Below are 246221 nucleotides of genomic sequence, written 5' to 3'. Positions count from 1 at the left end.
CCACAATGGTATAAAACTAGAAATCAATTACAAGAAGAAAACTGGAAAATTAACAAATATGTGTTGATTGAACACCATGCTACTAGACAAACAATGGGTCAATGAATAGATGAAAAAAGAAATTAAAAAAATACCTTGAGACAAAGGAAAATGGAAATGGAACATACCAAAACTTATGGGATGAAGCAGAAGCAGTTCTGAGAGGGAAATTTATAGCAATAAATGCCTATAGCAAGAAAAAAGAAAATCTCAAATAAACAAGCTAATTTTATACATCAAACATGAGAGAAAAATAAGAACAAATGAAACCCAAAGTTGGAAGGAAGGAAATAATGAAGATCAAAGTGGAAATAAATAAAATAGAGATCTAAAAAGACAATAGAAAAGATCAATGAAACCAAGAGCTGGTTCTTTGAAAAGATAGACAAAATTGACAAACCTTTAGGTAGACTCACCAAGAAAAAAAGAGAGCAGACCCAAATAAAATCAGAAATTAAAAAGATGTTTTAACTGATACTGCAGAAACACAAAGGATCATAAGAGACTAATATGAACAATTCTATGCCAACAAATTTGCTAACAAAGAAGAATTCTAGAAACATATGACTTACCAAGAGTGAATAATGAAGAAATAAGAAAATCTGAACATACTGATTACCAGTAGGGAGTTGACTCAGTAATTGAAAACCTCCGAACAAACAGAAGTCCAAGACCAGAGAGCTTCACTGATGAATTCTACCAAACATTCAAAGAAGACTTACAACCATTCCTTCTCAAACTTTTCCAAAAAAAGAAGAGGAGGGAACACTTCCAAACTCATTTTTTGAGGCCAGAATTACCCTGATACCAAAACCAGAAAAGGACTTTACAAAAAAAAATTACATGCCAATATCACTGATGTACATAGATGCAAAAATTCTCAACAAAATATTAGCAAACCAAATTCAACAATATATTAAAAAGAGTATATACCATGATCAAGTGGGATTTATTCCAGGGATGCAACGATGGTTCAATATCCATAAATCAATCAATGTGACACACCACATTAACAAAGTAAAGGATAAAATCATATGAGCATCTTAATAGATGCATTAAAAATGTTTGACATAATACAGCATCCATTTATGATAAAAACTCAACAACGTGGATATAGAGGGAATGTACAACAACATGATAAATGCCATGTATGGCAAGCCCAGAGCTAACATATTCAATGGTGAAAAACTGAAACTTTTCCTCTAAAATTAGGAAGAAGAAAAGGATTCCATTTCTGGCCACTTTTATCCAGCATAGTACTGGATATCTTAATGAGAGCAATTAGTCAAGAAAAAGAAATAAAAGATATCCCAATTGGAAAGAAAGAAGTAAAACTGCTATTTGCAGATGACATAGAATTATATGTTGAAAACCATAAAGACTCCATCAAAGAACTGTTAGAACTAATAAACAAATTTAGTAAAGTTTTAAAATTATTATATAAGAATCAGTTAGTTTTTTATACCCTAATATGAAACTCTCAGAAAGTGAAATTAAGAAAACATCCCATTTACAATTGTATCAAAAAGAATTAAATATCTGGAAATAAATTTAGTCAAGGAGGTTAGTGACCTATTATTCATAGAAAATTATAAGACATTGAAAAAGAAATTGAAAGTGACAGAAATAAATGGAAAGATATTTTGTGTTCATGGATTGGAAGAATTAATATTGTTAAAATGTCCATACTACTCAAAGTAATCTACAGATTCAATGTAATCCCTATCAAATTCCAACGGCATTTTTCACAAAACTAGAAAAAACAATCCTAAAATTTGTGTGGAACAACGAAAGACCCTGAATACCTAAAACAATTCTAAGAAAGAAGAACAAACTGGCGGCATCGCTCCCTGCTTTCAAACTACATTACAAAGCTATAGTAATCAAAACAGTATGGTATTGGCATAAAGACAGACACATAGATCAATGGAACAGGAGAGAGAGCCCAGAAATGAACCCAAACATGTATAGTCAATTTATGACAAAAGAGCCAAGAATGTACAATTGGGAAAAAGGAGTGTTTTCAATAAATGATGTTGGGAAAACTGGACAGTCACATGCAAAAGAATGAAACTGGACCACTATCTTGCTCTACCACAAAATCAACTCAAAATGGGTTAAAGACTTGAATGTAATACCTGAAACCATAAAACTCCTAGAAGAAAACATAGGCCATATGCTCCTTGACATCAGTCTTGGCAATAAATTTTTGGATTTGACACCAAAAACAAAGGCAACAATAGTAAAAATAAACAAGTGGGACTACATTAAACTAAAAAATGTCTGCACAGCAGAGGAAACCATCAATGGAATGAAAAGGCAACCTACTGAATGGGAGAAAATATGTCAAAATTATATATCTCATAAGGGGTTAATATCTAAAATATATAAAGAACTCATAGAACTTAATATCAAAAAATCAAAAAACTCAAAAAATTGGCAGAGGATATCAATAGATTTTTTTCCAAAGAAGACATATAGATGGCCAACAGGTACAAGAAAAATGCTCGGAGGGAGGGGCAAGATGGCGGAAGAGTAAGACGCGGAGATCACCTTCCTCCCCACAGATACATGAGAAATACATCTACACGTGGAACTGCTCCTACAGAACACCCACTGAACGCTGGCAGAAGACGTCAGACCTCCCAAAAGGCAAGAAACTCCCCACGTACTTGGGTAGGGCAAAAGAAAAAAGAAATAACAGAGACAAAAGAATAGGGACGGGACCTGCACCAGTGGGAGGGAGCTGTGAAGGAGGAAAGGTTTCCACACACTAGGAAGCCCCTTCGTGGGCAGAGACTGCAGGTAGCAGAGGGGGGAAGCTTCGGAGCCACGGAGGAGAGCGCACCCACATTGGTGCGGAGGGCAAAGCGGAGATTCCCGCACAGAGGAGCGGTGCCGACCAGCACTCACCAGCCCGAGAGGCTTGTCTGCTCAGCCGCCGGGGCGGGCGGGGGCTGGGAGCTGGGGCTCGGGCTTCGGTGCTAGCTGGGAGGGAGTCCGGGAAAAAGACTGCAGCTGCCAAAGAGGCAAGAGAATTTTTCTTACCTCTTTGTTTCGCGGCGCGCAAGGAGAGGGGATTCAGAGCGCCGCCTAAACGAGCTCCAGAGACGGGCGCGAGCCGCGGCTATCAGCGCGGATCCCACAGCAACAGGGACGCAGAGGGAAAAACGGAGAGATTCCCGCACAGAGGCTCGGCGCCGAGCAGCACTCACCAGCCCGAGAGGCTTGTCTGCTCACCCGCCGGGGCGGGCGGGGGCTGGGAGCTGAGGCGCGGGCTTCGGTCGGATCCCAGGGAGAGGACTGGGGTTGGCTGCGTGAACACAGCCTGAAGGGTCTAGCGCACCACAACTAGCCGGGAGGGTGCACGAGAAAAAGTCTGCAGCTGCCGAAGAGGCAGGAGACTTTTTCTTGCCTCTTTGTTTCGCGGCGTGCAAGGAGAGGGGATTCAGAGCGCCACTTAAACGAACTCCAGAGATGGGCGCGAGCCGCAGCTATCAGCGCGGACCCCAGAGACGGGCATGAGACGCTAAGGCTGCTGCTGCCGCCACCAAACAGCCTGTGGGCGAGCACAGGTCATTCTCCACACCGCCCCTCCCGGGAGCCTGTGCAGCCCGCCACGGCCAGGCTCCCGTAATCCGGGGACAACTTCCCCGGGAGAGCGCACGGCGCGCCTCAGGCTGCTGCAACGTCACGCCGGCTTCTGCCGCCGCAGGCTCGCCCCGCCTCCTCCGTACCGCTCCCTCCCCCCGGCCTGACTGAGCCAGAGCCCCCGAATCAGCTGCTCCTTTAACCCCGTTCTGTCTGGGCGGGGAACAGACGCCCTCAGGGGACCTACATGCAGAGGCGGGTCCAAATCCAAAGCTGAACCCCGGGAGCTGTACGAACAAAGAAGAGAAAGGGAAATCTCTCCCAGCAGCCTCCGAAGCAGCGGATTAAAGCTCCACAAACAACTTGATGTGCCTGCATCTGTTGAATACCTGAATAGACAACGAATCATCCCAAATTTAGGAGATGGACTTTGGGAGCAGGATATATTAACTTTTCCCTTTTTCCTTTTTTTTGTGAGTGTAGATGTGTATGCTTCTGGGTGAGATTTTGTCTGTATAGCTTTGCTCTCACCGTTAGTCCTAGGGTTAGGTCCGTCCGTATTTTTGTTTTTTTTTTTGGCTTAAAAATTTTTTTTTTCCCTAATAAATGTTTTCTTAATAATTTTTTCCTTATTTTCTATTTTTAAAAAAATTTTTAATAAGTTTTTTCATATTTTTTATTTTAAAAAATTAAAAGATTTTTTTTCTTAATAAATTTTTTCTAAATAATTTTTTTCTTATTTTTAGTATAAAAAATTAATAAATCTATTTTTAAAAATTAAAAAAATTTTTTTTTCTTAATAAATTTACTCTTAATAATTTTTTTTTCTTTTTTTTCTTATTTTTTATTATAATTGCTTTATTTTATTTTATTTTATCCTCTTTTTTTCTTTCTTTCCATTTTTTCTCCCTTTTATTCTGAGCCGTGTGGATGAAAGGCTCTTGGTGCTCCAGCCAGGCATCAGGGCTGTGCCTCTGAGGTGGGAGAGCCAACTTCAGGACACTGGTCCACAAGAGACCTCCCAGCTCCACGTAATACCAAACGGCAAAAATCTCTCACAGATCTCCATCTCAACATCAAGACCCAGCTTCACTCAACGACCAGCAAGCTACAGTGCTGGACACCCTATGCCAAACAACTAGCAAGAGAGGAACACAGCCCCATCCATTAACAGAGAGGCTGCCTAAAATCATAATAAGGCCACAGACACCCCAAAACACACCACCAGACGTGGACGAACCCACCAGAAAGACAACATCAAGCCTCATCCACCAGAACACAGGCACTAGTTCCCTCCACCAGGAAACCTACACAACCCACTGAACCAACCTTAGCCACTGGGGACAGATACCAAAAACAACGGGAACTACGAACCTGCAGCCTGTGAAAAGGAGACGCCAAACACAGTAAGATAAGCAAAATGAGAAGACAGAAAAACACACAGCAGATGAAGGAGCAGGGTCAAAACACACCAGACCTAACAAATGAAGAGGAAATAGGTAGTCTACCTGAAAAAGAATTCAGAATAATGATAGTAAGGATGATCCAAAGTCTTGGAAATAGAATAGACAAAATGCAAGAAACATTTAACAAGGACGTAGAAGAACTAAAGAGGAATCAAGAAACGATGACAAGCACAATAAATGAAATTAAAAATACTCTAGATGGGATCAATAGCAGAATAACTGAGGCAGAAGAATGGATAAGTGACCTGGAAGATAAAATGGTGGAAATAACTACTGCAGACCAGAATAAAGAAAAAAGAATGAAAAGAACTGAGGACAGTCTCAGAGACCTCTGGGACAACATTAAACGCACCAACATTCGAATTATAGGGGTCCCAGAAGAAGAAGAGAAAAAGAAAGGGACTGAGAAAATATTTGAAGAGATTATAGTTGAAAACTTCCCTAATATGGGAAAGGAAATAGTTAATCAAGTCCTGGAAGCACAGAGAGTCCCATACAGGATAAATCCAAGGAGAAACACACCAAGACACATATTAATCAAACTATCAAAAATTAAATATAAAGAAAACATATTAAAAGCAGCAAGGGAAAAACAACAGATAACACACAAGGGCATCCCCATAAGGTTAACAGCTGATCTTTCAGCAGAAACGCTGCAAGCCAGAAGGGAGTGGCAGGATATACTTAAAGTGATGAAGGAGAAAAACCTACAACCAAGATTACTCTACCCAGCAAGGATCTCATTCAGATTTGATGGAGAAATTAAAACCTTTACAGACAAGCAAAAGCTGAGAGAGTTCAGCACCACCAAACCAGCTTTACAACAAATGCTAAAGGAACTTCTCTAGGCAAGAAACACAAGAGAAGGAAAACACCTACAATAACAAACCCAAAACATTTAAGAAAATGGGAATAGGAACATACATATCGATAATTACCTTAAAAGTAAATGTATTAAATGCTCCCACCAAAAGACACAGACTGGCTGAATGGATACAAAAACAAGACCCATATATATGCTGTCTACAAGAGACCCACTTCAGACCTAGAGACACATACAGACTGAAAGTGAGGGGATGGAAAAAGATATTCCATGCAAATGGAAATCAAAAGAAAGCTGCAGTAGCAATTCTCATATCAGACAAAATAGACTTTAAAATAAAGACAATTACAAGAGACAAAGACGGACACTATATAATGATCAAGGGATTGATCCAAGAGGAAGGTATAACAATTGTAAATATTTATGCACCCAACATAGGAGCACCTCAATACATAAGGCAAATACTAACAGCCATAAAAGGGGAAATCGACAGTAACACAATCATAGTAGGGGACTTTAACACCCCACTTTCACCAATGGACAGATCATCCAAAATGAAAATAAATAAGGAAACACAAGCTTTAAATGATACATTAAACAAGATGGACTTAATTGATATTTATAGGACATTCCACCCAAAAACAACAGAATACACATTTTTCTCAAGTGCTCATGGAACATTCTCCAGGATAGATCATATCTTGGGTCACAAATCAAGCCTTGGTAAATTTAAAAAAATTGAAATCGTATCAAGTATCTTTTCCGACCACAACGCTATGAGACTAGATATCAATTACAGGAAAAGATCTGTAAAAAATACAAACACATGGAGGCTACACAATACACTACTTAATAACGAAGTGATCACTGAAGAAATCAAAGGGGAAATCAAAAAATACCTAGAAACAAATGACAATGGAGACACGACGATCCAAAACCTATGGGATGCAGCAAAAGCAGTTCTAAGAGGGAAGTTTATAGCAATACAAGCCTACATCAAGAAACAGGAAACATCTCGAATAAACAACCTAACCTTGCACCTAAAGCAATTAGAGAAAGAAGAACAAAAAAACCCCAAAGCTAGCAGAAGGAAAGAAATCATAAAGATCAGATCAGAAATAAATGAAAAAGAAATGAAGGAAACAATAGCAAAAATCAATGAAACTAAAAGCTGGTTCTTTGAGAAGATAAACAAAATTGATAAACCATTAGCCAGACTCATCAAGAGAAAAAAGGAGAAGACTCAAATTAATAGAATTAGAAATGAAAAAGGAGAAGTAACCACTGACACTGCAGAAATACAAACGATCATAAGAGATTACTACAAGCAACTCTATGCTAATAAAATGGACAACCTGGAAGAAATGGACAGATTCTTAGAAATGCACAACCTGCCGAGACTGAACCAGGAAGAAATAGAAAATATGAACAGACCAATCACAAGCACTGAAATTGAAACTGTGATTAAAAATCTTCCAACACACAAAAGCCCAGGACCAGATGGCTTCACAGGCGAATTCTATCAAACATTTAGAGAAGAGCTAACACCTATCCTTCTCAAACTCTTCCAAAATATTGCAGAGGGAGGAACACTCCCCAACTCATTCTACGAGGCCACCATCACCCTGATACCAAAACCAGGCAAAGATGTCACAAAGAAAGAAAACTACAGGCCAATATCACTGATGAACATAGATGCAAAAATCCTCAACAAAATACTAGCAAACAGAATCCAACAGCACATTAAAAGGATCATACACCATGATCAAGTGGGGTTTATTCCAGGAATGCAAGGATTCTTCAATATACGCAAATCAATCAACGTGATACATCATATTAACAAATTGAAGGAGAAAAACCATATGATCATCTCAATAGATGCAGAGAAAGCTTTCAACAAAATTCAACACCCATTTATGATAAAAGTCCTGCAGAAAGTAGGCATAGAGGGAACTTTCCTCAACATAATAAAGGCCGTATATGACAAACCCACAGCCAACATTGTCCTCAATGGTGAAAAACTGAAACCATTTCCACTAAGATCAGGAACAAGACAAGGTTGCCCACTCTCACCACTATTATTCAACATAGTTTTGGAAGTGTTAGCCACAGCAATCAGAGACGAAAAAGAAATAAAAGGAATCCAAATCAGAAAAGAAGAAGTAAAGCTGTCACTGTTTGCAGATGACATGATACTATACATAGAGAATCCAAAAGATGCTACCAGAAAACTACTAGAGCTAATCAATGAATTTGGTAAAGTAGCAGGATACAAAATTAATGCACAGAAATCTCTTGCATTCCTGTATACTAATGATGAAAAATCTGAAAGTGAAATTAAGAAAACACTCCCGTTTACCATTGCAACCAAAAGAATAATATACCTAGGAATAAACCTACCTAAGGAGACAAAAGACCTGTATGCAGAAAATTATAGGACACTGATGAAAGAAATTAAAGATGATACAAACAGATGGAGAGATATACCATGTTCTTGGATTGGAAGAATAAACATTGTGAAAATGACTCTGCTACCCAAAGCAATCTACAGATTCAATGGAATCCCTATCAAACTACCACTGGCATTTTTCACAGAACTAGAACAAAAAATTTCACAATTTGTATGGAAACACAAAAGACCCCGAATAGCCAAAGCAATCTTGAGAACGAAAAATGGAGCTGGAGGAATCAGGCTCCCTGACCTCAGACTATATTACAAAGCTACAGTAATCAAGACAGTTTGGTACTGGCACAAAAACAGAAATATAGATCAATGGAACAGGATAGAAAGCCCAGAGATAAGCCCATGCACATATGGTCACCTTATCTTTGATAAAGGAGGCAAGCATATACAGTGGAGAAAAGACAGCCTCTTCAATAAGTGGTACTGGGAAAATTGGACAGGTACATGTAAAAGTATGAAATTAGAACACTCCCTAACACCATACACAAAAATAAACTCAAAATGGATTAAAGACCTAAGTGTAAGGCCAGACACTATCAAACTCTTAGAGGAAAACATAGGCAGAACACTCTATGACATAAGTTACAGAAAGATCCTTTTTGACCCAGGTCCTAGAGAAATGGAAATAAAAACACAAATAAACAAATGGGACCTAATGAAACTTAAAAGCTTTTGCACAGCAAAGGAAACCATAAACAAGACCAAAAGACAACCCTCAGAATGGGAGAAAATATTTGCAAATGAAGCAACGGACAAAGGATTAATCTCCAAGATTTACAAGCAGCTCATGCAGCTCAATAACAAAAAAACAAACAACCCAATCCAAAAATGGGCAGAAGACCTAAATAGACATTTCTCCAAAGAAGAGATACAGATTGCCAACAGACACATGAAAGAATGCTCAACATCATTAATCATTAGAGAAATGCAAATCAAAACTACAATGAGGTATCATCTCACACCGGTCAGAATGGCCATCATCAAAAAATCTAGAAACAATAAATGCTGGAGAGGGTGTGGAGAGAAGGGAACACTCTTGCACTGTTGGTGGGAATGTAAATTGATACAGCCACTATGGAGAACAGTATGTAGGTTCCTTAAAAAACTAAAAATAGAACTACCATATGACCCAGCAATCCCACTACTGGGCATATACCCTGAGAAAACCATAATTCAGAAAGAGTCATGTACCAAAATATTCATTGCAGCTCTGTTTACAATAGCCAGGACATGGAAGCAACCTAGGTGTCCATCATCGGATGAATGGATAAAGAAGATGTGGCACATATATACAATGGAATATTACTCTGCCATAAAAAGAAATGAAATGGAGGTGTTTGTAATGAGGTGGATGGAGTTAGAGTCTGTCATACAGAGTGAAGTAAGTCAGAAAGAGAAAAACAAATACAGTATGCTAACACATATATATGGAATCTAAGGGAAAAAAAAAAAAAAAAAAAAAAAGAGGTCATGAAGAACCTAGTGGCAAGATGGGAATAAAGACACAGACCTACTAGAGAATGGACTTGAGGATATGGGGAGGGGGAGGGGTGAGATGTGACAGGGTGAGAGAGTGTCATGGACATATATACACTACCAAATGTAAAATAGATAACTAGTGGGAAGCAGCCGCATAGCACAGGGAGATCAGCTCGGTGCTTTGTGACCACCTAGAGGGGTGGGATAGGGAGGGTGTGAGGGAGGGAGATGCAAGAGGGAAGAGATATGGCAACATATGTATATGTGTAACTGATTCACTTTGTTGTAAAGCAGAAGGTAGCACACCATTGTAAAGCAATTATACTTCAATAAAGATGTTTAAAAAAAAAAAAAAGAAAAATGCTCAACATCACTAATTATCAGGGAAATGCAAATCAAAACCACAATGAGATTACCTCACACTTGTTAGGATGGCTATTATCAAAAAGATAAGAGATAACAAGCATTGGTGAGGATGTGGAGAAAAGGGAAACCTTGTGCACTGTAGGTGGGAATGTAAATTGGGGCAGACACTATGGAAAATAGAATAGGGGTTTTAAAAATATTTTAAAACAGAACTGCCATATGATCCAGCAATCCCACTTCTTAGTATAAATCTGAAGGAAATGAAATCAGTATCTCAAAGAGATATTTGAACTCCCATGTTCATTGCAACATGATTTAAATGGCCTAGATATGGAAACAACCTAAATGTCCTAAATGTTGTTTGACAAATGAGTGGATAAAGAAAATGTTATAATTCATTTTCACATTCAGCCATAAAAAGAAGGAAATGCTGTTATTTGTAAGAACATGGATGAACGTGGAGGGCATTGTGCTAAGTGAAATAAAACAGAGAAAGACAAATACTGTATGGTATCACTTATATATGAAATCTAAAAAATAAAGCTGATTTCATAGAAACAGATAATAGAATGGTGGTTGCCAGGGACTGTGGGAAGGAGGAAATGGGAAGATGTAGGTTAAAGAATACATACTTTCAGTTATAAGATAAGTAAGTTCTGAGGATCTAATATACAGCATCGTGACTATGCTTAATAATATGGTATTGTGCACTTGAATGTTGGTGAGGGTACATCTTAAGAATTCTCACCACACACAAAAGGGTTACCTATTTGAGATGATTGATGTGTTAATTGTCTTGATCTTGGTACTCATTCTACATTGTATAGGTGTATCAAATTATCATGTTGTACATTATAAATATACACTATTACATTTGTCACTTATTTCTCAATAAAGTTGAAAAAATAAAGATATTTCATTGTGAGGCTTGTTGCCATTTTGAAAGTTAATTACTTTCTCTCTTTTTTTTTCTTATTGCTTTAAAAGTGTTTCTCTTTGTCTTTCATTTCATTTTGATCAGTTTTACTATGGTGTGTCCAGTGTGACCTTTGAATTTATCCTGCTTGGTGTTCTTAGAGTTTCATGATTCTAGAGCTTCCTGACTTTCATCAGTTCTGTAAAAATTTAACCAGGTCTCTCCAAATAATTTTTGTGCCCTATTCTCTCTTTTCTCCTTACAGGATGTCAATTACACATATTCTAGATATTTTTTACTGTGCCATACATCCCATGTTCTTTTCTATATTTTCCATCCTATTTCCCTTCATACTCTCCATTCAAATGACCTATCTTTCAACCTACTAATCTTCCCTTCTGTTTTGTTTAATATGCTGTTAAGTCCATATATTAAGATATTGATTTTAAATATTTCATTATTTGGTTCTATAATCTTCATTATATTTTTAATATAAATTCCAGTTTTCTAGTGAGATTTTCCATGTTTTCCTCTATTTTCTTGAACGTATTAATCATAGCTATTTTATTTGCTTTACTTCTTTATTGAGGTTTAACATTCATGTATTAAATACATAAAGTGCACTAAACTTAATTGGTGATGGACATACAGTTCATTTCTATTTTGTGTTATGATGAATGACTGCTATGAACATTATTGTGCATGTCTTTTGTTAGATGAATACACTTTAATCTCTGTATATCCATAGGAGTTGGATTAGGTTCATGGGGTATGCATAATCAAAGTTATTTTAAAGTGTCTGTCTGTAACTTCAATATTTAGATCATTTGTTTATGTGTTTCTATTGTGTTTTTTTTCAACATCTTTATTGGAGTATAATTGCTTTAAAATGTTGTGTTAGTTTCTGCTGTATAACAATGTGAATCAGCTATATGTATACATATAACCCCATATCCCCTCCCTCTTGCGTCTCCCTCCCTATCTCACCCCTCTAAGTGGTCACAAAGCACCAAGCTGATCTCCCAATGTGACATAGCTGCTTCCCACTTGCTATCTATTTTACATCTGGTAGTGTATATATGTCAGTGCTACTCTCTCACTTCTTCCCAGCTTACCCTTCCCCCTCCCCGTATCATCAAGTCCATTCTCTACGTCTGCGTCTTTATTCCTGTCCTGCCCCTAGGCTCTTCAAAACCAGTTTTTTTTTGTTTTTTGTTTTTTGGTGTTTTTTATATTCCATATATATGTGTTAGCATATGGTATTTGTTTTTCTCTTTCTGACTTACTTCACTCTGTATGACAGACTCTAGGTCCATCCACCTCACTGCAAATAACTCAATTATATTTCTTTTAATGGCCGAGTAATATTCCATTGTGTATATGTGCCACATCTTCTTTATCCATTCATCTGTTGATGGACACTTAGGTTGCTTCCATGTCCTGGCTATTGTAAATAGAGCTGCAATGAACATTGTGATACATGACTCTATTTGAATGATGGTTTTCTAAGGGTATATGCCCAGTAGTGGGATTGCTGTGTCATATGGTAGTTCTATTTTTAGTTTTTTAAGGAACCTCCATACTGTTCTCCAGAGTGGCTGTATTAATTTACATTCCCACCAACAGTGCAAGAGGGTTCCCTTTTTTCCACACCCTCTCCAGCATTTATTGTTTGTAGATTTTTTGATGATTGCCATTCTGACCGGTGTGAGGTGATACCTCATTGTAGTTTTGATTTACATTTCTCTAATGATTAGTGATGTTGAGCATCCTTTCATGTGTTTGTTGGCAACCAGATATTAATTCTTTTAAAAAATATTTATTTATTTGGTGTGCCAGGTCTTAGTTTCGGCACATGGGGTCTTAGTTGTGGCATGCAGGATCTTCATTGCAGCATGTGGGATCTTTTTCTTTTTAGTTGCGGCACATGGGATCTTTAGTTGTGGTATGTGGGATCTTTAGATGCAGCATGTTGGATCTTTAGTTGCGGCATGTGAACTCTTAGTTGTGGCATGTGGGATCTAGTTCCCTGACCAGGGATCAAACCTGGGCCTCCTGCATTGGGAGTGCAGAGTCTTAGCCACTGGGACACCAGGGAAGTCTCCAGATATTAATTCAATGACGAATATTTTCCAGATCATGTGAACCAAAAATCCATTCTGGCCAGTTTCTTTTATATTTCTGAGTGTTTATTTAAGTACTTAATTTCTTTTAAGCCAATTAAATAAAGTTCTTTTACAAATTAACTTTGGCAATACCACACATCTACAACACACATATATAGACTCACAAAAACACATAAAGACAGAGACCGTATCGTCCCGTTCCAAAATTTCAGCTGTGAATCAGGTACAGTAAGTCCCCTATATACAAATGAGTTCCATTCTGAGAGCGCGTTTGTAAGTTCAATTTGTTCGTAAGTCCAACAAAGTTAGCCTAGGTACCCAACACAGTTGGTTATATAGTACTATACTGTAATAGGTTTATAATATTTTTCACACAAACAATACATAAAAAACAAACACAAAAAATAAAGAAAACATTTTTAATCTTAACAGTACAGTATCTTGAACTAACTTACGTGATTGGACATGTGAACGCATGTTTGCATCTTTGAAAGTTCACAGCTTTAAGGTTTGTATGTAGAGGACTTACTATAAAGTAACATAAAACCCGTCAGTTACAAAAGAGGTTGGATTCAAATTGGGTTTCTGGCAGATGGAACAAATCAAGGTCACCTGTCTAGGTGGCTAAACAATTTTTACTAATACTTATAGAGAAGACACAAGATTTCTATTTGTCCTTGACAAGACAAGCTCCAAATTACCTATACTCTTTCCTGAAATTTGCATTTTAAAAAGATAGCAGAGATAAGGTTCCTGGAGAAAACCAGGTAGAACATTTGCATCTCAAAGACATAGGAGGAAAAAAGGAAAGTTCATTCAAGGAGGCCTTTGTTCCCTTAAGGCCAAAATTTTTTTCTCAAAATTACAAACCTCTTAAGATAAACAGGGGGGAAAGAAACAGAAAAGATGGTGGAGTAGAAGCACATGAGCTCACCTCTTCTTACAAAAACAACAAAATTACAAATAACTACTGAACAGCCATCATCAAAGTACCCTGGAACCTACCAGAAAAGATACCCTACATCTGAAGACAAAGAGGAAGCCACAATAATATGGTAAGAGGGGTGCAGCCACAATAAAATCAAATCCCACACTCACTGCGTGGGCAACCTAAAAACTGGAAAATAATTATATCCCAGAGGTTCTCCCACAGGAGTGAAAGTTCTGAGCCACAAGTAAGGCTCACCTCTGGGGGTCTGACAATGGGAGGAGAAGACCCCAGAGAATCTGGCTTTGAAGGCCAGCGGAGTTTGATCACAGGAATTCCACAGCACTGGGGTACACAGAAACTCCACTCTTGGAGGGCGCACACAAGGTCTTGTGTGCACCAAGACCCAGGGAAAAAAGCAGTGACCTCATAAAAGCCTATGCCAGATCTACCTGCTAGTATTGGAGGGTCTCCTGCAGAGGTCGGGGGGTAGCTGTGGCTCACTGCAGGGACAAAGACACTGGTAGCAGTAGCTCTGGGTAATACTCATTGGTGTGAACCCTCCTGGAGGCTGCCTTTTCTCACCAAGCCCTGCCCCACCAAGTAGCCAGTAGGCTCCAGTGCTGGGAAGACTCAGGACAAACAACCAACAGGGGGGAACAAAGCCCCACCCATCAGCAGACAGGCTGCTTAAAGTCTTACTGAGAACATAGCTGCTGGCTAAACACACCTCTTGACACAGTGCTGCCCAGCAGGGGGACAAGACACAACTCCACCCACCAGTGGGCAGGACCAGTCCCTCCCACCAGGAAGCCTGCACAGGCCTCTTAGCCTCATCCACCAGGGGTGAGACAGCAGGAGCAAGAACTACAAGCTTGCAGCCTGTGGAACAGAAACTGCAATCCAAAAAAGTTAGACAAAATGGGATGGCAGAGGAATATGTCCCAGAGGAAAGAACAAGATAAAACCTCAGAAAAAACAACTAAGTGAAGTGGGGATAGGCAATCTACCTGAAAAAGAATTCAGAATAATGATAGTAAAGATGATCTAAGATCTCAGAAAAAGAACGGAGTCACAGATTGAGAAGATAGAAAAAATATTTAACAAAGAACTGGAAGAACTAAAGAACAAACAGAGATAAACAATAAGATAACTGAAATGAAAAATACACTAGAAGGAATCAATAGCAGAATAACAGAGGCTGTAGAACTGATAAGTGAGCTGGAAAACAGAATGGTGGAAATCACTGCTGCAGAACAGAATAAAGAAAAAAGAATGAAAAGAAATGAAGGCAGTATAAGAGACCTCTGGGACAACATTAAATGCACCAACATTTGCATTATAGGGGTCCAAGAAGGAGAAGAGAGAAAGGACCTGAGAAAATATTTGAACAGATAATAGCTGAAAACTTCCCTAACATGGGAAAGGAAACAGTAACCCAAGTCCAGGAAGTGTAGGGAGTCCCAGGCAGGATAAACCCAAGGAGGAACATGCTGAGACACATAGTAATCAAATTGACAAAAATTAAAGGCAAAGAAAAAATATTAAAAGCAACAAGGGAAAAGCAGCCAATAATGTACAAGGAAACTCTCATGAGGTTATCAGCTAATTTCTCAGCTGAAACTCTGCAGGCCAGAAGGGAGTGGCACGATATATTTAAAGTGATTAAAGGGAAGAACCTATAACCAAGAATACTCTACCCAGCAAGGCTCTCATTCAGATTTGATGGAGAAATCAAAAGCTTTACAGACAAGCAAAAGCTAAGAGAATTCAGCACCATGAGACCAACTTTGCAACAAATGCTAAAGGAACTTCTCTAGGAGGAAAAGATAAGACCACAACTAGAAACAAGAAAATTACAGATAGAAAAGTTCATCAGTAAAGGCAAATATATAGTAAAGGTAGGAAATCATCCACACACAAATATGATATAAAACCCAGCAAATGTGAGAAGAGGAGAGCCCAAGTGCAGGATATTGGAAAGGCATTTGAATTTAAAAGGCCAGCAACTTAAAACAATCTTGTTTATATATACACTGCTATATCAAAACCTCATGGCAACTGCAAACCGAAAATCTACACTAGATACACGCACAAAAATAAAAAGGATTCCAAACACAACACTAAAATTAGTCATCAGATCACAAGAGAAGAGAAAAAAAGAGGAAGGGAAGAAAAAAAGACCTACAAAAACAAATCTAAAACAATTAACAAAATAGCAATTAGAAAGTACATATCGATAATTACCTTAAACTTAAATGGAATAAATGCTCCAACCAAAAGACACAGACTGCCTGAATGGATACAAAAACAAGACCTGCATATATACTGCCTACAAGAGACTCACTTCAGATCTAGGGACACATACAGACAGAAAGTGAGGGGATAGAAAAAGATTTTCCATGCAAATAGAAATCAAAGGAAAGTTGGAGTAGCAATATTTATATCAGACAAAATAGACTTTAAAACAAAGACTGTTACAAGAGACAAAGAAAGACAGTACCATAAGGATCAAGAGATCAATCCAAGAAGATATAACAATCGTACATATATATGCAGTTAACATACAAGCACCTCAGTATATAAGGCAAACACTAACAAGCATAAAAGGGGAAATTGACAGTAACACAATAATAGGGGGGGGGACTTTAACACCCCACTTTCATCAATGGACAGATCATCAAGACAGAAAATCAATAAGGAAACACAGGCCTTAAATGACACATTGGACCAGATGGACTTAATTGAAATTTATAGAGCATTCCACCCAAAAGCAGCAGAATACACATTCTTCTCAAGTACACATGGAACATTCTCCAGGATTTACCACATGCTGGGCAAAAAGCAAGCCTCAGTAAATATAAAAAAAAAAAAAATTGAAATCATATCAAGCATCTTTTCCCACCACAATGCTATGAGATTAGAAATCAACTACAAGAAAAAAACTGTAAAAAAACACAAACATGTGGAGGCTAAACAATATGTTACTAAACAACCAGTGGATCACTGAAGAAATCGAAGAGGAAGTCAAAAAATACCTAGAGAAAAATGAAAATGAAAGTATGACAATTCAAAACCTAAGGGATGCAGCAAAAGCAGTCCTAAGGGGAAAGTTTAGAGCAAAGCAATCTTACCTCAGGAAATAAGAAAAATCTCAAATAACCAACCTAACTTTCCATCTAAAGCAACTAGAGAAAGTAGACCAAACAAAACCCAAAGTTAGTAGAAGGAAAGAAATCATAAATATCCAAGCAGAAATAAATGAAATAGAGATGAAGAAACTAAAAGCTGGTTCTTTGAAAAGATAAACAAAAATGATACAATTTTAGTCAGAGTCATCAAGAAAAAGAGGGAGAGTGCTCAAATAAATAAAATTAGAAATGAAAAAGAAGAAGTTAAAACAGATACCACAGAAATGTAAAGGATCATAAGGGACTACTAAAAGCAACTATATGCCAATAAAATGGACAACTTAGAAGAAATGGACAAATTTATAGAAAGGCACAATCTCCCAAGACTGAACCAGGAAGAAATTGAAAATATGGACAGACCGATCACAAGTAATGAAATTGAAACTGTGATTAAAAAATTTCCCAACAAACGAAAGTCCAGGACCAGATGGCTTCACAGGTGAATTCTATCAAACATTTAGAGAGGAGCTAACACCCATCCTTCTCAAACTCTTCCAAAAATTTGCAGAGGAATGAACATTCCTGAGCTCATTCTATGAGGCCACCATCACCCTGATACCAAAACCAGATAAAGATACCAAAAAACAAAAAAATTACAGGCCAATATCACTGATAAACACAGACACAAAGTCCCTCAATAAAATAGTAGTAAACAGAATCCAACAGTACATTAAAAAGATCATACACCATGATCAAGTGGGATTTATTCCAGGGATGCAAAGATTTTTCAATATCTGCAAGTCAATCAGTTTGATACACCACATCTACAAATTGAAGAACAAAATCTGCATGATGATCTCAATAGATGCAGGAAATCTTGAAAAAATAGGCCATCATTTGTTCTAGTACATACCAATGCAAACATTTTGAAGTGTTTAAACCAAATGCTAAAAGAAAATAAAGCTCTTTGGAGATTTTTTTTTCCTTTATGAAAACTAACTTCTCCCATTCTCCTAGTATGAAGTGATACATATCCATAGCAGAAAACCTAAATGAGTAAGAAGAAAAACAAAAATCACAGATAAGTCTGTCATCCAGACATACTCAAAGTGAAGATGTTAATGCCTTTCTATGTACCTATCTCTAGCTGTATTTGCACATTGGAAAGTGTTTACTTGCAACAAATTAGCATCCTACTATACATATAATTTTTAATCTACTTGCATGATATATATATATTTGGGAACACATTTTCTTGCCTAAAATTCAAATATATTTACTACTGCTTGTATTTGGTGTTATTGAATAAGTGATTTAATTATTACTCCATTTTTGTGACATTTGGAAGTTTGCATTTTTGACACAAAACCCTGCTGTAGTGATCATCCTGTTAGCTAGTATCTGTTTACATTTAGAGCTGTTTATTTAAGTTTTCTTTCTTATATTTTAAAATAAATACATGTGCATTGTTTAAAAAAAGATAAATAGGGCAGGTTTTGGGAGTGGTAGAAGGATTGGTAGGCTTTGGATTATTTTTGGAGCCACACCTCTGGTCCTATAAAGACTAGATTTGTAAAACAAGGACAGTTGCTTTTAATTCCTTAAGAGCTAGCCCTACAAATATTTTCCCCTGCTAATCTAATTTTAGGAAAGAGAAAAGCACTTACCACTGTTGTTTCCAGTACTCTGCCGGCAGAGATCCAGAAGACTGCTGGCTGTAAATGTGCACTAAAAATTCAGCTTTGGAATGCCAAAAGAACCCCATTTTGTCCATTTCAGGGCCCAATTTCCTTTCACTCTCAATTAAGTACTTGCAAGTATATATAAACCCAGCTAGTATTCCCATAGGTGGCTATTTTTCCATGGACCGGGGGTTGAGGGGATGGTTTCAGAATGATTCAAGCGCATTACATTTATTGTGCACTTTATTTCTATTATTATTACATTGTACTATATAATGAAGTAATTATACAACTCACCATAATGCAGAATCAGTGGGACCCCTGAGCTTGTTTTCCTGCAACTAGATGGTCCCATCTGGGGATGATGGGAGGCAGTGACATGTGAAGTGTGTTGCTTATGTCCAGTCTACTCCGTAATCTCATTTTGGTGGCTGTCACTGCAGAAAACGCTGCTTCAAAAAGGTAGGATGTTGGAAATGGAAGCAGGCTTTTCAGTGCTTTTGTGGCAATCTCTGGGTATTCTGCCTTGACTTTAATCCAGAAAGTATGGAGATTTGAAGTTGTCTCAAACATACTTTTAAGGCCACTGTCATTTGTGATCTCAAGCAGTTGACCCTCTTCTAGCACGGACAAAGTCGATTCACCTGGCTTATTCACAAATGGGTCATGGATCCATTCTTTCCCAGTTTGGGGGACTTTTGTGGTTGGAAAGTAATGCTCAAACTCTTTTGAAAGCTGAGATAGGTGATCATGCACCAGCTGGGAGAAAGAAGGCCCTGGCTCAGTCTCTTTCAAAATCTCTGCTAGTGTTTGAAACATGTCAAAAATCCCAATGTTCACTCATCACCCCATAATTCCAGTTTGGCTTTGAATGCAGCCACTTTATCTGCCAACTTGAACACAGTTGTCATTCTCTCCTGAAATGACAGATTGAGTTCGTTGAGCAGGTTGAGTATGTCACACAAGTAAGCAAGTTTTGCAACCAATTCTGTGTCACTGAAATGTGTTGCCAGTGGTGACTGTTTTTCTAAAAGAAATCTCTGGAGTGGCTCTTGTAACTCAAAATCTCTGGCCAGTGATCTACCTTTAGAAAGCCATCTCACTTCTGTGTATAAGAGAAGACGTGTGTGCTCTGCGTCCATCTCCTTACAGAGCCACACAAACAGACGTGAGTTAAGGACATGTACTTCAATGCGGTTGATAATTTTAATCACATCCTGCAAAATATTGTTAAGTTCTGGTGACATTTTTCGGCTAGCCAGCAATTCTCTATGGATGACACAGTGCTTAGACTCACATTCAGAAGCAACCTCTTTGACCTGAGTAGTGAAACCAGAAAGCCGTCCAATCATGGCAGCAGCTCCGTCCGTGCATATACCAACACAAAATGACCAATTCAGTTTTCCTGATATGTAATTATTCAAAGACTTGAATAGTTCTGTGGCTGTGGTGTTGGTTGGTCACAAAAGTGTACATAACTTATCCTCATGCACATCTTCCTGAAAAATATATCACACAAAAACAAGCTTTGTTGTCTTGTTGTCAACATCAGTAGACTCGTCAACCTGGATTGCGTACCAAAGTGTCTCATTAATCCTCTCTAACCATGGTGCCTCAATATCCTCTGCTATTTCATCAATTCATCTAGTTATGGTGCTAGTCGAAAGAGGAACACGTGCCACCTTTTGAACTGCAGCCTCTCCTAAAAGTTCACGACTGATGTCCTTAGCAGCAGGCAGAATCAACTCTTCACCAATAGTAAAGCGTTTCTTAGCTTTAGCAATGCAGTTAGCCACTAAGAATGATGCTCTCAGTGCAGATACATTTGATGAAGTGGTGAACTTCAATAATTGCTTCTGTTCCTTGTGTTCATGTTTTTTCCTTTTGAAAAACTCCAAAGGCTTGTCTTTTAATGCAGGGTGCTTGGTCTCAATGTGGTGAAGCAGTTTTGAAGGTTTCAGGGCTTCGTTAGGTACCTATATATAATAATGTCTGAAGGAATTTTTAAATTTTGAGATTTTTATGAATACAACACAAGAATTCAGAGAATCCCTTAAAATTCCCTCTTTAGTGAAAATTAGATATAATTTATTCTAACTACACTAAATAGATATAATCACTATAAAGATACGGAGTGGAGTTTTGAGATGGGTTTCCAGTTCCTCCTCACTAAGGATCTGGTGGGAATCTAATCCTGTATAATTAAGAGAAGAAGGCCTGTTTGGACCAGTCTGGATTCCTTTTCACCCTGTTTCTCCTGAAATTTTTCATGTCCCTGAATTTCATGTTACTCAAAATTTGTGCTAGAATTGCTCAGATAATTTGCAAATTATTCTCAGAATTTACTTAGGTTATTCCTCAAAGTTCCCTTTAAGGACATCTTTAAAAAATAAGTAGGTTTTCACAAGAGATTTGTTTTTTTCCTTATCTTTTGCAAAATCCTTGTTACCTCCTTTCTTTGTTAACCAGGGAAACAGCTCAGGTCTTTGTTGGTTCTGCAACTCTCTAACCTGAGTAACTCTTCCTGCCTAAGTTACTCTCAAACAGTGTTCTTTTGTCTCTGCTGTTAAAATACTGCAGGAATGGGGTGGTCCAGAGTCAAGTGGGATTGCTATACATTTTGTTTATTCTAATCCTTTGCGTGGGAGGTATTACTACTTGGTTGGAATCCACACTAGATATGAATTACCTCCTCCTCCTATATTTTTCAGAGTGTAATAATGTCCAGGGCTTACCATGCACTTCTTTTCTAATCACCTGGCTTCTGTCAACAAATATACTTTATGAAAAAAAATAGGATTCCTCTGCTATGCCTAAGTTTTTTGAGTGTAAACTTAGCTCAGAGCATGTGGGTGACTAGTCATGGAGCTGGTAAGGGTAGGGAAACTTTTATCAGAACTGGGTTAGAATTTCTGGAACTGAGATTCTAGGCTCTGGTGTCCTTCTGAAGTCTGTGTGAAACTACCTTGTCTAGGAAAGGTCACTCTGGTAGAAGATAATGTCACCCCTGGGAAAAAGACAAGTCAGGTACATAACAGTATTTTTATTGTTCTAGCAACTGTACAAGGTAGAAATTTTAAAAAACTTAGAGTTTGATATGCCTCAAAGACAACATATGGCTGTTGTTTATAGGATGTTATTTTTTATGAAAGCACTCTGTTCCTTTCCTGTTTTGTCGTTTCCTGAAACCACAAAATCTTTCAAGACACGCAACTATATGAGCTAATGTTTTCCATTCATTCAGGATCTGCTTTACTGATGTTTCAAATTTGAGATGAAAATAAATTTAAAAAAAAAGCATTTTAAGCCAGGGTGATGATTACATCTGTTTAATTTCTTGTATGTTTACAATCTCCTGTCATATTCTCTGGGAATTCTTCCAGCCAGGGGAAAGTGTTTAAGTTTTTATACATTTTATTACAACAAACTTAATTACCCTATGGATATTTGAACAATGTAAGGGTTCCAGTTATCACAATATTTGACAGTAGGACACCATGAACATGTGCACAGAGCTGAGAAGTGTGATTGATAATTCACCAATAAGTGAAAATGTCTTCACTTTTCTTTGGGGATAATCACATTCTTCAAGGTTATATGAGGTACTGGCTGTTTGAGAGAACACAGTTTGTTAGGTTTAACTGAGGGAAATATAATAAAGCTCATGTGCTTGCTTGGAGGATATAGAGTTACTAGTGGTTTCCCTAGAAAATGAAGAGGCAAGAGTGAGTAAATGATTGTCAACTTTCATTTTTTAAATTAAATTTACATTCACTCAAGATTATGAGGTAATTCTGGAAGTTTCTGAGAAAAATATTAACAACACATTAAAAAAAATTGAAATAGCTTTGTCTCTGTCTAGGGCATTGCTAGGTATATAAATAATTTGTATTTGAATGTATCTTTTTTAATGTATTGTAAGATTGAGCTCCCCTTCCCTTCTCACCATAAAAAGGAGCAAGATGTTGTGTCATGTGGCAATGATGAACTTTATCTAAGCCCTGTGCTTCCAGAAAGCAGGGACAGTTGAAAAATCCCCCCATCCCTTTGTGTTCCAAACAACTAACAACAAAGGACCACCCTGTTCTGGTGTATTCTGAGAACTAACTGCCTCTACCATTCAGATAGCCTCACTGTTTGCCCTCTTCATGACCCCTTTTTCTACCAACTCTATAAAGGCTCATACTTCCTTCCTTTTCTTTGAGTGTTCCTCATTGATGACTGTTCTCTCTATTGCAATAACCTGAATAAAATCATGTCCTTAATTTTCCAGTGCATTGTGTCTTTGACTGTTTGGTGCCATGACTCAGATGGGATTCCACCTTGCTTTGGATCCCTGTTTATTCCACCCAAGTAACCAGGGATCTCAGAGCCTTTTTGTACTCTGTTCTTGACTGGTGATCCACATATTCAATGGTGAGTCTGATTCTTGGTCCTGTGTTCCAGACTCCTGTCCACTGATAGTTCAGTAAGGATTTGATTGTTTCTGAATAATCACTTGATTTTTCATGCCAGGTTCTTCTGCTTTGTCTGACCATTTAGTGATTTCTGTAAATGGATTAATGACTTATAGAGATCTTGTCTCTGTTGAGTGCAAGATGGCAAGGGAATCTGGCTTGTTAGCCTTTTCTGTTTGTTTGTCTAACTGTTTTAAGCTCAAATCAGTTAGAGACTCCTACCCAATGACAAGAGAATGGTTCTTTGATAAGAATTGGTGTGTTTTGTAATTTTGTGTTTACTTTTGACTCAGGGCTGAAATAGAATTGAAGCTATATGATTTTTATTTCTCCGTCTGTCTGTGAATGTGTCTGTAATTCAGAAAGGCTTTTTACATCACATTATGTAAGTGTGTAATGCTTTCTGACCTCCAGATGGTATTACCAAATTAGGCTGTAAAAAATCTTAAAGATTTACTCTGATTGGTTTAGAGATAAATAAGTGCTTATATAAAAAGAATGTTCTTAAAATTCCTAGAAAATAAGGACATTGAACTTCCAATATTTTCAGTGTGTTAAAAAGTAAAAAGTAAACTTACAGAAACAAACTCAAAAATGTTTTAAGAATTCAGGTACACATAATTTAGGTAAACCTTTGGCAAGTGAGATTGGTGTAATATTTTTTGTTTAACAAAAACATCTATGTCTTCTCTGATAGTCAATGTTAAGCACAACATTTGTAGATTTTTATTCTACTTGAGTTATGTTCTTCCTAAATGATACAGGTTTACTGATTGAATCAACTATCATTAATTCTACTAAATGCTTAAGATTATGAAAAATGTAAATATATGCTTAACCAAATTGAATCATTATTCTGACAAACTTTATTTCAATAATAATTATTTTGTATTGTATGTCAGCTGAAAGATAATTTCCAAAATCTTTAGGTAACTAAAAATCCTTTACTAACTTAATTGTCATTGGATGTTTAGATCATCTGCAAGTAAGAAGAATACAGAAACATTATAAAGCATAATTTAAGTTTATATACTTTGGTTCTTATTTTTATATACTACAGAGAAACGACATCTTTGTGTCTGTTAATGAATGTGTTCATTTTTGCCACCTTGAGAAGTTGTATAAAGGATATGTGTTACCATATAATACTATATTGTATGTATTCATGGGCTCTGCTATTCTGCTGAAAAATGCTCGTGTGTGACAGTTCACACACAAGTTATCTACCTTCTAGTTTTCTCTGAAAAATAGACATTAATTTAAAGTTATAATCAGTATACATAAATAAGACTCTACTAGGAGCAATGGTGTCAGAGAAGTTCGACTTTGTATGCAAAGCATGCAGGATATGTTTTTGTTAAGGGAAAAAGAGAGTAGTTTTCCTAAAGTAAAATTTTTTTTCCAGAATGAAAAAGAGCAAAGTATCCTGCAAAATCTGAGTGGAAATAGAAAGTCATAGAAGTTTCATGAAAGAGGAATTTTATTTACCATGAACAAAGCTGGCTAAGGTTTGATTGGTCTCTTCATAAAATTTTCAAAAAGAGCTGTGTTTCCTTTAGTATCAAGTATTATATAGATGCAAAACTAGAGTTTGCTTTTTTCTCTCTGTTAAATTGACAAAATTTTCTTGGATATCAGGTTGCTCTTAATAAAAATTCTATAAGGTTATTTTTTATTCTGTGTAATCTGCCTAGATAGCAAATATTCTATGGCTTATGTTGACTTTATTATGCCCTTGATGATTGAAGAGAACAAACACTTAGGAAAAATGTAAGGTTTTTTACAATCGTGTTACCTACTATGTTTACTTTACAAATCTTTTATTGTCATTGTGGTTAAATAGGTATCCAAGTACTGTTTCTCAGCAACCTAAAATCCTACCTTAATCAAGTGTTCAAATCTGACAACTTCTGACGTTGAATTGAACCTTACTATCTCTTGTACCTAAAACTGTCTGAGATTTCCTGGAGGGCCCTTGGAAAATCACGAAAGATTTGTTCTTTTATCTTGTAAAAAGGGAGGTTCTAATACTAATTGTTTATTTGAAGTAACAACAAGTGATGTGTTGCATGGCAATAATTGTCAGATCGGAAGAGATGCTTAGATTTTCTAGGCTAAATTGGTACAGATAAATGTTATTAGTATAAATATTTTAGAAATTGTATGCTGTATGGAGAGATCCTAGAGATTTGTCAATGACTTCACTGTCAATATGTTTGTATTTATCAGAGTCCTCGTGCTGCTTTGCTCATTATTAGACAATAATAATATAGTGTTATCAGTCCTAACTTCAAATTTTTAAAAAATGTTAACTTTGTCACAGCTTCAATTCTTCAATTTTGAATCTAGCTACTTTTATATTAGTAGTTCCAACTGAAGATTTACACCACATCATAACCTACAGTTTTATTAATACACACACTTTAAAAAATTGAAGTATAGATAATTTACAATGTTGTGTTAGTTTCTGGTGTACAGCAAAGTGATTCAGTTATACATACATACATATATATATATATATTCCTTTTCAGATTATTTTCCATTATAGTTTATTATAAGATATTGAATATTAGTCCCAGTAGGACTTTGTTGTTTATCTATTTTATATGTAATAGTTTGTATCTGCTAATCGCAAACTCCTAATTTATCCCTGCTCCTCCTTCCCCTTTGGTAACCATAAGTTTGTTTTCTATGTCGGTGAGTCTGTTTCTGTTTTGTAAATAAGTTCACTTCTATGATATTTCAGACTTCACATATGAGTGATGCCATATGACATTTGTCTTTCTGTGTCTGACTTACTTCACTTAATAAGATAATCTCTAGGTCCATCCATGTTGCTGCAAATGGCAATATTTCATTCTTTTTTATGGCTGAGTAATATTCCATTGTATATATATATACACGTCTTCTTTATCCATTCATCCATCAATGGACATTTAGGTTGCTTTCATATCTTGGCTATTGTAAATAGTGCTGCTATGAACATTGGGGTGCATGTATCTTTCTGAAATATGGCTTTCTCTGAATATATGCCCAGGAATGGTATTAGAGAATCATAAGGTAACTCTATTTTTAGTTTCATTATTTTTAAGGAACCTCCATACTGCTTTCCATATGGATGCACCAATTTACATTCCCACCAGCAGTATAGGAGGGTTTGCTTTTCTCCACATCCTGCCCAACATTTATTATTTGTAGACTTCCTGATGATAACCATCAGCTGTTAACCTTATGGGGATTCCCTTGTATGTTATTTGTTGTTTTTCCCTTGCTGCTTTTAATATTTTTTCTTTGTATTTAATTTAATTGTATTAATTTTTGATAGTTTGATTAATATGTGTCTTGGTGTATTTCTCCTTGGATTTATCTTGTATGGGACTATCTGTGCTTCCTGGATTTGATTGACTATTTCTTTCCCCATATTAGTGAAGTTTTCAACTATAATCTCTTCAAATATTTTCTCAGTCCCTTTCTTTTTCTATTCTTTTTCTGGGACCCCTATAATTTGAATGTTGGTGTGTTTAATGTCCCAGAGGTCTCTGAGACTGTCCTCAGTTCTTTTCATTCTTTTTTCTTTATTCTGCTCTGTGGTAGTTATTTCCACTATTTTATCTTCCAGGTCACTTATCTGTTCTTCTGTCTCAGTTATTCTACTATTGATTCCTTCTAGAGAATTTTTAATTTCATTTATTGTGCTGTTCATCTTTGTTTGCTCTTTAGTTCTTCTAGGTCCCTGTTAAACATTTCTTGTATTTTCTCCATTCTATTTCCAAGATTTTGGATCATCTTTATCATTACTTTGAATACTTTTTCAGGTAGACTGCCTATTTCCTCTTCATTTGTTTGGTCTGGTGGGTTTTTACCTTGCTCCTTCATCTGCTGTGTGTTTTTCTGTAGTTTCATTTTGTTTAACTTACTGTGTTTGGGGTCTCCTTTTCACAGGTTGCAGGTTCGTAGTTCCCTTTGTTTTTGGTGTCTGCCCCCAGTGGCTAAGGTTGATTCAGTGGGTTGTGTAGGCTTCCTGGTGGAGGGGACTAGTGCCTGTGTTCTGGTGGATGAGGCTGGATCTTGTCTTTCTGGTGGGCAGGACCACGTCCAGTGGTGTGTTTTGGTGTGTCTTTGACCTTATTATGATTTTAGGCAGCCTCTCTGCTAATGGGTGGGGTTGCGTTCCTGTCTTGCTAGTTGTATGGCATAGGGTGTCCAGCACTGTAGCTTGCTGTTCGTTGAGTGGAGCTGGATCTTGGCGTTGAGATGGAGATCTCTGGGAGAGCTTTCACCGTTTGATATTACATGGAGCCAGGAGGTCTCTGGTGGACCAATGTCCTGAACTTGGCTCTCCCACCTTAGAGGCACAGGCCTGACACCTGGCTGGAGCACCAAGACCCTGGAAAGAAAAAATAAATAAAATAAAATAAAAGTTATTAAAAAAAATTCTTAAAAATTAAAAAAAATAAAAAGTAATAAAAAAGAAAGAAAAAAAGAAAGAAAGAAGAGAGCAACCAAAACAAAAAACAAATCCACGAATGACAGCAAGCACTAAAAAATATATTAAAAAAAAAAAAATGGAAAGACCGAACCCTAGGACAAATGGTAACAGCAAAGCTATACAGACAAAATCACACAAAGAAGCATACACATACACACTCACAGAAAGAGAAAAAGGTAAAAAATATATATATCTATATATATATAAAAAAGGAACAGAGCAACCAAATCAATAAACAAATCTACCATTGATAATAAACTCTAAATACTAAACTAAGGTAAACATAAAACCAGGAATAAATTAGATGCAGGAAGCAAACCCCAAGTCTACAGTTGCTCCCAAAGTCCACCACCTCAATTTTGGGATGATTCATTGTCTATTCATGTATTCCAGAGGTGCTGGGTATATGAAGTTGATTGTGGAGATTTAATCCGCTGCTCCTGAGTCTGCATGGAGAGATTTCCCTTTCTCTTCTTTGTTTGCACACCTCCTGGGGTTCAGCTTTGGATTTGGCCCCACCTCTGCGTGTTGGTCCCCTGAGGGTATCAGTTCTTTGCTCAGATGGGATGGGGTTAAAGTAGCAGCTGATTAGGGGGCTCTGGCTCACTCAGGCCGGGGTGAGGGAGGGGTACGGAATGAAGGGCGACCCTGTGGCAGCAGAGGCCAGCATGATGTTGCAACACCCTGAGGCACACTGTTTGTTCTCCAGGGGAAGTTGTCCCTGGATCACGGGACCTGGCAGTCGTGGGCTGCACAGGCTCCCGGGAGGGGAGGTGTGGATAGTGACCTGTGCTAGCACACAGGCTTCTTGGTGGCTGCAGCAGCAGCATTAGTGTTTCATGCCCGTCTCTGGTGTCCGTGCTGATAGCCATGGCTCGTGCCTGTCTCTGGAGCTCGTTTAGGCGGTGCTTTGAATCCCCTCTCCTCGTGCACCCCAAAACAATGGTCTCTTGCCTCTTAGGCAGGTCAAGACTTTTTCCCGGACTCCTTCCCAGCTAGCTGTGGTGCACTAGCCCCCTTCAGACTGTGTTCATGCAGCCAACCCCAGTCCTCTCCCTGGGATCTGACCCCCAAAGCTGGGGCTTCAGCTCCCAGCTCCCACCCACCCCAGTAGGTGAGCAGACAAGCATCTCAGTCTGGCAAGAGATGATCAGCACCGATCCTCTGTGCAGGAATCTCTCTGCTTTGCCCTCTGCACCACTATTGCTGCGCTCTCCTCTGTGGCTCTGAAGCTTACCCCCCACCACCCCCCATCTCTGCCAGTGAAGGGACTTCCTAGTGTGTGGAAACTTTTCCTCCTTCACAGCTCCCTCCCAGAGGTGCAGGTCCCATCCCTATTCTTTTGTCTCTGTTTTTCCTTTTATCTTTTTCCCTACCCAGGTACATGGGGAGTTTCTTGCCTTTTGGCAAGTCTGAGTTCTTCTGTCAGCGTTCAGTAGATGTTCTGTAGGAGCTGTTCCACATGTAGATGTATTTCTGTTGTATTTGTGGGGAGGAAGGTGATCTCCACGTCTTACTCCTCCGCCATTTTGAAGGTCTCTCTGAATCTTTGATTTTTTTCATCAGTGTCTTATAGTTGTCTGAGTACAGATCTTGTACCTTAGGTAGGCTTATTCCTAGGTATTTTTATTCTTTTTGTTGCAATGGTGAATGGGATTGTTTCCTCAATTTATCTTTCTGATCTTTCATTGTTAGTATATAGGAATGCCAGTGATTTATGTACATTAATTTTGCATCCTGCCACTTTACCAAATTCATTTATTAGCTCTAGTAATTTTCTGGTGACATCCTTAGGATTATCTATGTGTAGTATCATGTCATCTGAAAATAGTGACAGTTTTACTTCTTCTTTTCCAATTTGTATTCCTTTTATTTCTTTTTCTTCTCTGATTGCCATTGCTAGGACTTCCAGAACTATGTTGAATAATAGTGGTGAGAGTGGACATCCTTATTTTGTTTCTGATCTTATAGGAAATGCTTTCAGTTTTTCACCATTGAGAATGATGTTTGCTGTTGGTTTGTTGTATATGGCCTTTATTATTTTGAGGTAGGTTTCCTCTATGCCCAATTTCTGGAGAGTTTTTATCATAAATGGGTGTTGAATTTTGTCAAAAGCTTTTTCTGCATCTATTGAGACGATCATATGGTTTTTATTCTTCCTTTTGTTAGTATGGTGTATCACATTGATTGATTTGCATATATTGAAGAATCCTTGCTCCCTGAGATAAATCCTACTTGATCATGGTGTATGACCTTGTTAATGTGTTGTTGGATTCTGTTTGCTAGTACTTTGCTGAGGATTTTTGCATGCATATTCATCAGTGATATTGGTCTGTAATTTTCTTTTTCTATAGTATCTTTGTCTGGTTTTGGTATCAGGGTGATGGTGGTCTCGTAGAATGAGTTTGGGAGTCTTCCATCCTCTGCAATTTTTTTGGAAGAGTTTGAGAAGGATGGACGTTAGCTCTTCTCTAAATGTTTCATAGAATTCACCTGTGAAGCCATCTGGTCCTGCACTTCTGTTTGTTGGAAGATTTTTTTTAAAACATCTTTATTGAAGTATAATTGCTTTACAATGGTGTGTTAGTTTCTGCTTTATAACAAAGTGAATCAGTTATACATATACATATGTTCCCATATCTCTTCCCTCTTGCATCTCCCTCCCTCCCACCCTCCCTATCCCACCCCTCTAGGTGGTCACAAAGCACCGAGCTGATCTCCCTGTGCTATGCGGCTGCTTCCCACTAGCTATCTATTTTACATTTGGTAGTGTATATATGTCCATGACACTCTCTCACCCTGTCACATCTCACCCCTCCCCCTCCCCATATCCTCAAATCCATTCTCTAGTAGGTCTGTGTCTTTATTCCCGTCTTGCCACTAGGTTCTTCATGACCTTTTTTTTTTTTTTTCCTTATATTCCATATATATGTGTTAGCATACTGTATTTCTTTTTCTCTTTCTGACTTACTTCACTCTGTATGACAGACTCTAACTCCATCCACCTCATTACAAATACCTCCATTTCATTTCTTTTTATGGCTGAGTAATATTCCATTGTATGTATGTGCCACATCTTCTTTATCCATTCATGCGATGATGGACACCTGGGTTGCTTCCATGTCCTGGCGATTGTAAACAGAGCTGCAATGAATATTTTGGTACATGACTCTTTCTGAATTATGGTTTTCTCAGGGTATATGACCAGTAGTGGGATTGCTGGGTCATATGGTAGTTCTGTTTTTAGTTTTTTAAGGAACCTCCATACTGTTCTCCATAGTGGCTGTATCAATTTACATTCCCACCAACAGTGCAAGAGGGTTCCCTTTTCTCCACACCCTCTCCAGCATTTATTGTTTCTAGATTTTTTGATGATGGCCATTCTGACCAGTGTGAGATGATACCTCACTGTAGTTTTGATCTGCATTTCTCTAATGATTAATGATGTTGAGCATTCTTTCACGTGTCTGTTGGCAATCTGTATATCTTCTTTGGAGAAATGTCTATTTAGGTCTTCTGCCCATTTTTGGATTGGGTTGTTTGTTTTTTTGTTATTGAGCTGCATGAGCTGCTTGTAAATCTTGGAGATTAATCCTTTGTCAGGTGCTTCATTTGCAAATATTTTCTCCCATTCTGAGTGTTGTCTTTTGGTCTTGTTTATGGTTTCCTTTGCTGTGCAAAAGCTTTTAAGTTTCATTAGGCCCCATTTGTTTATTTGTGTTTTTATTTCCATTTCTCTAGGACCTGGGTCAAAAAGGATCTTGCTGTGATTTATGTCATAGAGTGTTCTGCCTATGTTTTCCTCTAAGAGTTTGATAGTGTCTGGCCTTACACTTAGGTCTTTAATCCATTTTGAGTTTATTTTTGTGTATGGTGTCAGGGAGTGTTCTAATTTCATACTTTCACATGTACCTGTCCAATTTTCCCAGCACCACTTATTGAAGAGGCTGTCTTTTCTCCACTGTATATGCTTGCCTCCTTTATCAAAGATAAGGTGACCATATGTGCATGGGCTTATCTCTGGGCTTTCTATCCTGTTCCATTGATCTATATTTCTGTTTTTGTGCCTGTACCAAACTGTCTTGATTACTGTAGCTTTGTAATATAGTCTGAAGTCAGGGAGCCTGATTGGTCCAGCTCCATTTTTCGTTCTCAAGATTGCTTTGGCTATCCGGGGTCTTTTGTGTTTCCATACAAATTGTGAAATTTTTTGTTCTAGTTCTGTGAAAAATGCCAGTGGTCGTTTGATAGAGATTGCATTGAATCTGTAGATTGCTTTGGGTAGCAGAGTCATTTTCACAATGTTGATTCTTCCAATCCAAGAACATGGTATATCTCTCCATCTATTTGTATCATCTTTAATTTCTTTCATCAGTGTCCTATAATTTTCTGCATACAGGTCTTTTGTCTCCTTAAGTAGGTTTATTCCTAGATATTTTATTCTTTTTGTTGCAATGGTAAACGGGAGTGTTTTCTTAATTTCACTTTCAGATTTTTCATCATTAGTGCATAGGAATGCAAGAGATTTCTGTGCATTAATTTTGTATCCTGCTACTTTACCAAATTCGTTGATTAGCTCTAGTAGTTTTCTGGTAGCATCTTTAGGATTCTCTATGTATAGTATCATGTCATCTGCAAACAGTGACAGCTTTACTTCTTCTTTTCCGATTTGGATTCCTTTTATTTCTTTTTCTTCTCTGATTGCTCTGGCTAACACTTCCAAAACTATGTTGAATAATAGTGGTGAGAGTGGGCAACCTTGTCTTGTTCCTGATCTTAGTGGAAATGGTTTCAGTTTTTCACCATTGAGGACAATGTTGACTGTGGGTTTGTCATATATAGCCTTTATTATGTTGAGGAAAGTTCCCTCTATGCCTACTTTCTGCAGGGCTTTTATCATAAATGGGTGCTGAATTTTGTCGAAAGCTTTCTCTGCATCTATTGAGATGATCATATGGTTTTTCTCCTTCAATTTGTTAATATGATGTATCACGTTGATTGATTTGCGTATACTGAAGAATCCTTGCATTCCTGGAATAAACCCCACTTGATCATGGTGTATAATCCTTTTAATGTGCTGTTGGATTCTGTTTGCTAGTATTTTGTTGAGGATTTTTGCATCTATGTTCATCAGTGATATTGGCCTGTAGTTTTCTTTCTTTGTGACATCTTTGTCTGGTTTTGGTATCAGGGTGATGGTGGCCTCGTAGAATGAGTTGGGGAGTGTTCCTCCCTCTGCTATATTTTGGAAGAGTTTGAGAAGGATAGGTGTTAGCTCTTCTCTAAATGTTTGATAGAATTCGCCTGTGAAGCCATCTGGTCCTGGGGTTTTGTTTGTTGGAAGATTTTTAATCACAGTTTCAATTACATTACTTGTGATTGGTCTGTTCATATTTTCTATTTCTTCCTGGTTCAGTCTTGGAAGGTTATACCTTTCTAAGAATTTGTCCATTTCTTCCAGGTTGACAATTTTCTTGGCATAGAGTTACTTGTAGTAGTCTCTTAAGATTTTTTGTATTTCTATGGTGTCCATTGTAACTTCTCCTTTTTCATTTCTTATTTTATTGATTTGAGTCCTCCCCCTGTTTTTCTTGATGAGTCTGGCTAAAGGCTTATCAATTTTGTTTATCTTCTCAAAAAAAAAGCCTTTAGCTTTATTGTTCTTTGTTATTGTTTTCTTTGTTTCTATTTCATTCATTTCTCCTGTGATCTTTATGATTTCTTTCTTTCTACTAACTGTGGGGTTTGTTTGTTCTTCTTTCTCTAGTTCCTTTAGGTGTAAGTTTAGATTGTTTATTTGACATTTTTCTTGTTTCTTGAGGTAGGATTGTATTGCTGTAAACTTTCTTCTTAGAATTGCTTTTGCTGCATCCCATAGGTTTTGGATCATCATGTTTTTGTTGTCATTTGTCTCTAGGTATTTTTTGATTTCCTCTTTGATTTCTTCAGTGATCTCTTGGTTATTTAGTAGTGTATTGTTTAGCCTCCATGTGTTTGTGTTTTTTAAGGTTTTTTTTTTCTTTTTGCTGTAATTTATTTCTAATCTCATAGCATTGTGGTTGGAAAAGAAGAATGATATGATTACAATTTTCTTAAATTTACCAAAGCTTGATTTGTGACCTATGATGTGATCTATCCTGGAGAATGTTCCATGTGCACTTGAGAAGAAAGTGTAATCTGCTGGTTTTGGATAGAATGTCCTATAAATATCAATTCAAGCTGTCTGGTCTATTGTGTCACTTAAAGCTTGTGTTTCCTCATTATTTTTCTGTCTGGACAATCTGTCCATTGGTGTAAGTGAGGTGTTAAAGTCCACCACTATTATTGTGTTTCTGTCAATTTCCTCTTTTATAGCTGTTAGCATTTGCCTTAGGTAGTGAGGTGCTCCTATGTTGGGTGCATTTATATTTATAATTGTTATATCTTTTTTTGGATTGATCCCTTTATAATTATGTAGTGTCCTTCCTTGTCTCTTGTAATATTCTTTATTTTAAAGTCTATTTTATGTGAATGAGTATTGCTACTCCACCATTCTTTTGATTTCCATTTGCATGGAATATCTTTTTCCATCCCCCGACTTTCAGCCTGCATGTGTCCCTAGTTCTGAATTGGGTCTCTTGTAGACTGCATATATATGGGTCTTGTTTTTGTTTCCATTCAGCGAGCCTGTGTCTTTTGTTTGGAGCATTTAATCCATTCACATTTAAGGTAATTATTGATATGCCTGTTCCTATTACCATTTTGTTAATTGTTTTGGGTTTTTTTTGTAGGTCTTTTTCTTCTCTTGTGTTTTCCACTTAGAGAAGTTCCTTTAGCATTTGTTGTAGAGCTGGTTTTCTCTTAGCTTTTGCTTATCTGTAAAGTTTTTGATTTCTCTGTTGAATCTGAATGAGATCCTAGCTGGGTAGAATAATTTTGGTTGTAGGTTTTTCCCTTTCGTCACTTTAAATATATCATGCCACTCACTTGTGGTTTGTAGGTTTTCTGTTGAGAAATCATCTGTTAACCTTATAGGAGTTCCCTTGTATGTTATTTGTCGTTTTTCACTTGTTGTTTTTAATAATTTTTCTTTGCCTTTAATTTTTTCAATTTGATTATTATGTGTCTTGGCGTGTTTCTCCTTGCATTTATCCTGCCTGGGACTCTCTGTGCTTCCTGGACTTGGGTGAATATTTCCTTTCACATATTAGGGAAGTTTTCAACTATAATCTCTTCAATTATTTTCTTGGGTCTTTTCTCTATCTCTTCTCCTTCTGGGACCCCTATAATGTGCATGTTGGTTGCTTTTAATGTTGTCCCAGTGGACTCTTAGGCTGTCTTCATTTCCTTTCATTCTTTTTTCTTTATTTTGTTCCATGGTAGCGAATTCCACCATTCTGTCTTCCAGGTCACTTATTCGTTCTTCTGCCTCATTTATTCTGCTACTGATTCCTTCTAGTGTACTTTTCATTTCAGTTATTTTGTTGTTCATCTCTGTTTGTTCTTTAATTTTTCTAGGTCTTCGTTAAACATTTCTTGCATCTTCTCAATGTTTGTCTCCATTCTTTTTCCAAGGTCCTGGATCATCTTCACTATCATTATTCTGAATTCTTTTTCTGGAAGTTTGCCTATTTCTGCTTCATTTCGTTGTTTTTCTGGGGTTTTATCTTGTTCCTTTATCTGGTACATAGTCCTCTGCCTTTTCATTTTGTCTATCTTTTTGTGAATGTGGTATTTGTTCCACAGGCTGCAGGACTGTAGTTCTTCTTGCTTCTGTTGTCTGCCTTCTGGTGGATAAGGCTATCTAAGAGGCTTGTGCAAGCTTCCTGATGGGAGGGAGTGGTCGTGGGTAGAGCTGGGTGTTGCTCGGCTGTGCAGAGGTCAGTAAAACTTTAATCCTCTTGTCTGCTGATTTGTGGGGCTGAGTTACCTCCCTATTGGTTGTTTGGCCTGAGGTGACTCAGCACTGGAGGCTACAGACTGTTTGATGGGGCTAATGGCAGACTCTGGGAGGGCTCATGCCAAGGAGTACTTCCCACAACCTCTGTTGCCAGTGTCCCTGTCCCCACGGTGAGCCACAGCCACTCCCGCCTACCTCTGCAGGAGACCCTCCAACACTAGCTGGTAGGTCTGGTTCTGTCTCCTATGGGGTCACTGCTCCTTCCTCTGGGTCCTGATGTGCAAACTACTTTGTGTGTGCCCTCCAAGAGTGGAGCCTCTGTTTCCCCCAGTCCTGTCAAAGTCCTGCAATCAAATCCTGCTAGCCTTCAAAGTCTGATTTCTGGGAATTCCCCCTCCCATTGCTCAACCCCCAGGTTGGGAAGCCTGATCTGGGGCTCAGAACCTTCACCCCAGTGTGTGGACTTTTGTGGTATAATTGTTCTCCAGTTTGTGAGTCACCCACCCAGTGTTTATGCGATTTGATTTTACTGTGATTGTGACCCTCCAACCCTCTCATTGCAGCTTCTACTTTGTCTTTGGATGTGAGGTATATTTTTTGGTGAGTTCCAGTGTCTTTCTGTCGATGACTGTTCAGCAGTTAGTTGTGATTCCAGTGCTCTTGAAAGAGGGATTGAGTGCACATCCTTCTACTCCACTATCTTCCATGCTGTTTTAATTACTGTCACTTTGTAGTATTGTCTGATGTCTGGAAGGGTTATGCCTCCAGCTTTGTTCTTTTTCCTCAGGATTGTTTTCATAATTCCTGGTCTTTTATGGTTCCATATAAATTTTAGGATTATTTTTCTAGTTCTGTGAAAAATGCCATGGGTAATTTAATAGGGGTCACATTAAATCTGTAGATTGCTTTGGGTAGTGTGGTCATTTTAACAATATTAATTCTTCCATTCCAAGAGCATGGGGTATCTTTCCATTTTTTTGAATCATCTTTAATTTCCTTTATCAGTGTTTTATACTTCTCTGCATTTAAGTCTTTCATCTTCTTGGTCACGTTTATTCCTATTTTAGTTTTTTGATGCAATTTTAAAAGAGATTGCTTTTTAAATTTCCCTTTCTGATATTTCATTGATAGTGTAAAGAAATGCAACTGATTTCTGTAGGTTAATTTTGTATCCTGCTACCTTGCTGAATTCATTTATCAGTTCTAGTAGTTTTTGTATGGAGTCTTTAGGGTTTTCTGTATAGAGTATCATGTCAGCTGCATATAATGATATTTTACCTGTTCCCTCCAATTTGGATAACTTTTATTTCTTTTCTTGTCTAATTGCTGTGGCTAAGACTCCTAATACTATGTTGAATACAAGTCGTGAGAGTGGGCATCCTTGTCTCATTCCAGATTTTAGCAGGAAGGCTTTCAGCTTTTCACCATTGAGTGTTATGTTGGCTGTGGGTTTTTCATAAATAGCACTTATTATGTTGTGATATGTTCCCTCTATATCTACTTTGGTAAGAGTTTTTATCCTGAATTGATGTTGAATTTTATCAAATGCTTTTTCTGCATCTATTGAGATGATCATGTGGTTTTTGTCTTTTCTTTTTTGATATGGTGTTTCACATTGCTTGATTTGGGTATGCTGAACCATGCTTATGACCCTGGGATGAATCCAACTTGATTGTGGTGTATGATCATTTTTTATGTGTTGTTGGGTTCGGGTTGCTAATTTTCTGAGAATTTTGCATCTATATTCATCAAAGATATTGGCCTGTAATTTTCTTTTTTGGTAGTGTCTTTGTATGGTTTTGGTATCAGAGTGAGTGCTGGTGGCTGCATAGAATGAATATGATAGTGTTCCCTCTGCTTCAATTTTTGGAATAGTTTTAGAAGGATAGGTATAATTTCTTCTTTGTATGTTTTGTAGGATTCCCCAGTAAAGCTGTATGGTCCTGAGCTTTTGTTTGCAGGGAGGTTTTTTTTGTTTGTTGTTTTGTTTTGTTTTTACAACAGATTCTATTTTACTTCTAGTGATTGGTCTGTTTAAATTACATGTTTCCTCTTGACTCAGTTTTGGCAGGCTGTATGTTTCTAGAAACTTGTCCATTTCTTCTAGGTTGTCCAATTTCTTGGCAAATAATGGTTCATAGTATTCTCTTTAAAAAAAAAAATTAACTAGTACCCAGAATTTTAAGGCCTACTCCAGACTTATAGAATCTCTTGATATGCTCAGTATAGTTTTGGTATAGTCTAACTATATTCTTGGAATATTTATGGTAAATTATGTTTTAGGATTAATATGTTACATCTGAAAATTGTTTTTCTGAAGACTATGTTCATCCATTTAAGGAGTAATAGCTTTATTGAGATATAATTATTATTTCAGCCTTTTAAACATATTAATTGATATATAATTCACATACCATATGATCTCACCATTTAGAACATTGTCATCATTTCCCAAATAAAGTCAGTACCTATTGGCAGTCAATCCCCATTTACCCCCAACCTACCCTGCCACACCCCTACCAATCCTGATAAACTGCTGTATCTATAGATTTGCCTATTCTGGACATTTAACATAATGGAATCATACAAAATATTACTTTTTGTGTCTAACTTCTTCATTAGCATAATGTTTTCAAGGTGCATCTATGCAGTAAACACCTAGTAGTACTTCATTTCTTTTTTTGCCTAATAATATCCTGTTGTATGTATATGACAACTTTTTTTTTAACATCTTTATTGGAGTATAATTGCTTTACAATGGTGTGTTAGTTTCTACTTTATAACAAAGTGAATCAGTTATACATATACATATGTTCCCATATCTCTTCCCTCTTGCATCTCCCTCCACTTTTATTTATTCATTCATCAGTTAATTGACATTTGGGTTCTTTCCACTTTTGGGTTATAATAAATAATGCTGTTATGATCATTCATGTACAAGTTTTGTTAGAACACCTGTTTTTAATTCTCTTGGGTATATTTTTAGGAGTTGAATTGCTGGATCATATGGTAACTCTGTGTTTAACATTTTGGGGGAACTGCCAGACTTTTCTCCACAGTATCTGCATTATTTTACATTCTCATCAGGGATGTATGAGGGTTCCAGTTTCTCCATATCTCCACCAACACATGTTATTACCAGTCTTTTAAAATTGTAGCCATGCTAGTGGATGTGAAGTGGTATCTTCAGATATAACAATCTTCAGATATAACACAATGATCCTGAGACAAAATACAGCTGATTATACCAAGAATATATTTCAATGATACCAAGAATATATTGAGAATATTAGCATATTATTGTCACTTTATTTACCATTTCCCTGATGGCTGAAGATGTTAAACGTTCTTTCATGTGCTTATTTGCCATATAAATAAATAAATAAATATTTATTTATTTATTTATAAATTAAATTATTTATTTATAAATTTATTTAATTATAATTTATTAAATTATTTATTTATAAATTTATAAATTTATTTATAAATTATTATTTATATTTAAATATAAAAATAAATAAATATATATATTTCTTCTTACCTGAAGAAATGTGCACTGAAATCCTTTGCCCTGGAGGGTATGATGCTTAGCCAAGTAAGTCTGACAGAGGAAGACAAATGCTGTATGTTATCACTAATATGTGGACTCTAAAAAAACTAACAGAAAAAACAGACTCACAGACACAGAGAACAGAAGTGGTTACCAGTGGGGAGAGGAAAGGGGGAGGGGCAAGATGGAGTAGGGGATTAAGAGGTACAACTACTATGTATAAAATTAAGAAGCTACAAGGATATATTGTACAGCACAGGGAATAGAGCCAATATTTTATAATAACTCTAAATGGAGCATAATCTATAAAAATTTTGTACCACTATGTTGTATACCTGAAACTAATTTAACATTGTAAATCAACTATATTCCAAAATAAAAAAAATCCTTTGCCCAGTTTTTAATTGACTATTTGTATTGTTATACTTGGGTTTAGGAGCTCTTTTTATGTTCTAGATAATACCCTTAACAGATACATAATTTGCAAAAAATTTCCCCCAATCTGTGAGCTGTCTTTTAATACTATTCATAGTATCATTTGAGGCACAAAAGTTTTTAATTTTGATGCTGTCCAATTTATTTATTTTTTGTTACTTGTGATTTTGGTGTCAGATCTAAGACACAATTACCCAATCCAAGTTCATGAAGATTTACACCTAGGTTTTATTCTAAGAGATTACTAGTTTTAGCTCTTCATTTAGGTCTTTGTTCCATTTTGAGTTCATTTTTGTATATGGTGGTGTGAGGCAGGTGTTCAAATTTATTCTTTTGCATACGGGTATCTAGTTGGCCTAGCACCAATTTAAAACAAAACAAAACAAAACGATTCTTTCTCCATTCAATTGCCTTAGCACCCTTGTTGAAAATCAACTGACTATAAATGTAAACATTTATTTCTAGATTCTGAGTTCAATATAAGTTATCTATATGTTTACCCTTATGCCAATACCACATTCCCTTGGTCACTGTTCCTTTGTAGTAAGTACATTTCCTTTCTGGAAATGTTAGTCTTCTAACTTTCTTATTTACTATCTTATTTACTATCATCTTGGTTATTCTGAATACATTGACCCACTTTATAAATTTTAGGACTAGCTTGGAAATTAAGGAGCCACTGGATATTTTGATAGGAATTGTGAAGAACCTGTAATGAATTTATGGAGTATTGCCACCTTAACAATATTATATTTTCCAGTACCTTAACATGTCACACCTTTCTATTTAGTTCTTCTATAATTTTTTGGACGTTTTATAGCTTGAAGCGTATCAGTTCTGCACCTCTTAAATTTATTCCTAAGTATTTTATTCTTTCTGGTGACATTGTAAATGGATTTGTATCCTTACTTTTCATTTTGGTTTATTCATTGCTATTATATAGAAATACAAGTGATTTTTGTATATTGACCTTGCATCCTGCAACATTGAGGAATTCATTTTTAATCTAATACTGATACTTTTTAGTGAATTCTAGAGGATTTTCTACATACAAAATTATGTCAGGGACTTCCCTGGTGGTCCAGTGGTTAAGAATCCATGCTTCCAATGCAGGGGGTGTGGGTTTGATCCTTGGTCAGGGAACTAAGATCCCACATGCCACACAGAATGGCCAAAAACAAACAACAAACAAACAAACAAAATTATTTCATTTCCAGATAGAGATAATTTTACTTCTTTCTTTCCATTCTGGATTTTTAAATTTCATTTTCTTGCCTAATTTCCCTGTCTAGAACCTCCAATATATGGTTGAATAGAAGTGATCAGAGTGGACATCCTTACTTTATTCCTGATCTAAGGGGGAAATCATTTAGTCTTTCATCATTAAATATGATTTAAATTGTAGGTTTTTCATAGAGGTCCTTTTAATCACGTTGAGGAAACTCTCTTTCACTCTGGTTTTTGACAATCATGATAGGGTATTGAATCTTGTGAAGTGATTTTTCTACATCTGTTGAGATGATAATACAGTTTTGTTCTTTACACTGTTGACATGGTGTATTATATTAGTCAATATACAGATGAAACACCAACCTTGCTTCCTGGATAAAACCCACTTGATTAGGGTGTATAATCTTTTTATATAGTGCAAGTTTTGGTTTGTTAATATTTAGTTGAGGATATTGCATGTATATTTAAAAGAGATGTTGGTTTGTCATTTTCTTTTTTTGTGACACCCTTTTTCTGATTTTGGTATCAGGGTAGTAGTGACCTCACAAAATGAGTTGAAGTGTTTCCTTCTTTCTATTTCTTGAAAGAGTTTGTGAAAAATTAGTATTAGTTAATCTTTAAACTTTATATTTTTTAAATTCTCCAGTGAAGCATCTGGGCCAGTGCTTTACATTGTGGGTAGGTTTTATATTTCTAATTCAGTATCTTTACCTGTTATAGATTTATTCATATGTTCTATGTGTCCTTGTAGAAATTTATCCACATTATCGAAGTTATCTAATTTGTTGACATACAGTTGTGCATAGTATTCCCTTATAATTCATTCTTATTTCTGTAAGCTTGGTACTAATGTCCCCTCTTTCATTCCTGATTTTAGTAATTAGTGTCTTCTCTCATTTTGTTCTTGGTAAGTCTAGAAAGAGATTTGTCAATTTTGTTGAGCTTCATAAGAACAACCTTTTCATTTTGTTGATTTCTCTCTCTTTACTATGTTCTATTTTATTCATTTCTTCTCTCATCCTTATTATTTTCTCCAAATCCTAATTTGGATTTAGTTTGTTCTTTTTTTATCAATGATTTAAGGTGGAAGTTTAGGTTATCACTTTTAAGTTATGTGATTTAACTTTTTTTAATGATGCAAAATTCACATAACATAAAACTTACAATTTAAAATATTTTAAAGTTTATGATTCAGGGGTTTCGTGACAGACACAACCATCTCCACTAATCCTATAACATTTTTGTCATTTCCAAAATAAAACCCGTATGAATAAATTAGGAACTTTCTACTTATTTTCCTCTCCCTTCAGCACTTGGCAACCACCACATTGCTTTCTCTCTCTATGGATTTAGCTATTCTGTACACTTATATAAATGGAATTGTTTGGCTTTGTGTGTCTGGCTTATTTTACTAAATAATAATGTTTTCAAAGTTCACCCATTTTATAGGGCAAACAGTACTTAAATTCTTTTTATTGCCAAAAATGTTACATTGTATGTATGTAACTACATTTTATTTATCCATTCATCAGTTGTTGGATATTTGTGTTGTTCCACTCATTGGCTATTGTGAATGATGCTTCAATAAAAAATTATGTCCAAAATTTGTTCTGAAGAAGTCTTTTATTCTCCTTAGCAATTGCTGGGTCATATGGTAATGTTTAAATTTTTGAAATGTTTTTCACAGTGGCAGAACCATTTTACATTTGAAACAGCAATATATAAAGGTATCAACTTTACCATGTCCTTGTGAACCCTTATTCTCTTTTTTAAATTTTTTTATTTTTATTCCTTCTATTATGATTTTCAGTCATTTTGGTTTTAATACTTATCAGTCATTTATATTCATTTATGAATTGCCTGGTCAGGTTCCTTGTTAAATTTTGATAAGTATTTAACCAATTTTATTGATAAGATACAATACATATTCAGGTATTTTTGACTTATTTGACATACAAGATTTTTTTAATTGAAGTTTAGTTGATTTACAATATTATATTAGTTTCAAGTGTACATAACATTAATTAAATTTTTATAGACTATATTCCACCTTAAATTATTATAAACTATATTCTCTGTATGGTTATATTCTCTGTGCTAAACAATATATCTTTGTAGCTTATTTGTTTTATACATAGTTCTTTTTTTTTTAACATCTTTATTGGAGTATAATTGCTCTACAATGGTGTGTTAGTTCTGCTTTATAAAAAAGTGAATTGGCCATATATATACATATATCCCCATATCTCCTCCTTCTTACGTTTCCCCCCCACCCTCCCTATCCCACCCCTCTAAGTGGTCACAAAGCACCAAGCTGATCTCCCTGTATTATGGGGCAGCTTCCCACTAGCTATCTATTTTACATTTGGTAGTGTATATATGTCCATGCCACTCTCTCACTTTGTCCCAGCTTACCCGACCCCTCCCCGTGTCCTCAAGTCCATTCTCTACGTCTGCATCTTTATTAATGTCCTACACCTAGGTTCTTCAGAACCATTTTATTTTTTTTAGATACCATATATATGTGTTAGCATATGGTATTTGTTTTTCTCGCTCTGACTTACTTCACTGTGTATGGCAGAATCTAGGTCCATCCACCTCACTACAAATAACTCAATTTCGTTTCCATTTATGGCTGAGTAATATTCCATTGTATACATGTGCCACAACTTTACCCATTCATGTGTTGATGAACACTTAGGTTGCTTCCATGTTTTGGCTATTGTAAATAGAGCTGCAATGGACATTGTGGTACATGTCTCTTTTTGAATTATGGTTTTCTCAGGGTATATGCCCAGTAGTGGCATTGCTGGGTAATATGATAGTTCTATTTTTAGTTTTTTAAGGAACCTCTATACTGTTCTCTATAGTGGCTGTATCAATTTACATTCCCACCAACAGTGCAAGAGGGTTCCCTTTTCTCCACACCCTTTCCAGAATTTACTGTTTGCAGATTTTTTGAGGATGGCCATTCTGACCGGTGTGAGGTGATACCTTACTGTATTTTTGATTTGAATTTCTCTAATAATTAGTGATGTTGAGCATCCTTTCATGTGTTTATTGGCAATCTGTATATCTTCTTTGGAGAAATGTCTATTTAGGTCTTCTGCCCATTTTTGGATTGGGTTGTTTGTTTTTATGATATTGAGCTGAATGAGCTGCTTGTAAATTTTGGATATAATCCTTTGTCAGTTGCTTCATTTGCAAATATTTTCTCCCATTCTGAGGGTTGTCTTTCCATCTTGTTTAAGGTTTCCTTTGCTGTGCAAAAGCTTTTAAGTTTCATTAGGTCCCTTATGTTTATTTTTGTTTTTATTGCCACCTCTCTAGGAGGTGGGTCAAAAAGATCTTGCTGTGATTTATGTCATAGAGTGTTCTGCCTATGTTTTCCTCTAAGAGTTTTATACAGACTGGCCTTACATTTAGGTCTTTAATCCATTTTGAGTTTATTTTTGTGTATGGTGTTAGGGAGTGTTCTAATTTCATTCTTTGACATGTAGATCTCCAGTTTTCCCAGCACCACTTATTGAAGAGTCTGTCTTATCTCCATTGTATATTCTTGCCTCCTTTATCAAAAATAAGGTGACCATATGTGTGTGGGTTTATCTCTGGGCTTTCCATCCTGTTCCATTGATCTATATTTCTGTTTTTGTGCCAGTACCATACTGTCTTGATTACTGTAGTTTTGTAGTATAGTCTGAAGTCCGGGATCCTGATTCCTCCAGCTCCGTTTTTCTTTCTCAAGATTGCTTTGGCTATTCGGGGTCTTTTGTGTTTCCATACAAATTGTGAAATTTTTTGTAGTTTTGTGAAATATGCCATTGCTAGTTTGATAGGGGTTGCATTGAATCTGTAGATTTCTTCGGTTAGTATAGTCATTTTCACAATGTTGATTTTTCCAGTCCAAGAACATGGTATATCTCTCCATCTGTTCGTATCATCTTTAATTTTTTCATCAGTGTTTATAGTTTTTTGCATACAGGTCTTTTGTCTCCTTGGTAAGTTTATTCCTAGGTATTTTATTCTTTTTGTTGCAATGGTAAATGGGAGTGTTTCCTTAATTTCTCTTCAGATTTTTCATCATTAGTGTATAGGAATGCAAGAGATTTCTGTGCATTAATTTTGTATCCTGCTACTTTACCAAATTCATTGATCAGCTCTAGTAGTTTTCTGGTAGCATCTTTAGGATTCTCTATGTATAATATCATGTCATCTGCAAACAGTGACAGCTTTAATTCACTGTTAAAGTGACAATGACAGCTTTAATTTAATGACAGCTTTAATTTAATTCTTCTTTTCTGATTTGGATTCCTTTTATTTATTTATTTTCTCTGATTGCTGTGGCTAAAACATCCAAAACTCTGTTTAATAATAGTGGTGAGAGTGGGCAAACTTTTGTTGTTCCTGATCTTAGAGGAAATGCTTTCTGTTTTTCACAATTGAGAAGGATGTTGGCTGTGGGTTTGTCATATAGGGCCTTTATTATGTTGAGGTAGATTCCCTCCCTCTATGCCTACTTTCTGCAGAGTTTTTATCATAACTGGGTGTTGAATTTTGTCAATAATCTTTTTCTGCATCTATTGAGGTAATCATGTAGTTTTTTGCCTTCAATATATTAATATGGTGTATCACATTTTTTGATTTGCATATATTGAAGAATCCTTGTATACCTGGGATACACCCTACTTGATCATGGTGTATGATCATTTTAATGTGCTGTTGGATTGTTTTTCCTAGTATTTTGTTGAGGATTTTTGCATCTATGTTCATCAGTGATATTGGCCTGTAGTTTTTATTTTTTGTGACATCTTTGTCTGGTTTTGGTATCAGGGTGTTGGTGGTGTCGTAGAATGAGTTTGAGAGTGTTCCTCCCTCTGCTCTATTTTGGAAGAGTTTGAGAAGGATAGGTGTTAACTCTTCTCTAATTGTTAGGTAGAATTCACCTGTGAAGCCATTTGTTCCTGGGCTTTTGTTTGTTGGAAGATTTTTAATCAGTTTCAATTTCAGTGCTTGTGATAAGTCTGTTTATATTTTCTATTTCTTCCTGTTTCAGGTTTGGAAGGTTGTGCTTTTCTAAGAATTTGTCCATTTCTTCTAGGTTGTCCATTTTATTGGCATATAGTTGCTTGTAGTAATCTCTCAGGATCCTTTGCATTTCTGCAGTCTCAGTTGTTACTTCTCCTTTTTCATTTCTAATTCTGTTGATTTGAGTCTTCTCCCTTTTATTCTTGCTGAGTCTGGTTAATGATTTATCAATTTTGTTTATCTTCTCAAAGAACCAGCTTTGAGTTTTATTCATCTTTGCTATTGTTTCCTTCATTTCTTTTTCATTTATTTCTGATCTGATCTTTATGATTCCTTTCCTTCTGGTAACTCTAGTTTTGTTTTTTTTTTTTGGTGTTGTTCTTTTTTCTCTAATTGTTTTAGGTGTAAGGTTAGGTTATTTACTTGACATTTTGCTTGTTTCTTAAGGTAGGATTGTATTACTAGAAACTTCCCTGTTAGAACTGCCTTTGTTGCCTCCCATAGGATTTGGGTCATCGTGTTTTCATTGTCAATTCTTTCTGGGTATTTTTTTATTTCCTCTTTGATTTCTTCAGTGATCTCTTGGTTATTTAGTACCATATTGTTTAGCTTCCATGTGTTTGTGTTTTTTACAATTTTTTTCATGTAATTGACATCAAGTCTCATAGCATTGTGGGTGGAAAGATACTTGATATTATATCAATTTTCTAAAATTTACTAAGGCTTGATTTATGACCCAAGATATGATCTATCCTGGAGTACGTTCCATGAGCATTTGAGAAGAAAATGTATTCTGTTGTTTTTGGATGGAACGTCCTATCAATATCAATTAAGTTCATCTTGTCTAATGTTTCATTTAAAGCTTGTGTCTCCGTATTTATTTCCATTTTGGATGATCTGTCCATTGGTGAAAGTGGGGTGTTAAAGTCCCCTACTATGATTGTGTTACTGTCTATTTCCCCTTTTATGGCTGTCAGCATTTGCCTTATGTTTTGAGGTGCTCCTATATTGGGTGTATAAATATTTACAATTGTTATATCTTCTTCTTGGGTTGAACCCTTGATCATTATGTAGTGTCCTTCTTTGTCTCTTGTAATAGTCTTTATTTTAAAGTCTATTTTGTCTGATATGAGAATTGCTACTCCAGGTTTCTTTTGATTTCCTTTTTCATGGAATATCTTTTTCCATCCCCTCACTTTCAGTTTGTATGTGTCCCTAGGTCTGAAGTTGGTCTCTTGTAGACAACATATATACGGGTCATGTTTTTGTCTCCATTCAGCCAGTCTATGTCTTCTGGTTGGAGCATTTAATCCATTTACATTTAAGGTAATTACTGATATATATGTTCTTATTACCATTTTCTTAATTGTTTTGTGTTTGTTTTTGTATGTGTTTTCCTTCTCTTTTGTTTCGGGCATAGAGAAGTTCCTTTATCATTTGTTGTAAATCTGGTTTGGTGGTGCTGTATTCTCTTTACTTTTGCTTGTCTGTGAAGCTTTTTATTTCTACATCGAATCTGAGTGAGATCGTTGCTGGGTAGAGTAATCTTGGTTGTATGTTTTTCCCTTTCCTCACTTTAAATATGTCCTTCTACTCCCTTCTGGCTTGCAGAGTTTCTTCTGAAAGATCAGCTGTTAACCTTAAGGACATTCCCTTGTATGTTATTTGTTGTTTTTCCCTTGCTGCTTTTAATATTTTTTCTTTATATTTAATTTTTGATAGTTTGATTAATATGTGTCTTGGCCTGTTTCTCCTTGCATTTATCCTGTATGGTACTCTCTGCACTTCCTGTACTTGACTGACTATTTCCTTTCCCATGTTACTGAAGTTTTCAACTATAATCTCTTCAAATATTTCCTCAGTCCTTTTTTTTTTTTCCTCTTCTTCCTCTGGGACCCTTATATTCCGAATATTGGTGCATTTAATGTTGTCCCAGAGGTCTGTGAGACTGTCCTCAATTCTTTTGTTTCTTTTTTCTGCATTCTGCTCTGTGGTTGTTTTTTCCAGTCTTTTATCTTCCTGGTCACTTATCCGTTCTTCTGCCTCAGTTATTCTGCTATTGATTCCTTCTAGAGATTTTTTGATTTCATTTATTTTGTTGTTCATCATTGTTTGTGTGCTCCTTAATTCTTCTAGGTCCTTGTTAGACGTTTCTTGTATTTTCTCCATTCTATTTCCAAGATTTTGGATCATCTTTACTATTATTACTCTGAATTCTTTTTCAGGTAGACTGCCTATTTCCTCTTCATGTGTTTGGTCTGGTGGGTTTTTACCTTGCTCCTTCATCTGCTACATATTTCTCTGTCTTCTCATTTTGTTTAACTTATTGTGTTTGGAGTCTCCTTTTTAAAGGCTGTATGTTCATAGTTCCCATTGTTTTTGGTGTCTGCCTCCAGTGGTTAAGTTCGTTCAGTGGCTTTTGTAGACTTCCTGGTGGAAGGGACTAGTGCCTGTATTCTGGTGGATGAGGCTGTATCTTCTATTTCTGGTGGGCAGGGCCGCATCCCATGGTGTATTTTGGGGTGTCTGTGAACTTAGTATGATTTTAGGTAGCCTCTCTGTTAATGCGTAGGGTTGTGTTCCTGTCTTGCTAGTTGTGTGGCATGGGGTGCCCAGGACTGGGGTTTGCTGGCCTTTGGGTGGAGCTGGGTCTTAGCATTGAGATGGAGATCTCTGGGAGAGCTCTCACCGATTGATGTTATGAGGGCTGGGAGGTCTCCGGTGGTCCAATGTCCTGAACGTGGCTTTCCCACCTCAGAGGCCCATGTCTGTCCCCATGCCGGATCACCAAGATTCTGTCAGCCACACAGCTCAGGAGAAAAGTGAGAAAAAATAAATAAAAAAAAAGTAAAAAAATATTATTAAAATAAATATAATAATAATAAAAAAAGAAAGAAGAGAGCAACCAAACCAATAAACAAATCCACTAATGATAACAAGCACTAAACACTAAGCTAAAATAAACCTAAAAAATCTGAAACAAATAGATCACAGACAGAAAACACCAAGTCTACACTCGCTCCCAAAATCCACCACCACAATTTTGGGATGATTCTTTGTCTATTCAGGTATTCCCCAGATGCAGGGTACATCGAGTTGTTTGTGGGTATTTAATCTGCTGCTCCTGAGGTTGCAGGGAGAAATTTTCCTTTCCCTTCTTTGTTCACACAACTCCTGGGGATCAGCTTTGATTTTGGTCCCACCTCTGCATGTAAGTTGTCCTCAGGCATCTGTTCTTCATCCAGACAGGAGGGGGTTAAAAAGTTGGCTGATTAAGCGGCTCTTGCTCATTCAGGCCTGGGGGAGGGAGGGGTACTGTAGTCATAACTGGAATGTGGGGTGAGCCTGCAGCAGCAGAGGCGTGACTTTGCAACAGCCTGGGGTGAGCTGTGTGTTCTCCTGGGGAAGGTGTCCCTGGATCACGAGACCCTGGCAGTGGCAGGTGGCACAGGCTCTCAGGGAGTGGTGTGTGGATAGTGACCTGTGGTTGCACACAGGCTTCTTGGTGGTTGCAGCAGCAGCGTTGTCATTTCATGCCATCTCTGGGCGCCGAGCTAATAGCCGTGGCTCACGACCATCACTGAAGCTCGTTTAGGCGGTGCTCTGAAATCCCCTCTCCTCATGCAGCCCGAAACAATTGTCTCTTGCCTCTTAGTCAGGTCCAGACATTTTCCTGGACTCCCTCCTGGCTAGCTGTGGTGCACTAACCCCTTCAGGATGTGTTCACACAGCCAACACCAGTTCTCTCCCTGCGATCTGACCTCCGAAGCCTGAGCCTCAGCTCCCAGCCCCATCCACTCTGGTGGGTGAGCAGGCAAGCCTCTCTGGCTGGTGAGTGCTTGTTGGCACCGATCCTCTGTGCGGGAATCTCTCTGCTTTGCTCTCTGCACCCCTGTTGCTGCACTCTCCTCCATGGCTCTGAAGCTTCCCACCCCCCATCTCCACCAGTGAAGGGGCATCCTAGTGTGTGGAAACTTTTCCTCCTACAGAGCTCCCTCCCAGAGGTTCACTTCCTGTCCCTATTCTTTTGTCTCTGTTTTTTTCGTTTTGCTTTTGCCCTACCCAGGTACATGGGGATTTTCTTGCCTTTTGGGAAGTCTGAGGTCTTCTGCCAGCTTTCAGTTGGTGTTCTGTAGGAGTTGTTCCACATGTAGATGTATTTTTGATGTATTTGTGGTGAGGAAGATGATCTCCACATCTTACTCCTCCACCATCTTGAAGGTCCCCCCCTGTTTAGTATATTTTTATATTTTCTATTTCTTTGTTGAAGTTCTCACTGTGTTCCTCTATTCTTCTCCCACATTTGGTCAGCCTCTTTATGACCATTAATTTTTTTTAATTGAAATATAGTTGATTTACCACTCAGGTGTACAGCAAAGTGATTCATTTATATATATATATATATATATATATATATATATATATATATATATATATATATATATATATATATATATATTTCAGATTCTTTTCCATTGTAGGTTATTACAAGGTATTGAATACAGTTCATTCTCTGTGTTATGCAGTAGGTCCTTGTTGTTTATTTTATATATAGTGGCATGTATCTGTTAATTCCAAATTCCTAATTTATCCCTCCCCTAACCCTTTTCCCCTTTGGTAACCAGAAGTTTGTTTTCTATGTCTGTGAGTCTATTTTTGTTTTGTAAATAAGTTCATTTTCATCATATTTTTAGATCCCACATGTAAGTTATATCGTATGATGTTTGTCTTTCTCTGACTCACTTAGTATGATAATATCTAGGTCCATCGATGTTGCTGCAAATGTCAGTATTTCATTCTTTTTTATGGCTGAGTAATATATATATATATATATATATATATATATATATATATATATCACATCTTCTTTATCCATTCATTTTTTTTGATTGACATTTAGATTGTTTCCATGTATTGGCTATTGTAAAGAGTGCTGCAATGTTCATTCAAGGTGCACGTAACCTTTCAAACCATGTTTTTCTCCAGATATATGCCCAAGAGTCAGACTGCTGGATCATATGGTAGCTCTATTTTTAGTTTTTTCAAGGAATGTCTGTACTTTTTTTCCATAGTGGCTGTACCAATTTACATTCCCACCAACACTGGGAGGTTTCCCTTTTCTCCACACACTTTCCAGCATTTATTATTTGTAGACATTTTGATGTTGGCTATTCATACTGGTGTGAGGTGATATCTTATGGTGGCTTTGATTTGCATTTCTCTAATAATTAGCAATGTCGAGCATCTTTTCTTTTCATGTGCCTGTTAGCCATGTGGATGTCTTCTTTGGAGAAATGTATTTTAATTCTTTTCTTTCCATTACTTTTAATTCTTTATCAAGTAGATTTTTTATCTCCATTTTGTTTAGTTCTTTTTCTGAAATTTTTCTTGTTTTTTTCTCAGTCAAAACATATTCCTATGTCTCCTTATTTTGCCTACTTCTCTGGTTTTGTTTCTATGTACTAGGTAAATTAGTAACCTCTCTTGGTCTTGAAGGTGTGGCCTTATGTAGATGTTTTGTGAACCCAAAAAGACACATGCCAAGACACATTATAATTGTGTTCAGAAGCACAATTATGCCTGACCACTAGAGCCAGACACTCAAAGTGTATTCCTTATGTGTGCTGCATGACCCCTCCTGTTATTTCAGGGCTTTGACTGCTGTTCCAGCACCCTGGTGGGTGGGACTCTCTTCTGGCCCAGCTGTGGAATCTGGCTGCAACTACTGCAGCATGCTGGTGAGTTGGTTTATTGCCTAGCCAGCTGTCAGGACTGGCTGAGGTGTAGGGGTTGGCTTTCAGTGGGGCATGCCCACTGGTGCTAAATGGTTAGAGGGAGAGTTATAAAATAGCACACACCAGCACTGGCATTAATAAAGTAGCCTGAGGTTTCAAAAATGGCTCCCACCAGTGTCTCAGTCCCTGGGGAGCATTCCGTCTCATTCCTGCCTCTCTGGCAGACACTTCAAGTTTGGTAAGTGGATCCCCTTCACCTGTAGCTTATGCACTTTTCAAACTGGTGTTTTTGCACTGTTTTCTGGGTTGAGTCAGTGTGCAAGCCCTTTAAGAGTGTGTTTTCTGTTCCCTGCAGTTCTATAATTTTGCTCATTGTATTCCTTGTTGGTTTTCAAAGCCAGGTGTTTTGAGGGTTCATCTCTTTTGTGCAGAATCTAAGGTTTGTGGTGCCTGATGTGGTGCTCAAATCCTTAGTTCCTCAGGGTAAAATCTCAACCTTTGTGATCCCTCCTGACTGTTGATCACTGTGACTGAAATTTTTTTTTCCCCTTGACAAGACCATATCTCTTCCTCTCCTATCTGTATCAATACTGTCCTTTTACCCTTTATTGTGGAGGTTCTGTTGCTCTGTTCATCCAGTTTTCAGGTCCCTTTCAGTGGGAATTATCCCATATGTAGTTGCAGATTTGTTGTGTCTGTGGAAAGAGGTGAGTTCAGGATCTTCGTATGCTACCATCTTGATTCCTCCTCCTTATCGGCTTTTAATCATTCATCTGTTCAACAAATAATTTTTGAGTAGTTTACTATGCTCTTGGCCCTTTATTGAACCCTGGAGATATGACCCAGATGTGAATCAAAGTAGGCATGACCACTGCCTCATAAAGGTTATATGTAGAATCGCATATTGCTGTATTTGAGGGGGGCAATGTAGGGTAGAAAGCAGGCATTGATATAAAACCCTTTACTACTCGAATTATCACTTACTTTGCATTCCCCAGGATAGCAGAAACATTCAATTTAGTTGTTCATAATGCAAGCATCGTCTTTTTAAAAAAGTACTTTATCCAAACCTGAAATAGGCTTAAGATGAGTTGTTGAATACAATAACTAATATCCAGTTTCCAATAATTGGAGAGCAAAAGTCTAAAATAACATCTCCTTTACCTGTGTCATTTTTAGTGTTTCCATCCTGTGGACCTGACCTGAGACTCAGTGATTATTCATAATAGAGCAAATGTCACATCAACTTTGAACATTTAATAAAACAAGGCAGCTTCGATCTCTCTCAAAATGTTGTTTTCATTGATTCCATTTGCAGTAAACATTACCGTACTCTCAGCAGGGAGCTCTGATTAAATCCTGAGACTGCGTTGCTCTGAGAAAAACTTGCCAGCAACCATTAACCCAATCCTCTGTGTTCTGTGCAGCCTCAGGTGGTGACCTTCCCTGTCTTGTCAAAACATTTCAAAGACTCTAGCTCTTTGTCCACTAACATTCCAGTCATCCAGGTGCACAGGATCATGAGTGGTAAAATAACTTTCATTTAGCCTTTTTATCCCCACACATTTTACAATCTAGTGGATGATCTTCGCCACCTCCCAATTCAATATTTTTTCTATAGAATAGTCATGGATATTCTGGTTGGAGTGGTGGCTAGGAGCATTTCTTGACTTACTTGTAATTTTAAAATTGCACACTTTATGATTAGATCATTACTAAACCCTAGTTTTCTTTGATTTCTTGAGATTTTGGGAAATGGGTAGATTTTTTGTTGTTGTTGTTTTATAAGGGTCTGGCATGGAGGAATTGCTTTCAGAGGAAATAAAAAAGAAACTTAGTTAAATTTTTCCTGTTATGTTCATATGAAACAGCAATTATCCTGGACAGATAATTACCTTTAGCATTTCTAAAATATCTGGATGACTCACTGTGTAATCGAAGCGTTTCTCCCTCCCACTCACACACGTGCTACCATATTCATACAAACAGACATGAATACAGAAACTTAATATTGGAGAAAATCAGAAATTGACTATAGAGCTCTCCATTCACCAAGAATTGACTTTGCTTTCCCTCAGAGATGGCACATTCTCGAAGAAAAGAGCACAAAGTCCATTAAATCTAATAGAATATACTATATCCAAACTGCTGAAAATTGTTTGGGAAGCTGGAAGTCAGATTGCCACTAGGAAGCATGATAGCTGCTCAAGAGGCTTTTGATTAATGTGTCAGTTATAAAGAAAAAATATTTGGTTGAAATAGAACAAAATGATATCAGCCACATGGTCTTTCAGAATGGCCATAGGCTGCGAATAAAAAGGCTTGGTTTCTCATCTCAGTTTTTCCATTTATTAACTAGGTGACATTTTACAAGACACACTACTTTGTACATCATAGGTACTGAAGTATGACACAGAAGGAAAAAAAGTGGTCTATGGTTATGTTGTCTCATTTAGGTTAAAACCTTACAGAAGATTCACGTCCAAACACCATCAGCTGTAATATAATTGCTGTAAATAAAGGTAACAATAAAGTGTTCAAAATGTCTAAAAGAAAAGAGAGATTTATTTATCCTTAGGAGATAAGGAAAGACTTTAAAGTAGACATAACACTAAAGTGGACCTTGAAAGAGATGTAGAATTTTGCCAGGGGGAAAAATAGTGGAAAATGTGTAAAAACACGGTAATTTGAAAAAGCATGGGATATTTGGGCAACACGAACAGTTTCTCCATCATTTTTTTCTGACTAACTATTTGCTTGAGGGCAATGATGACAGTTTTTAGTTAAGGTTCCTTCTTGGAAATAATTCCTTAAGCCCAGCTAAGGTAAACCCAGCCCCATTGTAAAAAAATGCTGTGTGTGGCAACCCATGAGTTGTAAAAAACCCCCCAAAAATCAAAAGACAACTGATGATTGCAGTAGTGATTATTAAGGATTCAGAGAAGCAGGTTCTCTCTAGTGAAGGAACCTCTTCCCTGGACTGGCCATGTCACATCATTTTGGATTCTTATCTGAAGTTTCATAAGCACATTTTTTTTGCTGTGTCAAACATCATTATCTACTCTCTACTTCTCTACATTTTGCTTCAGAATCCCATCCATGGGTACCTGACATATCTTTTAGCCAATGCAAATGTGCTGCATATAACATGATCAAGGCAACATAACACCTACATTCTGAGACAACACAGTTTTTTTTAAATAAAAGGTTTTATTGAGAACAAATAAGGTAATTTTAATACTTTGTAAACAACCATAATTATTCAAGCAGCTCCTCTCCTGACCATACCTTCCACACATAGTTTTGACAATACTAGGGCTCAGTATCACTCACATTTTGTTTCTAAACACAACTAAAGAACATAAAGTGAAGCACCAGTGGTATATCATAGTCCTAATGATATATTGGCACAGACTCCAAAATCAAGGACTGCTTGAATTTCTCCTTTATGTTAGAGAATTCAACATTATAGAAGTCTATTTCTAGACAATGAGACCCGTAGCCTCAAAGAGCATTATGTAAGGTGTTGGAACTACTTGTGGTCCTTTATTTTTTTTCTTAAACTGGAAAGGTCATAAGTATTTGAATTGTGGTAAATAGGATGATTGATATAATGCATTTTAATGTATCCTCAAATTAACCTTATAAACACTGGATCTATTCAAGATGCAAGATGTCAGCACTCAACAATATTAGTTGTGAACTTAATTAACAGGCCATTATTTAACATCCTCTTTGGTCTCCAGGAGTTATTGTATTCTATAACTGAACTATTGTGAAAAACCACTTAATCTCTCTGAGACTCAGTTTCTTCATCAAAAACATGGAGAAAATAATTCCCACCTTTCAAACCTGTTTGAGGAAAAATGAGATCACATAAATGAAGTGTCCAGCATAGAGACTGGCACATAATTACATGGTTAATTAATGATAGCTATCTAAAAGAGATGAACGGGACTTTCAACAGCTATGTGTTATTTGGGAAAAAGTATGCCTGGCTAACCCTACTCCTATTTCAATAACTCATAACCATGGAAACTCATCAAAAGCAGAACACTGACTCATAGGGCCTCCTAGCTTATGTAACAGGGCCTTCTACTATAGAAGATAAGTCAAAGTTGCTGGTTACATAGAGCTCTCAAGAAGGATTTTAATGTTTCTCTGTATCTTTGCATATGACATTTCCATTTATATCTATCCTGAAAATGTTAGAATGGAAAATAAGAACTAAATTGAAAGAAATACTCAAATAGTGTTTACTGATAGATTTCACTTACGTGCTGTGCAACATAACCAACTATAATACAAAGGTTCTATGTAATTCTTTTTATGACACTTCTTCACATGACCTTATTTTAACTTTTCTAAAGGTTATAAGTGAAAATGACATCAGGTCATACTTTTAATCACCAGCACTTTACCTCAGGCAATTACAGCCTAATCTTACTGTTTTGACTGATAAGGAAGAACCAGTTTTAATTGTTGAAAAGGCTGAATTATTAACTATTATATCTATTTAGTCAACAAATATTTATTAAGCACTTATTATTTATTATGTAAAGGACAAAGGTGAAAAGGTAACAATCCTTGTCCTCCAGGATACACAATATCTTAGGACAATTCAGGAAAGCTCCCAAGTATAGATAATATAAAGATTATAGCTATAAAGACATGGCCATGCAAATAACTACAGAAGGTCCAGAAGAGGGAGATGTCATAGCAGGTACAAGAAGAGACAACCAAGACAAATGATTGACCTAATGTGCCAGTGTAAAGCTTGAACTCATGCTAAAATCAAATATATTTCTACCACCACCTAACTTCAACATACATAATTTTTGCTCTTCTACTAACTAGAAATGGTTAGAATAGGTATGGAAACTCTTCTTTTTTGACTTAAAGTAGAATTTCATCATGAGTGTAGCTCCTTCCTAAAAAACCTTCATACTATTTTTCTTTCAATACCAATGGTTCTCAACCTAACTGTACATTAGATTAACCCAGGAAACTTTTAAAAAAATACCAATCCCAAGAGCCCAATTCCAGATCAATTAAATTAGAATCTACTTGATAATGACTTATCCCAGCATATTGTAAGTATATTCTTTTATTCAGCATGTCAGAGCTGTCACAGACCTCCATAAAGTGACAATTATTTTGATAGATATTGAATTGTTCATCGTGGCAACATTTATGACTTTGAACCTGATTTTAATTTGATACATGATAGATAAATGTGTCAGGTTCTGCATCATACAAGTTTGGTTTGCTGTATAAGATAATTTGTCTGCTCAGCTTCGGCCATGATCTTCATTCACATAGTCAGGTAGACATCGGTCATGTTCTTATACAAGTATCAGTATCCCTTTGTTATTAAACCCTTGAGATTACATGAATTGGCTTTATAGATAGTTACATCTATAAATATACTACTTTTCCTACAAGAGAGAGGTATTGGGAGCCAGATCTAAAGTTGCAGCAGGATAACGTAGGTAAAAGTTCAGACTATACCACAAAGCTACAGTAGTCAAAACAGTATTGTACTGGTACAGAAACAGGCACATAGATGAATGGAACAGGATAGAAAGCCCAGAGAGAAACCCATGCACCTGTGGTCACTTAATCTATGACAAAGGCAAGAATATACAATAGGGAAAAGACTGTCTCTTCAATAAGTGGTGCTGGGAAAACTAGAAAGCTACATGTAAAAGAATGCAATTAAAACGTTCTCTAACACTGTATACAAAAATAAACTCAAAATGAAATACAGACCGAAATGTAAAACCAGATAACATAAAACTCCTAGAGGAAAACACAGGCAGAACATTCTGTGACATAAATCAGAGACATATTTTTTGGATCCACCTTCGAAAAAAAGAAGAAAAGCAAAAATAAACAAATGGGACTTAATTAGACTTAAAAGCTTTTGCACAGCAAAGAAAACCATTGACAAAATGAAAAGACAACCTACTGAATGGGAGAAAATATTTGCAAATGATATGACCAATAAGGGGTTAATATCCAACATATATAAACAGCTCATACAACTCAGAATCAAAAAAACCAAAACCCCAGTTAAAACATGGGCAGAAGACCTAAATAGACATTTTCCCAAAGAGGACATGCAGATGGCAAACAGGCACATGAAAAGGTGCTCAACATCATTAATCACCTGGGAAATGCAAATCAAAACCATGAGATATCACCTCACACCTCTCAGAATGGCTATCATCAAAAAGAACACAAATAAAAAATATTGACAAGGATGTGGAGAAAAGGGAACACTTGCACACTGTTGGTGGGAATTTAGATTGGTGCAGCCACTGTGAAAAACAATATGGAGATTTCTCAAAAAGCTAAAAATAGAACTACTATATGACCCAGCAATTCCACTCATGGGTATATATCCAACAAAACCAAAAACACTAATTCAAAAAGACACAAGCACCCCAACATTCATAGCAGCATTATTTACAATTACCAAGGTATGGAAGCAACCTAAGTGTCCAACAACAGATGAATGAATAAGTAAACAGATGGAATACTACTAAGCCATCAGGATAAATGAAATTTTGCCATTTGCAGCAACATGGATTGACTTGGAGAGTATTATGCTAAGTGAAATAAGTCACACAGAGAAAGACAAATACTATATAATACCCCTTATATGTGGAATCTAAAAATTACAACAAACTAGTGATGTAACAAAAAAGAAGCAGACTGACAGATATAGAGAAAAAACTAGTGGTTACCTGTGAGGAAAGGGAAGTGGGGAGGGACAATATAGGGGTAGGGGAATAAGAGAAACAGACTATTAGGTATAAAATAAGCTGCAAGATTATATTGTACAACACAGGGAATATAGCCAATATTTTATACTAACTATAAACGGAGTTTAGCCTTTAAAGTTGTGAATCACTATATTGTACACCTGTAGCATATAATATTGTATATCAAATATACATAAATAAAAAAAGAAAAAAAAATCAAGATAACAGCCCAATGAGTAGAAATGTGATCAGATAGGCACTAGGCTACAGAAATAAGGCAAGAACCCAGTTATCAGAACTAGAGTACAAGGTCACAGTGGAAGTAATACAGCCAGGCTAAAATTAGGATTATGTAATTAAGATTACTAAGGTTAGTAAAATTTACTTTAAATCATTTGTTGTGGGAAAAAAATGGTAAATTTGATTAATGGTGTGTTTGGTAAAAGCACACCAAACTCTAAATGTAACTAGGTACAGTGAGTGGCATCATATGCATACTGAACTTACACAAATTCAATGGTATCTATTCAGTTAGAAAGAAAGAACAATTTTTTTAATGCTTGTGGTTCTGCCTGCTATTGCATTCAATGACCATGTTCTGGTGTGAAGGGAGACATGGACTTCCTGGTTTCTCTATCAGTTAAAGTCTTTGTGTGCCTCTCACATCATCATCAGGGTGTTCACAAAATTTCTTCATTCTTGCAAATAAGTACAGTAAATTTCAGGCATCAAATATTCATACATAAAAGTGGAAAAATAGAAAACAGACCATCTCTCCCTTCTAAGAAATCATTCTCCTTCTAAGAAATCTCCTATCCCAGACAGTGTCTTAGTTCTTATTAGCTAGAATAGTCTGATATGATACTTCCTAAGCAAATCACTGTAGAGAGAATGAAATTACCAGGATTGGCTTATATTAATCAAAATTCAGTTCTTGAGTCTGGGCACTGGACCACTCATAAAAATTCAGAACCACACATGGTTCAAAACTAAGATTCTCTTAACAAGTAATAAGAGAGTAATTGTTGTTAGATAGGCAGACAAAAGTGTCTGCCACAGAATTATAGTGTCTAAATTAACCAAGTGGTAAATCCAAGAGAGAACCAATAGCTAGTAATATCTCAAAAAAGTCTAAGCCCCAGAGCCTGCAGATAAAAGCAAATAACATAAGACCCTCATTTTACTGGACTGAGATTTTTGTCTGGGCTTTAGTACTCGAAATAAAGACCAGTAAGAAATCTATGTCAGTCATGTGAGGATGAAGTTGATGTCCAAGAATATTGTTCAGAGAAGTCATGATAAACTTCAGGCATGTACATTGAAGATTATTTCACAACCCTCTCACTAGAAAGAGAAATATAGCTCTTGAGCAGCTCCAGAAGTCACAAAGAAAAGATGCACAACAAGCCTTCTTTCCCAGCAGACAGGAAGACAACTAATTGCACCTTTGCATTTCTGTAGGTCAGTCAGTAGTATTTATGGCTTCCTCAACCTTGTGTTGATTAGCCCACTCTTTCCTGCTATCAGCTCTTTCCTGGCCCCCCCCCAACTTATTCTACTTCTTTCTCCTCTTTTGGCCTCCTTGTATGGGCTGAAGAAAGCAAATGGTATAATACTATCCTTTCCTCAATGGGAAAATCTGCTTTCGGGAATTTTTGGTGGTCATTTAATATGGAAGTTGGAGGTTTTCTGCAAGTCAAAATTAGATGATGAAAGTCTTCAGATAAAAAGTTAAAAATAGCTGTCGTGTCTCATATGAATAACTAAGAATTGAGAAATTAAAAACCTAGATGATTTCACCTACCTGATAATTAAATATCATATAGAAATTATCAGAATAATTAAAAATGATAAATTTGCATCCTAGAGTTAAGATTATTATCTAGATTTTCTTCCTACCTAATTGAGGCCCTTTTATGAAATATTTCTAATACAAGGACTCTACGTGTAAGAACACTCTAGTTGTTATGAGAATTTCTCTTATTCTGAACCAACTTACTTTCTATATTTTTGCTCTTTGTCAAAGTTCTGCTGTCTGCAACAACATATCTAAAGTAATCTCTGTTTCCCAGAACAAAAACTTCAAATACTGAATAATCTTTCCTGGCAAAAATAATTAAATATGTAGATAAACAAATAAATAAAAATAAAAAACTGTCTTTGCTCATGATCTCATGGGTTCAGATCTCAAGCTAATGAAAAACTTTTTTTCTTCTAAATTCTAATAACATTTACTTTGAAAAAATATCTTTGGCAGCTTTAGGCTTGGATGCTTTGTCTCCTCATCTACAGTGTAAGCCAGTTGAAGAACCTGGGATATCTTGACCACTTATGGTATCTCCTACAACATTCAGCTCAAGGTTAGATGCCTAACAGGCCTTCATATAAGCATTCCAAATAAATTAATGAGAGTGAATGAAACTAGTTTAATTTAGGTGATTTCCATATTGGTATTTACAGTTGCAGATTAAAAATTGTCATATTGCTAAATGGTACTATCAGAAAAGATATAATTACTTTTAAAAGTCAGGGCTGGTGGCTTCAACCTTGTTTCTAAGGTGAATTAAAATGTTAAAAAAGTCAATTCCACAGAACCTCTGTAAAAAGAAAGGACAAGCTGCAAGAATTCACATTTTATTCCAAGACCATTTATGTTTCATAATCAAAAGTAAATATCAGAATTTTAAAATAACATCTACCTCAGTATATCTCAGTATCCACCTCTTAACTGCATGGACTGTCTTTTACTTAATGGTAACAGTGGGATGGAGAAACCAAAATTCATAACTTAAGAAGCACTTTGAGAATTTATTGTGTCACATCAGACCATGTAATGTATTAGTACATATTATGATTCTTAAAATTCATTGAGAATTTACTAAAATCAACAATTATAGATAGTATCAAAGCATTCTAGTTTGTGAACCATGTTCTGGTTCCCATTCTGTCACTAACTTCCTGTAGTATTTTAACCAACTCAACATTTCTCCTTTCAGTTTTCTCATCTGGGAATTGAAGATGTGCTGACTGTAAGACAGTGAACCATGTTCCCTCCCACTTCTACCCCAGAGTTTGATGTTGCATATATATTAATACACATAGTGGGTCCAACATGCTCACTGTTAAAAATAGACTTGGGTAAGTATATTTTCTTTGAATAAAAATTCCGTATAACAAAAATTTTCTGCTTTCTCTGCATCACTTTCTCAATTAAGACTAAAATAAGAAAGGAGAAAAATATAAAATGAAAAACAGACCAAATAAAATGTATGCGTTTCCCCCCACATCTACTAGAATGTTCTGGTAAGCAGTGCTTCTGATATATCACAAGGAATATCCTTAGTCGCCTAATCAATGTCAGTGTGGTAGCTAATTGAAATGGGGTCATTCTTTAACTCAACAAATATTTATTAATATGTCTATCACACACACACACACACACACACACACACACACACACTCTTGGGGCATAAAGTCTAGCAGGAAAGACAATTATTTAGCAACTGTAAAAATAATTGTTTAATAACAGTTTTTATCAGTTCTAGGAGGAATGGAAGAAAGAGCAGGAAGTAGATTGTGTGACTATAAAGGCATGCATTGGGACAGAAGTTGTTGCTCAGAAATAAGAAAAGAATGGAACACAGAGCGCATAGGTGTAAGGGAGAGAGCAGGGAGTGGGAAAGAATAAAAGGTGGTGAAGGAAGTGAAACTGAAAATGGGGAAAGAAAAGTTCATATATCCATGTATCCAGTACTAACTGGGGGCTAGGTACCATGCTGAGTGCCTTATATAGATTTTTATAAATCAATCCTGACAACAGCCCAGTGAGGTGGGTAGAAGTCTCCTGACTTCACAGCCGGGGAAAGGGAGATTCATAAAGATTAAATAATTTGTATAATGCTGCACAATGGCAGGGATAAAGAAAGAAAGGCAGTGCTTTTCTGATCTTAGGCAATGGGTCAGGGAAAAGAGGGAATGGGAGGGATAGTATGCAAACTACAGAATGTCCTCATCCTTAGAGAAGGATAGATATAACAGAAACAAAAAAGATTATTTAAGTCAGTCTCCTCATTTCACATGAGAAGATTCTGAAGCTCAGAGAGACAAAGTATTTTCCCCAAGACAACACAATTAGCTAATGTAAGAGCTGGAACTAAAACCCCAAATCTCCCTATGGCCAGTCCACTAACCTTCACAATAGTGTTTCTACACCTCAATGACACACATGTGTGTTGTGATCAGCTAGCCATAAGCTGTGTCACCAGGAATTTTCTAACAATTATAAAGTCCCAATGTTACAAATAATTTACTTATTTTATACATATACAACAATGATTCAGGGTTTTCCAAATAATATCACTCTTAAACCCCTTTTATGTACTATACATTCTTGAGTGGGAGAAAAACGGCTGAGATTAGAGAAAGCAAAAAAGAAATTACATGCAGCTCTGGCCATTTCTGGAAGCATGTCACAACTGTGGATGTTATATTTCATGTTTATTGAGGTAGAAAAATTTTGAGGGTCATAGCCCTAAAATATTATGACATCGTTTGGGAGGGAAAATGTTGAGAAACTTGTGCTTTTTGTAAACAGTGGTAAATAAAAGTCTCCTTATTCATTTATAAGTCAGAGTCAAATAAGATTAGAGCAGAAAGAAAGAGAAATTACCTAATATAATCCAAATCTCCCCATTTATTGATGGGGAAAGTTGAGGCATTATGGGACAAAATGAATTTCCCAAGATACCAGAGCTCATTAGTGATTGATCTGGAAATAGAACCCAGTATAAAGTAACTGATAATAGCCAAGAGGGAGACAAATTGAGGTATAGTATGAAGCTAATCTATATTTTCTAACTAATTGGGCTTCCAGAAACAGATAACTTTTACCATTTTGTCATGCTTTAGCCTTACTCTTCCTACAAACAATCCAGGGATACCTACCTGGTGGAGGAGAGATAAAGGTGAATTTCAGGCTACTGGTGCCAGAAAAAAACAAACTCATAGTTGCTATGTAGACATTTAATTTTCCAGCAAGAATAACAGTAGAATAGCAGTGGAATATAGATAATAGAGGACAAAATTTGGAGGCTCAAACACCTGGGGGTTAATCCCAAGCCTAGAATGGAAGATGCTGAGTTTTTTCCTGTTACACTATGGGCTGAGAGGGTGAGCTGTCCAGTGTGAAGAACTGCCTGCACACCAGCACACAGGATGTGATGTTGGTCACAAATATTCAATGTCTTCTGCACTGTCACAGGCAAAACTAAGTTAAGAAATTCAGGGCATGGGAACCCAGAATTTCTTAAATCAACAGTTGATCTATTATAAGGATTAAGAATATATAAAGAAAAATATTAGAGTACAGACTGAAAAATAATATCAAGATCTGACTGGGTTTTGGAAGTCCCAGCCACGGCAATCAGAGAAGAAAAAAAATAAAGAAACACAAATTGGAAAAGAAGAAGTAAAACTGTCACTGATATTATGCATAAAAAATTGTAAAGATGCTACCAGAAAACTACTAGATCTCATCAGTGAATTTGGTAATGTTGCAGGATACAAAATTAATACACAGAACTCTGCTTCATTTCTATACACGAACAACAAAAGATCAGAAAGAAAAATTGAGGAAACAATCCCATTAAACATTATATCAAAAAGAATAAAATACCTAGGAATAAACTTTCTTAAGGAAGCAAAAAACCTGCACTATGAAAACTATAAGATGTTGATGAAAGAGATCAAAGATGGCACAAACAGGTGGAGAGAAATACCATGTTCTTGGATTGGAAGAATCTATAATATAAAAGTGACTATGCTACCCAAAGCAATCTACAGACACAATGCAATCCTTATCAAATTACCAATGGCAGTTTTCACAGAACTAGGACAAAAAATCTTAAAATTTGTATGGAGACACAAAAGACCACGAATACCCAAAGCAATCTTGAAAAAGAAAAATGGAGCTGGAGGAATCAGACTCCCTGACTTAAGACTATACTACAAAGCTATAGTCATCAAAACAGTATGGTACTGGCACAAAAACAGAAATATAGATCAATGGAACAGGACAGAAAGCCCAGAAATAAACCCACACACCTATGGTCAATTAATCTATGAAAAAGGAGGCAAGACAATACGATGGAGGAAAAACAGTCTCTTCAATAAATGGTGCTAGGAAAACTGGAGAGCTACATGTAAAAAATGAAATTAGAATACTATTTAATACCATACACAAAAATAAACTCAAAATGGATTAAAGACGTAAATGTAAGACTGGATACGATAAATCTCTTACAGAAAAACATAGGCAGAACACACTTTGACATAAATAGCAGCAAGATCTTTTGCAATCCGTCTCCTAGAGCAATGTAAATAAAAACAAAAATAAACAAATGGGACCTAATTAAACTCAAAAGTTTTTGCACAGCAAAGGAAGACTAAATGAAATACATACACTAAATGAAAAGACAACCCACAGAATGGGAGAAAATATTTGTAAATGATGAGACTGACAGCAGATTAGTTTCAAAAATATACAAACAGTTCATGTGCCTCAATATCAAAATAACAACCCAATAAAAAAATGAGCCAAAGACCTAAATAGACATTTCTACAAAGAAGACATACAGATGGCCAAGAGGCACATGAAAATATGCTCAACATCACTAATTATTAGAGAAATGCAAATCAAAACTACAATAAGATGTCACCTCACACTGTCAGAATGGCCATCATCAAAAAATCTACAAAAAATAAATGCTGGAAAGGGTGTGGAGAAAAGGGCACCCTCTTGCACTGTTGGTGGGAATGTAAATTGATACAGATGCTATGGAGAACAGTATGGAGGTTCCTTAAAAAACTAAAAATAGAACTACCATATGACCCAGAAATATACTGGGCATATACCCTACTGGGTATATACCCTGAGAAAACCATAATTAAAAAATACACATACACCCAATGTTCATTGCAGCACTATTAACAATAGCCAGGTCATGGAAGCAACCTAAATGTCCATCAAAAGATGAATGGATAAGGAAGATGTGGTATATATATACAATGGAATATTAGCCATAAAAACGAACAAAATTGGGCCGTTTGTAGAGACGTGGATGGACCTAGAGACTGTCATAAAGAGTGAAGTAGTCAGAAAGAGAAAAACAAAAATATTGTATATTAACATGTATACATGGAATCTAGAAAAATGGTACAGATGAACCTGTTTGCAAGGCAGAAATACAGATACAGACGTAGAGAACAAATGTATGGACACCAAGGGGGGAAAGAGGGTGTGGGATGAACTGAGAGATTGGGATTGACATATATACACTAATATGTATGAAATAGATAACTAATGAGAACCTGCTGTATAGCACAGGGAACTCTACTGAGTGCTCTGTGGTGATCTAAATGGGAAGGAAATCAAAAAAGGGGGGGGATATATGTATACATATAGCTGATTTACTTCACTGTACAGGAGAAACTAACACAACATTGTAAAGCAACTATACCCCAATTTAAAAAATCCAAATAGGAAGAAACCATAAAAACAAGCCTACAAATAATAAATGCTGGAGAGGGTGTGGAGAAAGGGGAGCCCTTCTACGCTGTAAGTGGAAATGTAAATTGGTACAGCCATTGTGGAGAACAGTACAGTATGGAAGTTCCTTAAAACCTAATAATAGAGCTACCATATGATCCAGCAATCCCACTCCTGGGCATATATTTGGAGAAAAACATGGGCTCAAAGGATACATGCACCCTAATGTTCGTTGCAGCACTGTTTACAATAGCCAAGACATGAGAGCAACCTAAATGTCCATTGGCAGATGAATGGATAAAGAAGATGTGATACATATGTACAATGGAATAGTACTCAGCCTTTAAAAAGAATGAAATAATGCCATTTGCAGCAACATGGTTGTACTTGGAGATTATCATACTAAGTGAAGTAAGTCAGACAGAGAAAGACAAATATCATATGATATCACTTATATGAATCTAAAACTAATGATACAAACGAACTTATTTGTAAAACAGAAACAGACTCACAGACTTAGAGAACAAACTTATGGTTACCAGGGAGGATGCGTTGGGAGGGATAGATTGGGAGTTTGGGATTAACACATACACACTGCCTTATTTATTTATTTATTGGAGTATTGCTTTACAATGTTGTGTTAGTTTCTGCTGTACAATGAAATAAATCAGCTATACATACACCTATGTCCCCACCCTTTTGGACCTCCCTCCCACACCCCCATCCCACTCATCTAGGTCATCACAGAGCACCGAGCTAAGCTCCCTGTGCTATACAGCAGGTTCCCACTAGCTATATATTTTACACATGGTAGTGTATTTATGTCAAACCTAATCTCCCAATTCGTCCCACCCTCCCCTTCCCCTCTGTGTCCACACATCCGTTATCTACGTCTACGTCTCTATTCCTGACCTACAAATAGGTTCATCTGTAGAATTTTTCTAGATTCCACAAACGTGTTAATATACGGTATTTGTTTTTCTCTTTCTGTCTTACTTCACTCTGTATGACAGTCTCTAGGTCCATCCACGTCTCTACAAAGGACCCAGTTTCATTCCTTTTTATGGCTGAGTAATATTCGGTTGTATATATGTACCACATCTTCTTTAACCATTCATCTATTGTTGGACTTTTAGGTTGTTTCCATGTCTTGGCTATTGTAAATAGTGCTGCAATGAACATTGTGGTTCATGTGTCCTTTTGAATTATGGTTTTCTCAGGGTATATGCCCAGGAGTGGTATTTTTGGGTCATATGGTAGTTCTATTTTTAGTTTCTTAAGGAACCTCCATACTGTTCTCCATAGTGGCTGTATCAATTTACATTCCCACCAACAGTGCAAAAAGCTTACTTTTTCTCCACACCCTCTCCAGCATTTACCGTTTGTAGATTTTTTGATGATGGCCATTCTGACCAGTGTGAGGTGATACCTCATTGTAGTTTTGAGTTGCATCTCTTTAATAATTAGTGATATTGAGCATCTTTGCATGTGCCTCTTGGCCATCTCTATGTCTTCTTTTGTGAAATGTCTATTTAGGTCTTCTGCCCATTTTTTACTTGGGTTGGTTGTTTTTTTTTTTTTTTTTTTTTTTAATTGAGCTCCATGAGCTGTTTGTATAACTTGGAGATTAACCCTTTGTCCATTGCTTTTCCCATTCTGAGGGTTGTCTTTTCATCTTGTTCATCGTTTCCTTTGCTGTGCAAAAGCTTTTAAGTTTAACTAGGTCCCATTTGTTTATTTTTGTGTTTTTTTCATTTCTCTAGGAGGTGGGTCAAAAAAGATATTGCTGTGGTTTATGTAAAAGTGTGTTTTTCCTATGTTTTCCTCTAAGGGTTTTATAATGTCTGGTCTTACATTTAGGTCTTTAATCTATTTGGAGTTTATTTTTCTGTATGGTGTTGGCTAGTGTTCTAATTTCATTCTTTTACATAGGGCTGTCCAGTTTTCCCAGCACCACTTTTTGAAGAGGCTGTCTTTTCTCCATTGTATGTTCTTGTCTCCTTTGTCATAAATTAGGTGACTATATGTGCGTGGGTTCATTTCTGGGCTTTCTATCCTGCACTATTACTCTATATTTCTGTTTTTGCAACAGTACCATGCTGTCTTGATTACTGTAGCTTTATACTATAGCTTGAAGTCAGGAGCCTGATTCTTCCAGCTCAGTTTTTCTTTCTCAAGATTGCTTTGACTATTATGGGTCTTCTGTGTTTCCATACAAATTGTAATTACATTTTTCTAATTCTGTGAAGGATGCCATTGGTAATTTGATAGGGATTGCACTGAATTTGTAGACTGCTTTGCGTAGTATAGTCATTTTCACATTATTGATTCTTCCAATCCAAGAGCATGGTATATTTCTCCATCTGTTTGTGGCATCTTTGATTTCTATCATCAGTGTTTTATAGTTTTCTGAGTACAAGTCTTTTGCCTCCTTAGGTAGGTTTATCCTAGGTATTTTATTCTTTTTGTTGTGATGGTAAAAGGGATTGTTTACTTAATTTAGCTTTATGATTTTTCATGTTTAATGTAGAGTAATGCCAGAGATTTCTGTGCATTAATTTTGTATGCTGCAACCTTACCAAATTAATTGATTAGTTCTAGTAGTTTTCGAGTGGTGTTTTTAGGATTTTCTATGTATAGTATCTTGTCATCTGCAAACAGTGAGAGTTTTACTTCTTTTCCAATTTGTATTCAATTTATTTCTTTTTCTTCTCTGATCACCTTGGCTAGGACTTCTAAAACTATGTTGAATAAGTGTGGCAAGACTGGATATCCTTGTCTTGTTCCTGATCTTAACGGAGATGCTTTTAGTTTCTCACCACTGAGTATGATATTTGCTGTGGGTTTGTCATATATGGCCTTTATTATGTTGAGGTAGATTCCCTCTATGCCCATTTTCTGGAGAGTTTTTATCATAAATGAGTGTTAAATTTTGTCAAAAGCTTTCTCTGCATCTATTGAGATGATCATGTAGCTTTTGTTCCTTAATTTGTTAATATGGTATATCACATTTTTTGATTTGTGTATATTGAAGAATCCTTTCATTCCTGGGATAATTCCCACTTGATCATGGTGTATGATCCTTTTAATATGTTGTTGGATTCTGTTTGCTTGTATTTTGTTCACGATTTTTGCATCTATATTCATCAGTGATATTTGTCTGTAGTTTTCTGTTTTTGTGATACCTTTGATTTTGGTATCAGGGTGATGGTTGCCTTGTAGAATGAATTTGGGAGTGTTCCTCACTCTGCAATTTTTTGAAAGAGCTTGAGAAGGATTGGTGTTAGCTCTTCTTGAAATGTTTAATAGAATTCACCTATGAAGCCATCTGGTCCTGGACTTTTGTTTGTTGGAAGATTTTAATTAGAGTTTCAATATCATTACTTGTGATAGGTCCGTTTATATTTTCTAATTCTTCCTGGTTCAGTCTCGTAAAATTGTACTTTTCCAAGAATTTGTCCATTCTTCGTGGTTGTCCATTTTATAGGCATAGAGTTTGTAGTAGTCACTTATAATCCTTTGTATTTCTATGGTGTCAGTTGTCATTTCTCCTTTTTCATTTCGAATTGTATTGATTTGTGTCTTCTCCTTTATTTTCTTGATGAGTATGGCTAACGGATTATCAATTTTGTTTATCTTCTCAAAGAGCCAGCTTTTAGTTTCATTGATTTTTGATATTGTTTTCATCATTTCTATTTCATTTATTTCTGCTCTGATCTCTGTGATTTCTTTCATTCTCCTGACTTTGGGTCTTATTTGTTCTTCTTTCTCTTGTTGTTTGAGGTGTAAGGTTAAATTTTTTATTTGAGATTTTTCTTGTTTCTTGAGGTGAGATTGAATTGCTAAAAACTTCCTTCCTAGAACTCTTTTGCTGCGTCCCAAACAGAGATGAACTACACCATAACTGGAATCAAAAATACATTAGAGGAGGGTCTGGGCAAGATGGCGGAAGAGTAAGATGCGGAGATCACCTTCCTTCCCACAGATACAGTAGAAATACATCTACACGTGGAACTGCTCCTACAGAACACCCACTGAACGCTGGCAGAAGACGTCAGACCTCCCAAAAGTCTGAGCCGTGTAGATGAAAGGTTCTTGGTGCTCCAGCCAGGCATCAGGGTTGTGCCTCTGAGGTGGGAGAGCCAACTTCAGGACACTGGTCCACAAGAGACCTCCCAGCTCCACGTAATACCAAACGGGGAAAATCTCTCAGAGATCTCCATCTCAACATCAAGACCCAGCTTCACTCAAGGACCAGCAAGCTACAGTGCTGGACACCCTATCCCAAACAACTAGCAAGACAGGAACACAGCCCCATCCATTAACAGAGAGGCTTCCTAAAATCATAATAAGGCCACAGACGCCCCAAAACACACCACCAGACGTGGACGTGCCCACCAGAAAGACAAGATCCAACCACATCCACCAGAACACAGGCACTAGTCCCCTCCACCAGGAAACCTACACAACCCACTGAACCAACCTTAGCCACTGGGGACAGATACCAAAAACAACGGGAACTACGAACCTGCAGCCTGTGAAAAGGACACCCCAAACACAGTAAGATAAGCAAAATGAGTAGACAAAAAAACACACAGCAGGTGAAGGAGCAGGGTCAAAACACACCAGACCTAACAAATGAAGAGGAAATAGGCAGTCTACCTGAAAAAGAATTCAGAATAATGATAGTAAAGATGATCCAAAATCTTGGAAATTGAATAGACAAAATGCAAGACACATTTAACAAGGACGTAGAAGAACTAAAGAGGAACCAAGCAATGATGAAAAACACAATAAATGAAATTAAAAATACTCTAGATGGGATCAATAGCAGAATAACTGCGGCAGAAGAACGGATAAGTGACCTGGAAGATAAAATAGTGGAAATAACTACTGCAGACCAGAATAAAGAAAAAAGAATGAAAGGAACTGAGGACAGTCTCAGAGACCTCTGGGACAACATTAAATGCACCAACATTAGAATCATAGGGTCCCAGAAGAAGAAGAGAAAAAGAAAGGGACTGAGAAAATATTTGAAGAGATTATAGTTGAAAACTTCCTTAATATGGGAAAGGAAATAGTTAATCAAGTCCTGGAAGCACAGAGAGTCCCATACAGGATAAATCCAAGGAGAAACACACTGAGACACATATTAATCAAACTATCAAAAATTAAATATAAGGAAAACCTATTAAAAGCAGCAAGGGAAAAACAACAAATAACACACAAGGGAATCCCCATAAGGTTAACAGCTGATCTCTCAGCAGAAACTCTGCAAGCCAGAAGGGAGTGGCAGGATATACTTAAAGTGATGAAGGAGAAAAACCTAAAACCAAGGTTACTCTACCCAGCAAGGATCTCATTCAGATTTGATGGAGAAATTAACACCTTTACAGACAAGCAAAAGCTGAGAGAGTTCAGCACCACCAAACCAGCTTTACAACAAATGCTAAAGGAACTTCTCTAGGCAAGAAACACAAGAGAAGGAAAACACCTACAATAACAAACCCAAAACATTTAAGAAAATGGGAATAGGAACATACATATCGATAATTACCTTAAATGTAAATGGATTAAATGCTCCCACCAAAAGACACAGACTGGCTGAATGGATACAAAAACAAGACCCATATATATGCTGTCTACAAGAGACCCACTTCAGACCTAGAGACACATACAGACTGAAAGTGAGGGGATGGAAAAAGATATTCCATGCAAATGGAAATCAAAAGAAAGCTGGAGTAGCAATTCTCATATCAGACAAAATAGACTTTAAAATAAAGACTATTACAAGAGACAAAGAAGGACACTACATAATGATCAAGGGATCGATCCAAGAAGAAGATATAACAATTGTAAATATTTATGCACCCAACATAGGAGCACCTCAATACATAAGGCAAATACTAACAGCCATAAAAGGGGAAATCGACAGTAACACAATCATAGTAGGGGACTTTAACACCCCACTTTCACCAATGGACAGATTATCCAAAATGAAAATAAATAAGGAAACACAAGCTCTAAATGATACATTAAACAAGATGGACTTAATTGATATTTATAGGACATTCCACCCAAAAACAACAGAATACACATTTTTCTCAAGTGCTCATGGAACATTCTCCAGGATAGATCATATCTTGGGTCACAAATCAAGCCTTGGTAAATTTAAAAAATTGAAATCGTATCAAGTATCTTCTCCGACCACAATGCTATGAGACTAAATATCAATTACAGGAAAAGATCTGTAAAAAATACAAACACATGGAAGCTACACAATACACTACTTAATAACGAAGTGATCACTGAAGAAATCAAACGGGAAATCAAAAAATACCTAGAAAAAAATGACAATGGAGACACAACGACCCAAAACCTATGGGATGCAGTAAAAGCAGTTCTAAGAGGGAAGTTTATAGCAATACAAGCCTACATCAAGAAACAGGAAACATCTCGAATAAACAACCTAACCTTGCACCTAAAGCAATTAGAGAAAGAAGAACAAAAACACCCGAAAGTTAGCAGAAGGAAAGAAATCATAAAGATCAGATCAGAAATAAATGAAAAAGAAATGAAGGAAACGATAGCAAAAATCAATGAAACTAAAAGCTGGTTCTTTGAGAAGATAAACAAAATTGATAAACCATTAGCCAGACTCATCAAGAGAAAAAGGGAGAAGACTCAAATCAATAGAATTAGAAATGAAAAAGGAGAAGTAACCACTGACACTGCAGAAATACAAACGATCATGAGAGATTACTACAAGCAACTCTATGCCAATAAAATGGACAACCTGGAAGAAATGGACAAATTCTTAGAAATGCACAACCTGCCGAGACTGAACCAGGAAGAAATAGAAAATATGAACAGACCAATCACAAGCACTGAAATTGAAACTGATTAAAAATCTTCCAACACACAAAAACCCAGGACCAGATGGCTTCACAGGCAAATTCTATCAAACATTTAAAGAAGAGCTAACACCTATCCTTCTCAAACTCTTCCAAAATATTGCAGAGGGAGGAACACTCCCCAACTCATTCTACGAGGCCACCATCACCCTGATACCAAAACCAGACAAAGATGTCACAAAGAAAGAAAACTACAGGCCAATATCACTGATGAACACAGATGCAAAAATCCTCAACAAAATACTAGCAAACAGAATCCAACAGCACATTAAAAGGATCATACACCATGATCAAGTGGGGTTTATTCCAGGAATGCAAGGATTCTTCAATATATGCAAATCAATCAACATGATACATCATATTAACAAATTGAAGGAGAAAAACCATATGATCATCTCAATAGATGCAGAGAAAGCCTTCGACAAAATTCAACACCCATTTATGAGAAAAGCCCTGCAGAAAGTAGGCATAGAGGGAACTTTCCTCAACATAATAAAGGCCATATATGACAAACCCACAGCCAACATTGTCCTCAATGGTGAAAAACTGAAACCATTTCCACTAAGATCAGGAACAAGACAAGGTTGCCCACTCTCACCACTATTATTCAACATACTTTTGGAAGTGTTAGCCACAGCAATCAGAGAAGAAAAAGAAATAAAAGGAATCCAAATCGGAAAAGAAGAAGTAAAGCTGTCACTGTTTGCAGATGACATGATACTATACGCAGAGAGTCCTAAAGAGGCTACCAGAAAACTACTAGAGCTAATCAATGAATCTGGTAAAGTAGCAGGATACAAAATTAATGCACAGAAATCTCTTGCATTCCTATATACTAATGATGAAAAATCTGAAAGTGAAATTAAGAAAACACTCCCATTTACCATTGCAACAAAAATAATAAAATATCTAGGAATAAGCCTACCTAAGGAGACAAAAGACCTGTATGCAGAAAATTATAGGACACTGATGAAAGAAATTAAAGATGATACAAATAGATGGAGAGATATACCATGTTCTTGGATTGGAAGAATCAACCTTGTGAAAATGACTCTGCTACCCAAAGCAATCTACAGATTCAATGCAATCCCTATCAAACTACCACTGGCATTTTTCACAGAACTAGAACAAAAAATTTCACAATTTCTATGGAAACACAAAAGACCCCGAATAGCCAAAGCAATCTTGAGAATGAAAAATGGAGCTGGAGGAATCAGGCTCCCTGACTTCAGACTATATTACAAAGCTACAGTAATCAAGACAGTTTGGTACTGGCACCAAAACAGAAATATAGATCAATGGAACAGGATAGAAAGCCCAGAGATAAGCCCACGCACATATGGTCACCTTATCTTTGATAAAGGAGGCAAACATATACATTGGAGAAAAGACAGCCTCTTCAATAAGTGGTGCTGGGAAAATTGGACAGGTAGATGTAAAAGTATGAAATTAGAACACTCCCTGACACCATACACAAAAATAAACTCAAAATGGATTAAAGACCTAAGTGTAAGGCCAGACACTATCAAACTCTTAGAGGAAAACATAGGCAGAACACTCTATGACATAAATCACAGCAAGGTCCTTTTTGACCCACCTCCTAGAGAAATGGCAATAAAAACACAAATAAACAAATGGGACCTAATGAAACTTAAAAGCTTTTGCACAGCAAAGGAAACCATAAACAAGACCAAAAGACAACCCTCCGAATGGGAAAAAATATTTGCAAATGAAGCAACTGACAAAGGATTAATCTCCAAGATTTACAAGCAGCTCATGCAGCTCAATAACAAAAAAACAAACAACCCAATCCAAAAATGGGCAGAAGACCTAAATAGACATTTCTCCAAAGAAGATATACAGATTACCAACAGACACATGAAAGAATGCTCAACATCATTAATCATTAGAGAAATGCAAATCAAAACTACAATGAGGTATCATCTCACACCAGTCAGAATGGCCATCATCAAAAAATCTAGAAACAATAAATGCTGGAGAGGGTGTGGAGAAAAGGGAACACTCTTGCACTGTTGGTGGGAATGTAAATTGATACAGTCACTATGGAGAACAGTATGGATGTTCCTTAAAAAACTAAAAATAGAACTACCATACGACCCAGCAATCCCACTACTGGGCATATACCCTGAGAAAACCATAATTCAGAAAGAGTCATGTACCAAAATATTCATTGCAGCTCTGTTTACAATAGCCAGGACATGGAAGCAACCCAGGTGTCCATCATCGGATGAATGGATAAAGAAGATGTGGCACATATATACAATGGAATATTACTCAGCCATAAAAAGAAATGAAATGGAGGTATTTGTAATGAGGTGGATGGAGTTAGAGTCTGTCATACAGAGTAAAGTAAGTCAGAAAGAGAAAAAGAAATACATCATGCTAACGCATATATATGGAATCTAAGGAAAAAAAAAAAAGGTCATGAAGAACCTAGTGGCAAGACGGGAATAAAGACACAGACCTACTAGAGAATGGACTTGAGGATATGGGGAGGGGGAGGGGTGAGATGTGACAGGGTGAGAGAGTGTCATGGACATATATACACTACCAAATGTAAAATAGATAGCTAGTGGGAAGCAGCCGCATAGCACAGGGAGATCAGCTCGGTGCTTTGTGACCACCTAGAGGGGTGGGATAGGGAGGGTGGGAGGGAGGGAGATGCAAGAGGGAAGAGATATGGGAACATATGTATATGTATAACTGATTTACTTTGTTATAAAGCAGAAACTAACACACCATTGTAAAGCAATTATACTTCAATAAAGATGTTTAAAAAAATACACTAGAATTAATCAATAACAGAATAACTGAGGCAGAAGACCGAATAAGTGAGCTGGAATACAGAATGGTAGAAATAACTGACGAGGGGCAGAATAAAGAAAAAAGAATAAAAAGAATTGAAGACAATCTCAGAGACCTCTGGGACAACACTAAACAAACCAACATTTGTATTATAGGGGTCCCAGAAGAAGAAGAGAAAATGAAAGGGTCTGAGAAAATATTTGAAGAGATTTTAGTGGAAATCTTCCATAACAATGGAAAGGAAATAGTCACCTAATTTCAGGAATTGCAGAGAGTCCCATACAGGATAAACCCTAGGAGAAACACACCAAGACACATATTATTCAAACTAACAAAAATTAAATTCAAAGAAATAATATTAAAAGCAGCAAGGGAAAATCAAAAATAACATTCAAAGGGATCCCCATAAAGTTATCAGTTGATTTTTCAGCAGAAATTCTGCAGGACAGAAGGGAGTGGCAGGATATACTTAAAGTGGTGAAAGAGAAAAACCTGCAACCAAGATTTCTGTACCCAGTAAGGCTCTCATTCAGATTCAATGGAGAAATCAAAAGCTTTACAGCCAAGCCAAAGCTAAGAGTATTCAGCACCACCAAACCAGCTTTACAATAAATGCTAAAAGAACTTCTCTAGTTGGGAAACACAAGAGGAGAAAAAGACCCATAAAAACAATCCCAAAACAATTAAGAAAATGGTAATAGGAACATACATATGGATAATAACCTTGGACGTAAATGGATTAAATGCTCCAAACAAAAGGCACAGGCTGGCTGAATGGATACAAAAACAAGACCCATATATATATGCTGTCTACAAGTGACCTACTTCAGACCTAGGCACACATACAGACCGAAAGTGAAGGGATGGAAAAAGATATTCCATGCAAGTGGAAATGAAAAGAAAGCTGGAGTAGCAATCCTTGTATCAGATAAAATAGACTTTAAAATAAAGACTGTTACAAGAGACAATGTAGGATACTACATAATGATCAAGGGGTCATTCCAGGACGTAGATATAACCATTATAAATATTTATGCACCCAACATAGGAGCACCTCAATACATAAGGCAAATTCTAACAACCATAAAAAGGGAAATCGACAGTAACACAATAATAGTAGGAGACTTTAAGTTATTCTATTGCCTCACTGGCCTCAACCTATTCCCAGCCCCATTTCTGATGTTTTTGGTAAACTGGGTCCAGGTGGCCCCATTCTTTTTCCATTTTTTTTAATCAATGTATAATTGACATGTAACTTTATATTAGTTGCAGGTGTACAATGTAATGATCCAGTGTTTGTATATATTGCAGAATCATGGCCACAATAAGTCTAATTATCACCCATCACCATACATAGTTACAACATTTTAATTTTCTTGTGGTGAGAACTTTTAAGATCTATTCTCTTAGCAATTTTCAAATGTACAATATAGTGTTATTAACTATGGTCAAAAAATAATAATAGTAGGGGACTTTAACACCCTACTTACACCATGGACAGATCATCCAAACAGAAATTAAATAAGGAAACAGAAGTTTCAAATGACACAATAGACCAGACAGATTTAATTGATATTTATAGGACATTTCACCTGAAAGTGGCAGATTACACTTTCTTCTCAAGTGCACACGAAACATTCTCCAGGATAGATCATAGCTTGGGTCCCAAATCAAGCCTCTGTAAATTTAAGAAAATTGAAATCGTATCAAGCATCTTCTCTGACCACAACGCTATTAGATTGGAAATCAATTATGGGGAAAAAAAAACTGTAAAAACACAAATACATGGAGGCTAAACAGTGTGCTACGAAATAACCAAGAGATCACTGAAGATATCAAAGAAGAAATAAAAAAAAATAGAAACAAATGACAACGAAAACCCACTGCCATATTTAAAATAGAAACCAACAAGGACCTACTGTACAGCACTGGGAACTCTGCTCAGTATTCTGTCATAACCTAAATAGGAAAGTAATTTGAAAAAGAATAGCTATTTGTACAGGTATAGCTGAATCACTTTGCTGTACACTTGAAAGTAACACTACATTGTTAATCAACAGTACTCTGATATAAAATCAAAATTAAAGAAGAAAGATCTGACTGACAAGGGCCCATTGGGGAAAAAAATAACCAGAGACACCCCAACAAACCAAGGAGGAAATTCCTAGTGTTTCATGTCACATTATGTAGTGACAAAGTCGTCTCTTACTGCAACCTCCTTATGATCATTTATCCCCATGGAATTTTCCTGCCTGTGTTTTTAACACTTGCCCATGTGACCCTGATCCTGTCTACACTTCTGCTTATATTTCTCCTGTTTGCTTAACTGGAGATGGAAGATGTCAGCTATATCTCTGGCTCCAAAATATTCCTTTCTTGGTTGTTTGCTTCTACCTTCCTCTAGATTTTCCTCTAGTTGGCCTTCTTGATATTACCTGTAGCCTGAGACACTAGTTTGCTATTTGTAAATAGATCAATCTCTGCAGTTATTCTAGGAGTATTGAATTACATTGGATTACTTCTGTAAGCAATAAATTAATCCCCAATGAGACATAATTCAGTATCTGTCCTTGTGATCTTCAATTTGAGGACCAAATATGGAATAATCATTTGTGTTTTCTGTCCATGGTATCTTAGCATGAATAAGAATATCTCTTCTCCAGGTACCAGTATCAAAATGCCTATCCCTTTAAGGAAGCTCCAGATGCTCCTCTTCCCCTCAAAAAAATAGAATGGTTGGTTGACCATTCAAAATATACTCTTACAAATTTCTTAAAACTACGTTCTCACTTGCAGTTTTTCCGGAAGATATCTGTCCCCCAGGGTCCCTCAAATTGAGTTTCATGTGTACTACAGAGCCTATATCTTAGTATAGACCATCCAAAACATATACTCCATGTTTGGTGAAAATATTACCAAACAAACCAAACAGATATTTAATACATTTATGTATATTGCTATCTAAAACCACTATATGGAAAGAAGGAAGACTCACTCCTTCCCTTGTGTGTTCCATTCTAGCTGTCTCTGATTATGAGTCATGTATGCATACCACTGACTCATCACTTCACTGCATGCAGGCTAGAACTGAAGAGGGAAACTTGGCTTCCAAGGAAGGGTTCTGATTTCCTTTATTTCTTCTCTAACAACAAATTTCCTTAGCTGAAGATATATCCTTAAGGACATCAGTGAACTTGAGAAGTGCTAGGCCTGGTGGTATAAGTAAAGTTTGAAGCCTGAAGCCTTAGACATTGGTAATCTCAAGTGGTTGGCAGTTCAGTGTAAGAACAGTGTGGGAATAAAATAGCTAGGGGGAATAAAAATGAAGAGTTTGTAGACCACATGGCAGTTCAAAGGCAAATGAGACATATAAATGAGGCTGGTGGCAAGAGTACAGGAAGGAAGGTCAGATTCTAAAGCGAGTATCAAAGAGCTGAAAGATGATGGAGAAGCAAAGTTCTCAATAGGTAGCCAGGAAGTATTAGGAGAGTGTGTTTGCCTCAAACCTAGATGGAGTGACCCTTGTGTATAAGCTGGAAGTGGCATTTGTATGCAATTTGTTCCTCCTGTGGTGCCATCTCTTGTTCTTGTAGGAAGCCTATAGTTTCCAAAACAAATCTTGGTAGTCAGTTTATATAGACTGCATTGTAAATCCTTTAGAGTAGGTTTGCACAGCTGAAAAACTTCTGTCTTTTAGAGTCACCTGGGACCTGGGATTAGGTTTTTAGATATTAAAAAACCCCAATAAACTTAGAAGGACCAAACGTGGTTATTACTTCTGGATTCTAGTAATTTTTTTTCAAACTGTTACTCTTCTCATTTCACACACACTCTGAAAAGCTTTGAATTTGGAAAGCTAGCTTGTTCTATATTAATGTAGTGCTATTATAGAAAGTAAGGCCACATACATGACAGGCTGGAAGATTTTAATTCTGACAACCTTAGAAAATGTAGTATGGAGAAGGAACACTGAACAATATGGAACCCTGTGGTCTAGCCAAGGCTTTTCCACTAACTATGTGACCGAGAGTTAGTCTTTTCTCCTCCCTAGGCCTCAGTTCCCTCTAGTGTAAAATGAGGAGGGTAGACCAGCATGGTTTATAAAGCATGGTCCATGAGGGAATCCTTAGGTCATAAAGAAAGCATATGTTTGATCATTAGAAATCCTGTACTTCAGTCCCAGTTTTGACATCCTGTAAATTCTCACCTCTGACTATCAGTTTCTGCAATTTCACATAGAGAAACATCATTATATCACTATGCATTAGAAATATGAAATTTGAAAAGGAACTGGGTACATTTCTGAATAGTAAGGGTGAAGCTAGGGATGTGAAATTAGACAGATCTCAAAATCTAGGAATTACCAATTACTAATTGTGAACCTTGGCTATATTACTTAATAAGTCTGCACCTCCATATCCTTGACTAAAAATAATCATATAATATTATCTAACTTATAAGGTTGCTGTGATGATTAAATGGCATCATGTATATAAAGTATGTAACACAATGCCTGGAACATAGTAAGCACTTACCATTAGCAAAAACAAATAATACATAAATAAATAAATCCTTCAATTATATGAAAGAGAGTGATGTAAACAGGATTAAATCCTGGATGGCAAATAGTTTTTATTTCCCAGGCCAACTCCAATTGATTGGTGTGGTTTGCCTGCTTAGATTATGAAATCTGTTGGGACTCAGGGGTGATGTGTCATTATCAATTAAAGATTTCTGCATTGAGCACAGAAAGAGGCATCAAAAACACTTGAGTCTTGAACTTACTAACATTGGAAAATATGTGGTTCAAGTGGTCCCATATGGTAGAACTAGATCAAGGGAATGAAGCCAAAGAAATATAACTCAATGTAAGATAGAAATTTTTTTTTATTTGGTTGCACCAGGTTTTAGTTGTGGCAGGTGGGCTCCTTAATTGTGGCTCACGGGCTCCTTAGTTGCAGCCCGTGAGCTCCTTAGTCGTGGCATGTGAACTCTTAGTTATGGCATGCATGTGGGATCTAGTTCCCTGACCAGGGATTGAACACATGCCCTTTGCACTGGGAGCTAAGAATCTTAACTGCTGCACCACCAGGGAAGTCTAAGATAGAATTTTCTAATAGAAATGGGTGTTCAAAGCAGAAATGATGTTTTTACAGTCTGTGATTTGTGTCACTAGAGATATTCAAATACAGGTTGAATGAACACTTGGAAGAAATATTATAATAGGGATCAAGATGGAATGTTCTGAGAGGTGAGATTTTTGGAATGTTGGACTCAAGAGCTCCTTAAATCCTCTTCTCCCTAAAAATTAATGAAAAGGCTCACAAATATGGAAACAAAGTTTTTCAGAACTTAGAAAACTATGCAATCTAAGAAAAACTACCAAGCCTCAGAAAGAACATCAGTGTTAGGGATGTTATGAGTTGGCCTATTATGATCCATCTCTCCTTAGTGCTGTATTAGCCTTAAAAAGGTACAGAGTGAGATTGGAACTCTATAGAACATTCCATCACCAGAGCATTATCATTATTTGACTGTCTTGTAGCTCCCCCAAAAGGCTCCTTTCACAGGGCATTGCTGTCATTTGACCTGACTAGAATCCCCCTCTGTGGGAAAATCACAATCCCCAGGGTGCTGGTTGAAAACAATTAGTGGTAATCATATAATATTTTGGCTTCATAAGGCTGTTTGTTGGCATAAACAACAGATCAGCCAAAAAGTTAAAAGGAAAATGTGGAGAAAGAAAGAAAACATAGGGAGCTTTGAAAAATTCTGACACATTGATGGGGATCTAGAAGGCTGTGGACATGTACCACACTGTGAGTATGTCCAGAAAAGAATATGGAGGTTCCCAGTCTCTCATCTCTGGCTAACAATGAGGCCTTACACAAACAGGAAATAGAGGGTAAGGGAGAATGATAAACTGTCTTTGCTTTGAAGATTTGCCTCAAGACACACGGATAACCTGTCAGCAAAGGACAGAAGACTTACTGACTCAAGGTATATAAGGACATTTCTGTTCATCAAGAGTCAGCTACTAAGACAATGGAGGAGAGGTTTCAGTGGTCACACACAACAAAGAATGCAGACTTTAAACACTTAATCCAAGAAAGTCATTAACCACATAAGCTGCAAAAATGACAACAGCAAAAGAAATAAAACACTGACAATAAAAACCCCTGAGGTGAGAGGATAGGGTTTCAAAAGTCTCCACATTATATTGTATGAAATGTCCAGTTTTCCAAAAAATTACGAGACATACAAAGAAACAAGAAAATATAATCTATACACAGGGAGAAACAAACAATTGAAACTCTCTGAGGAAGCCCTGAGACAAAGACTTAAGATCTTGTTAGACAAAGATTTTAAATCAGCTATAAAGAGAGAGCTAAAAAAAAGAGCATGCCAAAGAACTAAAAGTACAATGAGGATGATGTTTAACCAAATAGAGAATATGAATAAAGGGATATAAACTTTAAATAATAGATTATCCAGAGTGAAAAAGTACGATAACTGGTATAAAATTCACAGGAGAGCTCAACAGTAGATTTTAATAGAACAAATATACAGTAAATTTGAAAATAGGTCAATTTAAAAATTTCAGTGTGAGGACCACAAAGAAAAAAGAATGAAGAAAATAAGCAGAGCTTCAGAGATCTGTGGGACACTATCAAGTATACTAAATATGAATAAAAGAAGTCCCAGAGAAGAGAGAAAAAGAATCAGAAAGAATATTGGAATAATGTTTGAAAACTTCCAAAATTTGATGATAAACATCAATCTACACATCCAAGAGGCTCAATGAAATACAAACAGTAACTCAAAAATATGCAAACCTAGCACATCAAAATCAAACTGTTGAAAGCCAAAAACAGAGAATCTTGAAAGCATAAAGAGAGAGGTGATTCATCACATGCAACATATCTTCAAAAAGATTAACAGCTGGTTTCTTTTTTGGGGGGGGAATTTTATTTATTTATTTATACAGCACGTTCTTACTAGTTATCTATTTTATACATATTAGTGCATATATGTCAATCCCAATCTCCCAATTCATCCCACCACGACTTGCATCCCCCACCCCCCGATTTCCCACCTTGGTGTCCATATATTTGTTCTCTACAACTGTGTCTCTATTTCTGCCTTGTAAACCGGTTCATCTGTACTATTTTTCTAGATTCCACATACATGTGTTAATATATGATATTTGTTTTTCTCTTTCTGACTTACTTCACTCTGTATGACAGTCTCTAGGTCCATCCACGTCTCTACAAAGGACCCAGTTTCGTTCCTTATTATGGCTGAATAATATTTGATTGTATATATGTACCACATCTTCTTTATCCATTCATCTGTTGATGGGCATTTAGGTTGCTTCCATGACATGGATTTTGTAAAGAGTGCTGCAATGAATATTGAGGTGCATGTAACTTTTTGAATTATGGTCTTCTCTGGTTATATGCCCAGAAGTGAGATTGCAGGGTCATATGGTAGTTCTATTTTTAGTTTTTTAAGGAACCTCCATACTGTTCTCCAGAGTGGCTGTATCAATTTACATTCCCACCAACAGTGCAAGAGGGTTCCCTTTTCTCCACACCCTCTCCAGCATTGATTGTTTGTAGATTTTCTGATGATGCCCATTCTAATGGATACGAGGTGATACGTCATTGTTTTGATTTGAATTTCTGTAATAATCAGTGATATTGAGCAGCTTTTCATGTGCTTCTTGGCCATCTGTATGTCTTCTTTTTTTTTTTTTGTATGTCTTCTGTGGAGAACGGTCTATTTAGGTCTTCTGCCCATTTTTTTGATCAGGTTGTTTGTTTTTTTGATATTGAGCTACATGAGCTGTTTATATATTTTGGAGGTTAATCCTTTGTCCATTGATTCATCTGCAAATATTTTCTCCCATTCTGAGAGTTGTCTTTTCGTCTTGTTTGTAGTTTCCTTTGCTGTGCAAAAACTTTTAAGTTTCATTAGGTCCCATTTGTTTATTTTTGTTTTTATTTCCATTACTGTAGGAGATGGGTCAAAAAAAGATCTTGCTGTGATTTATGTCAGAGAGTGTTCTTCCTATGTTTTCCTCCAAGAGTTTTATAGTGTCTGGTCTTACATTTAAGTCTTTAATACATTTCGAATTTACTTCTGTGTGTGGTATTAGGCAGTGTTCTAATTTTATTCTTTTACATGTAGCTGTCTAGTTCTCCCAGGACCATTTATTGAAGAGACTGTCTTTTCTCCATTGTATATCCTTGCCTCCTTTGTCATAGATTAGTGGACCATAGGTGCATGGGCTTATATCTAGGCTTTCTATCCCATTCCATTGATATATATTTCTGTTTCTGTGCCAGTACCATATGGTTTTGATTATTGTGGCTTTGTAGTATAGTCTGAAGTCAAGGAGTCTGATTCCTCCAGCTCTGTCCTTTTTACTTCAAGATTGCTTTGGCTATTTGGAGTCTTCTGTGTCTCCATACAAATTTTAAGATTTTTTGTTCTAGTTTTGTAAAAAATGCCATTGGTAATTTGATAGGGATTACATTAAATCTGTAGTTTGCTTTGGGTAGCATAGTCATTTTCACAATACTGATTCTTCCAATCCAAGAACGTGGTATAGCTCTCCATCTGTTTGTGTCATATTTGATTTCTTTCATCAGAGTCTTATAGTTTTCTGAATACAAGTCTTTTACTTCCTTAGGTAGGTTTATTCCTATGTATTTTATTTTTTTTGTTGCAGTGGTGAATGGGATTGTTTCCTTAATTTTTTACTGATCTTTCATTGTTAGTGTATAGCAATGCCAGATACTTCTGTGCATTAATTTTTTATCCAGCAACTTTATCAAACTCATTGATTTGTAGTTTTCTAGTGGCATCTTTAGGATTATCTACGTATAGTATCATGTCATCTGCAAACAGTGACAGTTTTACTTCCTCTTTTCCAATTTGTCTTCCTTTTGTTTCTTTTTCTTCTGTGATTGTCATGTGTAGGACTTCCAAAACTATGGTGACTAATAGTGATGAGAATGGACATCCTTGTCTTGTTCCTGATCTTAGATGAAATGCTTTCAGGTTTTCACCATTGAAAATGATGTTTGCTGTGGGTTTGTCATATATGGGCTTTTTTATGTTGAGGTAGGTTCCCTCTATTCTCACTTTCTGGAGAGTTTTTATCATAAATGGGGGTTGAATTTTGTCAAAAGCTTTTTCTGCATCTATTGATGTTTCATATGTTTTTATTCTTCAATTTATTAATATGACATATCACATTGATTGATTTACATAATTGAAGAATCCTTGCATCCCTGGGATAAATCCCACTTGATCATGGTGTATGATCATTTTAATGTGTCGTTGGATTCTGTTTGCTACTATTTTGTTGAGGATTTTTGCATCTATATTTATCAGTGATATTGGTTTGTAATTTTCTTTTTTTGTAGTATCTTTGTCTTATTTTGGTATCAGGGTGATAGCGGCCTCATAGAATGAGTTTGGGTTTGTTACTTCCTCTGCAAATTTTTGGAAGAGTTTGAGAAGGATGGGTGTTAGCTCCTCTCTAAATGTTTGATAGAATTCACCTGTGAAGTCATTTGGTCCTGGACTTTTTCTTGTTGGAAGATTTTTAATCACAGTTTCAATTTCATTACTTGTGATCAGTCTGTTGATATTTTCTATTTCTTCCTGAATCAGTCTTGGATGGTTATACCTTTCTAAGAATTTGTCCATTTCTACCACGTTGTCCATTTTATTGGCATAGAGTTGCTTGTAGTAGTCACTTATGATGCTTTGTATTTCTGCAGTGTCAGTTGTAACTTCTTTTTCATTTCTAATTTTATTGATTTGAGTCCTCTCCCTCTTTTTCTTGATGAGTCTGGCTAATGGTTTATCAATTTTGTTTATCTTCTCAAAGAACCATCTTTTAGTTTTATTGATCTTTGCTATTGTTTTCTTTGTTTCTGTACCATTTATTTCTTTTTTTTTATTGGAGTAAAATTGCTTTACAATGGTGTGTTGGTTTCTGCTTTATAACAAAGTGAATCAGTTATACATATACATATGTTCCCATATCTCTTCCCTCTTGCATCTCCCTCCCTCCCACCCTCCCTATCCCACCCCTGTAGGTGGTCAAAGCACCGAGCTGATCTCCCTGTGCTATGCAGTTGCTTCCCACTAGCTATCTATTTTACGTTTGGTAGTGTATATATGTCCATGCCACTCTCTCACTTTGTCACATCTTACCCTTCCCCCTCCCAATATCCTCAAGTCCATTCTCTAGTAGGTCTGTGTCTTTATTCCCGTCTTGCCACTAGGTTCTTCATGACCTTTTTTTTTTCCCTTAGATTCAATATATATGTGTTAGCATACTGTATTTGTTTTTCTCTTTCTGACTTACTTCACTGTGTATGACAGACTCTGACTCCATCCACCTCACTACAAATACCTCCATTTCATTTCTTTTTATGGCTGAGTAATATTCCATTGTATATATGTGCCAAAACTTCTTTATCCATTCATTCGATGATGGACATTTAGGTGGCTTCCATGTCCTGGCTATTGTAAATAGAGTTGCAATGAACATTTTGGTACATGACTCTTTCTGAATTATGGGTTTCTCAGTGTATATGCCCAGTAGTGGGATTGCTGGGTCGTATGGTAGTTCTATTTGTAGTTTTTTAAGGAACCTCCATACTGTTCTCCATAGTGGCTGTATCAATTTACATTCCCACCAACAGTGCAAGAGTGTTCCCTTTCTCCACACCCTCTCCAGCATTTATTGTTTCTAGATTTTTTGATGATGCCCATTCTGACCGGTGTGAGATGATACCTCATTGTAGTTTTGATTTGCATTTCACTAATGATTAATGATGTTGAGCATCCTTTCATGTGTTGTTGGCAATCTGTATATCTTCTTTGGAGAAATGTCTATTTAGGTCTTCTGCCCATTTTTGGATTGGGTTGTTTGTTTTCTTGTTATTGAGCTGCATGGGTTGCTTGTAAATCTTGGAGATTAATCCTTTGTCAGTTGCTTCATTTGCCAATATTTTCTCCCATTCTGAGGGTTGTCTTTTGGTCTTGTTTATGCACAGCTTTGCTGTGCAAAAGCTTTTAAGTTTCATTAGGTCCCATTTGTTTATTTGTGTTTTTATATCCATTTCTCTAGGAGCTGGGTCAAAAAGATCTTGCTGTGATTTATGTCATAGAGTGTTCTGTCTACGTCTTCCTCTAAGAGTTTGATAGTGTCTGGCCTTACACTTAGGTCTTTAATCCATTTTGAGTTTATTTTTGTGTATGGTGTCAGGGAGTGTTCTAGTTTCATACTTTTACATGTAGCTGTCCAGTTTTCCCAGCACCACTTATTGAAGAGGCTGTCTTTTCTCCATTGTATATGCTTGCCTCCTTTATCAAAGATAAGGTGACCATATGTGCGTGGGTTTATCTCTGGGTTTTCTATCCTGTTCCATTGATTTATGTTTCTGTTTTTGTGCCAGTAAGATACTGTCTTGATTACTGTAGCTTTGTAGTATAGTCTGAAGTCAGGGAGCCTGATTCCTCCAGCTCCATTTTTCGTTCTCAAGATTCTTTTGGCTATTAGGGGTCTTTTGTGTTTCCGTAGAAATTGTGAAATTTTTTGTTCTAGTTCTGTGAAAAATGCCAGTGGTAGTTTGATAGGGATTGCATTGAATCTGTAGATTGCTTTGGGTAGCAGAGTCATTTTCACAATGTTGATTCTTCCAATCCAAGTACATGGTATATCTCTCCATCTATGTGTATCATCTTTAATTTCTTTCATCAGTGTTTTATAATTTTCTGCATACAGGTCTTTTGTCTCCTTAGGTAGGTTTATTCCTATGTATTTTATTCTTTTTGTTGCAATGGTAAATGGGAGTGTTTTCTTAATTTCACTTTCAGATTTTTCATCATTAGTATATAGGAATGCAAGAGATTTCTGTGCATTAATTTTGTATCCTGCTACTTTACCAAATTCATTGATTAGCTCTAGTAGTTTTCTGGTAGCATCTTTAGGATTCTCTACGTATAGTATCATGTCATCTGCAAACAGTGACAGCTTTAATTCTTCTTTTCTGATTTGGATTCCATTTATTTCTTTTTCTTCTCTGATTGCTGAGGCCAAAACTTCCAAAAGTATGTGAAATAATAGTGGTGAGAGTGGGCAACCTTGTCTTGTTCCTGATCTTAGTGGAAATGGTTTCAGTTTTTCACCATTGAGGACAATGTTGGCTGTGGGTTTGTCATATATAGCCTTTATTATGTTGAGGAAAGTTCCCTCTATGCCTACTTTCTGCAGGGCTTTTATCATAAATGGGTGTTGAATTTTGTCGAAAGCTTTCTCTGCATCTATTGAGATGATCATATGGTTTTTCTCCTTCAATTTTTTAATATGGTGTATCACGTTGATTGATTTGCGTATATTGAAGAATCCTTGCATTCCTGGAATAAACCCCACTTGATCATGGTGTATGATCCTTTTAATGTGCTGTTGGATTCTGTTTGCTAGTATTTTGTTGAGGATTTTTGCATCTATGTTCATCAGTGATATTGGCCTGTAGTTTTCTTTCTTTGTGACATCTTTGTCTGGTTTTGGTATCAGGGTGATGGTGGCCTCGTAGAATGAGTTGGGGAGTGTTCCTCCCTCTGCAATATTTTGGAAGAATTTGAGAAGGATAGGTGTTAGCTCTTCTCTAAATGTTTGATAGAATTCGCCTGTGAAGCCATCTGGTCCTGGGGTTTTGTTTGTTGGAAGATTTTTAATCACAGTTTCAATTTCAGTGCTTGTGATTGGTCAGTTCGTATTTTCCATTTCTTCCTGGTTCAGTCTGAGAAGGTTGTGCATTTCTAAGAATTTGTCCATTTCTTCCAGGTTGTCCATTTTATTGGCATAGAGTTGCTTGTAGTAATCTCTCATGATCCTTTGTATTTCTGCAGTGTCAGTTGTTACTTCTCCTTTTTCATTTCTAATTCTTTTGATTTGAGTCTTCTCCCTTTTTTTCTTGATGAGTCTGGTTAATGGTTTATCAATTTTGTTTATCTTCTGAAAGAACCAGCTTTTAGTTTTTTTTGATCTTTGTTATTGTTTCCTTCATTTCTTTTTGATTTATTTCTGATCTGATCTTTATTATTTCTTTCCTTCTGCTAACTTTCGGGTGTTTTTGTTCTTCTTTCTCTAATTGCTTTAGGTGCAAGGTTAGGTTGTTTATTCGAGATGTTTCCTGTTTCTTGAGGTAGGCTTGTATTGCTATAAACTTCCCTTTAGAACTGCTTTTGCTGCATCCTACACGTTTTGGGTCGTCGTGTTTTCATTGTCATTTGTTTCCAGGTATTTTTTGATTTCATCTTTGATATCTTCTGTGATCTCTTGGTTAGTAAGTAGTGTGTTGTTTAGCCTCCATGTGTTTGTATTTCTTACAGATTTTTTTCCTGTACTTGATATCTAGTCTCATAGCGTTGTGGTCAGAAAAGATACCTGATATGATTTCAATTTTCTTAAATTTACCAAGGCTTGATTTGTGACCCAAGATATGATCTATCCTGGAGAATGTTCCATGAGCACTTGAGAAAAATGTGTATTCTGTTGTTTTTGGGTGGAATGTCCTATAAATACCAAATAAGTCCATCTTGTTTAATGTATCATTTAGAGCTTGTGTTTCCTTATTTATTTTCATTTTGGATAATCTGTCCATTGGTGAAAGTGGGGTGTTAAAGTCCCCTACTATGATTGTGTTACTGTCGATTTCCCCTTTTGTGGCTGTTAGTATTTGCCTTATGTATTGAGGTGCTCCTATGTTGGGTGCATAAATATTTACAATTGTTATATCTTCTTCTTGGATCGATCCATTGATCATTATGTAGTGTCCTTCTTTGTCTCTTGTAATAGTCTTTATTTTAAAGTCTATTTTGTCTCATATGAGAATTGCTATTCCAGCTTTCTTTTGATTTCCATTTGCATGGAATATCTTTTCCCATCCCCTTACTTTCAAGAGACAAGACATGGGTCTTCTTTTTGTATCCATTCAGGCAGCCTGTGTCTTTTGGTTGGAACCTGTAATCCATTCACATTTAAGTTTATGATCAATATGTATATTATTATTACCATTTTCTTAATTGTTTTGGTTTTTTTTGTAGATCCTTTTCTTCTCTTGTATTTCCCACTTAGAAAAGTTCCTTTAGCATTTGTTGTAGAGCTGTTTTGGTGGTGCTGTATTCTTTTAGCTTTTGCTTGTCTGTAAAGCTTTTTATTTCTCTGTCAAATCTGAATGAGATCCTTGCCAGGTAGAGTAATCTTGGTTGTAGGTTCTTCCCTTTCATCACTTTAAATATATCGTTCCACTCCCTTCTGGCTTGTAGAGTTTCTGCTGAGAGATCAGCTGCTATCCTATGGGAGTTCCCTTGTATGTTATTTGTCATTTTTCCCTTGTTGCTTTTAATAATTTTTGTCAATTTGATTACTTTTTGTCCTGGTGTGTTTCTCCCTGGGTTTATCATGATGGGACTCCCTGTGCCTCCTGGACTTGGGTGGCTATTTCCTTTCCCACGTTATGGAAGTTTTTGACTATAATCTCTTCAAATATTTTTCTCGGGTCCGTTCTCTCTCTCTTATCCTCCTGGGACCCCTATAATGTGAATGTTGGTGCGTTTAATGTTGTCCCAGAGGTCTCAGGCTGTTTTCATTTCTTTTCATTCTTTTTTCTTTATTCTGTTTTGCAGCAGTGTTTTCCAGCATTCTGTCTTTCAGGTCACTTATCTATTCTTCTGCCTCATTTATTCTGCTATTGATTCCTTCTATTGTATTTTTCATTTCAGGTATTGTACTGTTCATCTCTGTTTGTTTGTTCTTTACTTCTTCTAGGTCTTTATTAAACATTTCTTGCATCTTCTCGATCTTTGCCTCCATTCTTTTTCTGAGGTCCTGGATCATCTTCACTATCATTATTCTGAATTCTTTTCCTGGAAGATTGCCTATCTTCCCTTCATTTAGTTGTTTTTCTAGGATTTTATCTTGTTCCTTCCTCTGGTACATAGTCCTCTGCTGTTTCATGTTGTCTGTCTTTATGTGAACGTGGGTCTCGTTCCACAGGCTGCACGATTGTAATTATTCTTGCTTCTGCTGTCTGTCCTCTGTTGGATGAGGCGCAATGCTGATTTGTAATCAGAAACAATGGAGGCCAGATAACATTCAAAATACTGACAGAAAAAAAAAAGTCAACAAATAATTCTGTACCAAATTTCTCCTTCTGAAGGAGAAACTAAGAGTTCTCAAATAAAAAATAAAAATAAAAAATAAAAATATACCTGGGATAATTCATTTTTAGCAAATATGCTGTATAAGAAATATTAAAGGAGTCTTCAACTTTGAAATCAAAGGACACGAGATAATAACTCAAATGAAGGTATTCATCAACAGAAAATATTGAAAAAGCTAACACAATTAAGTCTAACCATATAAGTATTACAAAAATAAATATAAATCTTTGAAACCTCAATTATAAGAAAAAATGATCCTAAATGGTCAAAAAATATTACTTCATTCTATCAAGAGACACACTATGACTCATAAAGAATGAAAGTAATAATAATAGCTAACATTTAGTATGGGCTCATTATGTGGCAGACACTCTTCATAAATGCTTTCCATGAATGAATTAACTTTAATTCTCACAACAGCTCTATGAGATTGGTGCAATTATTACACCATTTAAAAAATCAGAACTGAGGAATGGAAAGGATGAGAAACTTTTCTTAGGTCTCAGGACTATCAAGGGACATAATTTTTATTTTAATCCAGGCAGACTGATTTCAAAACATATGCTCTTAATCACTATGTTTTATAGGCTCTCAAAGTAAAAATATAAAGTATATGATACAAAAGAACCCAGAAATAATCATATTAACATCAGAAAAATGATTTCAAGGGAGAAAGCACTATATGGGGCTACAGATCAATCCATAATATTTTAGTGTTAACTGCACTGTGAAGCTGTAACTGTAATAAATGTATATGAGAAGATAATGGCATTAAAATATAGAAAATAAATACTTGCGATTATATAATAAGAAAGTATTAAAAATAATGTAGTCTTTATTGTTTTTATATTTTTTTTAATTATTGAGATTTTTGTAGTGGCCCAATATACAGCCATATATGTAAATATTCCACTATTAAGTAAAAAAGGTGTGATGAATTGTGAGATTGAAATTGACATATATACACTAATATGTATAAAATGGATAACTAATAAGAACCTGCTGTATAAAAAATAAATAAAATTAAATTAAAAAAATTTTTCAATGTGCATTTTCTGATATCAGGCAGCAAGGCTTGATATAGACCTATTAGACCAACTTTATTCAGTTTATTTATTTGGATTCTCTCCAAACTTGCTAAATTTTGTCAATTGTGTTTCTATTTTTTTGGTATTTATTCCTTTTTTTCTTGATGTATTTTAATGTTGTGCTATTTTCTATACAATAGCATAACCTTTAGAAATTCATTTTGAATTATACTTTTAATGAAGCATTTCTCCTATGTTTTGTTTAACTTGTATATAAATTCAATTTTGCTTGACATCAATATTATACTTACAACTTTCTTTATGTTGATACCTATACTTTTACTGTCATCTTTCTGAGTCATTGCTTTAGATCCCTCTTGTAACTTGAATTTAAGATTCTCTACAAATATTATCTCCTCAGAGAGGCCTAACTTAATAGTCATCTATCTCCTCAACTGGTTCTAAATTCTTTGATAGCACATATCACCATCTGAAGTTATATTATATATCGATTTACTTACTTGTTTATTTTACTCTCATTCAGTAGAATGTGAACCCCATGAGGACAGAGACTTTACCTGTACTATTCACTATTGTATCCCTGATGTTTCAAACACTTCAGTGTTGATTTTAATAAATGAGTTTATACCATTGAAATTTGTTGATATGAAATATACTCTTTTCTTAATTCTAACATGATTTTATATGTTATTACTGTTCTTCATACTTTAGCTTTTTAGCTTTTGCTACATCTTTTATGATTTATTTGTTTTAAATGTGTGTTTATATGCCTTATGATAATTGAAGGATGTAATTATTTTTTCTACTTTCCTCCTAGATTTTCTCATTCAGTTCCATGGGTTTAAACACAATCTACACACTAATAACTACAAAATACTCATCTGCAGGCCTAAACTTTCCTCAGAACACCTGACTATTCTTATTGCTTACACTTTATTTCCACATCCTTTGTTACAAACTTGCTCTTCCTCTCCAAAATACACCTTGAATGAAATCATTTCTCACCATCTCTACCACTAACACAGTCCTGATACATCCACTATCATCTCTTGCATGGATTACTGCAACTGGTTTCCTTGCCTCCACTCTTAACACTCCACAATCCACTCTGTGCCCAGGAGCTACAGTGAGCTTTCAAAAAATAATATGGATCACATATCTCCTCTCCTTAAATCCTTCAATGGATTCCCTTGATCCTCAGATTAAAACCCAAACTTTTTATCATGTCTTTCAAGTATAAGATTTATAAATCCTTCAAAGCTCACCTCATAGCATTTCCTAGCCACAGGCCCTCTTGCAGTGTCTCATTCAGGATATTTTGGTTCTTGCCTCAGAGTATTTGCATATGCTTTTATGTCTGGGTGGAAATTTCTCTCTCCCGTGAATAGCACATGGTAGCGCTTAAAAAACATTGCTGCATAAATGAATTGTTATAGTTATCATTTTATATTATATTTGAACCTCTGTCTCTAGATTTAGGTATCTATTCGATTTTTGCTATAAAAATGAAAAAAATTAACATGATCACAACTTTTAAACTTCTGTGCTTTATCTCCCAATTTTTTTCTTTATAGTACTAAATGTATATTTTCAAGTTTATAATACTAATATTTTGTTCTGAAGCCATGATGTTATAGTTTTGGTGGTTGGCCAAGGCACTATTAGCCCACAGTTGGGGAGACAGACTTATACTGACACTTTCTTTGTGCCTTTTCCCAAATAGCTACCCACTCACTTCATAGTTATCTGTATTATATCTTCAAATTTGGTAAATCTCTTATTGTCACAGCTAATTAGGTCTGATTATTTAAGACCTTCTGCCTTCTCTTTCCCATATTTCTCCCAGCTAGAGAGTCCTGGCAGGTTTTTTTTTTTTTTTTAACTCTGTGTCAGTGTGGAAGTATGGAGGATGGAGAGACATTTTTTACCTTTCACCCAGGAAACTCATTTGCCTTTTTCAGTCCCTTTCCTTATAGATTAGGAGGTATGAGTGACACTTTTCCAAATGCAGTCCACTTTCTTGCAGCCAGTACCACCCTCAGCCCCATCATCGAACCACTCCTCAAGCAATGTGGATAGAAGTTACGTGCCAGTAGCTAAAATCCCTGGTCCATATATCCTTGGACAAAAATTTCCAGAATGCATGGTAGGAGATTATGCCCCTTATTTTTTTTATAGTGCTGAAGTATTTATTTTTTCATTTTAAAATTCATTTTTGTTCATATCATTTATTTTTCAAGGATTTTTTCTTTTTTTTTTTTGTCATTTGACTATACTCTGTCATCTTACTCAGAGGTCTTTCCAGATTGAATATTTTAAAGGATCACTCTGATAGATGATGAATGGATGAATGCATGGACACATGGATGGAAGGAGGAAGAAAAGCAGATTGGAAGAGGAAAAGAGAGGATCAGGAAAACTATTTAGGAGACAGTTCTAGTCATTCTGGTGGAAGATGGTGTGAAATTTACTCTACTAGTAGTAAGGTAGATGGAGAGGAGTGGATACATTTCAGGATATAATTTGGAATAGAACTGACCATATTGTAGACTGGGTGTGGAAATAAGAGAAGTGTCAAGAACAGAGTTAATTACCAGGTTTTTGACATGAGTAAATGGATGGATGGACTTGCCGTATTCAGGAATAAGAGATGCAGGGAGGAGAGTCAGGTGTGGGTAGAATAAGAGAACAAAATACAAGATTGAGTTGGCTGTGTGATATCCAAACGGAGCTCAGAATAAACATTTCAACTGGAAGATAATTTTTGGAATCAGATGAGAGAAAAATGTTACTTGAAGTCAGTGAAATAAGCTGGTGGTCACATGGGATAGTCTGTTCTCAACTCTAGGGTCGCACTTAGAGAAACATTAAATGAGAGGTTAGGTAATAACCTTGTTTCTTCCTCTCCAGCTGGTCTCTCCCCATCTTTGTGAAGCTAGTTCCAGAGAGGGTGACCAGAGGGGCGTGACAATGATTTGAAGGCATTGTTCTCTCACTGCTTGTGCAACCTTAAGATTCTGACACAGAGCTTGGTTTCCAGGTTACTACTGCTCAAAAACTGGAGGCAAGAGCTTTTATTTTCACATACAGTCAGCGTCTGCCAATTGCCAGATGTTGCTGGCGAAGTTCAAAACCCGGCGAAGCTTGGAGCAGATCTGAAAAGCGCTGCGGATGCTCAAAAGGGGGTGAGGCAGAGGTGCTCCCTCAACTTTTGTACTGAACTAACACTAATCTAAAATTTCGTTAATGAAGAAAAAGATGAAGGGCATCTGAATCAATCAGCAATGCCCAGAAAAATCAAGATGAATTAGTTTATGTAATCCAGACGTCTTTAAACAATATAGCTAGACAAGTAAATGATCTAAATAAATATGCTGAATACTTTGGGGAACTAACCGGAGAGATCGATAGGGTCTCTTTCAAACTTAAGACTTTACAACAGAGCGTAATCCAGTTAACTGATGGCATTACCCACAAGGATCCAAATGAAGGAGTGTCCTTGCAAGTTAGAAAATCAAGGAAAATGTTTCGAAGTACAGTTTTTCAAACACAGCCGGTATACTCTTCCATACCTATTAAAATATGTGAAAAACATGATGCTTGTATACAGACATCAACTCTTACTATGCCTGCTCATTACTGCCAAGATGATAAAGTTTAAAGATTTATCCTGCTTCATATTGTTTTGAAATTTCTAAAAAAAAGATTATATCTGAGAAAGAAAAACAAAAGGGAGGGAAGTTCAAGCAAAAGAAGAAGCACCTAGATTATCCCTCTGAGATAGAATGTGTGCCTCAAAGTCAATTGATAGAAGATAATATTACAGTTGACCATATCGCAGATGCTTTTGGTGATACCTCTCATTCATATGTAGATCAACCAGCTGAAAGTACATTTTCCACTTTCCCATTTAGTGAAATCAGTAAACTTCTAACAAGACCTGTAGGAAAAGTGTTATCCTGCCCTCTACAACAGCCAACGCATGGAGCTGGTGATGTGAAGTATTCACATAGCTATATCAATTATGGAACTGGAATGGGAGAATAGTTGCAATCCCAACCTCAAACTCGTCTTAAAACAGAGGTGTTTGTGAGTCCCACAGCACCAAATTCACCACCTCCCCTACCACCTGATTGGTTAGCTCTATTAAGATATTCAAAGAGGATAAATATTCCCTCAATAATACATTCCCCAACTCAACTTACATCAACTGTTTTCAGGAATCCAGCAGCATCACCACCTCCTGATTGCCTGCAGACTACTCTTGATGCAGCTCTTCTAATTACACCACCTCAAACAGAGTTCTCTCCTCCAATACCTGAACTTTTCCAATATAATGAATTGATACTAGATGATCTAGTTCCACAAGGTGAATATCAGGAAATGCCTCCACCTTTATCTCCTTCTTCAGTAACTTCACCTAGAATTCAATCAAGGGCTGGAGTTAAAATCTAACTGACTCTGCTTCAGTTGTACAATCACCAAGATCTTCAGCTTTTTAAGCTGTGAGATCTTCATCTGCAAAATCAAGACTTTTTGTTGCAAAATCACCAAGATCTTCAGTTCCATCAAGACTAAGATCTTCACTTCCACCACCACCAAAATATGTGGTTCCACCAACATCAACATCCTCAATTGCACCATTACCAATATCTTCAACTCCACAAATACTACAAAGTTCAGTTCCACTATCATCAGTATCTTCAGGTCCACAAACATCAATGTCTTTAATTCCATCATCAAAACATTCAGTTGCCCAGTCAACAAGATGTACATTTGTCCAATTATCAGGATGTTTAGATACACAGTCATCAAGATCTTCAGTTGTACAGTTGCCAAGATCTTCAGTTGCACAACCAACAGGACATTTGATTACACCACACCCAAGATCAACAAGTTTGAAGTCAACAAAATTTTCCACTCTACAATCACTGTTTACTTTCCTACAATCACCATCTTCCACATCAAGCCCTTGCGCTCTATCAGTTTCCTGATCTTCATCAGCTCCAGTTTGTCCTGGTTTAAAGCAATTTCCTCCATCAACTCTACCAATGATCAATAAAGCAAGGAGGGCCTTGATGGAAGCAATTAGAAAACGTGTTCTGCTACACAAAACTAAAGAACAATGTGTACCCAAAGCCAAAATGGAGATTCCTGAAATTGAAGCAAGTAGTATCCTGATCCGTCGTAAAGCTATAGGATATAGTTCTGGTGAATCAGACAGTGAGGCTGTTTAGATGGATGAAAAGTAAACAAATAAATAAAACTAAAGTAAAAATAAATGTCTATTGTCTTATTCTATTTAATTAACTCATTTATAATATTTTGCTTTCTTTTTTAGAATTAAACACTATATTTTTTCCAAGAAAACTGTCAGCACATGCTCCACCCTAAATATTTTACAGTTTTCTTAATTTGCTCAAATAAACCAAAACTACTGACTATTAAGCACAGATAGCCCTTATGCTAGTTTTTTACAAATTTTCTTGAAGACAATTAATATTGAAATTCTGAACTTATAAAGGCCATTTATTCCATTTCAAATAATGCTTAACTCAAGCCTTAAGAATCTCTGTCTCAATTACATGAATGTATTTAGTAAGCATAAATAATTTATAGTTCTAAATTTACCTCAAGGGGCAGGAACAATCAACTTTTCATTTTTTAATTTATTTTATTTTTTAACACTTTATTGGAGTATAATTGCTTTACAATGGTGTGTTAGTTTCTGCTTTACAACAAAGTGAATCAGCTATACATATACATATACATATATCCCCATATCTCCTCCCTATTGCGTCTCCCTCCCACCCTCCCTATCCCACCCCTCTAGGTGGTCACAAAGCACCGAGTTGACCTCACTGTGCTATGCGGCTGCTTCCCACTAGCTATCTATTTTACATTTGGTAGTGTATATATGTCCATGCCACTCTCTTCGTCCCAGCTTACCCTTCTCACTCCCCGTGTCCTCAAGTCCATTCTCTACATCTGCATCTTTATTCCTGTCCTGCCCCTACGTTCATCAGAACCATTTTATTTTTATTAGATTCCATATATATGTGTTAGAATATGGTATTTGTTTTTATCTTTCTGACTTCACTCAGTATGACAAACTCTAGGTCCATCCACAAAAAACTCAATTACGTTTATTTTTATGGCTGACTAATATTCCATTGTATATAGGTGTCGTATCTTCTTTATTCATTCATCTGTCAATGCACTTAGGTTGGTTCCATGTCCTGGCTATGGTAAACAGAGATGCAATGAACATAATGGTGCATGACTATTTTTGAATTATGGTTTTCCCAGGGTATATGCCAGTAGTGGGATTACTGGGTCATATGGTAGTTCTATATTTAGTTTTTTAAGGAACCTCCATACTGTTCTCCATAGTGGCTGTATCAATTTACATTCCCACCAACAGTGCAAGAAGCTTCCCTTTTCGCCACACCCTCTCCAGCATTAATTGTTTGTAGATTTTTTGATGATGGCCATTCTGACTGGTGTGAGGTGATACCTCACTGTAGTTTTGATTTGCATTTCTCTAATGATTAGTGATGTTGAGCATCCTTTCATGTGTTTGTTGGCAATCTCTATATCTTCTTTGGAGAAATGTCTATTTAGGTCTTCTGCCCATTTATGCATTGTGGTTTGGTTTTTGATATTGAGCTTCATGACCTGCTTGTATATTTTGGAGATGAATCCTTTGTCAGTTGCTTCATTTGCAAATATTTTCTCCCATTCTGACGGTTGTCTTTTGGTCTTGTTTTGGGTTTGCTTTGCTGTGAAAAAGTTTTCCGTTTCATTAGGTCCCATTTGTTTATTTTTGTTTTTATTTCCATTTCTCTGGGAGGGGCGTCAAAAAGATTCTTGCTGTGATTTATGTCATTGAGTGTTCTGCCTATGCTTTCCTCTAAGAGTTTTATAGTGTCTGGCTTTACATTTAGGTCTTTAATCCATTTTGAATTTATTTGTGTGTATGGTGTTAGGGAGTGTTCTAATTTCATTCTTTGACATGTAGCTGTCCACTTTTCCCAGCAGCACTTATTGAAGAGGCTGTCTTTTCTCCATTGTATATTCTAGCCTCCTTTATCAAAAATAAGCTGACCATATGTGTGTGGGTTAGTCTCTCGGCTTTCTATCCTGTTCCATTGATCTATATTTCTGTTTTTGTGCCAATACCATACTGTCTTGATTTCTGTAACATTGCAATATAGTCTAAAGTCTGGGAGCCTGATTCCTCCAGCTCTGTTTTTCTTTCTAAAGATTGCTTTGGCTATTCGGGGTCATTTGTGTTTCCATATAATGTGTGAAATGTTTGTTCTAGTTTTGTGAAAAATGCCATTGGTAGTTTGATAGGGATTGCATTGAATCTGTAAATTGCTTTGGGTAGTATATTCATTTTCACAATATTGAGTCTTCCAATCCGCGAACATGGTGTATCTCTCCATCAGTTTGTATCATCTTTAATTTCTTTCAACAGTGTCTTACAGCTTTCTGCATACAGGTCTTTTGTCTCCTTAGGTAGGTTTATTCCTATGTATTTTATTCTTTTTGTTGCAATGGTAAATGGGAGTGTTTCCTTAATTTCTCTCTCAGATATTTCATCATTAGTATATAGGAATGCAAGAGATTTCTGTGCATTAATTTTGTATCCTGCTACTTTACCAATTCATTGATTAGCTCTAGTAGTTTTCTGGTAGCACTTTAGGATTCTATATGTTTAGTATCATGTCATCTGCAAACAGTGACAGCTTTACTTCTTCTTTTCCAAGTTGGATTCCTTTTATTTCTTTTTCTTCTCTGATTGCTGTGGCTAAAACTTCCAAAACTACGTTGAATAATAGTGGTGAGAGTGGACAACCTTGTCTTGTTCCTGATCTTAGTTGAAATGGTTTCAGTTTTTCACCATTGAGAACGATGTTGGCTGTGGGTTTGTCATATATGGCCTTTATTATGTTGAGGTAAGTTCCCTCTATGCCTACCTTCTGGAGGGTTTTTATCGTAAATGGGTGTTGAATTTTGTCAAAAGATTTTTCTGCATCTATTGAGATGATCATATGGTTTTTATCCTTCTTAATATGGCGTATCACATTGATTGATTTGTGTTTATTGAAGAATCCTTGCATTTCGGGATAAACATCACTTGATCATGGTGTATGATCCTTTTAATGTGTTGTTGGATTCTGTTTGCTAGTATTTTGTTGAGGATTTTTGCATCTATGTTCATCAGTGATATTGGCCTGTAGTTTACTTTTTTCGTGGCATCTTTGTCTGGTTTTGGTACCAGTGTGTTGGTGACCTCGTAGAATGAGTTTGGGAGTGTTCCTCCCTCTGCTATCTTTTGCAAGAGTTTGAAAAGGATTGGTGTTAACTCTTCTCTAAATGTTTGATAGAATTCACCTGTGAAGCCATCTGGTCCTGGGCTTTTGTTTGTTGGAAGATTTTTAATCACAGTCTGAATTTCAGTGCTTATGATTGGTCTGTTTGTATTTTCTCTTTCTTCCTGGTTCAGTCTGAGAAGGTTGTGCTTTTCTAAGAATTTGCGCATTTCTTCCAGGTTGTCCATTTTACTGGCATAGAGTTGCTGGTAGTAATCTCTCATGATCCTTTGTATTTCTGCAGTGTCAGTGGTTACTTCTCCTTTTTCATTTCTAATTCTATTGATTTGAGTCTTCTCCCTTTTTTTCTTGATGAGTCTGGCTAATGGTTTATCAATTTTGTTTATTTTCTCAAAGAACCAGCTTTTAGTTTTGTTGATCTTTGTTATTGTTTCCTTCATTTCTTTTTGATTTATTTCTGATCTGATCTTTATTATTTCTTTCCTTCTGCTAACTTTCGGGTGTTTTTGTTCTTCTTTCTCTAATTGCTTTAGGTGCAAGGTTAGGTTGTTTATTCGAGATGTTTCCTGTTTCTTGAGGTAGGCTTGTATTGCTATAAACTTCCCTCTTAGAACTGCTTTTGCTGCATCCCACACGTTTTGGGTCGTCGTGTTTTCATTGTCATTTGTTTCCAGGTATTTTTTGATTTCATCTTTGATATCTTCTGTGATCTCTTGGTTAGTAAGTAGTGTGTTGTTTAGCCTCCATGCGTTTGTATTGTTTACAGATTTTTTCCTGTAATTGATATCTAGTCTCATAGCATTGCAGTTGGAAAAGATACGTGATATTATTTCAATTTTCTTAAATATACCCAAGGCTTGATTTGTGACCCAAGATATGATCTGTCCTGGAGAATGTTCCATGAGCACTCTAAAAGAAAGTGTATTCTGTTTTCTTCTGATTGAATGTCCTATAATTATCAATTCATTCCATCTTGTTTAATGTATCATTTAAAGCTTGTGTTTCCTTATTTATTTTTATTTTGGATAATCTGTCCATTGGTGAAAGTGTGTTGTTAAAATCCCCTCTATGATTGTGTTACTGTCGATTTCCCATTTCATGGGTGTTAGCATTTGCCTTATATATTGAGGTGCTCCTTTGCTGGCTGCATAAATATTTACAATTGTTCTATCTTCTTCTTGGATCGATCCCTTGATCATTATGTAGTGTCCTTCTTTGTCTCTTGTAATAGTCTTTTTTTTAAAATTGTATTTTATCTGATGTGAGAATTTCTTCTCCAGCTTTCTTTTGATTTCCATTTGCTTGGAATATCTTTTTCCATCCCTCACTTTCAGTCTGTATGTGTCCCTGTGTCTGAAGTGGGTCTCTGTAGACAGCGTATATACAGGTTTTCGTTTTGTATCCATTCAGCCAGTCTGTGTCTTTTGGTTGGAGGGTTTAATCCATTTACATTTAAGGTAGTTATCAATATGTATGTTCCTATTACCATGTTCTTAATTCTTATTGGTTTGTTATTTTAGGTCTTTTCCTTCTCTTGCATTTCCTGCCTAAAGAAGTTCCTTTAGCATTTGTTGTAATGGTGGTTTGGTGGTGCTGAATTCTCTTAGCTTTTGCTTGTCTGTAAATGTTTTAATTTCTCCATCGAATCTGAATGTGAACCTTGCTGGGTCGAGTAATCTTGGTTGTACTTTTTTCCATTTCATCACTTTAAATATGTCCTGCTACTCCCTTTTGGCTTACAGAGTTTCTGCTGAAAGATCAGCTGTTAACCTTATGGGGATTCCCTTGTATATTATTTGTTGTTTTTCCCTTGTTGCTTTTAATATATATTTTTTGTATTTAATTTTTGATAGTTTGATTAATATGTGTGTTGGCGTGTTTCTCCTTGGATTTATCCTGTATGGGACTCTCTGCACTTCCTGGACTTGATTGACTATTTCCTTTCCCATATTAGGGAAGTTTTCAACTATAATCTCTTCAAATATATTCTCAGTCCCTTTCTTTTTCTCTTCTTCTTCTGGGACCCCTATAATTCGAATGTTGGTGTGTTTAATGTTGTCCTAGAGGTCTCTGTGATTGTCCACAATTCTTTTCATTCTTTTTTCTTTATTCTGCTCTGTGGTAGTTATTTCCACTATTTTATCTTCCAGGTCACTTATCTGTTTTTCTGTCTCATTTAATCTGCTATTGATTCCTTCTAGAGAATTTTTAATGTCATTTATTTTGTTCTTTATCACTGTTTGTTTTCTCTTTAGTTCTTCTAGGTCCTTGTTAAACGTTTCTTGTATTTTCTCCATTCTTTTCCCAAGATTTTGGATCATCTTTCCTGTCATTACTCTGAATTCTTTTTTAGGTAGACTGACTATTTTCTGTTCATTTGTTTGGTCTGATGGGTTTTTACCTTGCTCAATCATCTGTTGTGTGTTTGTCTGTCTTCTCATTTTGCTTAACTTACTCTGTTTGTGGTCTCCTTTTTGCAGGCTGCAGGTTCATAGTTCCTGTTGTTTTTGGTGTCTGCCTCCAGTGGCTAATGTTGGTTCAGTGGGTTGTGTAGGTGTAAAATATTTTGCTCTCACAGTGGATGCTCTTCACTTTTGCTTTCATTCAGATTAATATCCACAGGATTCTGTGACATCCCAGGAGTTGCTCTGAGCCAGTGTCATGCTGGGAGACTTTGGAATTGGGGCCCATGCCCCCGTGGATGGAAGTATTGCTCCTTCAACCATCCAACTGCCAGCAGGGCCAACTGCATCTGCCAACTTTTCATTTTTTTTAGGTGACCTTGTTATCTAGCTAAATTGACCTATCTCCAAGAGTTTAAAGTTTCTAAATGAAATATTCAGAATTAATAACTTTGATCACATAATATTAAAATATGTTTTAGTAAATTATTTTACAAGTCAATTGAATTCATGTGTCTGGGTGAGTTTTCTTAAGGAAAGAATTTTAAAGAGAGAGTCAAGGTCTGGACCTTAAGAAATTCTAAAACTTAAAGTTATTGGAAAGGTGGAGAGTCCTTAGATAAGATTGAAGATAAATGATCATATAACTAGGAGAGGAATAAGTAATCTGGGAAGTAAGACTCTTTCTAGAATTACAGAGAATGAATATTTCAAGAAAGGAACATTCAACTATATGAAATCCTGCAGAGAAATAAGATACAATAAGAACTGAACAATACCCATTGGTTTTGAATCACTTTACTGTTCACCAGAAAGTAACACAACATTGTAAGTCAACTATACTTTGAATAAGAAAAAAGACAGTGAATAGCCAAAGCAGTCTGTAAAAAAAAGCAATCTGGAGGTATCACACCTCTTGAGTTCAAATTATATTAGAAAGTTATGGTAATCCAAAAAAGTGTGGTATGATATGATCCAGCGATTCTACTCCTTGGCATATATCTGAACAAAATGAAATCTCTAAGTTGAAAAGATACATGCAATCCAATATTCATAGCAGCACTATTTACAACAGCAAATGCATGGAAGCAACCTAAAAGTCCGTGGGAAGATCAATGGATAAAGAAGATGTGGCACATACATACATAATAGAATATTACTCAGCCGTAAAAAGGAATGAAATGTTGCCATTTGTGGCAACATGGATGTACCTAGAGAATGTCATACCAAGTGAAGCAAGTAAGACAAAGACAAATATTATATGATATCACTTACATTGGAATCTAAAAAATAATGCAGATGAACCTATTTACAAAACAGAAACAGACTCACAGACATAGAAAACAAACTTATGATTACCAAAGGGGAAAGTGGAGGATAAATTAGGAGTATGGGATTAACAGATACACATGACTATATATAAAATAGATAAGCAACAAGGATTTAACATATAACTCAGGCAACAATATTCAATATCTTGTAATAACCTATAATCGCTAATAATCTGAAAAATTATTTGTATAATCACTTTGCCATACACCTGAAACTAATGCAATATTGTAAATCAACTATGAGTCAAAAATGTATGGTATTGGCATAGAAACTGACACATAGAACAATGGAACAGAATGGAAAGCCTAGAAATAAGCCCATGCATATATGATCAATTAATTTACTGCAAAGGTGCCAAGGCTATACAATCAGTAAAGGATAGTGTCTTCAATAAATAGTGGTGGAAAAACTGTATAGTCACATGAATAAGAGTAAAACTAGACTCCTATCTTAAACCATAAACAAAATAAACTCTAAATGATTAAAAGTGATGGCAGTAACTTGCATAAGACATTCCTCTTTTATATACTCCTTTATAGTCAATAAAGTAGGCATCCATGTGTGAACAAAGACCACTTTGTGGGAGTTTCCAGACTTTGCATTTAGCTCCAAGAGAACCAAGAAGAATCTTGTCCATCAGTGCAAGTGGTAGGAGATAGTCAAACCTCCATACATTCTGCAGAACCAACAGAAGCAGCAGACTGTCTGGACCCCTCTTGCAGCTGTTTGGCAAGGATTGAGTAAGTGCTGAATTGGGCAGCACTTACCCATGAAAGAGAATTTGCAGAACACCAGCCTTCCTGAAGGGAGACTCCAACACACGATTAGAGGAAAAAATAAAGAAAAATATACATTTTGCCACAGAGAAGATAAGTTTGGTACCAGCAAATGTGGTAAGAGAAAACTTTCCTAAAATTCTTCACCCCCAAGAAGGCCCTGATTGGGGCTGATTCATCTAACAGAAACTATCCTTCAGGGAAACAAGAGAACAGTGAGAGAGGGTCTGGTTACTCCAGCTGGATGGGATGCAGCAGGAGAAACCCATTTCTCTCCACCAGCGTCTAAAGTACTAAGGTGGGAGCACTGTGACTGGGGGGAGGGAGGATACTTGAGAAAAGACAGATAAGAATTTCAAATGTCTTTAAAAGAATTCTTCTCAGTAGAAAGTCCACCCACATGCCTCTGGGTGTACCATCTCTGGGGAATTTCTTACCATGTCTACAATGGCCAAACACACTGAGTGTTACACCCACACTTCTTCCCACTCTGCTAACCTCTTCTTGGGTGTGATCTCAGGTGCATCTGAGAGAGCAAGCTCCTGAGAGCTCTGGTAGACAATGAACATGGCCAAAAACAAGACACAGTTGGTAACCAAGGGAGAAACCATAAACTTGAGCTACAATTCCACCTTCTGGAAAACAAAAGAGAGGTTCCTAATAGACAACATGGAGAATTGTAAGAACTAAAGAAGACATAAAAGCTTATTTAAGGAGGTATCTGTTACTTCAAATGCAGAAGCAGAATGCATGACTAGAAGCAATAGGAAAAATCAAGAAAATGTGGCATCATAAGAAGAAAATTATAACTTTCCAGCAACTAAACACAAGATCATAGAATATTGTGATATAACTGATAAATATTTGAAAATAGCTGTTATAAGGAAATTCAGTGAACTACAAGAAAATTTCAAAATATGATTCAATGAAATGAGGAATAAAACTAATGAATAGAGAGACTTCTTTACCAAAGAGACTGAAATAGAAAATAAAGGAACAGAAATTTTAGAGCTGAAGAATTCAATGAATGAGATGAAGAATGCAATAGAGAGCATCTGTAGTAGGGCAGACCAGATGGAAGTGACAATAAATGACTTGGAGTATAGGAATGTAGAAATAATACAGTTAGAAAAGGAGAGGAAACTAAGGTTTAAAAAGAGTGAAGAAAGACTGTGAGAGCTATCTGATTCTATCAGAAAGGCAAATATTTGAATATAAGGGTTCCCGAAAGAGAAGAGAGGCGGAAGGGGTCAGAGAGTTTATTTAAAGAAATAATAGCTGAGAACTTCCCAAACCTGAGGAAAGACTTGGACATACAAGTCCAAGAAGTTGATAGAACACCTGATTATCTCTATGCAAAAAGACCTTCTTTATGACACATTATAATAAATGCCAAGATCAACAAAGAAAGAATCATAAAGGCAGCCAAGGATAAAAAGAAAGTGCCCTACAAAGAAACTTCCATTAGGCTAACAGTGGTTTTCTCAGCAGAAACTCTACAGGCTAGGAGAGAGTGAAATGATACATTTAAAATGTTGAAAGATAAAAATTGCCAGCCAAGAATACTTTATCTGTTAAAGTTATCCTTCAGATATGAGAAACAAGGCTTTCATAGACAGAGAAAAACTGAGGGAGTTTATAACCACTAGACCTTTCTTGCAAGAAATGCTGAAAGGAGTTCTTCAAGCTGAAATGAAAACACACTAATCAATGACATAAAAACATATAGAAGTACACAACACACTGGTAAAGGTAAAAAATAGACAAACAGATTTAGAAAGCAGTAACTATATATTAGATGATGTGTTTGTCACTTAACTATAGTGTAAAAGCTAAAGGGAAAGATTAGTAAAAATAACTATAGCTACTGCAAGTTGTTAACAAATGCACAACATATAAAAAAGGTAAATTATAACATCAATAATATTAAAGGGAGGAGTAAAATGGTGGAGCTTTATAAGCATTTGAAGATGACTTCCTATAGTCCTAAAAAGGACTATTTTACCTATTAGGTGTTTTGGGTAATTCACAAGGTAGCCACAAAAGAAAAACCTACAGTAGACCCACAAGTGAAAAAGGAAAGGCGAAACAGCATGCACCACCACATAAATTAACCAATTTATGAAAGTAGACAGAGACAGAGGAAGAAGGAAACAATAGAAATACAAAACAACGAGAAAGAAATTAATAAGATGACATTAGTATATACTTACATGCCAATATTACAATAAATGTAAATGGATTGAACTCACCAACAAAAAGGCACTGAGTGGCAGAATTGATGAAAAAAACAACAACCCAGTTCTATGCTGCCTATGAGACACCCATATCAATTTCAGGACACACTTAGACAAAGTGAAGGAATGGAAAAAGATATTCCATGCAAGTGAAAACATGGTTAGCTATACTTATATCAGAGAGAATAGACTTAAAGCCAAAAACAGTAAAAAGAGAGAAGGACGGTATTATATAATGAAAAAGGATCAACCCATCAAGGAGATATAACAATTATAAATATATACCCACCCAACATTGGAGCTCCTAAATATATTAAGCAAATAATAACAGATCTGAAGGGATAAATAGATAATAATACAAAAATAGTAGGGGATTTCAATACCCAACTTTCAACAATGGATACATCATTCAGACAGAAAATCAACAAGAAAATGATGGACTTGAACCATAGAGTAGACCAAATGGACATAACAGTTATTCCATCCAACAGCAGCAGAATACACATACTTCTCAAGTACACACAGAACATTCCTAAGGATAGATCATATGATGCAACACAAAATAAGTCTTAGCAAATTTAAGAAAATTAAAATTATACCAAGTATCTTTTCTGACAACAATAATATGAAACTAGAAATCAACAACAAGAGGAAGGTTAGAAAATCTACAAACATGTGGAAACTAAACAACACATTCCTGAACAACTAATGGGTCACAGAAGAAATCAAAAGGGAAATCAAAGAATATCTCAAAACAAATTTTAAAAAAATCAACCTACCAGAAACCTATGGGACACTGCTAAGACATACAAATGGCCATCAGATACATTAAAAGGTGCTCAAAATCACTAATCATCAGGGAGATGCAATCAAACAACAATGAGATATCATCTCACACCGGTTAGAATGACTATTATAAAAAGACAAAACATAGCACGTATTGGTGAGGATGTGGCACAAAGGGAACACTTGTGCACTGTTGGAGGCATTGTAAACTGGTATAGCCACTATGGAAAACAGTGTGGAGATTCCTCAAAAAATTAAAAATAGAACTCCCATATGATCTAGCAATTCCAATCCTGGGTAAATAGCCAGATGAAATGAAATCATTATCACAAAGATGTAACTGTATTGCCAAACTTATAGCAGATTATTCACAATAGTCAAGGTATGGAAACAACCTAAGTGTGTCCATCAATGGATGAATAGATATGTACAATGGAATATTATTCAACCTTAAAAGGAGGGTAATCCTGTCATTTGCAATGAATTTGAGCACATTATGCTAAGTGAAATAAGCCAGGCAGGGGAAGACAAATACTGTATTATATCACCTATATGTGGAATCTAAAAAAAAAGTTGAATTCATGGATACAGAGAGTCGAAAAGTGGTTACCAGAATCCGAAGGTTGGGAGAAATAGACATAGGTTGGTAAATGGGTATAAAGTTTCAGTTATAATGAATAAGGTCTGAGTATCTAATGTATAACCTGATGACTGTAGTTGATAACACTGTATTGTATAGTTGAAATTTGCTAAGAGAGTGGAACAAAATGTCACAGAAATTTAAATATGTGAGATGATAAATGTGTTAATTAGCTTGATAGGAGGAATCCTTTCATCATGTATATGTATATCAAACCATCATAGTGTACACTTTAAATATCTTATAATTTAATTTAACCTCAGTAAAGCTGGAAAAAATAAAAGAATTACAAAAAATATAAAGGGAACTCTTATACACTGTTGGTAGGAATGTAAATTAGTATAGCTATTATGGAAAACAGTATGGAGGTTCCTCAAACAATTAAAAAAAATAGAACTACTATATGACACAGGAATCCCACTTCTGGGTGTATATCCAAAGGAAATAAAATCTGTATCTTGAAGAGATATATGTGTTCTGTTCATTGCAACATTATTCACAACAGCCAAGGTATGGAAACAACCTAAGCCTCTGTGGACAAATGAATGCATAAAGAAAATGTGATATCTATATGTATCACACTATGTCCTAGTATATAGCATTATCCTAACCTCCAGTATATATAATGGAATGTTATTCAGTCTTTAAGGAAATTCTGTCATTGCAACAACATGGATGAACCTGGAAGACATTATGGTAAGTGAAATAAGGCAGAGTCAGAAGAAAAGTACTGCATAATCTCATTTATGTGTAGAATCTAAAAAAATCAAACTTATAAAAGCAGAAAATAAAATGGTGGTTACCAGCTACTGGGGGGTTGGGAAAATGGGGAAATATTGGTCTCAGGGTACATTCAGTTATGCAAGTTGAATAAGTTCTAGACATCTAAAGTACAGCATGGTGACTATATTTAATAATACTGTATTGTATACTTAGAATTTGCTAACAAAATATATTTTAAATGTTTTTGCCTCCCCCCCAACACACACAAAAGGAAATGTGTGAGGGGATAGATATATTAATTAGTTTGATTGTGGTAATCAATCACAATGTATACATATATAAAAAATCACATTGTACACTTTAAATATATACAATTTTTATTTGTTAATTAGACTTCAATAAAGCTGGAAAAAAACTTAAAGCACACAAAAAAGACAAACAAAAAAAACAATAAAAAAGAAAGAGTTAAGTCTTTTAATCACTTATTTAATAGTATAAGCATAAAGCTAAAGCTGGAGGAGGTGCCAACTCCCACTTTTCCTTTTTACCCCATGGAATAACCCACTGGTAATAGTTGTATCAGCACTGATGTGGAGCTTGTGTCACAATTGAGGAAGCCCCAACAAAAGGCTTCCACAGTTTCATGGACCTTGAGGATGTGGGCAGGTGAGATTGGTAAGGATGAGAGGGTAGGGATAGGAGTGGAGTGAATCAGAGTGGGGAAAAGTATATTCATGTCTTCCCTGCTGAGGAGGTCTCAGCAGAGGGTCTGAACAACACCAGATTGCATGGGATCAGATAAAGAGTAATAGAAATGAAGTTGCCCAAGGTAGACATGTAAATATGTGAAAGAGCATGACAGGTCAGAGGGCCTGAAACCTTGACTACAACTCTCCTCAGAGACTGCAAAGCATTGTCGGTACACCAAGTCTGGCATAAAGAAGGCAGTTTCCACATGAGACCTGCCAGAAAAAGCCTTTATAATTGCCTATAGTTAAGCCTGAAAAAAATCATACGTAGGTTTTATTTTTCTTTTTAATATTTATTTTTATTTTATTTTCTTGTGGAAAGAATACTTAACATGAGATCTACTTTTAAACAAATTTTATGTGTACAATATGTTATTGTTTTTAAAACATTTTTATTGGAGTACAGTTGACTTACAATGTTGTATTAGTTTCAGATGTATAATAAAGTGAATCAGTTATACATATACATATATCTACTCTTTTTTAGATTCTTTTCCCATATAGGCCATTACAGAGTACTCAGTAGAGTTCACTGTGCTATACAGTAGGTCTTTATTAGTTCTCTATTTTATATATAGTAGTGTGTATATTTCAATCCCAGTCTCACAATTTATCCCTCCCCCCCTTACCCCTTGGTAACCATAAGTATGTGTTCTATATCTGTGATTCTACTTCTGTTTTGTAAATAAGTTCATGTGTACCTTTTTTTAGATTCCACATATAAGCGATATCATACGATATTTGTCTTTCTCTGACTTACTTCACTCAGTATGATAATCTCTGAGTCCATCCATGTTGCTGCAAATGGCATTATTTTGTTCTTTTTTATGGCTGAGTAATATTCCATTGTATATATGTACCACATCTTCTTTATCCATTCCTCCATTGATGGACATATAGGGTGCGTCCATGTCCTTGCTATTGTAAATAGTGCTGCAATGAACATTGGGGGACATGTATCTTTCAAATTCTGGTTTTCTCGGGGTGTATGTCCAGGAGTGGGTTTGCCAGCTCATATGGTAGTTTTATTTTTAGTTTTTTAAGGAACCTCCACACTGTTCTCCATAGTGGCTGTACCAATTTACATGCCAATCAACAGTGTAGGAGGCTATGCTTTTCTCCACACCCCCTCCAGAATTTATTGTTTGCAGATATTTTGACAATGGCTCTTCTGACCAGTGTGAGGTGATACCTCATTGTAGTTTTGATTTGAAATTCTCTAATAATTAGTGATGTTGAGCAACTTTTCATGTGCTTTTTGGCCATCTGTGTGTCTTCTTTGGAGAAATGTCTATTTAGAACTTCCATCCAATTTTTTGAATGGGTTGTTTGTTTTCTGGATATTGAGCTGCATGAGCTGTTTGTATATTTTGGAGATTAGTCACTTGTCAGTTGCTTCATTTGCAAATATTTTCTCCCATTCTGAGGGTTGTCTTTTTGTTTTGTTTATGGTTTCCTTTGCTGTAAAAATGCGTTTAATTAGACCCCATTTGCTTATTTTATTTTCATTACTCTAGGAAGTGGATCAAAAAAGATATTGCTGCAATTTACGTCAAAGAGTGTTCTGCCTATGTTTTCCTCTAAGAGTTTTATAGTATCCGGACTTACATTTAGGCTTTTAATCTATTTTGAGTTTGTTTTTATGTATGGTGTTAGGGAGTGTTCTAATTTTGTTCTTTTACATGTAGCTGTCCAGTTTTCCCAGCACCTCTTATTGAAGAGACTGTCTTTTCCCCATTGTATATTTTTGCCTCCTTTTGTCATACATTAGGTGACCATAGGTGTGTGGGTTTATCTCTGGATTTTCTATCCTGTTCCATTGATCTATATTTCTGTTTTTGTGACAATGCCATACTGTTTTGGTGACTGTAGCTTTGTAGTATAGTCTGAAGTCAGGGAGTCTGATTCCTCCAGCTCTGTTTTTCTTCCTCAAGATTGCTTTAGCTATTTGGGGTGTCTGTTTTGTTTCCATACAAATTGTAATTTTTTTTTCTAATTCTGTGAAAAATGTCATTGGTAATTTGATAGGGATTGCATTGAATCTGTAGATTGCCTTGGGTAGTATAGTTATTTTGATGATATTGATTCTTCCAATCCAAGAACATGGTATATCTCTCCATCTCTGTTGTCTTTTATTTCTTTCTTTCTTTATTCCTTTTTTATTTCTTAGTATCTTGTAGTTTTCTGAGTACAGGTTTTTGCCTCCTTAGGTTTATTCCTAGGTATTTTATTCTTTTTGATGTAATGGTAAATGGGATTTTTTAATTTAATTTCTCTTTCTGATCTTTAGTTGTTAGTGTATAGGAATGCAAGAGATTTCTGTGTATTAATTTTGTATCCTGCAACTTTACCAAATTTGTTGATGAGATCTAGTAATTTTCTGGTAGCATCTTTAGGATTTTCTTTTTTTTTAACATCTTTATTGGAGTATAATTGCTTTACAGTGGTGTGTTAGTTTCTGCTTTATAACAAAGTGAATGTAGAGTATCATGTCATCTGCAAACAGTGACAGTTTACTTCTTCTTTTCCAATTTGGATTCCTTTTATATATTTCTTTTCCTTCTCTGATTCCCATGGCTTGGATTTCCAAAACTATGTTGAATAATAGTAGTGAGAGTGGACATCCTTGTTTTGTTCCTGATCTTAGAGGAAATGCTTTGAGTTTTTACCACTGAGAATGATGTTTGCTGCGTGTTTGTCGTATATGGCCTTTATTATGTTGAGGTAGGTTCCCTCTATGCCCACTTTCTGGAGAGGTTTTATCATAAATGAGTGTTGAATTTTGTCAAAAGCTTTTTCTACATCTATTGAGCTGATCATATGCTTTTTATTCTTCAATTTCTTAATATGGTGTATCACTTTGATTAATTTGTGTATATTGAAGAATCCTTGCATCCCTGGGATAAATTCCACTTGATCATGGTGTATGATCCTTTTAATGTGTTGTTGGATTCAATTTGCTAGTATTTTGTTGAGGATTTTTGCGTCTATGTTCATCAGTGATATTCGCCTGTAATTTCTTTTTTTTTGGGTGGTATCTTTGTCTGGTTTTGGTATCAAGGTGATTGTAGCTTTGTAGAATGAGCTTGGGAGTGTTCCTTCCTGTGCGAATTTTTGGAAGAGTTTCCAAAGGGTTAACTCTTTTCTAAATGTTTGATAGAATTCGCTGGTGAAGCCATCTGGTCCTGGGCTTTTGTTTGTTGGAAGATTTTTAATCAGTTTCAATTTTAGTACTTGTGATTGCTCTGTTATTTCCTATTTCTTCCTGGTTCACTCTTTAGGATTGTACCTTTCTAAGAATTTATCAGTTTCTTCTCAGTTGTCCATTTTATTGGCCTATAGTTGCTGGTAGTAGTCTCTTATGATGCATTGTGTTTCTGTGGTGTCCATTGTAACTTCTCCTGTTACATTTCTAACTTTATTGATTTGAGTCCTCTCCCTGTTTTTCTTGATGAGTCTGGCTAAAGGTTTATCCATTTTTTTTATCCGCTCAAAGAACCACCTTTTAGTTTCATTGATCTTCGCTACTGTTTTTTTTGTCTCTATTTCATTTATTTCTGCTCTGATCTTTATGATTTCTCCCCTTCTACTAAATCTGGGTTTTGCTTTTTCTTCTTTCTCTAGTTGGTTTAGTTGTAAGGATAGGTTGTTTATTTGAGATTTTTCTTGTTTCCTGATGTAAGATTGTATTGCTATAAACTTCCCTCTTAGAACTGCTTTTGCTGCCTCCCATAGGATTTGGATCATCGTGTTTTCATTGTCATTTGTCTCTAAGTTTTTTTTTTTTCCTCTTTGATTTCTTCAGTGATCCTTTGGTTGTTTAGTAACATATTATTTAGCCTCCATATGTTTGTGTTTTAAACAGTATTTTTTTCCTGTAATTGTGTTCTAATTTCAAAGTGTTGTGGTCAGAAAACATGCTTGATATGATTTCAATTTTTTTAGTTTACTGAGGCTTGATTTGTGACCCAAGGTATGATCTATCCTGGAGAATATTCCATGTGCACTTGAGAAGAATGTATATTCTGCTGCTTTTGGATAGAATATCTTATAAATATGAATTAAGTCTATCTGGTCTAATGTGTCATTTAAGGCTTGTGTTTCCTTATCAATTTTCAGTCTGGATGATCTGTCCATTGGTGTAAGTGTAGTGTTAGTGTCCCCCACTATTATTGTGTTACTGTCAATTTACCCTTTTATGGCTGTTAGCATATGCCTTATATATTGAGGCATTCCTATGTTGGGTGCATATGTATTTACAATTTTTATATCTTCTTCTTGGATTGATCCCTTGAGCATTATGTAGTGTCATTCCTTATCTCTTTATATATTTTAAAGTTTATTTTGACTGACATTAGTATTGCTACTCTAGCTTCCTTTTGATTTCCGTTTGCATGGAATACCTTTTTCCATCCCCTCACTTTTAGTCTGTATGTGTCCCTAGGTCTGAAGTGGGTCTCTTGTAGACAGTATATATACAGGTTTTGCTTATGTATCCATTCAGCCAGTCTGTGTCTTTTGTTTGGAGCATTTAATCCATTCACATTTAAGGTAATTATCGATATGTATGTTCCTATTGCCATTTTCTTAATTGTTTTGAGTTTGTTTTTGTAGGTCTTTTTCTTCCCTTCCTCTTTTGTTCTCTTCTCTTGTGGTTTGATGACCATCTTTAGTGTTGTGTTTGGGTTGATTTTTCTTTCTTGTGTGTGTATCTATTGTAGTTTTTTTCGTTTGCATTTCCCATGAGATTTTGATAAATCAGTCTCTATATACACCAGGTTGTTTTAAGTTACTGGTCTCATAATTTCAAATGCAATTCCCATTTCCTGCATTTGCACTCTCATTTTCTCATAGTTGCTTATTTTGATGTCATCTTTGTGTATGGATGATTTCCTGCTTTTAATGTATGTTTGCCTTTACCATTGAGCTTTCCTGTTTGTGATTTTCTTGTTTATAGTTGTGGCCTCTTCCCCCCCCCTTCCCCCGCCTAGAGAAGTTCCTTTAGCATTTGTTGTAAAGCTGGTCTGGTGGTGCTGAATTCTCTTAGCCTATGCTTGTCTGTAAAGCTTTATATTTCTCCATTGAATCTGAATGAGTGTCTTGCTGGGTAGGGCTTCTTGGCTGTAGGTTTTTCCCATTCATCACTTTGAATATATTGTGCCACTCCTGTCTGGCCTAAGGAGTTTCTGCTGAAAAATCAGCTGATAACCTTATGGGGATTCCCTTGTACGTTATTTGTTGCTTTTCCCTAGTTACTTTTAATATTTTTCTTTGTATTTAATTTCTGTTAGTTTGATTAATATGTGTTTTGGTGTGTTCTTCCTTGGGTTTACCCTGTATGGGACTCTCTGCCCTTCCTGGATTTTGGTGACTATTTCCTTTCCCACGTTAAGGAAATTTTCAATTTAATCACTTCAAATATGTTCTCAGGCCCTTTCTCTCTCTTCTTCTCCTTCTGGGACCCATATAATTCAAGTGTTGGTGCATTTAATGTTGTGCCAGAGGTCTCTGAGACTGTCTGCTTTTCTTCTCATTCTTTTTTCTTTATTCTATTCCACAACAGTGATTTCCACACTTCTGTCTTCCAGCTCACTCATCCGTTCTTCTGCTGTGGTTATTTTGTTATTGATTCCTTCTAGTGTATTTTTCATTTCAGTTATTGTATTGTTCATCTGTGTTTGTTTGTTCTTTAGTTCTTTTAGGTCCTTGTTGAACATTTCCTGTATCTTCTTGATCTGTGCCTCCATTTTTTTTCTGAGATCTGGTGTCATCTTTACTCTCATTACTCTGAATTCTTTTTCAGGTAGATTGCCTATCTCATCTTTGTTTATTTTTTCTTGTAAGTTTTTATCTTGCTACGTTATCTACAACATATTTCTCTGTCATCTCATTTTGTCTAACATACTGTGCTTGTGGTCTCCTTTTGGCAGGCTGCAGGATCATTTTTCTTCTTACTTCTGATGACTGCCCTCTGGTGGTTGAAGTTGGTCCAGGGGCTTGTACAGCCTTCATAGTGGGAGGGACTTGTATCTGTCCTCTGGTGGGTGGATCTGGGTCTTGCCCCTCTGGTGGGCAGGTCTGTGTCAGGTGGTATGTTTTGGGATGGCTATGAGCTTAGTACAACTTTAGGCAGCCTGTCCTCTGATGGGTGGGGCTGTGTTTCTGTGTTGCTTGTTGTTTGGCCTGAGGCATTCCAGTACCGGAGCCTGCAGCATGTTGGGTGGGGCCAGGTTTTTGTGACAAGGTGGGGACGTTCAGGAGAGCTCACACCAATTCATATATGCTGAGATCTCTGCTACCAGTCCCTGTGCCCCCACAGTGAGCTACAGCCAACTCCTGCCTCTCCAGGAGACCCTCCAAAACCCCTAAATAGGTCTAGCTCAGGTTCCTTTGGAGGTGCTGCTCTGTGCTGTGTCCCAGTGTATGTGTGACTTTGTGTGCACCCTCCAAGAGTGGAATCTCTGTTTCCCCCAACTCTATGGAGCTCCTGCACTCAAGCCCCATTGGCCTTATAGGCTAAATGCTCTGGAGGTTCTTCCTCCCATTGCCAGACCCTCAGACTGTCTTGGAGGGCAATTTTTATGTGGGAATGTCCCCGTGTGACCTGTGTAGGTTTAATTTTTTTTTTTTTTTTTTTTTTTTTGGTGCGAGGGCTATTTTAGTTTGGATGACTGCCACCACTTTCCTCACTGTATGCTGGCCATTTTCCCCTTGATAGGGGGTTTAACTGGTGTTGTGGTGACCAGAGCCTGCCCTAGATATTGAGCAGGGTCTCCCCTTTGCTCTGTGGTTGTCACTGCCCTGTCAGGGGCAGGGTCTGTTCCCTAATTGTTGAAGTAGAGGCCCCCAGATCTGTTTCTTAGCTGTGTTTCTGATCTGTGTTGTGAGGTATGTGGGATTGGATCACTCCCACTGGGAGGGAAGCCACTGAGTATTCCCCTTCTGGAACTGTTCACATGTGAGTGTGCTCCGTTGTGTCCCCTTTCACCCAATGTGTGGGCGCACAAATTACACTGTTGTTCATGCTGCTTTCAGTCTCACCTTAACCATGTGTATGCCAGCAATTGTTCTTGTTGACTCTCAGGCATTGTTGTCACCAGGCCACTGGCACAGATCCACTGAGGTCAGGTCCCAGGACTGCAGTAGTCATAAACTGCAGCTCATACTCTGGCCTGGCCCAACCCCCATGTGTATGTGCTCATAAAGCCCATAGTTTCTAAAGCCAGACCTGTCTCAGCTGCAGAAGCACTTGTTTTCTGATCAGATGTTTTGCAAGCACTGAATTTAGGAAGTTCTCAGTGGAGGTGTGACTCCTCTGTTCATGCAGCTGAGAGGAGACATTTCAGTTCTTTTTCTGTAGTCACACAGCCCCAGGGGCTCAGCTGTGGTTTCCGCCCCACCTCTGGTCAGATTTCCTAGTGGTGCTAGCTCTCTGCATGCTCCCAGGACAGCAGGGCAGGTCCCAGCATCTGCAGGCAGATTTCCTAGTGGTGGGAGCTATCAGTGCCCTCCAGAGATAGTGGGGGCAGGTCCTGGGGCCCACTAGTGGATTTCCTAGTTGCCAGAGCGATCTGCATCCTCCTGGGACAGTGGGAGCAGGTCCCAGGGCCAACTGGTGGATTTCCTAGTGGCAGGAGCTATCTGAACTCTTCAGTGTCAGCCGGGGTGGGTCCTGGGGTCTGCTGGCAGAATTCCTAGTTACAGAAGTTATCAGGGCCCTTCTGGGTCAGTGAGACAAGGTCCTGGGGCACACTGGAAGATTTCCTAGTGGCCAGAGCTGTCTGTGTCCTACCAGGTCAGTGGGGGCAGGTCCTGGCACCCACTGGTGGATTTCCTAGTGGAGGATGCTTTACATGCCCTCCCAGGACAAGGGGTGTGGGGCCTGGTGTCTGCCTGTGGGTCTGGAAGAGGTCACCAGTGCCTGTCTCTGGATCTCAAAATGGTGGCAGTCACTTGTGCTTGCCCCCCGGAGCTCCTGTAGGCAGTGTCCTGTTGCCTGGGAGCACTCACAGGGAAAGAAGCTCTTTTGGTGGTCCCACCCCTCTCCTCATGCACCTCCCAATAATGGTGCCCTGCCTCTCTGGTGGGCCTAGGCTTCTGAGTACACCCTCAGTTGCCACAGCCCAGCCTCTTCAGGCTGTTTCTGCACATCTAACCCTGGTCCACTCCCTGTGTCTGACTAGCAGAGCCTCAGTTTAAGTACCCAGCCACCACCCCCACTGACGGAGGAATATTTCAGGTTGGGGAGCACAGGGTGGTGGTGCCGACCCTCTGTGCAAGTTACTCTTCATTTTGCCTTCCACAAACCAATTGCTGCTCTCTCCTCCTAGGCTCTGAAGCTCGCCCTCCATTGAGGCTGACCTCCCCATTGGTGAGGAGACTTTCCAGGGTGTGGGAACCTTTCCTCCTTCACAGCTCTCTCCCTGGGGTGCAGGTCCCATCCCGACTCCTTCTTTTTCTTTTTCTTTTTGTCCTACCCGGTTACATGGAGATTTTCTTGTTTTTTTTGGATGTCTGAGGTCTTCTGTCAGTGCTCAGTAGCCGTTCTGTGTGAATACTTCCACTAATAGATGTATTTTCAATGTTTTAATGGAAGAAGGTGAACTCCATGTCTTACTTCTCTGTCATCTTGATCAGTCTCTTCATACACAGGTTTTTTTAACAAGGAGCTGGACCTCACAATTTTGAAGGTAGAATCTAGGAGATTTTTTGGTAGATAAGACATTGGAATCAAGGATGACACTCAAAATGACTTGAGAAACTGGAAGAATGGAGTGGCCATTAACTGAAATGGAAAAAACTCATGAAGATCAGGTTTGGGGGCAGATCAGGAATTCAATTTTGAACACATTGAAGGATTTTTTAAAATGTTTAATTAATTAATTTTTTTCTTATTTTAATTAGGTAGTATATTCATATGGTTAAAAATTTTAAAAATAATGAAGAGAATGATAAGGAGAAATAATAATGAGAAGCTTTGTTTCCACCTCTGTCTCATTCTACCTCATTTTTCCTGATACCCCTGTCTAACTACATTTATTAGTTTTCATTTTCCTGCAGTGCTTCTTTATGCCCATACAAATACAAATCTATATTTTATTTTCACCCTTTTCTTTCCCAAATTAAGTATATTATACACTCTATTACACATTAGTGTTTTGGTGTGTTTGTTATGATTTTCTCCTGAGTATATTCTGGACATATTTTCATATCAGTGCATAGATATATTTCTCATTATTTTTTTGTAACTGCAGAGTATCTGACTGAGTAGATGTGCAATAGTTTTAACCAGTCTTCTACAGATTTATCCTTAAGTTATTTCTAATGTTTTGTCATCACACATACACACACACACACACACACACAAAGTTGTAATACATAACCTGTAGAGAAGTAAAACATGGAGGAAAAGAAGAAGCCATAGTACAGAAACATAAATATTAGACTAATAAAAATTTAACTATTCTACATTTCAAAAAATATGCAAAATTAAATCATAAACAGAAAAAAAGCTATTTAATATATACTGCTGTCAAATTTTTGCTCTCCTTAATATACAAAGAGATAAAAACATTGAGAGACTATATTAGATACACATAAGAATAAAAGCCCTCATAAGAATTAAAGATATTATCAAAAAGAAAAAAAAACACACAACCCGGTCAAAAAATGGACGGAAGACCTAATAGACATTTCTCCAAAGTAGACATACAGATGGCCAACAGACACATGAAAAGATGCTGAATATCACTAATTATTAGAGAAATGAAAATTAAAACTACAATGAGGTATCACCTCACACCAGTCAGAGTGGCCATCATTAAAATATCTACAAATAATAAATGCTGGAGAGGGTGTGGAGGAAAAGGAACTCTTCTACACTGTTTGTGGGAATGTAAACTGGTGCATCCACTATGGAAAACAGTATGGAGGTTCCTTTAAAAACTAAAAACAGAGTTACTATATGATCCTACCAACCCACTCCTAGGCATATATCCAGAGAAAACTCTAATTTGAAAAGATATGTGTACCCCAATGTTCATAGCAGCACTATTTACAATAGCCAATATATGGAAGCAACCTAAATGTCCGTCGACAGATGAATGGATAAAGAAAATGTGGTATATATATATATGCATATATATGTATATATATTACTCAGTCAAACAAGAATGAAATAATGACATTTGCAGCAACATGGATGGACCTAGAGATTAAGTGAAGTAAGTCAGACAGAGAAAGACAAATATCATATGATATCATTTATATGTGGAATCTTAAAAATGATACAAATGAACTTATTTACAAAACAGAAAGTGACTCACAGACATAGAAAATAAACATATGGTTACAAAAGGGGAAAGGGGAGGGGGAGGGATAAACTAGGAGTCTAGGATTAACATATTCACACTACTATATATGAAACAGATAAACAACAAGGACCTACTGTATAGCACAGGGAACTATATTCAATACCTTGTAATAACCTATAATGCAAAACTATCTGAAAAAGAATATATATACATAACTGAATCATTTTGCTGTACACCAGAAACTAACACAACATTGTAAATCAACTATAGTTTAATTTTTAAAAAAATTTAAGAAGAACTAAAGATATTGCACAAGAATGGTCCAATAATAAAATAATAAAGACAATAACACAAATACAATAGAAGAACATTTTCTATAGTTTACAAAGTTCTGAATCCAGAAATACAAATTGTTTAAGATCAAGTAATACTGATTTCACACATTTTGATAAATATTTGAATTTCAAGATAAAATAAAATTACATAAACAGGTTGGTAACATAAAAACATGATCTGTAAAGTGCTACTTTCAGGTCTTTCTACAACATTAAAAAGGAGAAAAGCTGTATGTATAAAGTCTCCTAGGTCAACTTGCCAGCAGAACAATGAATAACAAAAATAAGGCATAAAATCAGACCAGTAAATCTGCCTAACAGTAAAAAAAAAAAAAAAAGCTAAAAACATTTTAAAAATTTGAAAAATTCTTTCCAAATATGATATAGTTTAAGCCAAATATAAGAAAGGTAGAGGAAGCTAATTATTCTTTCTAAGAGAGCAAGGTCCTCTAACTTGACTTATCAATATAGCATTTGGAAATTCTCCAAATATGCTAGGCTATTTTCCTGATTCAGTATGGCTGATTCCAATGGAGTGCTTATAAAAAGAAATATATATATATATATATAAAACCACATGTCCTATCTCTTTGTCCACTCCCACATCTAGCTGCTAAATGAATGATTGAATAGTATAAACCTGCTTTATCTTAACCTCCAACTTACATTCTAAGGGTAGAAGTTGAATGATTTCTAGATAAACAAAGAAAGTGTTCACAAAAAATCCATGCATGATATTTTGAGGGAAGGAGAAAGTCTGTTTTTTTTTCTATAACAACAAAAATAATAGCTGTGATGGTTTGCATTTCTTGAGTCCTCACTGTGTTTGAGAAATTATGCTACATGATATACATATGTACATTTTTCTCATTGTATTCTCACAAGAACATTATGGAATAGGCATCTTTGTTATCTTCATTTTGCAGATGAGAAAACCAATACTCAGCAATATTAATAAGCTTGCCCAAGATTATGTAGCTAGTCAATCATAGAGCTGGGTTTTGAACCCAGGTAGTTCAAATCTAGTATCCACATGTGTTATGATCATCGGCAGAGGCAGATAGCTCCCCACCCAAGTTTTTGTTTGGATGTGGAGACTGAGAGATCCCACACACAGACACAAAGATATGAAAAGACTTATTACTTAAATAATTGTGATCTCTGGAGAGAGTAAGACAGGTCTCTCAAGGAGGTTAAAAATGGCTTGAGAGGGCAAAGAAAAAAGACTGGCTAGGGACGTTTACTGCAATTAGCAATAGGGGTAAGTGTTCCTGTGTATGGGCAGCGGATTTCATGGTTTAAATCTCACATTGGTCCCTAAGAAAGAAGCACTGAAGCATTCTTATCAGCTTGTCCAGAGGTAGAGTACAAGATGAAGGAGAGGGAGTGAAGTCTAAAAGCTGTCAGTAGTCATAATCAAAAAATGGTGTCAAATTTCTCATTACAATTCATCCCTTATGTTTAACTGATAACTGGAACACAACTTGTTTCATTTAATTTCATTTAAACTTGTTTGAGGAAGGCATTATTATAATTTTTGAGGCCTGCAGCTTGAGGCCTTTAAGGAAGGTGAATGTTACATTGAATGCCTTGTTCAATAGCCCAGCATTCTGTATTCCAGGAACTGAGAATGTGACTTGGTCACATCAATACTATCTGGAACTCTGAAATGGATGAAGATTGACCTAATGGGGCCTTATATTGTGGCTTCAGTAAGTATAGAAATGTATTATCTTTATTTATATTTGGGTATCTGTGAAGCAAGAACTTTCCAGAGTTATTTAACAGAAATGAGGGAAACTTAGGAAATCACCTAAGAGTTTGTAAATATGTGCAAATGGGACCATTTGTTGCCAAGGCATCTAGTATTAAGATGACTGCCTGAAGTTTGGCCAATCGTGCTGGCCTTTGGGTCCTAACCTGTATCAGGGACATTTTAGTTAAGAGATGGAAAGCAGTAATATTTTACTGAGCTACATCACATATGAACTCCTATTACTGTTTATTTGGTTGCCCCCAAGGGGCTCCCCAAGTAACCAGGGGACTTGGAAAAGGGTGGCCTCCTCCATCATTGTGGCATTTGGCAAGGCACTAAGGATAGCTGAGGATACTCCCTTCTGCGTGTGGAATATGCCAGAGGGTCCAGTTTGGTTTCCATCATGTACCAAAGATGACTAAGTAGTTGTGCTAAGCTTGTGAGGTACTGTTTCGGTGACCTAAGGCGTAAGAGGGAGCTAGGTGTGAAGGTTCTCAGGCTCAGGGCCTGTGAGATCCTCCATTTCCAGGAGAGTCAAGTATGTATCTAGTAATTCCCACTGTAATGCATAGCTCAAACTGAGGAGTGCAGTTTCTTGCATCAAAAGCCCTTGGACAATGTAAGGATATCATGAGGCATATGAAAATGTTGCTAAAACCTCTAAAATGAAGGAGTCTCTGGGGACACAAATAAGAGTACCTCTTGTATTCTTTCATTGGAGGGAGTCCCAAAGTGGGACAATCTGCAAGTGCATAAGTGAGATTAAATGAAATTTGCAAATGAATAATATGTTGCCTTGATAGACCAAATAAGCCTAAAATATGTTGGGGGTGCTGAGATTCAATAACTGTTTCTTGACAGCATCAGGGATGAAACAACCTTTGGTTTACCAAATAATTTTCAGGAATTTAATCAAGATAACAGGTCCTTGCACTGTGTGTGGAACAATGGATCATCCCATTTTTGCAAGCAATTTTGTATTTGTTCATCCTTAAGTCAAAAGAAACAAAAGCAAAACAAACAAATGGACAAATTAAACTTAAAAGCTTTGCAGAGTGAAAGATACCATTGACAAAATGAAAAGACAATCCACTGAATGTGAGAAAGTACTTGCAAATGATATGACCAATAATGGGTTAACATCCAAAGCATATAAACTGTTCATACAACTGAACATCAAAAAATAAACCACTCAATAAAAAAATAGGCAGAAGACTTGAATAGACTTTTTTCCAAAGAAGACGTACAGATGGTTAACAGCCACATGAAAATATGCTCAACATTGCTAATTATTAGAGAAATGCAAATCATAACAATGAGATCTCACCTCACACCTGTCAAAGTGGCTATCATCATAAAGTCTAGAAATAACAACCGTTGCAGAGGATGTGGAGAAAAGGGAACCCTCAAACACTGTTGGTGGGAATGTATATTGATGGAGCTACTGTGGAAAACATTATGGAGGTTCATCATAAAACTAAAAATAGAACCACTGTATTATCTAGCAAGTTTACTTCTGGGTATATATCTGGAAAAAATGAAAACACTAATTAGAAAAGATACATGCATCCCAATATTCATATCAGCACTAGTTATAATAGCCAAGATACGTAAGGAGATAAATGGATAAAGAATATTATATATATGTGTGTGTGTGTGTGTACATATATATGTGTACATATGTACACACACACACACTGCTATATTACTCAACCACAAAGCAGAATGAAATTCTAACATTTGCAGCAACATGGATGGACCTAGAGAATATTATGATTATTGAAATGTCAGACAGAGAAAGACAAATGCTGTATGATATCACTTATACGTGGAATCTAAAAATAATACAAGCAGATGCATATGCAAAACAGAAACAGACTCTTGTATATAGAAAGCAAACTAATGGCTACCAATGGAAAGAGAGAAGGTGAGAGGGGCAAATTAGGGGCATGGGATTAAGAGATACAAACTATTATGTATAAAGTAGATAAACAACAAGGGTATATTGTATAGCATGGGGAATTATAGCCATTATCTTGTAATAACTTTTAGTTGAGTATAATCTGTAAAAATACTAAATCAATATACTGTATACCTGAAACTAATATAATATTATAAATCAACTATACTTCAATAAAAAAAGAAAGAAAAAAAAGATAAGTGTCTGTGAGGATATGGAGAAAAGGGAACCCTTCTTGTCAATGAAAGACATCGTGAACAAAGTAATAGGCAGATAAGAGAATGGGATAAGTTATTTGCAATGTTTAAAAATTACAAAGTATGGGGAGTCGAGGTCCAGATAGTGGAATAGGAGGACCTGGGGTTCACTTCTCCCCACAAGTACATCAAGAATACAACTACAAGTGGAACAATTCACACAGAGCACCTGCTGAACACTAGCAGAGGACCTTGGACACCTAAAAGGACAAGAAAAGTTCGCCGCAGAACCGGGTAAGACAAAGGAGAGAAAGGGAAGGAAAAGAGGAAATGAGATAGGACCCACACCCCTTGGGGGGAGCTGAAGGAGAGGAGAGGTTACTGCAACTGGGGAGGCCCCCTCGCTGGCAGCAAAATATGCTGAAATAGAGTGGGAGCTGCAGAGGCTATCAGAAGAAAGTGCAGCAGCCAGTCTGTGGCAAGGAGGACAGAGCAAGACGTGCATAGATGGTCTATGCCACAGCTGTGCTAGTCACAGCCTGAGATGGGTGTCCAACAATGTTGGTGGGGGCTGGGTGCTGAAGCATGGGTTTAGGAGAGTGGACCTAGGGAGGGAACTGCTGTTGGCTGCAGAGATGGCCTGAAGGGATGGGAGTGAGGAGCTCCACAGAACTCTCCTGGAGAAAGCAGTGTCTGCCTTGGAGATGAGGAACCATTGTTGAGTGGCATGCAAGGGGCAGGGCTGCCATCATGTTCTCTCTCCCCACATTCCAGCCCCTGCCTCTGCAGGCAATGGGAGGGACTCCCAACAGAGCGAGCACATGCACCCCAGTCATAGCCACTTTATCCCCCTCCTGCCTCAGCAAGCACATGTGCCCAAATCAGCCCCCAACTCTTGCCCCTCCCACCGAAGTGAGCAAGCATGCCTCAGTAAGTTGTGGCCTTTGCCCCCTCTTTCCTGGGTGGGGAGCATATGCCTGAGGGTGGCTCACATGCAGAGGTGGGATTGAAAACAAAGCTGAACCCCAAGAGCTGTGCGACTAAGAAAGAGGAAATGAAATCTCTCCATGCAGCTGCACAAGCCTTGGATTAAATCCCTGTGATCAGCCTGGTATATCCAATGCCTACAGAATTATCTGAATGGATAACGAGTGCTCCCACAACTGAGGTGGGCCTAGCTTTAGCAGCTGTGGATTTTGGGAGCATGTACATGTGGGAGTTGGGCCAGATCAGATTCTGAGCTGTCCCCAAAGTGTCCAAAGCAGGTCCAGAGACCTAACTAGAGGTCTTGGAGGGCATTCTGGAGAGGTGAGGGTTGGCTGTGGCTCCCTATTGGAGCAAGGACATTGATGACAGAGGTCCCAGGGAATTTTTGTTTTGTTTTGCTTTGTTTTGTTGTTATTGTTTTAATTTTCTAAAATTTTTAATTTTTATTTATTTAAAATTTTATATATATATATATTTTATTTTTCTATTTTATTTACTCTTTTTGTTTCTTTTTATTGTGTTTTTTGTATTTATTTTTTGTTTTTTTTGATTTTTGCTTTTTGTTTTCTTTTTCTCTTTCATATTTTTTGTCTTTGTCATTTTTGTGTGTTTATTTTTTGTTTTCATTTCTTTTTTATTGTTTTTGTTTTGTCTTCTGGTTTTTAGTTTTGTCAGTTTTCTTATTATTGTTTGTTTTGTTTTTTTGGATTTTCATTTGGTTGTTTTCTTTTTTGTTTTCTTTGTTTCTTTTTTAGTTTTGTTTGGTATTGTTTTTATTCTTTGCCTTTGTTTTTCTCTGTTTGTTTTGTTTTTTTTCTTTTTATATTTTATTTTGGACATGCTGCATGGTATGCAGGGTGTTGGTTGCCTGGCTGAGGGTCGAACCTGAATCCCTGTGGTGGGAGCACTGAGTCCTGGCCACTGGACCACCAGAGAATTCCAGGCCCCAGGGAATATTAATCGGTGTGAGCTCTCCCAGAGGTCCCCATCTTGGCAACAAGACCTGACTCCACCCAACACCCTGCAAGCTCCAGTGCAAGACTCTTCAGGCCAAACAACCAGCAAGAGAGGAAAACAACCCCACCTATCAGCAGACAGGCTGCCTAAGTCGAACTAAGCTAACAGACACCCTAAAACACGCCCCTTGACATGGCTCTGCCCACAGAGGGAAAGACCCAGCTTCACCCAACAGAGCACAGACACCTCCCATCAGGAAGCCTACACCAGTCCCTGGACCAACCTCTTCCACCAGGGGGCAGACACCAGTAGGAAGAGGAATTATGACCCTGCAGCCTGCAGAAAGAAGAAGACAAACACAGTAAGTTAGACAAAATTAGATGACAGAAGAATATGTTGCAGATGCAGGGGCAAGGTAAAAAACGACAAGACCAACTGAATGAAGAGGCAATGGGCAATCTACCTGAAAAAGAATTCAGAGTGATGATAGTAAAGATGATCCAAGATCTCGGAAATAGAATGAAGGCACAGAGAGAGAAAATACAAGAAATGTTAACAAGGACCTACAGGAACTAAAGAATAAAAAAAAGTGATGAACAATGCAATAAATGAAATGAAAAATACACTTGAAGGAATCAATAGCAGAACAACTGAGGCAGAAGAACAGGTAAGTGAGCTGGAAGATAGAATAGTGGAAATCATTGCCATGGAACAGACTGAAGAAAAAAGAATGAAAAGAAATGAGGGGGGGGTGAGAGGAGAAGATGGCAGAAGAGTAAGACGTGGAGATCACCTTCTTCCCCACAGATACATCAGAAATACATCTACACATGGAACTGCTCCTATAGAACACCCACTGAACGCTGGCAGAAGATTTCAGACCTCCCAAAAGGCAAGAAACTCCCCACGAACCTGGGTAGGGCAAAAGAAAAAAGAAACAACAGAGACAAAAGAATAGGGAAGGGACTTGCACCAGTGGGAGGGAGCTGTGAAGGAGGAAAGGTTTCCACACACTAGGAAGCCCCTTTGCAGGAGGAGACTGCGAATGGCAGAGGGGGGAAGCTTCGGAGCCACGGAGGAGAGCACAGCAACAGGGGTGCGGAGGGCAAAGTGGAGAGATTCCCGCACAGAGGAGCAGTGCCGACCAGCACTCACCAGCCCGAGAGGCTTGTCTGCTCACCCGCCAGGGCGGATGGGGGCTGGGAGCTGAGGCTCGGGCTTCGGTCAGATTGCAGGGAGAGGACTGGGGTTGGCAGTGTGAACACAACCTGAAGGGGATAGCGCACCACAGCTAGCCGGGAGGGAGTCCAGGAAAAGGTCTGGAGCTGCTGAACAGGCAAGAGACTTTTTCTTGCCTCTTTGTTTCCTAGTGGGCGAGGAGAGGGGAATCAGAGCACCACCTAAACGAGCTCCAGAGACAGGTGCAAGCCGCGGCTATCAGCGCAGACCCCAGAGACGGGCATGAAATGCTAAGGCTGCTGCTGCTGCCACCAAGAAGCCTGTGTGCAAGCACAGGTCACTATCCACACCGCCCCTCCTGGGAGCCTGTGCAGCCCGCCACTGACAGGGTCCCGTGATCCAGGGACAACTTCCCTGGGAGAATGCACGGTGCTCCTCAGGCTGCTGCAATGTCACGCCGGCCTCTGGTGCCGCAGGCTCGCCCCGCATCCCTCCCCTCCCTCCCCCCGGCCTGAGTGAGCCAGAGCCTCCGAAGCAGCTGCTCCTTTAACCCCGTCCTGTCTGAGCGAAGAACAGACGCCCTCAGGCGACCTACACGCAGAGGCGGGTCCAAATCCAAACCTGAAACCCGGGAGTTGTGCGAACAAAGAAGAGAAAGGGAAATTTCTCCAGGCAGCCTCAGAAGCAGTGGATTTAAGCTCCACAAACAACTTGATGTACCTGCATCTGTGGAATACCTGAATAGAAAACGAATCATCCCAAATTGAGGAGGTGGACTTTGGAGGCAAGATATATTATTTTTTCCCCTTTTCCTCTTTTTGTGAGTGTGTATGTGTATGCTTCTGTGTGTGATTTTGACCGTATAGCTTTGCTTTCACCATTTGTCCTAGGGTACTATCCGTCCATTTTATTTATTTATTTATTTTCTACTTTTAAAAATTTTGTTGTTAATAATTATTTTTTACTCTTTATTTTAATAACTTTATTTTACTTTATCTTACTTTATTTTACTTTATCTTACTTTATTTTATATTATCCTCATTCTTTCTTTCCTTCTATTTTTTCTCCCTTTTATTCTGAGCCGTGTGGATGAAAGGCTCTTGGTGCTCCAGCCAGGCATCAGGGCTGTGCCTCTGAGACGGGAGAGCCAACTTCACGACACTGGTGCACAAGAGACCTCCCAGCTCCACGTAATACCAAATGATGAAAATCTCCCAGAGATCTCCATCTCAACACAAAGACCCAGCTTCACTCAATGACAAGCAAGCTATAGTGCTGGACACCCTATGCCAAACAACTAGCAAGACAGGAACACAGCCCCATCCATTAGCAAAGAGGCTGCCTAAAATCATAATAAGGCCACAGACACCCCAAAACACACCACCAGACGTGGACCTGCCGACCAGAAAGACAAGATCCAGGCTCATCCACCAGAACACCGGCACTAGTTCCCTCCACCAGGAAGCCTACACAACCTACTGAACCAACCTTAGCCACTGGGGACAGTTACCAAAAACAACAGGAAGTACGAACCTGCAGCCTGCAAAAAGGAGACCCCAAACACAGTAAGATAAGCAAAATGAGAAGACAGAAAAACACACAGCAGATGAAGGAGCAAGGTAAAAACACATCAGACCTAACAAATGAAGACGAAATAGGCAGTCTACCTGAAAAAGTATTCAGAATAATGATAGTAAAGATGATCCCAAATCTTGGAAATAGAATAGACAAAATGCAAGAAACATTTAACAAGGACCTAGAAGAACTAAAGCGGAACCAAGCAACAATGAAAAACACAATAAATGAAATTAAAAATACTCTAGAAGGGATCAATAGCAGAATAACTGAGGCAGAAGAACGGATAAGTGACCTGGAAGATAAAATAGTGGAAATAACTACTGCAGAGCAGAATAAAGAAAAAAGAATGAAAACAACTGAGGACACTCTCAGAGACCTCTGGGACAACATTAAACGCACCAGCATTAGAATTATAGGGGTCCCAGAAGAAGAAGAGAAAAAGAAAGAGACTGAGAAAATATTTGAAGAGATTATAGTTGAAAACTTCCCTAATATGGGAAAGGAAATAGTTAATCAAGTCCTGGAAGCACAGAGAGTCCCATACAGGATAAATCCAAGGAGAAACACGCCAAGACACATATTAATCAAACTATCAAAAATTAAATATAAAGAAAACATATTAAAAGCAGCAAGGGAAAAACAACAAATAACACACAAGGGAATCCCCATAAGGTTAACAGCTGATCTTTCAGCAGAAACTCTGCAAACCAGAAGGGAGTGGCAGAACATATTTAAAGTGATGAAGGAGAAAAACCTACAACCAAGATTACTCTAACCAGCAAGGACCTCATTCCGATTTGATGGAGAAATTTAAAGCTTTACAGACAAGCAAAAGCTGAGAGAGTTCAGCACCACCAAACCAGCTTTACAACAAATGCTAAAGGAACTTCTCTAGGCAAGAAACACAAGAGAAGGAAAACACCTACAATAACAAACCCAAAACATTTAAGAAAATGGGAACAGGAACATACATATCGATAATTACCTTAAATGTAAATGGATTAAATGCTCCCAGCAAAAGACACAGTCTGGCTGAATGGATATAAACACAAGACCAGTATATATGCTGTCTACAAGAGAACTACTTCAGACCTAGGGACACATACAAACTGAAAGTGAGAGGATGGAAAAAGATATTCCATGCAAATGGAAATCAAAAGAAAGCTGGAGTAGCAATTCTCGTATCAGACAAAATAGACTTTAAAATAAAGAGTATTACAAGAGACAAAGAAGGACACTATATAATGAACAAGGGATCATTTCAAGAAGATATAACAATTGTAAATATTTATGCACCCAAACTAGGAGCACCTCAATACATAAGGCAAATACTAACAGCCATAAAAGGGGAAATCAACAGTAACACAACCATAGTAGGGGACTTTAACACCCCACTTTCACCAATGGATAGATCATCCAAAATGAAAATAAATAAGCAAAGACAAGCTTTAAATGATACATTAAACAAGGTGGACTTAATTGATATTTATAGGACATTCCACCCAAAAACAACAGAATACACATTTTTCTCAAGTGCCCATGGAACATTCTCCAGGATATATCATATCTTGGGTCACAAATGAGGCCTTGGTAAATTTAAGAAAATTGAAATCGTATCAAGTATCTTTTCCGACCACAACGCTATTAGACTAGATATCAATTACAGGAAAAGATCTGTAAAAAATACAAACACATGGAGGCTACACAATGCACTACTTAATAACGAAGTGATCACTGAAGAAATCAAAGGGGAAATCAAAAAATACCTAGAAATAAATGACAATGGAGACACGACGACCCAAAACCTATGGGATGCAGTAAAAGCAGTTCTAAGAGGGAAGTTTATAGCAATACAAGCCTACCTCAAGAAACAGGAAACAGCTCGGATAAACAACCTAACCTTGGACCTAAATCAATTAGAGAAAGAAGAACAAAAAACCCCAAAGTTAGCAGAAGGAAAGAAATCATAAAGATCAGATAAGAAATAAATGAAAAAGAAATGAAGGAAACAATAGCAAAGATCAACAAAACTAAAAGCTGGTTGTTTGAGAAGATAAACAAAATTGATAAACCATTAGCAAGACCCATCAAGAAAAAAAGGGAGAAGACTCAAATCAATAAAATTAGAAATGAAAAAGAAGTAACCACTGACACTGCAGAAATACAAACGATCATGAGAGAATACTACAAGCAACTCTATGCCAATAAAATGGACAACCTGGAAGAAATGGACAGAGTCTTAGAAATGCACAACCTGCCGAGACTAAACCAGGAAGAAATAGAAAATATGAACAGACCAATCACAAGCACTGAAATTGAAACTGTGATTAAAAATCTTCCAACAAACAAAAGCCCAGGACCAGATGGCTTCACAGGCGAATTCTATCAAACATTTAGAGAAGAGCTAACACCTATCCTTCTCAAACTCTTCCAAAATACTGCAGAGGGAGGAACACTCTCCAACTCATTCTACGAGGCCACCATCACCCTGATACCAAAACCAGACAAAGATGTCACAAGGAAAGAAAACTACAGGCCAATATCACTGATGAACATAGATGCAAAAATCCTCAGCAAAATACTAGCAAACAGAATCCAACAGCATATAAAAAGAATCATACAACATGATCAAGTGGGGTTTATTCCAGGAATACAAGGATTCTTTAATATATGCAAATCAATCAACGTGATACACCATATTAACAAATTGAAGGAAAAAAACCATATGATCATCTCAATAGATGCAGAGAAAGCTTTCGACAAAATTCAACACCCATGTATGATAAAAGCCCTGCAGAAAGTAGGCATAGAGGGAACTTTCCTCAACATAATAAAGGCCATATATGACAAACCCACAGCCAACATCGCCCTCAATGGTGAAAAACTGAAACCATATCCACTAAGATCAGGAACAAGACAAGGTTGCCCACTCTCACCACTATTATTCAACATAGTTTTGGAAGTGTTAGCCACAGCAATCAAAGAAGAAAAAGAAATAAAAGGAATCCAAATCGGAAAAGAAGAATTAAAGCTGTCACTGTTTGCCGATGACATGATACTATACATAGAGAATCCAAAAGATGCTACCAGAAAACTACTAGAGCTAATCAATGAATTTGGTAAAGTAGCAGGATACAGAATTAATGCATAGAAATCTCTTGCATTCCTATACACTAATGATGAAAAATCTGAAAGTGAAATTAAGAAAACATTCCCATTTACCATTGCAACAAAAATAATAAAATACATAGGAATAAACCTACCTAATGAGACAAAAGATCTGTATGCAGAAAATTATAAAACACTGATGAAAGAAATTAAATATGATACACATAGATGGAGAGATATACCATGTTCTTGGATTGGAAGAATCAACATTGTGAAAATGACTGTACTACCCAAAGCAATCTACAGATTCAATGCAATCCCTATCAAACTACCACTGGCATTTTTCACAGAACTAGAACAAAAAATTTCACAATTTGTATGGAAACACAAAAGACCCCGAATAGCCAAAGCAATCTTGAGAAAGAAAAATGGAGCTGGAGGAATCAGGCTCCCTGACTTCAGACTATACTACAAAGCTACAGTAATCAAGACAGTATCTTACTGGCACAAAAACAGAAACATAGATCAATGGAACAGGATAGAAAGCCCAGAGACTAACCCACACACATATGGTCAGCTTATTTTTGATAAAGGAGGCAAGCATATACAGTGGAGAAAAGACAGCCTCTTCAATAAGTGGTGCTGGGAAAACTGGACAGCTACATGTAAAAGTATGAAATTAGAACACTCCCTAACACCATACACAAAAATAAACTCAAAATGGATTAAAGACCTAAATGTAAGGCCAGACACTATCAAACTGTTAGAGGAAAACTTAGGCAGAACACTCTATGACATAAATCACAGCAAGATCCTTTTTGACCCACCTCCTAGAGAAATGGAAATAAAAACAAAAATAAACAAATGGGACCTAATGAAACTTAAAAGCTTTTCCTCAGCAAAGGAAACCATAAACAAGACCAAAAGACAACCCTTAGAATGGGAGAAAATATTTGTAAATGAAGCAACTGACAAAGGATTAATCTCCAAGATTTACAAGCAGCTCATGCAGCTCAATAACAAAAAACAAACAACTCAATCCAAAAATGGGCAGAAGACCTAAATAGACATTTCTCCAAAGAAGATATACAGATTGCCAACAAACACATGAATGAATGCTCAACATCATTAACCATTAGAGAAATGCAAATCAAAACTACAATGAGATATCATCTCACACCGGTCAGAATGGCCATCATCAAAAAATCTACAAACAATAAATGCTGGAGAGGGTGTGGAGAAAAGGGAACACTCTTGCACTGTTGGTGGGAATGTAAATTGATACAGCCACTATGGAGAACAGTATGGAGGTTCCTTAAAAAACTACAAATAGAACTACCATACAACCCAGCAATCCCACTACTGGGCATATACCTTGAGAAAACCATAATTCAGAGAGAGTCATGTACCAAAATGTTCATTGCAGCTCTATTTACAATAGCCAGGACATGGAAGCAACATAAATATCCATCATCAGATGAATGGATAAAGAAGATGTGGCACATAGTATACAATGGAATATTACTCAGCCATAAAAAGAAACGAAATGGAGTTATTTGTAATGATGTGGATGGAGTTAGAATCTGTCATACACAGTGAAGTAAGTCAGAAAGAGAAAAACAAATACAGTATGCTAACACATATATATGGAATCTAAGGGAAAAAAAAAGGGTCATGAAGAACCTAGTGGCATGACGGGAATAAAGACACAGACCTACTAGAGAATGGACTTGAGGATATTGGGAGGGGGAAGTGTAAGATGTGACAAAGTGAGAGAGTGGCATGGACATATGTACACTACCAAACGTAAAATAGATAGCTAGTGTGAAGCAACCGCATAGCACAGGGAGATCAGCCCTGTGCATTGTGACCACCTGGAGGGGTGGGATAGGGAGCGTGGGAGGGAGGGAGATGCAAGAGGGAAGAGATATGGGAAAATATGTATATGTATAACTGATTCACTTTGTTATAAAGCAGAAACTAACACACCATTGTAAAGCAATTATACTCCAATAAAGATGTTAAAAAAAAAAAAGAAATGAAGGCAGTCCCAGAGACCTCTGGGTCAACATTAAACACACTAATATTTTAATTATAGGGGTCCCCAAAGAAGAAGAGAAAGAGAAATTGTCCGAGAAAATACTTGAAAAGGTTATAGTCAAAAACTTAAATAATAAAGGAAAGGAAATAGTCACCCATGTCAGGGAAGTGAAGAGAGTCCCATGCAGGAAAAACCCAAAGCATAACACACCGAGACACATATTAATCAAACTAACAAATATTAAATTCGAAGAAAATATATTAAAGGGAGCAAGGGAAAAGCAACAAATAACATACAAGGGAATCCCCATAAGGTTATCAGCTGATTTTTCAGCAGAAACTCTGCAGGCCCGAAGAGAGTGGCAGGATATATTTAAAGTGATGAAAGGAAAAAACCTACAACCAAGAATACTCTATCTAGCAAGCCTTTCATTCAGATTTGATGGAGAAATCAAAAGCTTTACAGACAAGCAAAAGCTAAGAGAATTCATCACCACCAAGCCAGGTTTACAACAAACGCTAAAGGAACTTCTCTAGGCAGGGGACACAAGAGAAGAAGAAGACCTTACACAAACAAACCCAAAACAGTTAAGAAAATGGTAAAATAAAATACACATCGATAATTACCTTACATGTAAATGGATTAAGTACTCCAACCAAAAGACACAGACTGACTGAATGGATACAAAAACAAGACCCATATATATGTTGTCTACAAGAAACTCACTTCAAACCTAGGGACACATATAGTCTGAAAATGAGAGGATGGAAAATGACATTCCATGCAAATGGAAATCAAAAGAAAGCTGGAGTAGTAATACTCATATCAGACAATATAGACTTTAAAATAAAAGCTGTTAAAAGAGACAAGGAAGGACACTACATAATGATCAAGGGATCAATCCAAGAAAAAGATATAACAACTGTAAATGTATATGCACCCAACATAGGAACACCACAATATATAAGGCAAATGCTAACAGCCATAAAAGGGGAAATTAACAGTAACACAATAATAGGGTGAGACTTCAACACTCTACTTACAACAATGGATAGATCAACCAGATAGAAAATTAATACAGAAACACAAGCCTAAAATGGCACATTAGACCATATATATTTAATTGATATTCATAGGATATTCCATTGAAAGCAGCAGAATACAATTTCTTCTCAAGTGCACACAGAACATTCTCCAGGATAGATCACATTTTGGGTCACAAATCAAGCCTCAGTAAATTTAAGAAAATTGAAATCATAGCAAAGGTCTTTTCTGACCACAACTCTATGAGATTAGAAATCAATTACAGGAAAAATTCTGAAAAATACAGACACATGGAGGCCAAATATGTTATTAATAATCAATGGATCAATGAAGAAATCAAAGAGGAAATAAAAAAATACCTAGAGAGAGACGACAATGAAAAGACGACAGTGTAAAACCCATGGGACACAGCAAAAGCAGTACTAAGAGGGAAGTTTATAACAATACAATCTTACCTCAAGAAACAAGAAAAATCTCAAATAAACAACCTATACTTACACCTAAAGCAAATAGAGAAAGAAGAACAACAAAACCCAATGTTAAAAGAAGGAAAGAAATCATAAATATGAGAGCAGAAATAAATGAAATAGAGACACAGAAAACAATAGCAAAGATTAATGAAACTAAAAGTTGGTTCTTTGTAAAGATAAAGAAAATTGATAAACCTTTACACAGACTCATCAAAAAAAAATGTAGAGGGATCGAATCAATAAAATTAGAAATGAAAAAGGAGAAGTTACAATGGATACCACAGAATACAAAGGATCATAAGAGACTACTACTAGCAACTATAAAACAATAATATGGAAAACCTAGAAGAAATGGACAAATTCTTAGAAAGAAACAACCTTCAAGACTGAGCCAGGCAGAAATAGAATATATGAACAGACCAATCACAAGTACTGAAGTTGAAACTGTGATTAAAATTTTCCAACAAAGAGTCCAGGACCCGATGGCTTCACAGGCGAATTCTATCAAACATTTAATGAAGAGTTAATACCTACCCTTCTGAAACTCTTCCAAAAAAATGCAGAGGAAGGAACACTCTGAAGCTCATTCTATGAGCCACATTCATCCTGATACAAAAACCAGACAAAGATATCACAAGAAAAGAAAATTACAGGCCAATATCACTGATGAATGTAGATATAAAAATCCTCCACATAGTACTAGCAAACAAAATCCATCAATACATAAAAAGGATCATACACCCTGATCAAGTGTAATATATCCTAGTGATGCAAGGATTCTTCAATCAAATCAATGTGATACACCACATTAACAACTTGAAGAATAAAAATTGTCTGATCATCTCAATAGATTTAGAAAAAGCTTTTGACAAAGTTCAACACCCATTTTTGATAAAACTCTTCATAAATGGGCTTAAAGGGAACCTGCCTCAACTTTATAAAGGCCATGTATGACAAACATACAACTAACATCATACTCAATAGTGTAAAGCTGAAAGTATTTCTTCTAAGATTAGGAACAAGACAAGTATGTACACTCTCGCCACTTTTATTCAACATAATTTTGGAAGTCCTAGCCACGCCTATCAGACAACAAAAAGAAATAAAAGGAATCCAAATTGGAAAAGAAGTAAAACTGTCACTGTTTGCAGATGACATGATACTGTATATAGAAAATCCTAAAGTCACCACCAGAAAACTACTAGAGCTTATAAATGAATTTGGTAAAGTTGCAAGATACAAAATTAATACACAGAACTCTCTTGCATTCCTATATACTTACAACAAAATATCAGAAAGTGAGATTAAGGAAACAATCCCAATTACCATTGCATCAAAAACAATAAAATACCTAGGAATAAACCTACCAAAGGAGGCGAAAGACCTGTACTCAGAAAACTACAAGATACTGATGAAAGAAATCAAAGAAAACACAAACAACTGGAGAGATATACCATGTTCTTGGATTGGAAGAATCAATATTGTGAAAATGACTGTACTACCCAAAGCAATCTACAGAGTCTGTGCAATCCCTATCAAATTACCAAGGGCATTTTTCACAGAACTAAAACTAAAAAATTCTACAATGTTTTGGAAATGCAAAAGGCCATGAATAACCAAAGCAATCTTGAGAAAGAAAAATGGAGCTGGAGCAGTCAGGCCCCCTAACTTCAGACTATACTACAATGCTACAGTCATCAAAACAGTGTGGTACTGGCATAAAAAACAGAAATATAGGTCAAAGGAACAGGATAGAAAGTCCAGAGATAAACTCATGCACTTCTGGTCACCTAGTCTATGACAGAGGAGAGTCTCTTCAATATGCAGTGCTGGAAAAACTGGACAGCTGCATGTAAAAGAATGAACTTAGAACACACCTTAACACCATACACAAAAATAAACTCAAAATGGCTTAAAGACCTAAATATAACCCGGTAGTACAAAACTTTTAGAAGAAAACATAAGGAGAAGACTTTCTGACATAAATCACAGCAAGATCTTTTTCGATCCACCTCCTAGAGTAAAGAAAATAAAAACAAAATGTAAACAAATTGGACTTAATTAAACTTAAAGGCTTTTGCACAGCAAAGGAAACCATAAACAAAACATACATAAAACCCTCAGAATGGGAGAAAATATTTGCAAACGAAGTAACCAACAAAGGATGAAACTCCAAAATATATGAACAGCTCATGCAGCTCAATTAAAAAAAAAAATCAAAAAATAGGCAGATGATCTAAATAGATATTTCACCAGTGAAGACATACAGATGGCCAAGAGGCACATGAAAAGATGCTCAAGATCACTACTTATTAGAGAAATGCAAATCAAAACTACAATGAGTCACACTGGTCAGAATGGCCATCATTAAAAAATCTACAATAATAAATGCTGGCAAGGGTGTGGAGAAAAGGGAACCCTCCTACAATGTGGTGAGAATGCAAACTGGTACAGCCACTATGGAGAACAGTATGGAGGTTCCTTAAAAATCTGAAAATAGAGCTACTATATGATCCACCAATCCCACTCCTGGGCATGTATCCAGAGAAAACCATAATTCGAAAAGATACCTGCACCCCAATGTTCATTGAAGCACTATTCACAGTAGCCAGGACATGGAAGCAACCTAAATGTCCATCAACAGAGGAATGGATAAAGAAGATATGGTACATATATACAATGGAATATTACTCAGCAATGAAAAAGAACAAAATAATGCCATTTGCAGCAACATGGATGGACCTAGAGATTCTCATACTGAGTAAAGTAAGTCAGACAGAGAAAGACAAGTATCCTATGATATTGCTCATATGTGGAATCTAGAAAAAAAGGCTGTAAATGAACTTATCTGCAAAACAGAAATAGTTACAGATGTAGAACTATTACATCAACTATTACAGTTGGGGAGTGATAAATTGGAAGATTGGGATTGACATATACACACTACTATATATAAAATAGATAACGAATAAGGATCTACTATATAGCACAGGGAACTTTACTCAATAATCTGTAATGGCCTATATGGGGAAAGAATCTAAAAAAGATTGGATATATGTATTTGTATAAGAGATACACTTTGCTGTACAACTGAAAGTAACACAGCATTGTAAGTTAATTTTACTCCAATAAAATTTTTTAAAAATTACAAAATATTTGTACATAAAATATCCTGCAAATAACAAGAAATAGATAACAATCCTGATTAGGAAAATGAGGAATTAATTAGAGAAGAAATTCTAAAGTCCTAACAAGCTTATATGTGAAGGGATGTCCAAACATAGTTATAATCAGAGCAATGAAAATGCACGAGTTACAATCAGCAAGATATTACTTTACACCCACTGAACTGACTGAAATTAGAAAGCAGCATGATTCCATATGAGGACAATGGAACCCTCATGTACTGCTTGTTGGCATGTAGGATTATGCAGCCATTCTAAAGAGCACTCTGACACTATTTCATCAAATTAAGTATATGTATAATTTTTCACCTGGTAATTCCTCTCCTGGGCATATTTATGCAGGGAAATATCCATACAATTCATAAGGGGCATACACAAAGATGTTTACTGCAGCATTGTATGTAGTTGGAGGGGGCAATCTAGATGACCATTGCTGGGTTAGATGACAGGTATATTGGACACCTCTTGTACACTAACTCAGTCCACCCATCTTCATCTCTTATTCTAGCCACTACTGTGGCAATGAGGTCCATATAGGCTTTGACTGTTCTTATTCAGGTACGATCTGATATTTGCCTTTCCTCATGGCCATACAGTATAACCATCATTTCCTGTCCTAGGGTTTCTCACGATCTACAGTGTGAGACAGCCACTGAACCCCACTTGACATTCACCCATATGCAGCTGTGAAGTGCAGGTGAGTTATAGTCCATAAGATCAATCTTGACAATGGGGAACAGAAGCCTATGGATAAAATTCTTCCTTATTTTGTCTACCATGGGTAGATGGTTCTTAAAATATAAATTTCATAAGGGTCCTCAGAAGGTCCTACAGGATAAAGCACCAGTTATCTACAGTTGTGACCAACTCAGTAACATATTCTTGTATTGGCTTTCCTTTCTTCATTATATCACACCTCCTGTTGCTTACACCTGTTCCCTGTTATCACAATCCCATAGAAATCACCTGCATGCAAAGCCTTTGTCTTGGGCTCTGCATTCAGAGGAACCCAGGATAAGACAATAAGTAAATTGTGATGGATACATATGATGCACTATTATCACAGTTATAAACAACAGATAAGATACACACATAAGCAACAGGATGGATCTTAAAAATCCATTGTTAATGAGGAATGTGAAAAAAAAGATATGTAATATAAAAGCATTTGAATAAATAAAATTACATTCACACAAAATCATACACATTTTGCAAGAGCACCTACAAATAAAAATATACTCATTAAACACAGTAAAGCCCTGAGTATAAAAAAAGGATGAAAATAGGGATAAAAGGGAGAAATAAGTAAAAATACATGAGAGAAAACTTGCATGGAATAATGATGAGAAAATTAGATTAAATTTGCTTAAGGAATGATTAAAATGTAATTTCAATTAATGTCTCCCTCTCTCTGTCTAAATCTCTCCTTCTAAATCTCTCTCTCTGCCCTTCCCCCCTCCCTCCTCTAAGAACTGAAGTTCCAAAAGATTCAAAGACATAAATAAAATAAAAACTGAGCTACAACATCCTTGACCATACCTAGAAATTGTTCAGAAATAGAATTTGAAAGGCCAGTTCAAAGACATACAAATCTCTAATTTGAGTCAACTCAAAGTCTCTGAAGAACATACATTTTGCCAAAAAATGCAACTTGAACGGCTTGAAAACAATGCATTAACCCTTGGGCAGAGGTTATAAAGGCTCTCTGCCTCAACCCTGCTAGTCTCAACCCCACCGTTGTTATAATTCTATAGCCACTGTCCTTAAAGTTACCAAGCCTAGCCATTCTAATGTCACCAAGTCCATAGTCCCTAAAGCCAACAAGATGAACACCCCTAAGGACAATCTTGCCCACAACATAGAAGCCTATGACATAAAGAAGCTTCTACCAGCTTCAGAATCGAATGACTTGTTTGAACCCTGAGATGCAGCCTCTAATATGTGAAGCAACCTACTCAAACCTCCTCAGCCTCTAATACATACATATATATATATCTATATCTCCTATGTGTGTGTGTATATATATATATATATATATATATATATATTATTCATATATAATGTGAGGACAAAAGAAGAGAAGTTTGCTGAGGAGTTCTCCAGAGAAGCCCCCAAAACACTTTATGGCAGTCACTTACTCTGATTCTACAGAAGGCCGGCTCTGAACTTTGATTTGTAGGCACTGTCTCCAGTGAGTCAGTGGAAGCTGCTTCAGTGGGAGAACTCTTAGGCAGAAAACACAAAGATTCCAGATGACTAGCTTCCAAGTCAAGTGTCCAAAGTCCATGCACTGAGATATGTATCTATGAATGACATCCGAATCACAGCTACATTTCCATACTTGTCTGAAATGAATTCCAACTTAACAATGTGCCTAAATTCAAAGCTGATACCAAAAGATATATATTTTTTCTTTATTGCTTATTAGGTAAAAGGATTGACATCAGAAGCTGAAAGGACCAGAAATTGGACAAATTCCTTATTCCATTAGTCAATCCGGGTCTTCAATAATCTACCTAAGTAGCTCCATGAGGTAAATTTTCTGCTGCTAGACAAAATGGCTTAATCTTCCACTTGCTTGTACAAAGAGAAACATACTTGACTAAATCAGTAATGAGCTAGTAATAAAACTGACATGATTTCCTCAACCACCAATAACCGCACTTTCTGTGTGTTTTTTCAGCCATCTTATAATATGTGATAGTAGAAAAAACACATGATTAGAAAGAGATAAATCTGTATTCTATCTTTAGCTTTGTTGTTGACCTGCTATGCACACGTTCAGCAAGTCTCTACCTTTCTTTAGGCAACAGTTTCCCAATTTCTAAAACAAAGAGTTTGAAATAAGGTTTAAGATCCCTTCTGCCTCAGAATTTTATCTGCCTCAGAATTTTATAGTGATTTTCTTCCACTATAATCATTAGTTTGCATTTCCTATAATTTTATACAAGTGAAATTATACGGTATGTACTATTTTTTGTCTGGCTTCTTTTACTTGGCACAATGATTTTGAGATTCATTCATGTTGTCACACATATCAATAGTTTGTTCCTTTTCCTTGCTGAATAGTGTGCCATGGTATGGATAAATTCAATTTGTATAAACATTCACTCGATGAACACTTGGGTTGTTTCCAGATTTTGACAATGATAAAGCTACTATGAAAATCCATAAACAAGTCTTTGTCATGTGCTTTCATTACTGTTGGGCGGATACTCATAACGCACGGTCGGCTTGTATGATAGATGTATGTAACTTGTGTACAAACTGCCAAATTCTTTTCAAGAGTGTATGTGCATTTTGCATTCCTATCAGCAATGTATGAGAGTTGAAGTTTCTCCCATTCCTAAACCAACACTTAACATTGTTGTCTTTCTTATTATAGTAATTCTCGTGGGTATGATGTTGTATCTCCCTGTGATTTTAATTTGCATTTCCTTATGAGTAATGATGTGGAGCATATTTTTAGGTGCTTGTTGGCTATTGGTGTATCTATCTTCTTTTAAAAAGTGTTTGTTCAAACTTTTTGCCCATTTTAATTGAGTATAATAATAATAACTATTAAATTATAGATAATTATATATTTATATAATTAAATAAATAATAATATTAGTTATTATTATTAGTTATTGTTACCTAGATAAAATTTTTATCAGATATAAGTTTTACAAATAATCTCCCCATCTGTGGTTGCCTTATTTTCTTGATTTTTTTTCAATAGCAAAACTTTCTATTTTCCTAACTTAGATGAGGTCCAGTTTATCAATTTTAAATTTTATGGTTTTGCTTTTTTTGTGTGTTTTAGCAAGAAAACCTTTACCTATCCCCAAGGGGGCAAAGTTTTTTTTTATGTTTTCCTACAAAATTTTTTATAATTTTCAATTTTACATTTGGGACTATGGTTCACTTCAAGTTAGTCATTGTGTATGGTGTGCTCTAATGGTCAATATATATGTTTTATTCTATATTGGTATCCAGGTGACCTGGCACTATTTGTTGAAAAAATTTTATTTCCTTGTTGGCACTCTTGTCATAAAACAATTGACTATTTATTAGTGGGTCCATTTCTGGACTCTATATCCTGTTTTATAAACCATAAAAAAGAAAATAACATCACTCATAAGATCACCACCCATATATCATCATTGTTAACATTTTTAGCATATATACTTCTCATCTTCATTATATTTTTTTCACAATTTAAGCAAACTGTATATAGTTTACCTCTTTCACAAATATCACATCATAAATATTTTCTATGTGAATATAAAAGCTTTGAAATATCACTTTCATGACTGCATTGATTGTTTTCCAAGTTGAGTTCAGTGACTTACTTATTGGCTGTGTGTCTTTGTTAAGCTTTTTACCTCTATGTAAATAATTTTTCTCAATTGTGTAATATGTATTATAATAGAATAATAGTATAATAGAAGATTATTCATAAATCAAAATGAGATAATTTATAGTAGTTATTCCAATTCCTGGCACAGTATAAGGGCCTAGAAAAATCTTAATTATTTTCCTTAACCAGGATAGAACAGGCTATGTTGTGGTAATAAGCAAATATACAAATGTCAGTGACTTAATACATAAATGTTTATTTTTGTTCACACACAGGAACTAAGAATCCAGTAAATATTCAGTCTTCTTAATTCTTTTTAATTTATTTTATTAATTTTTATTGCAGTATAGTTGCTTTACAATGTTGTGTCAGTCTTTTTAATTCTTATAGCTTTACATGGTTATGATGATCAAAAGTGACAGGAGAGGAAAGCGTTGGAACATCACACAGGAACATTTCATAGCTTCAGCCTGAAAATCACACATTCATTTTTCTCATAGCCAATTGACTAGAACTAGACACTTGGCCTTACTTAACTGCAAGGAGACTGGGAAGTATAGAAGAGCAGATAGAATATTTGGTGAGCATTGCTAACTGTCACATCCACAGTCAGACTTTCTAAATGGTTTTCAGAGATTATATCTTCATTATATTTTTTAAATGCCTTAAAGAATTATAAAAGAAAAATGAGATATTGAATGGCCATATTGCCATTGATTGAATCATGAAATTATATCAAACTTAGAATATCCTTGTTAGGAGAGCTTCCATCTCTGGACGGCTTAATTGGTAGAGAGTTCTCTCTCATTCTGAAGCTAATTCAGTTCCCCTGTTCCTGTTATCATCTCATCTTCAGTTCTCCAAATTTCAGTCTCTTTATCCTTAAACTGAGGGTGATAGTATCTCATTATTATTACCTCATAGGAAATCTGTGAGAGGCAGACTGAATGGAACATATTTTAGATAAGAAAACTTAGGCTCTTTGAAAAGTAAAGTGAAGCATAATCACCCTGGTCTAAACAACCCTCTTATAATATAATGATAAAATCTACCTCATAGAATTTTTATGAAAAATAGTGAAGTAAACTGTTTATCATGCTTGCTTAATGCCTAGTATATTGTGTATCCTCAACAAACAGAAGTTATGATTATATAAATTTATATTTACTGCAGTTACTTTAAGATAGTGGCGGTAGGAAGGGGAAGGAGGGGATTGTAGTATGATGGAAATGCCTTGGTTTCTAGTCTTCGAAAGACCTCAGTTCCAATCCCAGTGTTACCACTACCTTGCTGCATAAACATGGACAAGCTACTTAACCTCCATGTACCTATGCCCTCTTTTGAAAAATGGGGATAATAAGACCTGTATCATGGGTTGTTTTGAGAATTATATAATATATGAAAAGTATCTAGCAGAGTACCTTGGTTGTAGTTATTAGTAAATAGTAACCATAATTATGTATCCTCTGGAAGATTTGTTTCCCCCCTTTGGGCTCACCATACCCTAATCTTTCAGACCTTCCTCATAGATTTCAATTTCACTTACCAACCTGGTCATGCACTTCTGAATATGTTTGTCAGTGGCTCCTTAAAATGTCTTCTGAGCACTGAAAACAATATTCTTGTTGTGATATGTCCAATGTAGACAGAAGAGGAAGATCACTTCCCTTATTATAGGGTCTATACTTTTACTATTGCAACACATTATTATATTTTATTTTTGACAGAACATCCCATTTTTGATTCATACTAAAAATATTGCCTTTTTCCATGAGTCACAACTTCCTCACTTGTATTGTGGAGTTGGAATTCAAGAATCAAATGTAGGATTTAATAGTTCATTGTGTCAGCCCATCTCAATTATTTTAGATTTTTATTTTGTCATTGAACAAAGCCCTTCAATTTCGTATCTTTTCCAAGATCTGATCAGCACTCCTTAAACATCTCCAATCATGTCATTTACAAAATATGGGATAGAACAGGGCAGGTATCAAGGATAGGATCCTCGACAGAATACAAGGCTCCTCATAACAAGTTAATATCAATCTACAAGTCAAGCAATCTTTGAGTCAAGTTCTCTCTAGAATAAAATTTTTACTGTGTTCTGATTATCCCAAACTATAAAATGAATGAGTGAGTGGCTTTCTACTGATTTTTCTGACTCTTCCAAGTGACCAATCAAATTCTCCTTTTAAGTCAAAATCAATGCCAAGATAGCAGCTAACCAACTTCATTTTGTTTTGTTTTTTACTATCAAGGAGACATTTGTCAATAAGGTAAGTCTAGATATTACCAAATACAGTGTTTCACTGAATGAGGCTTCAGCAGATATACAGATAGTCAAATGCCTCCTCTTTAATCATCCTTTACTACACTTCTGAGCCCTTACCTTCAGTGCAAGTTTTATCCTTAGCATCAGGATTACCTCGTCCATTTCCTCCACCTGGCAGTCTCTACAGTACTTATACAATATCTTTTCAGCCTTTCTCCCCTTTAATATTCATGTAAATGCTCTCCAGTGTGCTTCTATTCTTAGCTGCATTATCACATTTCAACATGTCTTTTTGTCCTATAGAATTACACTATTTCTCCTCCAGAAAGGTCTAAATTCTTGTGCACAAGATTAACACTGACAATTCCCTAAACTATTAAAATAATGCAGCCCATCCAATCATGACTTGGTGATGCAGAAAATTATATTATATATACCTGGATTATAATCTCAAGGTAATTTTATTAGCCCATTAGTATATAGAGCTCTGCTGTCATCCAGTATAACTTTTTGTTTCTTCCCGATTATTGCATTATGCAAATGCATAGGCACTTCCCATATTCTCTGTTCACTTTTCTTTTATTTATTTATTTATTTGTTTATTTTTTAACATTATTATTGGAATATAATTGCTTTACAATGGTGTGTTAGTTTCTCCTTCGTAACAAAGTGAATCAGCTATACATATACATATATCCGCATATCTGCCTCTTGCATCTCCCTCCCTCCCACCCTCCCTATACCACCCCTCTAGGTGGTCACAAAGCACCGAGCTGATCTCCCTGTGCTATGTGGCTGCTTCCCACTAGCTATCTATTTTATATTTGGTAGTGTATACATGTCCATACCACTCTCTCACTTCGTCCCAGCTTACCCTTCCCCCTCCCCATGTCCTCAAGTCCATTCTCTGCGTCTGTGTCTTTATTCCTGTCCTGCCCATAGGTTCTTCAAAAACGTTTTTTTTTTTTTTTTTAGATTCATATATATGTGTTAGCATACGGTATTTGTTTTTCTCTTTCTGACTTACTTCAGTCTGTATGACAGACTCTAGGTCCGTCCACTTCATTACAAATAACTCAATTTCATTTCTTTTTATGGCTGAGTAATAATCCATTGTATATATGTGCCACATCTTCTTTATCCATTCATCTGTCGATGGACACTTATGTTGCTTCCATGTCCTGGCTATTGTAAATAGAGCTGCAATGAACATTGTGGTACATGACTCTTTTTGAATTATGGTTTTCTCAGGGTATATGCCCAGTAGTGGGATTGCTGGGCCGTATGGTAGTTCTATTTTTAGTTTTTAAGGAACCTCCATACTGTTCTCCATAGTGGCTGTATCAATTTACATTCCCACCAACAGTGCAAGAGGATTCTCTTTTCTCCACACCCTCTCCAGGATTTATTGTTTGTAGATTTTTTGATGATGGCCATTCTGACTGGTGTGAGGTGATATCTCATTGTAGTTTTGATTTGCATTTCTGTAATAATTAGTGACGTTGAGCATCTTTTCATGTGCCTCCTGAACTTCTGTATGTATTCTTTGGAGAAATGTCTATTTAGATCTTCTGCCGATTTTTTGATTGGGTTGTTTTTTGGATATTGAGCCATATAAGCTGCTTGTAAATTTTGGAGATTAATCCCTTCTCAGTCGCAGTGTTTGCAAATATTTTCTCCCATTCTGTGGGTTATCTTTTCTTTTTGTTTATGGTTGCCTTTGCTGTGCAAACCCTTTTGAGTTAATTGGGTCCCATTTGTTTATTCATTTTTTATTTCCATTACTCTAGAAGACAGCTCAAAAAAGATATTGTTGCCATTTATGTCAAAGAGTGTTCTGCCTATATTTTCTGCTAAGAGTTTTATAGTATCAGGTCTTATATTTAGGTCTTTAATCCATTTTGAGTTTATTTTTGTGTATGGGGTTAAAGAATGTTCTAATTTCATTTTTTTACATGTAGCTGTCCAATTTTCTCAGCACCATTTATTTAAGAGACTATCTCCATCGTATAGTCTTGCCTCATTTGTCGTAGATTAATTGACCATAGGTATGTGGGTTTATTTCTGGGCTTTCTATCCTGTTCCATTGATCTGTAATCTGTTTTTGTGCCAGTACCATAGTGTTTTGATGACTGTAGCTTTGTAGTATATTCTGAAATCAGGAAGCCTGATTCCTCCAGCTCCATTTTTCTTTCTCAAGAGTGCTTTGGCTGTTCAGGGTCTATTGTGTCTCCATAGAATTTATAAGTTTTTTTCTTCTCGTTCTGTGAAAAATGCCAATCCCAATTTGCTAGGGATTGCACTGAATCTGTAGATTGCCTTCAGTAGTAGAGTCATTTTGACAATGGTGATTCTTCCAACCCAAGAACATGGTATATCATTCCATCTGTTTGTGTAATCTTCGATTTCTTTCATCAGCATCTTATAGTTTTGGGAGTACAGGTCTTTTGCCTCCTTAGATAGGCTTATTCCTGTGTATTTAATTCTTTAAGATGTGATGGCAAATGGGATTATTTCTTTAATTTCTCTTGCAGATCTTTTGTTGTTAGTGTATAGAAATGCAATAGATTTCTGTGTATTAATATTGTATCCTGCAACTTTACCAAATTTATTGATGAACTCTAGTAGTTTTCTGGTAGCATTTTTACAATTTTCTATGTATAGTATCATGTCATCTGCAAACAGTGTCAGTTTTAATTCTTCTTTTCCAATTTGGATTTCCACTACTTTTTTTCTTTTCTGATTGCCATGGCTAGCACTTCCAAAACTATGTTGAATAAACGTGGTAAGAATGGACATCCTTGTCTTGTTCCTGATCTTAGAGCAAATGCTTTTAGCTCTTTACCATTGAGTGTGATGTTAGCTGTAGGTTTCTCATATATGGCCTTTATTATGTTGAGGTATGTTCCCTCTATGCCCATTTTCTGGGGAATTTTTATCATAAATAGGTGTTGAAATTTGTCAAAAGTTTTTCTGCATCTATTGAGGTGGTCATACGGTTTTATTCTTCAATTTGTTGATGTGATGTATCACACTGATTGATTTGCAGATGTTGAAAAATCCTTGCATCCCTGGGATAAATCCCACTTGATCAGGGTGCATGATCCTTTAAATGTATTGTTGGATTTGGTTTGCTAGTATTTTGTTGAGGATTTTGGCATCTATGTTCATCAGAGATATTGACCTGTAATTTTCTTTTTTTTCTGCTATTTTTGTCTGGTTTGGGTACCAGGGTGATGGTGGCCTCATAGAATGAGGATGGTGTTTCTTCATTTCTAGTTCATTTATTTCTGCTGTGATGTTTATGATTTCTTTCCTTCTACTAATTTTGGGTTTTGTTTGTTCTGCTTGCTCTTCTTTCTCTAGTTGCTTTAGGTGTAATGTTATGTTGCTTGAGATTTTTCTTGTTTCCTGAGGTAAGATAGGTTTGCTACATACTTTCCTCTTAGAACTGCTTTTGCTGCGTCCCATAGGTTTCGATTGTCATGCTTTCATTTTCATTTGTCTCTAGGTATTTTTTAGTTTCCTCTTGATTTCTTCAGTGATCCATTGGTTGTTTAGTAGCATGTTGTTTAGCCTTCACATGTTTGTGTTTTTTTACAGTTTTTTTTCTTGTAGTTGATTTCTAATTTCATAGTTTTGTGGTTGGAATAGGTGCTTGATATGATTTCAATTTTCTTAAATTTACTGAGACTCGCTTTGTGGCCCAGGATATGATCACCCCTGAAGAATGTTCCATGTGCCCTTGAGAAGAGTGTATGTTCTGCTGTTTTGGATAGAATTATCTATAAATATCCATTAAGTCCATCTGGCCTAATGTGTGATTTAAGGCCTGTAATTTAACACATTGATCTTTTATCTGGATGATCTGTCCTTTGATGAAAGTGGGGTGTTAAAGTCCCCCACTATTATTGTGTTAATGTTAATTTCTCCTTTTATGGCTGTCAGCATTTGTCTTATATATTGTGGTGCTCCTATGTTGGGTGCAAATATATTTACAGTTGTTATATTTTCTTCTTGGATTGATCCCTTGATCATTATGTAGTACCCTTTGTCTCTTGTAACAGTCTTTATTTTAAAGTCTATTTTGTCTGATATGAGTATTGCTACTCTAGCTTTCTTTCAATTTTCATTTCATGGAATAACTTTTTCCATCCCCTCACTCTCACACTGCACGTGTCCTTACATCTGAGGTGGGTCTCTTGTAGACAACATATATATGGGTCTTTTTTTTGTATCCATTCAGCCAGTCTGTGTCTTTCGGTTGGAGCATGTAATCCATTTATATTATTGTAATTATTGATTTGCATGTTCTTATTGCCTTTTTCTTATTTGTTTTGGATTTGTTTTTGTAGCTGTCTTTTTTTCTCTTCCTTTTTTGTTTTCTTCCCTTGTGACTTGATGACTAACTTTATTGTTGCATTTGAATTACTTTTTCTTTTTTTGTGTGTATCTATTGTAGATTTTTGTTTTGTGGCTCCCATGAGGTTTTAATATAGCAGTCTTTATATAAACAAGATTGTTTTTAGTTGCTGATGTTTTCATTTCAAATGCATTTTCAATATCCTGTATTTGTACTCTCCTCTTCTCCCAATTGCTGATTTTGATATCATATTTTTGTGTTGATTTCCTACTTTTACTGTATGTTTGTCTTTACCAGTGAGCTTTCCCATTTGTAAATTTTTTGTTTCTAGTTGTGGCCTTTTCTTTTCCACTTAGAGAAGTTTCTTTGACATTTGTTGCAAAGCTGGTCTGGTGGTGCTGGATTCTGTTAGGTTTACTTGTCTGTAAAGCTTTTGATTTATCCGTCCAATCTGAATGAGAGCCTTCTTGGGTAGAGTATTCTTGGCTGTAGGTTCTTCTCTTTCATCACTTTAAATATATCATGCTACTCCCTTCTGGCCTGCGGAGTTTCTGCTGAGAAATCAGCTGATAACCTCATGGGAATTTCCTTGTATTTTATTTGTTGCTTTTCGCTTGTTGCTTTTAATATTTTTTCTTTGTCTTTAGTTTTTTTCAATTTGATGACTATTTGTCTTGGCATGCTCCTCCTTGGGCTTATCCTGCCTGGGACACTCTCCACTTCCTGGACTTTGGTGACTGTTTCCATTAACATGTTAGGGAAGTTTTCAGCTATTGTCTCTTCAAATATTTTCTCAGGTCCTTTCTCTCTTCTTTTTCTGGGACCCCTATAATGTGAATGTTGGTGCATTTAATGTTGTCCCAGAGGTCTCTTATGCTTTCTTCATTTATTTTCATTCTTTCTTCTTTATTCTCTTCCACAGCAGTGATTTCCACCATTCTGTCTTCCAGCTCACTTATCCATTCTTCTGCCTCCATTACTATGTTATTGATTTCTTCTAGTGTATTTTTAATTTTTCAATTCAGTTATTGTATTGTTCATCTCTGTTTGTTGGTTTTTTCATTCTTCTTGGTCTTTGCTAAACATCTTTTGTTTTTTCTTCATCTGTGCCTCCATTATTTTTTCAAGATCTTTGATCATCTTTACTATCATTATTCTGAATTTTTTTTTTTTTCGGGAAGATTGCCTATCTTCACTTCACTTAGTTGTTCTTCTGGTGTTTTATCTTGCTCTTTCATCTGGGACATAGTCCTTTGCCATCTCATTTTTTTTTTCTAATTTTTTCTGACTGGTTTCCATGCTGCAGGATGCAGGGTTGTAGTTCTTGTTGTTTCTGCTCTATGCCCCTTGGTGGATGAGGACATCTAAGAGGCTTGTGCAGGCTTCCTGGTGGGAGGGACTGGTACCTGACCACTGGTGGGTGGAGCTGTGTCTTGTTCCTCTGGTGTGCAAGGCTGTGTGTGGGAAGTATGTTTGTCAAGCAGCTGCTTACTCAGGAAGACTTTAAGCAGCCTATCTGATGATGGGTGGGGCTGTGTTCCTGCCCTGTTTTTTGTTTGGCCTGAGGCATCCCAGCACTGGAGCCTACAGGCTGCTGAGTGGGCCTAGGTCTTGGGGAGGAAATGGTGGCCTCCAGGAGGGCTCATGCCAATGAATACTCCCCAGAACTGCTGCCACCAGTGTCTTTGTCCCCGCAGTGAGCCATAGTTGCCACCCACCTCCAAGGAGACACTCCAATACTAGCAGGTAAGTCTGGCCCAGTCTCTTATGAGGTCACTACTTTTTTCCTTGGGTCCTGGTGCACACAAGACTCTGCAAAACCCCCTTGAGTGGAGTTTCTATATCCTTCAGTCATGTGGAATTCCTGCAGTCAATCCCCACTGGCTTTCAAGACCAGATACTCTGGTGGCTCCTCCTCCCAATGCCATAATTCCAGTCTGGGGAGCCTGACATGGGGCTGAGAACTTTCACTCCTGTGAGAGAACTTCTGCATTATAACTATTTTCTACTTTGTGGGTCACCCACCTGACATGTATGGGATTTGATTTTATCATGATTGTGCCCCTCCTTCAGTCTTGTTGTGGCTTTATCTTTGTTTTTGTATTTAGGGTATCTTTTTTGTTAGGTTCTACCATTTTTTTTGTCAGTGGTTGTTCAGGAGTTAGTTGTGATTTTGGTGTTTTCAAAAGATGGGGTGAGCTCACATCTTTGTACTCCACCATCTTTTCTCCTCCCCTCAGTTCACTGTGCATGCCATGCATGATAGTATAGCATGATAAGATAGTCAGTGACTTCAAAACTTTATGAGGGCCTTTGTCAGTATTTCACTATATTCTGCTAAAGCACTCTTTTTTACCTAAACTAGTCCCTGAACAAACCTTCATCTACAGACTTGTATCATGCACTCTATTGCTAGTCAAAAATCCATCCCAGTATCTTAGGTCTATTCCATGATCTTATGCTATGACCTACATATCACTTCTGAAAAAAGTCTTTCATCATCACATAAGGTTGCAGAAATGGATCATATAAAATTTTGATTGGTCACATTCAGCTCTCTATTGCCCAATGGTGGGTATGGGAATTCATTTTATCCAATTGTGCCCCTCCTACCTTCTCATTGCAGCTTCTTTTTTTCTGAATGTAGGCTATATTTTTTCATATGTTCCAGTGTTTTTGTCAGTGTTTGTTCGGCAGTTAAGTGTGACTTTGGTGTTTTATCAAGATGTGGAGAGCTCACGACCTTCTACTCCACCATCATGTCTCCACATCCTTTTATCTTTAATTTATTGATGAACCTCTGTCATGTTTTCCATAATGGCTGTACCAATTTACTTTTCTGCTAACAGTGCACAAGGGGTCTCTATTCTCCACATACTCTTCAACAGTTGTTATTTTTTGTTTTTTGAAAATGAACAAGTGTGAGGAGATATCGCATTGGGGTTATGATTTGCATATTCTTGACAATTAGTGATGTTGAGCATCTATTCATGTGCCTGATGGCCATCTGTAGGTCTACTTTTGAAAAAATATCTATTCAGTTTCTCTGCCCATTTTTCAACTGAGTTATTTGTTTTGTTTTTAATACATCTTTATTGGAGTATAATTACTTCACAATGTTGTGTTAGTTTCTGTTGTACAACAAAGTGAATCAGCCACATACTTATATATATCCCCATATCCCCTCCCTCTTAAGCCTCCCTCCCACCCTCACTATCCTACCCCTCTAGGTCATCACAAAGCCCTGACCTTGTCTCCCTGTGCTATGTTGCTTCTTCCCACTAGCTATCTATTTTACATTTGGAAGTGTATATGTGTCAATGCTACTCTCACTTTGCCCCAGCTTCCCCCACCACCCCCATATCGTCAAGTCCATTCTCTATGTCTATGTCTTTATTCCTGCCTTGCCACTAGGTTCATCAGTACCATTTTGTTTTACATTCCATATATATGTGTTAGAATACGGTATTTGTTTTTCTCTTTCTGACTTATTTCACTCTGTATGACAGACTCTAGGTTCTTCCACATCACTACAAATAATTCAATTTCGTTTCTTTTTATGGTTGAGTAATATTCCATTGTATATATGTGCCACATCTTCTTTATACATTCATCTGTCAATGGACATTTAGGTTGCTTCCATGTCCTGTCTATTGTAAATAGTGCTGCAATGAAAATTGGGGTATATGTCTATTTTTGAATTATGGTTTTCTCAGGGTATATGCCCAGTAGTGGGATTGCTGGATCATCACATTGTTCTATTTTTAGTTTTTCAAGGAACCTCCATACTGTTCTCCATAGTGGCTGTATCAATTTACATTCCCACCAACAGTGCAAAAGGGTTCCCTTTTTACCACACCCTTTCCACCACTAATTGTTTCTAGATTTTTTGATAATGGCCATTCTGACAAGTGTGAAGTGATGCTTCATGGTAGTTTTCATTTGAATTCCTCTAATAATTACTGATGTTGAGCATCTTTTCATGTGCCTCTTGGCCATCTGTATGTCTTCTTTGGTGCAATGTCTATTTAGGTCTTATGCCCATTTTTTAATTGGGTCTTTTATATATATATATATATATATATATATATTTAGCACCATGAGCTCTTTGTATATTTTGGAGATTAATCCTTTGTCCATTGTTTCATTTGTTAATATTTTCTCCCATTCTGAGGGTTGTCTTTTCCTCTTGTTAATGGTTTCCTTTGCTGTGCAAAAGCTTGTAAGTTTCATTAGGTCCCATTTGTTTATTTTTGTTTTTATTTCCATTACTTTAGTACGTGGGTCAAAAAAGAACTTGCTGTGGTTTATGTCAAAGAGAGTTTTTCCTATGTTTTCCTCGAAGTGTTTTATAGTGTCTGGTCTTATATTTAGGTCTTTAATCCATTTGGAGTTTATTTTTGTGAATGGTGTTATGTAGTGTTCTCATTTCATTCTTTTACATGTAGCTGTCCAGTTTTCCCAGCACCACTTATTGAAGAGGCTCTCTTTTCTCCATTTGTATGTTCTTGCCTCCTTTGTTGTAAATTAGGTGACTATATATGTGTGGTTTATCTCTGGGATTTATATCCTGTACCATTGATCTATATTTCTGTTTTTGTGCCAGTACCATACTGTCTTGATTACTGTAGCTTTGTAGTATAGTTTGAAGTCAGGGAGCCTGATTCCTCCAGCTCCATTTTTCTTTCTCAAGATTGCTTTGGCTATTCGGTGTCTTTTGTGTTTCCATACAAATTGTGAAATTTTTTGTTCTAGTTCTGTGAAAAATGCCATTGGTAGTTTGATAGGGATTACATTGAATTTGTAGATTGCTTTGGGTCATATAGTCATTTTCACAATGTTGATTCTTCCAATCCAAGAACATGGTATATCTCTCCATCTGTTTGTATCATCTTTAATTTCTTTCATCAGTGTCTTATAATTTTCTGCATACAGGTCTTTTGTCTCCTTAGGAAGGTTTATTCCTAGGTGTTTTATTCTTTTTGTTGCAGTGGTAAATGAGAGTGTTTCCTTAATTTCTCTTTCAGATTTTTCTCTGTTAGTGTATAGGAATGCCAGATATTTCTGTGCATTAATTGTATATCCTGCAACCTTACCAAATTCATTGATTAGTTCTAGTAGTTTTCTGATGGTGTCTTTAGGATTTTCTATGTATTGTGTCGTGTCATTGGCAAACAGTGACAGCTTTACTTTTTCTTTTCCAATTTGTATTTTTTAAATTTCTTTTTCATCTCTGATTGCTGTGCCTAGGTCTTCCAAAACTATGTTGAATAAGAGTGGTGAGAGTGAACATCCTTTTCTTGTTCCTGATCTTAGTGGAAATGCTTTCAGTATTTCACCATTGGGTATGATGTTTGCTGTGGGTTTGTCATATATGGCCTTTATTATGTTGAGGTAGGTTCCCTCTATGCTCATTTTCTGGAGAGTTTTTATCATAAATGGGTGTTGAATTTTGTCAAAAGCTTTTTCTGCATCTATTGAGATGATCATGTGGTTTTTATTCCTTACTTTGTTAATATGGTGTATCACATTGATTGATTTGCGTATATTGAAGAATCCTTGCATCCCCGGCATAAATCCCACTTGATCATGAGGTATGATCGTTTTAATGTGTTGTTGGATTCTGTTTGCTAGTATTTTGTTCAGGATTGCTGCACCTATGTTCATCCGTGTTATTGGTCTATAATTTTCTTTTTTGTGATATCTTTTTCAGGTTTTGGTATCAGGGTGATGGAGGCTCTATAGAATGAATTTTGGAGTGTTCCTCCCTCTGCAATTTTTTGATGAATTTGAGAAGGATCAGTTGAGCTCTTTTCTATATGTTTGATAGAATTCGCCTGTGAAGCCGTCTGGTCCTGGACTTTTGTTAGTTGGAAGATTTTTAATTATAGTTTCAACTTCATTACTTGTGATAAGTCTGTTTATATGTTCTAATTATTTCTGCTTCAGTCTTGGAAAATTGTACCCTTCCAAGAATTTGTCCATTTCTTCATGGTTGTCCATTTTATTGGCATATGGTTGTTTGTCGTAGTCTCTTATAATCCTTTGTATTTCTGCCTTGTCAGTTGTGATTTCTCCTTTTTCATTTCTAATTTTATTGATTTTCATCCTCTCCCTTTTTTTTCTTGATGAATCTGGCTAAAGGTTTATCAATTTTGTTTATCTTCTCAAGCAACCAGCTTTTAGTTTTATTGATCTTTGCTATTTTTTTTGTTTGTTTCTATTTCATTTATTTCTGTTCTGATCTTTATGGTTTCTTTCCTTCCACTGGCTTTGGGTTTTCTTTGTTCTTCTTTCCCTAGGTGTAGCGTTAGATTGTTTATTTGAGATTTTTCTTGTTTCTTGAGGTGAGGTCAAATTGCTATAAATTTCCCTCTTAGAACTGCTTTTGTTGCATCTCATAGGTTTTAGGTCATCGTGTTTTCATTGTCATTTGCTTCTATGTATTCTTTTGTATCTTCTTTGATTTCTTCAATTATCTCTTCGTTATTTTGTAGTGTATTGTTTAGTCTTCATGTATTTGTGTTTTTTACAGTTTTTTTTCCTGTAACTGATTTCCAATCTCATTGCATTGTAGTCAGAAAAGATGCTTGATATGATTTCAATTTTCTTAAGTTTTCCAAGGCTTTATTTGTGATCCAAGATATGAACTATCCTGGAAATGTTCCATGAGAAGAAAGTGTATTCTGCCACTTTGGGGTGGAATGGTCTATAAATATCAATTAAATCTGTCTGGTCTATTGTGTCATTTAAAATTTGTGTTTTGTTATTTATTTTCTGTATGGATGATCTGTCTATTGGTGGACGTGAGGTGTTAAAATCCCCTACTATTATTGTGTTACTGTTAATTTCCCCTTTATGCTTGTTAGCATTTGCCTTATGTATTGACATACTCCTCTGTTGGGTTCATAAATATTTATAATTGTTTTTTTAACATCTTTATTGGAGTATAATCGCTTTACAATGGTGTGTTAGTTTCTGCTTTATAACAAAGTGAATCAGTTATACATATACATATTTTCCCATATCTCTTCCCTCTTGCATCTCCCTCCCTCCCACCCTCCCTATCCCACCCCTCTAGGTGGTATAATTGTTATATCTTCTTCTTGGATTGATCCATTGATCATTATGTAGTGTACTTCTTTGTCCCTTGTAATAGTCTTTATTTTACAGTCTATTTTGTCTGATATGAGTATTGTTACTCCTGCCTTGTTTTGATTTCTATTTGCATGGAATATTTTTTCCATCCCCTCACTTTCAGTCTGTATGTGTCCCTATGTCTGAAGTGGGTCTCTTGTAGACCGTATATATAGGGTTTTTTTGTTTGTTTTTTATTTTTTTTTGGTATCTATTCAGCTAGTCTCTGTCTTTTGGTTAGGGCATTTAATCCATTTACATTCAAGGTTATTATCAATATGTATGTTCCTATTACCATTTTCTTAATTGCTTTGTGTTTATTCTGTGGGTCTTTTTATTCTCTTGTGTTTCCCGCCTAGAGCAGTTTGTTTAGCATTTGTTGTAAAGCTGGTTTTGTGGTGCTGAATTCTCTTAGCTTTTGCTTGTCTGAAGAACTTTTGTTTTCTCCATCGAATCTGAATCCTTGCTGGGTAGAGTAATCCTCATTGTAGGTTTTTCCCTTTCATCACTTTAAGTATATCCTGCCACTTCTTTCTGGCCTGCAGAGTTTCTGCTGACAAATCAGCTGATAACCTTATGGGGATTCCTTTTTATGTTATTTTTTGCTTTTCCCTTTCTGCTTTTAATATTTTTTCTTTGAATTTAAGTTTTGTTAGCTTGATTAATATGTGTCTTGGCATGTTTCTCCTTGGATTTATCCTGTATGGGACTTTCTGCACTTCCTGGACTTGGATGACTATTTCCTTTCCCATGTTAGGGAAGTTTTTGACTATAATCTCTTCAAATATTTTCTCAGATCCTTTCTATCTTTCTTTCTTCTTTTTCTGGGACCCCTATAATTCGAATGTTTGTGCATTTAGTGTCGTCCCAGAGGTCTCTGATGTTGTCTTAAATTCTTTTCATTCTTTTTACTTTATTCTGCTCCTTGGCAGTTATTTCCACCATTTTGTCTTCCAGCTCACTTATTTGTTCTTCTGCCTCAGTTATTCTGTTATTGATTCCTTCTATTGTATTTTTCATTTCAGTTATTGTGTTGTTCATGTCTGTTTGTTTGCTCTTTAGTTCTAGTTGTTTGTTAAACATTTCTTGTATTTTCTCAATCCGTGCCTCCATTTTTTTCCCGAGGTTCTGGATCATCTTTACTATCATTACCCTGAATTTTTTTTCAAGTAGATTGCCTATTTCCTCTTCATTTATTTGGTCTTGTAGGTTTTTACCTTGCTCCTTCACCTGTGACATATTTTTTGCCGTCTCTTTTTTTTTTTTTTTTGATGGGTGGGCTTGTGTTTCTGTCTTACTGGTTGTTTGGCTTGAAGCTTCCAACACTGGAATTTGTAGGCTGTGGGCATAGCTGGGTCTTGGTGCCGATATAAGGACCTGTGAGAAACCTCACTCAGAATGAATACTCCCTGGGGTCTGAGGTTCTATGCTTGTCCAGTGGTTTGGCCTCGGAACTCCCACCACAGGAGCTTCGGCCCCACCCCCAGCTTGTGAACCTCTATCCCACAAGCAGTTCACTTGGGGGTTCCTCCCGTCTCCTTGGGTGTCAAAGTCCCCAAACAGTGTCTGGCAGATGCCCTAGTTTTGGGGAGATGCAAACCCCACTGCTTCCCATGCCACCATCTTGGCTCTGTGCCCCAAGTTATTTGTCTTTTTGATGTTGAGTTGCATGTGTACTTTGTTTATTTTGGATATTAACCCTTTATCAGTAATATCATTTGCAAATAACTTCTTCCATTCAATAGGACGCCTTTTTGTTATGTTGATAGTTTCTTTCTCTATGCAAAAGCTTTTAAATTTGATGTAGTCCTATTTATTTATTTTTGCTTTTTTCCCTTGCTTACATAACATTATTTTTAAAAATATTGCTAAGACCAATGTCAAAGGGTGTATGCCCATATTTTTTCCTAAAAGTTTTTGATTTTAAGTTTTATATCTATATCTTTAAAGGTTTTGAATTTATTTTTGTATATGGTGTGAGAAATTAATCCAGTTGTATTCTTTTCATGTAGCTATCCAGTTTTCCCAGCACCATTTATTAAAGAGGCTGTTTTTTTCCCATTGTATATTCTTGCCTTCTTTGTCAAAGATTAATTACCCATATAAATGTGGGTTTATTTCTCGGATCTCTATTATGTTCCATTGATCTCTGTGTCTGGATTTGTGTCACTACCTTACTATTTTGATTACTATAGCTTTGTAATATGGTTTGAACTCAAGGAGCATGATACCTTTAGCTGTGTTATTCTTAAGATTGTTTTGACTTTTTGTGTTCCATTGTGTTTCCATAGAAATTATAGAATTATTTGCTCTAGTGCTGTGAAAAAAAATGCCACTGGTATTTTGATAGAGATTGCATTGAATCTGTAGATTGCCTTGGGTAGTATAGTCATTTTGACCATATTGGTTCTTCTAATCCAAGAACATGGTTTATCTTTCCATCTGTTTGTTTCACCTTCGATTTTTTTCATCAGTGTCTTATAGTTTTTGTAGTGCAGGTCTTTTGTCTCCTTAGGTAGGTTTATTCCTAGTATTTTATTATTTTTATTGTTATGGTAAATGGGATTGTTTCCTTAATTTTTCTTTCTGATATTTCATTGTTAGTGTATAGAAATGCAACAGATTTCTCTATATTAATTTTGTATTATACAACTTTACCAAATTCATTTATCAATTACAGTAGTTTTTCAGTAGCATCTGTAGGATTTTCTATGTATAGTATTATGTCATCTGCAAAACGTAACAGTTTTACTTCATCCTTTCCAATTTAGTTCCTTTTATTTCTTTTTCTTGTTGGATCACTGTGCCTAGGACTTTCAACTCTATGTTGGATAAAAGTGGTGACAGTGGGCATCCTTGTTTTATTCCTTATCTTAGAGGAAATGCTTTTGTCTTTTCACCATTGTGTATGATGTTGGCTGTAGGTTTGTCATATATGGACTTTGTTATGTTGAATTATGCTCCCTCCATGCCCACTTTGTGAGAGCTTTTATAATAAATAGATGTTAAATTTTGTCAAAACATTTTGACATATGATCATGATTTTTAGTTCTCAATTTGTTAATGTGGTGTATTGCATTGATTGATCTGTAGATATTTAACCATCCTGGTATCCCTGGAATAAATCCCACTTGATCATGATGTATGATCTTTTAAATGTATTGAATTCAGTTTACTAATATTTTGTTGAGGATTTTTGCCTCTATGTTCATCAATGATATCAGCCTATAATTTTCTTGTTTTGTGTCATCTTTGTCTGGTTTTGGAATAAGGGTGATGCTAACTTCATAGAATGAGTTTTGAAGCATCCCTTCCTCTTTAATGTTCTAGAATAGTTTGAGAAGCATAGGCTTTAACTCTTCTTTAAATGTTTGATAGAGTTCACCTGTGAAGCTGTCTAGCCCTGTACTTGTTTGGAGGTTTTGTTTTTTTTTTTAATTACTGATTCAATTTCATTAGTGGTAATGTCTCTGTTCATATTTCCTATTCCTTCCTGAATCAGTCTGTGCAGATTGTACTTTCCTAGGGATTTATTCATTTCTTGTAGATTTTCAATTTGGGGGCATATAATTGGTCATAGTAATCTCTAATGACCATTTGTATTTCTGTGATGTCAGGTGTAATTTATCCTCTTTAATTTCTGACTTTATATATTTGGGTCCTCTGTCTTTTTCTTGATGAGTCTAGCTATAGGTTTATTAAATTTGTCTTTTAATGATATAACTTAGTCTCATTAATCTTTTTCTATTGCTTTTTTAGTTTCTGTTTTATTTACTTCTGCTTGTATCTTTATTATTTTTGTTCTTCTTTTTCTAGTTCCTTTAGGTGTAGGTTAGAGAGTTAATGTGAGATTTTTCTTGTTTCCTGAGGTAGGCTTGTATAGTTATGAACTTCCCTCTCAGAAGTGCTTTTGTTGTGTCCCATAGATTTTGGATTGCTCTCTTTCCATTTTCCTTTGTCTCCAGGTATTTTTTGATTGCCTCTTTGAGTTCTTCAGTAACTCATTGGCTGTTTAGTATTATACTGTTGAACCTCCATGTGTTTGTTTGTGATTTTTGCAGTTTGTTTTTCTAGTAATTGATTTCTTGTCTCATAATGTTGTGATCAGAAAAGATGTTTGATATGGTTTTGATTTTCTTAAATATATTGAGACCTATTTTGTGACCTACCATGTGATCTATCCTGAAGAATGTTCCATGTGCACTTGAAAAGAATGTGTATTCTGCTGCTTTTGGATGAAATGTTCTACGTATTTCCATTAAGTCCATAAGTCTGATGTGTCATTTAAAGCTAATATTTCCTTAGGGATTTTCTGTCTGGATGTTCTGTCCATTGATGTAAGCTAGGTGTTACATTACCATTTTTGTGTTACTGTCAATTTCTCTCTTTACATTTGTTAATATTTGCTTTATGTATTTAGGTGCTCCTTTGTTGGGTGCATATATAGTTACAACTTTTATATCTCCTAGTTGGATTGATCTCTTTATCATTATGTAACATTCTTCTTTGTCTCTTGTTATAGTCTGTGTTTTAAAGTCTATTTTTTCTGATGTAAGTATTGCTACCCTAGCTTTCCTTTTGTTTCCATTTGCATGGAATACTTTTTTCCATCTCTTCACTTTCAATCTGTGTGTGTCTTTATCTCTGCTGTGAGTCTCTTCTAGGCAACATGTATATGGGTCTTTGCTTTTCATGCTTTCAGCCACCATACATCTGATTAGAGCATTTAGTCCATTTATTTTTAAAGTAATTATTTATAGTTTGTACATATTGCCATTTTTTAAACTGTTTTCTTGTTTTTTTTGTAGTTTTTTCTTTTCCTGTCTTCTTTTTTTTCCTCTTCTTATTTGATGACAACTTTTTTTAGTGTTATGCTCCAATATCTTTATTTTTTAGTGTGTTACTATTACAGGTTTTAGGTTTGTGGTTACTATGAGGTTTAGGTATAACTATATATATATATATATATATATATATATATATATATATATATATATATATATATATATATATACACACACACACACATATGTATATATATGTGTATACACATACATATAAATGATTACTTTAAGTTGATAATATCATAATCTCTTAAGTTTGAACACATTCTAACAACTCTGAATTTTTACTTCACCTCCCGAGTTTCACGTTTTTAACATCATATATCACGTCTTTTTTTGGTGCATCCCTTAACTATTTACTGTGGATATAGATGCTTTCACTACTTTTGACCTTTAACCTTCTTACCTGCTTTATAAGTGGTTGATCCACTACCTTTACTGTGTGTTTACCTTTACCAATGAGATATTTTTCTTTCATAAGTATCAGGTCTAGTTGTGGTGTTTCCTTTCCCACTCAGAGAAGTCCCTTTAACTTTTTTCGTAAAGCTGATTTAGTGATGATGAACTATTTTAGTTTTGCCTGACTGTAAAACTCCGTTTCTCTCCTTCAAAGCTGAATGGTAGATTTGCTGGCAAGAGTACTCTTGGTTGTAGATTTTTTCCTTTCATCACTTTAAATATATTATGCCACTGTTTTCTGGTCTGCAGTGTTTGTGTTGAAGTCAGCTGATAGTATTATGGGAGTTTCCTTTTATGTAATCAATTGCTTTTCCCTTGCTATTTTTAGGAGTCTCTCATTATGTTTAATTTTTGTCATTTTAATTATAATGTGTCTTATTGTGGACCTCTTTGGGTTCATCTTGTTTGGGTCTCCCTGTGCTTCTTAGACCTGCATGTTTGTTTACTTTCCTAGGTTAGGGAAGTTTTCAAATATGTCTTTGAAAAAGTTTTCTCCCCTTTTTTCCTCTCTCTTCAGACCCCTCTAATGTAAATGTTAGTATGCTTGATCTTGTCCCAGAGGTTTTGTAGGCTATCCTCATTTTTAAAAATTATTTTTTTCTGTTTTCTGTTCAGCTTAGGTGATTTCCACTACTTTGTTCCATTTCTCTGATCCATTCCTTTCTATCATCTGATCTATTGTTGAGTCCTTCTAGTGTATTTTTTGTTTCAGTTATTATATTCTTCTGCTCTGCTTGGTTCTTCTATTTTCTATTTCTCTGTTAAAATTCTCACTGTATGTATCCATTCTTATCCCAAGTTCATTGAGCATCTTTATGATGCTTGAACTCTTTTTTGGGTTCATTGCTTATCTCCACATTGCTTAGTCCTTCTGGAGTTTTGTTCCTTTATTTGAAACATATTCCCCTGCCTCCTCATTTTGCCTAATACTCTGCGTTTATTTCTAAGTATTAGGTAGGTCAGTTATGTTCCCAATCTCGGAGAAGTGGCCTTACATAGGAGACATCTTATGGGGTTCAGCAACATACTTCCCTCTCATCACCTGTGTCATATGCTCTGAGTTTGCCCCCTATGTGGGCAGCATGCGCCTTTCTTTTGTGGTGGGACTGACTGCTTCTGATGTGCTGGTAAGAGAAGCTGGTCCCAACCTGGGTGGCTTCCAGGCCCTGCCTCATGAAGTGGCTGCTGGCCTACTGTTTGGCAGGGCAAGGTTCTCCTGGTGGCTGGCTGTGGGACCAGGCTCCTTTCAAATACTACCTCTGCACTGGGACTTGGAGCATGTAAGTGTCTGCATGCGCTCTTTAAGAGTGGAGTCTGTTTCCTACAGCCCTCAAGCTCACCCATATGCAAGCCTCACTGGCTTTCAATGCCAGACATTCTGGGGGTTTGTCTTCGCAGTGCAAGCTCCCCAGTCTGGAGACCCTGATGTGGAGCTCAGGCCCCTTGCTCCTCAATGAAAACCTTTGCAATTGTGATTATCTTCCTGATTTGGGGTCACTTCTCTGGGGGTGTGGGTCCTGACTATACCACGTCTCTGCTCTTCATACCCAACCTCTCTGTTTTTTGTTTTTTTTTATCTTTACGTGTGGAAATTTTTTTCTGCTAGTTTTCAGATTGTTTTCACAGAGTTGCTCTATAAATAGCTGTAATTTTGGTGTGCCCATGGGAGGAGGTGAGCTCAGGGTCTTCCAACTCCACTATCTTGGCCACACAAACTCCTCAAACTTCTTAAATATTTCCCAATATGACATGGTTCAGGACATTTTTTTTCCCTCTCCTCTTCTTATGTACAACTGAATCAAGTATTTCAGGAAGGAACTGACTACTCCAAGATCCTTGCTTTGAATACTGGGATTCTTGCAGTGCATCTTAGTGTTTTATTCCCCTATGGCCCTGAAAACAATCCAGGAATATGCCAACCCCATGCAATTAACCTGAAGATCAAAGGGAAGTAACTGTAGCTCTTAGACAAATATCTGGAAAACAACATAGAAATATCTTCAGAGAGGTAAAATTTGATTCCTTGGATGTTTTCTATCACCTTTGATATATCTGTCTTATACCCACATTTAACCTTAGTTTGTATACCAAGTTTAAAATAATATTTATTTATTTTTTAAAATTTATTTATTTATTTATTTATGGCTGTGTTGGGTCTTCGCTTCTGTGCGAGGGCTTTCTCTAGTTGCGGCAAGTGGGGGCCACTCTTCATCGCGGTGCGTGGGCCTCTCACTATCGCGGCCTCTCTTGTTGCGGAGCACAGGCTCCAGACGCGCAGGCTCAGTAATTGTGGCTCATGGGCCTAGTTGCTCCGCGGCATGTGGGATCTTCCCAGACCAGGTTTCGAACCCGTGTCCCCTGCATTGGCAGACAGATTCTCAACCACTGTGCCACCAGGGAAGCCCTAAAATAATATTTTAAATTTTATAACATACTTTATACTACTTAAAATTCTGTAAGAAGTATTATAACATTTAACCCTCACAGTAGCCCTGTAAGACAGGTAGGTTTTATACCTTCCCTAATGAAACCACACCACTAATCTCTTGATATGTACAATATTGCTTTATGGAGTTCGCAGTATGTTGGTGGAGACAGTCATTGATCATTTAAACACAATAATAAATGTAAAATTATAAGCAAATAGGCCCTCTGAAAAAAATATGGTTCTATGAAAGCATAGAGAAAGGACTGACAGACTGGAGCATCTGGGAAGGCTTCTCTGTGGAAGTGATCACTGAGCTAAGAGCTAAAGAATAAAAAGGAGTGGGGATGTGTTCAGAGAACGAGCACCCCAGTAGAGGGAAGAACAGTACAAAAGGCATGATGATGCATCCTGAGAATTGAAGGGATGCCTAATGCTGAAGCAGAGAAAACAAGAGAGAACATGAGATGAGATGGGAATACTAAGCTAGATAGTGATATGAACATTCAAGTTTTTTTATACCTCATTAGATTTAAGTCACAAGAGAAATAGGAAGCCACTAAAATATTTAAATCAGGGCTACATATTGATCAAATTTGTTTTTAAAAATATTATCCTGGCTGGACTGTGATGTAAATATTGGAGGGGCCAGAATAGATTTCAAGAGATCAATTAATATTATCCACATTTTATAGATGAGGAAAACAGAGTTTACATTTTCTAACAGAACAAGAAAATATCTGTAGCTTAATGTAATATAATGACTCTCTCATTCATTCATTTATTCACTCAGTATCACTAGCCATTATGCTAAAAGATAGATATGCAGTGGTTACTTTCCTCATGGAGGTCATAGTCTAGCTAGAAATAATGACATGAAACAAAAAATTACAAACAGAATTATTTCCTTACAAACTGTGGTAAGTATTGTGAACCAAAAGAGAAGAGTGCTATGAAACTCTGTAACTGAGAAGACAGTGCCAACATACTTGAATAAGGTCTTCAGGGGAAACCTTTCTCAGGAGCAGATAGGGTGTTTGAGACATAAAGTGTAAAAAAAAAATTATGAAAGTTATTTTCAGGCAAAAGGAAGAGAATGTGCAAAGTCCATAAGGAAGGAAAGAAATTGTCATGAATGATGACTGGTAAAGAGCCTAGTGTGCAGGAGGAAATGTAATAAGATATGAGATCAGAGAGATAAGTAGGGGTCATATCATATAGGACACAGGAGGCCAAGGTAAGGAGTTTGTGTTTTATTCTTAGTTCAAATCCAAGGCAGGTGCTTAGCACAGTGCTTGACTCTTAGTGGATGACTAAAACACATTTATCAAATCTATATATAAGAGAGACATTATGAGGTTTAGGGGAGTATAAGAGAAGAATTAAAACTTTCAAAGTATAGGGCAGGCATACGTATTTGTAGTTAGAGGATAAGGATCCAAGAGGGAGGGAATGCTTAAAGGTACAAGAGGAAATACTTAAAAGGAATAAGGTTTGGAGGAAGTAGGAGGGTACTGGCAGAGAGATCATCCTTGGAAAGGAAGAGGAACACCCCCTCCACTGAAATAGTTCCTTTCAACAAATATTCATTTGTGTTGTGCTGTAGTGAGTCAGATCCTACCAGCTTGAGAGAGCTCATTGTCCATTTCTTCCCATAATCTTGAAATGACGGGAGTATTAACACTGCAGATATTGACAAATAGTACAAATTAGAACTTTTAATTCACTGACTCATTATTGCACTTATCTCTTGCCAGGTTCTAGGCTACCACTTATTAGTTACTGTTTATTATTTTTTATGCCAGAAATTATACACAAGGTGATTTTCATTTAGTATCTCATTTATTCCTTACAACTTCCCCCTTTGTCAAAAAATGTTACTATCCCGCATTTTATAGATGAGGAAACTGAGTTAATGTGCTCCCAAGTGAGATGAAAGTGAGTTAAACACAGGTCTGAGTCAAAGCCTATTCCCTCTTAAATCTCTACAATCCCTGCTATATAGATACCATAACAGTTCACAACTTTTAAGTGCTCAAATTGGAGTGTGCACAGGATGCAATTATGGCACAAAAGAGGAAAACTTAGGCCAGTTAAAATGGGGTTGGGGACAATGCAAAGTGTTAGCATAGTAGAGGGAGCATCTAAATCAAATTGAGTTATCAGAGAAGGTTTTCTGGAGGAAGTGACATTTGAAGTGAATCTTAGGGAACAAGGATGCATTAAGTGTAGGGATAGTGGGAGAGAATTCCAGGCAGAAGAAGAGGGATATGGTGTCAGCGAGAACCACAAGGAGTTAAAAAAATCACTGGAGTATGAGGCTGAAGAGGGAGGAAGGAACCAGGTTAGGAAAACCTATAAGCCATGCTAGGGAGTTCCAACCTTATCTTGTAAGCAGTGGAAAATACCTGAAAATGTGTATGCAAAGGATGTTTAAATTATTAAATTATATAGGTGAAGATGGCATTAAGGCATAGGATGGATTTGAAGGAAGCCAATACAAAAACTTGTCATTTGTTCATTAATATAAATGCCTAATATATGTCTGAAAGTGCTAATTTGTGGGGACACAATGATGAACAAAAATGGCATGCTCTCTACCCTCATAGAATATTTTATAAGAGGGAGAAACTATAGTTATTTAAATGGTCACACAAATAGGTTTATAATTACAACTTTTGGTAAGAGCTATGAAAGAATAATAAGTGCGACAAAAGCTCATTTAACAGAGGATGCTGTCCTAGTGTCTGGGGTCAAGGAAGGCTTTCCAAGGAAGTTAACTTTGAACTGAGATAATAAGTAGCTGTTAACTTGGTAAGGAGAAATAAAAGCTCATTCCAAGCAGAAAGGACAGCATATGTGAAGGCCCTGGAAATAAGAGAAAACATAATCCATTTAAGAAACTAAAAAGAAGGCCTAAGTGGTAGGAGCATTGAGTGAAATGGAATATGATGTAAGATGAGGCTGGAAAATCAGACAGGAGCCAGACTGTTAGGCCTACTAGGCCATGGTAGGGAATTTAAGGCAATAATCTATAAGCCTCACCATGGCTTAAGATCTATTCAAATAGAGACAGTTTCATTGAAAATCAATCAAGGGCCTTGTTGATGGTAGGCATACTGCCCCAATTCCACTTCGCTCCTGCACTAGCAATATAGCCACTCGTATGGATACATATGTAGACTTTTGGCATAGCCATAGAAAACATTTCCTTATGGGGTAGAACTACTGGAAGCCCCAGGTTTATTCCCTTTGTACCATATGAGGCAGGTCTGTATTCTAAACCTGATCCCTTATTATCAGTAAACAGAGCCTTTCCTGAGAATAGAATAAGAGACAGGGTTAGGAAGGAAGAGGACAGGCAAGAACTGGGTGACTAGTAGGTGTTAGAAAAGAGGCAGAGCATACTTTACACACTTCACCATCTTGTCAATGGTCATATCTGGCTACTGAGGATCTGTATCTCTAAATCTCCTTTGGCTGGAGTTCACCATGCCAGACATCCAAACTGAAGTGGAAATGGTTTGTTACATCGATTTTCCTGGATATACCTTTTGAGCGTTTAGAAACAGCAGAGATAAGACACAGACTGTGCTAATGCATTTAGGATATGAAAGGTACACATTCCTAGGCTGTCACTGACAGAGAAGTCATTGTTCTTACACTGGGGACACTAATTAAAGAGTGCTCCCAAAACAGCAAAGAATACAATACTTGATGCATGTTCAATCAGCATTTTCAGAGAACCTTGGCAGTGGGTGAAAGTGGTCTTTGAAGCAAAAATGAGGGGCTTAGCTTACTTGCATGGTCTTTATTATTAAAACATGTGCCAATGATAAGTTTTATTTTTCTCCTTTAAATTCCTAGAAGGAAAGCTTATTTCTTGCTTTTTTTTCAAAGTTTTTGAAAAGCCTTAATAAAAGAGGAAGAATGAATTTATTTTTGAGAAGTTCTGTTCCTACCATAATATTCACCCAAGCTATCCACATGTTGGGATGAAGGTTCTGATTCCACAGAAACAGCAGTAGAAAAAAGGAAGCTAAAAGAAAAACCAGAAGATTATAACATGAGCCCTCTCAAAAACTGTTTTTGGAAGTCACAATACCTACAGTCCATCCAGAGGATGATTTATCACAAAACCATTAAAGGTGTTTGTATGTTGTCTCCCAATTATTAGTACTTCCTTTAGATCTGGGCAAAGGGGGATCCTGCCTTAGGCCGCACACCATATAGGGCCCTGTACTTTGCAGTGCCTTTCTAGAAATTAAAAAAAACTCTCCAGGGCCTAAAAACTACTGGACAAACAGAGCCATCCAAACAAGGTGTCCTGAGCCCAGCTTGGTCCCATGTATATCCAGGACACCAGATTCCTATCCCAAATTTCCTAAGTCCTTTTCTCATGGCTGGGGCTAGCTGAATTGATAGTGCTATGTGAACTGTGCACCCAAAGCCTACATAAGACCTGCATGGGTCCTAGTCCCTGTTTTATCCCTTCAGGGTACTCTGACTATTTATTCCACACATGGACATGGTTAGATGCCTCAAGGATCTTCAGAATTTTTGACTATGAGGGCTCCAAGATGTACATCTCTGGGGATTTTCCAGGACCCTCAGGAACAGGCTCCAATTCCAGGTGAGTGGTTTGGTAAGTGGATCCTCTGGTTAACATTGTATTTCTTTTGTGGGACAGAATGACATTGGGCCACTACGACGGTGATGACATGGTGATTTGGGATTATTCTCATGAAAGACATGTGACAAGTTCATAGCTCTGGGCTACTGAAAGTCCAACAACAACCCTTGGGCTTGAACCACATGTGTAGGCTCATGCATTGGTTCCCATCCATCCATGTTCTAACTGCAGTGCTGCCTCCAGTCAAGAGTGAAGGGGATGGTAGCAGACAGCCCTTGCCTTTTGTGCCTCCCACTCCTGAGAATCAAGGTTGTCACTCCAACTCCTCTATAGGCTCCACACGATGTATCAGGCAGTCCTGCAGGGGTGGCTGCAACTACTTATTCTGAAGACTTTTGACACTGCTGCTTCCGAATGCCAATGGGTCCTTCAGGTAGATTTATGCTCTTGTTACTTATAGATGCAGTAATTTTGTGCTCTCCCAAGTTAGTCTTAAGCCATGCTAGATAAGGGACAGAGATTTATTGCAAAATTAGGACTGTTCTTTTTGCTCTGCCCATGTATCCCACTAATTCTCCTCCCTGGTTTCAATGTGTTGAAAGTAAGAGGGCAGTCAACATTCAAAGAATACAATGATTGCAGCTTAAAGTGTTCAAGGGCAGACATGGTTAAAAAATGTGTTGTTCTACATTTACACTATAAAATTCCAAAATCCAAGATTTTATCCTAAGCATATAATTACAGATGGATAGATATATCTGTCTGCAAAACTACTTTTGTTTATCATAGCATTATTAAGAAGAGTGATAAATTGAAAAGTAAAACCATCTAACAAAGGAAGATATATTCAATAAATTATGGGACATTTTAAAAATTGGAGTATAGTTGCTTTATTGATTGATTTGCATATATTGAAGAATCCTTGCATCCCTGGCATAAATTCCATGTGATCATGATATATGATCCTTTCAATGTGTTGCTGGATTCTGTTTGCTAGTATTTGTTGAGGATTTTTACTCTATGTTCATCAGTGATATTGGTCTGTAGTTTTCTTGTGATATCTTTATCTGGTTTTGTTATCAGGGTGATGGTGGCCTCATAGAATGAGTTTGGGGGTGTTCTGACCTCTGCAAATTTTGGAAGAGTTTGAGAAAGGTGTGTGTTAGCTCATCTCTAAATGTTTGATAGAATTTGCTGTGAAGCCATCTGGTCCTGGACTTTTGTTTATTGGAAGATTTTAAATTACGTTTTCAATTCCATTACTTGTGATTGACCTGTTCATATTTTCTATTTCTTCTTGGTTCAGTCTTGGAAGGTTGTACCTAAGAATTTGTCCATTTCTTCCAGGTTGTCCATTTTATTGGCATATATTTGCTTGTAGTAGTCTATTATGATCCTTTGTATTTCTGTGGTGTTAGTTGAAATTTCTCCTTTTTCTTTTCTAATTTTATTGATTTGAGTCCTCTTCCATTTTTTCTTGATGAGTCTGGCTAAAGGTGTATCAATTTAGTTTATCTTTTCAAAGAACCAGCTTTTAGTTTCATTGATCTTTGCTATTGTTTACTTCATTTCTATTTCATTTATTTTTCCTCTGATTTTTATGATTTCTTTCCTTCTACTGACTTTCTTTTTTTTTAAATTCTTCTTTCTAGAGTTGCTTTAGGTGTATGCTTAAGTCTTTTATTTGAGATTTTTCTTATTTCTTGAGGTACTATGGTATTGTTATAAACTTCCCTCATAGAACTGCTTTGCTGCATTCTATAGGTTTCAGGTCATCATGTTTTTATTGTCATTTGTTTCTAGGTATTTTTTATTTCCTCTTTGATTCCTTCAATGATCTCCTGGTTATTTAGTAGCATAAAGTTTAGCCTCTATGTGTTTGTGTTTTCTACATTTTTTCCTGTAATTGATTTCTAATCTCATGGCATTGTGTTTGGAAAAGATGCTTGATAAAATTTCAATTTTCTTAAACTTACTGAGGCTTGATTTGTGACCCAAGATGTGATCTATCCTGGAGAATGGTCAGTGTGAACTTGAGAAAAATTTATTCTGCTTCTATCTGATGGAATGTACTATAAATATCAGTTAAGTATATCTGGTCTAATATTTCATTTAAAGCATGCATTTCCTTATTAATTTTCTGTCTGGCTGAACTGTTCATTGGTGTAAGTGTGGTGATAAAGTCCCACACTATTATTGTGTTAATGTCAATTTCCTCTTTTATGGTTTTTAGTATAAGTATTGAGGTGCTCCTATGTTGGGTGCATAAATATTTACAATTGTTATATCCTTTCCTTGGATTGATCCCTTGATCATTATATTTTGTCCCTCCTTGTCTCTTGTAATAGTCTTTATTTTAAAGTCTATTTTGTCTGATATGAGTGTTGCTACTCCATCTTTCTTTTGATTTCCATTTGCATGGAATATCTTTTTCCATCCCCTCACTTTCAGTCTGTATGTGTCCCTAGATCTGAAGTTGCTCTCTTGTAGACAGCATATATACGCATCTTATTTTTGTATCCATTCAGCCAGTCTGTGTTTTTTGGTTGGAGCACTTAATCCATTTACATTTAAGGTAATTATCGATATGTATGTTCCTACTACCATTTTCTTAATTGATTTGGATTTGTTTTTGTAGGTCTTTTTCTTCTCTTGTGATTCCTACCTAGAGAATTTCCTTTAGCATTTGTTGTAAAGCTGGTATGGTGTCACTGAATTCTTTTAGCTTGTGCTTGTCTGTAAAGCTTTTGGTTTCTCTGTTGAATCTGAATGAGATCCTTGCTGGTTAGAGTAATCTTCATTATAGGTTTTCCCCTTTCATCACTTTAAATGTATCCTGTCACTCCTTTCTGGCCTGCAGAATTTCTGCTGAAAACTCAGCTGATAACCTTATGGGGATTCCCTTGTATGTTATTTGTTGCCTTTCCATTGCTGCTCTTAATATTTTTTCTTTGTATTTAATTTTTGATAGTTTGATTAATATGTGCCTTGGTGTGTTTCTCCTTGGGTTTATCCTGAATGGGATTGTCTGTGCTTCCTGGACTTGAGTGGCTATTTCCTTTCCCATGTTAGGGAAGTTTTTGACTATAATCTCTTCAAATATTTTCTTAGACACTTTCTCCTTCTCTTCTTCTTCTGGGACCCCTATAATTCAAATATTGTTGAGTTTAATTTTGTCCCAGGGGTCTCTGAGACTGTTCTCATTTCTTTTCATTCTTTTTTCTTTATTCTGCTCCTTGGCAGTTATTTCCACCATTCTATCTTCCAGCTCAATTATTCATTCTTCTGCTTCAAGTTATTCTGCTAGTGTATTTTTCATTTCAGTTATTGTGTTGTTCATCACTGTTTGTTTGTTCTTTAGTTCTTCAATGTCCTTGTTAAACATTTATTGTATTTTCTCAGTCTATGCCTCCATTCTATTTTTGAGATTTTGCATCATCTTTCTATTATTACTCTGAATTCTTTTTCATGTAGTTTGCCTATTTCCTCCTCATTTATTTAGTCTTGTAGGTTTTTACCTTGCTCTTTTGTCTGAAACATATTCTCTGTCATCTCATTTTTTTGATAGGTGTAGTTGTGTTCCTGTCTTGCTGGTTGTTTGGCCTGAGGTGTCCCACACTGGAGCTTGCAGGCAGCTGTGTGGAGCGAGGTCTTGGTGCCAAGATGAGGACCTTCAGGAGAGCTCACAAAGATTAATATTCCCTGGTGCCTGAAGTTCTCTGTTACTCCATCAGCTCGGACTTGGTGTTCCCACCACAGAAGCTCAGGCCTGACTCCCGGCCCAGTTGCATAGGGACTCCTCCCATCCCCCAAGGTGTCCAAGGTCCTCCATCAATGCTTGGCAGGTGTTCTGTGAGAACCACTGCAGTGCACTCTAGATGCACTTGTGAGGAGATGCAAACTCCATGTCCTCCTATTCCACCATCTTGAAATTATGTGATACTTATGTGATTAAATATTAAGTAGCCATGATGATTGTGTTTATAAAGAAATAAAATAAGTTTTGAAAATGCTTATGATGTGATGTTAAATAAAAATTATGGGAAGTAAAATTATATATGAAGTATGAATTCAATGTAAATAAAATATGCACAGTAAAAATTAAATTTTTTAAGAAAAAAATGCCAAAATGTTAACACCTATGGATAGTGGGATTATGGATGATATGTTTTTCTTTTTTATTTAACTTTTGTGTACTTTATGTATAAGGAGCACATATTACTTTAATTTTTAGGAAAAAAACACAGTTTAAATTCAAGTTTAAGCAAGACTTGTCCTAGCTTTTATAAAAATATGATAAAATTATGCTAAAATCTTGCAATTCCACCACAGTAGAAGATCTTGGTTTATTAAAGACTCTGACTCTTTAGTTTTTTAAGCTTGGACAAACCACTTTACCCTTTGGGATCTTAGTTTCCTCAGTGGTTGCAATGGACTAAAAGTGTCCCTCTCAAATTCATATGTTGAAGACCTAATCCCCAATGTGACTTTATTTAGAGTAAGGAAGAAATTAATTTTAAATGAAGTCATTAGGTTAAGGCCCTGATCCAATAGGATTAGTGCCCTTATAAGAGATATCAAAGAGCTCAAACTCTCTCCACGATATGAGGACACAGTAAGAATGTGGAGTCCATAAGCCAGGAAGAGAGATCTCATCAGAAACTAAGCATACTGGTACCCTGATCTCAAACTGCAACTTCCAGAAACTGATAAAATTAATTTCTCTTGTTTAAGCCACCCAGTCAGTAATACTTTGTTATAAGAGCCATAGAAGAATAATATATTGGTAAAATAGAAATGAGAATACAGGAGAAGTCTCAAGATGGCAGAGTAGAAGGACGTGAGCTCAACTCTTCTTATGAAAACAACAAAACCACAACTAGAACAGAGCCTGAAGGGGGCTAGTGCACCACAACTAGTGAGGAGGGAGTCCGGGAAAAAGTCTGGAACTGCCTAAGAGGCAAGAGACCACTGTTTTGGGGTGTGTGAACAGAGGGGATTCAGGGCACCATCTAAATGAGCTCCAGAGATGGGCATGAGCTGCGGCTATCAGCGCAGACACCAGAGATGTGCATGAGATGCTAAGGATGCTGCTGCAGCCACCACAAAGCCTGTGTACAAGCACAGATCACTATCCACACCTCCTCTCCTGGGAGGCTGTGTAGCCCGCCACTGCCAGGGCCCCGTGATCCAGAGACAACTTCCCCAGGAGAACACATGGCATGCCTCAGGCTGTTGCAACATCATGCTGGCCTCAGTCGACACAGGCTCGCCCTGCATTCTGCATTCTGTACCCCTCCCTCCCTTGTCCTGAGTGAGCCAGAGCCCCATAATCAGCTGCTACTTTAACCCCGTCCTGTCTGAGCGAAGAACAGATGCCCTCAGGAGACCTACATGCAGAGGTTGGGACAAATCCAAAGCTGAACCCCAGGAGCTGTGCAAACAAAGAAGACAAAGGGAAACTTCTCCCAGCAGCCTCAGAAACAGCAGATTAAATCTCCACAATCAACTTGATCTACCCTACAAATCTGGAATACCTGAATAGACAACAAATCATCCCAAAATTGAGATGGTGGACTTTGTGTGATTTTGTCTGTATAGATTTGCTTTTACCATTTGTCCTAGCATGGTCTGTCTTTTTTTTTTTAATATAGTTTTTAGCACTTCTTATCATTCGTGGATTTGTTTAAGAAAATTGAAATTGTATCAAGTATCTTTTCCAACCATAATACTATGAGACTAGATATCAATTACAGGAAAAAAAATCTGAAAAAATACAAACACATGGAGGCTAAAAAATACACTACTAAATACCCAAGAGGTCACTGAAGGAATCAAAGAGGAAATCAAAAAATACCTAGAAACAAATGACAATGAAAAAAAAGACGACCTAAAACCTATGGGATGCAGCAAAAGCAGTTCTAAGAGGGAAGTTTATAGCAATACAATCCTACCTTAAGAAACAAGAAACAGCTCAAATAAACAACCTAACCTTACACCTAAAGCAATTAGAGAAAGAAGAACAAAAAAACCCCAAAGTTAGCAGAAGGAAAGAAATCATAAAAATCAGATCAGAAATAAATAAAAAAGAAGTGAAGGAAACAACAGCAAAGATCAATAAAATTAACAGCTGGGTCTTTGAGAAGATAAACAAAATTGATAAACCATTACCCAGAGTCATCAAAAAAAAAAAAAGGGAGAAGACTCAACTCAATAGAATTAGAATTGAAAAAGGAGAAGTAACAACTGACACTGCAGAAATACAAAGGATCACGAGAGATTACTAAAAGCAACTACATGCCATTAAAATGGACAACCTGGAAGAAATGGACAAAATCTTAGAAAAGCACAACCTTCCAGTAAGAACCAAGAAGCAGGATGAAATAGAAAATATAAACAGACCAATCACAAGCACTGAAATTGAAACTGTGATTAAAAATCTTCCAAGAAACCAAAGCCCAGGACCAGATGGCTTCACAGGCGAATTTTATCAAACATTTAGAGAAGAGCTAACACATATCCTTCTCAAACTCTTCCAAAATATAGCAGAGAGAGGAACACTCCCAAACTCACTCTATGAGGCCACCATCACCCTGATATCAAAACCAGACAAAGATGTCACAAAGAAAGAAAACTACAGGCCAATATCACTGATGAAGATAGATGCAAAAATCCTCAACAAAATACTAGCAAACAGAATCCAGCAGCACATTAAAAGGATCATACACCATGATCAAGTGGGGTTTCTCCCAGTAATGCAAGGATTCTTCAGTATACACAAAACAATCAATGGGATAAACCATGTTAACGAATTGAAGGAGAAAAATCATATGATCATCTCACTAGATGCAGAGAAAACTTTTGACAAAATTCAACACCCATTTATGATAAAAATCCTTCAGAAAGTAGGCATAGAGGGAACTTTCCTCAACATAATAAAGGCCATATATGACAAACCCACAGCCAACATCATCCTCAATGGTGAAAAACTGAAACCATTTCCACTAAGATCAGGAACAAGACAAGGTTGCCCACTCTCACCACTATTATTCAACATAGTTTTGGAAGTTTTAACCACAGCAATCAGAGAAGTAAAAGAAATAAAAGAAATGCAAATCTGAAAAGAAGAAGTAAAGCTGTCACTGTTTGCAGGTGACATGATACAATACGTAGAGAATCCTAAAAATGCTACCAGAAAAATGCTAGAGATAATCAATGAATTTAGTAAAGTAGAAGGACACAAAATTAATGCACAGGAATCTCTTGCATTCCTGTACACTAATGATGAAAAATCTGAAAGAAAAATTAAGGAAACACTCCCATTTACCATTGCAACATAAAGAATAAAATACCTAGGAATAAACCTACTTAAGGAGACAAAAGACCTGTATGCAGAAAAGTATAAGACTTTGATGAAAGAAATTAAAAAAGATACATACGGATGGAGAGATATACAATGTTCTTGGACTTGAAGAATGAGCATTGTGAAAATGATTATATTACCCAAAGCAATCTACAGATTCAATGCAATCCCTATCAAACTACCAATGGCATTTTCTACAGAACTAGAACAAAAAAATTCACAATTTGTATGGAAACACGAAAGACCCCGAATAGCTAAAGCAATCTTGAGAAAGAAAAGCGGAGCTGGAGGAATCAGGCTCCCGGTCTTCATACTATACTACAAAGCTACGATAATCATGACAGTATGGTACTGGCACAAAAACAGAAATATAGATCAATGGAACAGGATAGAAAGCCCAGAGATAAATCCAGACACTTAGGGTCACCTTATTTTTGATAAAGGAGGCAGGAATATACAATGGAGAAAAGAGAGCCTCTTCAATAAGTGGTGCTTGAAAAACTGAACAGCTACATGTAAAAGAATGATATTAGAACACTCCCTAACACCATACACAAAAATAAACTCAAAATGGATTAAAGACCTAAATGTAAGGCCAGACACTATCAAACTCTTAGAGGAAAACAGGCAGAACACTCTATGACATAAATCACAGCAAGATCCTTTTTGACCCACCTCTTAGAGAAATGGAAATAAAAATAAACAAATGGGACCTAATGAAACTTAAAAGCTTTTGCACAGCATAGAAAAACATAAACAATATGAAAAGACAACCCTCAGAATGGGAGAAAATATTTGCCAATGAAGCAACTGACAAAACATTAATCTCCAGAATTTACAAGCAGCCCATGCAGCTCAATATCAGAAAAACAAAAACGCAATCCAAAAATGGTCAGAAGACAAAAATAGATAATTCTCCAAAGAAGATATACAGATTGTCAACAAACACATGAAAGGATGCTCAACATCACTAATCATTAGAGAAACGCAAATCAAAACTACAATTAAGTATCACCTCACACCAGTCAGAATGGTCATCAACAAAAAATCTACAAACTATAAATGCTGGAGAGGGTGTGGAGTAAAGGGAACCCTCTTGCACTGTTGGTGGGAATGTAAATTGATACAGCCACTCTGGAGAACAGTATAGAGGTTCCTTAAAAAACTAAAAATAGGGCTTCCCTGGTGGCACAGTGGTTGAGAATCTGCCTGCCAATGCAGGGGACGTGGGTTTGAGCCCTGGTCTGGGAGGATCTCGCATGCCGCGGAGCAACTGGGCCTGTGAGCCAGAACTACTAAGCCTGCGCGTCTGGAGCCTGTGCTCCACAACAGGAGAGGCTGCGATAGTGAGAGGCCCGCACACCACAATGAAGAGTGGCCCCCGCTCGCCGCAACTAGAGAAAGCCCGCACACAGAAACGAAGACCCAACACAGCTAAAAAAATAATAATAATAATAAATAAATAAATTTATTTAAAAAACTAAAAATAGAACTACCATACAACCCAGGAACCCACTACTGGACATATACCATGAGAAATCCATAATTCAAAAAGTGTCATGTACCACAATGTTCATTGCAGATCTCTTTACAATAGCCAGGAAATGAAAGCAACCTAACTGTCCATCAACAGATGAATGGATAAAGAAAATGTGGTACATATATACATGGAATATTACTCAGCCATAAAAAGAAATGATATTGAGTTATTTGTAGTGAAGTAGATAGACCTAGAGTCTGTCTACAGAGTGAAGGAAGTCAGAAACAGAAAAAGAAATACTGTATGCTAACACATATATATGGATTCAGGAAAAAAAAAGGTTCTGAAGAACCTAGGGGCAGTACAGGAATAAAGATGCAGATGTAGAGAATGGACTTGAGGACATGGGGAGGGGGAAGGGTAAGCTGGGACGAAGTGAGAGAGTGGCATGGACATATATACACTACCAAGTGCAAAATAGATAGCTAGTGGGAAGCAGCCACATAGCACGGGGAGATCAGCTCGGTGCTTTATGACCACCTAGAGGGGTGGCACAGGGAGTATGCGAGGGAGACACAAGTGGTAGGAGATATCGGGTTATATGTATACGTATAGCTGATTCACTTCGCTATAAATCAGAAACTAACACACCATTGTAAATCAATTATACTCCAATAAATATGTTTAAAAAAATGAAATACCATGTATCACCGATGATATTAAAAAAAGAGTAAAATTACTGATATTTTATAAATAAATAAGTAAGTAAGTAAATAAATAAGTCCTGGTGATGTAATATACAGCATGGCAACTATAGTTAGTAATGTACTGCATTGCATTTTTGAATGTTGCTAAGAGAGAAAAGAAAAAAAAAGCACACAAGTAGCTGCTGAATTACCACCAAGAAAAATGTGCTGGAACCTACCAAAAAAAAAATACCCTACATCCAAAGACAAAGAAGGCACAACAAGATGGTAGGAGGGGTAAAATCACAATAAAATCAAATCCCATACATGCCAGGTGGGTGAACCTCAATCTGGAAAATACTTACACCACAGAAGTTCTCCCAGAGGAGTGAAAATCCTGAGTCCAGTGCCAGGCTTCCCAGGCTGGGGTTCTGGCAACTGGAGGAGGAGACCCCCAGAGAATCTGGCTTTGAAGACCAGAATGGTTAAATCACAGGAATTCCACAGGACTAGGGAAAAAGAAACTCCACTGTGGAGGGTACACACAAGGTCTCATGCACACCAGGACCCAGGGAAAAAAGCAGTGACCTCATAAGAGACTGGACCAGACCTACATGTTAGTTTTGGAGGGTCTCCTGCAGAGGTATGGGGAAGCTGTGGCTTAATGTGGCAGTTCTGGGGAGTACTCATTGGTGTCAGCCCTCTTGGAGGCCGGCATTTCCTCCCCAAGACATAGCCCAACCCAACAGGCTGTAGGCTCTAGTGCTGGGACGCCTCAGGCCGAACAACGAACAGGGTGAGAACACAGCCCCACCCCTCAGCAGACAGGCTGCTTAGAGTATTCCTGAGCATGGCCCTGCCCACTAGAATGACAAGACCCAACTCCACACACCAGTAGGCAGGTACAAGTCCCTCCCACAAGGAAGTCTGCACAAGCCTCTTAGACAGCCTTATTCACCAGAGGGCAGACAGCAGAAGCAAGAAGAAGTACAGTCCTGCCGCCTGCAGAATGAAAACCGCAATTATAGAAAGTTCCACAAAATGAGACAGCAGAGGAATATGTACCAGATGAAGGAACAAGATAAAACACCAGAAGAACAACTAAGTGAAGTGGGATAGGAAATCTACTGGAAAAAGAAAACAGAGTAATGATAGTGAAGATGATCCAATCTTGGAAAAGATTGAGAAGATAAAATAAATGTTTAACAAAGACATAGAAGAACTGAAGAACAAACAAACAGAGATGAACAATACAATAACTAAAATGAAAAATACACTAGAAGGAATCAATAGCACAATAACTGAGGCAGAAGAACAGGTAAGTTAGCTGGAAGACAGAATGGTGGAAATCACATCATGGAACAGAGTAAAGAAAAAAGAATTAAAAGAAATGAAAACAATCTAAGAGACCTCTGGGACAACATTTGCATTATGGGGGGTCCCAGAAGGAGAAGAGAGAGAAAAAGGCCCCAAGAAAATACTTGAGGAGTTAATAGCTGAAAACTTCCCTAATATAGGAAAGCAAACAGTCACCCAAATCCAGGAAGCACAGAGAATTCCAAAGAGTAACATGCTAAGACACATAGCAGTATAATTGACAAAAATTAAAGACAAAGAAAAAAATATTAAAAGCAACAAGGGAAAAGCAATAAACGGCATACAAAGGAAATCTCGTAAGGTTATCAGCTGTTTTCTCAGCAGAAACTCTGCAGGCCAGAAGCGAGTGACATGACATATTTAAAGTGATGAAAGGGAAGAACCTACAACCAAGAACATTCTAACTAGCAAGGCTCTCATTCAGATTCAGTGGAGAAATCAAAAGCTTTCCAGTTAAGCAAAAGGTAAGAAAATTTAGCACCACCAGACCAGCCTTGCAACAAATGCTAAAGGAACTTCTCTAAGTGGAAAGAAAAGGTCACTACTAGAAACAAGAAAATTATGAATGGAAAAGCTCACCAGTAAAGGTAATCATACAGTAAAGGTAAGAAATCATTCACACACAAATATGTTATCAAACTAGCAATCGAGAGAAGAGGGGAAAATAAATGTAGAATATTGGAAATGCATTTGAAATGAAAAGACCATCAACTTAAAACAATTGTGTTTATATACACACTGTTATATCAAAACCGCAAACCAAAAATCTAAAATAGATACACACAAAAAAAGAAAAAGGAATCAAAACACTAAACACTAAAAACTAAAGATAGTGAACACTAAAAATAGCCATCAAATCACAAGAGAAAAGAACAAAAGAGGAAGGGGAAAAATACACCTATGAAAACAAATCCAAAGCCATTAGGAAAAATGGCAACAGGAACATACATATCAATAATTACCTTAAATGTAAGCTGATTAAATGCTGCAGCCAAAAGACATAGACTGGCTGAGTGAATACAAAAACAAGACCCATATATATGCTGTCTACAAGAGACCCATTTCAGACCCATGGACGCATACAGACTGAAAGTGAGTGGATGGAAAAAGGTATTCCATGAAAATGGAAATCAAAAAAAGCTGGAGTAGCAATACTCATATCAGCAAAATAGACATTAAAATAAAGACTGTTACATGAGACAAAGAAGGACACTACATAATGATAAAGAGATCACTCCAAAAAGATGTAACAATTGTAAATATGTATACACTTAACATGTAAGCACACCAATATATAAGGCAAATACTAACAGCCATAAAAGGAGAAATTGACAGCAACCCAATAATAGTGAAGACTTTACAATCCCACCTTCTTTCTTTTTTTAAAAAAAATATTTCACTAATTTTAAGATTGTATAACCCTTCCTTAATCAGCAGCCCAACCCATCTCCACAAAACCCCAACAGAAATAGGTATGTCATTGCAGGATCCAGGAAGAATATCTTTTGAGGTGTTTTGTTCTCAGCTGTTCCATCCAGGCACTGCTTTTTCTTGGGTGGCTCTTTGCATCTTGTGGCATACACCACCTATCCATGAGTTCTGGGAAACAGTCTGGATAAATCTGAGCCCTCCAAGGATATTGACTTTCTGGTCTTCTTTTGTGACCAGAGCATGTCAATGAGGAAACGGTGAGAAGTTCTAAGATAAAAGGAGGTCCAGGGTGTTACTAAGAGGCCCATATGCTGCTCTGTTTATGCTGAGAACTGCTCGATCCCGAGGTGGCAGTTCTAACACTCTCCACTCCTGCAGCCTATTTTTTCCTATGGAACAGCTCACTGCCTGGGTGGCACCAACAGCCCCAGATGTTTGGGGCACAATGCAGCCTCTGCTTCTCTTTCTCCAAGGTGCCCAGCAGCACCCCCTAACTCAGGTCAGCCCAACCATGTCTGCTGGAGTCTACAGCTGGAAGTACCATCACCTCAGAGTTTCCTGCAGTTGGTAGGGAGAGTTTTGTCCCAAGAGAGGGAACAAGGGAAAAGAGAGAAAGAAGAACAGGAGAGAGACAGAGAGAGAGATAGAAAGGGGGGGGACATGGAAGGAAGGAAAGAAGGAGGGAGGGGAGGAAGGAAGGAGGGAGGGAGGGAAGGAGGGAGGGGACACCCCACTTTCATCAATGGACAGATCATCCAGACAGAAAATCAATTTAAAAAACAGTCCTTAAATGACACATTAGACCACATGGACTTAATGGATATTTATAGAGCATTCCATCCAAAAGCAGCAGAATACGCATTCTTCTTAAGGGCACATGGACCATTCTCCAGGATTGATCACGTGCTGGGTGACAAAGTGAGCCTCAGTAAATTTAAGAAAATTGAAATCATACCAAGCATCTATTCTGACCACAATGTTATGAGAGTAGAAATCAACTAGAAGGAAAAAAAAAAAAACTTAAAAAACACAAACACGTAGAGGCTAAACAATATGCCCCTAAACAAAAAATCGATCACTGAAGAAATCAAAGAGGAAATTAAAAATTACCTAGAGAAAAAAGAAAATGAAAGCACAATTATCTAAAACCTATAGAATGCAGCAAAAGCAATTCTAAGAGAGAAGTTTATAGTAATACAATCATACCTTAGGAAACAAGAAAAATCACAAATAAATCACCTAACATTACACCTAAAGCAACTAGAGAGAGAACAAACAAAACCCAAAGTTAGTAGAAGGAAAGAAATCATACAGATCAGAGCAGAAATAAATGAAATAGAGACTAAGCAAACAATGGCAAAGATCAATGAAACTAAAAGCTGGTTCTTTTAAAAGATAAACAAAATTGATAATCCTTTAGCCAGACTCATCAAGAAAAGAGGGCGAGGGCTCAAATTGTTAAAATTGGAAATGAAAAAGGAGAAGTTAAAACAGACACCACAGAAATACAAATCATCATAAGAGACTACTACAAGCAACTATATGCTAATAAAATGGACAACCTGGAAGAAATGGACAAATCCTTAGAAAGGTACAATCTCCCAACACTGAACCAGGAAGAAATAGAAAATATGGACAGACCAATCACAAGTAATGAAATTGAAACTGTGATTAAAGAACTCCCAATAAATAAAAGTCCAGGACCTGATGGCTTCACAGGCAAATTCTGTCATACATTTAGAGAAGAGTAATCATCTGTCCTTCTGAAACTATTCCAAAAATTTCAGAGAAATGAAAACTCCCAAACACATTCTATGAGGTCACCATCACCCTGATACCAAAACCAAACAAGGATACAAAAAAAATAAATAAAATTACAGGCCAATATCACTGATGAACATAGGTGCAAAAATTCTCAACAAAATACTAGCAAACCTAATCCAACAATACATTAAAGGAACATACACCATGATCAAGTGGGATTTATGCCAGGGATGCAAGCATTTTTCAAAACCTGCAAATCAATCAGTGTGATACGCCACATCAACAAATTGAAGAATAAAATCATCTCAATAAAAGCAGAAAAAGCTTTTGACAGTATTCAACACTATTTATGATAAAAACCCCAGAACGTGGGCATAGAAGGAACATACCTCTACATAATAATGGCCATATATGACAAACCAACAGCTAACATCATATTTAATGGTGAAAATATGAAAGCATTTCCTCTAAGATCAGGAATAAGAAAAGGATGTCCACTCTCGCTACTTTTATTCAACATAGCTTTGGAAGTCCTAGCCAAGGCAATCAGAGAAGAAAAAGAAATAAAAGGAATCCAAATTGGAAAAGGAGAATTAAAATTGTCACTGTTTGTAGATGACATGATACTATACATAGAAAATCCTAAAGATGTTATCAGAAAAATGCCAGAGCTCATCAATAAATTCAGTAAATTTGTAGGATTCAAAATTAATACAGAGAAATCTGTTGCATTTCCATACACTAACAACAAAGATCAGAAAGAGAATTTAAGAACACAAACCCGTTTACCATCACATCAAAAAGGATAAAGTACCTAGGAATAAACCTACTTATGGAGACAAAAGACCTGTACTACAAAAACTATAAGATGCTGATAAAAAATTCGAAGATAACACAAACAGATGGAAAGATAAAGCATGTTCTTGGATTGGAAGAATCAATACTGTCAAAATGACTATACTACCCAAGGTAATCTACAGATTCCATGCAATCCCTATCAAATTACTAACAGCATTTTTCACAGAACTAGAACAAAAAATGTTAAAATTTGTATGGAGACACAAAAGACCCCGAATAGCCAAAACAAACTTGAGAAAGAAAAACGGAGCTGGAGGAATCAGGCTTCCTGACTTCAGACTATACTACAAAGCTACAGTAATCAGGACAGTATGATACTTGCACAAAAACAGAAATACAGATCGATGGCATAGGATAGACAGCCCAGAAATAAACCCACGCACCTATGGTCAATTAATGTATGACAGAGGTGGCAAAACTATACAATGGAGGAAATACAGGCCTTTCAATAAGTGGTGCTGGGAAAACTGGACAGCTACTTAAAAAAATGAAATGAGAACATTCTTTAACACCATACACAAAAATAAATTCAAAGTGAATTAAAGACCTAAATGTAAGACTGAATACTATAAAACTCTTGGAGGAAAACATAGGCAGAACACTCTTTGACATAAATCATAGCAAGATTTTTTTGATCCATCTCCTAGAGTAATGGAAAAAATAAATAAATGGGATCTAATTAAACTCGATAGCATTGCACAGCAAAGGCAGGCATAAACAAAATGAAAAGATAACTCTCAGAATGGGAGAAAATATTTGCAAATCACACGACAGACAAGGGATTAGTCTCCAGAATTTATAAACAGCACAATCGGCTCAATATCAAACAAACAAACAGCTCAGTCAAAAAATGGGGAGATCTGAATAGACATTTCTCCAAAGAAGACATACAGATGACCAAAGAGCACATGAAAAGATGCTCTACATCACTAATTATTAGAGAAATGCAAATCAAATCTTCAATGCGGTATCACCGCACACCAGTCAGAATGGCCATCATCAAAAAGTCTACAAACAATAAATGCTGGACAGGGTGTGGAGAAAAGGGAACCCTCTTACACTGTTGGTGGGAATGTAAATTGGTACAGCCCCTATGGAGAAAAGTATGCCAGTTCCTTAAGAAACTAAAAATAGAGCTACCATATGGTCCAGCAATCCCACTCCTGGACATATATACGGAAAACATGGTTCGAAAGGCTACATGCATCCCAATGTTCATTGCAGCACTGTTTGCAATAGCCAAGATATGGAAACAACCTAAGTGTCCATTGGCAGATGAATGGATAAAGAAGATGTGGTGCATACATACACAATGGAACATTATTTGGCCATAGGAAAGAACTAAATCTTGCCATTTGTGACAAAATGGATGGAACTTGAGGAAATTATCTAAGTGAAATATGTCAGACAGACAAATACTACATGATCTCACTTATATGTGGAATTAAAAACAAAAACCAAAAACAGAAAACCACAAAACAAAGAAAACCAAGCTCATATATACAGAACACAGATAGGTGGTTGCCAGAGGCAAGGTGGGGGGTGGCTGAAATGGGTGAAGGTAGTCAAAAGGTACAAACTTCCAGTTATAAAATAAATAAGTCATGGGAATGTAATGTACAGCACGGCAACTCCAGTTAATAATACTGTATTGCCAGTGGAATATTACTCAGCCACAAAAAGGAACGAAATTGCATCATTTGTAGAGGTATGAATGGACTTAGAGAGTGTCATACAGAGTGAAGTAAGTCAGAAAGAGAAAGACAAATATTGTACATTAACACATACAATCTAGAAAAATGGTATAGGTGATCTATACCAAAAATGGTATAGGTGATCTTATTTGCAAAGCAGAAATACAGACACAGACATAGAGAATAAATATATGGATACCAAGGGGGAAAGGGGGTGGTGGTGGGAAGAATTGGGATTGACACATATACACTATTGATACTATGTATAAAATAGATAACTAATGAGAACATACTGTATAGCACAGGGAACTCTACTCAATGCTCTGTGGTGACCTAAATGGGAAGGAAATCCAAAAAAGAGGGGATGTATGTATACATAGAACTGATGCACTTTGCTGTACAGTGGAAACAAACACAACATTGTAAAGCAACTATACTCCAATAAAAATTAATTAAAAAATAATACTGTATTGCATAGTTGAAAGTTGCTAAGAGAGTAAATCTTAAACGTTCTCATCACAAGAAAAAAATTTGTAACTACATATGGTGATGGATGTTAACTAGACTTATTGTGGTGATCATTTCACAATGTATACACTTATTGAATCATTAGATTGCACACCTGAAACTAATATAATATTGTATGTTGATTTTACCTTAATTAAAAAGTTAATAATTCTTTTGAACCATGAAAAAAAAGAAAAGAAAAGAAAATGTGCTACATATATACAATGGAATATTATTCAGCCATTAAAAATAATGAAATAATGCCATTTGCAGCAACATAGATGGACCTGGAGATTATCATACTAAGTGAAGTAAGCAGACAGAGAAACACAAATATAATATGATATCACTTATATGCGAAATCTAAAAAAATGATACAAATGAACTTATTTACAAAACAGAAACAGACTTACAGTCTTAGAGAACGAGCTTATGGTTACCGGGGGGAGGGGGAGGGGTGTGGATAGATTGGGAGTTTGGGATTGACATTACACACTGCTGTATTTAAAATAGATAACCTACAAGGACCTATTGTATAGCACAGGGAAGTCTGATCGATATTCTCTAATAACTTAAATGGGAAAATAACTTGAAAAATAATAGATACATGTATATGTATAACTGAATCACTTTGCTGTACACCTGAAACTGACACATTTTCAATCAATTATGCTCCTATAAAAAAAAATGAGAATACCTACATTTAAGGTTGTTATAACAATTAAGTGAAATAATGTATATCAATTGCCTATCTTAATTTCTGGCATATAAGATACCCAAAATGTGGCAAGGTAAGATACAGAGATGAAACATCTGAACAGGAAGTTAAGAGACATGAAAGATAGAATGAGAAGGTCTTTCATAAGACTAATGTTCCAGGAGGAAAAAAATAGAGTGAATGGCTGAGAGACAATATTCAAAGTGGTAATGGTTAAGAATTTTCATTGTTGAAAAACTCTATGGATCCTCACATTCCAGAAGTACGAGTTCTGAGAGTGATAAATGAAATAAAATTCAAATCTAGACTCATATTAGTGAAGTCACAGAACTCAAAGTCAAAAGGATCTTATAAAAAAACAGGGAGAAAGACACATTATCTATAAAAAAAACACTAAGTATACTAACAGAAGACTTCTCAAAAGTAATAATACGGTTACAATTAAGATGGTGTGAGTACATTTCACACTATATCCCCCACGAATTACATATAAAATCTCTGGACATAATACATAAGGCAAGTCTCTTATGATTCTGGGAAGTAAGTACAACAGGAAGATTGGGAGAGAAATCAAAACTTGAAGAAGGATAGATACAATGGTGATTTTCCTTTCTTTTTCCTCCCATATCTCTCAGTCTTAATTAAAAGCCTTCTTTTTTGGTCAGATGTCTATGAGATGGGCCGGAGATAGGGGTGACTCAGCTGTGGGATTGAGATAGTGGGGAAATTTTCCTTTTTGGTTTTTATTTGTGTGTTTGTTAACTGGAAAGCCCCAGACTTCAAGCTGCACTCCTGTGACAGTATAGGTAAGGCAGCAGTGGCCCCATAGGCACCAAAAGCTCTGAGAAAAAGAAAAATATCCTTCTCCCTGACCAGAAGAATTGGGAAAAAATGTACCTGTAGTTTGAAGAGTGTAGGTGGAAGTACCCACTTTCTTTTTCTCTCTTTCTTCTTGCAACTTTTTCCTTGGAGATGAAATCAGTTGTGGAAATGCATGGCAGCATGAGGTGGCTAAAATTATAGCTTTTGAGCCAGAGTATAGAAAAGGGGATCCCTGGGAGCTACAGCGTGTGGGGGAAATTACACAAAAGAGAGGGTTCAATCAAGGGATCCCCTAAAGCTGCCTGTGAAATCCAAGGCTCACTTCTGGGCTGCACATGCATGGAAATGATCACAAATGGCATACCAAAGGCTTTTAAAGCTGAAATATGGTGTAGAGGTGTAGACCCCTGCCAAGATTGCAGACTGGTCACCGTGGGAGATGGGATGCACAAGAGGCATAGATTTTGATGATCCTATGGCTTGTTTTGGCTAATAGAATGCAGAAGAAATAATGGTATGCCTATTCCACATGGAGGCCTCAAAAGGCACTGTGAATTTCTATTGGTTCTATTGGAATCTTGCCTATCCACCTTGTGAATAAGCTTGGACTAGTGTGACGGAGGATGAAAGATCACATGGAATAAAGTCAAGATGACTGAACCAAAACCATCCTAGCTCAGGTAACCCTCATTCAACCTGGCAGCAGAACACAGATGCATGAGTGTGTCTAGTCAAGACCTGAAGGATTACCCAGCTTAACCCAGCCCTAATTGTGGATCCAAAGAGTAGTGAGCTAAATAACTCATTGTTATAAGCCATTAATTTTTGGCGTGGTTTGTTATGCAAAAACCCCACAGTAACCTGGTAGAGAAAGGGAAAAAAGCACGAAAAATTATGACTAGGGAGATTTAATGACCCAGGACTAAAAGAATAATTTCAAATATCACTTCTATCCATATTTCATTAGCTAGAACTAGGTTAGCTGGCCACACCTAACTGCAAGATAAGATGGAAATTAGTCTATTGGTGTGTGTAGAATGTAAAGCAAATGTGTTTGGGGATCACCTAGCAGTATTAGCTACAGAATTTAAACCTTTTATTTTTATAAATTGGGAAACTAAGATATGCCTTGCCCACAGTTGCACAGTAGCTCCAGGACTAGAACCCAGGCTCCTAACATCCATGTCTGTGCTCTTTCTTCTATGTGGTTCCACTTTTGCTGAGTTTAGTGTCTCTCATATCCATCTACTCCTCTCCATTTCCATTACCACTACTCTACTTTACCTCCTTATTATCGTTCCTAAACTAATGCATTAATGCTTCTGTTCTTAATTCTAGTCTCAAATACTTGGAATTTTATTTTGCATGGTTAATCTTGCAAAGCATTGCTCAATAAATTTCAGTGGCTTCCCATTGGCTACTCTCTTCAATCTACCATTGGAAGTATACCCAGTGCTGAGAAATCTTTGAAATCACTTAGTCCAGAGTGACTTCTTAGGTCTCATCCTCAAAGTGACCTTTCCTGACTGTCTTATATAGAGTAGTTATGTTTTTGTGATTCATTCTCCCCCCCTTTCAGTTATTACCAACAAATTATTACAATTTACAATTATGTATACTTTCACTTGCTTACTAATTTCTTGTCTTTCCTCTCCCACTAGATTGTGATCCCCATACAGACAGACATCCATGTCTTGATTTTCACCAGTTTATCACCACTATCTAGCCTAGAGCCTGGCTTAAACACTAATTTAATGAAGTCTGTTGATTACATCCACCACCACCTCTATAACATGCAATATTGTTCATGCCACTTATTCAATAAACAGTTAAGAGACCAGGCATTGTGTTAGATACTAGCAATACATAGATAAGTAGAACATAGTGTCCTGCTCTCAAAATATTTACAAGCTGGTGGAGGAAACAGACACATAAAAAATAATTACAGTAATGTGATAAGTGATCCAATGAAGTTTGAAAAAGTTGCTATGAGACATTAGAAAGTAACAAATTTAACTTCCTGGGAAAAACAATAAAGTCTTCATGGAGAAAACAGCATGATATTAGAAAATATTTCCTATGATGTGGTACATGTACTACTGGTGGTATATGAGATGATTTTGCACGATATACAAATGAACATTTGGACTTCCTGCTGAATACACTGAAGAGGCTCTAGATGTTTCTTCCCTGAGTCTTGGTCAGTGGTCTCCCTTCTGGAAGCATCATTGAGGATTTAGCCCAGTAGACGTGAATGCCTATGTTCTATGTTAACAGCACTTTGACCACACAGGGCATCATGTTCTTCTACAACCAGGAGCAGCACAAGGAGTCAAGTAAACAAAAACTAAATGGTTAAGTCCACAGGATCCTCACCTCAGCCTTGATCATTTGCCCTAGTGAAAGCTTGGTCAGGCCTTAGTGGAAAACTCTAGTACTTAGGAGGGAGAAAAAAAGTCATTTGAAATTCTAAGTTTTGTTAGTTTTCCTTCCCTTGAGGCCTCTATTATATTGCCCTTTCTGATATGTGGGTTGGGTGCTTGTTGTTGATATCATCAAAATGAAAAAAACAGAACCATCTAATTGATATAGAGATTCATCTTCATCTCAAGTTAAACAACATCTAAACAAATATTGCTTTGTTACCAATGTATCACAAATAGCTCCATTCTTTTCTTCAAGGAATTAACTTTACTCTGAATTTTTGTAAATTAAATATTTATTTTTACGTATATTTCAGTGTTTAACTTTTATTTTAAAAAATGTAATAACACTGCTTTCTTATTCTTCCCTTTATTTTTATAGTTTCTTTCCCTTTATAGTAAGTGATTCTGGTTTTATTATACATTTGTGGTCATGATATAACATTTGTTTCTAAATGTATTTGTAACAAGATGTTAAAACAAAACTCTCTATGTTCCATTTTTTGCTGAAGCCTCAAAACTTGAGAAGTAAATGATAAGTATCAATATGCACCTAGTGGATTCTAAAGCAAGCATATGTGGCTTACAGTGGAGGTGACTGGAAATCAGTTTTATAACCTTTATTTCTACACACCACCTCCAGAACATAAAATAGTTGAATAGGAAGAGAACTGGAGAAGAAATTTCTTTGGAGAAAGTTGTTGAAGTACTATGGGATTTTTTCCCTTCATCTCATCAGGCCTTGTGAAAAGGGCTTCAGGAACATCATTCAGAGAATTTTGTGTCCCCTAAAGTTTGGTGAATATAAAACTATGTTCTGATTAATAGCTTAAAAAGTATATAGTCTAAAAGCTAGGAAAGAAGTGGTGTAGTGATGGGGAGGTGAGGGCTGCACTGGCAGCCAAATATCTTGTCACCTATGATGGGACAAAGGTATGAGTTTCAATTACTTTGGGACAGATATGAACCCCACAGATGAAAGGTGACCTGAATCATTTTAGGAGACCCATTCCAAAGGTGTAGCACTATGAGGGATATTGCCCAAGAACCCATGGAAACAATCCACCAAAAAGTTAATCAGTTTTAAACACCCAACAAGCTCAGAGGAAACCAACATCAGATCAGAATGGTACCACAAGCTTCAAACCTGACACAGGTTAGAGCTGGTTCGGGGGTAGGAGGAGTTTAACTTTAAGGAAATGTTATAGTTTGGACTATTGCAAATTCTGGGATATTTAAATGACTAAAATAACTGATAAGATTGTTGGTGAGTCTGATTTGTGATTAAAAGTGACCAGATACATTTTTATTATTCAAGACTGACAGAAAAAACAGTTGCCTAAAATTTCATCCAAGGGCAAGTTAAGATATAACCCATGGAACAGATTAAAGCAACAACGGGAATTTAAAAGTAATACAGTTGGTTCTACTTGTACTCTACAGATTTATACTCATCAATGTAGTTGTTGAACACTGATTACAATTTTAAAAATAAGTTTACTTAAAGGAAAAGTTTTAGGTAATTTTAGTACAGGTGGTACACACATATAACAACAATCATGAAGGTGAAATGTGAATGACTCTGGACCTTCAAGTTGGCAGAGGAGTAAAATGTGGAGATCACCTTCCTCCCCACAAATACATCAAAAATACATCTACATGTAGAAGGACTCCTACAGAACACCTACTGAACGCTGGCAGAAGACCTCAGACTTCCCAAAAGGCAAGAAACTCCCCCACGTACCTGGGTAGGGCAAAAGAATAAACAGAGGCAAAAGAATAGGGATGGAACTTGCACCTCGGGGAGGGAGTATGAAGTAGGAAAAGTTTCCACACACTAGGAAGCCCCTTCACTGGTGGGCGGGAAGCTTTGGATCCATGGAGGAGACCGCAGCAACAGGGGTGCAGAGGGCAAAGCAGAGAGATTCCTGCAGAGATGATTGGTGCCAACAAGCACTCATCAGCCTGAGACACTTGTCTGTTCACCCACCACAGGGGGTGGGGGCTGGGAGCTGAGGCTTGGGCTTCAGAGGTCAGACCCCAGGGAGAGGACTGGGATTGGCTGCATGAAGACAGACTGAAGGGGGATAGTGGCACAGCTAACTGGGGGAGAGTCCGGGAAAACGTCTGGACCTGCCAGGGAGGCAAGAGACCATTGTTTTGGGGTGCACAAGGAGAGGGGCTTCCTGATCGGTGTGCCCACAGATGGCAGAGCACCACCTAAGCAAGCTCCAGAGTTGGGCGTGAGCCACAGCTATCATCTCGGATCACAGAGGCAGGCACAGACCGCTACCACTGCCACTGGTGCCATCAAGGGTCCTGTGTGCAAGTGCAAATCACTACCCACACCCTTCCAGAAGCCTGTGCAGCACACCACTGCCAGGGTTCTGTGATCCAGGGCCAACTTCCCCGGGAGTGCCTCAGGCTCTTGCAACTTCATGCCAGCCTCTGTCTCCGCAGATACTCCCCACATCCCAATTACAACTACCATACTCCTCCCTCTCCACAGCATGAGTCAGCAAGAGAGCCTTAATTGGCAGCTGCTTTAACCCCCTCTTGTCTGGGCAGGAAACAGATGCTTGAGGGTGACCTACATGCAGAGGCAGGGCCAAAACCAAAGCTGAATCCCAGGAGTTCTGCAAACAAAGAAGAGAAAGGGAAATCTCTCTGTGCAGCCTCAGGAGCAGTGGATTAAATCCCTGCAATTGGCTTGGTAAACCCGGCATCTGTGGAATACCTGAATAGACAAAAATGTTCCCAAAATTGAGGCAGTGGACTTTGGGGGCAACTTTGGACTTCGGGATTGCTTTCTGCATTTGATTTGGTTTTGGTTTTATGTTTGTTTATCTTATTTTAGTTTTTAGTGTTTGTTTTCATTTGTGGGTTTGTTTATTGATTTGGTTGCTCTCTTCCTTTTTTTTCTCTTTCTATGAGTGTGTGTGTGTATGTTTCTATGTGTGATTTGGTCTGTTCAGTTTTGCTTTTACCATTTGTCTTGGGGTTCTGTCTGTTCGTTTTTTTTGTTGTTTTGTTTTTCCTTTCTGTGAGTGTGTGTGTGTATGTTTCTTTGTGTGATTTTGTCTGTTTACTTTTGCTTTTACCATTTGTTTTGGGGTTCTGTCTGTTCGTTTTTCTTTTCTTCCATGCTGTGCAGCTGGCCAGGTCTTGATGCTCCAGCCAGGTGTCTGACCTGAGCCTCTGAGGTGGGAGAGCTGAGTCCAGGGCTTTGGACCACCAGAAACCTCCCGGCCCCAAGTAATATTAATCAGAGAGAGCTCTCCCACAGATTGCCATCTCAACACTAAGACCCAGCTTTACCCAATGGCCAGGAAGCTCCAGTGCTGGATGCCCAATGCCAAACAACTAGCAAGACAGGAATACAAACCCACCCCTTAGCAGACAGGTTGCCTAAATTCATACTAAGTTCACAGACACTCCAAAACACACCACCAGACGCAGCCTTGCCCACCAGAAGGACAAGATCCAGTCCCACCCACCAGAACACAGGCACCAGTCACCCCCCTCTGGAAGCCTACACAAGCCAACAAACAAACCTCACCCACTGGGGGCAAACACCAAAAAAAAACAGGAACTACAAACTGGCAGCCTGTGAAAGGGAGACCCCAAAACACAGAAAGTTAAACAAAATGGGAAGACAGAGAAATATGGAGCAGATGAAGGAGCAAGGTAAAACACCACCAGACCAAACAAATGAAGAGGAAATAGGCAGTCTACTTGAAAAAGAATTCAGAGTAATGATAGTAAAGATGATCCAAAATCTGGGAAATAGAACAGAGAAAATATAGGAAATGCTTAACAAGGACCTAGAAGAACTAAAGAGCAAACAGACAATGATGAACAACAAAATAAATGAAATTTAAAATATTCTAGAAGGAATCAATAGCAGAATAAGTGAGGCAAAAGAACGGAGAGGTGACCTGCAAGGTAGAAGAGCGGAAATAACTGCTGCTGAGAAGAATAAAGATAAAAGAATAAAAAGAAATTAAGACAGTCTCAGAGACTTCTGGGACAATATTAAATGGACCAACATTCGAATTATAGGGGTTTCAGAAGAAGAGAAAAAGAAAGGATCAGAGAAAATATTTGCAGAGATTGTGATCAAAAACTTCCCTAACATGGGAAAGGAAATTGTAAGTAAAGACCAGGAAGTGCAGAGAGTCCTATACAGGATAAATCCTAGGAGAAACATGCCAAGACACATATTAATCAAACTATCAAAAGTTAAATACAAAGAAAAAATTTGAAAGCATCAAGGGAAAAACAACAAATAATATACAAGGGAATCCCCATAAGGTTAACAGCTGATCTTTCAGGAGAAACTCTGCAAGCCAGAAGGGAATGGCAGGGCATATTTAGAGTGATGAAAGGGATGAACCTACAACCAATATTACTCTACCTAGCAAGGATATCATTCAGATTCAATGGAGAAATTAAAACCTTACAGACATGCAAAAGTTAAGAGAATTCAGCACCACAGGACCAGCATTACAACAAATGCTAAAGGAACTACTCTAGGCAGGAAACACAAGAGAAGGAAAGGATTTACAAAAACAAACCCAAAGCAATTAAGAAAATGGTAATAGAACATACATATCAATAATTACTGTAAATGTAAATGGATTAAATGCTCCAACCAAAAGACACAGACTGGCTGAATGGATACAAAAAAAAGACCTGTATATATGCAGTCTACAAGAGACCCGTTTCAGACCAAGGGACACATACAGACTGAAAGTGAAGGGATGGAAAAAGATATTCCATGCAAATGGAAATCAAAAGAAAGCTGGAGTACCAATACTCATATCAGACAAAATAGACTATAAAATAAAGACTATTACAACAGACAAAGAAGGACACTACATAATAATCAAGGGATCAATCCAAGAAGAAGATATAACAATTGTAAATATTTATGCACTTAACATAAGAGCACCTCAATACATAAGGCAAATTCTAAGAGCCACAAAAGGGGAAACTGACAGTAACACAAAAATAGTAGGGGACTTTAACACCCCAATTACACCAATGGACAGATCAGCCAGACAGAAAATTAATAAGGAAACACAAGCTTTAAATGACACATTAGACCAGATGGACTTAATTGATATATAATGGACATTCCATCCAAAACCAACAGAATACATTCTTCTCAAGTGCACATGGAACATTCTCCAGAATAGATCATATCTTGGGTCACAAATAAAGCCTCAGTAAATTTAAGAAAACTGAAATCGTATCAAGCATCTTTTTTGACCAAAACGCTATGAGACTAGATATCAATTACAGAAAAAAAACTGTAAGCAATAAAAACACATGAAGGCTAAATAATATGCTACTAAATAACCAAGACATCACTGAAGAAATCAAATAGGAAATCAAACAATACCTAGAAACAAATGACAATGAAAACAGGCCGACCCAAAACCTATGGGATGCAGCAAAAGTTGTTCTAAGAGGGAAGTATATCACAATACAATCCTACATCAAGAAACAAGAAAAATCTCAAACAAGCAACCTAATCTTACACCTAAAGAAATTAGACAAAGAAGAACAACAACAAAAAAAAAAACAAAGTTAGCAGAAGGAAAGAAATCATAAAGATCAGATCAGAAACAAAGGGAAAGAAATGAAGGAAACAATAGCAAAGATCAATAAAATTAAAAGCTGGTTCTTTGAGAAGATAAACAAAATTGATAAACCATTAGCCAGACTCATCAAGAAAAAAAGGGAGAAGACTCAAATCAACACAATTACAAATGAAAAAGGAGAAGTAACAACTGACACTGTAGAAATACAAAGGATCATGAGAGACTACTGCAAGCAACTCTATGCCAGTAAAATGGACAACCTGGATGAAATGGACAAATTCTTAGAAATGCACAACCTTCTGGACTGAACCAGGAAGATATAGAAAATATGAACAGACCAATCACAAGCACTGAAATTGAAACTGTGATTAAAAATCTTCCAACAAACAAAAGCCCAGGACCAGATGGTTTCACAGGTGAATTCTATCAACCATTTAGAGAAGAGCTAATACCTATCCTCAAACTCTTCCAAAATATAGCAGAGGTAGGAACACTCCCAAAGTCATTGTACAAGGCCACTATCACCATGCCACCAAAACCAGATAAAGATATCACAAAAAAAGAAAACTATAGGCCAATATCACTGTTGAACATAGATGCAAAAATCCTCAATGAAACACTAGCAAACAGAATCCAACAGCACATTAAAAGGATCGTACACCATGATCAAGTGGTGTTTATCCCAGGAATGCAAGGAATCTTCAATATAAGCAAATCAATCAATGTGATACACCATATTAACAAAGTGAAGGATAAAAATAATATGATAATCTCAATAGACGTAGAAAAAGCTTTCAACAAAATTCCACACTCATTTATGATATAAACTCTCCAGAAAGTGGGCATAGAGGGAACCTACCTCAGCATAATAAAGGTCATATACAACAAACACACAACCAGCATCATTCTTAATGGTGAAAAACTGAAATAATTTCCTCTAAGATCAGGAACAAGACAAGGATGCTCACTCTTCCTAGTTTTAGAAGTTTTAGCCACAGCAATCAGAGAAGAAAAAGAAACAAAAGGAATCCAAATTGGAAAAGAAGTAAAACTGTCATTGTTTCCAGATGACATGATACTATACATAGAGAATCCTAAAGATGTACCAGAAAACTTCTAGAGCTCATCAATGAATTTGGTAAAGTAGCAGGATGCAAAATTAATGCAAAGAAATCTCTTGCACTCCTATACACTAACAATGGAAAATCCTAGAGACAGTAAGGAAACACTCCCATTTAGATTGCAACAAAAAGAATAAAATACCTAGGAATAAATCTACCTAAGGAGAAAAAAGACCTGTATTCAGAAAACTATAAGACACTGATGAAAGAAATCAAAGACAATACAAACATATGGAGAGCTATACCATGCTCTCGGATTGCAAGAATCAACATTGTGAAAATGACAGTACTACCCAAAGCAATCTCCAGGTTCAATGCTATCCCTATCAAACTACCAATGACCTTTTTCACAGAACTAGGACAAAAAATTTTACAATTTGTATGGAAACACAAAAGACCCCTAATAGCCAAACTAATCTTGAGAAAGAAAACGGAGTGGGAGGAATCAGGCTCCCTGAGTTCAGACTATACTACAAAACTACAGTAATCAAGACAGTATGGTACTGGCACAAAAACAGAAATATAGATCAATGGAACAGGATAGAAAGCCTAAAGATAAACCCACACACCTATGCACACCTAATCTATGACAAAGGAGGCAAAGTATACAATGGAGAAAAGAGAACCTCTTTAATAAGGTCTGCTTGGAAACCTGGACAGCTACATGTAAAAGAATGAAATTAGAACACTCCTTAACACCATATACAAAAATAAACTGAAAATGGATTAAAGACCTAAATGTAAGTCCAGACACTACAAAACTCTTAGGGTAACACATAGGCAGAACACTCTATAACATAAATCACAGCAAGATGCTTTATGATCCACCTGCTAGAGTAATGGAAATAAAAACAAAAATTAAACAAAGGGGACCTAATGAAACTTAAAACTTTTGCACAGCAAAAGAAACCATAAACAATATGAAAAGATAACCCTCAGAATGGGAGAAAATATTTGCAAATGAAACAACTGACAAAGGATTAATCTCCTAAATATACAAGCAGCTCATGCAGCTCAATATCAAAAAACAAACAACCCAATCCAAAATTGGGCAGAAGACCTAAATAGACGTTTCTCCAAAGAAGATATACAGATGGCCAACAAACACATGAAAGGATGCTTAACATCTCTAATCATTAGAGAAATGCAAATCAAAACCACAATGAGTTATTTGTAGTGAGGTGGATGGACCTAGAATCTGTCATACAGAGTGAAGTAAGTCAGAAAGAGAAAAATAAATACTGTATGCTAACACATATATATGGAATCTAAAGAAACAAATGGTTCTGAAGAACCTAGCATCAGGACAGGAATAAAGACACAGACGTAGAAAATGGACTTGAGGACATGGGTAGGGCGAATGGTAAGCTGGGATGAATTGAAAGTGAAGAAGATATACAGATGGCCAAGAGGCACATGAAAAGATGCTCAACATCACTAATTATTAGAGAAATGCAAATCAAAACTACAATGAGGTATCACCTCACGCTGGTCAGAATGACTATTATCAAAAAATCTAGAAACAATTAATGCTGGAAAGGGTGTGGTGAAAAGGGAACCCTCCTGCACTGTTGGTGAGAATGTAAATTGATAGAATCACTATGGAAAACAGTATGGAGGTTCTTTAAAAAACTAAAAATAGAACTACCATATGACCCAGCAATCCTACTACTGGGCATATACTCTGAGAACATCATAATTCAAAAAGAGACATGTACCACAATGTTCGTTGCAGTATTATTTACAATAGCCAGGACATGGAAGCAACCTAAATGTCCATCGACAGATGAATGGATAAAGAAGATGTGGCACATATATACAATGGAGTATTACTCAGGCATAAAAAGAAATGAAATTGAGTTATTTGTAGTGAGGTGGATGGACCTAGAGTCTGTCATACAGAGTGAACTAAGTCAGAAAGAGGAAAAGGAATACCGTATGCTAACACATATGTATGGAATCTAAAAAAAAAAAAAAAAGGAACTGATGAACTTATTTGCAGGGCAGGAATAAAGATGTAGACACACAAAATGGACTTGAGGACACGGGGTGGGACGGGGCAGCTGGGGCAAAGTGAGAGTAGCATCGACATATATACACTACTGAATGTAAAATAGTTGGCTGGTGGGAAGCAGCAGCATAGCACAGGGAGATTAGCTCAGTGCTTTGTGATGACCTAGAGGGGTGGGATAGGGAGGATGGGAGGGAGACGCAAGAGGAAGGGGATATGGGGACATATGTATGCATATGGCTGATTCACTTTGGTGTACAACAGAAACTAACACAGTATTGTGAAGCAATTATACTCTAATAAAGATCTATTTAAAAAAATGTTAGCTTACAGTTATGCTTCTCAAACTGGGCAAAATAGGCAGTGTCCTTAGGAGCATCTTATATTGATTAAAAGAAACGTTTAGAAGGGACTCTCTTTTCAGGCTATGAAAAAATGGCTTGCAAATAGAGAAGAATTTGTTAATCTTGGTAATTCTTTGCATAAGATGTTCTACAAAATGCAAGGGGAATTCTTACATCACCGTTCTGACATACTAGCTGAGGAACCCTTAGGAAGCTGAAGAAAGTCAGTGGCACTGAACTTGAACTATACTGGGATTAGAGAGAAAATCATTGTGACCAACGAGTGGTTTTTGCATGGAAAATTTAAAGTTTATTTTAATCTTATTAGAAGTAAATAGGAAATAACCTCATTTCAAATAGCATTACTTGTTTTTGGACAGAACTTACTACTCTGAAAAATAAAAGTAGCACCCTTTTTATTATGTTGGCTTTTACTCATGTGAAAGATCTTAGGGAAGGATTTGAGATGAGGAGGAAACTTCTACATCAAAGGGATACATTAATCTAACTCTTTTTTCAGATTTGGGTTTCTAGATTGTTTCTTCTTTTTCTGTTCAAATGCTGAATTTCCATTTCCTTTGGTTTGGAAGATGACTGGGCATTGCCCCATAGGCAAGGCAACACCTAGATGGGTAGGGAGCCAGAAAAATCTGCTTCTCAATCACTCCAATCCACCCCCAACTCACACCACACATTTAGTTTTCTTGTCTGTAAAATAAGGACAACAGCTATAGTATTGATTCTTGCATCAACTAAGATAATATATGTAAAGTGCTTAACAAAGTGCCTGGGTTACTGGAGGTGTTCAATAAGTGTCAGCTTCCTACCACCCTCTAATAATCCTGTGTCTACAATAGTACTGGTCATTCCACCCCAACAAAGTGTGGAGCTTCTCTTTTAAGACCATCTGTAGGACTTTCTCTTTCCCCAACCCTTGCCCCCAAATTGATTCCACCCCTCCCATGTTCACAGTATGTATTGGGGGCAATTTCATCAGTGCCAGATTGCATACTCAGATATATTCTCCACATCTCCTAGAGAGAGAAATATTATACTGCAGAGTAAGATCTGCAAAAATAGAAAGGAGAAAAAGCAGAATATATTTGGAAGAAAATGTCGCATCCTTTCTGATAGCCACTTCCCTTGACCATGAGCTGTTTTCAGTGTCAGAAAATATTTTGTCCTATCTTTCTTGTTTGGAAACAAGTGAAGAATGACTTCCCCAGGTCACTTGATGCAGAAGCAAATTGGTGTGCTAACCAAACATGAGCAAACACAAGCAATGTTTGCTCATGTTAAAAAAATAAAATGTCCAGGACTTCCCTGGTGGCACAGTGGTCAAGAATCTGCCTGCCAATGCAGGGGACATGGGTTCGATCCCTGGTCCAGGAAGATCCTACATGCCGAGGAGCAACTAAACCCATGTGTCACAACTATTGAGCTTGTGCTCTAGAGCCCGCGAGCCACAACTACTGAAGCCCAGGTACCTAGAGTCCGTGCTCCGCAACAAGAGAAGCCACCTCAGTGAGAAGCCCACGCACCACAACGAAGAGTAGACCCCGCTTGCCACAAATAGAGAAAGCCCGCATGCAGCAACAAAGACCCAACTCAGTCAAAATAAATAAATAAATAAATAAATAAATAAATAATCAATTAATTAATTAATTAAGAAAAAGTCCCTTGCAGCAATTCTTAATGGCTTAAAAAATAGTAGCCACTCAGAAAGGAGATTCATCCAAACATAGAAAAATTTGGTGTTGGTCTTTTCTCTTCTACTGGTACTATCATTAATATTAAGAGTTGTGAGCTCTATTTGATGTATATGAGAAGACTTAGAAGAAATGGTAATAATAACTCATTTAGTCAGGAACATGGATGTAATGACAGCAGAAAACATTATACCAAGTCACTGGAAAATAATAGCATCCAGTATGGAGAATATATCAACTCCTGATGATCTTCTGCTGATAAAAGGATTGACCAGATTTTGGATGGCACCGAGGTCTGTAGAAAATGTCAAGCCTTGCTCAGCATCCTATTAATAAATATCCGCCATTATATAGTATATTATATGTGCCACTTCCTTCTGAATTAGCTAATTCACTCCATGAGTTCATTCCTTATGCAAGTTTTTCTCCCTCTACAGGTTCACAAAATACTGTCGTTCAATCGACTGAGTCTGTAAATGTCTACAGGTAGAAAAGAAATAAGTGGATGCTCTGAGAGTTTCTCTGAACTATATTCTGATGTTATTTAAGAAGCTTGCCACTTCTCACAGTTTCACTTTAGCTGGAAAGTCTTCCTATTACCAACTTAAAATGAGTGAGATTCCCTTTTAACCATCCTTGCCTACACTAATCTAGCCCCAGCTACCACCACAGACTCAGCCCCAAACAGACCCTGGAACAATAATAGTGAGGTCAGCTGCAACAGGAGTCCCACTCTCTCTGCACTGCGGTCTAGAAATTGTCTTTTGCTCCAATGCCTAGCAGCCTCAAGAATAGGCTTTGCCCTCTGAGGAGCTAAGGAAATATTAAGCTGCTGCTTCCTTATCTAACCTGAAATCCTGACCTGTTTTCCTAGGTTCCACGTGTTCAGAATGCTTTGATTTCCATTTGAATATGATTCTAGCCCTAAATCCTAGGGACAAGTCTGAACAGTTTGATCCTTTCAACTAGCCCTTTTAACTGGGATTAGGTTCTGATTTTTTATGTAACTTTCTAATATATGTGCAAGTCTCATCACAGAGAATCTAGAGTCTCCATTTATCCTGGAACATATATATGGACCAAAGTATCAATATCTGCTTCTTTAATCAGATACCTCCCAGACAGTAACCTTGGGCTAGATCATACCTAAGTTTGTCAGAGTTTTCTAGACTTGGTTTTTGTGAACCCTAGTCTCTGCCCACACTGATCCTGGCTTGGTCCAAGCACTCTCCTTTCTCCCGAATAGATGCGACCAATAAGCTCTATGGCAATACTGGTACCATTTATTACATCTTTTCATTACTTTAATTGGAATCTCTGGAAACAACTTTGAATTGTTAAAGGAGTTATTTAGAATTCAAGGATCAAAGGAGATAGACAAATATGTCTGAGTTCACAACCATGCCTCTGTAGAAAGTATGAGGGCACAGCCTTCAAAATGACCCAGTGATTTGACATTTTTCTGAAGGAGAAAAAGCCTCACATGAATATCTGTAATTCATGCCAAGTTCATTAGATATGGGAATCAACTAAAAAGTGATCTTAATAGACCTTAACAATGCAATCAAGATGTATTCTTAGGGTTTTATGAAATCAGTTCCAGGGACAAGAAATTGGATGTAGGTACCACATTTGAGAGGTGATCCCAGGAAACACAAGTAAGGAGGTGGAAAAATGAGACAGAGAAGGAAGAAAAACCCATAGAATATGCATTAATGAGCAGGTACTACTATGGGTAACTGGGGCTCAATCTTGTTGGGGATTTTCTGAGGACTTTTGTATGATTTGCCTCAGAATTGTCCCACTGAAGAACAGGGAACCAACTTGCTTTCCTCACTAGTTGAGGGTTGTCCCTGAAGGCATTAACTCCCATGCATTTCTGACTGTTCTGCTTCTGGGCCATTGGTTCTCAATCTGGAACAATTTTTCCCTCCAGGGGACATTTAGAAATGTCTGGAAACGGTTTTAGTTGTCATGACTGGGGAGAGGGGTGCAACAGGTATCTAGTGGGTAGAGGTCAGGTATGCTGCTCAACAATTTACAATGTGCAGGACCGTCCACACAACACAGAATTATCTGGCTTAAAATTTCAATAGTCCCTAAATTGAGGAAACTTGCTATGGGATAAGCAAATTATCCTGTTTTAAAAGAACGCCCTCAGGCAGAGAAGCAAAGATATATATGCGGTTTGTCTCTGTTAGCATAGAAGAGAATTGAGGCTGCAAGTGAACTCAGAGGTAGACCAAGGAGTTATAGAATGAGGTATCAACAACTTCTGCTAGACTAGTTAAAGACTATTTCATCTCTAAGTTATGTCCTTCATCAAGAATATCATAGAGGCTCAAGCTGAGTTCATGAGAAAAAGATAATTTTGACATCTTTGAGGTATATATTTATTTTCAAAGAAAATAAAATGATTATATATGTTTTCCAAACATGCAGCTAAATCACATTATTTGTCATAATACATTAAGGAGCTGTGAGAACAGCAACCATGACAGCGGCCTTAGGAATCCCAAAGGTGACTGTCTCCTCATGAAAGCAAATAAATACAAGGACACAATAATATTCATGTATGTCATCTGCAGAGAGCATGATTTTCATGGCACTGTCGATGTTAGAAAAATATTATTATATAAATAATTCTGTAAAAGTCCAACAGTAAACTCACATTGCAGGAAGACGTTTTGGGGTAGGAAGCCTTGCTCATCTTTTCAAGTCATTTCTACTAGTTCCTTGGTATGCATCTAATCATCTTCATGCATGAGGATTTCCTAGATGTTTCCCAGTTACAAGTGACCTCTAACTCATTGGAATGCCCATGGAATATTGTCCTTCTCTCATAGAACATACCATTTCACCTTGTATTATTGTTCCGTATATACATGCCTCATTTTCCCCAATAGATAGTGAACTCCTTGATGGCATGTAATCCATTAATTCTTCACAGTGTATTATCGTATAATAACTGGCACATAATCAGCACCAATAAATGATTGCCAAATGAATTAAACCATGAAAAAATGAATACATGAGTGTGAACATTTATCAAGAGAATGTTTAAAATATTTTGAAGTAAAGTAAAATGAAAATACAACTTATCAAAATTTGTGGGATGCAGCTAAAGCAGTGCTTAGAGGGTTTTTTAAAAGCCATTAAATGCATATAATAGAAAGGAAGAAACATTTAAAAACCAATAATTCAAGCTTCCACATTAGAAAACTAGAAAAAGAAGAGCATATTAAATCCAATGTAAGTAGGAAAAACAAACAATAAAATTATAGCAGAAATCAATGAAACTAAAACAGGAAATCAATAGAGAAATAAACTCAGTAAAAAAGCTGGTTCTTTAAAAAGATCAGTGAAATCAACTAGCTTCTAGCCAGGCTAACTAAGAAAAGAAGGAGAGAAGACACAAATTACTCATATTAGTAATGAAAGAGGGGTCATTGCTACAGATCCAGTGAGCATTAAAAGGATAACAAAGGAATACTAAGAACAACTCTATGCCCGCAAATTTGATAACCTAGATGGGAAGGACCAATTCCTTGAAAGATACAATATGCTAAAACTCACATGAGAAAAAACAGACAATCTGAATAGGCCTATATCCAACAAATCAATTGAATCAATAGTTAATAATATTCTAAAACAGAAATCATCAGCCCCACTGGATTAACTGGTGAATTCTATCAAACATTTAAGGGAGAAATTATACCAATTCTCTACAATCTCTTCCACAAAATAGAAACAGAGGAAATAGAGGTATACCTCGAGGATATTAAGGGTTTGGTTCCAGATTACTGCAATAAAGTGAATATTGCAATAAAGCAAGTCACACAATTTTTTTAGTCTCCCAGTGCATATAAAACTTATGTTTTATATTATACAGCAGTCTATTAAGTGTGCAATAGCATTATGTCTAAAAATGCCTTAATTTAAAAATTCTTTATAGCTAAAATGTGCTAACCATTATCTGAGCCTTCAGCAAGTAGTAACCTGTAGTAACCTCAAAGATAGTAGTAACCTCAAAGATCACTGATCACAGACCACCATAATAAATAGAATAATAATGAAAAAGTTTGAAATATTGCAAGAATTATCAAAATGTGACACAGAGAAGTGAGAAAATGCTGTTGGAAAAATGGTGCCAATAGACTTGATTGACATATGGTTGCCACAGACTTTCAATTTGTAAAAAACACAATATCTGTGAAGTGCAATAAAGCAAAATGCAATAAAACCAGGATGGCTTTACTTTCTAACTTATTCTATGAGGCCAGCATAACCCTAATACCAAAAGCAGACAAAGATATTACAAGAAAAGAAAACTACAGAACAATATCTCTCTTGAACGTAGATGCAAAAATCCTCAACAGAATATTAGCAAATTTAATCCAATAATATATAAAAAGAATTACACAGGCAGTAATGTCAGCAATATGGTGGAATAGGAGGTACCAACCTTCTTTCCCCCCAAAAAATCCCCACACATAACAACCTTCCAGAAATGAAAAAACTTTTATAAAAGCTCTTGAATCCAGATGAGAGGTTATGGCACCCCCATGGAGCACAGAAATAAGAAAAGACACATTAAAAGTGCAAGAAGAACAGTTTAATTTGACCCACATCACCACTCCCCCAAGTTGTCATAGCACAGTGCTGAGAGAGATCTCCTCAGCCTGACTTCTCCCACTGGGGAAAAATTCCAACTATATGCTATCTATAAGAGACTCAGTTCAGATTTAAGGACACACATATCCTGAAAGTGAAGGGATAGAAAAAGATATTCCATGAAAATGGAAACTCAGAGAGCAGGAGTGGCCATATTATATCAGACAAAGTAGACTTTAAGTCAAAAACTTTCACAATGATGAAGAAGATCATTACATAATGATAATAGGGCCAATTCAGCACAAGGAAGCTATAACAATTATAAACATACATGCACACAATATCAGAGCACCTAAATATATAAAGCAAACATTGAGAGATCTGAAAGGAGAATGGATAGCAATACAATAATAGTAGATTTCAATACCCTATTTTCAATAATGGATAGATCATCCAGACAAAACATTCAATTAGGAAACATTGAACTTGAACAACACTATAGAACAAATGAACCTAACAGACATATACAGATCTTTCCAACAAGCTGCAGCAGAATACACATGCTTCTCAAGCACACATGAAACATTCTCCAGAATATTTCGCATTCTAGGTCAAAAAACGAGTCTTAACAAATTTAAGAAGATTGAAATAATTTAAAGTGTCTTTTCCAACCACAGTGGAATAAAAGGAAAACGGAAATATTCACAAATAAATGGAAATTAAATAATACACTCTTGAACAATCAGTCAAAGAGAAAATAAAAACAGAAGTTAGAAAATAGCTCAAAACAAGCATAACAAAAACATACCATTCAAAAACTTTTGGCAGGGTTCGTTAATTAGCAAGATGGAGGGCTAGGAGATCACAATACTTGTCTTCCCCACAGAAACAAATAAACAACTACAAAGCAATGAAAATAGCTCTGGAAAAAAAAACTCTGGAATACAAGGAAGAAGCAACAGAAACCTTACAGAGCTCAAAACCTAAGGATGGTCACATAGAAAAGTACAGGAAGCATTTTATCTATGTCTTCTCATCCTTGAGTCCACAGCAGTTCAGAGCAAGGAGGGAGTCCCTCAAAAGGATTTTACCCCACCAAGCCTCACCACAGTGGTCATTTGCAGTTTTTTCTATTGAGGACTCCCACAGTCTTCACCAATGCTAATCCCAGCTGATGGAGTTGCCCAGAGTCCCTGCCACTACATCTCCTCCTAGGGGCTGGAGATATCACTGCAGGGAGACCTGTCCCCAGGGGTTCTAGTTGCTGCTGTGCACCACTCTCCAGGATCAGAACACCACAGCGCCTCACCATCTATGGTACTGGAGCTGCCCTGCTCCAAGTCCCACCCCCAGATCCCAGGTTGCAGCTTTGATCAGCAAGTACCTAGCTGTACTGTCACTGCTCTGTGCCCTGCTCCCCAGGACCCAAGTCCCACTTTGACCTGACACTACCAGGGTACACTACTGCTGTTATGAATTCCAACCCTGTGTCCAAGATCATGGCTTTGATCCATCATTGCTGGGGTGTAGCTGCTACTTCTCTGAAACCCACCCCCAGGTCTAAGGTCAGGCTTTGACCTACCCTTACCAGGGTTGTGCTGTCACTGCTCTGCATCTGACCCCCTATGTCCTGATGTGTGACCTTTAATAGGCCATCACCAAGGACATACTGTTGTTGTTATGAGACTATCCCCTGGGGCCAGAGTGGGGACGTTGACACTCCATAACCAGGCCATCTTCCACTGCATCCTGGGGTTAGAGTTGGGACTTGACACACCATCACCAGACTGTACCACTACTGTATCCTGGGTCCTGGGCCCGAGCCACTGCTTCACCCTGTCATCCCATAGCCAGTGCTGCTGCTATGTACCACCCCCTCCCCGGCCTGAGTCACTGTATCAAGCACCAGAGATCCAGACCCCAGTTTCATAGCATATCTGCCTATACCCACACCCAGACAGCCACACCACTGCTAAAGCAAGTGCAACTGTGCCCCAGAGCTCAGGTGATGTGGTAGTTCCACATGTGCCTGATGACAGGAAACCGGCTGTGCTATAGCTCTGGGTATCAACACACCAGACCTGGTGCCAAGAGGGATCTCTCCCATTAGATATAAATTCCTCTCACAGGAAAACTATTGAACAAGTGGACCCCAGCAGCCTCCTACTTCAAGAATCTCAATAGCCTGTGCTGTCACTGCCATTCACAGGACCTCAGTAGTCTAGGCCACAGAAGACCTCTGCAGTCTTCACCACTTACCTCAGCTGATAGAGCTACATGAAGACTACACCACTGTGCCTCCCCATGAAACAGAGATGCTGCACCCTATCCAGATGGGGCCCACAGTCACCTTCAAGTGAAAGTCTTTCTCCACCAAAGCCAGTCTGATGAGGTTAGAAGAGGTGACTGCTTCCTCAAATGTGCAGATATCAATGCAAAGCCATCAGGAACACAAAAAAAGCAAAGAAACATGATACCATAAAAGGAGCACAATAATTTTCTAATAATTGATCCCCCCAAATAGAGATCTGCATGTTACCTGAAAAAAAGAATGCAAAATATTATTTTAAGGAAGTTCAGCAAGATTCAAAAGAATACAGATAGACAACTCAGTGAACACAGGAAAACAATGCATGAACAAAATAAGTTCAACAAAGAGTTATAAATCATAAAATTAAAAAAAAAAACACAGAAATTCTGGGAAAAATAATAAACAAAATGGAAAATGCAAGAGAGCTTCAACATCAGGCCCAATCAAGCAGAAGGAAGACTCTGTAAACTTGAAGATAGATCTCTTGCTACTATCCAATCAGAGGAGAAAAAAGAATGAATACAAGTGAAGAAAGTCTGTGTGCCTTGTGGGACACCATCAAAAGAAACAATATTTGCATTATGGGAGTCCCAGAAGGAGGAGAGAGAGAAAGAGACAGAAAACATATGTAAAGAAGTAATAGCTGAGAACTTCCCTATGTAGGGAGAGATATGGCCATTCAGGTGTATCCAGGTACTGAAACTCAAAGATCCACAAATAGATTTAACCCAAAGAAATCTGCACCAAGACAGTATAATCATGCTCTCAAAAATCAAAGATGAGGAAAGGATTTTGAAAGCAGCAAGAGAAAAAAGACTAATTACATACAAGGGAACCCCAATAAGGCTATCAGCAGATTTCTCGAGAGAAATCTTGCAGACCAGAAGAGAGTAGGATGATATATTGAAAGTGCTCAAAGAAGAAACTGTCAACTAAGAACACTTGGTTGTCATTCAGAAATTAAAGAGAGATAAAGACTTTTCCAGACAAACAAAAGCTGAGGGAATTTATCACTACTAGACCTCCTCTACATGGAATATTAAAGGAAGTTCTTCAAGCTGAAATGGAAGGACATTAGTCCTGTCATAGTAACATGAAAACATGTGAAATTACACAATTCACTGGTAAAGGGAAATATATAGTCAAATTCAAAATAATACTGCAATGGTGGTGTATAAATTAATTTGAATTCCAGAATATAGATTAAAAGTCAAAAGTATTAAAAATAATTATAGCTACAATATTTTGTTAATGGATAAACAATATAAAAAGATTTAAATTAGGACACATATAACATAAAATGTGGCTGAGTGCAAGTAAATGTGTAGACATTTTTTATGTAGTTGAAGTTAATTTGTTCTCAGCTTAAAATAGACTATTATAAGATGTATTATGAAAGCTCTATGGTGATCACAAGGCAAAACCTATAAAGCTACATAAATGATAAAGAGAAAAGAATCAAAGCTGCAATTACAAAAAAGCATCAATTCACAGAGACAGCAAGGGAGGAAGAAAGAAACAACAAAGCTACAAGATAGAAAATAATTACGAAAATGTTGCTAGTAAGTTCTTATCTATCAATGATTACTATAAATGTAAATGGTTTAAATGCATCAATTAGAATTCATGGAGTAGCTGAATGAATAAAAAAAGAAGAATCAACTATATGCTGCCTACTAGAGACTCACTTCAGTTATAAGGATGTTCATAGGCTAAAAGTGAAAGGATAGAAAAAATATTCCATAAAAACAGAAAGCAAAAGAGATCAGGGGTGGCTATATTTATATCAGACAAAATAGACTTTAAGTCAAAAGCTGTAACAAGACACAAAGAAGGTCATCATATATTATAAAATGGTCAACTTATCAAGAGGATATAACAATTGTAAATATATATGTACACAATAGTAGAACACCTAAATATATTAAAAAATTATTAACAGATCTGAAGGCAAAAATAGACAACAATACAGTAATTGTAGGAGACTTTAATAACCCACTTTCAACAATGAGTAGATAATGAATAGATCATCCAGTCTGAAAATAAATAAGGAAATAATGGACTTGAACTATACTTTAGACCAAAGAGACCTAACTGATATATACAGAACATTACATTCAACAGCAGCAGAATACACATTCTTCTCAAGTATCCACAGAATATTCTCCAAGATAGATCATGTTTTAGGTCACAAAACAAGTCTTAACAAATTTAAGACTGAAATCATATCAAGTATCTTTTCTGACAATGATGGTATAAAACTAGAAATAAATAACAGGAGAAAAGCTCAAAAATTCACAAATATATGCATATTAAACAACACAAAACACTCTGATCAACTAATTTGTTGAAGAAGAAATCAAAAAAATATCTTGGGACAAACAAAAATGGAAATGCAACATACTAAAACTTATAGGATGCAGCCAAAGAAGTTCTAATAGGGAAGTTTATACAAATAAACGCCTACATTAATAAAAATAATCTTAAACAATCTAACTTTACACCTCATGGAACTAGAAAAATAAGTAAAAGCTAAGCCCACAGCTATCAGAAGGAAGTAAACAATGTAGACTACAGCAGAAATAAATGAAATAGTGACTCGAAGGACAAAAAATAAAAATAAACTGACTCTTTTTTTTAAAGATAAAATTGACAAACCATTAGCTAAAATAACTAAGAAAAGAGATGACTAAAATTAATAAAATTATAATGAAAGAGGGGACATTATAACTGATACCACAGAAATACAAAGGATCATAAAACATTACTATGAACAATTATACACCAACAAACTAGATAATTTAAAAGAAATGGATAAGTTCCTAAAAACATACAATTTACGAAGACTGAATCCTGGAAATCTAAAACTTTCTGCACAGCAAAGGAAACAATAAACATATGAAATGGCAACCTATGGAATGGGAGAAATTATTTGAAAACCACATACCTGATAAAAGGTTAATATCCAAAATATATAAGGAACACCTATAAGTCAATAGCAAACAAAGAAACAATAAAAACCAAATAATCTGATTTAAAAAATGGGGAAAGGACTTGAATAGACATGTCTCCAAAGAAGACATACAAATGACTAACAGGTATATGAAAAAAGATACTTAACATTATAAATTATTAGGAAATTGCAAATCAAAATCTCAATGAGATATTCACCTCACACCTGTTAGAATGGCTATTATTATTTTAAAAATAGAGCATTGTTGAGGATGTGGAAATGTAATTTGGTGCAGCCACTATGAAAAACGGGATGGTGGTTACTGAAAAACTTAAAAATAGACCTACCATATGATCCAGAAAACTTAGTTCTGGTTCTATATCCAAAGGAATTTAAATCAGTATCTTTAAGAGATATCTGAACTCCCATGTTTATTTCAGCATTATTTACAATAAACAATACATGGAAGTAACCCAAATGACCATTTGATGGATGAATGGATAAAGAAAATGTGGCAAATACAAACAATGGAATATTATTCATCCTTAAAAAAAGAAGGAAATCTCACCATCCGTGACAACATGGATGAATGTTGAGGACATTGCTAGCTGAAATAAACTAGACACAGAAGGACAAATACTACATGATACCACTTATATAAAGAATCTAAAATAATCAAACATAGAAGCAGAGAGGAGAATGGTGGTTGTCAGGGACTGGGGTAAGGGGACATGAGAGGGTATTACTCAAATGGTACAAATTTTTAATTATATAAGACAAACAAGAACTAGAAGTCTACTGTGAAGCACAGTGCTTATAATGAACAATAGTGTGTTGTAGACTTAAAATTTTGCTAAGAGGGTAGATTTTATGTTAAGAGTTCTTGAAAAAAAAGTAACATGAGAAAATCAAATAAAGTTTAATAAGATGTATACATGGGAGAGACCCAGGAAAACTGACTCACTCCTAAAAGCTTTATTTAAAAGAAAATAATAAAGAGGGTGGTAGGAAGATTTTGAAGGTGATGGGTATTTTTATGGCATAGATTGTGGTGATTGTTTCATGGATGTATATTTATCTTCAAACCCATCATTTTGTATATGTGAAATATGTACAGCTTTTTGTATGTCAATAATACCTCAATAAAGTGGCTTAAAAAGAAAAGAATTATATACCATGACCAAATGGGATTTACTCCAAGTATGCAAGTTTAGTTCAACATGTGACAATTAATTCATGTAATCCATCACATCAATAGGCTAAAGAAGAAAAAACACATGATTATATTAATAGATGCAGAAAAAGCATTTGGCAAGTACAACACATATTCATGATAAAAACTCTCTGTTAACTAAGAATATAGGGGAAATTCCTCCACTGACAAAGAATAACTTCAAAAAACGTATAGTTAACATCATACTTAATGGTCAGAAATTAGACTCTTCCCTTCTAAGATCAGAAACAAGTCAAGGATGTCCCCACTAACCCCTGCTTCTCAACATCTTACTGAAACTCCTAGTTAATGGAATAAGACAAGAAAATAAAATAAAAGATATACAGACTGGGAAGGAAGATATAAAAGTGTCTTTGTTTGCAGATGACGTGATGATTTTCTATGCAGAAAACTCAAAGGAATCAATATTTTAAAAACTAGAATTAATAAGTGATTATACCGAGGTTGAAAGATAGAAAGTTTAATATATAAAAGTTAATCACTTTCCTATATACCAGCAATGAACAAGTGAAATTTGAAATTAAAAACACCATACCATTTATATTAGCACCAAAAGAGGAAGTACTTAGGTATAATTCTTACAAAATGTTTACAAGATCTGTATAAGGAAAACTATGAAACTGATGAGAGAAATCAAGAAAAAAATATAGGAGATATTCCGTGTTTATGGATAGGAAGACTCAATATTATCAAGCTGTCAGTTCTTCCTAACTTGATCTCTCGATTCAATGCAATCCCAATTAAAATTCCAGCAAATATTTTTGTGGATATTGACAAACAGATTTTAACATTTATATGCAGAGGCAAAAGATCCAGAAGAGATAACACAGTTTTGAAGGAGAAGAAAAAAGTTAGAGTACTATCACCACCAATCTTCAAGACCTACTATAAAGCTATATTAATCCAGACAGTGTGATACTGGCAAAATAACAAATAGATCAATGAAACAGAATAGAGAGCCCAGAAGTAGAGCCACACAAATACAATCAACTTACCTTTGATAAAGGAGCTAAGGCAGTACAATGGAGAAAAGCCTTTTCAACAAATAATGCTAGAACAACTGGATATCCACATGCAAAAAATTAATCTAGTCACAGATCTTACGTTCTTCACAAAAATTAACTCAAAATGTATAATAGATCTAAATGTAAAACACAAAACTATAAAAATCCTAGAAGACAACACAAGAGAAAATGTAGTTGGCCTTGTGTTTGGTGATCCAACACCAAAGGTACCAAATACAAAATCCATGAAAGAAATAATTGATAAGTTGGACTTTATTATAATTTAAAACTTCTATTCTGTGAAAAATACTGTGAAGAGAATGAGAAGACAAGCCACAGACTTGGATAACATATTTGTAAAAAGCATCTGATAAATGACTGTAATCCAAAATAAACAAAAAATCTTAAAACTCAACAGGAAGAAAATTTTTAAAAATTGATTAAAAAATTGAACAAAAGATCTGAACAGACACCTCACTGAAGAAGATATACAGATGGCACATAAGCAATGAAAAGATACTCAACACCATATCATTAGGGAATTGCAAATTAAAATGGTGAGATATCGCTACACACCAATTAGAATGGCACAACCCTAAAACACTGACAACAACAAATGATGGCCCTGATGTGAAGCTACAGGAACCTGCATTCATTGCTCATGGGAATGCAAAATGGTACATCCACTTTGGAAGACAGATTGGCAGTTTCTTTAAAAAAAAGAAACATATTCTTACCAAATGATCCAGAAAACCTGCTCCTCAGTATTTACTCAAAATTTTGTTCACTCAATGACCTGCACACAGATATTTATAGCAGCTTTATTCATAACTGCCAAAACTTGAATGGATAAACTGTGGTACATGCAGACAATGGAATATAATTCAATGTTAAAAAAGAAATGAGCTATCAAGCCATGAAAAGACATGGAGGAAACTTAAATACATATTACTAAGTGAAAGAAGCCAATCTGAAAAGGTTACATACTGTAAGATTCCAAGTATACGACATTTTGGAAAAGGCAAAACTAGGGACAGTTAGATCAGTGGTTGCCAGAGTTTAGGGGGAGGGAGGGATAAATAGGCCGAGTACAGAGGATTTTCAGGGCCACAAAACTATTCTTTATGATACTATAATGGTGGGAACATGTCTTTTAAATTTGTCCAAATCCATAGAATGTACATCATCAAGGTTGAACTCTAATATAAACTATAACTTTGGCTGGTAATAGTATGTCAATGTAGGTTCATTGATTTTAATAAATGTATCACTCTGGTGCAGATGTTAACAGCAGGGGAGGCTAGGCATGTGTACAGGCAGCAGATATGTGGGAGCTCTCTGCACTCTCCACTCAATTTTGCAGTGAATCTAAAAATGCTCTTAAAGACTGTCTATTTTTAAAAAAGCCACAAAACTTATGTTCTTACTAAGGTTCAGCCATTCTTCTCTCTGTGTTGCTGTAAGCCTCTAGATAATTCCAAGAGTTCTGAAAAGGTTAATTCCAACAATCTTTGTATTTTTCATTGCTTTTATCAATAATTTAATATTTGGAAGTCCTTACTCCACCATTTTTGTCAATAGTAAACTATATTTTCCAAAATAGTATATACATGTCTCAGTTAGAACTATATAATGAGCAATAACATGGTTAAAAAAAACTAATCTGAGTTAACACTAATTGGATTTAACACATAGTCAACATGAAAGCAAAGATGCACATTTCGATGGGTTAAGAAATCATCTAGAGAGGAGCTTCAAGATGGTGGAAGAGTAAGACGTGGAGATCAACTTCCTCCCCACAAATACATCAGAAATACATCTACATGTGGAACAACTCCTACAGAACACCTACTGAATGCTGGCAGAAGAACTCAGACCTCCCAAAAGGCAAGAAACTCCCCACGTACCTGGGTAGGGCAAAAGAAAAAAGAAAAAACAGAGACAAAAGAATAGGGACAGGACCTGCACAAGTGGGAGGCAGCTGTGAAGGAGGAAAGGTTTCCACACACTAGGAAGCCCCTTCATGGGCGGAGACTGTGGGTGGCGGAGGCGGGGAGCTTCGGAACCAAGGAGGAGAGTGCAGCAACAGGGGTACAGAGGGCAAATTGGAGAGATTCCCACAGAGAGGATTGGTGCTGACCAGGACTCACCAGCCCGAGAGGCTTCTCTGCTCACCCGCCAGGGCGGGCGGGGGCTGCGAGCTGAGGCTTGGGCTTTGGTCAGATCGTAGGGAGAGGACTGGGGTTGGCTGCGTGAACACAGCCTGAAGCGGGCTAGTGTGTCACAGCTAGCCGGGAGGGAGTCAGGGAAAAAGTCTGGAGCAGATGAAGAGGCAAGAGACTTTTTCTTGACTCTTTGTTTCCTGGTGCACGAGAAGAGGGGTTAAGAGCGCCACTTAAACGAGCTCCAGAGATGGACGTGAGCCACGGCTATCAGCACGGACCCCAGAGACGGGGATGAGACGCTAAGGCTGCTGCTGCAGCCACCAAGAAGCCTGTGAGTAGCAAAGGTCACTATCCACACCTCCACTCCCAGAAGACTGTGCAGCCCACCACTGCTAGGGTCCCGTGATCCAGGGACAACTCCCCTGGGAGAACACATGGCACGCCTCACGCTGGTGTAATATCACGCCAGCCTTTGCCGCAGCAGGCTCGCCCTGCACTCCGTACCCCTCCCTCCCCCCAGCCTGAGTGAGCCATAGCCTCTGAAGCACCTGCTCCTTTAACCCCGTCCTGTCTGAGTGGGGAACAGACACCCTCAGGAGACCTAAATGCAGAGGCGGGGCCAAATGCAAAGCTGAACCCCAGGAGCTGTGCGAACAAAGAAGAGAAAGGGAAATCTCTCCAAGCAGCCTCAGGAGCAGTGGATTAAATCTCCACAATCAACTTGACGTACCCTGCATCTGTGGAATACCTGAGTAGACAACAAATCATCCTAAATTGAGGAGGTGGACTTTGGGAGCAACAATATATATATATATATATATATATATATATATATTTCCCTTTTTCTCTTTTTGTGAGTGTGTATGTGTATGCTTCTGTGTGTGATTTTGTTTGTATAGCTTTGCTTTTACCATTTGTGCTAGGGTTCTTTCTGTCAATTTTTTTGTTTTTTTTGTTTATTTTGTTTGTTTATTTTTAGTATAGTATTTTAGCTCTTGTTATAATTGGTGGATTTGTTTTTTGGTTTGGTTGTTCTCTTCTTTCTTTCTTTTTCATTACTTTAAAAATATTTTAATAATTATTTTTTATTTTTTATTTTAATAACTTTTATCTTATTTTATATAATTTCATATTATTTTATTTTACTTTATTTTATTTTATCTCCTTTCTCTCTTTCTTTCATTTTTTCTGACTTTTATTCTGAGCTGTGTGGATGACAGGCTCTTGGTGCTCCAGCCAGGTGTCAGGGCTGTGCCTTTGAGGTGGGAGAGCCAAGTTCAGGACATTGGTCTACCAGAGACCTCCCAACTCCACATAATATCAAATGGCAAAAATCTCCCAGAGATCTCCATCTAAACGCCAAGAGCCAGTTCCACTCAACGACCAGCAAGCTACAGTGCTGGACACGCTATGCCAAACAACTAGCAAGACAGGAACATAGCCCCAACCATTAGCAGAGAGGCTGCCTAAAATCTTAATAAGGTTACAGACACCACAAAACACACCACCAGACGTGGACCTGCCCACAAGAAAGACAAGATCCAGCCTCATCCACCAGAACACAGGAACTAGTCCCCTCCACCAGGAAGCCTACACGACCAACCAAACAAACCTTAGCCACTGGGGGCAGACACCAAAAACAACGGGGACTACGAACCTGCAGCCTGCGAAAAGGAGACCTCAAACACAGTAAGTTAAGCAAAATGAGAAGACAGAAACACACAGGAGATGAAGGAGCAAGGTAAAAACCCACCAGACCTAACAAATGAAGAGGAAAGAGGCAGTCTACCTGAAAAAGAATTCAAAATAATGGTAATAAAGATGAAACAAAATCTTGGAAATAATTCCAAGAATGGAGAAAATAAAAGAAACGTTTAACAAGGATCTAGAAGAACTAAAGAGCAAACAAACAGTGATGAACAACACAATAAATGAAATCAAAAATTCTCTAGAAGGGGTCAATAGCAGAATAACTGAAGCAGAAGAACGGATAAGTGACCTGGAAGATAAAAGAGTGGAAATAACTACTGCAGAGCAGAATAATGAAAAAAGAATGAAAAGAATTGAGAACAGTCTCAGAGACCTCTGGGACAACATTAAATGCAACAACATTCGAATTATAGGAGCCCCAGAAGAAGAAGAGCAAAAGAAAGGGACTGAGAAAATATTTGAAGAGATTATAGTTGAAAATTTCCCTAATATGGGAAAGGAAATAGTTAATCAAGTCCAGGAAGCACAGAGAGTCCCATACAGGATAAATGCAAGGAGAAACACACCAAGACACATATTAATCAAACTATCAAAAATTAAATACAAAGAAAACATACTAAAAGCAGCAAGGGAAAAACAACAAATAACACACAAGGGAATCCCCATAAGGTTAACAGCTGATTTTTCAACAGAAACTCTGCAAGCCAGAAAGTTGTGGCAGGACATATTTAAAGTGATGAAAGGGAAAAATCTACAACCAAGATTACTCTACCCAGCAAGGATCTCATTCAGATTTGATGGAGAAATTAAAACGTTTACAGACATGCAAAAGCTATGAGAATTCAGCACCAACAAACCAGCTTTACAACAAATGCTAAAGGAACTTCTCTAGGCAAGGAACACAAGAGAAGGAAAACACCTACAATAACTAACCCAAAACAACTGAGAAAATAGGAACACACATATCGATAATTACCTTAAATGCAAATGGATTAAATGCTCCAACCAAAAGACATAGACTGGCTGAATGGATATGAAAAAAAGACCCATATATATGCTGTGTACAAGAGACCCACTTCAGACCTAGGGACACATACACACTGATAGTGAGGGGAGGGAATAAGATGTTCCATGCAAATGGAAATGAAAAGAAAGCTGGAGTAGCAATTCTCATATCAGACAAAATAGATTTTAAAACAAAGACTATTACAAGAGACAAAGAAGGACACTACATAATGATCAAGGGATCAATCCAAGAAGAAGATATAACAATTGTAAATATTCACACACCCAACATAGGAGTACCTCAATACATAAGCCAAATAGTAACAGCCATAAAAGGGGAAATCAACAGTAACACATTCATAGGAGGGGACTTTAACACCCCACTTTCACCAATGGACAGATCATCCAAAACGAAAATAAAAAAGGAAACACAAGCTTTACATGATACATTAAACAGGATGGACTTAATTGATATTTATAGGACATTCCATCCAAAACAACAGAATACACTTTCTTCTCAACTGCTCATGGAACATTTTCCAGGATAGATCATATCTTGGGTCACAAATCAAGCCTTGGTAAATTTAAGAAAATTGAAATCATATCAAGTATCTTTTCTGACCACAATGCTATGAGACTAGATATCAATTACAGGAAAACATCTGTAAAAAATACAAACACATGGAGGCTAAACAATACACTACTTAATAACGAAGAGATCACTGAAGAAATCAAAGAGGAAATCAAAAAATACCTAGAAACAAATGACAATGAAAACACGATGACCCAAAACCTATGGGATGCAGCAAAAGCAGTTCTAAAAGGGAAGTTTATAGCAGTACAATCCTACCTTAAGAAACAAGAAACATCTCAAATAAAGAACCTAACATTACACCTAAAGCAATTAGAGAAATCATAAAGATCAGATTAGAAATAAATGAAAAAGAAATGAAGGAAATGATAGCCAAGATCAATAAAAAATCTTTGAGAAGATAAACAAAATTGATAAACCATTAACCAGATGCATCAAGAAAAATAGACTCAGATGCATAGAATTAGAAATGAAAAAGGAGAAGTAACAACCGACACTGCAGAAATACAAAGGATCATGAGAGATTGCTATAAGCAAATATATGCCAATAACATGGACAACCTGGAAGAAATGGACAAATTCTTAGAAATGCACAACCTGCCGAAACTGAACCAGGAAGAAATAGAAAATATGAACAGACCAATCACAAGCACTGAAATTGAAACTGTGATTAAAAATCTTCCAACAAACAAAAGCCCAGGACAATATGTCTTCACAGGCGAATTCTATCAAATATTTAGAGAAGAGCTAACACCTATCCTTCTCAAACTCTTCCAAAATATAGCAGAGAGAGGAACACTCCCAACCTCATTCTACGAGGCCACCGTCACCCTGATACCAAAACCAGACAAAGATGTCCCAAAGAAAGAAAAGTGCAGGCCAATATCACTGATGAACATAGATGCAAAAATCCTCAACAAAATACTAGCAAACAGAATCCAACAGCATACTGAAAGGATCATACATCATGATCAAGTGTGGTTTTTCCCAGGAATGCAAGGATTCTTCAATATAGGCAAATCAATCAATATGATACACCATATTAACAAATTGAAGGAGAAAAACCATATGATCTCCTAAATAGATGCAGAGAAAGCTTTCGACAAAATTCAACACCCATTTATGATAAAAGTCCTGCAGAAGGTAGGCATAGAGGGAACTTACCTCAACATAATACAGGCCATATATGACAAATGCACAGCCAACATTGTCCTCAAGGGTGAAAAATTGAAACCATTTCCACTAAGATCAGGAACAAGACAAGGTTGCCCACTCTCACCACTACTATTCAACATAGTTTTGGAAGTTTTAACCACAGCAATCAGAGAAGAAAAAGAAATAAAAGGAATCCAAATCAGAAAAGAAGAAGTAAAGATGTCACTGTTTGCAGATGGCATGACACGATACATAGACAATCCTAAAGATGCTACCAGAAAGCTACTACAGCTAATCAAAGAATTTGGTAAAGTAGCAGGATACAAAATTAATGCACAGAAATCTATTGCATTCCTATATACAAATGATGAAAAATCTGAAAATGAAATTAAGAAAACACTCCCATTTACCATTGCAACAAAAAGAATAAAATACCTAGGAATAAACATACATAAGGATACAAAAGACCTGTATGCAGAAAATTATGACACTGATGAAAGAAATTAAAGATGATACAAATAGATGGAGAGGTACACCATGTTCTTGGATTGGAAGAATCAACATTGTGAAAATGACTATACTACCCAAAGCAATCTACAGATTCAATGCAATCCCTATCAAATTACCAATGGCATTTTTCACAGAACTAGAGCAAAAATTTTCACAATTTGTATGGAAACACAAAAGACCACGAATAGCAAAAGCAATCTTGAGAAAGAAAAATGGAGCTGGAGGAATCACGCTCCCTGACTTCAGACTATACTACAAAGCTACAGTAGTGAAGACATTATGGGAGAGTCGGAGAAGATATCAGAAGAGTAAGACACGGAGGTCACCTTCCTCCCCACAGATACATCAGAAATACATCTACACGTGGAACTGCTCCTATAGAACACCCACTGAACGCTGGCAGAAGACCTCAGACCTCCCAAAAGGCAAGAAACTCCCCACGCACCTGGGTAGGGAAAAATAAAAAAGAAAAAACAGAGACAAAAGAATAGGGATGGGATCCACACCAGTGGGAGGGAGCTGTGAAGGCGGAAAGGTTTCCACACACTAGGTAGCCCCTTCATGGGAGGAGACTGCGGGTGGCAGAGGGGGAGGCTTCGGAGCTGCGGAGGAGAGCGCAGCAACAGGGGTGCGGAGGGAAAAGCGGAGAGATTCCCACACAGAAGATCAGTGCCGACCAGCACTCACCAGCCCGAGAGGCTTGTCTGCTCACCCGCCGGGGCGACGGGGGACTGGGAGCTGAGGCTCAGGCTTCGGTCGGTTCGCAGGGAGAGGAATGGGGTTGGCGGTGTGAACACAGACTGAAGGGGTTAGTGCACCACAGCTAGCCAGGAGGGAGTCCGGGGAAAAGTCTGGACCTGCTGAAGAGACAAGAGGCTTTTTCTTCCCTCTTTGTTTCCTGGTGCGCGAGGAGAGGGGATTAAGAGCGCTGCTTAAAGGAGCTCCAGAGACGTGCGCGAGCCGCAGCTATCAGCATGGACCCCAGAGGTGGGCATGAGATGCTAAGAATGCTGCTGCCACCACCAAGAAGCCTGTGTGCAAGCACAGGTCACTATCCACACCTTCCCCCCGGGAGCCTGTGCAGCCCGCCACTGCCAGGGTCCCGTGATCCAGGGACAACTTCCCTGGGAGAATGCACGGCGCTCTTCAGGCTGCTGCAAAGTCACGCTGGCCTCTGTCGCTGCAGGCTCGCCCCACATCCGTACCCTCCCTCCCCCCGGGCTGAGTGAGCCAGAGCCCCCGAATCAGCAGCTCTTTATCCCCATCCTGTCTGAGCGAAGAACAGACGCTCTCAGGTGACCTACATGCAGAGGCGGGGCCAAATCCAAAGTTGAACCCTGGGAGCTGTGCGAAAAAAGAAGAGAAAAGGAAATCCCTCCCAGCAGCCTCAGGAGCAGCAGATTAAATCTCCACAGTCAACTTTATGTACCCTCCATCTGTGGAATACCTGAATAGACAACGAATCATCCCAAATTGAGGAGGTGGACTTTGGGAGCAAGATATATAATTTTTTCCCGTTTTCCTCTCTTTGTGAGTGTGTATGTGTATGCTTCTGTGTGAGATTCTGTCTGTATAGCTTTGCTTTCACCATTTGTCCTAGGTTTCTGTCTGTCCATTTTTGTTTTTTTTTTTTACTTTAAAAAAATTTTTTCTTAATAATTATTTTTTTTTATTTTAATAACTTTATTTTGTTTTATCTTACTTTATTTTATTGTATCCTCTTGCTTTCTTTCTGTTTTTTCTCCCATTTATTCTGAGCCGTGTGGATGAGAGGCTCTTGGTGCTCCAGCCAGGAGTCAGTGCTGTGCCTCTGAGGTGGGAGAGCCAACTTTAGGACACTGGTCCACAAGAGACCTACCAGCTCCACGTAATATCAAACGGTGAAAATTTCCCAGAGATCTCCATCTCAACACTAAGACCCAGCTTCACTCAACGACCAGCAAGCTACAGTGCTGGACACCCTATGCCAAACAACTAGCAAGACAGGAACACAAACCCACCCATTAGCAGAGAGGCTGCCTAAAATCATAATAAGACCACAGACACCCCAAAACACACCACCAGACATGGACCTGCCCACCAGAAAGAAAAGATCCAGCCTCATCCACCAGAACACAGGCACTAGACCCCTCCACCAGGAAGCCTACACAACCAACCTTAGACACTGGGGACAGACACCAAAAACAATGGTAACTACGAACCTGCAGCCTGCAAAAAGCAGACCCCAAACACAGGAAGATAAGCAAAGTGAGAAGACAGAAGAACACAGAGCAGATGAAGGAACAAGGTAAAGACCCAGCAGACCTAACAAATGAAGAGGAAATAGGCAGTCTACCTGAAAAAGAATTCAGAATAATGATAGTAAAGATGATCCAAAATCTTGGAAATAGAATAGCAAAATGCAAGAAACATTTAACAAGGATGTAGAAGAACTAAAGAGGAAACAAGCAATGATGAACAGCACAATAAATGAAATTAAAAATACTCTAGAAGGGATCAATAGCAGAATAACTGAGGCAGAAGAACGGATAAGTGACCTGAAAGATAAAATAGTGGAAATAACTACTGCAGACCAGAATAAAGAAAAAAGAATGAAAAGAATTGAGAACAGTCTCAGAGACCTCTGGGACAACATTAAATGCAACAACATTCGAATTATAGGGGTCCCAGAAGAAGACGAGAAAAAGACAGGGACTGAGAAAATATTTGAAGAGATTATAGTAGAAAACTTCCCTAATATGGGAAAGGAAATAGTTAATCAAGTCCAGGAAGCACAGAGAGTCCCATACAGGATAAATCCAAGGAGAAACACACCAAGACACATATTAATCAAACTATCAAAAATTAAATACAAAGAAAACATATTAAAAGCAGCAAGGGAAAAACAACAAATAACACACAAGGGAATCCCCATAAGGTTAACAGCTGATCTTTCAGCAGAAACTCTGCAAGCCAGAAGGGAGTGGCAGGACATAGTTAAAGTGATGAAGGAGAAAAACCTACAACCAAGATTACTCTACCCAGCAAGGATCTCATTCAGATTTGACAGAGAAATTAAAACGTTTACAGACATGCAAAAGCTGAGAGAGTTCAGCACCACCAAACCAGCTTTACAACAAATGCTAAAGGAACTTCTCTAGGCAAGAAACACAACAGAAGGAAAACACCTACAATAACAAACCCAAAACATTTGAGAAAATGGGGATAGGAACATACATATTGATAATTACCTTAAATGTAAGTGGATTAAATGCTCCCACCAAAAGACACAGACTGGTTGAATGGATACAAAAACAAGACACGTATATATGCTGTCTACAAGAGACCCACTTCAGACCTAGGGACACAAACAGACTGAAAGTGAGGGGATGGAAAAAGATATTCCATGGAAATGGAAATCAAAAGAAAGCTGGAGTAGCAATTCTCATATCAGATAAAATAGACTTAAAACAAAGACTATTACAAGAGACAAAGAAGGACACTACATAATGATCAATGGATCGATCCAAGAAGAAGAGATAACAATTGTAAATATTTATGCACCCAACATAGGAGCACCTCAAAACATAAGGCAAATACTAACAGCCATAAAAGGGGAAATCGACAGCAACACAATCATAGTAGGGGACTTTAACACCCCACTTTCACCAATGGACAGATCATCCAAAATGAAAATAAATAAGCAAACACAAGCTTTAAATGATACATTAAACAAGATGGAATTAATTGATATTTATAGGACATTCCACCCAAAAACAACAGAATACACATTTTTCTCAAGTGCTCATGGAACATTTTCCAGGATAGATCATATCTTGGGTCACAAATCAAGTCTTGGTAAATTTAAGAAAATTGAAATCGTATCAAGTAACTTTTCTGACCACAACGCTATGAGACAAGATATCAATTACAGGAAAAGATCTGCAAAAAATACAAATACATGGAGGCTAAACAATACACTATTTAATAACCAAGAGATCACTGAAGAAATCAAAGAGGAAATCAAAAAATACCTAGAAACAAATGACAATGAAAACACGATGACCCAAAACCTATGGGATGCAGTAAAAGCAGTTCTAAGAGGGAAGTTTATAGCAATACAATCCTACCTTAAAAAACAGGAAACATCTCAAACAAACAGCCTAACCTTGCATCTAAAGCAATTAGAGAAAGAAGAACAAAAAAACCCCAAAGTTAGCAGAAGGAAAGAAATCATAAAGATCAGATCAGAAATAAATTAAAAAGAAATGAAGGAAATGATAGCAAAGATCAATAAAACTAAAAGCTGGTTCTTTGAGAAGATAAACAAAATTGATAAACCATTACCCAGAGTCATCAAGAAAAAAACGGAGAAGACTCAAATCAAAAGAGGTAGAAATGAAAAAGGAGAAGTAACAACTGACACTGCAGAAAAACAAAGGATCATGAGAGATTACCACAAGCAACCCTATGTCAATAAAATGGACAACCTGGAAGTAATGGACAAATTCTTAGAAATGCACAACGTGCCGAGACTGAACCAGGAAGAAATAGAAAATATGAACAGACCAATCACAAGCACTGAAATTGAAACTGTGATTAAAAATCTTCCAACACACAAAAGCCCAGGACCAGATGGCTTCACAGGCGAATTCTATCAAACATTTAGAGAAGAGCTAACACCTATCCTTCTCAAACTCTTCCAAAATATAGCAGAGGGAGTAACACTCCCAAACTCATTCTAGGAGGCCACCATCACCCTGATACCAAAACCAGACAAAGATGTCACAAAGAAAGAAAACTACAGGCCAATATCACTGAGGAACATAGATGCAAAAATCCTCAACAAAATACTAGCAAACAGAATCCAACAACACATTAAAAGGATCATACACCATGATCAAGTGGGGTTTATTCCAGGAATGCAAGGATTCTTCAATATACACAAATCAATCAATGTGATACACCATATTAACAAATTGAAGGAAAAAAAACATATGATTATCTCAATAGAGGCAAAGAAAGCTTTCGACAAAATTCAACACCCATTTATGATAAAAACCCAGCAGAAAGTAGGCAGAGAGGGAACTTTCCTCAACATAATAAAGGCCATATATGACAAACCCACAGCAAACATCGTCCTCAATGTTGAAAAACTGAAACCATTTCCACTAAGATCAGGAACAAGACAAGGTTGCCCACTCTCACCACTATTATTCAACATAGTTTTGGAAGTTTTAGCCACAGGAATCAGAGAAGAAAAATAAATAAAAGGAATCCAAATCAAAAAGAAGGAATAAAGCTGTCACTGTTTGCAGATGACATGCACTATACATAGAGAATCCTAAAGATGCTACCAGAAAACTACTAGAGCTAATCAATGAATTTGGTAAAGTAGCAGGATACAAAATTAATGCACAGAAATCTCTTGCATACCTATACACTAATGATGAAAAATCTGAAAGTGAAATTGAGAAAACACTCCCGTTTACCATTGCAACAAAAAGAATAAAATATCTAGGAATAAACCTACCTAAGGAGACAAAAGACCTGTATGCAGAAAATTATAAGACACTGATGAAAGAAATTAAAGATGATACAAATAGATGGAGAGATATACCATGTTCTTGGATTGGAAGAATTAACATTGTGAAAATGACTCTACTACCCAAAGCAATCTACAGATTCAATGCAATCCCTATCAAACTACCACTGGCATTTTTCACAGAACTAGAACAAAAAATTTCACAATTTGTATGGAAACACAAAAGACCCCGAATAGCCAAAGCAATCTTGAGAAAGAAAAATGGAGCTGGAGGAATCAGGCTCCCTGACTTCAGACTATACTACAAAGCTACAGTAATCAAGACAGTATGGTACTGGCCAACAACAGAAATATAGATCAATGGAACAGGATAGAAAGCCCAGACATAAACCCAGACACTTATGGTCACCTTACCTTTGATAAAGGAGGCAAGCATATACAGTGGAGAAAAGACAGCCTCTTCAATAAGTGGTGCTGGGAAAACTGGACAGGTACATGTAAAAGAATGAAATTAGAACACTCCCTAGCACCATACACAAAAATATACTCAAAATGTATTAAAGACCAAAATGTAAGGCCAGACACTATCAAATTCTTAGAGGAAAACATAGGCAGAACACTCTATGACATAAATCACAGCAAGATCCTTTTTGACCCACCTCCTAGAGAAATGGAAATAAAACCAAAAATAAACAAATGGGACCTAATGAAACTTAAAAGCTTTTGCACAGCAAAGGAAACCATAAACATGATGAAAACACAACACTCAGAATGGGAGAATATATTTGCAAATGAAGCCACTGACAAAGGATTAATCTCCAAAATTTACAAACAGCTCATGCAGCTCAATATCAAAAAAACAAACAACCCAATCCAAAAATGGGCAGAAGACCTAAATAGACATTTCTCCAAAGAAGATATACAGATTGCCAACAGACACATGAAAGAATGCTCAACATCATTAATCATTAGAGAAATGCAAGTCAAAACTACAATGAGATATCATCTCACACCTGTCAGAATGGCCATCTCAAAATATCTAGAAACAATAAATGCTGGAGAGGGTGTGGAGAAAAGGGAACCCTCTTGCACTGTTGGTGGGAAGGTAAATTGATACAGTCACTTTGGAGAACATACGGAGGTTCCTTAAAAAACTAAAAATAGAACTACCATACGACCCAGCAATCCCACTAGTGGGCATATACCCTGAGAAAACCATAATTCAAAAAGAGTCATGTACCAAAATATTCATTGCAGCTCTATTTACAGTACCCAGGACATGGAAGCAACCTAAGTGTCCATCAACTGATGAATGGACAAAGAAGATGTGGCACATATATACAATGGAATATTACTCAGCTATAAAAAGAAATGAAATTGGGCTTCCCTGGTGGTGCAGTGGTTGAGAGTCCGCCTGCCAATGCAGGGGACACGGGTTCGAGCCCTGGTCTGGGAAGATCCCACATGCCGTGGAGCAACTTGGCCCGTGAGCCACAACTACTGAGCCTGCGCGTCTGGAGCCTGTGCTCCGCAACAAGAGAGGCCGCGATAGTGAGAGGCCCACGTACCGCGATGAAGAGTGGCCCCCGCTCGCCGCAACTAGAGAGAGCCCTTGTACAGAAACGAAGACCCAACACAGCCAAAAATAAATAAATAAATTTATAAAAAAAAAAAAGAAGAAATGAAATTGAGTTATTTGTAGTGAGGTGGATGGAACTAGAGTCTGTCATACACAGTGAAGTAAATCAGAAAGAGAAAAACAAATACCATATGTTAACACATATATATGGAATCTAAAAAAAAAAAAATGGTCATGAAGAACCTAGGGGCAAGACGGGAATAAAGACACAGACCTACTAGAGAATGGACTTGAGGACACGGGGAGGGGAAGTGTAAGCTGGGACAAAGTGAGAGAGTGGCATGGGCATATATACACTACCAAATGTAAAACTGATATCTAGTGGGCAGCATCCACATAGCATAGGGAGATCAGCTCGGCGCTTTGTGACCATCTAGAGGGGTGGGTTAGGGAGTGTGGGAGGGAGGGATACACAAGAGAGAAGAGATATGGGGATATATGTATGTGTGTAACTGATTCACTTTGTTATAAAGCAGAAACTAACACACCATTGTAAAGCAATTATATTCCGATAAAGATGTTAAAAAAAATTCACATTTCACTCAGTTCTGGACATTTCAGTCATCTCTTAGACACTCCATTAATACTCTTGAAATTTTCATTTACAGAAACACAGTAAGTTCTTAAGAACACTTCAAAAATTTTGCAGTAATAGATTAAAATTGGTGGTGTGAACCATAATGCTAAAAAGGTACCTAAAACATTTGTATTAATAAGGCTATACTTATATTCACTGCTTTCCTAAAATGCTGAAATATTTAATGTTAAAATGTAGGTCGGTCTTGAAGTAGTGTAGGAAATCATATCAGTAATTTTCCTGGGTGCTGGGTAATTACATTTTGATGTTTCTATTTCATTTCCCAGTCAGTGATTACAAGTCCTTTCACTGATATTTTCTTTAATGCTAAACAATTGGATTTGAATTAGCTGAAACCTGAAACACATCTTTAAGATAAATGCTTATAGATTCAATTTGTTTGCTAAGCTTTCAAAGCTTTCTTTTAATTTTAAATTTATTCTTTATTGGATGAATTGTTTTACATCTAGTGAAATGATACTGTAGGATTTTTTCATATCTAATAGTTATTTTTTGTCTGGTCTATATGGGATAATTGCAGTTATTGAATGACTTGGATCATAAAAATTTAGGTTCACTTTTCCTTGTTCATTACTTAATGATATGTTTCTGGTCTGAATTATCTTGGTAATTACCTAAATTCTTTGTTTTGTAGGTTGAGACACTCATTTATCATCCAGAAGAATGTTAAAGATAAAGCTTTCTTCTTGCTCATGCTTTTCCAGCTAGAAGAAAGTTGCTAATACCGATTTCACTCAGTCTAAACAGGGACTAGGTGAGATGAAACAATTAGCCACAACTTGTCAAAGGGAACTTTATTTTTCAACTAAATCTAGTAGCAGTGTGTGGGTTAAAGTAGATTTATGTATTAAAGTACATATATGGGATTTGTTTTAAAATGGCAGAATATATTTATTTAAAGAGCAAGTAAGAGTTTGCTCTATTTTAGCGTGTCATTTGTAAACTGGGAACTTAAAGACAGATTGGAAAAGATAGTCATAGGACAATACTATCAAATCATAATGGATTGAAACGTGGGAAATGAAGATAATCCAACAGGTTATTTCCAATATTTATTGGAAAATGCTTAAGATTTTTGAGTGAAATACATAAAATATACTAAAATTTTTCAATAAATGTGATACTGCATTGTAATTAATGAAGATGAATCATCTTAATAGTTTTATAGTTTAACATAACGTTAATTCTATAGGAATTTAAAAATTTTGTAAGTTTGTATACTTTTAAATATAATTTTATGCATTAAATCTAAATTGATACGGGGTTTTGATTTTAAAAGTTTAATTGGTTTGACTTAAAATTTTTACATGTACTAATTAAAATGCAACTTCTTATCTAACTTTAAAAAATTCCCAAGAATTATACAAGAGCACATAACAATGTTTAAAATAATGTTGACTATTTCTTACTAAAAAAGTTAGTTTATAATTTATTCCCGTCTGAACTCTGAATGATAGAGTAAGTCATGTAAGTGATTTCTTCACATTTAGTTGCTTAGGATTCCAGGGTTCTTAAAGTACTGAAAAGTGTGTGTTTATCTCTAGAATCATGGCCTTTGAATCAAAGTGTTGTTAGTATATCCTAGTTAAGAGACATCTTGAAAAACCAGAGATCCTAAAATTGGATTCTCCACAAAGCACATATGAAAACTTTATTCTCTAGAATGGGACCATCTACCATCACAATCCTACCTGAGTCAATAATTCTGATATTTCCAGGCTCTCCTCTCACTAAGAACTAAACTTGGAACAGTGCCATTTTTTTTTGTAATGTCTGAAACATTTATATTAACATATTTCCATACAAATAACTCAATGAAAGTTTAGTATTAGTTGTTTTGTTTGTTTTTTTTTTATACTGCAGGTTCTTATTAGTCATCAATTTTATACACATCAGTGTATACATGTCAATCCCAATTGCCCAATTCAGCACACCACCATCCCCACCCCAAGGCAGTTTTCCCCCCTTGGTGTCCATATGTCGGAACAGTGCCATTTTATCTTTTGGTAATATAAACGTAATAAATTGCCCCTAGACTTCATTTTTTTGCATCTTATCACTGTGAGCACAGAAAGATGTCATTTTAGTAAACGAGGAAAAGGTAGAAGAAAAACTGCAGGAATTAAAAACTTGGCGGGAAATGTGCCCCCTTTTGTAAACTGTCAGGAATACAATTTGTATATCTCTTATTCAGAGGTACGCTCCTTGACTAAGTAAACAGTTACTGAATTTCATATAAGTCTATTGCAGCATATTAAATATAGTTCTCTACATTTCTAAAGCACATAACCTCCCTGCCATGGTTTCTATTTCAGTACATATATAATTTACCTAGAAGATGATGCCTTTTATTTTAAAAATGTATTTAGATGCTTTTAAAAGAAGCAGATTTTTCACCTTAAAAACTGTTAATTTACATTTTTTTACCTGCTGACACTATCTGAAAGAATTTTACCTGATAATAAATCTGGAGGAATTGCAATGAGACAATAGTTATTTGGCGTTCACTGCCTGAGCAACCATTGCTTTTTGAAGGCATTTAATCCTAATTGTCCCAAAGCTACCCTAGAAAATTTACAAAACAGTAAAGAAAATCATTTTTGTAAAAATCATTTTGTTCAAGGAGGTCACTTGTAAGGCTTAAAGAACATTATTTTCAATCCTCTTTATTCAAATAGCCACTAATATATGTTTGGGTTGACTATTCAATTTTATTGGGGGAAGGTGAACATTTGTAAAAAATTTTTAAGCAGAAATTTTAAACCTCAATGGCTATCTAATACCGGTTTTTATTTTAAAGAAACATTTTAGAAGTGACTACTACAAATGTATGGAATTCCCTTTTTAACTCTAGTTTTATAAGCTGAAGATATTACAATATCATTATTTTTTCATTTGGGATTGAAGCTACATTCTATATAGAAAAGTGTTTGTTTTAAATGTTGTCCTATGATAAAAGTAAAATTGCTGAATAAGATAGTAGTCTGAACCTCATACCACTCTCTACTGTCATTTTCATGGTGACCAAATCTCCCCTACTGATTCTCCAGGGCTGCACCAGTGCTGAAACAGGATTCAATCTTAGGCTTCTGGGTTCTCTAGTTGAGCCAAAGGACCTAGTGTGACTTGGTCATACTTTATTTATAAGGAAAATGGACTACTTATTAGAATTTTAAAGAATGGTTCAAATACTATCACTAGTCTAGAATGTATAAAATGTAAATTTTCATAAATCATCATGAAACTACTTGAGTTGGATTTAACAGGGTTAGTCAATCCATCACTTTTAACTAGGGGTCATGAGAGAGAATTTTGCCAAGAGGGCCCTCTCAAGATATTTCTCTCTTGGGAAAGCCGCTTATGCATTTATAGGGGTTAACATCTTGGCCATAAAGTACTGAGAGGTATATCAATATAGTATTCTTTTTCTAGAATAGGGAGTTCGATTTGCTTTTATTTTGAAGGGTCATAAAAAGCACATGTATTGGGTTGGCCAAAAAGTTCATTTGGGTTTTTCCATAAGATGGTACCAAAAACCCGAACGAACTTTTTGGCCAATCCAATACAACAAAGTCATTTATAAATTTTCTGTTGCTCTTTTAAGGGCTAAATCTAAACAAAAAGGGTTTCTGTTGCTGTTTCAAACACTAATACAATCCATGTAGACACAACAACTGTGTGAAAAATAACCTTACAGTTCCCCATATTAAAGCAAAGCAAAACAAAAAGTACAATGAGTTGAGTTTAAAGATCACCTGTTACATGTTAAATTGGTTTCCAGATAGCATATATTCAAAATAGTATATTTTGCTCAAACTCAAAAAATTCAAGGAAAACTGTTTCCTTAAGAAAGTACTTAAGAGCTGATGTTCCAACAAATTACCTGCCTCCAATTACACATGCTGAAAATATGTTCATAAATGAAGCAGTGGATTAGCAATACAATTTCCTATACTTATTTCATAAATTTTATCATTATAACATATAAAATAGAACCACTAAAATAATAGCAGAACTGAAAACAAAACATTAATGTATTTCGTTTATAATGGTAAAGCAAATGAATCCCAAAGCAGGTTAAAATGTTGGGTTTTATGCCTTGCCAAAATGGACTTCATAAGAATGTTTACCAAACTGTAGTCCCACATATCTCCCAATCCTGTTGTAATGTTAATTTATAGAGTTACTTATTTTTAAAAAATCTTCTATAAATGGAACTGCTGTATTCATATATTGATATAATTTTGAAAAGCATTACAATCTTTAAACTTCAAAAATTTTCTCAAATATACACTTTAATTTATATTTTTAAAATTGGGTGAATATTTTCAGATAATAGATCCATCGAATGAAAGGAGTTTTAATCAGATCTCAGGCGTTTTGCATATTGATATCTTTATCAATGTCTAAAACAAAAAGGTGGCTAAAGGCAAATTTTAAAATTGCTTCAATTTGGAGGTATTTTAATAGAGCCTTTCTGAGATAATATAAAAAATGGAATTTGGGCCCAGGAGCTTTCCCAATTTTTTGAAAGATTCACAACTTTTCTAGCTCTGATATTTTGACTTTAATTTAGCTGGGCTCTCATTTAAAACAATACTTAATCCTTCTCTTCAGTTTTCTTTGACTAAACGGGACATCAGTCACTATTAGAATAACTCTGAATTTAAAAGTTACAAATACTCTAGTAGTAAAACTTTGATAATACCATGTGAATATTTGTGAAATGCAAGAATATTTTAGTTTTCAAAAATATGTACCAATAACTGACACTAAATATGTCCCACTGATATGAATGCTAGAAGTATATCAAAAGGTTTTTCTTTTTTTGGTTTTGGTTAGGTTTCTGGAGGGAAAACAAAACAAAACAAAACTCCTGAGCCAAAACTCAGTCTTGAATTGTGTAAAATAAAATAAGAAAAGACAGCACTATTTCTCTCTTGTAATGGGATGACATGCTATAGAGTTATATTTTTAACTAACTTCTATTAGCTCCTTTAGGCCAAGAGGCTAGCACTCATTTCCTTATAAAAAAAAAAAAAACTTTTCCATTTATTATCCTAATGAACAGAATGAGATAATACTGCTTCTCAACCCAACTAGCCTAATCTTGGAGAGATATTCATACACTATTGAGGATAAATATTTTTCTGCTTGAGTTGGGAGCAAAGAGGACAGTCTAGCTTGATAATGGTATCGACAGAAAGAAAGCCATGATAGATAAAGCTATAGCTTTCTCTTTAGTGATACCATTCCCTTCAACCAGTTTGGATTCTCTCTCTTGAGAAAAATCTGAACTTTTTAAATGCTAATTCTGAGCTTCTTTGCTATAATGGAAACACATGCTTGACATGGTAGGAGGAAGCATATAGCTTTCAGGCCATTTTCCCAGCAGGAGAATACCATAGGGGATTTGCTTTTCAGGGAAGGAGTTCAAATTCTCAAAAGGACCAAAGGAAACTAAGGGAGCACATGGGTGATAAGATGTTTCCAAATAGCTTCAAAATTCTGCTATTCAGCATAAAATGCTACTCTGGAAAATACTGAACCTTTACCCCTGACTCATCACTATCATAGTTCTTTTATTCTTAAATACTTTTCCTATATCTTCTGTAATTTTTTTGGTACTGTTAATATAGCATAAAATCCTTCAGTTTTACGTAGAAGCACTCTCATTGATATGGGGATATATGTATATGTATAACTGATTCACTTTGTTATAAAGCAGAAACTAACACACCATTGTAAAGCAATTATACTCCAATAAAGATGTTAAAAAAAATTAAAAAGACGCACTCTCATTAACTGAAAACTAAACAGTATATTTAGGGCAGAAAGATCAATCATTTTTTGCCAATACATTATGCAGATAGATGACTGAATTTTCTCTTTAATATAGTATTTTAAAATTCTTTATTTGTCCCAAGCAAGGAAGTGAATCCATACAATGTTTTAAAGCTTCACGGTTGTGAGATATATATATATATATATATATATATATATATATATATATATATATATATATATATTATATATATATTCATATACTGATGGCCAGTGGTACTGTGGTATAAAACATTTCATAAATATTGGTTATTTGAAAATGCCATCTTTAGTGTACTTCTTTTGTCCAATACTGTAATATAGAGAAGACAGATTAAGCACAGTCTGTAAGTGACAAATTCTCAGGATATGCCTGTTGGATCATGTTGTGATGGAAAACCTTGCAATGGTCAATGAAAACTGAGATGGAAACTCATAAAAAATCAGAAGCAAGTAAAAATAGTGAAGTTATCTGATGGTCTTATCTATATTCATTCAGGACAGCTCCTCCCCTTCTGTCATCCCAGGTAATATTGGTCATGGATTATTTTCTTCATTACAGGAAGAAAATACAGTTTTAATCCCACTGGAAGACGTGCTAGCTGCATATTTGATGTAGTGAGTAGATATGCAGATGATACCTGATGAACATATACAATTGTTGAATAAATTATAGCGTTATGCAAAATCTCACATGAGGAGGCACTTGAGTGTCATGTTAGAAACTGATCTTTGGTAAAGGCAAGATGGAAAAAAGCCTCATTTAGTAATAATGAAAATATTTTCACTTACTAACACTGAACGTCTCCACATATTAAGATGTTGGTCAAGTCGGTCATAAAAATGGTAAATGCAATAGCTAAAAACCTCTGCCTGCTTTTTGCTGTTTGATATGTAGAGTCTCTTTTTAACAGATGATGATAGAAAACTTTCACATTCAGAGTTGGTCATTTTCATTCTTTTCAACTTGTTTGGGGGAAAATGAAGAAATCTGTATAAGTGGTCACAGTATTGGCTGTCCAGCTGGACGGTACTATTCTTCAGATCCACAAGTCAACTTATTTGATAGTTGATAAATTACTAATGGCCAGTGTTTTCCAGAATCATTTTTTCAGTGTTCCTTCAAACTATAGTAGGATTTTGTATCTAACCCAATTCAATTGGGAAACAAAATATATGCTTGCAAAGCCCAGGGTTTTAATATCTTCTGAATCTGTTGTCTTTGAAATTAGGCATTTTTGTTAGGTATTGAAAATTCATTGATGGTAATATTCACTAGCAAAAAATGAAGTGAAGGTAACAAAGAAATTGACTGAATGCAAAAATGTTTGCACTGGTCTTTACTGTACGTCTGGATTTTAAAATATGAGTCTGTTCTTTTATATTTTAATCAAAGATGCAGGCATCTCTAATGTATTTGTCATAGAAAATTTGAAAGTCATAAGTAGTCAGTCAGACTTGAAAATCATTTTAAGTGGTCCACAACAGTTAAAAGTTGTTATAGCTAATTGATAACATTTGAAAATCATTTAAAGAGGTCATTTCACAGATGATATTGTATTTACTGTGATGGTTTAAGCTATAATTGATGAAAAATAGTTGGTAACTACATAAAAATAAAAATAGAGCTTAAATTTTATGGAATTTGGAAACTTGCTTTTAAGAGGTGTTTAATTAAAGCAAAGTTTCTACTGCTTTTTTTTTTTTAAAGCCATACCATTTGGCACATGAAAGTGTAGTGGGTGGTATGGCTGAAACAATGTAGGTGGTAGTCCAGATGTTACATAATACGTAGGGGACCCTCCCCCAGCAGCAAAGTATGGAGCAGGCAGATAAAAGCAAGTTACCTTGCTTGTATTAGGTAGGATATTCTGTTCTCCAAGTACTTTTAAAGCCATAAGGGTGATCATATTGAGGGTCTGTCTTCTTTCATGACCCATGAGGCAAACAGTGCTTTCATTCACAACTCCATGCAAGGTCATTAGGTAGTCATACTTTCTCTTTTCTTCACCTATGAAATGGTTGTAGAGGTATGATTCAATCTTCTTTCGCTGTTCTGCTACATCAGGAAAATCAATGAAGAATCTAGAACACATATAACGTTCTTGGGTCTTGATTTCTGCTTCACAAACTGGCTTAAAGTTATGAACCAGCAAGTTACTGTATTTCAAAAGGCCACCACCTCTAATTTCCTCAGGTTTTCTGGTAGATATAAGCTTGTGCTGCAAGTGTGTCATTGCTTCTTGGAAGTCTCCATACATGCTTTCAGCTACCACAACAGGATATAATTCTTTGGTTAGCTTACGACTTTTGTCACTGTAGAAATCTAACATGGGATCCAAGACAATTTGAAAGGAATCTACACTAAATTCAAATTGTCGTCTCAGTGAATTCACAAATTTTAGCTCTACATTCTTGCCAGCGTTATTTGAAAGAGAGATGAGACTCCAACGATCATGCTTATTGCAAACTTTGACCATCTTCTGCACGTAAGCCTCTTTCATAGTCTTTAGGGTGATCTTTTCCTTTTTTACACCTTTTGGTAAAAAGTCGAGTAGGCAACCTAGAACTACATCCTTAACAAGCTGAAATTCTTGATCACTTGGTAGTTCAATACCAAAAATAACATCCAGATCCTTATAGCTCATGCCATTGTGGCTTGCAAGTACGTAACTTGCTGTGGAACCATTCAATCGGGTATCTTTAACAATAATTCCTTGCTCTATCAGTTGACCTTTCACAACATGAATGATATCTTTTGGTTTTACCTCCAATGTGGGGAAATTCCCCCTTCCATGAATTGGAATTACTTCATCTAACACTTGATGCAGTGTTATAACTTGATCCCAAGTGAGATTGCTGAATCTGATTTCAGACATTATGAAGTCAGTAGGTCAACTAGAAAGTAAGCAAAATATTGAGAAGAAATTTAGCATCTTGAAATCAGTGTTATAGCTAAAGCATATGAAAAGTAAAAAATAGAGTTACCTGCAACATAAATCAGACTAATACTAGGCAGTAAATTATCAATGTATCTAATTGTGTTCAAATCTATAAGTGAAATAAAAGCCACTATGATTATGTCAAAATTGTTAGATTGATTGGTGCATGTAAACAGACATTCTCAGGGATTTGTTAGAGTTGTAATTATTTTTGATGTGAAACCGTGGCCTTTCTCAATCTTTCCTCATGTAAATACTACAACAAGTATATTTGTTTGGTGGTATAAATTTTGTTCATGAGATAATCAGAGCACATAATTGAGGTTAACTGTCATGAATTTAAAGTGAGATCAGATAGCACGTCTGTGTGTGGTAGACCCAATTGACTGAACAGCATAATGTTTAAAAGCAATATATAGCATCTTTAATACAAAAGCATCAGAACATTCTATTATTCAATTTCATATATATTACTGCTCTCATTTTAAAGAATGTTACTGAAGTCCATTATTAGATTATTAATTCCTTGAATTGCTTGAGGATAAGGAGAGTACCTAATGCAACACCTTCTCTATGTTCCTGGTAGCCCTTAAAGAAATGTTGGTTAAAAGAAGTAATGAATGTCATTTTAAAATAAAAAACAAATAATATTACTAAATTTGTCTCCAAAATGAGAGCAAGATTATACAAAAGCATAAGATTCCTGATTTAAAAAAAATGTTTTCTGCAGATGTGTAATATGACATGCTCAGAAAATTTTATAGTTGGGGGAATATTAGGAAGCTAAAATTATAGACACTATAAATATGATTAAATATAATTATACTATTATATAATTAGGTACAATTACAGTTATTACATGGATCTTCAAATACTCTTAAGCTATTTAAGCAATAAATCTAGTAAATAAAGTTCATTATGGATGTAGCTTTGGGTTTAGGCACTCTTTCCTGAATTCCAGAAATAAAAATTATACAAAGCTTAAGACAGATTTGTATAGATAGTATTCATATTTTGCTTATCTAGAGAGCCATTAGAACAGAATCTAAATATTTAGAATTTGGTGTTGTATATTTCTATATTTCCCCAGTAGAACTAGAGCAAAGAGAATCATCTTATTTCACATCTGTAGAACCAACTTTGACAGCCCAAGCATTTTGCAAAAGGCTAATTAAGCAATGGCAGATCTGTGTCAGTGAGAAGGCTAAACCTATTTTGTTTCTTTATATGAAATCCCCATGTATATGAATTAGAGTATTTATTTTTATTATGTGATGAAATGGCCCACATAATGTGCTGTGTGTTTCATTTTAAGCCACATTAATTGCCAATGTTCATACAGTTTTATCAGCTATGTCAATATCCAAATCAATCCTTAAAGATGAATGAACTGAACTGACTACACATCAGGTTGTTGGATTTTGGTCATTCATCCGTTAAGTGAAATGATCTTTATAGTGTCTTTAGGACAATGGAAAGAACAAAATGCTACAAGAAGGATAGAATATGCAATAAGAACTGGCATGCTTATTTTCTAATTAATTTTCCTGGAATTATCACTGAATTATTTGAAGCTAACAAAGTTTGTTATCCTCAAATTCTCCATCTGGAAAAGTAATAGTTAATAACATTGGCTGGCTTCATGTAAGACTTTAGGGAGTTCAATCATTTACCTAATAAATATTTTAGAAATATCACATATAAACTATGCAATTTTAATTGATATAGAAAAAAGTTCCCAAATTCCTTTTTAATATGCAAATTTCTTTTGCAAATGGCAATTTTCTTTTCCTTAATGGCAAATTTCCTGTGTCAATATTAGCTAAAAGTTAAAAATTCAATGACTTAGGGAATTCCCTGGCGGTCCAGTGGTTAGGACTCTATGCTCTCACTGCCAAGGGCATGGGTTCAACCCCTGGTTGGGGAACTAAGATCCCACAAGCCACGTGGTGTGGCCAAAAAACAAAAAAAATTCAATGGCCTAATCCCAGGCCTACAATCCCCATTTAATCTATACTTCTAATCACCAATGATCTGAAAATAAAGGAGATCATTTACATTGGCATACTGACATTACTGAAGTTACCAAATTCTTTTCCATACAGAAGTTTCCAGGACCTTTATGTGCAAATAAAACCATCTAAAGAAATGAATAATTTAACTATCTAATTACCAGAATGCAGGAGTTCTTTATCAAAAAGGTACCTTTCACATCAAGAAATCAGAAGCCTTGCTTTATATGTTGAATCTTCTCATAGATATTAGAGGAAAGGAAGGGACATAATTTTGTTTCCTGAATAGAATCACAGTAAGATCTTGCAAAGATGAGAAAGAGGTCCAGTTTCTCCAAAGAAGACATACAAATGGCCAAAAGGCACATGAAAAGATGCTCAGCATCACTAATTATTAGAGAAATACAAATCAAAACTACAATGAGGTATCACCTCATACTGGTCAGAATAGCCATGATCAAAAAGTCTACAAACAATAAATGCTGGAGAAGGTGTGGAGAAAAGGGAACCATCCTACTCTGTGGCGGGAATGTAAACTAGTACAACCACTATGAAGAACAGTATGGATGTTCCTTAAAAAACTAAAAATAGAACTACCATACGATTCAGCAATCCCACTCCTGGGCATATATCTGGAGAAAACCATAATTTGAAAAGATACATGCACCCCAATGTCCACTGCAGCACTATTTACAATAGCAAAGACATGGAAGCCACCTAAACGTCCATCAACAGAGGAATGGATAAAGATGTTGTACATATATACAACGGAATTTTACTCAGCCATAAAAAAGAATGAAATAATGCCATTTGCAGCAACATGGATGGACCTAGAGATTATCATACTAAGTGAAGTAAGTCAGAGAAAGACAAATGTCATATGATATCATTCATATGTGGAATCTAATTTAAAAAGCGATACAAATGAACTTATTTACAAAAGAGAAACAGACTTACAGATATCAAAAACAAACTTATAGTTACTAAAGGGGAAATGTGGTGGAGAGGGATAAATCAGGAGCTTGGGATGAACATACACATACTACTGTATATAAGATAGATAACCAACAAGGACCTACTGTATAGCACAGGGAACTCTACTCAATACTGTGTGGTAACCTATATGAGAAAAGAATCTGAAAATGAATAAATGTATGTATACGTGTAACTGAATCACTTTGCTGTACACTTGAAACTAATACAACATTGTAAATCAACTATACTCCAGTAAAATTAAAATAAAAAAAGAAAGAGGTCCAAAGTTTAACTTCACTTTATAATAGGAGAGTGGTGTAGGAAAACTGATCATAATTGTGCAACTATCTAGTTGATGCTTAATTACCTATGTTAATGATACCCAAACTTTATGGTCTTCAGAATTATCTAGAGAGCTTTAAAAAATACACATATAGAATATTTCAGGCCTAGTATTTCTTGTTAAAAAAGGTAACAGTGAAGCCAACTTGCTAGGATGTGGGAAACCTGTGTCCTAGATTGAGCAATATATTACTTAATTGTTCAAAACCAGGGCTTTAAAAACCAGTTAGTATTTTTACCTTTCTTTATCTACAACTACATACAATTTTTAAAATCAAGCTTATTTTTCTATTGAATTAATACCTCATTAACAACCAAAGATTTCTGAGCCACCATCTCACTGAACACCTCTACAGCTTCATGCACAGGGAATGCAAATTAGAATTTTTAAAAATAGCCTTAGGAAAATAATTATAAAAATACATCTATGATACACACATTATTATCTATGATAACAAATCTGTGATACACACACATACACACAAACACAGACACACATATAGACATATATGAGCACACAAAATATAATGAAATATATGTCAGAATGGAATAAATATGTCACTTATATTGATCTGAAATCTATACACACTTCCACTAATGCTCACTTCTATTAACATGGATAATCAAGATTTGAGAGTAATGTTATGCTTCTTTGGCACATCTACTATTCATTTTCACATAATGTACAATATCAATTAATGCTATAAGTACAAATTTCAAATATAACATTAAAATAATGATTTATCTTTCATGTGTAGATTATGGCTCAGCATTTAACTGTCACACCTCATATAGCAGAATCAAATACTTAATATCAAAGACAAAAAAGTAACAAAACTTGTCGGGAAATTTGATTTGATTTGATGAACCAGAAAGCATGGCTAAATATAGACTTTGGATGACTATCATATTAGAAGTTTGAAAACTCCAACAAAGCCATCAATATTGCTTATGTTTCTGTCTTGGGTACAGTACAATTCTTAGTTACTGAAAGTATATTTATGGAGCATGAGGTATATTTTCATGGACTAATAACTCAAATTCAAGGCAGAAATTTTTCAATAATTTGCCACATAAGCCCAAACAGAAGCACAAAATCTGAAATTCCTCATTATTCTCCAAATATGAAGATCAGCAGTAGTTCACTATTTTAACAGAGCATATAAATCTTATTCTGACTCTCTGCCTTCTCGCAATTTACTGGTAATGCAAGGCAAAATGAGTGAGTTGCCAAGATTTCACAAAGGACTGTGAATAGATACTCGTATAATAAAATATAATTGTTCCCCCTACCACTACTGTATGGGAGATGAAGAACTTAGCCATTGTTTTCATATTTGTATTAATATTAGAATGTTATTTTCAAAGAGAAAAAGACTTAAGATTTACTTTGGAAGGAACACTTTCAAGGATGCAGTACAGTTGAATTGATATGATGATTCAGTGGATCCTTCAGTGAAGATAAGAATTTTCATCTTATCACTAAAGAAAGTAATGAATCAACCAGGACTGGAGGGAGAAAAAAAGCAAGTAATAATAGAGTCATTTAATAATGTTATATCCAAGTAATCTGATGACTCCTGGCCAGTAGTCCTACAAATTATATATATATATATATATATATATATATATATATATATATATATATATATATATATATATATATACACACATATCACACGCACACACACACTTAGGACACATCAGGATTACATGGAGGGTCTGTAAACATAGAATTCTGGGTCCCGACTCCAGTGTTTCTTCTTCGGGTCGGAGGTAGGGCCTGAATATTTGCATTTCTACCAACTTCCCAGGTGATGTTGATGCTGCTGGTAAGAGAACCACACTTAATAATCATTAATCTAAAAGAAACTCAGAAAGAAGAGTAAAGGAACAGTAGTCCCAATAGCAATAACTAGTCCCTCATAGAATTTGGCTATTTCTATTTAATTTAAAGCATTACATTGAATAATGTAGATAATTCTGATCAAAGTGAATGTTCCTTTAAACATCTAGACTTCCTATTTTTACTTTGTAACAGTCCAATATTATTTTTTCAAATAAACATTAAAGGTAATAGAAAATCTTTATAAAGTTTGTATTACAATTCTAAAATATAAGTCTAACTTGTACCACTATCTATCGTAAATGATGATATATAGAAACGGACTCCTGTGCTTTAGGAACGGTTAAGACATATATACATAGGCCTACATATAGATAAACAGACAAAGAGTTTTTGATCATATATATTTTACCAGTCCAAAGAAGTATTATTTGCTGACTGGAAAAAGGTGTTGGATATTTTATCTAGTATACTGCATTTGTTTCCAAGAAAGAATGTTAATGTCTGTGAGAAATGGTAAGAAATGACAATGCAGTATTTAATTAAGCAATGGTTTACTCACAAACAACCATTATCCCTTTAAAAATAGATACCTATTTCAGAAAAAAAGTAGTATTTTTGTATATCAAGAAGAAAACATTATGATTACAAATGATATTACTTTGATGTTTCCATGTGGTATTCAATAAGATGGTAGAATACCCTATCTAACATTCATAGTATAATGCACTAAATTAAAAGAAAATCTATGAAACAAGCATTAATCATCTCACAGAAATGTCTCACGTTATTTTCACCCTGTCAAAAGAAAAGAGTGAAGTATTACATTAACCTAAGAGAAAACACTTATTGATATCTGACTCATTCAAATCTGAGAGAAAATTTAATAAAATACTGACTGGGATAACAATGAACCTATAAGCCATCATGGTCAATACTTTGTGTCTGGCTCTGTGATTTAAAAAATGTAAGATGTCTACTGTTTTGTACTTTTGCCTTTCACAAATATAGTGACGTCAATCGAGTTGTTGGCTACTCAAACCATATTCTTTTGATTTAATAATTGCTGGGGAGTACAGGAGTAATTGTAGAAGGAGTAAAGTACTGCAATAGCTATGTAGAAACAAATAAAATAAACCTTTTAACCAAAGTATCTTAAGTAAGGTTTGATGTTTTTAAAAAAATTCCCAAGACTTAAAAAAAAAAAAAAAAAGAATTCCCAGCAGAAAACATTTTTTCTTGCTTGTTTATGGTGCTAACCCAAAGCACATGATACCAGTCAGAGATAATAAAAGCAGTGAAAGGCAAAGTAAGTGAGTTGCTTCAAATGGGATAAAAGTGATCTCTGTAACAATAGAGAGCTCCAGTGATTTCGTTGCCTGATTACAGAGAATGCAAATTAAAAGTGGAAGTCTATTTCTAATGGTCATAATATCTATAGGACTGAGATTTAAAATTAATGTACTTTTAACTCACTTTTCCTTGAAAAATGAGTATTTTGCAGTTATCACTACATACCAACAATTTATCTATATATCTCAGCTACCTTGAGTCCACAGTAATTATGCATATTTCCTTTTCTGAATGCTTACTACATCTACCTATATAATCTTAAGGCAATGCTTAGAATGGCCACCAAATCCAAACAGATATCCCTTCACAGAGACAGAGATAACTCCATAGAATATTTCAGATTACAGGCACTCTTCAGAGACATTGAGGGTTTGGTTCCAGACCACCACAATAGAGCGAATATCGGGAATTCCCTGGTGGTCCAGTGGTTAGGACTCCTTGCTCTCACTGCCAAGGGCCTGGGTTCAATCCCTGGTCGGGGAACTAAGATCCCAAAAGCTGAGTGGTGTGGCCAAAAAAAAGGGCGGGGGGGCGTGAAGAAGCCACTCCTCCTTCACACTGAGGTCTTAGAGCTAGAACAGAGACAACCATGCAGGGAGAAATAAATAAAGACTTCAAGTCAAATGAGAAGCTAGGTCTTATTAAAATAAATAGATAAATAAATAAATAAATAAATAAAAGTGAATATTGCAATAAAGTGAGTCACATAAATTTTTGGTTTCCCAGTGCATGTAAAATTTGTGTTTACACTAGTCTGTAGTCTATTAAAGTGTACAATAGCATTGCCTAAATAAACAATGTACATACATTAATTTAAAATACTTTATTGCTAAAAAATGCTAACCATCACCTGAGCCTACAGTGAATCATAATCTTTTTGCTGGTGGAGGATTTTGCCTCATTGTTGATGGCTGCTGACTGATAAGGGTGGTGACTGCTGAAAGTTGGAGTGCTTGTGGCAATTTCTTATGACAGTGAAGTTTGCCACATCAATTGATTCTTCCTTTCATGAACGATTTCTCTGTAGCATGCAATGTTGATAGCATTTTACCCACTGCAGAACTTCGTTCAAAATTGGAGTCAATCCTCTGAAACCCTGCTACTGCTTTATCAACCAAGTTTATGTAATATTCTAAATCCTTTGTTGTCATTTCAACAACCTTCACAGTATCTTCCTCAGGAGTAGATTCCATCTCAAGAAATCACGTTCTTTGTTCATCCATAAGAAGCACCTCTTTATCCACTGAAGTTTTATCATGAGATTGCAGCAATTCAGTCACATCTCTAGGATCCACTTCTAATTCAAATTCTCTTGCTATTTCCACCACATCTGCAGTTACTTCCTTCACTGAAATCTTGAATCACTCAAAGTCATCCATGAGGGTGGGTTATTCCAAACTCCTGTTAAATATTAATATTGTGACCTTTTCCCATGAATCACTAATGTCTTTAATAGCATCTAGAATGGTGAGTCCTTTCCACAAGGTTTTCTATTTACTTTGACCAGATCCATCAGAGGAACCACTGTCTATGGCAGCTACATCCTTACAAAATGTATTTCTTAAATAACAAGACATGAAAGTCAAAATAAGTTCATGGGCTGCAGAAAGGATATTGTGTTAATAGGCATGAAAAGAACATTAATCTTGTTGTACATCTCCATCAGAGCTCTTTGGTGACCAGGTGCATTGTAAATGAGTAGTAATATTTTGAAAAGAAACTTTTTTTCTGAATGGTAGGTCTCAACAGTGGGCTTAAGATATTTAGTAAACCATATTGTAAGCAGATGTGCTGTCATCCTGGCTTTGTTGTTCCATTTATAGAGTGCAAGCAGAAAAGATTTAGCATAATTCTTAAGGGTCCAAGGATTTTCAGAATGGTAAATGAGCATTGGCTTCAACTTAAAGTCACCATCTGCATTAGCCCCTAACAAGAGAGTCACCTTGTCCTTTGAACCTTTGAAGCCAGGCACTGACTTCTCTCTAGCTACGAAAGTCCTAGATGGCATCTTCTTCCATTAGAAAGCCTGCTTCATCTACATTGAAAATCTGTTGTTTAATGTATTCAGACCACTAAAACTTTCTCCATATCAGCAATAAGGCTGTTTTGCTTTCTTATCGTTCACTTCTTCACTGGGGCAGCATTTTACATTTCAATAACTTTCCCTTTGTATTCACAAATTGGCTGTTTGGTGTAAGAAGCCTAGCTTTCAACCTATCTGGGCTTTCTACCTGCCTTCCTCACTAAGCTT

At 36.6% G+C, this 246221-nt stretch overlaps 1 protein-coding gene across 1 annotated transcript; it reads right to left on the bottom strand.

Annotated features, from left to right (window-relative positions):
• Nucleotides 1-96672: 96672 nt before the first annotated feature.
• TENT5D (terminal nucleotidyltransferase 5D) lies at nt 96673-237379 on the bottom strand. The gene is made up of 2 exons (XM_061178165.1): nt 236218-237379; nt 96673-97289 (listed from the first exon to the last, which is right to left on the bottom strand). The coding sequence occupies exons 1-2, from the start codon at nt 237377-237379 to the stop codon at nt 96673-96675; spliced, it is 1779 nt and encodes a 592-aa protein (XP_061034148.1).
• Nucleotides 237380-246221: the final 8842 nt, after the last annotated feature.

This window comes from Eubalaena glacialis, chromosome X (assembly GCF_028564815.1).
Source record: "Eubalaena glacialis isolate mEubGla1 chromosome X, mEubGla1.1.hap2.+ XY, whole genome shotgun sequence".
Classification (NCBI taxonomy): Eukaryota; Metazoa; Chordata; class Mammalia; order Artiodactyla; family Balaenidae; genus Eubalaena; species Eubalaena glacialis.
This window is presented reverse-complemented; position numbering and strand designations above follow the sequence as displayed.

Excerpts from the sequence above, each read along its gene's own strand:
- TENT5D (XM_061178165.1), bottom strand. The coding sequence starts at position 237,379 with ATGTCTGAAATCAGATTCAGCAATCTCACTTGGGATCAAGTTATAACA. Across the intron at positions 97,290-236,217 it reads ACACTTTCATGTGCCAAATG|TTTTGTGTAGCAGAACACGT; the intron begins GTATGGCTTTAA and ends ATTGTTCTTTAG.